The sequence below is a fragment of the Tenrec ecaudatus genome, chromosome 4, assembly GCF_050624435.1.
Source record: "Tenrec ecaudatus isolate mTenEca1 chromosome 4, mTenEca1.hap1, whole genome shotgun sequence".
NCBI classification, from domain to species: domain Eukaryota; kingdom Metazoa; phylum Chordata; class Mammalia; order Afrosoricida; family Tenrecidae; genus Tenrec; species Tenrec ecaudatus.
Window position 1 is genome coordinate 125,721,697 of NC_134533.1, and position 281,430 is coordinate 126,003,126.

Consider the following 281,430-nt stretch of genomic DNA (forward strand, 5'->3'; position numbering starts at 1 on the left):
GGTTGGGATATTTTCTTGATGTGCACTTACCCTTTATATAAAACTCTCTCTTATACATGAATTTCTGTGGATTTGTTTCTCTAAAGTATCTAGAATAATATACCCTTCCAGGGGGACAAACAACAGAAAATCAGGTGAGGGGAGATGAAGGATGATGTAAGATATGAAAAAAATAATCTTTAACTTATCAAGGTTCATGAGGTAGGGATGGGAGGGGAGGGGAGAGAGGGAGTAAAATGGGGAACTGATATCAGGGGTTCAAGTGGGATAAGAATGCTTTGAAAATTATGGCAGCATATGTGCAAATATGCTGGACATACTGGATGAATGTATGGATTGTGATTAGAGATCTAAGAGCCTCCAATAAAAGTATTTAATAAAATAATAATAATAGTGAGGGGATTCATAGAGGAAAATTTCCGCAGCTTAATGAATGAAAACCAGACAACTATTCAGGTGTCTGAAAGACCAACAGATAGACTGAATCCAAAGAAGAAGTCACTAAGGCATATAATAGTTAAACTATCAAACTTTGAGGGAAATGAGAAAAGTCATTAGAGAAGGTATGGGAAAAACGAAGTCACCCATAAATGTACCCAAATAAGAATATACTGGCAGATACCATGAAGAACGGGAGAGAGTGGAGAAACATATTCCAAAAATTGAAGAAAAATAATGCAAACCCAAGAATTCTCTACCAGTCAAATTATCTATCATGATAGAAGAAGTAAGAGTCTTCCCAGATATGGAAAACTCAAGGTATATATTAAAAGAAATCCAGCCCTACAAAAGATCCTTGCCAACCTAGTATGGGCAGAAAATCAGCACTCACTGAGCACAAATAAGAGACCACAGCCCACAAGAAAGCTTTGAAGAGAAAACAGCCCACAAGATAGCATTGCCTAAAGGGTGGAAAGAAGGCAAGAATGAAACACACACACACACACAAAACCACACTGATAAAGGGAGGTAGGAAAATATCCAACACAAAAGGTACAAGATGACATCATAGAGTCCACAGATGGATGTAACAACCCTGAATATCAATGGATTGAACTCAGGCATTATAAGACAGAGGCTAGCAGACTGGATTAGAAAATGCAACCCATTCAATCTGCTGCCTACAGGAGACACCTCTCAAGATTACAGGCAAAAATAGGCTGAGATTCAAAGGTTTGAAAAAATATATAACAAGGAAATGGCAATTCAAAAAAAGCAGGGATTGCGATTCTAATCTCAGTCAAAATTGATCTCAAGGTGCAAATTACAAGAGATAAATAGGGGAACTATATAATGGTCAAGGGAACAGTAGGCCAAGAACCAGTGAGCATATAAATATATACACACACAACAAGATACCCGCAAAAGTCGTCAAACACTCCAAAAGATGAAAAAGGAAATAAAGAAATTTAAAGGATCAACAACTATAGTAGGTGACTTTAATGCACCACTCTCTGAGTAAGATAGATCACAGGGAAAGAAGCTTAACAAGGAGGCAACACATCTAAACATTACAATTAGACAACTTGACCTGATAGATATTTTCAGAGCTCTCAACCCAAATTTTAAAAATTCACGTTGTTTTCAAGTCCTCATGACACACACTCAAAGATAGGCCACATAGAGATCATATATAATTTCTGTACCAAAAGGAGTTGATATAAAATGATGAAATTATGAAGTTTCTAGAAACCAACAAGAATGAGAATACAACATACCAAAAGCTTTGGGACACAGCAAAGGCAGTTATCAGAGGAAGTTTGATGGGAATACACGCACACAAAAAAAGGAAGAGAGACTTATGATTGATATAATGGCACAAAACTTACAGCAATTAGAGCAGAATCAACAGGACAATCATAATGGTAGCAAAAGAAAAGGAATAATAAAAAGCAGGACTGAGATTCATGAAAGGGAAAACAAGAAAACCATGGAAAAAATAATGCAGCTAAAAGTTTGTTTTGGATGTCTCCCCCACTAATATGATCCCAATTCTACCTTGCAAATATGGCTAGACCAGAGGATGTACACTTGTACAAATTAGAGCTGAAAACACAGGGAATCCAGGACAGATAAACCCCTCAGGACCAATAATGAAAGTAGAGATACCAGGAGGGTAAGGGGAAGGTGGGGGAGAAAGGGGAGAACTTATCACAATGATCTAGATATAACCTCTTCCTGGGGGATGGACAAGAGAAAAGTGGGTAAAGAGAGACATCAGATAGTGCAAGACATGAAAAAAATAATAATTCCTGGGGTGAGATCCAGGTACTATGGCAGGGGCCAGACCCATTCCAGGAGTACATATGGCAGCCAACTAAACAGGAGGGGAAAAGAAAGAAAAAAAGAAAAGTCATGGGTAGCGGGGGAAGAGGGCACTAACCCACCTAAGGGGAGGCTAATATTTATATCTCCACAGGAAACTGAGAGAGGGACCAGATTTCTTTTTTTTAATTGTTTTATGAGGGGCTCATACACTTATCAAAATCCATATATACATCAATTGTATAAAGCACATTTGTACATTCATTCCCCTCATTATTCTTAAAACATTTGCTCTGAACTTAAGCCCCTGGCACCAGCTCCTCATTTTTCACTTCCCTCCCTGCTCCCTCCTCCCTCATAATTTGATATTTGATAATTTGATAATTTATAAATTATTATTTAGTTATATCTTGCCCTGTCCAGTGTCTCCTTTCACCCACTTTTCTATTGTCCATCCCCCAGGGAGGGAGTCACTTGTATATCCTTGTAATAGATTCCCCCTTTCCAACACACCCTCCCTCCATCCTCCCAGTATGGTAACTCACACCACTGGTCCTGAAGGGATCATCTATCCTGGATTCCCTGTGTTTCCACTTCCTATCTGTACCAGTGTACATCCTCTGGTCTAGCCAGACTTGCAAGGTAGAATTGGGATCATGATAGTGGGGTGGGTGGGTGGGGGAGGAAGCATTTAGGAACTGGAGGAAAGTTGTATTTTTCATCATTGCTACATCTCACACTGACTGGCTCGTCTCTTCCCGGAGACTCTTCTGTAAGGGGAGATCCAGTGGCCAACAAATGGGCTTTTGGTCTCCACTCCGCACTCCCATCATTCAATATGATAAGATTTCTTGTTCTGATGATAACTGATCCCTTTGACACCTCATGATCGCACAGGTTGGTGTGCTTCTTCCATGAGGGCTTTGTTGCTTCTGAGCTAGATGGCCGCTTGTTTACCTTCGAGCCTTTAAGACCCCAGACACTATATCTTTTGATAGCCGGTCACCTTCAGCTTTCTTCACCACATTTGCTTATGCACTCATTTGTCTTCAGAGATTGTATCAGGGAGGTGAGCACACAATGATAGGATTTTTGTTCTTTGATGCCTGATACCTAATACCTTTGGCAACTTGTGATCACACAGATTAGTGCTTCTTCCGCGTGGGCTTTGTTGTTTCTGAGTTAGATGACTGCTTGTTTACCTTCAAGCCTTTAAGACCTCAGATGCTATATCTTTTGATAGCTGGGCACCATCAGCTTTCTTCACCACATTTGCTTATTCACCTGCTTTGTCTTCAGCAATTGTACCAGGAAGGTGAGCATCATAGAATGCCAATTTAATAGAAGAAAGTATTTTTGCATTGAGGGAGTATTTGAGTGGAGGCCCAATGGCCTTCTGCTTCCATAATACTAAACCTATAAATATATGCATATAGATCTATTTCTCCATCCTCATATATAAATATATTTGCATATATACATGTCTTTATCAGGACCTCTATAAATGCTTTTTGCCTCCCAGCTCTTTCCTCTATTTCTCTTGACTTTCTTCTTGTCCCACTACCATGCTCAGTCCCCACCTGGGTTTCAGCCATTTATCTTGGTTACATTACCCATGATCATGCCCTACCAGGCCTCCCACACCCTCCTCACCACCGATTTGGATCACTTGTTGTTCCCTTGTCCCTGGGTTTATTAACACCACTACCTTTCCCTACCTCCTCCTCTCCCATGTCCCCCCAAACTGCCGGTCCCGTTGCTTTCTCCTCCAGATTGTTCATCCAGCCTATCTTATTTAGACAGACCTGCAGAGATAATAAAATGCACAAAGACAGAGAAAAACCAAGCAACAATATACAACAAAACAACAACAAAACAAACCAATGACAAAAAAACACAACAAGAAAAAAAGCTTGTAGTTAGTTCAAGGATTGTTTGTTGCCCTTTAGGAGTGTTTTCCAGTCCAGTCTGTTGGGGAACCATGCCCTGGCCACAAATCACCCTTCAGCATTCCCTGGGAACCTCACCGCTCCATTCACTTGCTGTTCTGTTGCATGCCCTTAGTGTTTTGCCTCGGTGTGCTGGGATCAGCTTGGGTGCAATTACCACACTGTGTCTCCGGTGTTGACCTCTGTAGGGCTATGGGTCAGTGAGGGGCATCATGTCTCATAGTGGGGACAGCCATGTGGTCCTCTTTGTGGACTGTCTGCTCTAATTGGGAACATCATCCTCAAGGCCTGGTGGGACAGGAAAGAGGGACATTTCAACCTGGTGCACCAAGATGTGAATTCAACATACCCACATGAAGCAGGGAAACAATTGAAAGGTCTTGCTTGGCTGTCCCCAATACCAAATACGTGGCCGCCACCACCACCACCACCACCACCCCATCACCGAAGAATTTACTTCAGAGGACAGCACTGAAGCTACAGCTGAGAGAGAGTGGCTTGTCTGATCAGAGGCCACAGGGGTAAACAGAGATGGAGAGAGAGAGTGGAACACATCCTGGCCCACCAAGCCTTGAGGAAGATATTCCTACTTGGAGCAGCCAATGCACAGAGAGGACTGTAGGGCCAGCCCTACCACGAGAAACAGCATCCCTGACTAACCCATAGCATTCTGAAGGACAACACTGGAGGCATAGTGCAGGGATTGTTCCCTGTCTGACCCCATCACACCCGGATGAAACGCTAAGGGCATGCAACAGAGCAACAAGGGGATCAAAGCCATGAAGTTGCCGGTGGGGTGGGGTGGGTGGGGATACCAAAAATAGACTTTGGGGCCAGGCAGGGTGTGGGACCACATTACACTTGACCGTAAAATACTCCTTAAGCTCACCAAACAGACCTGGAACTATGTATAGGCTTTTCTCTTATTTTTTTAATTAGATATTTGTTTTGTTTTGTAGTTTTGTTTTGCTCTGCCTTGGTTTTTCGCTTATTATTTTCTCTGCATGTTTATCTAGCTAAGATATACAGGATAAACAATTCTTAGTAGAAAACAATAGGACCAACGTTCCATGGGGTACAGGGGAGAGGAGGTCCTTGGGGGAAAGGATGTGGTTGTTAACAAACCCAGCGACAAGGGAACAACAGGTGCTCTAAAATTGACAGCAAGGAGGGTATAGGATGCCTGGTGGTGCATGATCAAGGGCAATGTAACTGAGAGGAATTACTGAAACCTGAATGAAGGCCAAACATGATAGTGGTACAAGAGGAAAGTAAAGGGAAATAGAAGAAAGAAGTAGGAGGCAAAGGGTATTTATAGAAGTCTAAATACAGGCATGTACATACGTAAATATATATAATGAGAGGGGAATAGAACTATGTACCCATATCTATATGTTAAGAATTAAGGTTGCAGATGGACATTGGGCATCTACTCAAGTACTTCCTCAATGCAAGAATAGTTTCTTCTAATAACCTGATATTCCATGATGTTCAGCTTCCCGGCATGATAGCTGAAGACAAAATGGGTGCATATGCAAATGTGGTGAAGAAAGCTGATGGTGTCTGGCTATCAGAAGATGTAACATCTGGGGTCTTAAAGGCTTGAAGATAAAGAAGTGGCCATCTAGCTGAGAAGCAACAAAGCCCACATGGAGGAAGCACACCAGCCTGTGTGATCATGAGGTGTCATTGGGATCAGGGATCAGTCATTTAAGACCCAGAACAAAAAGTCTTATCAATGTGAATTAGGCGGGGTATGAAGTGGAGACCTAAGCCCTTCTGTAGACAACTTGGCTTCCCCTTAACGAAGGGTCACAAGGAAGATATGAGCCAATCAGGGTGAAGTATAGCACCGTTGAAACATAAAACTTTCCTCTAGTCTTTTAATCCTTCCTTCTCCCCACTACCATTACCCCAATTTTATCTTACAAATATGGCTAGTGCAAAAAATGTACATGGGTACAGATAAGAGCCAGGAACACAGGGAATCCAGGACAAATAAACCCCTTAGGAACAAAAATGAGAGTAGAGATTCCAGGAGGGGGAGGGGAAGGTGGGGAGCGTAAGGGAGAACCGATCACAATGACCTATATGTAGGGGGACAGACAACAGAAAAGTGGGTTATAGAGACATTGGTCAGTGTAAGACATGAATAAAAATGATAAGTTATCAACGAGTGATGGTAAGAAAGGGAGGGTACAAAATGAGGAGCTGATACCAAGGGCTCATGTAGAAAGAAAATGTTTTGAAAATGATGATGGCAACAAATGTACAAATGTGCTTGACACAATAGATGTGTAGATGGATTGTGAAAGGAGCTGTATGAGCCCCCAATAAAATGATTTCTTAAAAGACAGGAAAGAAAGAAAAGACCAAAATAAATGTCAAATGACTGAACTTTTTCTTAACTATAGGGTAAGTAGCTAAAGTGGAAAGAAGCAATGATGAAGAAAAAGAACTGAGTAGAACATTTCAAAGGGAAGTTCAAGAAGACATTGTAAAGTATTATAACAAAATGTGCAAAGACAAAAATAAAAAGTAAGAACACTTGGCATTTCTCATGCTGAAAGAACTTAAAAAAATTCAAGGCTCAAGTTGAAATATTCAAGATTCTAAGGGTCAAATATTGAGTGATACAGGAAGTATCAAAAGGAGATTGGAGCCAATAAAAAGTTTAAAAATAAAACAAAAATGTTAGTCTCAGGGAAGAAAAAGAGATTGGAAGAATGCACAGTCACTGTACAAAACGAAAAAAGAAGTCCAATGCTCAATCAGATCAATAATATATGATTAAGAATTGATGGAATTGAAAGAATAAGTCCAAGCTCTGCTGTAAGCATAAGTGAAATATGGGAACTGACAGAAGACCAGTTAGGATATTTTACCAAAAAGGTGTGTTTAAGTTTGGGGCCAATTACTTCAGGATCAGAGGTTTGGCAAGAAAGGCCTAGTAATGCCCTATAATATTATGTAATATAATGTAATAAACTCCATAATGGAATCTGCTGTGAATAGCCAATCATTTGTAAGATTAGTGTGGAGTGCAACTGAAAGTGGACGTTATGGGGAAGCTAGCTTGGTTCTTCTTGTATCTCAATCCTACATCTGGATCATCAACCTTTGGTTATTTGGAGTTGAGTCAACAGCCTGCCATCTTGCCTGTTGACCCAAGGAGCTCTCAACAGCCTGCCATCTGATCTGTTGACCTTAGAATCAAGCGATTCTTCTTCTACCAGCTTGTGTTCTTCCTACTTCCTGGTTTGTTAGTTCCCCTAGCTATGTGAGTCAGGAGAAGGCTCCAGTATCTGACCCATGGATTTGGACCAGACTGGACTTGATATGTAAATGTTTCACTGCTTTTGCTTCTCTGGGGTTCCCAGCCTAACAAGGGTGCAGTACTGGAAGTCTTCACTCATCTGGAACAACACATTTGGAAGCAGCTACCAGGTCAACTGACCAGAAGGGATTCAAATTCCTGACATTTCAAAGAAAGTTAATCCAACAGAATGCAGAAATTATCAAATAACATTATTAGAGTTATATTCAAGAAAATTTTGCTGAAAATAATTTTAAAATGATACAGCAGTACATCGACAGGAAACTGTCATAAATTATGCTAGATGTAGATGCATCTTGGTGGAAAGCAGAGACTAGCATAAACATGCTTACCTGTGTTTTATTGACTATGCAAAGGAATTCAACTGGGCGAATCATACCAAATTGTGGAAAACATTGTAAAGAATAGAAATTCCAGAATATTTAATTTTACTTGTGTAGTACCTGTACATAGAACAAGAGGCAGTCATTGAAAACGGGACAAGGGGATTGAGCTACTTAAGGTTTATTGTGCCAACCTGACCAATACACAGATGTGGGATTACTTGATGGGTGGAGAGATAAATGGTTCAGTGAGCTTCACCTTTTTAGTTCTCAGGACTCTTGCTTTTTGATGATTGGACCAGGGTGCAGCTGCCTTAGCCAGTTAGTTCCCTGCTTCAGCTTGCAAGGCTCACTTCCTGCGAGACATCCCTGAGGAGAAGCCACATGGACCTACCCTGATGCAGCCCTGCATTCTGGAGCAGCCGTGTGGAGACCCCTACCAGTGCTAGCATGCTTACACACTCACTGATTCCGTTTTCCTCCTGCAGTTGTTATCATTGTGTGTGTTTTGTGAGATTGAGGAGGACTTTGTAGATTGGTGTCAGACATATGGACTAATATTGGACTTACGGGATTGGGCAGCACTGGGTTGGGATGCTTTCTTAATGTACACTTACCCTTTATATAAAACTCTCTCTTATACATATGAGTTTCTGTGGATTTATTTCCCTAGTTTACCCAGACTAACATGGGGATATTGTGTGATTTCATATCAGGAAAGTAGGCTGTCAGGGTTGTCTTTACCCTATTTGTTTAATCAGTATACTGACCAAATAATGCAAGAAGCTGAACTATACAAAGAAGATTGTGGCATTTGACTAGAAGTCTCATAAAAAACCTGAGATAAGCACATCAATTAACTTGGCTTACTGAAAGTGAATAGAACTTTGAAGCGCTTCCTGAAGATCAAAGACTACAGCCTTTGGTTTGGTTGTACCATAACATAAAGAAAACCAAAATCCTCATAACTGGACCATGTTAGATAGGATTCTCTAGAAAGATAAAACCAGATTGCTGATAATATATATGTATGTATATATATACATATATATACTTATAAAGATAGATATATAACACAAGAAATGAATTGGTAAATTATATACAGATAGATAGATATATAATACAAGCAGTACAATGGCTCAGTGCAACTTACTCCCATGAGAGAGTTGTGAGACACTGGCAGTCCTTCAAGTCTTGAGGGCCTCCAGGTAGTCCTCTATAGAGTAAGCTATGCTATCCCAGCACAGGCAACAAACAGCAAGGCAGGTTACCAACCATAAGTCCACATCTCCAGAGATGTACATTCCAATTCTCTGGTGAGGCAAGTCTTAAAGGGACCTCAAATTACAGCGACACAGTTCACAGGTTAGATGTCCCACGGGAAGTGTAGCTTGCAAATTGAGGCATAGAACAAGCAAGGCAGCCACACACTGGACCGATGATCAAAGACCGAGAGACAAGAAAGGTGAAGCTGACTGAGCCATTTATCTCTCCACCCTTCAATTAATCCCACATGTGTTTATTGGCCAAGCTGGCACAATAAATGAACTATCTCAACCCACCCTTTGCCAACCTGGCATCTGTACACAATTCTTTAGCCACATATACTTATATAATTTCCGGACATTGATGAAATTACACTTATATTTATCATGAATCATCTATCATACATATAAATGAAAACACACTGAGTCCAATTGTATCTGATATATCATACCTGAACAAAGGAAAGATATGCAATAAGCACATAAAAAGAAAATACATTGATAATTATAAATCTCGCTGTTGCAATTGATCACGTGGTCATAGTGATAGGTAAAACTACCTTTTTCAACTACCCATTCTGTATTACCTTTGCCCTCAGCAAGCACCTCAATTGGCTGTGGGGTTTTTTTTGCCTGGTGGGGTGACCCAGACCTTCATTCCCTAGGGATCTGGGTCATTATAAGTCCTGTCAGGATTATTGGGGTGTAGTAATTTAACATTTACTTTAATCACAGGACATGGTGGCACTATGAGTCAGCCTATGGGATCTCCTGGATTGCAGACATATTCTTCTTTACCTCCATTATGTAGCACCAGTCCAATTTCTCCTTGATAATCAGGATCAATCACACCACTTAGTACAGTGGTACCCTTCCTGGCCTGTTGATCCAAAGGCATGAAAAGTCTAAAGTGGCCAGGGGGCATTCTCAGCTGCCAGTTCAGTGAAATCCATGCTGATTTCAGGTGGGAGAGTTCCTTCCTTCGGTACCAGGACCTCCAGGCCCGAGGAACACAGGGTTGCTGGGACAGGAAGCAAAAAATGCTGCAAGTGGACCACTAGGAGTAATCGTGAGTGGTGCCACTCCAGCTTCGACACCTTGGTTCCTGGACCCATGAATTCTGGTTATTGGAAACACAGCACCATATATTGGCCACTGGTTTAGAGCGTACAGAGCTTCCTGGAGCACAATGCCCCAGCCCCGCAAGTTGTTGCCACCTAGTTGGCGCTGTAATTGTGTCTTTAGGAGCCCATTCCATCGTCTATCAAGCCAGCAGCTTCAGGATGATGAGGAACATGATACGACCAGTGGATTCCATGGGAATAGGCCCATTGCTGCACTGTATTTGCTATAAAGTGAGTTCCTTGATCTGAAGCAATGCTATGTGGGATGCCATGCCGGTGGATGAGGCATTCCGTAAGTCCCCGAATAGTAGTTTTGGCAGAAGCATCGCATGCAGGGAAGGTAAATCCATGTCCAGAGGAGGTGTCTATTCCAGTAAGAACAAAACACCGTCCTATTCATGATGGAAGTGGTCCTATGTAATCAACCTGCCACCAAGTTGCTGGTTGATCTTCCCAAGAAATGGTCCCATACCTTGGACTTAATGTTGGCTTCTGCTGCTGGCAAGTGGGGCACTCAGCAGTGGCAGTGGCCAAGTCAGCCTTGGTGAGTGGAAGTCCATGTTGCTGTGCCCATGAATAACCTCAATTCCTGCCACCATGTCCACTTTGTTCATGTGCCCATTTGGCTATAACAGGAGTGACAGAGGGAAGAGGAAGACCAGTCTCCACAGCGTGTGTCATCTTATCCACTTGATTATTAAAGTCCTCCTCTTCAGAGGTAATCCTTTGGTGAGCATTCACGTGAGATACAATTACCTTTAATTTCTTGGCATATTCAGAGAGGTCTATCCACATACCTCTTCCCCACACCTCCTTGTCACCAATTTTCCAATCATGGTCCTTCCAGTTCCCTGACCATCCAGCCAAGCCATTAGCCACAGCCCATGAATTAGTATACAGTCTCATATCTGGCCTTTTTCCTTAAACGCAAACTGAACGGCCAGGTATACTGCTCGAAGTTCTGCCCATTGGAAAGATTTCCCTTCACCACTGTCCTTTAAGGAGATCCCAGGAAGGGGCTGTAGTGCTGCTGCTGTCCACTTACGAGTGGCACCTGCATATCGTGCAGACCCACCTGTAAATCAAGCATGACTTTTTTGGTCTTGAGTTAAAGTATGGTAAGGAATTCCCCAAGGAGGCCACAGGTGCAGACTGGGAGAAAAAAGGTAATGTGACAGGAGTGGGAGACTGTGGGCATTTGGGCCACTTCTTCATGTAGCTTCCTTGTCTCTTCAAGTCCTGCTTTGACCCGATCTCATATATACCACTTCCATTTAACAATGGAGTGTTGCTGTGCACGTCCACCTTTTTTGATTCCATGGGTCAGACAATACCCAGTTCATGACAGGTAGTTCAGGTCTCATGGTGACTTGGTGGCCCATGGTGAGCCGTTCAGGCCAACAGCTGTTTTTTAAAGGGGGGAGTAGTTGTCTGCAGAGGATGGCAGGACATTACTCCAAAATCCCAGTGGTCTACACTGTGATTCACCAATAGGGGTCTGCCAAAGACTCCACACTGCATCTTTATCTACAACTGACACCTCTAACACCCTTGGGTCAGCTGGATCATATGGTCCCAGTGGCAAAGCAGCTTGCACGGCAGCCTGTTGAAGAGCCTTTCTTGTTCTGGGCCCACTCAAAATTGGAGGTGTTTCATGTCACTTGATAAATAGGTTGAAGTAGAACATCCAAGTAATGCATATGTTGCCTCCAAAAACTGAAGAGGCCCACTAGGGGTAGTGCCTCTTTTTTAGTCGTTGGGGGCGCTAAATGTAATAGCTTATCCTTTACTTTAGTAGGAATATCTCAACATGCCCCACACCACTGGAACCCTAGAAATTGTACTGAGGTGGAGGGTGCCTGATTCTTCATTGGGTAAATTTCCCAACCTCTTGTACGCAGATATTGTACCAATGAATCTAGAGTTTTTGATACATCATCCTTAGTGGATCTAATCAGCATAATGTCATCAATATAATGGACCAGTGTGACATTTTGTGGAATAGACAGGTGATCAAGTTCCCTTTGGACTAAATTATGGCACAGGGCAGAAGAGTTGATGTACTCCTGGGGGAGAGTTGTGAAAGTATATTGTTGCCTCTGCCAGGTGAAGGCAAACTACTTCTGGTGGTCCTTTGAGACTGGTATTGAGAAGAAGGCATTAGCCAGATCAATAGCTGCATACCATGTACCAGGAGAAGTATTAATTTGCTCAAGCAATGTAATCACATCTGGGACAGCAGCTGCAATTGGAGTCACCACCTGGTTAAATTTATGATAATCCACTGTCATTCTCCAGGATACATTTGTCTTCTTTACAGGCCAAATAGGTGAGTTAAATGGGGATGTAGTAGGAATCACCATCCCTGCATCTTTCAAGTCTTTGATGGTGACACTGGTCTCAGTAATCCCTTCAGGAATGCGGTACTGCTTTTTGGTTTACTATTTTGCTAGGTAATGGCAGTTCTAATGTCCACTTGGCCTTTCCTACCATGATAGTCCTTATTGCACATTTGAGGGATCCAATATGGGGTCCTGCCAGTTACTAAGTATGTGTGTTCCAATGATGCATTCTGGAACTGGGGAAATAACCACAGGTTGGGTCCGGGGGCCCACTGGACCCACAGCGTGGCTTACCTGAGTTAAAACTCCATTGATAACTTGACTTCCATAAGCCCCCACTCTGAATGGTGGGCCTTCAAAACACTTTGGGTCTCCTCGAATTAGTGTCAGTTCTAAACCAGTGTCCAGTAATTCCTGAAAAGTTTGATTATTTTCTTTCCCCCAATGAAGTCACTCTTGTGAAAGGCTGCAGGTCCCTTTGTGGAAGGCTAGAAGAAAGACTAACAGTATAGACCTTCGGTGATGTAGCAGGGTCCTCCTTCAAAGGGACCCGGCCTCCCCCTCATTCAAAGGGTTGTGGGTCTGTAAACTGGCTCAGGTCTGGGAATTGATTGAGGGATTGTGACTGTCTATTCTGCTGTTCACCTGATCTACCATTCTTCTGCCTGTATAGATCACGTAAATATTTAGTAGGTTTCCCATGAATTTCATTCCTAGGACACCGTGGCTAAGTAGCCAATGCCATAATTCCACACGAGACAGGTTGCTTACTACTGAAACCTTGTTGTCTATTATAACCATGCCCACCCTGTCTCTGTTGATTCAGTACTGACACCTGCCCTCTATTATCACGGGAACCAATCAGCCCCACTGTGGGCAAATGTTGGAGTTACCTAGGGCAGGGCCCACTGTTAATCCTGGTGCACATAAAGTAGCAATTACAGGAGTTTTAAGAGCTGCTGGGACCCACTTTACAAATTTGTTCTTTATGGTTGTGGTAAAGGGTATGTTCTCAGGACACCCCCTTTTTGGGTCTATGGGAATATCTTCATAGATCCATTCTAACATACCAATTCCTCTAAGCTTTTGGATGCCTTCCTCTACAGTGTACTAAGGTAGGTCAGGTACTTCAAGTTGGTCTAATCTAGGCCATCTGGCAGTCCATGCTTCATTGAACCAACCAAATAAGGAATTAGATCGTCTCTTAGAATCTCTCGCAGAGACATTGGAAGAGGAGTCTGTGCTTTGGGGTCCCATATCCAGAAACTCAGACTGGTCTAATATTACATTTCATGTACCAGTATCCCACACCCTTAGTAACCATTCCCAGGGATATTCCGCAGGCTTCTGTTTATATGTATTTGAAAACTTGAGCAGATCGTTGTGAGTATAGCGGGCTTCTTCTTGGGTAATCATCTCAACTTCACCTTTAGGGGCTTTCTGAGACTTAATTTTAGTGACAGGTCTAGCGGAAATAATGGGTTTTAAGGCTGTTTCCTGGGTGCAACATCTTGTAAGGCATCTCCCTCAGGCAATGCTACTGATGCAGCCCCACGTGGCATATTAACTTGAATAGTTTTGCTAATCTTCTCAGGTGTGGATGGTGAATTTATACTTTCAGCTGGGAGAGGTGGATCGAAGGGCTCATTATCCCCCATTTCTGTATCATCAGCCCATATGTTCCCATGCCATGTTTCAGGGTCCCAACTTTTCCCAATCAATGTCCTTACTTTGGTTTCAGACACTGCTCTAGATTTGTAAGTCAGCTGCCATTGTAATTCAGCCACTCGCATAATGAGACTCTGGACCTGGTTCTCAGCAATGTCAGCTCTTTTAGTAGAGGAGGGAAAGCTCTCCATTGTAGCACAGATGGACGTTTTCAAATCCGTTAGTCTGCACCTAAGGCGCGCTCTTGAGGCTCTGAGACTATCCCTCTCCTTAATCACACTTTCCATTGTAAGAAGGACTTGCCAACCAGCTTTCCTATACTTGTCATCATTACAAAATTCTTGGAAAATATCAAATATATGATCACTCATACATCTCCTTTAACCAATATCTCATCTATCGGTGGCGCTACTTTAGGTATTATCTTTGCTCTTTCACACCATGGACATGGATTAGGAAAAGTAGCAGACTTATCCATACTTTGGGGTGTTGAAGTAGCATTACTAGTGTTAAGACTAGTCAGGCTGGAGAGCCAATTTAAGAAGCCCATATTTATTATTTTATTTCTCTAGAAGCACACCTGGTACCAAAATGTTAGACAGTGTTCTCTAAAGAGATAAAACCAGATTGGTGATACTTTATATAAATATTTATAAAGATAGATATATAACACAAGAAAGGAACAGTTAAATTATAAAGCAGTACTATGGCTCAGTGCAACTTACTCCCATGAGAGAGTTGTTAGACACTGGCAGTCCTTCAAGTCTTGAGGGCCGCCAGGTAGTCCTCTGTAGAGAGAGCTAGGCTATCCCAGCACCGGCAGCAAAATCAACGCAGGTACCCAACCGTCAGCCAGGTTACCAACCCTAAGTCCCCAGCTCTAGAAATGTACATTCCAGTTCTCTGGCAAGGCAAGTCTTAAAGGGACCTCAAATTACAGTGGCACAGTTCACAGGTTAGGTGTCCCACAGGAAGTATAGTTTGTAAATTTTGGCATAGAACAAACAAGGCAGTCACACACTGGTCTGATCAAAGAGTCAGAGACAAGAAAGGCGAGGCTCACTGAGCTATTTATCTCTCTGCCCTTCAATTAATCCCACATGTGTTTATCGGCCAGGCTGGCATAATAAACGAACTATCTCATGAACCAATAAGCAACATTATGATAAACAGAGAAAATATTTAAGTTGTCAAGATTTCATTTTACTGTGGTCCACAATCAACACTCTTGGAAGCAGCAGTCAGGAAATGAATCGAAGCATTGCTTTGGGAGTTGCAAAAGACCTCTTAAAAGTGTTCAAAGGCAAAGATGTCACTTGCAGAGGAAGATGTGCCTGACCCAAGTCATGGTATTTTCAGTTGCTTCCCAAGCAGGTGAAAGTTGGAGAACGAATAAGGAAAACTGCAGAGAAACTGATGCGTTTGATTTTTGTTGTTGACAAAGAATATAAAATATAAAGTGAACTGCCAGAAGAATGAACAAATCTCTCTCGGAAAAAGTACAGCCAGAATGCTAGTCTCATGTTTTTGACTGTGACAATGGCGTATACCTTCAATAAAATGGACTCATTTTGTGGCTTCAGCAGTGGTCTCAAAAGTACCAAACATGAGGATCTGCAGGGCCTGACAGTATTTCCTTTCATTGTACAGAGTCGCTATGAGTCAAAACTAACTGTATCTCATGAGGACAAATTCCCAATTAGGGTAGTTATGTCTATTAGAAGCCCTCTAAGAAAGGAAGCGCAGGAAATGCAGAATGAAGTCAGTCCACACTTATTTTAACAACTGATTTAGCAAATCTCACATGGAGAAACAGCGCTTGGTAGCGCTGGCCGACTTTAAGAAAGTTCCCTGGACTAGTCAGGGAGCTTCAGAGTTCCAGTCTGCTGGAGGGCTCCTTTGGGAATACCTTGTTTGCAGCGCCATAGTCCCCAAGAAGGCAGTGGAGGGTAACTAGCACCGTGGCTGGCTCCTTTATCCGTTAGCCCTTAAAAGCAAGCCGCCCCGCTCCTTAGCAAGGTCACGTACACTGCGCAGGCGCGTGCTCGCAGCCTCCAGCGAATTGGGGGCGTGGTCGGCATTTAGGCCTCCCGTGAAGCTTCGCGCGGGGAGGACCGGAACTCCGGACGGGCTGTCTCCTGATAACATGGCGGCCGTCGCTTTCCTGGGATCCCTAGGAAACAGTGAGGTCCACAACCGGAAGAAGAGTGGCTTTTGGCGCTAGTTCGGTGGCCGCTGCGCATTTTGAAGTGTGGGCCAGTTGCTGAATGAGGGTTGCTGGACCCTCCCCGCGACAGTCCTCTCGGGCCCTCCGCCCTCACCGGAGTCCCGCCATGTCCTTCTTCCGGCGGAAAGGTAGCTGAGGGGGCGCCGCTGGACGGCTAGGGGGCGGGCTCCCGAGGTGGGCCTAGAAGGACTTCTGCAAAAGGACTCTTGGTCCTTCTGTGAGCTTTTCGACCTCTATGCAGATGCCCCAAGATGAAGTGCTTTGCCCTCTGCTGGGAGGGAGATGGTGGCCTTCTGAGGTCGGAGGGGAACTGTCGCGTTTTTCAAAAGTGTTGCAGTAACTATGGAAGTTAATGCCTTTTTGCGTAAAAATAGCTTTGCGATGTGTTTGCATACCGTATGTACATCAAATAGAGGAACATCTTTTTAATGCTCTATTACAGGCAGTTTGAGATGTTTTCAGAATATTGGGGATTTTATGTGTAAACAGCAACATGTGAAAAAAATATTAAGCAAGTGATATTTTCCAGTTTTCACATTTTAAGGTAGAACTGCCCCTTTAGGTTTTGAAAACGGTAACTGGTTATAAGACTAGGAAGTCATCTTTTCCCCTACAGAAGAGTGGGTGGTTTTGGATTGCTGATCTTGGGGTTAGTGGCCCAAGATGTACCCCCCCTATGCCACCACAGTTCCTTGGTTTCGGCATTCTAAACCTGTTAATCAGTTCCTTGGTTTCGGCATTCTAAACCTGTTTCTCTTCCCAAGAAGGGACATTTTTGGCTCTTTCACTCGTTTGGTTTTAAAACTTTGGAGACATCTCTGAACCTCTTTCTGTCATACTCTATATCTGACCCATCAGCAAATCCATCAGGTCTGCCCAAATAATAACCAAATGTAGCCAATTCTTGTCATCTTTGACTATTGACACCTTATTCCAGGTAATCATTTCTGTAGTTTGGGTAGTTCTGAAGGTTCTATAGAAAGATGTCATTGGCTTAAATGTTAACAGATAGCTAGGTTTATGAAGTTTAAGGTAACTTATTTTTTTTTATAGTTTTCCAGTTGGCTTCCCTTCTCTTTGTCAAAGCAGAATTCTAAGTTAGGTTATGCTAAAAACCAAATCCATTGCCACTGAATTGATTCCAACGTAGTCATCCTATAGGATGGCTACATCTTTCTATAGCCAAGCAACTAACTGGTGTATTTGAATTGCTGACCTTTTGGTTAGCAGCTGAGTGCTTACCCCAAAACCACCAGAGATTATGGCACACTGTCAAATCCTATGACTCCAAAGGCTTCCTTCAAATCCTACTAAGCTACCCACTGCCATCTAGTTAATTATGACTTATCCTGTGTAGGGTTTCTGAGTGTTAATTTTTAATAGGAGCAAATAGCTTGGGTTTCTGAGTGTTAATTTTTAATAGGAGCAGATAGCTTTATCCTTCTCCTTCAGTACTGCTCCTGGGTTTGAATGGCCAACCTTGTGGTTCTCAGTGCATCACTTAGTCACAATCTAGATCCTTTTTGCTCCCTGCACATCTCCTGTTTTCCTTTTCCATTACTGTTCCATTTTATATACGGTTCTTCTTAGGCACGTTGTCGGCTCAGCATCTTTACACTACCTGGAATTTCTTCCGCAGGTATGTGTACATTTTTATCACTCACCACCTTTAGTTTTTTGATCAACGGTTATCTTAATCAAGCTTTCTCTTACAAAATTTATAAACGCATCCCCCACTCTCTACTTCCCCATCTCCTTTTCCTATTTTATTTTTCTCTGAGGCATATATCACCATCTGATTTATATGTATTTTATTAAAATGGAAACTTGTTTTTTTTATTCATATTACCATGCCTACTAGAGTGTGTCTGAGATATATTTAGGAATATGGTAAATAGTTGTTGAATTAGCAAATAATTAAAAAAAATCTGTTAGTGCTAAGTGCTGTGCAAAGAAAGTGATATAGTAGCAATTCAATGGGTGGGCAATCTGTGTTGTGTGAGTCAGTCTTAAAGGAAGATGTGTTTAAGGAATTGCCATTTAAACAGACCAGAATGGCAAGAGAAAACCTCCCTGGCAAAGATTAGAAGAACAGCATTCTGACCAGGGAAAATAAGTAGTGCAAATGTTCAAAGGCAGGAATGAACTGTTTGTATTCAGAGAATGAAAAAGAAGTCAGTATGACTAGAATTTCCAAGGAGTGGAAAGGAATGGGTTTCTTTTAGAGATAGCATGCCTTGAATAAATGATGGTTGCGAAGGAAGACTAAGAAAATTTTGGAGTAGAGCTGTCTGTCTTATGACTAGCAGCCCATTGTTTACCCAACAGCATCAAAAAGGCTCCTGTAGCAAAGAAAGACTAAATGCAATTGCTCTTGTGTAATAGCAGCCCAAATCTACTTCTGGATGACTGCTTAATGATTATTCCACAATAATTTTCCTTTCATTGTATTTTCTCCTTGATAATCTTATCAAAGCCAGATCACAGTCTTCTCTGCCTTCATTTGTCTGGCTCATTATAAAGAAAAGAATTCGGAGGGAAATGTGGGCATAATAATTAAAGATAAAAGGTGCTAGAGTATTGTTTGTATGTTTATAGAAATTATGTATTCAAGAAGAAAAAAATGATACAGACGAGAGGGGTTGCTTGCAGATACAAAGTCTTGCAAAAGCTAGAAAAATTGGGATTAATTCTTGTCTATTCTGAGATTTTGCTTGGGACACACTTTATTTAGCTGGAAATGTAAATTGGTATGATGACTTAAAGTTTAAAATTGTAAACAATACTATATTATTTCTACATAAATATATTAAAAGAGTTGTATAGTGGTCATAATAAAATTTTATTGCCTTGTTTCCCTGCAGGGAGGGGGAGTCAGAAAAAGAGACTTCAGTTGTGTCTATAATCTTTTATTTATTTAAAATATATCTGAAGTAAATATAGTATTATGCTGAGATTTAATTAACCCAAATATTCCTTATATTATTTCTAGTCTTGTTATATTTTTAAAACGCTTAATAAAACACAAGAAAGGTGACAAGTAAATCTAAATACATAAGTAATAATAAATATAAATACATTAAAGTCTACATGGCTAAATGTCTGCTTAGCAGAAGTCTGTATAACTAAAAGATAAAGACTCAAATTGAACGAAAACCAAAATCTAGCCTTAAGTTCTCTACCAGAGATATAACCAAACACTTAGTGCATAGAGTTAATGGAAATTACTTGAGAAGATACCAGAATATTAGGAGTAATAACCAGAAAACAGCTTGTGTTGCAGATGAAGTATTTTTAAGTATAAAACATTAAGGTTAAAAAGATCATAGCATTATGATATTGAAAAAGAAAAACCAAAAAAACCCTGATGTAGTTGTCACAGTTCATCTACTTTTCACTTATCAATAGCTAGGTCCTAAAGTCCAGGTCGTTATATGAAAAGTGGTATTACCTGACAATGAAGGATAAACCTCATCATCACAAAATGAAGGATGACTACATCATTACCTAAGTAACATGTAAATGAATTATTACATAACCAGCAAATTACATTGTTGCATAATTGCCAAACCACTGGAACTTGTAGCTTAGTCAAGTTGATGCATATATTGTCCTGCACCTCCATGTTCATTATTGCCAGAAATACGTTGTTAAATGTGCTAAATAGTTAGATAGTAGATTTTCTGCTATTGTAAGTGCGAAATGTCAGATGAGATAGTTGGTGAGAAGTAGGTGTATAACTTTTTGGAAGGAAGGATACAACAAAAGAGTCATTATTGCCAGATAATATGATCATAAGGAGCTGTGGTGTGTAGTGGTTACTTGCTAACTGTAAGATCTGAAATTCAAAATCACCAGCTGCACTACTGGAGAAAGATAGGGCTTTCTACTCCCTCCCATAAAGAGTTACAGTCTTGGAAACTCATAGGGATTGTCCTATAGGGTCACTATGAGTTGGCATCTTGATAGTAGTGAGTATACATAGGAAACGCAAAAAAAAAAAAAAGCTACACACACACACACAAACACACTCAAAGCTATACACATTCTAGAATTCAAAATAGCTTGGCAAGTTTAAAAAAGATCCATGCATTTACCTATACTGTATTTAAAACTCAGTTGTTCTGCATGCCAATAAAAACAATACTTTGAGATATTTATGGTATTTGTAAAGTTTTATTGAGGGAGGTCAAGGAAAACCCAAATGTGCAGAATATTATGTTCATATTACTATGTTGATGAATGGAAAAACCAGAGAGATGTGAAGCCTCTTCATTTTTAAGTCAATTCTGTTTAAATGAAACTTACTATGGGATCATGAGGTACTAGACAAGCTAATGAGATCAAAGGCCATGAATGGTTTTGAAGGCAAAAAACTAAAGTAGCAGGCTTAGCCCTGTTCGAGGCTTATTATACAATTAAGCCATCTGACTATAGAATAGAAAGCCCCAAAACGTGTATACAGGAACCTGGTGTATAAAATAGTTCTCATTCAGAAAAGGATGGGCTAATTAGTAAATGATGCTGGTTATTACCCAACTTGTCAGGGAAACATTCTTCCTTCTATTTTATAACAAAAGAATTCTGGTAATGTGTCTGGGAAGCATGAGATAGTACGACTGGCAGTTCAAATTGACCAGCTGCTATTTGGGAGAAAGATGAAGCTATAGACTCCTATAAAAATCAATTGTGTCAGAAACCTTTATATAGAGTTACTATGAATCTGAATCAATTCAGTAGCAGTGGATTTATCATATAACAATAATAACCACATCACATGTCTAAATGAACATGCTTCTTTTTAAAGAAGCAGATAATAAATATTTTAATTTCTGGACTATAAGGTCTCTGTCTCATTATCCTCTTTTCTTGTAGTTATAAGTAATAGTTAAACGGTTGAACATGTCTACTTTACAATAAACATTTACAAAAACTAATGATGGGTTTTATTTGACTCATGGGTTGTAGTTAGTTTACCGGTACCTGATGTATAGAAATAATTTCCAGGTTGATAAGAGCTCAAAATGTGAAAAAAGCTAAATTTGAAATCATAGATATTACAGAGTGGAAAAGTCTTTTGGCACATGAAAAAGGCTTTCCCCCACCTTTAAAAAAACGTCTAATTGTAAATTAGGTGAAAGTTTTTAGAGCAGGTCATCACTTTTACATTCAACAGTTCATACACATTTTATTTCAACCTATCCATTGCAGTCCCTTCAATGTACCCTAAATCACTTACTCCACTTCCTTCCTGTGTTTTCTGTTTGCATCACTCTGTCTTTCCTAATCCTCAGTCTTATGCCTTTGGGTAAATGCTACCTTTTTAATCTTAAATGGCTGAATATTCTAACCCTGGGGTGATTTCAACTTGGTCTCACCAGTCTTGATCCAAACAATAAGCTTGATCTCTTCTATGATATTTGAGGGTCCCCCCCCCCACAGGTTCTCCAGGATCTTCATTATGATATGTTTCAGAGCAGTTGATAGGAGTAGCCTAGGCACTGTCAGGTTTTGGTCTTTGATTATGGAGGCTGATGTTTGTGTGGTTCATTAGTTCATTGAACTAAATATTTCCATATGTCTTCTAATTTTCATAATCATTCTTTCCTCTAGACAGGAGAGACCAATAGTTGTATCTCACTACACCAATAGAGAGCCAGCCATTGATTTACAAGCTTAAAAGAACCCCATTGCTACTCACTCAGGTCAGTTGTAGAACATTGACTTGTGAACTGTTATGCTACTTGACCTTGATATCCTTGAGCAGCTAGGCCCAGTGATTTGTTCCTTCAAGGTGTTTTGTTATCTCTACAAAGTTTTCATAACTTAATTCCTGTATGTGCCACAACATTCATGGATATATTTACAAAAAGATAATAGTTGATAAATGTTATGTCAAATCTCTCTCTCTATTTGGGTATATGCCCATTTTCTTCATACATGTGTTCAGCCTGCATGTGTATCCAATGATTTACTTGTAAAGTACCACTAGTGCAAGATTGTATATATAACATTATTAGCTCCATTACCTCTAACTCATGCAAACCTCCCAGCATCTTGCCCTGCTCCCATTATTTTTCCCCCACCTCTGCCTTCTTGTAAGCTGCCTTTCCCTTCCATCAACACTATCTGATCACTAGCAGCCAGTGATGTTTCCTTCCCTTCCTCTCCCACTGCTATGACTGTATCATTTAGTTTTAAAACCTTTACTTGACTTCTTTTACTAGTATCTCATAAAAGATCTGCCCTTTTGTGATTGACTAATTTCACTTAGCATATCCTTTAGGTTCATCCTTAAGATTCATCATGATTTTATATTGCTTAGATTAATCATGATTCATCGTTATTTTTTGACACAATATTCTAGTGTGGAAGCACAACAGTTCATTCATTCTCATACTCATGGGCATTTGGTTGTTGCCATCTTTTTGCTACTGTGCTTAGTGCTGTGGTGAACATGCATATTTCTATTTGTGGTGGTGGTCGTGTTAAGTTGGTTCTGACTCATAGCGACTCTACATATAAGAGAAAGAAACATCAACCAGTCTGTACAATCCTCACATTTGTTTTTAGGTTTATCCCATTCTTGTAGCCACTGTGTCAGTCCATCTTGTCGAGGATCTTCCACTTTTTTATCAAGTATGATGTCCTTCTCCAGGGGCTGGTGTCTCCTGATAATATATCCAAAGTACATGAGAAAAAGTTTCACCATCCTTGCCTCTAGGGAAATTCTAATTGTACTTCATCCAAGATATAGTTCTGTTGGAAGTCCATGTTATATTCAATGTTCTTCTCCAGCACCATAGTTAAGCTATATCGATTCTTCTTCAGTTTTCTTTATTCAGTGTCCAATTTTCATATGTATGTGAGGCAATTAAAAATACCATGTCTTGAGTCAGGTGCACCTTAGTCTTCAAAGTAACATTCTGGCTTTTTAACACTTTAAAGAGGTCTTGAGCAACAGATTTGCCCTATACAATGTATCATTTGATCTCTTGGCTGCTGCTTTCACAAGCAGTTATTGTAGATACAAGCACGATGAAATCCTGGGCAGATTCATATTTTTCTCCATTTATAATGATGTTAGTTATTGTCCCCATTATGAAGATTTTGGTTTTCTTTGCATTGATTTGTAATCCACACTGAAGACAACAATCATTGATCTTCATCAGCAAACATTTCAAACCCTCCTCACTTTTAGCAGGCAAGGTTATGCTATCTGCATATCACTAATAAGCCTTCTTCCAGCCTTGGAGCCACATTCTTCATATTAGCCAACTTCTTTGGTGATTTGCTCAGCATACATATTGCATAAGTATGATGAGTGGATGCAACCCTGACGCACACCTTTTCTGATTTTAAACCAAACCATAATCCCACATTCTGCTGGCACAATTGCCTCTTGATTTGTTTCACAGGAGCACAATTAAGTGTTCTGGAATTCCCATTCTTCTCAAGGCTATTTGTGTTAGGGCTTTTATTTCTTTAAGGTATATGCCAGGTAAAAAGATTGCTGTGTTATATGGTATGTCTTTTCCCAACTCTTTGAGGGAATGCCATATTGCTTTCTACATTACTTTACTATTTGACAGCCCACAGCAGTGTATGAGTCTATATCACTGGCTAAATTAATGACATTATCAGTAAAATTAGCTTATACCCCAGGAGGTGATTGATAATGTTTCTATCACAAGATGATAATGGTTTCTCTAAAGTCAACCAAAACCATGTATAAACCATAGGCATATGAATGTATTTGGGACTCACACTTTTTAATTCCACCTCGAATCTAAGAACAGTTAGTTCTTATGACATGTCCCTGCTGGATGCTCACCCTCATGAAAACATCACTGAAGGTATGGGTGCTATAACAAAGTGTAGTGAAGAAACCAGATGCTGCCTAGCTATCAAAGAATAGCGTCTGAGGTCCTAAAGGATTGTCTTAAAACAAACAGCCACTTAATGAGATGTCAACTAAGTAAGTCCACATGGAAGAAGCACATCAGGATGTGCAATCTAAGGATTGTAAATAAATCTCAAATTTGAAGGGGGGAGAGATGGTATCAGAATTTAAATTGTGAATATCTGATGTGTAGAAAGTTATGGGTAACAGTGGAAGCCTAAACTCCATTTACAGGGCCCCCACCTAGATTAAGGCTCTGGTGAATTGTCTCTGACCATAGTGAAAGGATATGATTAGCCTTGCTCTCTGTCATACAGAGCATTGTAAAGTCAATTATTGATCATGCAGTTAGGTTAGCCTGTCCCAGCACGATCGCTGAAGAAAAAGTGGTGCAGAAGCAAATGCAATGAAGAAAGCTGATGGTGCCTGGCTATATGTCTGGGGTCTTAAAAGCTTGAAGACCAAGCGGCCATCTAACTGAGAAGCAACAAAGCCCACATGGAAGAAACACACCAGCCTGTGAGATCATGAGGGATCAGGTATGGAGCATCAAAGATGAAAAAAATCATAGCATTGTGAATGAGGGGGAGTGCAGAATAGGGACCCACGGCCCATCTGTGGGCAATTGGACATCCCTTTGCAGAAGGGTTGAGGGGAGGAGCCGAGCTAGTCAGGGTGCAGTGTAGCAACGATGAAACATAACAGTTTTCCTCTAGTTCTTGAATGCTTCTGTCCTCCCCCCCGCACTATCATGATCCCAATTCTGCCTTACAAACACGGCTAGACCAGAGAATGTACACTGGCACAGATAGGAACTGGAAACACAAGGAATCCAGGACAGATGAACCCCTGGGGACCAGTGGTGAGAGTGGTGATACCAGGAGGGTGGAGGGAAGGTGGGAGAGAAAGGAGGAACAGATTACTAGGATCTACATATAACCTCCTACCTGAGGATGGACAGCGGAGATGTGGGTGAAGGGAGACGTCAGTGTAAGATATGACAAAAAATAAAAAAATTATAAATTATCAAAGTTCATAGGGGAGAGGGTAGCGGGGAGGGAGGGAAAAATGAGTGAATAGCAGGAGCTCAAGTGGAAAGCAAATATTTTGGGAATGATGAGGGAAACATGTACAAAAGTGTTGACACGATGTATGTGTGGATTGTGATAAGAGTTTTACAAGTCCCCGATAAAAAGATTTAATTAAGAAAAATCATTTGATCTCTCTTTGGACCCATTTTAAATTGTTTGTGTTTTAATATTTTCTACTTTGTTTTTGAGACTTTTCTATATTTTGTCTTTTCATTGTTGGGAGTTTTTTGTTTGCTTTGTATGTTTTTTATGATTGTGTTTTATAGGATTTTTTTGTATATGAAATCTAGGATAGGTAGATCTATAAAGACTGCATAGAGGCATAGCAGGGTTGTATGGGGTGAAATGGTTTTAATAGCAATGACTATGAGGAAAATATTTTCAAATTGATTGTAATGATGATTGCCAAATCTCAAAATGACTTAACATTTAAATTGTATGACACATAAAGTATATGCCAATAAAACTATTTAAAAGAATATATGCACAGTCCCATCATTTTATTGCCCTCTGTGTTATTGTGCTTTACAGATAACTATTTGAAATAGTTAGTTTATCATGCCAGCCTGGCCAATAAACACATGTGGGGTTAACTGAAGGGCAGAGGGATAAATGGCTCAGTGAGCTTTGCCTTTCTAGTTCTCGAGTCTCTTGCTTTGTGATGGTGCAGCTGCGTTAGCCAGTTCCCTGTTTCTGCTTGCAAGGCCCACTTACTGCAAGACATCCCTGAGGGGAAGCCACATGGACCTACCTCGATGCAGCCCTGGGTGCTGGAGTAGCCGTGTGGAGCCACCTGCCAGCGCTAAGATGATTACACGCTCACTGACTGGGCTTTCCTCCTGCAGTCAGCATCATTGTGTCTGTTTTGTGAGATGGAGGAAGACTTTGTAGATTGGTGTGGGACATATGGGTTAATGTTGGTCTTGTGGGCTTGGGCAGCACTGGGTTGGGATGTTTTCTTGATGCACACTTAACCTTTATATAAAATTATCTCTTATACATGAGTTTCTGTGGATTTGTTTTTCTAAAGTACCCAGACTAATACATTATCATACCAGGAGAGGGGTACTGGAGAATCAAATCATAAGATGGAGAGTAGATATTTGTTTGACCTCTCCCTCATGGTAGTTTTTCTTTGTCTAGGCAGAGGTAAGATAAAGCCATACTTTACTCGGTTGTTTTCTTGAAAAAATATGGGAAGTAGGAAAATAGAAAGTTTGTAATCCCACTTGCTTTTAGCCATTAAAATTTGATCTTTAGATAGATTTAGGCCATGCCTGCAAAGAAAGCTTTGAAACTATATGCCCCACCCAATGCTTTGGAGTACTCAGGAACCAGTAGTCTTTGTCATAAGCTGGAAAAAGTCTGGAACCATGAAGAAAACTATTCTCTGGGACTGAATGTTAAAGGGAGCCTGTGAGTAGGCTGAAATGCTTGCTAGGTGACCACCTGGATCTACTGGTTGAGTGGAAGTGGGAGATATGCAGCAATAAAGAGAAAGGTTGAGTTTGGCCACCACACCGTGGATTTGATTTACAGGAAAAGGAGGAGAAGATGACGAGAGGTTAACTGGTCTAAAGTTCATGACCTAGCATGAGGAAGCTAGGCTTGTTGAGTATTGGTGAGAGCCCATGGTATAAAGGCAAGGTGACCAATGGACACACCCTGTGGAGGCTGAGTGAGGCAGCCCACCTTGAGTTGACCAAAACCCGACCAGATGGAGATTTTTGAGCCTGTGAACTGGTGTATATTGTTGCTGACTTTATGGATGGACTGTGCGGATTTGACTTTGCTTACGGATGTAGCCTTCACAAGGTTACAACTGGATTGTCTCCTCAGAGCACTGGGTTGATGTTAGTGGGCAGTATATAAATTGGATACTCAAAATTAGGGGGATAAAGGCATGAAGTGGTTGACTTACAAACTTTCATAGGTGGGGGAACATATTCATAGGATTATAGGATTAAGGTGTAGGTTTTATTTAATTGTAATTGTGAAGCTAAAGAATTATCTACACGTGCCAAGTTGGCAAGGGGTGGATTGAGGTAGTTAGTTTATTGTGCCAACCTGGCCAATAAACACGTGGGGTTAATTGAAGGGTGGAGGGATAAATGGTTCTGTGAGCCTCACCCTTCTAGTTCTTGGGTCTCTTGCTTTGTGATGGACGCACCAGGGTGCAGCTGCCTTAGCATTTCCCTGCTTCACCTGGCAAGGCTCACTTCCTGCAAGACATCCCCAAGAAGAAGCCACATGGATCTACCCCAATGCAGCTCTGGGTGCTGGAGCACCTGTGTGGAGACCCCTGCCAACACTGAGATGCTTACACGCTCACTGACTCAGCTTTCCTCCTGCAGTCGGCATCATTGCGTCTGTTTTGTGAGATTAAGGAGGACTTTGTGGATTGCTGTTGGACATATGGGTTTTAATGGGTTAATGTTAGACTTTTGGGCTTGGGCAGCACCGGGTTGGGATGTTTTCTTGATGTGCACTTAACCTTTATACATGAGTTTCTGTGGATTTGTTTCTCTAAAGTACCCCGACCAACACTTTTTTTCTAAATTGAAAGTATGTGGCAACTCTGCATTGAGTAGTGGCACCATTTTCCAATAGCATGTGCTTATTTACTTCTTGTCTTTGTGTCACATTTGGTAATTTTCACAATATTTCAAACTATCACAATGCTATTGCATACTTATTTGGCTACAATATAGTGTTGCCATAATTTTTATATGAACTAGGAATTTAAAAATTTCATGTGACTCACTTTATTACAACATTGACTTTATTGTGGAAATATAGGAAATATATAATATATCAATTCAACATGAATTACTTAAATGTAAGCATGTATATTTGCTTAAAGGTATTAAGCAGTTAAAATGAATGTACTGTCATGTCATTGAACTACAACTATATCATGGACAAATTTCACATTATTAAATGAATATGACTCAGATTTGTATAGGAGAATATCATTTATTTAATTTTAAAGGCTCTGCAGAATTATTTTATAGAATCATGTGGTAGTTCAAAAACACTCAAGACAAATCTAATTTAGGGAAGTACTCTACAAGGGGGCTTTGAGAAGATTCCTTTTTTTTTTTTTTCTCCAAAACCATTTATGCCTAGTTCAATCACATCAAGCAGTATTGTATATTTGCTTCCATAATCAGTTTCAAAACATTCTCTTCCTTTTTGAACTCCTTGATTTCAGATCACCTTTGCTGCCCCACCCCCATTCTCTTTTAATTAAAAATTTCCCCAAACTTTTTGATGCCTCCTTATATATTTATCTCTGGAAAGGAAGAGTAATAATGAGGTCATATTGTGATTTATAGGAACTTTTTAGCACATAATATTTAGATGGGGAAAAGAAATCAGGCAAGATACTAATAAACTTGATAAACTTGGGTCTGTGTATGTACTTTAAAGCTGAAGTACTACATAGGAGATCAGATTGGTAAGAGAGTGGCATCATTGAGAGTAGCAAAAACCAAAATTGGAAATGTATTTTTATTGTAGAGTCTATTGGATTTAGAGATGGATTGGGTGTGGGAGATAGGGGGATTTAACATTTTCAAAGGATAACTCCCAGATTGTTATTATTTATGGGAGAAGACAAGTTTTCAGGTAAGTTAAGAACAGATTTGAGAAAAGATCGTGTATTTAGTTTTGGACAACTTAAATTATGGAAATATCTAGTTGGTTGTTAAGCAATGTGAATTGAAAGTCTAAAAAGATTTTCACTGGAGATATAATTTCAGGAGTCAATATATATCTATGGTACTGATAGGTTTAAAAAAAATTAGAGATTTCTAAAAGAAAAAACAAAACAGACCACCAAGACTGGTTAAAACTGGAGGACTCTCAGACACTCTTGTCCTGTGATACTTTTCAAACCTTAAGATGAAACAAACCCCTGTGAAGTCACTTTCAAGCTAAATAACATTGTAACCCATAAGCCATGTGCTCCTTTAAAAAGACACCTCTATGAGACCAGTGGTCACCAGTTACTTTAACAAAAAAATAAGAATATAACAGGAAAGGGAAACTATATTAATGGTAATGGAACAACCAGAACAGAAATTCAAGAGAATGTATGCACACTGTGTAGAGTATAATCAGTGCCACTGAAGAATTTGTGTATTAGTGTGAACTGTGATGGGAATTGTATGAGCCCCAATAAATTGTTAAAAAAAATTGTTGAAAGGGGACTTAAATTGCTCTATAACCTTTTACTCAAAACACTGTAAAATATTGCTTTTTTTACCTTTTATATCTTCTTTCCTTTTTTTAAAAACAATTTATTAGGGGCTCATACAACTCTTATCACAGTTCATACATATACATACATCAATTGTATAAACATTCCCTACCCCAATCATTCTCAAAGCATTTGCTCTCCACTTAAGCCCTTTGCATCAGGTCCTCTTTTTTTCCCCCTTCCTCCCCTCTCCCCCCTCCCTCACGTGCCCTTGGTAATTTATACATCGTTATTTTGTCATATCTTGCCCTATCCGCAGTCTCCCTCCCCCCCCCCCTCTGCTGTCCCTCTCCCAGGGAAGAGGTCACATGTGGATCCTTGTAATCAGTTCCCCCTTTCCAACCCACTCACCCTCCACTCTCCCAGCATCGCCCCTCACACCCTTGGTCCTGAAGATATCATCCACCTTGGATTCCCTGTGCCTCCAGCCCTCATATGTACCAGTGTACAGCCTCTGCCCTATTCAGCCCTGCAAGGTAGAATTTGGATCATGGTAGTTGGGGGGAGGAAGCATCCAGGATCTGGGGGAAAGCTGTGTTCTTCATCGGTACTACCTCGCACCCTAATTAACCCATCTCCTCTCGTAAACCCCTCTATGAGGGGATCTCCATTGGCCGACACTTGGGCCTTGGGTCTCCACTCTGCACTTCCCCCTTCATTTAATATGGTATATATATATATATATATATATACATACACACATATATACACATATATACACACACACATATATACATACACACATATATCTTTTTTTTTTGCATGATGCCTTATACCTGGTCCCTTGGCACCTCGTGATCGCACTGGCCGGTGTGCTTCTTCCATGTGGACTTTTTTCTGTAGAATATTAATGTCATCAAACAACCCTTAGTTATTTGTTAGCATATTCAGTTTATTTTAAGTAGAGAAATAAATTACTATGTGTGAACAAAATAAAGAGAAAGAATGGGTAGGATTATGTAGGAAAAGCACATATCTAAGTAGTCGAAGGTATCCCTGGATGGTGTAAATGATTATTAATATGCTTCATTAATAACTGCACGATTTAAAGTTGGAGCCCAGCTCGAGGTGCCTGGACAAAGAAAGGCCTGGTGGTCTACTTCTGAAAAAGCAGCCCCTAAAACCCATGGAACACAAGTTCCTCTGAAATCCATAAAGGCCACTCAGTGACATCCACTCATGCAGTGAAGGGAAAAAAAATCCCAAACCAGCCCCTGAAAAATTCCCATTGGGCAAAGAAACAGAGGTCTGCAGGAAAATAAACTGAGAAGGAGTGGCTAGAAAACCAGCAGAGTGGAATATCAAGCAAGCCAAGACGAGCTAATGTTTGGATGCTGTTGAGATATCTGAAACTACCCTACCACATTTCCTTATTTTAACCTCTTGACATCAGATATCAGAACCTGAAGTGATGGTAATTCTTTTTGTCCATGTTTGTTTCTAGACTTCTTGAAGGTAAGACTAGTCAATATCTTTTCAATGTGTAGAAAATACCTGGTACTTACCTTGACATTGGAATATTTATTGTTGAATTGACTTAATCAGATGTTCTAGGGCTAGTTATTTCTTGCTATTAACTTTGTAACTTAATGTTTTAAATGCATGAATCAGATGCTCATGTTTGGGAAGTTTTCATTTTGATAGGTTTTCCTGGGAGAAGTTAAAGAAAAAGTTTAATGTTGATAAAAGCAAAATAAAAATTGCTGTTGGGTATCATTGAGTTGGTTCTGCCTCATAGCGGTCTTTTTCAAGGGATTGTCCTTTTCTGATAACAGGTCCATAGTACGTGCCTCTGGAGCCATCCTCGCCACTAAGGAGCTGTCTGGTTATACTTCTTCCAGGGTAGATTTGTGTGTTCTTTTGGCAGCCCACAGTCCTTTCAGTAATTTTTGCCAGCACCATAAATCAAATACATCTATTTTCTTTATTCAATGTACATCTTTCACATGCATATGAGGCATCCAAAAATAACCTGGTTTGGGTCAGGGACATCTTAGCTTTTAAAGTAACATCCTTTCTTTTCAATCCTTTAAAAAGGTGCAGCAGATTTTAAAATAGTATTACATCAGATCCTGTAACAGTTCACAGTATCCTTAAACTGTTGTACACATTCTTTCTTGGGTTTGCTAGTTAGAATATTTCCATGGAATGTTTGCCCAACTAGAGAACTGTGTCAGTTTCTTCATAGCTGTCTAGTAGCACAGTGGTAATAATTTATCATAGATTCCCTTGTGTGCTGATTACTATTCTGGACCCTATACATGTTTGTATATTTTCATGAGCCGCCTCAATAGTAGGTATTTGTATTGTTGATCTAATTATATAGATAAATATATATTGTAACTTTTTGAGGTTCACATGCCTAATAAGTGGTAGAATTGCAGTTTGAAACCAATAGAAGACTGTTATAGCAGTCTGATCCACAGCCATTTATATGAATGACGCAGGATTTGGCAGCGTTCTGTTTTGTACTATTGTGCATGGGTTTGCCATGAGTTGGGGCTGACTCAATGATGGATAGCAAAAAGTTTTGACTCCAGAAAATACACTCTTATTTACCAAACCATATTGTTTAGTTTGTTTATTTAGTATTATTTTTATTGTTTACTTGGACTGTTCTAAGGTCATTTCCTTAGTGTGACTTTCTTGGACAATGGATTGCCCTCTTAAAGTAATTGGTTCATTCTAGTTGCTTTATCAAGGAGTCTTTGTAGAGCAGTGGATGCTAACTAAAAGATCAGTGGAGAAACAACCTAGTAGTCTGTGCCTATAAAGTTTGACAGCTTAGGAAAGCCCGTGGAGTAGTTCTTTTGTGCCATATAGGGTTTCTATGAGTGTGAATTGACTTGATGGCCCACAGCTAAAAGAAGCGCCCTACCCGGGTCTCTGGGTGACTTAAATTGTTTGTGACTACAGATGTAAAGTCTGGTGGTTCGAACACACCCAGTGGCACTGTAGAAGAAAGGTCTCTGATTTGTTTCTATAAAGATTACAGCCAAAAAAGACCCTGTGGAGTGGAGTTGCCATGAGTCAGAATCTACTAGAAAGCCACGAGTTTTTTTTTTTGTTGCTGTTATTGTTGTTTCTGTTTTTGCTATTTATTGCTATATAGAACTTTGTATATTCACCTTGTTATAATCTTGTTTTTTTTTACTTTTTATTTTTATAATTTATAGGATCTCATTGCAGATATTGGTCATGATGCTTTTTTTGTTTTACAGTGAAAGGCAAAGAACAAGAGAAGACATCAGATATCAAGTCAATTCCAGGTGAGTTCAGCAGCCTTCCATTGCACTGAATGTACAATGCCTGTATATTTTGCCTATAAATTCCTTAATTCCATTTTCATCTCCATTTGGCATCAATCATTTTTGCCCTTATTTTAGAATTATTTCTAATTATGAATTATTTCCCACTTTTATCTACCGGTATATTCTTCTGTATCTAGCACAAGTAAGCTTTTATGAATCAAAGTAAGCTTTTATGAATCATAGTTTGACTGTCATTAGTGACTACAGTGAACTGGTGTTGTACTTATAATTTATACATTTAATTGTTCCTTAAAAGTAGTTGGCTGACTATTTTTTATTTATTTATTTATTTATTAATCATTTTATTAGGGGCTCATACAACTCTTCACAATCCATACAGACATCAATTGTGTAAAGCTCATTTGTACATTCATTGCCCTCATCATTCTTTTTTTTAAAATTTTAACAATTTATTAGGGGCTCATACAATTCTTATCACAGTTCATACATATACATACATCAATTGTATAAAGCACACCTGTACAGTCTTTGCCCTAATCATTTTTTTCTCCTCTTTTCTTTTTTTACATTTTATTAGGGACTCATACAACTCTTATCACCATCCATACATATACATACATCAATTGTATAAAGCACATCCATACATTCCCTGCCCCAATCATTCTCAAGGCATTTGCTCTCCACTTAAGCCCCTTGTATCAGGTCCTCTTTTTTTTTCCCCTCCCTCCCCTTTTCCCCCTCCCTCATGTGCCCTTGGTAATTTATACATCGTTATTTTGTCATATCTTGCCCTATCCGCAGTCTCCCTTCCCCCCTTCTCTGCTGTCCCTCTCCCAGGGAAGAGGTCACATGTGGATCCTTGTAATCAGTTCCCCCTTTCCAACCCACTCACCCTCCACTCTCCCAGCATCTTCCCTCACGCCCTTGGTCCTGAAGGTATCATCCAACCTGGATTCCCTGTACCTCCAGCCCTCATATGTACCAGTGTACAGCTTCTGTCCTATCCAGCCCTGCAAGGTAGAATTCGGATCATGGTAGTTGGGGGGAGGAAGCATCCAGGATCTGGGGGAAAGCTGTGTTCTTCATCGGTACTACCTCGCACCCTAATTAACCCATCTCCTCTCCTAAACGCCTCTATGAGGGGATCTCCATTGGCCGACACTTGGGCCTTGGGTCTCCACTCTGCACTTCCCCCTTCATTTAATATGGTATATATACATATACATATACACATATATACACATACATACACACACTTATATCGTTGTTTTTTTTTTTTGCATGATGCCTTATACCTGGTCCCTTGGCACCTCGTGATCGCACTGGCCGGTGTGCTTCTTCCATGTGGGCTTTTTTGCTTCTGAGCTTGATGGCCGCTTGTTCACCTTCAAGCCTTTAAGACCCCAGACACTATCTCTTTTGATAGAGTTGGCTGACTATTTTAAGAAAGAGCAAAATGAAGAATACTTTTAACTCAGCCGTATGGTGTTTGAGTGAAAATGCTACTATTTACAGAACTTGTTTTTCTGTTGTCTAGAAACATTCATCACTTATGTATTTATTTTTTTCAATAATGTTATTGGTGGATCGTACAACTCTTTTCACAATCCAGATACCAATTTCACCAGGCATGCTTGTCCATATGTTGCCCTCATTCTTTTCTAGACATTTACTTTCTACGGAGCCCTTGGGATCAGCTCCCCTCCCCACCCACAATCAATTCTTTCTTACTTTGGGTGAATGGTCTTACTTTGGAATTTATTTCAAGTATTTATTGGATTCAATATACTGTTTTTAGTATTTGCATTAGAATCTGTTGAAAAATTTTTAGTGGTTTTATTATATCTAATGTGCAAAGAAGGCGTCCTGATGGCACAGGAATTAAATGCTCAGCTGCTAATAGAAAGGTCAGTGATTTGTATGCATCAGTTTCTCCAAGAGAGAAAGGTGTGATAGTCAGTTTCCATGGAGATTTACTGTCTAGGAAACCTTAGTGGGCAGCAGTTCCACTCTGTCCTATTTAGTCAGTATGAGTTGGAATAGATTTGAACGCAAGGCAAGTTTAATATACAAAAATTGGAAAGGAAAATTGTAATGGAAATTGTTTCCATAACTATTCCATATACATTTCATCATGTAATTTACTTACATGATATCGACAGATTGCTTCTTACATAATTTAAAAAAATGTTTATTTGTGGCTAACATTGTGTTTTAACTCTACTGTTAATTTATTGAAAGAGACTGTTTAAAACATTAAAAGATTGGGAAGATTTTGGAAAAAAGGACCTTCCTACTTACTTCTGATCATTTATATCCTGTTGTATTCTGCATTCATTAAGCATATTAATCTGATTGGCATTGATTAAGCAAGATCTGGTGTAATAGAGGCCTTTTGGTTTCTTGGGCAATTAAATAACAGGCTTTCACTCTAAATTTTGCCACTAATAGTATGACTATGGGAAGTGACGCAACTTTCCTTAGATTGTTCATTTGGAGAATGAGGAGGCTGCTCTAGCTAATTTATAGTCTCTACCAGTCTAAAATATTTTTGTGATTGTACTCTATTTAGGAAAGTATATACTCTGTAGTGCTCTTTAACGTGACTTTTAACGTAACAAGTAAATTTGTAGTCTGGCTGGAAAGTAAATTTTATAGACTGAGCAGTAGCAAAATAATAATAATAGCTATCATTTCTTGAGAACCCACTCTATTTTAAGCAATAGGCAAAACTGGATGTAGTTGGACAAAAAAGTCTTCAATTCTGCTCACATTAAATTTTCACACTGTTAGTGGGGAAAGATCGTTAAAAGATAAGTGCAAGGGTGACCTGTACTACATTAATAGTGATTGAAATAAGGAGATTTGGATGGAATTAAAATTAATTCAGGAAGTAAAATGGATTGGAATTTGTTATTAAGAAGCGTGAGAAAGAAGGAGATATTAAGAATGAAAATTACTTATTTGCTTGCCTAATTGTGTTCCTGGTGGAGAACTAAACTTGGAAACGTTTTGTTAGTTTTAGTATATTAGATGGGGCGGTATTTTTAAATTTGTTTTATTAGGGGCTCATACAACTCTTATCACAATCCATACATACAAAAATTGTGTAAAGCACATTTGTACATTCATTGCCCTCATCATTCTCAAACCATTTGCTCGATGGGAGGTATTTTTAAGACATTCATTTTACATGTATTTTCTGCACAGTAGTTCTAGAATCTGAATTTATAGTCAAAGATAAGAAAATGAATTTTAGCAGATGTTCAATTCGGTAGAAAAAGTTCAGTAATTGCTGTTGTAAACAAACACTGTATGTGTTATATAGCAGCTGTAGTGTTTTGATTTGAAGAAGAAAGAAAAAGCTGGACCAAAAAAAAAAGAAAAAGAAAAGCTGGACCCCTACTCACATTTAGCAGGCAACTTCGCAGCTTTGAATATGAGTTGCTCTCCAAACCCTGTAACAGCCCTTTCGCCTGAAAGTGTCAGGATCCTAATGCAGAATACAGTGGCTTCATTGATGGGCTCAAACATAAGAACACTTGTGAGGATAACACAAGATAGGGGTGGGAGGCAGTGTGCTGTTGTGTATAGGGTCAGTAAGACTCAGCATCGACTCGACAGCACTTAAAACAAATGCACAAGATTGAATTATTTGCAGGACCCTGAAGATTGGCTGACATCTTCGGCACATCTGTTTATTTCCTACATGAATCAAGATACCATGGGGGACAGATTTGGTTGCTATGCAGCATGTATACATCCTTTGTTTACAACAATTAGTAAATTGTTTTAAACTGGTCCATAGCCCTGGTTCTTAGAGCCTAGAAGACCTAGGTTGAAATTTTGGCTCTATCATTCACTAGCTCATTGACACAGTGCAAAATATTAACTTATTTCCATTTGTTTCCTCATCTCTAAAATGAGAACGTACCAAAAAAAAGGAGAAAGTGTTGGTTTTGCAGAGTTGTGAGAGATGAATGAAGCACTATATCAAGGAAAAATAACGTATAGTATAGTGCCTCATATTGTACATACTTCATTGGTAGCTATTACATGGTTTTAAGATAGTAAATCCTCAAAACCTGGCTAAAGTAAGTGTTTCTTATATTACAAGGGGTTCAGAAAAATTTAAGTTCAGCAAATTATTTCTGAAATTTAGGGAAGACATCATGGATGATACATAAAAGTAGAAAAATAAGAATTTGAATAAAATAAGTTCTCCCCCCGCCCCCTTCAGTCCACATTCATATTTCTGTGTGTTTATATTTGACGCCAGGCCCTTCAAACATGTAATGGGAAATATTTATAAATAAATTTAGATCAGTTTATGAAGAGTCTTAGGACCACAAAGACCCTTCTACTCTGTCCTCTTCTGTCCTATGAACCCACACAGGGTTGCTATTAATCAGAATTGATGAGATGGCATTGAGAAAGACCAGAAAGACTTGTGTGATTAGGTCCCAGTTTAGGCTTTTGATCAGGATGTTGAAGTCAGTGTGGAAGAGTTGAGTAGGATAGAGATTAGGAAAGTGTATTTTGCTGTGATACAGAAAGATTTGTGTTGAGGATGTGTTTTTGAAAGTAAAATGGTAAGTAGGCATTTAAATGAGAGAAAAGTTAACATATCTTGGCAAGTAAGCAAGTATAGTGAAAAAATTGGGATAAAAATATGAACTTTGGAACCTGATTGATTTAAGAAAAACAGGAAACTGAGAAGGGATTTAGGAAGATCTGATAAATTTGATATTTGGACAAAGTGGGCTTCATGATAAAATCAAAGTGAGAATGCCTAGTAATAAATTGAGTTACAGGACAAAGTCCTAGTCAAAGAATAGGGCCCAAGACACAAGTCACTTGTTCCCACCCATGTTTTATTTACATGTAAATATGCCCGAGGAGCTGTGTGGAGAGGGTCCACATTAAGGGAATAGGTGAAGAATTTTCCGGAATTCAGTCACAGTTACTCTAGTTTTATCTATTTTACAGACAAAGCAGGGTCTCAATTGAAATGAAAGAGCTTATAAAAGTTTTAAAAAGTCTGAAAACAATTGCTCTAGTAATAATTGAAGATTTGAGAATATATGTGCTTTCAAACAGTGAATGAGAAGACCAGAGATCCTTGGCAATAGAAGAGTAAAGGAAGGAGACTGTATTTGCTATTGGGTCTTTACTAAATGTTTGTTTCAGAAAGAGCAACTAAAAAATAATTGTAAACTTCTCTTAGGCTCTCTGTGTTTAATTCTTAATAATTTTTTTCTAAAATTTCATCTTTAGTATCTGTACATTCCCCACAAAAAAGCACTAAAAACCACGCCTTGCTAGAGGCTGCAGGACCAAGTCATGTTGCAATCAGTGCCATTTCTGCCAACATGGATTCCTTTTCGAGTAGCAGGACAGCAACACTTAAGAAACAACCAAGCCACCTGGAAGCTGCTCATTTTGGTGACCTGGGTAAGTGACTTCTCTTTTCCTTAACTTAGCAGGAGGAAAGATTTGTGTGCATTATTTTGATTTTTTTCCCCATAGTGTACTCAACTGTATAATTTGAAGGTAATTGTGTTTTCCTCCTTCATTGTAAAATGTAAAGCATGTGCAATAGAAAAATAGAACATTTCAAAAGAAGAAAGATACATACTGTGGAATATGAAGGCATGTCAAAATGTATTTCTACAAAATCATAGATGCCTTTATTAAACAAAAAATATTAAGCTACTGTTACTCAATCTACACTTTATCTAGGTCTATCTTGAAGATGGTGTTTCCACTCTATCCCTTCTCCCACAGAATTCTTTTTAAAAAAATCATTTTATTGGGGGCTTATGCCACTCATCACAATCCATACATATATCAGTTGTATAAAGCACATTTGTACATTCGTTACCCTCCTCATTCACAAAACATTTGCTCTCCACGGAATCCCCTGGCATCAGCTCCTCATTTTTCCCCCTCCCTCATGAACCCTTGATAATTTAAAAATTATTATTTTGTCATATCTTACACTGTCCGACATCTCCCTTCACCCACTTTTCTGTTGTCCATTCCCCAGGGAGAAGGTTATACGTAGATCCTTGTAATAGGTTCCCCCTCTCTACCCCACCTTCCCAGTATCGCCACTCTCACCACTGGTTCTGAAGGGTCATCCGCCTTGGATTCCCTGTGTTTCCAATTCCTATCTGTACCAGTGTACATCCTCTGGTCTAGCCTGATTTGTAAGGTAGAATTGGGATCAAGATAGTGGGTAGGGAGGAAGCATTTAGGAACTAGAGGAAAGTTGTATTTTTCATCATTGCTATATCACACCCTGACTGGTTCATTTCCTCCCCAAGACCCTTCTGTAAAGGGATATCCAGTGGCCTACAAATGGGCTTTGGGTCTCCACTCCGCACTCCCCTCTCATTCACTATGGTAAGATTTTTTTGTTCTTTCATACTTGATATCTCATCCCTTCGACACCTCGTGATCACACAGGCTGGTGTGTTTCTTCCATGTAGGCTTTGTTTGTTTCTGAGCTAGTATGGCTGCTTGTTTACTTTCAAGCCTTTAAGACTCCAGACACTATATCTTTTGATAGCTGGACTCCATCAGCTTTCTTTACCACATTTGCTTATGCACCCGCTTTGTCTTCAGTGATTGTGTCGGGAAGGTGAGCATCATGGAATGCTAGTTTAATAGAACAAAGTATTCTTGCATTGAGGGAGCACTTTAGCAGAGGCCCAATGTCCATAATACTACACCTATAAACATTTGCACATAAATCTATTTCCCCATCCTCATATATAAACATATTTACATATGTACATGCCTTTATTTAGACCTGTATAAATGCCCTTTGCCTCCTAGCTCTTTCCTCTATTTCCTTCAGCCTTCATTTGGGTTACAGTCATTCCTCCGTTACATTACCCTTGATCATGCCCTAATAGGCCTCCTACACCTTCCTCACCACTGATTTGGATCACTTGTTCCCTTGTCCATGAGTTTGTTAATACCACTTCCTTTCCCCCTATCTTCCCCTCTCCCATGTCCCCCCCGGAACTGTCAGTCCCGTTGTTTTCTCCTCCAGATTGTTCATCTAGCCTATCTTATTTAGACAGATGTAATAACATGCACAAAAACAAGACAAAAAAACCAAGGCACAAAACAACAACAACAGCAAAAAGCCAATGACAAAAACAAAACAAAAAGCATACAACATAGCAACAACCAAAAAAGAAAAGCTTGTAGTTCGTTCAAGGACTGTTTGTTTGCCTTTAGGAGTGTTGACTCCGGTTGAGTCTGATGGGGTGCCAAGCCCTTGCCCCAAAGTCTATTTTTATATTCCCTGGGGACTTTGTTACTCTGTTCCCCTTGCTGTTCTGTTGCACGCCCTTAGTGTTTTGCCTCAGTGTGGTGGGATCAAATCGGGCATAATTCCCACACTGTGTCTCCAGTATTGTCCCCTTTAGGGCTATGGGTCAATAAGATATGTTGTGTCTCATAATGGGGTTGGCCATATAGTGTTCTCTGTGGATTGGCTGCTCTGAGCGGGAATATCATCCTCAATGCTTGGTGGACCATGATGTGTTCCACTCTCTCTTCCTCCCCTTTCATTTACTCCCTTGTGTTCTGATCAGATATGTCCTTCTCCCTGAGCTGCAGCTTCAGTGCTGTCATCTGTATTAAATTCTGTGGGGAGGGCAGCTATCCACGTAGTTCGGATTGGGGCCAGCCCCTCAGACCTCTCCATCTCCCACAGAATTCTAATGTTCAGTTTATACCATACCAAAATTGGCAGTTTGGGCATACTTGACAAACTTATGAAATTATGAACCTTTTCAGTGTTCTTTGAGTTTGGGTAATAAAAATTAACAAGGTACAAGATCAGGGCTGTAGAGTGAATGGGACACTTTTTCCCAATGTCATTTTCATAGGATAGTCCGTACTGTGCTTGAATGAGCAGGTACAGTGTCATGATGGAGAAAAATTTCTTAGCAAAACTTCCCAGTCTTTTTTTTCACCCGTGAAGTTTTCAGTTTTCTTAAAGCTTCTTGATGCTAAGCCCCCATGATCTACTTGTATCCTTCAAGAGAGTCTATCAAGTTTATACTTTAGAAAATCTTCAAAATTGTCACATATCATTCTACCTTGAATTTAAAAGGTCCAGAAAAATTTCCTTGGAAGCTTCTGTTTTTATTTGACCTTTATTTTTTAAAGGCACCTTAAAGAGACTAAGACAAGTATATTACTGAGAAGTTACCTGCAGCCATTGTAGAGACATGTTTAAGCATAGCTTATTTGAAGTAAACTTGTGCCTTTATGAACTGGATACATAGCAGTGATTTAAAAAAAATTTTTAAATCATTTTATTGGGGGCTCTTAAAGCTTTTATAACAAGCCATACATCCATGTATCAAGCATATTTGTACATATGTTGCCATTATCCTTTTCAAAACATTTTTTTTCTACTTGAGCCCTTGGTATCAGTTAATTTTTTTTTCTCTCTCCCCTGTCTCCCTTCACCCATGTTTCTGTTGTTCCTCACCCTGGGTGGTGGGGGAATATACGCCAATCATTGTGATTAGTTTCCCTTTTCTCCCCCCACGTTCCCCCTACCCTCATGGTATTACTACTTAAATTAGTGTTCCTGAGGGGTTAATATTTTGGGTTCCATGTGTTGAGAGCTCTTATCTGTACTAGTGTGCATGCTCTGGTCTAGCCGGATTTGTACGGTAGAGCTAGGCTCATGATAGTGGGGTGTAGGGAAGGAGGAAGCATTAAAGAATTAGAGGAATGATATATGTTTCATCAGTGCTGAACTGCACCCGCCAGACAGTATTTTAAAGTATTCATTCATCATCTGATACTGACCTCATGTCCTTAGCTCACCTTCCACTTTTCAAGGTCACGCAAACTTCCTGTAGGCTGTATTGCCCACCTTTAATTGTTTTCTTCCTTATGGGTACCTGTATTTGGTAATGATGTTTAGTCTTGGGGAGCTGTGCGATTGCTTTGGCAAGATGTTGATGACTACAAGATGTTGATGACTACAAGATGTTGATGACTACAAGATGTTGATGACTACCGAAGATTCTCAGGGCAGCCCAGATCTCTGACCTCAAGGCTAATCAGAGACAGTGGGACGAACTCCTTGTGTTAGATGAAGTTTAAGCTGCCTCCGCCATCTTGGAGATGAGAGATTAGGGATGACTGTGGTCGTTGGGGGCACGCCCTTTAAGTTTGGGGGCGGAGGCCCGCGGTGTCCTCACAAGGGCTAATCAGAGGGTGGAGGCAGGGGCAGGGTACATCGGTGTGATCTGGGGGTGGGGCAGGCAGCAATAATCTTTTTTGACTTGCCCTTGTATATGATAAAGTTGCTTTACTTTATTAGTACTTCGTGAAATACAAATTCAAACAATAAGTATGTGTTCCCATAGTACATTAGTAAATACTTGTTTATTTATTTGCGTGTTAATGAAAATTCCACAATATGCCTATTTCTATGGTGTAGTGGGTATGTGTTGGACTGTTAACTATAAGGTCAGCAATTTGAAACTACCAGCTGATCCTTGAGAAAAATACGAGGCTTTCTATTCCCATAAAGAGTTACAACAACTCTACAGGATAGAATGGAATTATCCTTTGAGTTTTTGACACTAACTTTTAATGGAGTAGAAATAATTTTCTTTCTTTCATGGATCAGCTGGTGGTTTTAATTTTTGACTTTGCAATTGTGGTTCCATAGTGGTTTATGTATTGGACTGCTAACCTGCAAGATCAGCAGTTTGGAATCACTATCTGCTCCTCCAGAGGAAGATGAGGCTTTCTATAAGAGTTACAGTTTTACTTGGTCCTTAACAGTCTTGGTATGAGCTGGAATCAACTCAATGAGAGTGAGTTTTATTGAGTTTTTGTAAGCCAGACTGGTAGTATTTATCAAAATATAAAATAGGCATGACATTTTAGGGGACATATCTATTTCTAATGTCTAGTCCTCAGATGTTTCCATTTATATGAACAAATATTCATATAAGTATTTATAAGATTATTCCTTGCATCAGTATTTGTGATAGCCCCAAACAATAAAAGTAACAGAATATGAGACCAGTGTGCAGCTGCCTTGCTTGTTCTGTGCCTCAATTTTCAAGTTACACTACCTGTGGGACACCTAACCCATAGACTGTGTCGCTGTAATTTGAGGTTCCTTCAAGACCTGCATTGCCGCACAATTGGAATTTACATCTCTTGAACTGGGGACTGTTGGATCCTGTCATCTGGCAGACTGTTGGTAACCTACCTTGCTGCCTGTGCCCAGATAGCCTGAATTGTTCTTGGTGGCCCTCAAGACTTGAAAGACTGCCAGTGTCTCAAACTGTTTCACAGGAGTGAGTTGCACTGAGCCATTTTTACTGCTTTATCATTTAATTAACTGTTTATTTCTTATGTTATCTATCTATGTATCTATCTATCTAAATAGAGAAAATTTTTAGCATTCTGGTTTTGTTTCTCTAGAGGACCCTGTCTAACATATTTGGTACCAGGAGTGCTTCTAGAGAAATAAAATCATAAATATGGGGCTCTTAAATTGGCTCTCTAGCCTGAAAGGTCTTAACAGCACTAATAATGCTATTTCTATGCCCCAAAGCATGACTAAGTCTGCTACTCTTACTAATCCATGGTGTGAAATAGCAAAGCTAAGCAGGGGTCCTCAAACTATGGTCCGTGGGCCACATGCAGCCCGCCAAGGACATTTATCCGGCCTGCTGGATGTTTTTCCCACCACTGCCTGTCTTGCTTACCAGCCGATTCATCCAAAAAGTGAAGAGCCTGGTTAAGTTCTTTGTTACTAATGGAAAGTTCAGCAGTTCAAACCCACCAGCTGTACCATGAGAGAAAGAAGTAGCAATTTTCTTTTATAGAGTTGATTTTGGTTGGAATCGACTTGACAGCAATGAGTTTTTAAGAGAGAAGTACTCAAATTGTGTACCCATACCTTGGAATACTGCTTTGTTGTAAAAATATGAAGAAGACATGGGGGAAATGTTGAAAGAATCAGATCACACATTAACATGTTTAGTAAATTCCCTGTTGGGTTAAGGCAAAGCCAACCATTTCCTCCCTATTTTTCTCACAAAGATTAATTATGCAGAAGGTCCTTGTTTTCTGAGTATTACTTAAATTTCTTAACTAATGAAATTGTATGTCACGTTACAAAAGGGGAAAAACAAATTACTTCCAATAAAATTACTGTTTAAAAATATTTTTGTTTTTATTTATAAGATTACTATAAATACTTGAGTATAAGCTGAGTTTTTCAGCACATTTTTTTAACGCAGTTTTTGTGGTAAAATTAGGTGCCTCAGCAGATATTTGGAGCGGCTTATACTCGAGTATACGATATATACAACCGAACATATTTATTCAATAGTTTCTACATGTATAATTCAGTGTCAGTCACTGATTACAGTTAAGTTGTGCAAACATTCTTACCCATTTTTCTTACATTTGTCTTCCCACATTGGCATAACTCACTGCTCCTTATGTGTTTTTCTTTGCTTTTGAGTTGTGGCTGTCAAATTTATCCCATATAAGTAATTCTTAAAAGGGCACAATTCTCAATGTAGACATTTTCTACTACTTAAGCTAATATAATATTTGATTTAATGAAGACTTCAAGAAATTTTTTGGCTTAAGATTTAAAGATTATTTCAGGGCTTAATTTATCATCTATCATTTGATCTTTCTCCTTAACATTTGTCTTTATCCAGGCACAAACTTGTCAGTCTTTGTCAATCATTCTCAACAGCACATTGAAACCAGAATATGTTTTGATCATGAAATAAAATTGTAAGTTTTACTAGATTGCTCATACATTACATACTTTGACCATGTGAAAAACAACTCTGGAAAACAGCTTGGCAGTTTCTTATGAAGTATGAGAATTTATATAAGTATTTATATTAGAAAATTATAATTATAAAAGTATTTAAGATTGCTTAAAAAGTTAGCAGTTACTTTTGACCTTGAGAACTGGACACTTTAGAGTTATACAAAAACCTATACATAAAATTCATAGCCAGAAAACAGTTGTTTTTCAACATATGAATAGTTCAACTAATTGGTGATACATACCATGGAATACTACTCAATAATGAAACTGTTGATACATGCAGATGATTGATTCTGCAACTTGTGTGAATAGCACAATGATATCATACAAAACACAAAACCAAACATACTGTCTTAAACTTCATTCTGACTCGCAGTGGCTCTGTAGGAGAGGCTGTATATCTTTATGGAAATAGGTGGCATAACTTGTTTCTACTGGGCAGCTGGAGGATTCTAATCTCTATCATTTCTTTTTTTTAAAATTTATTTATTTATTTATTTTATCTCTATCATTTCATTCAGTCACTGAGCATTTAACTACCAAGCTAGGTCTTTCTACTGAGAAAAAAGTCAACCCCCAAAGGATATATACTGTATAAAGTTATTGAAAAGACAAACTTATATAAACAAAGAATAAATCTGCATTTGGTAGAGGTTATGAATGGGAAAGAAGAGTAGATGGGTTGGCTATAAAAAGGGCAACCTGAGAGTCCCTGTGTTGGAGATGCTTTGGATCTTAATTATGATAATAGATACTTGGATTTTCACATGTGATAAAATTGCTTAGAAATAAATATAAGAATATAAGTTTTTAAAACAGGAAAAGGAGAATTTGAATGAGATTGGTAGATTGTATCAGTGTCAATATCTTTGTTGTGATATTGATTGTACTATAGTTTTATAGTGGTATCATTGGGGAGAGATGAGTAAGGAATATACAGGATCTTTCTACTTTTCTTACATGTACATCTCAACATAAAAGACTTGTAGGTCTTACGAAACATCAGAATTTCTTAATGTTCATGAAAGTCATACTGACGAACATGAAATAGTTAACAACAATAAGACTGTGAGCAAGTATAATGATACACAAAGTGCTTGGAAGAGTAAAGGATTTGAGGATCAAGATTAAGAAAGTTGTGTGCTCATTTCACCCCCAAAATACTAAAGGGTGGGGATGGTGGAAGGCAACCAAAAACTGACTTTCAACTTTGCCAGACTATTGGAAATCACTAAAAAGGTTGCAACAACTAAGTAAATGTATGTTGATCCAAGTAAAAAGTTTATATATATATCTGTCTGTATATATGTGTGTGTGTGTGTGTGTGTGTAAATGATAGGGAAGTTATGGTACATTTTTACCTACCTGCTTCCCAATTCTATTTGGTCATCTTAAAGTTGTGGTGGCCCTCCCTGCCAGACAGGGAGCCTGGTGTTTACTGTTAGAACACAGCCGACTATATTAGCAAATTACTGTTTTTACCTGTCATATGTGGTGGAATGGGACTCCTGGTACGCTAAGGATAGGTCTTAGTCTCAGTCTTGGAGCTCATACAGAATGGTGGGACATTTGAGTAATGCCAGAAGACTGTCCCTGCTTCTAGGGGATAGAATAGGTACATAAAGACTTGATGAAAAAATTAAGGAGCTTCTTTTAGACAAAGGCTTTCAAAAGCGCTCTTTGTATGAAGAAATGGAAAAGGGCACTTGCTTGTCCAAAGCAATCCATATAATCAGAAGTTACCTTGAGAAGATCCTATAGTTTCATGGTGGGCTATCCTTAGGTACAGTGAAGTCCTGCCTAATTGTTAATCAAGGGCTCTGATACAAAGCCATTTTTAAAAATTGAGAGAGATTCCGTTCACCCCATACCCACTTTGTGCTTAAGGGAATATTTGTTAAAACATTAGCCAGGTACAAGCTACAAAGACATAAGTGTCTACACAAATCTTAAGAGACTGGTTACAAAAATACTGGAAGTCACTAAACAGATAGACTACTATAGTCTTCACAAATTTATAGAAAAGCAAAAAATAACAATAACAACAACAATAAACAAACCCTAGAAGGAGGGAAAGTCTTATATTTAGAATTAAATGAATATTGAATATTCAAAATGAATATTGAAATATTCTGAATCCCATATAATGGAGTTACTAGTCAAAAGCATAAAAATTATTAATATACTCAGAGAGCTAATGAAAACACAAAGAACAAAGAAACTAATGGAAATCAGGAAAATAATGCATGCAAAGAGTGAAGCAATAAAGATAAAAGATAAAATATTTCATAGAAAAACAAATTTTATAACTGTACAGTCATTAAGTTTTTAAAAATCACTGGTTGGATTGAAAAGAAGATTTGAGCTAGCAGAATAAAGAATTGGTGAGTTTGAAGGTAGGACAATTGAAAAGAACACACCTGAAGAACAAAAAGAAATGAAAATTGAACACACCTGAAGAACAAAAAGAAATGAAAATTGACTTGTTGAAAAGCATCAAGCAGACCAACAATAAGCAAGCATTTCATTGAGAATGAAAAGAAAAAGGGAAAGAATATTGAAGAATATTTGATGAATGACACGAGTCTACACATTCAAGACAGTTTACTGAGAGATAATATACTGAGATAATCACGCTTTCATGAACTTTGGTTTAAAGAATCTTGAAAGCAGGAGAGAAGTAAATGTCACATACAAGGAATCCTTAGTTGGATTCAGCACTGAGTTCTCCATAGAAACTATGGAAACTAGAAGAAAATGAGGTTGAAAATGGTGTTCAACCAAGAAGTCTTTACCTGGCAAAACTATCTTTCGAAAGGTTAAAATTGCAACCGATCTGATCCTACCACAACGAGGGAAAACACTAAGAGCACGCAACAGAACAGCAAGGGGATCAGAGTAAGGCTGTCCTAAGGGAATACCAAAAATAAACTTTGGGGCCAGGGTGTGGCACCCCATCAGACTTGACCAGAAAACACTCCTAAAGGTCAACAAACAGACCTTGAGCTATTCACAGGCTTTTTTTTTGTCATTAGTTTTTTTTGTTGTCATTTGTCGCTTTGTTCTGTCTTGTTCTTTTGTGCATATTATTATCTCTGCAGGTCTATCTAGATAAGATAGGCTGGATAAACAATCTGGAGGTGAAAACAACAGGACCTGTGGTTCCAGGGGGACATGGAAGAAGGGGAGATGGGGGAAAGGAAGTGGTGTTAACCAACCCAGGCACAAGGGAACAAGTGATCCAAAATCAATGGCAAGGAGGGTGTAAGAGGCCTGGTAGGGATTGATCAAGGGCAATGTAACTGAGATGAATTACTGAAACCCAAATGAAGGCTTAACATGATAGTGGGGCAAGAGGAAAGTCAAAGGAAATAGAAGAAAGAACTGGGAGGCAAAGGACATTTATAGAGGTCTAAATACAGACATGTATATATGTTAATATATATATGATAATGGGGAAATAGATCTATGTGCATATATTTATAAATTTAATATTAAGGTAGCAGATGGACATTGGGCCTCCACTCAAGTACTTCCTCAATGCAAGAACACTTTGTTCCATTAAATTGGCATTCCATGTTGCTTACCCTTCCTGACACGATTGCTCAAAACAAAGCAAGTGCATATGCAAATGTTAAGATAGCTGATGGTGCCCAGCTATCAAAAGATATATCATCTGGGGTCTTAACCTCCCTGGCAGTCTAATTATGTCAGTAGTTTTGTACCCAAAGTGGTACATTGTTTTGCATAAAATTTGTTGTTTTATATTGTAGGCCTGTAATTCTTAAGAAATTAGTCATTTTAATCTCTCTAGTATACATTCCAGGTATGAAAAACTTTAACCCCCCTGGTGGTCTAATTATGTCAATAATTTTGTTAAGGGACTTCTCTGCAGTGTAATCCAGAGTGTGGCTCGGGATTACTGCTTCTGGCAATTAACATTTACCCCAAGCCACACTCGGGATTACTGCTAGGGAGGTTAAAGGCTTGAAGATAAACAAGCAGCCATGTAGCTCAGAAGCAACAAAGTCCACATGGAAGAAGCACACCAGCCTGTGTGACCACAATGTGTCGAAGGAATCAGGTATCAGGCATCAAAGAACAAAAAAAACATATCATTGTGAATAGGGGGATTGCAGATTGGGGACCCACAGCCCATCTATAGGCAAGTGAACATCCCCTTACAGAAGGGTCTCGGGGAGGAGACGAGCCAGGCAAGGGTGCAGTGTAGCAATGATGAAACGTACAACTTTCCTCTAGTTCTTAAATGCTTCCAACCCTCCTACTAGCACCCCAATTCTACCTTACAAATCCAGCTAGATAGAAACTGGAAACACAGGGAATCCAGGACAGATGATCCCTTCAGGACTAGTGCTGAGAGTGGCGATACCGGGAGGGTAGAGGGAAGGTGGGGTAGAAATGGGGGTAGGGTGAAGGGAGATGTTGGGCAGTGTAAGATATGAGAAAATAATAATTTATAAATTATGAAGAGTTCATGAGGAAGGGGCAGTGGGGAGGGAGGGGAAAAGTGAGCTGATACCAAGGGCTCAAGTAAAAGCAAATGTTTTGAGACTGATGAGGGCAACAAACATAAAAATGTGTTTGACACACAATGGATGTATGTATGGATTGTGATGAGTTGTATGAGCCCCCAATAAAAAGATTAAAAAAATTAAGACTCCCAGATAATGGCTGAGAGTATGTGCTACCATGGAACCTTTCTTAAAATAAGTGCTAAAGACAATATTTTGGGTGGAAAGTAATAGATACTAGGCAGTAACTTGAAGGCGTATTATGATAAAATAAAAACCTCTCAAACACAGCTACTTTCAATATATAGACCTGTTTTACACTATTTTTTTTTACTTTTTATATTCTGCATAATTTAACCGCTATTCATTTGTCAGTCTGTGTTGCTGTGATACTGGAAGCTGTACTGTCTGTTTCAAATAACAACTGGCTCACCCATGATGGACAGATTCCAGTGGAACTTTATAGTAACACAGCTGATGTATCCTTAGGTATCCCTGAGTTCTTTTCCAGGGGAATAATCTATGATTCTTATCAGAAGGAAGTGGGCCATACTTAGTTAGGGTGGGGTGGACAGTAGGGTCTGATTGCTCTCCATGGCAGATAACCTTCAGGCAGATAACCTTCAAGCATATAGTAAGCAACCATGAGCTTGTCAGAGCATCTTAAGAATGGCATTACTGCAGGGGGTGGGGTGGGGCAATGTGCATCAGATCTATTATTGAGATGATTTCTGAATTCATGTGGGATGTATTGAAGGCTGTATTTTGGTTCTTGTGGATGTATTTTAATTTTCTTTAGCGTCAATTTTGCACTTATATGTAAGCAATTGATGAGTTTCACTGTTAACCACTGACTTTATTTTGGTTGATATTGTCATCTTTATTGTCTTGTCCCACAAATCAGTGCATCTTAGATTTGGTCAGGTTTGGTCAATGCCTTTATTATTGGCTTTTGTGGCGGTTGTGTAAATTTGCATAATAGTTACACTAGCTAGTCTTTTGTGTAGGTATACAGATATTAACATCACTTCATAATAGATCTTGGAGGTATTTTTGACCATTAATGGAACACTATTTCAGTACAATTTGTCATACTCATCATAGTACGGTTATATGATTTACTGTTTACTTTCTACAAATATGAGTTTCACTTTACCAAAGCTGTCTGTCTTGTATGCCTGGTTCGAAAACATAACTGGATCATCCATGGAATATTTGATGCCAGTGGATATATGTGCTTCATTCCTAGCAATCTTGTAGCTTATTGGAAGTTTGAGGCTCAGTGTATCTGCACTGATGTATATTATAAAGAGTGTCTGTAAAAGAAATTATAAAAATTAGGGCAGAGATAAATGACAGGGAAAACAAAAATCAGTGGAAAAATTTAATTCAGTAAAAAGCTGATTCTTTCAAAGAATCAACAGAATTGACAAACTACTAGCCAACCTAACAAAAGATAGGAAGGAGCAGTCATCAATATCCAGGATGAGGGATAGAACTGGAACTTACAATAGACCCCTGCTATAGTTTATTGTGCCAGCCTGGCCGATAAACACAAGTAGGATTAACTGAAGGGCAGAGGGATAAATGGCTCGGTGAGCCTCACCTTGGTTGTTCTGTGCCTCAGTTTAAAGGGGTACACTACCTGTGGGATGCCTAGCCTGTGGACTGTGTCGCTGTAAGTTGATATGCCAGGTGGGGCTGCATCAGTAGCATTACCTGAGGAAGATGCCTCGCAAGATATTGCTGAGAGCACCCAGGAAACACCCTCACCACCCATTATTTCCGCTAGACCTGTCACTAAAATTAAGTCTCAGAAACCTTCTAAAGGTGAGGTTGAGAGGATTATCCAAGAAGAAGTATGCTACACACATAAAGACCTGCTCGAGTTCTCAAATACGTACAAGCAAAAGCCTGGAGAATACCTCTGGGAATGGTTACTAAGGGTGTGGGATACTGGTGCACGAAATGTAATATTAGACCGGTCTGAGTTTCTGGATATGGGACCCCTAAGCACAGAGTCTTCTTTGAATGTCTCTGCGAGACAGGCTAAAAAAGGATCTAAGTCTTTATTTGGTTGGTTCAATGAAGCATGGACTGCCAGATGGCCTAGATTAGACCAACTTGAAGTACCGGACCTACCTTGGTACACTGTAGAGGAAGGCATCCAAAAGCTTAGAGAAATTGGTATGTTAGAATGGATCTATCAAGATATTCCCATAGATCCAAAAAGTTGGTATCCTGAAGACATTACCCTTTACTACAACCATAAGAAACAAGTTTGTGAAGTTGGCCCCAGCATCTCTTAAGACTCCTGTAATTGCTATTCTATGTGCACCAGGATTAACAATGGGCACTGCCCTAAGCGAACTCAGACATTTGCCCACAATGGGGCTGATTGCTCCCCGTGATGGTAGAGGGCAGGTGTCAGCACTGAATCAACAGAGACAGGGTGGGCGTGGTTATAATAGACAACAAGTTTTCAATGAAATAGATGGGAAGCCTACTAAATATTTACGTGATCTGTACAGGCAAAAGAATGGTAGATCAGGTGAACAGCAGAATAGACAGTCACGATTGCTCAATCAATTCCTAGACCTGAGCCAGTTTACAGACCCACAACCCCTTGAATGAAGGGGAGGCCGGGTCCCTTGTAAGGAGGATCCTGCTACATCACTGAAGGTTTATACTGTTAGTCTTTCTTCTATCCTTCCCCAAAGGTACCTGCGGCCTTTCACAAGAGTGACTGTTCATTGGGGGAAAGGAAATAATCAAACTTTTCGGGGATTACTAGACACCGGCTCAGAACTGACACTAATTCCAGGAGACCCAAGATATTTCGAAGGCCCACCAATCAGAGTGGGGGCTTATGGAGGTCAAGTTATCAATGGAGTTTTAGCTCAAGTATGCCTCACTGTGGGTCCAGTGGGTCCCCGGACCCAACCTGTGGTTATTTCCCCAGTTCCAGAATGCATCATTGGAATAGACATACTTAGTAACTGGCAGCTGAGAATGCCCCCTGAGCACTTTGGACTTCTCATGCCTTTGGATCAACAGGACAGGAAGAGTGTCACCGTACTAAGTGGTGTGATTGATCCTGATTACCAAGGAGAAATTGGACTGGTACTACATACTGGAGGTAAAGAAGAATATGTCTGGAATCCAGGAGATCCCATAGGCCGACTCTTAGTGTTACCATGCCCTGTTATTAAAGTAAATGGTAAGTTGCAGCAACCCAATCCTAACAGGACTTATAATGACCCAGACCCCTCAGGAATGAAGGTCTGGGTCACCCCGCCAGGCCAAAAACCACAGCCAGCTGAGGTGCTTGCTGAGGGCAAAGGTAATACAGAATGGGTAGCAGTAGAAGGTAGTTCTACCTATCAATTACGACCACGTGATCAACTGCAAAAGCGAGGCTTGTAATTGTCAATGTATTTTCTTGGTATGTGATTATTGCATATATTTCCTTTGTTCACGTATGTTATATCAGATATAATTTGACTCAGTATGCTTTCATTTATATGTATGATAGATGATTGATGATAAGTATAAGTGTGATTTCATTAATATCTGGAAATTATATAAGTTTGTATGGCTAAAGAATTGTGTACAGGTGCCAGGCTGGCAAGGGGTGGATTGCTATAGTTTATTGTGCCAGCCTGGCCGATAAACACAAGTAGGATTAACTGAAGGGCAGAGGGATAAATGGCTCGGTGAGCCTCACCTTGGTTGTTCTGTGCCTCAGTTTAAAGGGGTACACTACCTGTGGGATGCCTAACCTGTGGACTGTGTCCCTGTAAGTTGAGGTCCCTTTAAGCCCACACGATTGGAATGTTCATCTCTGGAGCTGGGGACTGACAGTTGATGACAGTTGGGGACCTGCCTTGCTGTTTGCTGCCTGGGTATATATAGCCCACCTCTCTCTACAGAAGGGGACTGGCACCTGGCAGCTCTCAAAACTTGAAGGACTGCTAGTGTCTCACTGCTTTATAATTTAACTGTTAATTTCTTGTATTATCTATCTGTATATTATTTAATGGTTTATTTCTTGAATTATATATCTATCTTTATAAGTATATTTTATATAATTACTAGCAATCTGGTTTGTCTCTCTAGAGAACCCTGTCCAATACAACCCCAATGAAAATAAAAGACTAATTACACACATTTGTGAAAGTTTGGACTCCAACAAATTCAATAACTTGGAGGACAAGGACAAATACCTCAAATACCTGGATAAACAAATCCTACCCAAATTGCCTCATATGAACATCAAGAACCTGAATAGCCCCATAGCAAAAGAAGAAATAGACTAGGTTATTAAGGAACTCCCAACTTAAAAAAAGTCCCGGCCCAGGTGACTCACAGGAGAATTCTACCGAGCCTTCAGGGAAGAGCTGATACCAATCCTACACAAGGTCTTCCAGAACATAGGAAAGGACAGTAATCTCCGAAACACATTCCATGAAGCTATTCCATAACACATACCAAAGCCGGCAAGGATCCCACAAGAATAAAAAATCACAGGCTGATATCTATAATGAACATAGATGCAAAAATCCTCAACAAAATTTAGGCCAATAGAATTAAAAAGTATATACATATAAAAAAAGTAATCCATGCTGACCAAGTGGGAATCATACCAGGGATGCAGGGATGGTTCAGCATTCAAAAAACTGTCTACTTTTTCCATCAATTTAAGAAGAAAAAGTATAAGATAATATACATGATAATATAAATAGACACAGCAAAGGCATTTGACAACATCCTAATAAACACACTCAAGAAGATAGAATTAGAAGGAAATTACCTAAATATAATAAAAGCTATATATGAATAACCAGCAGGCAGCATTACAATTATGGAGAAAAAATGAAAAATTCCCGCTGAATAAGGAGACCCTAATAAGGATGCCCCTTGTCCCCACTTCTGTTCAACATCATCTTGGAGGTCCTAGATAATCATTTAAGTCAATGGAAGGATATCAAAGGTATACATTTGGGGAAAGAAGAAGTGAAATTATTATTATTTGCAGATGATATGATTTTATATATTGAGAACCCCAAAGACTGTACAAGGATTGCTGGAAACAATTGAGGAATATGAGAGTTGCAGGATATAAGTTCAGTAATCAGAAGTCCATTGGATTGTAATATACCACTGATGGGATTACAGAAAAGGAGATTAAGAAGGTAGTACCTTTCACAATAGTCAAGCATATCGTGGATTGGAAGACTCAATATTGTAAAGATGTCAATCATGCCCAAGGTACTATATAAATGCAATGTAATCCTGATGCATATTTTAACATCAGTTTTCAAAGCAATGGGGGAAAAATGACTACTAACTTCACATGGAAAGGGAAGAAGCCCAGGATTGGCAAAGAAATCCTCAAGAAAAAGAACAAAGTGGGCGAGCTTGCATCACCTGACTTTCAAAACTTATTATACAGCCACAGCTGTCAAAGCAGCATGGTTCTGGTCCAATGATAGATACTCAGATCAATGGATAAGAACAGAAAATCCAGAAATAAAAACAGCAGCATATAGACAACTAATCTTTGACAAAGGACCAAAGAATATCAAATGGAAATCAGATGATGTCTTTTTCAATAAATGGTGTGGAAATAGCTGGATTTCAGTCTGCAGAAGAATGAAACAAGACCCTTACTTCACTCCATGTACAAGAACAAATTTAAGGTGGATCACACACGTTGAGGTAAAACCCAAAACTACCAGGATCATCAGTTAGAAAATTGGAACAAGGCTAAGAACCTTAGCACAGGGAATACATGGACCATCAGAAATTAGAAAGGCTACACACTCTGAGGAAGATAAAATAGATGCGTGAGACATTCTAAAGATACAACACTTGTGTATATCGAAAGACTTCAAGAGAGTAGGTAATAAGAGAGCCCACAGACTGGGAAAAGATAGCAGACAGAAGACTTATTACTAAAATCTACTGAATGAATAGCCCACTGAGGAGGTGGGTAAAAGACTTGAATAGAAAATTCACGAAGGCTGAAATCTGAATGGCCAATAAACATGAGAAAATGTTTCTTATCATTAGCCATCCAGGAAATGCAAATCAAAATATTTATGAGATACTACCTAACACCCAGAATGATAGGCCAATTAAAAAAAAAAAAACAACCAGAAAGCAAAGCAAAACAAAAAACAGAAAGTAACAAATGTTGGAGGGGTTGTGGTGAGATTGGAACTCTCATTCACTGCTGGTGGCTAGTGATACCTACAGCCACCGTGGAAAGTGATTTCACAATACCCCAAACAGATGGAAATTGAGTTACCATATGACCCAGCAATCACTCTATGTCATGATTACTGTTAGACTGGTGGCTATTTGCATGTTGTTGCCTTTTTTTAAAAGTTATTTTTTATCTTCTATTTCTTTAATTAGTTTTTGTAATTTGGTTGCTTATCTATACAAGAAATGCTGCATATGTAGTCTTACAGAGACATTGGGGAGACAGATATTCCTGGAGGGCATGGGAGGGGAGTAGGGTGGGAGGGGAAAGATGAGCAGGGAGCTAGCAATGACGGGTAAATACAGGGAATAGTAAGTGTTCTGAAATGTACCACGAGGAGGGTGTAGCTTTTCTGGTCATGTTTGATCAATCGAATTGTATCTGAGAGGAATTACTGAGAGGTGAACAACAGGCAAACACAATAGGATGAGAAAACAAACATATATCAATATATATGCCTATATGTGAATGTGTATTTGTTTATGTATGTGTAATATGTAAATGCAACAAGGAACCAGATGGACTTTGGGCCTCTATTTACATCTTACGCCAGTATAAGAATGGTTTTAATAATTTGGCACTGTATGATACCCATCTTCTTGTCACAGATGCTGAAGACAAAATGGGTGCATAAGCAAATATGATGAAGAAAGCTGATGGTGCCCAGCTACCAAATGATAAGCGTTTGAGGTCTTATAGGCTTGTAGTTAAGCAAGCGGCCATCTAGCAGGGAAGCAACAAAACCTACATGGAAGAAGTGCTCTAGCCTGTGTGATCTTTAGGTGTCATGGGAAGAGGTATCAGAAGTTGAAAAACCATGTAGTCAAATTGATATGAAGGGGAGTGAATGTAGTGGAGACCCAAAGCCCACCAGCAAGGCAATTGGACAGTCCTTAGGAGGGCCTCATGGAATGGAGGATAAATCCAGAGTGTGGTGTGGCACTGATGAACCACTTAACTATCCTTTAGTTCTTTAAGATTTCCTCCTCCAAGGTCCTTCCGCCACCTTGATACTAAACCTATAAATATAGACACATAGATCTATTTCCCCATCCTCACATATATATTTGCATGTATATGTCTTTGTCTAGATCTCTATAAATGCCCTTTGCCTCTACTCAAGCACTCCCTCGATGCATGAATACTTTCCTCTATTAAATTGGCACTCTACGATGCTCACCCTCCCGACACAACTGCTGAAGCCAAAGAGGGTGAACAAGTAAATGTGGTGAAGAAAGCTGATGGTGCCCAGCTACCAAAAGAGATAGTGTCTGGGGTCTTAAAGGCTTGAAGATAAACAAGCGGCCATCTAGCTCAGAAGCAACAAAGCTCACATTTAAGAACACACCAGCCTGTATGATCATGTGGTCCCAAAGGGATCAGTTATCAGGCATCAAAGAACAAAAAATCATATAATTCGCTGCACACCTCCATGATACAATCGCCGAGGACAAACAGGTGCATAGGCAAATGTGGCGAAGAAAGCTGATGGTCCCCGGCTATCAAACGAGATAGTGTCTGGGGTCTTAAAGGCTTGAAGGGGAACAGGCGGCCATCTAGCTCAAAAGCAACAAAGCCCATATGGAAGGAGCACACCAGCCGGTGCGATCACGAGGTGCCAAAGGGATCAGGTATAAGGCATCATCAAATATATATATATATATATATATATATATATATATATATATATATATATATATATATATATATATATATATATATATACACACACACCGTAGTGAATGAAGGGGGAAGTGCAGAGTGGAGACCCAAAGCCCATTTGTCGGCCACTGGAGATCCCCTCACAGAGGGGTCTAGGGGAGGAGATGAGTTCGTCAGGGTGCGATGTAGTACCGATGAAGAATACAGCTTTCCCCCAGATCCTGGATGCTTCCTCCCTCCCCAACTACCATGGTCTGAGTTCTACCTTGCAAGACTGGATAGGGCAGAGGTTGTACACTGGTGCATATAGGAGCTGGAGGGACAGGGAATCTAGGGTGGATGATACCTTCAGGACCAGGGGTATGAGGGGTGATACTGGGAGAGTAGAGGGTGAGTGGGCTGGAAAGGGGGAACTGATTACAAGGATCTACATGTGACCTCCTCCCTGGGGGACGGACAATGGAGAAGGGGGTGAAGGGAGACGCCAGATAGGGTAAGATATGACAAAATAATAATGTATAATTTATCAAGGGCTCATGAGAGAGGGTGTGCGGGGAGGGAGGGGAAAAAAAAAGAGGACCTGATGCAAAGGGCTTAAGTGGAGAGCAAATGCTTTGAAAATGATTAGGGCAAAGAATGTATGGATGTGCTTTATACAATTGATGTATGTATATGTATGGATTGCGATAAGAGTTGTATGAGCCTGTAATAAAATGTTTCAAAAAAAATTTCCTCCCCGTGCTATTAAGGCCCTTATTTGATATGCCTCATTAATCATGTTAGATTTATGTATGTACATTTGTATATTCAAGATTGAAACAGAAACCCATTTCCAAATGAGATCGTATTTGCAGATACCTATTAGCATATTGCCTTTCAGTTGATTTTGACTTGTGATGACCCCATGTTTTCAAGATTGTGAGCCCTTTTTTTTCTTTTGCCTGCAGTCTTTAAGGAAGCTCTTCCCTAGTGCCCTTAGGTGGGTTCACATCACCAACCTTGTGATTAGTTGGTGAGTGCCAACCAATTGTGCAACTCATGGATTTATTTTCAGGTACACAGTTATAATTTTGTGAGGTGTAGAATTACCTTGAAATGAGACTTTCGGTCTTGGTTCCAGAGAGCTTGTCTAATATCCTATGCTAATGACTAGAGGTCTGACTAGCTGCAAGAGGAACCAGTTGGGACCAGATGCTGACTAAGGCTTATAAGCCCTCCTATAATCTGTCATGGCAACGGGTAAAGTCAGTAATGGAAGTTGGAGCTTCCTGGTTTGTGAAAATACACAGGAGAGGGTAGTGCATCTATCTTTGGGAATGAAAGTTAAGTGGTATGATCCCTCACAGACTGCCATAGGTATTTCTTCATATGTATCCTTTGTTAGATTAAAGTTGTTGCAGGTATGGTGTGTCTTGTGAGCTCTATTCCAGCAAATTATTAGATGCAGGGGAGTCAACCAGTCTGAAGCATAGGGAGTCATGTGGACTCCCAGACTTAGTTCCTCAATAGGATAGAGGAAAAACGAGACTTGAGGCCGTGTTTTCTCTGACATGGAGGGAGTCATGCGAACTCCCAAGTGGATAGCTGGTACTCCTGACCCACAGTACTGGGTAGTTAGAGATGAGAGTGAGTAGGCCTGTGTGGGCACTTGAGACCCGAGCTGAACAGGGAAAGGAAGTGGATATTTCCTAAATATGCAGCTAGCTTATGGAATGGAATTTGTTTTCCACCACACAGTTTGTTGTCAGACATGGATTATTTTAGTCCCTGGCCTGGTTTGAAAAATTAGCATGATGAACACAGGACTTTTTAGAAGACTCTGACAGTGCAAATTTCATCACATTTTTTGTTTATACAATTTAATCCATAAATAATACTGAAAAGACAAAAGCAGGAAGACAAACAGATACATGCACACCAATGTGCTTTACAGCGTTCATTATTATAGCCAAAAGGTGGGAACAGAACAGGGTACAAAGCAGATGAATGAATAAACGTGTGTCTGTATAAGAGAATTATTTAACTGTAAGGAAAATGAAGTTTGTATACATACTATGTATTAACAACTCTTAAAAACATGTTCTCTAAATTGATTGCACAACTCTTTTAAATGTAAGTAAACCATTGAGTTGTATGATAAGTGAATTATATGTCAATAGGACTGATTTTAAAAACTTATGCTGAGTGAAATAATTCATACACAGAAGGATTTTATATGACCTCACTTATATGAAATGTTTAGCATAGGCAAATGTATTGAGATACGTTTGCTAATTGGTACGAGAGTTTCAAGCAGGGTTTCCCAACACAGGTGATAAAAGGAGGTGATACTGATCTTTTGGGAGTCCTGGAACAAACAAGGGGTGAAGGGAGGCTGTGGAGGGACAGTGACTTCAAAAGCTGATACCTATACTTTATTTTGGATTATGAACTATAGTACAAAAGTTTTAAATTGCCAGTGGGACACTATATTTTTTTCCCCTGAAAAGGGGCAATAGATCAAATATGTTTGGGAACCTATGATCTATAGGGAGAGAAGAATGGGCAGTTATTGCTGAAGGGGTACTAAATTTTTGTTTGAGGAGATAAAAACTTTTGGAAGTAGAGAGGCAGTTGTGCTGTCGAGTGGGATCTGGCTCATAGAAACCCGATGGTATAACAAAATAAAATGCTGGTTCTGCACCATGTTCCTAATTCTTGTTAGGTTTGAACACATTGTCGAAACTGTGTTGAGGCTCTTCCTCTTTTATTTTGCTGTCCTTCTACTTCAGCAAGTTTGATGTCCTTTTTTTAGGAGTTGGTCTCCCCTCTTAACATGTCCAAAGTACTCGTGTGAAGTCTTACCTTCTCACTTCTAATGAGTATTCTGGCTGTACTTCCAAGAGAGATGTTTTTTCATTCTGCCAGCAAGTCATGGTACCATCACCATTCTTCACCGACATCATGAATGGAATACATTGATTCTTCTTTGGTCTAACTGTTCCCTGTCCTAGTTTCACATGCATATGAGATGTTTGGACAATACAGCTTGGCTTAAACATACCTTAGTCCTCAAGTGACATCTTTGCTCTTCAACATTTAAGACAGGTTTTATCTAACAAGATTTACCTAATTTAGTACTTCATTTGATTTCATGACTGCTGTTTCCATGAGCATGGATTGTAAATCCAAGCAAAATTTCGTCCTTGACAATCTTTTTTTTCTGTTTCCATGATGTTGTCTATTGGTCCAATTTTGAAGATTTTTATTTTCTTTACATTGAATTGGGATTCATAGTGAAGGTCACAGTACTTGCTGCCCATCAACAAAAGCTATAAGTCCTCCTCGCTTAGAGTAAGGAAACACGCAAGATTGTATTACTTGTATATCTAGTCCTGATGGTCTAATTCTCTTCAAATAGACAAGTTTCTTGGATTCTTTGCTCAACATATCGATGGCCAAAGGATGTAATGCTTATACACACTTTTCTTGATTTCTAAACCACAGAATACAGAAAGGAGATAAAAGTAGATGTAATTAAAGCCACTCACAGACTTTTCCTCTTAAAAGTATTGTTTTAGACAATGTTTCGTTTTATATATTTTACCACAAAATTATTTTTAAAGAAACACATATCCCTAAGGTTCTAATATATCACACTGAATACTTCTTCCAATAGATTTGTCCATTTTACATTTTCATCACTGGTGGGTGAGAGTTTTGTTTGTTTCCTTTTGCCATTGCCCAATGCTAGGTTTTATTTGTATTTTGACTTTAAGAAATACTCCAATTTGACAGGCAAATATTATCTTGTATTCGGTTGCTTTTCTGGAATTTTTAATGAGGTTGGATGTTTTGACATTTCTATTAGCCTTTTCCCTTTCTTTGGGATATATTTCCTAATTTATATCTAAAGACATATGATAACTTAGGTAATAAAGAGCTCTTTAATTAAATAATTATTGGATAATTCTTTGTTTAGAAATCAAATCCATAGCACAAGGGAGCCACCAGAAGTTCATGGAGAGATTGAATGAAAGAAATTGGAATTTTACTGTGAACCTTTTGAAGACCCCTTATATTTCCAGGTCTAAATTAGTTTAGATTGCTAGGAAGTAAATGGAATTTAAGGTTTCTGAAGTACCATTATATTAGCAGCTGACTAATCTGTCAATCTCAAATATTTGTTAATGTGGTACTAATTCTTTTCCTTCTATCTTTTTAGGGAGATCTTGTCTGGAGTACCAAACACAAGAGACCAAATCAAGCCTCTCAAAGACCCTTGAACAAGTCTTGCATGATTCCGTTGTCCTCCCTTATTTCATTCAATTCATGGAACTTCGTAGAATGGAGCATTTGGTTAAATTCTGGTTAGAGGCTGAAATTTTTTACTCTACAACTTGGTCCCGTATCAGAGCACACAGTCTGAATACAGTGAAACAGAGCTCATTGGCTGAACCTGTCTCTCCAAGTAAAAAGTATGAAACTGCAGCATCTGTTGTAATGGAGTCTCTTGACAAGAGATTGGAGGATTCTAGTTCAGCCCAGTTGCTTATGATTCAGTCAGAAAGAATTGACCTGAATAATAGAACTAACAACAGTCAGAATCACTTGTTGCTTTCCCAGGAATGTGACGATGTCCATCCCCTTCATCTTGAAATGACCAGAGGAACTTACCATATTTCCCTGGAAAACCCAGAAACCAGACTTAATGTAGCCAGTAGCAATAGTCCACTAAAGGAATTATCTGGGAAACTAATGAAAAGTAAGTATGTGACTTTGTTCTCTCTTTGTCCTCTTTCCCACCCCCTCCTTTTAATTCATTCATAAAGAAGAATTTGATATTTTGAATAAAAAGATTAGAATAGTTCTTTTCTTCCTTAGTTACTTGGAAATTAGGGAGTACTGGAGAATGGAGTGGAAAAAGGAACAAAAAGGGTTTCTAGAGTGATTTGGTAGCAGAATTAATAAATGAAGAAATGTCACATGCCCTACTCTTCCTTTCTACTGATTTTGAAATGAAATCATTTTTCACATTTTTAAATCAAACCATTTTTTATATTTCAGCTCTGTCTCAATCTCAATTGCCTTTTTTTTACTCACCTTTGCAGATAAATTCTTTAAATTATCTTTTAATTCCTGATACTGCTCAAATGCTGTCCAGTCAATTCCAACTCAGAGTGGCCATGTAGGACAGAGTAGAACTGTCCCAAAGGATTTCGAAGACCATAAGTCTTTATGGAATCAGACAGCCATATCTTTCTTCTGTGGAGTGGGTGATGGCTCGAGCTGTCAACCTTTCCATTAGCATCTGAACACTTAACAACTTTGTCCCTGCCGACATTGACTCTATTCCAACTCACTGGCATCCTACATAGGGTTTCCGAGGCTGTAAATCTCTAAGGTATCTTTCTCCCCCAGAGTGGATTGTGATCAACAGTCATAAGGCTGACCCTGCAGTGCCACCAAGGCTCATTACTGTGCCACCAGAACTCCCTTCATTCCGCTAGGTGACATTTATTGACTTCTGTGCTAAGTCCCATGTGTTATTTTTATCTTAAAAGTTTCTGAGTTTTTAATTAAAACAATTTTTCCCCTGAATTTGTCTCATAATTTTCCATCGTTGCTTATTTCAATCTTTTGATCCCACTTTTAATCTCTTATTTTTAAAATTTATTAAACATGTAATTATTAACTGAAATTTCCAATATATACTGCTATTGTAGATCTGATACTACATTTCTTTGTTTCTGCAGACTGATACTCTTAGTGGCTTATGATTTTAGTCACTTACAAGGTTTTTATCACATATCTTACTCTATTTGTGAGAATACTCTGAGGACTATTTCAATTGAGCTATTCTAGAGTATATTTGGACTTGCTTTTGTCATGTACCTGGACCACGTAAAATGAACTTTTTCCCTTCTATTTTCTGAGAACCGTATGAGGGCAGGTTTGTTATCTGGAATTGTCAAGTGACATTTTTTCCCCCCTCTGGTATCTGAACACTGTCTCTGTCTCTCTTTCTAAGCTTTCTCCCCACCTTCCTTTTTGAACCCATCACAGTGCGTGATATTTCCTTTCTGGCATTAGGCATGGTCTAATCTGCTCTGTTTTGTCCTTGGGCAACTCTCTAAGGTCTTCCAGAGCCAGCGGCTTGTTTCTCAGGTGAATTCCCTATTCATTTCTCTTAGTGGTCTTGATTTTTACTGACTTCTATAAGCCCATTCTTCTATATCTGTAACTCAGAATTCCAGAAAACGTTGCCTATAAAAACTATTTGGAAAATGAACAAAATTTGACCTGAACTGTTATGAACTTTTAGTAGAATATGAATGTGTTTTAGTGTAGGTTATTGCCCTTGATACTGTTGAGGTATTACTGTAGTGTGTACAAACATAGTGTAATTACTTCTGTAAAATACTCCCAAATTGGGTGGCGAAGGGGAGGAAGAAAAGGAGTTGATACCAAGGGCTCAAGCAGAAAGAAAATGTTTTGAAAACAGTGATGGCAACAAATGTAGAAAGTAAAATTCATGTGTGGATTGTTATAAGAGCTGTGAGAGCCCCCAATAAAATGATGTACTAATAAAAACATTTTTTTAACTCTAAAATTTTGGATTCCAAATACTACTTCATTCAAAGATTGTACACAAGAGAATTACCATGTTTTTTTCTCATCCACTTTCACTCACTATCATTGAGTAGATTCTAACTTATACTGACCCACTAAGAGGGTACAACTGCCCTGTGGGTGTCTGAAACTGTAGCTCATAATGGGACTATAAAGCCTTACCTGTTTCCCACAGAATGATTGACGGTTTCAAACTTTTGAACCCGTAGTTAGCAGCCCACTGCGTAACTAGTACTCCACCATGGCTCTTATGTTTGTTTCTGCTTCAGACTATGTCTCACAAGGTCTCATGTATTCTGGGAATTCAGTATGGAGAAGAGTTTCCTTGAACATGCCATCATCTCTATTTTCAGAAATAGAAGTCTAAAATTTGTGTCTTTAATTGTAATTTATTGTTTTTGGAATTTGTCTTGATGGTAATGTAGTAAAAAATGGAAATAGCGATGGAATGAAAATAGTAATTTCACGAAAACTAAACTCAGTTGCTATTGGGTCAATTCTGACTCACAGTGACCTTGTAAAGCAAAATAGAACTGGCCTGTGGGTGTCTGAGACTGTAAATCGTTTATGGAAATAGAGGGTCTCATCTTTCTTTCATGGAGCAGCTGGTGGACCACCAGGGCTTTTAAAAATAGCAGTAGAATCCTTTAGAAAGTGTTAATGAAGATTCCCCCCCCCCTTTTCACTAAGTAATCTACAGTTTTACCTACAGAATTTATATACAGTAAATTTAACCTTTTTGTGATGTGTGAGTTTTAACACATGCACAGTTTTGCATAGCCACCACAATAATCAGAATAAAGAACAATCCTGCACCTCCCAAACAGCCTCTGTGGTCAGCCCTGTTCTACCCATAAACCTTCCCAATCAGTTCTATTCTCTATAATTTTACCTACGCCAGAGTACTATATAAATAGATTTATATAGGATATAACTTTCTGAATTTAAAATCTTTCATTTAACATAATGACTTTGAAATTCATTTTTGTTGTTTGTTCATTACCTCTTATTGGGAAAGAATATTTCATTGTATGTATGTACCATAGTTTATCTCTACCTATCGAAGTACATTTGGTTTGTATCTAGATGTTGATTATGAATGTTGATTTTAGGTGCCGTACAGTCAGTTCCAATTTATAGTGACTTCATGTACAACAGAACCATAATCAGCATAGTCCTGCACCATCTTCATGATCCTTGATGTGTTTGAGTCCATTTTTGCAGTTGCTGTGTTAACCCATCTTAATTAGGATCTTCCACTTTTTCAGTGATCTTTTACCAAGCATGGTATCCTTTCTAGGGACTGATTCACCCTAATAGCATAGCCAAAGTACATGGGACAGTCTCATAATCAACCCTTCTAAGGCGCATTCCTACCCCCTACCCCCACCCCTATTCAAACAAACAAACAAAAAACTCACTGGCTTTAAATTGATACCAACAGTAAAGGAGGGGAAAGATTTCTTCTGAAATATAGATTTATTGATAAGAAGGCCTTAATAGCAGTTTCCTCTTGTGATGGTTGCCATAATAAGGAGGCCAATTATAAATATGGGACACATATACCTGAAAGATTCAAATATAATTTCATGCTAATTTTTTGTATGTTTTGTTTACATAACATTAGCCATACTTTTTTTAAAAAGTCTGGTGAAATGTCATCTACAAACCAGCGCCGTTTGTTTGTTTTATCTTCCCCTTTACTCAAAGGAGCCTGGGTTTCCACAAATTTGTGAATTACAAGTTGGACTGCTAACTGGAAGTTTAGCAGTTCAAGCCAAAGTGTTGCTCCATAGGGGAAAGAGGAGGTATTCTTCTCTCATAATGATATGTGTAGCCTTGGACACCCAAAGAGCAGTTTTACTCTGCCTTGTAGGGTTGCTATGGATCTGAATTAACTTGATGAATGTGGGTGTTAGTTTTTTTCCCCTTTACTTACGTTCATATGTATCTACTTTTTTGTTAGACATTCTTCTTCCCCTCCTAGTAATCATTACAAAATGTTTCTTAATGTGAAAACCTTTTCTTGACTTTTCATAATAGTAGTCTCATGCAATTTTTGCTCTTTTTAAATTGTCTTATTTTACTTGGTATAATTTCCATAGAGTCATCCGATTATCAGATAGCTCATAGATTCATATTATTCCTTTCTAGTGCATATTCTCTTGTGTATAAACAACCTAATTTCTATCAGTGGAGAGTTAATAAACTATGGTACATACACACATTAAAATACTGTCTATATTTTCCCAAGACAAATTTGTTCATTCTCATGATAGTACATGTTATCTTCTTCTCCAAAACCTTAATTATGAATAAAATGTTATGAACACGTGTGTATATTTTTGTATGGATATATAGTTTCCTTTCTTACCTTACAGTGTAAAGTGTTCGGTTAATTATATGCAAAACTGCTCAGCTTCAAAAAGCATGGGCCACGTAGGTTGAAACTTTTGGTTTACTTACTCTAACAGAAAACAGAAGCAAGCAAGGAAAAGACAAAAAACATGTATCAGAACCCTGAAAGAATGAAAGGAGCAAGCCAGACACTAACAGTGAAAATTGAGAGAAAGAGCTTGTGCTGACAGACTAGCAAATGGCACATTCTTAACCACCCCCTCCGCTAGTGTTAAAAGCCCTTTGATTTTCTGGACTGAGAGTAGGAGAGATGGACTATACTACCTTGATCCTCATATTCAGCATTGGACTTAGAAAACACTAGTCTGAACCCATAGATGACAGTGGTACCTCTCTCTCTATGTACCTGGCAGAAGAGACTCAAAGGAAAGTGGACTTGACCGCACAGGGGCCTTTACTAAGGGGAAGCTGAGTTAAATCCGCTTCCTCCCACTAGTTTTGAGAACAAAGGACAAGCGCACTTTGCTCTGTGGCAGTTATGGACACACTGACTTAACACTCAACCGACTTCTGATGCTTGGCTTGAACAAAGATACAGATTCTTAGTCCTACATTAGCAGAAAAAAAGCTGACCTTTTTGGGCATTTGCTTTCTCTACATTCTAGAAATGGCTACCACAGTCATTGGCCTATATTCTCTGGCTTGGCCACCACAAAGGGTAGCAGCTAACTGGGCCCTGGCAAAAACAGCATATGGCTCTGAATTTGGGTTCTGCTATTTCCCCCCCTAGGTTTTTGGTTTTTTGGTAAAGAGCTTTGGTGGTGTAGTGCAGTGTAGTGGTTACACTTTGGGCTGCTAACTCCAAGGACTGAAGTTAGAAACCACCAGCTGTTCCAAGGGATAAAGATGGAGCTTTCTATTCCTGTAAAGAACCACAGCCCTGGAAGCATACAGGCATAGTTTACCATGTGCTGTGGGGTTGCTATGAATTGGCATGGACTAGAAGGCATTGAGAATTTTGGCTTTTGTTGATTTTGTTTTGTTTACATGGTTCCTTTTCATTTTCCTACTGTATGTGTGTGAGTGGGGTAATTGGTATGTCTGTTATTTGAGGGGATTTTTGTGTTCTTGTTTTCATCTTTCATCAGTTCTTTTACGGAATTTCCTGTCATCGTATAATCCAGCCACATCCAAAATCATCACTAGCCACAACTAGTGGCCAGAGATTACTACCAAATTCAATATTACCTGAACAACAGATAGAAACAAACAAAGAAGAAACACTATCTTGTAAAAAACAAGCAATCTCAGTACACACGACAAAACAAAGTGGTACATGTGAGTGAAGAAAGTATAGATTCAATGGACTTTTCCGAAGAACAAATGAAATTATCCATGAGGGAGTTCAGAAAAATGTTCAGCTGATTCTAACAGATCCAGGAAAAGACTGGAAATGATTAAGAAGAAATAGAAAAGAAAATAAAACAACTCAGTAAAACACTTCAAGAGTCTACATGGAAAAGTACACCAGCCTCTATGATCCAAAGATTATAAACAAAAAATCCAAACCTGGAGGAGGGAATAATAGAGCCTAAATTCTAAACACCCAGTTTGCAGAATGTTACAGATGATAATGGAAACCCAAAACCTTATTTGCAGGGTCCCTATGTGGATTGAATCTTTGTTGATTCCCAATTGACCAGTCTAGGAATGTTGTGGCAGTTACATATCCTGTCAACTTGTGAAGAGGTGTAGTCTAACCGGTCAATCAGGTCACTGCTTGATAATCTCATTTGGAGGCAGGACAGAAATAAACAGCTCCCTGGAGGCCAGACATACTCTTTCTGCTTCATGTTCCTGTTGACAAGCCACATGGAACTATGCTAATAGAGCCACAGCCCTGGAGCTGGCAGAACGACCTGGAGACCCACACCAGTGCTGAGATGCTTCCATCACCACTCTGTCCACAAGACTTTCCACCCACTGGCCTGTGATCTTCCTACATTCAGCGTACAGCATGTGTTGCGTGAGTCTGAAGCGTTTATAAACTGGTGTCAGATATGGTTTAATATTAGACCTTGGGACTTGATCAGGACTGGGCTGAGATGATTTCTCAATATACAGTTGCTCTTTTATATTTAGAAAGCTCTTTCTCATACATCTCTGAGTGTCTATGCATTTGTTTCTCTGGTCTACCCGGGCTAACAAATGTGAATAGCCTTAATATCAAACAAGAGCATTGTAAAGTGGATTTTAGCAACTGTAATTAGGCTGGAATGTAACATCTTTCATTAGAGATCTCCCCTTTGCACCATTTTGAATTTAATTCTATTTTAAGAATATTTTCCACTTGCTTCCTGCCTTGTTCCTTCCCACTGCCATGTTGCTTGTGGTTAAAAGGGCCGCCAGTAGAGGCTTGGCAACCCCAGTTTTGTTCAAGCAGTTGTTCTGGTGCTACAGCTTAACTAGTGCAGCACATGGTTGAGGCAAAGGACTAGCTCAACTAACAACATGCTGGATGATAAAAACAAATAAAGCACACGAAGATGGCGGGGACACTCACAATGAAATAAGCACAGAAACTGAACAAAGAAACCAATGACACCATACAAATCATATGGCAAAATGACAGCAATAAAATTGTACAAGCAAGTGTAAATGGATTGAGCTCACCACTTAAGACAAAGACTAGTAGAATGAACAAGAAAACATCTATCACACTTTAGGCAAAAAGATGAAAACAGACTAAAAATCAAAGGAGGAGAAGAATGATATCAAGCTAACAGTAAAAAATATTCCAACAGGAATAGCAATATTAATTTCTGATAAAATGTACATCATATGAAGTGCCATCAGAGACAAGGATGGTTATTGTATAAAGGTTCAAGCCAGAATTAAGACACAACCATAAGAAACATCTATGCACCAGTGAAACTTCCTCAAAGTACCTAAATCTCTTACAGTTTAAGTGACAGATAGACGATACGATAGTAATAGTAGCACATCACTTTTTAAAAAGACTTATTGGCACATAATTTGCATATCATCCAATTCAATGGTTCGATCATTCAATTATATCAATGATTTTAAAATCATTACCATACCACCTTAAAAATGAGTTGTGTAGTCAGGGTCAGGTTTACTGCTCTCTCCCCACTCCAGCCTTAATTTTTTTCCCCCGAATCCCTTTTCCTTTCCTATCACCCACTCCCCATGCCTGCATCCCCTATTAACCCTTACATCAATTAATTATACTTTGCATCCACTCCTGTGCTTCACAAACCAGGAAAACCAACAGAAACAAAAACCAAAAACTGAAATAAGGCGGTAAGGATAAGATAATAATATGAAGTCCAAAATACAAATAATGAGTAAGATAGACAAGACCCTCATCAACATCCCAAGAGCCAGGGAAGAAATTTCTGTCATGGAACAAGTAAAACCAAAACCAATTCAGGTTGGGTTTATAGGGAGGTCATCTGGCCAAGCATCACGTTTGAGCATGTTCAAGATTACAGTGGTCTCTGCCTGATAATAAGGCTGTTAGAGTTGCTTGCTTATCGCTAGCGTGGAACTGGCAGCAGCTTAGTCTGAGTAGATACACTGAAGATGGGTTAGCATACCACTCTTGAAGAGACAATTGGAAAGAATAAAGATACAGGATAAACACACAACTAATCAACTTGTTGTTTTAGACATATACAGAACATGTTTTTAGATATATGCAGAACAATTTTTGGCAGTGATGGATGAAAAGGTTAATATACAATGAATCTGTAGAATACTGCAACACCTCAATAATTAAACGATGAATAATCTAATTTAAAATGTGTAGAACTCATAGAGAATTCACCAAAGGTGTCATCCAGGCAGCAAGCAATCATGAATAAATGCTTGTAACCATTAGTTAGAAGAGAAATAACAAATTAAAACAATGATACAATACTACTGCACACCAGGATTGATTAAATTTTTTTTAAGAATATAAAATAACAAGTGGTGAGGTCATAGAAAGATTGTTATTCCCATATGCTCCTGGTGGAATTTCAGAAGAAATACCATATGACCTAGCAATCTCTCTACTGAATATAAACTCCAAAGCAATAAAGACCAAAGTATTAACAGGTAGATCCATACTCGTTTACCACAGCACTATCCATAGTTGTTAGTAAGATTGAATAAGTACGTAAAAGGATACAACCCTAATGCGCACATTGCCTTATTTTAAACCATAGAATCCCCCTGTACATTTTCCACAACTACTTGATCCATGTACAAGTTCCACAGGAGGACAGTGAAGTGTTCTGGAATTTCCATTCTTCTCAAGTTTATCCGTAGTTTGTTATGATCCACACAGTCATCTGCTTTGGCATAATCAAAACACTAAGTAAGCATCTTTCTGGTATTCTATGCTTTCAGCTATGATCCATCTGACATCAACAGTGATATATCCCTTGTTCCACAGCCTCTTCTGAATCTGTCCTGAACCTCTGGCAGCTCCCTGTCATTGTACTGCTGCAACCTTGTGGGATGATTTTGAGTGAGCAAAATTTTACTTACCTGTAACATCAGTGATATTGTTCTATCATTTAAGCTTTCTTTTTGGTCACCTTTCTATGGAATGTGTACAAATCTGAATCTCTTCCAATCATTTGGCCAATTAGCTGTCTTTCAGCTTTCCTGGACTAGATGAGTAAGTGCTTCCAGTGTTTTATCAGCTTATTGAAACATTTTACTTCATATTTAATCAGTTCCTCAATCCTTATTTTTGACTAATGCTTTCAGTTCAGTTTGAGCTTCCTTCAGCACCATTGATTCTTGCTCATATGCTGCCGCCTGAAATAGTGAAATGTCAATTATTTTCGGTACAGGACTCTCTGTATTCTTCACATCTTCTTTTGATGCATCACTCAGTATTTTTCCCATAGAATTTTTCTATAATGCAACTTGAGGTTTGCATTTTTTCTTGAGCTTTTTTTCAGTTTCAGATAACCTGCGAGTGTCCTTCCCTTTTAGTTTTCTAATTTTAGACCTTTGCATATTTCATTGTATTTGACTTTGACTTCTCTCTCATGCTGCCTTGTGAAATCAGCTCTTTGATGTCATCAGTTTTTTCCATTTGCTTTAGCTATTCTATGAGTAAAAGAAAGTTTCAGAGTCTCTTCTGACATCCACATTGTTTTTTTAATGACATTTTGCTTTCTTCATGAATGTTCTTGATGTCCTCCCACAGGTTATCAGGTCTTCTGTCATCTGTGTTCAGTGCAGCAAATCTGTTCTTGAGATGTTCTCAATATTCAGGCGGGATAGAATCAAGGTAATATTTGGCTTGTTGGATTTGTTTCTGTTTTCTTCAGCTTTAAGGTTTCATTATCTTTGAGCAATTGATGGTCTGTTCCACATTCAGCCATTGGCCTGCTTTAACTGCTGATATAAAACTTTTCCATTGTCTTTTCACACAGATATAGTCAATTTAGTTTCTGTGTATTCCATCTGGAGTAGTACCCATGTATAGTTGCCTTTCGCATGGTTGAAAAAAAGTATTTGTTATGAACAAGGCCTTGGTTTTGTAGATTTCTACCATGTGACCTCCAGCTTCCTTTCTATCACAAATACCATATTTTCCAATCGCTGTTCTTTCTCTTTGTCTTTAACTTTTGAGTTACGATTGCCAATAATTATCAGTGCTCTTTTTTCTCTTCTGTGCTTACTGTTTTTTACCCCAACAGTTTTATTGGCATAAAATTCACCTATCTTACAACTCAATATTTCAATCGCATCAAGAAGAGCTGTACATTCATCTCCATAATTAATTTTTGAACATTATTTAAATATTTATACTCATTGTTAATAGCTTTCCATTTCTCCCAACCTCCCCTTCTGTAACCCCAAGGAACCATTAATCTAGTTACTGTCTAGCCTGAATTTCATATACAGAAAGACATTAAAAAGAAAACAACCAACAACAATAAAAGTAAAAGAGAGCAAATCCTCAGTTGAAAAAAAAGCATAAAATATTAACTCTTAGAACAGATTTAAATTCATGATAGAGAAGATCAAATGATAAGGTGTTAAAGTTTAACCTAAATGTATGTGCAACAATCCACTTTACAAGGCATTTTGCATGTTAGAAAGTTTATTCACGTCCCTGGCCCATGGTCAGAGAGGATTCACCAGAAGATAATACATTTTCACCAGAGATACATTAAGATAGTATATTTTGACCTAACGACTTTTGCCATAATCCAGTTTACAGTGCTCTCTGTTTAATAACAGGGCTATTCATATGCCTCAACTCTAAACGCTTAATCTGTGTCTAGACACTGCAAATGGATTCTGGGCCTCCACTGTCAACCATAGCCCTCTGCAAACCAAGTGTTCACAATTTAAGCACTGATACCATTTCTTCCCTTTATCATTTACAATCCTTGAATCACACAGGCTGGTGTGCTTCTTCCATCTGGACTTAATTGACACCTAACTTAGTTGGCTGTATCAGTACCTTGATAGTATGTTTCAACAATTTTATGCAGAACCATATAGGTAGAAATCTTTAATTTTTTTCACTAGCCTTTGTGGTTAGTACCAAAATTCAAATAATTACTTCATTGATTATATTTCTTCCAAGATAATATATAATCCTATCAGAGACAGCATTGTAGTTCAAAATTGATTTTGAAATGTCCTTTTTGACAATGAAGACAACTCAACTTCTCTTTTATTATTCCCAGCACAGGAAATCATTAGATTTTCTGATTCAAAATGTCAATACTATTCTGTTTATATCTATTAATGATTAGGATATCAATCTTTATGCGTTTCATTAGGTTTTTTTTATGACTTCCACTATTCCTCGATTCAAACTTAAAGCAACGCCTCAGCTGTATTTCAAGTGCCTGAGGGGTCTCATCCTCTGTCACTATCTTTGTCAATGTTTTGCTTCATTTATTATCTGACAGTGTTTTGAAGCTATTCATAAGGTTTTCAGCAGCAACTTCTCTGAAGTGGGCAGCCAGTTCTTCCTTGTTTGTTCTTAGCCTTGAAGCTCTGCTGAAACCGGCTCACGCTGAGTGACCCAGATGGTATTTGAAAGAAGAGTGGCGTAGGGAGATAAATGATAAGATAATACACAAACCACCATATAGCAACGCAAAACCCACCACAGTATGACAAACAGACACGTAGGAGATGAACTGACAGACAAGTGGTAGATTGAATAAAACATATCTAAAAACCAAAGATGTGGGCAAGTTTGGAAGACGTTATGCTCGGCAAAGTTACCCAGTCTGATAAAGGTAAATACTGTATAAAAGCACTATTATAAGGGAAAAGATGGCTTTCACACCAAAAGAAGACGACTGTAAAGCATATGGGGGAGTTGAGATGGGGAGGAAAGTGAGGGAGGGGTAAGAGAAAAAACAAAAAATGAAATGAAAGCATTAAAAAAAAGGAATTTTGAAATGCAGCACAAAAGGACAGAGAAATGGAAAGAGTAATTAATAAACAAACCAGTGAAGTAGAAATTCCAGTACTTCCTAAATTTGGAACGATAGAGGATGTAAGAAAGAAAGTGCCAGGCTGTCGTGTAGCATGGCAATATGCTGCATTCTCACTTACAAGGGCGCTCGCTGCTTCACTTTAGCCAGGTCCTTTGGTCTCGTCAGGTTTTGTTTATTCTTTTATTACCAGATGTGTACTTATGTACTGGTACATCCGTTTTCATGTTATATTTTTAAAATCTTGCTTTCACTGTATATAATTCCCTAATGACTAATAATTTAGGTATCTTTTATTTTGCATAATTTCTAGTTGGGTGTCCTTTATAGGGAAAGTTCATATCTTTCCCATAATTTTTATTTTCTGTTTTATCAGTGCTTCTGAAAATTCTTTCCATATCCTTTGTTATGAAAAATGTTTAGTTTGTTTATAGTTTGCTTTTTATGTAGCTATTATTTCTGTTTTTCTTTATTATCTTTATTTATTATAGAACAAGAGGTTTTTTTAATGAAGCCCTGCTTATAAACTTTTTCCTTAATGTATTGTGCTCTCAGAGTTATATGTACGAGCTTTGTGTAATAAATCATACAAATTTTTATCTTGTTATATTTCAGAAGTATTACATTTTTATATTTAGGTAGATGGTCTGTTTTGAGTTAACATTTTATAAAGTAGATGGTTTAGATCAAGGTTCTTCGACCCTACACTTTTAACCTTACCTGTTGACAATAGACTGTTCTAGACTTTTGTTTATTCTTTCATCATTACCATACTGTTGTGATTGATATAATTTCATGATACATTTTAAAACTGGGTGTGAGTTCTCTAAGTTAAAACTTTTTTAAACTAAAAAAAGTGGGTTTACTTGTTTCTTACATCTAATACAGGTATTATATGCATGTGACAATATTGTAACAAAACTATAGAAACATTTATTAAAAACGTGAAACCTATTTTTCTTGTCATATCCTTTATGTAAATTTATACACTGCTCCCAGCCCAGCCCCTGGTTTGACTTTGCTTCTCTCTCTCTTTTTTTAATTGTGTATTGGAGAGAGGTGGGGTATGGAGAGGTTACATTTCAGATAATCAATTTTATGTTAAAATACTAAAGCTATTTTCTAAACTCCCCCCATAATTGGCCTGCCCCCAACTTTTGTATTTCTACCACTTGTGGAATACTGCTTTCCCCTGCACCCATGTTAATACCTCCCTTTCATCCCTCCAAGACAAAACAAGAAAACCCCAAGCCAAACTCAATGCCATGTAGTCCATGCAGGCTTATACGGACCCAATAGGACATGGGTTTTAAAACTGTCCTTGTTGGTTTCCCAAGACTAACGTTTTATGGGAGTAGAAAGTCCCATTGTCTGTTGAATGGCTGGTGATTTGAAACTGCTTAACTTTGCAGAATACAGCCCAACCAACACATAACCATCATGCCACTAGCTCACCCCCTTCCCAATCTCCCCTCCACCTCTGGGGAACCATCAAAGTCTGTTTTCTTTGAAACCTTTTTTCTTTTTTTTAATTCTTTTTTTTGTTGTTGTTTTTTTATTATTATTATTTTTTTTAATTTTAACAATTTATTGGGGCTGATACAATTCTTTTCACAGTTCATACATATACATACATCAATTGTATAAAGCACATCTGTACAGTCTTTGCCCTAATCATTTTTTTCTCTTTTCTTCTTTTACATTTTATTAGGGACTCAAACAACTCTTACCACAATCCATACATATACATACATCAATTGTATAAAGCACATCCATACATTCCCTGCCCCAATCATTCTCAAGGCATTTGCTCTCCACTTAAGCCCCTTGCATCAGGTCCTCTTTTTTTTTTTTTTTTCCCCTCCCTCCCCTTTCCCCCCTCCCTCATATGCCCTTGCCTCATCTTTTTTTTAATTCTTAACAGTGATCTTGTACAGCATTTGCCCTTTTGAAGTGTATTGTTGAATTATAATGCACAGACTTTTGTTGGAAATTTTTGCACTTATATTCATCAGGAATGTTGTTCTGTAATTTTCTATTCTGGTAATTCTGTTGCCTTTTTTTGTAGAATCTTCATGAAATGAATTTGGAGTTTTCTTTTAATTTTCTATATTGTGAAATACTTTCTGTAGAATTGGCGTCAACTCTTCTCTGAGAATTTGGTAAAATTCTCCACAGAACTACCTGACCTTGGACTTATTTTTGTTGGAAGTTTTTTAATTACCTGATTTCTTTCTTTTTTTTTTCTTCGTTCTCAATTGTATACATTGTATTTCCTTTATTGCCATCTTGCATTGGCTAGAATTGTTGCCAGTATGTATTAGAGTGGGTACCCTTGCTCTGTACCTGGTCTAGGGGAAAACATACAAGTTTAAAATCTTTATATAATAATGATATTGTTGGGTTGTTGTTTTATATACTTTCTTTTAGAATCTGAGTTTCCTTAGATTTCCCATTTTTCTAGAAGTTTTTCTCATGGATGGGTTCTCAGCACCTTTTTATAAAAATATTTTATTGGGGGATCATACAGCTCTTATCACAATCATATATACATCCATTGTGTCATGTACATTTTTACATTTATTGCCATCATCAAATTTCAAAATATTTTCTTTCTACTTGAGCCCTTGGTATCGGCTTATTTTTACCCCATCCCTTGTCCATGTTCCCTCCCTCATGAACCCTTGATAATTTATAATTTATTATTTCTTCCTGTCTTACACTGACCCATGTTTCCTTTCACCTACTTTTCTCTTATCCGTCCCTCTGGGAGTGGGTCATATGCAGATCATTGTGATTGGGTCCCCCTTTCTCCTCCCACCTTCCCTTACACTCCTGGTATTGCTACTCTCATTATTGGTCCTGAGGGGTCCACAGGATCATGGATTCCCTGTGTTTCCAACTCTCATCTGTACCCATGTACATGCTCTCATCTAGCCAGATTGTAAGGTAGAATTGGGATCTCATGATAGTAGGGGGGGGGCATTAAAAAATTAGAGGAAAGTTATATGTTTATCAGTGTAACACTGTACCCTGACTGGCTTGTTGATTCCATTTGACATTCCTGTTAGGGGATGTACAGTTATTTACAGATGGACTTTGGGTTCCCACTCCGCCCTCCACCAATTCACATTGATATGTTTTTTGTTCTGGGTCTTTGATGCCTGATACCTGATCCCGTCAACACCTCATGATCACACAGGCTGGTGTACTTCTACCATGTGGGCTTTGTTGCTTCCCAACTCGATTGCCGCTTGTTTATCTTCAAGCCTGTAAGATCCCAGATGCTATATCTTCTGATAGCTGGACACCATCAGGTTTTTTCACCACATTTGCTTATGTACCTGTTTTGTTTTCAGTGATCATGTCAGGACGATGAGCATCATAGAATACCAGATTATTAAAACAAAGTGTTATTGTGTTGACGAAGTAGTTGAGTAGAGGCCTAATGTTCTCTGCTACCTTAATACTTAACATGTAAATATATGTACATAGATCTATTTCCTTATTGTTATATGGAAATATATTAAAATATGTACATACCTGTATTTAGACCTCTGTAAATGCCCATTTGCCTCCCAGTTCTTTCCTTTTATTTTCCTCTTGTCCTGCTGTCATATTCGACCTTCATTCAGGTTTCAGTAATTCCTCTCGGTTCCATTGCCCTTGATCAAGCCCTACCAGGCATCCTACCCCCTCCTCACCTTGTTGTTCCCTTGTCCCTAGTTTTGTTAACACCCATTTCCATTACCCATTTCCCTTTCTCCCATGTCAACCCCACAACCTGCGGTCCCATTGCTTGCTCCTTCGGATTTTTTATGCTGCCTATATTATCTAGATAGACTTGCACAGACAATAATAAGCACAAAAACAAGACAAAACAAAACCAACTAAAAAGGAAGGGGGAAAAAAAGGCATGTGTAGATGGGGAGCAGGGCACTAATCCACCTAAGGGGAAGGTATTGCTTATATCTCCACAGGGAAGAGGGTGGAGACTTCAACCCAGTGCTCCAAGATGTGAATGCAACATACTGGCTTAATGCAGGAACCAGTAGAGAGGTCTGAGGGGCTGGCCCCAATCCCAACCATGTGGACAGCCGCCTCTCCCCCAGAAGAATGTACTTCATATGGCAGCACTGAAGCTACAGCTCAGGGACAGGGATATGTCTGATCAGAGCACAAGGGAGTAAATGAAGGGGGAGGAAAAGAGAATAGAGCACATCCTGGCTGACCAAGCCTTGAGGACAATAGCCTCTCTCAGAGCAGCCAATGCACAGAGAGGACCATATGGCCGGCCCCACTATGAGACACAACATCCCTCACTTAACCCATAGCCCTACAGGGGACAACACGAGAAACGCAGTGTGGGAATTGTGCCATTCTGACCCCACCATACTGAGGCAAAACATTAAGGGTATGCAATAAAACAACAAGGGGAGCAGAGCAATGAAGTCCCGAGGGAGTACCAAAAATAGATTTTGGGGGCAGGGTGTGGCACCCTATCAGACTCAACCAGAATATACTTCTGTTACCAAACAGACCTTGGAACTAATTATAGACCTTTTTTTTGGTCATTGGTTTGATGGTGTTTTGTTTTCTTTTGTTGCTTTGTTTTGCTCTGTTTTGTTTTTGTGCATATTATTATCTATGCAGGTCTATCTAGATAAGATAGGGGGAATAAACAATCTGGAGGATAAAACAACTGGACCAAAGGGAGTTGGAGAAGTGGGGGAAAGGCAGTGGTGTTATCAAACCTAGGGATAAGGGAACAACAAGTGATCCAAACTCGATACTGTGGATGGTATAAGAGGCCTGGTAGGGCTTGATCAAGGGCAATGTAACTGAGAGGAACTACCGAAACCCAATTGAAGGCTGAGCATGATAGTGGGGCCAGTGGAAAGTAAAAGGATATAGAGGAAAGAACTAGGAGTCAAAGGGCATTTATAGAGGTCTAAATACAGGCATGTACATATGTAACTATATATATGATGGGGAAATAGATATCTGTGCATATATTTATATGTTTAGTATTAAGATAGCTGATGGACATTGGGCCTCCACTCAAGTACTCCCTCAATGCAAGAATACTTTGTTCTATTAAACTGGCATTCGATGATGCATACCTTCCTGGCACAGTCGCTGAAGACAGTGGGTGCATAAGCAAATGTGGTTAAGAAAGGTGAGGATTCCCAGCTATCAAAAGATATAGCATCTGGGGTCTTAAAGGTTTAAAGAAAAACACGTGGCCATCTAGCTGTGAAGCAACAAAGCCCACATTGGAAGAAGCGCACCAGCCTGTGTGATCATGAGGTGTCGATGGGATCAGGTATCAGGCATCAAAAACAACAAATCATATTATTGTGAATGAGGAGAGTACGGAGTGGAGACCCAAAGCCCATCTGTAGGCAACTGGACACCCCCTTACGGAAGGGTTGCTGCGAGGAGGCCAGCCAGTCAGGGTACAGTGTAGCAACGATGAAATGTACAACTCTCCTCTAGTTCTTAAATGCTTCCTCCCACCACTATCATGATCCCAATTCTACCTTACAAATTTGGCTAGACCAGAGGATGTACACTGGTGTAGATAGGAACCGGAAACAGGGAATCGTGGAGAGATGAACCTCTCCTGACTAGTGGTGAGTGGCAATACCGGGAGGCTGGAGGGAAGGTGGGGTCGAAAGGGGCTACCGATTACAAGGATCTACATATAACCCCCTCCCTGCAAGACAGACAGCAGAAATGAGGGTGAAGGGAGACAGTATAAGACATGGCAACATAATAATAATTTATAAATTATCAAGGGTTCATTGTGGGTGGTAGGGATGGAGGGGAAAATGAGCTGATAGCAAGGACTCAAGTAGAAAGCAAATGTTTTGAGAACAATGAGGGCAACAAATGTACAAATGTGCTTGACACAATGGATGGATGTATGGTGATAAGAGTTGTATGAGCCCCCAATAAAATGATTTTAAAAAAAACACCAAACAGCAACAACAAAAGTCACAATTAAGAAAGGGTATAAATACTTCCAGGTCTGTTTGTTGACCTTAAGGAATGTTTTTCAGTCCTTTATGTGGGTTGCCATGCCCAAAGTCTGTTATTGTCATTCCTGGGGGGACTTACTTGCTTAGGTCCCCTTGTTCCTGTTATACACCATAAGCATACCGCCCCCCCCCCCGGTGTGGTGGGGTGAAATTGTGCAAAATTTCCCGGACTATGCTTCCAGTGTTGTCCCTCAAAGCGCTATGTGTCAGTGAAGGACATTGTGTTTCCTCGTTAGGCCAGGCCTATGTCCTCTCTGTGCAACTGCTCTGAGTAGGAATAGCGTCCTTGGGGCTTGGTGGGCCAGGATATATTTCACTCTCTCTCCTTCCCTATTCCTTTGTTCCCGTGTGCTCTCATTAGATGTGCCCCTCTCCCTGAGGTGTAACTTCATTCAGTGCTATCCTCTGAAATGAATTCTTCTGTGTGGAGGGGGTGGGGTATCCCCATAGTTGGGATTCGGGCCCGCCCCACAGACCTCTAATGGTCCCATGCCCATGCTAGTATGTTGGCATTCATGCCTCAGCGTGACAAAATAATCTGGTCCCTCTCTCAGTTTCCTGTGGAGATATAAATAATCGCCTCCCCTTTGGTGTGTTAGTGCCCTGTTCCCCCGCTACCCATGACTTTTCTTTTTTTCTTTCTTTTCCCCTCCTGTTTAGTTGGCTGCCATATGTATCCCTGGAATGGGTCTGGCACCTGCATAATATCTGGACCTCACCCAGGAATGTATGTATACAGTAGCTATTCCCTGTGCCCCTTTCTCTTTTTTTAGCTTACCTGAGGGGAGTCATGTTGTACTTTTCCATTTGTGCTTGCCTTATTTTGCTTAGCATAATTTCCTCCAATTCTTCCCCTGTGGCAATATGCTTCATGTGTTCACAGCTTTTTAGGGATGCATGGGACTGCATTGTATATATGTACCAGTTTTTTAATCATTTTACCTATTAATGGAAATTTGGTTTGTTCCCATCTCTTTGGAATCGTGAACTGTGCCATGATGAACATTGGAACACAGATTTGTGGTCATGGTTTGTTTCTTGGCTCTTCTGTGTATATGACCTGTGAGGGGATTTCTGGGTCATATGGTAGCTCGATTTCCATCTGTTTTAGATAATACCAAATCGATTTCCATAGTGGCTGTACAGGTCCAACAGCAGTTGAGAGTTCCTATCTCCCCATAGCCCCTGCAATACTTACTACTTTCTGATATTTTTAACTTGGCTATCTTTGAGGATGTTAGGTGGTATCTCATTTTATTTGCATGTCTCTTATGGCTTATGATCAGGAAAATTTTCTCATGTTTATTGGCCATTGGGATTTCTGCCCTTGTGAAACTTCTGTTCAGGTCCTGCGCTCATCTTCTAAGTGGGCAATTAGCTTTTTTCTTATTGTAAGCTAGCAGAGTACTGTAGATTTTAGTCCTAAGGCCTTTGTCTAAAGATGTGTTCCCAGTCTGTGGGCTCTCTTATTATTCTCTTGGTGAATTCTTTGGCCGTGCACAGGTGTTTTATCTTTAGTATCTCCCATTTTTCAATTTGTGCCACCTTTGTATTTGTTTCTTTCCATATTTCCATTAGCCTATGTATTCAGTGCACCAAAGTTCTCAGGTTTATCCCAATTCCCTTATAGGCCCTAATAATCTGGGGTTTTACCTCGAGGTTTGTGATCTACCTTGAGCGTATTCTTGTGCATAGAGTGATGTAAGGGTCTTGCTTAATTTTTCTGCAAGTAGATATCATTTTTTTCCAGCTCCACTTATTGAAGAGGGCATTTCCTTCTTATTTGATATTTCTTGGGCCCTTATCAAAGATCAGATGTCTGTAGGCTGATGCCTTTATTTCTGGGTTTTCAGTTGTTTTCCATTAGTCTGAGTATCTGTCATTATTCCAATACCATGCTGTTTTGACCACTCTGGCTGTATAATAGGTGCTAAAGTCCAGTAAAGCAAGCCCTTCCCACTCTGTTTTTCATCTTGAGGAGTTCTCTGCTAATTCTGGGCTTTTTTCCTCTCCATATGAAGTTGGTAATCAGGTTTTCTAATTCTTTGAAGAAAAATGATGGTATTTGTATTGGGATTGCATTAAATGTATATTGGGCAGAACTGACATCTTTACTATATTCAGTCATCCGATCCATGAATTACAGGATATTCTTCCATTTGTAGAGATCACTTTTGGTTTCTTGTACTAGTGTTCTGCAGTTTTCCTCATATAACTCTTTTATTTCTCAATTAGCAATAATTGTGCCTCAGGTAAACCTCACTGGCTACGATATTGCCAGTGCACAAAGCTGTCTCTTTTCTTTTTAAATCAGGTATATCCCTATATTATCTCAATGTGTTTAGATATTGTGAAGGGTACTACCCTTTTGCTCTCCCCTTCCGTGATCTTGTTCATTTTGGATAGCAGTCCGATAGACTTCTATTTGTTGATCTTGTATCCTCCCACTCTGCCATATTCTTCTATTGTTTCCAGTAAACCTCTTGTGGAGCTTTTGGGATTTTCCATATATAAAATCTTATCACCTGCGAATAACGATAATTTCACCTCTTCTTTAGCCAGGCGAATACCTTTGATATATTTTATTTGCCTTATGTTGTTACCTAAAACCTCTAATATGATGTTAAATAAGAGTGGGGGCAAGGCCAATCCTTATTTGGTTCCCTTTTTCAGTGGGATCGTTTTCATCCCTTTTCCATTGACTACCATATTCACTGTTGGTTTTTCATATATAACTTGTAATATAGTGAAGAATGTTTTTCCATTTCTATCTTCTTGAGTGTCTTAAATAGGAATTGGTCTTAGATGTTGTCGAATAGTTTTTCCAGATCTATCGACATTATCATGTGGTTCTTAGAATTTTTCATATCAATGTGGTAAATAATACTAATGGTCTTTTGTATGTTGAACCATCCCTGCATCCCTGGTATGAATCCCAGTTGGCCATGGGGAGTTATTTGTTTGATATGCTTTTGTATTGTATTGGCCAGTATGGTTATTAAAGAGTTTTATATTGATGTTCATTAGTGTTATTAGTGTGTAGTTCTTGATTCTTGTGGGTCCTTGCCCGGTTTAGGAATCAGAGTTATGTTCGCTTCATAGAAAGAGTTGGGGAGTTTTCTGTCTTTTTCTGTGTTCTGGAAGGATTTGTGTATGATTGGTGTCAGTTCTTCCCTGAATGCTTGGTAGACTTCTCCTGTGAAGCCATCTGGTCCTGCAGATTTTTTGGTTGGTAATCCCTTGACAACTTTGTCTATTTCTTCTGTTGCTATGGTTCTGTTGAGATCCTTGAGGTCCATCTGGGATAGTCTAGGGAGGAATTGTTTTTTCATGTATTTGTCCATGTCTTCCAAGTTGTTGAATTCATTGGAGTACAACCTTTTGTAGAACTGTGCATTCATCCTTTTGATTTCATTAGGGTCAGTTGTACTGTCCCCTATTTCATACCTCATCCTTGCTGGTGAAATTTGATCCTTCCTTTACTTGGTTAGCTTCCATAGTGGTCTGTTTATTCTGTTTATCCGTTCAAAGCACTAATTTTTGGCTGCATTAATTTTTCCTATAATTTTCTTTCTTTTTTAACAAATTAGGAAATTTATTAACCCAGCATCATTTGCTCTAATATTTCTTGTTGGCAGCTGCCACGTATCCGATGATTCTGCCTAGATTTCTCCATCCCTAAGGTGTCAGTTTGAGGCTGCCATCTTGGTTCTTATCCACCCTTTTGAGCCCCACCATGGCTTGAAGGACTGGTGGGCCACCCTCTTGAGGCCCTGGCTGAAGTGACACCCTTTCTCTGCCACCCCTTGTAGATCTTGGTCATTGAGCCGACCCCAGCAGCACCTCGATGGTGCAGGTGCCGTGCTGTAGAGGCAGCTCGTGTGTAGAACCAATTTTTGTCATAGATAGCAAGCTTTTTATGCTTGGCTAGCTTGACAGTGTACCAATTCTGGGACTTTCAGTTTTGTGGATATTTTTAGGAAGGCTGCCATAACTCTGACGCACTCCTGCTGGTTCACTTCTTTTACAGTAACTCCAGGCACCCTGTGGCCTCCCTGGTGCCAGCAAGGGGATAGGGCTGTTTTCTTTCTCATGACTCTCAGGCTTGACTTTGATTATTTAATTTTGCTGTTAAGATTGTCCTGTGTGCTAATTGCTGTAAGTTTTATTTCAGCATGGCAGTCATAAGACTCTTCCTTTTTCATGTGTGCATATATTGCTTTCACACTTTCTCTGATAACTGCCTTTCCTGTGTCTCAAATTTTTGGTACGTCATATTCTCATTCTCATCAATTTCCAGAACTTCTTAAATTCATCTAGCATGTGGGCCAGCCAGTACCCACTCCTTTTGCAATATTGAATTATGCATTCTCCAATTGGTTGTCCTTGTTTTCTTAATCATCCTTTTTTTAAATTTCTAGCTTTATGGCATAGTGGTCATGGTCAGAGAGAGAAATCAATGATGTCCATGTGCTTGAATTTACACAGATTCAACTTGTGTCTCAGCATGTGATTTGTCTTCAAATATGTACCATGCAGGCTTGAAAAGAATCTGATTTTTTTTTTTTTTTTGTATTTGGGTGGAGAGCTCTGAAAATATCTTTTCAGGTTAAGTTGTCTAATTGTAACGTTTAGATGTGTAGCCTGCTTGTTAAGCTTTTTTCCCTTTGATCTATCTTTCTCGGATAGTAATCTATTAAAGTGACCTACTGTAATTGGTGAGCCTGTAATTTCTTTTTACATCCTTTGGACTGTATGATTGATGAATTTCATCGGTCTCATTAGGCATGTACATATTTATTATGGTCACTGGTTCTTGGTCTACAAGTCCCTTGATCCTGATATAGTTCCCCCTCCTTAGCTCTTGTAATGGCTTGCACCTTGAGATCAAGTTTTCCTAGCATAATAAGGCAACTCCAGCTTTTTATGAATTGCAATTTTCTTGGTATGTTTTTACCAGCCTTGATTTTCAGCTTATTTCTGCTGTAATCTTCAGATGTGTAGGTAGCAGGTAGACAATTTGTGTTTTCTAAGCCAGTCTGCTGGCCACTGCCTTTTAATGCCAGAGTTCAGTCCATTGATATTTATGGTTATGGCATCCATCTGTGGGCTCTGTGCTGGCTCTTTTTCCATCGCTGATCTCATGATTTTCTCCCTCTCCTTGAAGTTTAACTGTTATTGCCTTGGTGACTTTTGCTTGGGATTCAGTCAACCTTGTGTGTTTTTTTTTTTGGCCTCTTGAGTGTTTGCCTGGTTTTCATTCATGAAGCTGGGCGTGTTTTCCTCTCAGAATTCCCTTGCTATTTTTGCCATTGACTTCCTTGTTGTTCCTTCTTCAGGTAGTCCAATTATTCTGTTTCTATTCATACTATAAGACATGGCTCCCCAGGCCTGCGAACCAGCCACGTGCTCCATTAGGAAAGATTGCGATTAAGCACAACCAGCCCAGAGGGGACCGAGGTTTGCTCTGAAGGGGCCAGTCTGCAGGTTCTGGAGTACAGCCGCCTGCGTGTGGACTGAGACCTGGATGCGTGCCTTTTCTGATGATCAACGTGGGTGCAGTGTGATGTATTTGATGCTGAGCAGACTGGCCGGCACATAACAAGTGTTAAATAAAACAATGGCTTCTGAAAAAAAAAAAAAAGACATGGCTCCCAGGTTTTCTTCAGCTTCTCTGATTATTTTATTTTCCTGTCTTTCTCTTTATTTTAAGTCTATTTGGTTAATCTCTAAGTCACTTGTGCTGTTCTCTGTCTCCTGAAGTCCATTTGTGAAATCTGTGAATTTGCTACTGACTTTTGGTGTCATGTCACTCAGGTCTTGTATTTCCCTTTGGTGTGTGACCTTTATCTTTTCTATCATTTCATCCTTTTCTGTATTGTTTCTCTCATATCCTGTATGACTCCCAGCAGCATTCTGAAGATTTCTATTTGTGGTAGATCAATGTCTGCTTCCTCTATGCACGTCATTAGGTTCAGGACTTCTTCAAACATTGCCTTTTGTTTCTCTTGTTTTTCCATTGAGGTTCTAGGGGCTAATTTATGTTTGCGTTGTGTTATTTTAGAGATGCCTACTATTTTCAAGAGATTTGAAGAGCACTGGGTTCTCTTTGGGGGCTTGTAGCAATGCTTCCTTGAACTGCTTGCCACTAATTGCGCTGTGGGGTTGGGCGAGCTCCTTTCGTGTTATTCTTCCTTGCCAACCAGTATTTTACTTGGAGGGAAAGTTGTATGTATGGCCCTTTAAAGGTTGTTGTTTGGGTGGTTGTGGACCAGCATGAATGGTGCTGCTCTGGGTAATCTCATAGATGCTGTGGTGGTATGGCCCACGGAGGTTGTGGCGCCTCAGAGGGCATGCAGGGGTGCCTGCTGCTGCAGAAGTGCTGCAAAGGGGAGGAGGGTGTGCCTGCTTTGGCATAGTACACGGTGAGTGGTGTGCGGAATTTCCCGTTGGCTTAATCGCTGTGTCGGTCTGTGGAGGTTCCTGCAGCAGCTTGGAATACAGGAGAGTGTTGGAAGAGCTGCCTTGGGCTGTGTGAGGCACTATGGCAGGTAGGAGGAAGTTCCTGTTAGATTTCACCAGGTTGGAAATACCTCGGTCCTGGCCTTCCCGCAAGAAATAATTCACGTTGACACCTGGTTTGTGATCCAAGTGATTACTTTATAAAGTATAGAAGCAGTTTTAGGAGTTAAAGTAAATGGAACACATGCGCGTGAGAGAACATGGCACAGCTATGCTGAGCTGTATGTAGTAGCTACTGGGGAGAGTGCCTGCAAGAAAAATTTACGGCTTTTCAGGGCCCTCTTTAGGAGGTATGGTCGACAATCCTGATTGACCCCATTGGCTGAATTGAATTCACCTGGCCCAGGTGGTGCCAATCCAGGTGTAATGCCCTCCTAGGTGTACTACGCCTTCTTGGCCTGGAGCTCCTCATACCTGTGAGGCATGTTCAATGGACACCCTTGTCCCTGATCTAGCTATCTAACATTTCCCCATGAAGAGGTATGGATTCAAATCTTTGGAGGTTGGGGTGACATCTCTAGCTGCATCCTGCTGGCAAAAGGGGTGGAGTGGGGTTTTTGTTCACACCCTTCTTACTCTATTGGAATGGGTTGTCTGTACAGGGCCCAGGATGGATAAGGTTGAGGTAGTCCTGCAGCTGGTCGTCCTTAAGCTGGCACACGTGGTTCAGAGACACTGGTAACCTGAGAATTTCTGGAAGAAACAAATAGTTATAGTGTATGTGAGACAGGGGTAACGTGAGATGGGTGTGCCCTTGGAGGTGAGTGTCATGGGAAGTTAAAAAAACGGGAAATCTTAGGCCTGGCACCCATGCATGTTTGTCCACTTTAAACACTGGAACAGGGTAAAAACATTCACTGTCTTAATGCCTGTGAGGAATCTGAGGTAGAGTTTTTTGTGGCGCATTTATATGCCCTGATGTGCCAGAGAAACACCCCCAACAGCTCTAAGGGGTGCTAGTCTGTATGTTCCGCTTATGAGGGGTCTGAGTGTAACAGCTTCCATCGTCACAACTGTGAATGGTGCCCAGGGTACAGGGAAGAAAGTGAGGTCAGGAAAGGAAGCCCAGTATCTAGGAGGATAGCACTGACCTTGCTGCCCCATTGATTGTTCATCCCAGGTTCCAGACCTGGTACAGCTCTCATGCTGCTTTGCTGGCTGGGCTGGACCAATCTTCCATGAGCAGATGTTCACCTGGTATGCGGGCACCCTCCCTCTTGGCTGTCAGCTGTAGGACAAGGGACACCTTGCTGGTCAGCTTGCTTGCCAGGGTGGCATGGCCTTCAGGCGGGCCTATTCCAGCTAGGGCAATTCATGCCAAGTATCCCCGGAGGCAGTTGATGGACCGTTAGCAAGTGCGGCCAGCACTTGAGCATACCTGATGTCCTTCCTTCTCTCCTCCTGAACTTGTACCTCCTGTTCCCTATTTTCCTTGTATCTCCAAAGTACCAATCCCGATGTAGAAAACAACAAAAAAATTATTGGGAGATCAGTCTCTCAAGGTCAGTAATGCAGTTTCAGCATGTACCTCTAGTGTGCTGTGATATTGGGGCCTCGAGCATGTGTCCCGGTTCGAGGGAGGGGGTGGGGACCCTAGTCTTTGCCGGCAAACTGCCCCGACTGCTTTCGATACAGCAGTCATTGGCCACCGACTTAGGTGCCTGTACAGGTCCTGTGGAGGAAATTACTGGCATAAGTAATTCACCGACCTCTGAAGGCAAATCTACTGCTTGGTGTGGCCTCCCAGTATCCTTCAAAGGTGAACGCTGGCAGGAGCAGGCTCTCAAACTTATGAAGAGGAGGAGCCTCATTTGTGATCCAAGTAAATTTTCTAAAAAGAATGAAAGCAGTTTCAGGTGTTACAGTAAACGGACCACAAGGGAGTGCGAGGGAACGTGGCACAGCTTCACGGGGAGAGTGTGCGAGAGACAATCTTCTGACTTTTCACGGGCCCTATTGGGAGGCATGGTCGATGATCCTGGTTAACTCCATTGGCTGAAAATTGAATTCACCTGGCCCAGATGGGGGTCAATCTAGGTGTAATGCTCACATAGGTATACTGCCCCTTCCTGGCCAGGAGCGCAAACCTCTGTGCATGTGCAATTGACACCCTAGTCCCTGGTCTAGCTACCTAACAATTCTCTCAGCCACTGGTGACCCTGGAGGACAGGCAGGGGCTCCTGCTAGGAAGGTTGGCAGAAGGTCCTTCAGCCAACTGGAGTTTCCCAAAGGCTGAGAAGGATTTCTGCAGGTTATTAGGCATGAGTTCCCAGGTGGTGGAAAGTGGGCAGGATTTCCCCAGCTGTGTTTCATGCCGCAGAAGGTGGAAATTCCCTTGGCTGGGGGAGGGTGAACATAATTGCCCTAAAGGTGAGGGGCCTGGAAGCCAGCAGTGGCATGTGAGAGGAAAGAGACATGCAAAACAACTGAGCAGCTGAAACTGGGAAGAAAGAGAGAAAAATGAAAGATTGCTGAGTCCACATTGCCTCACTTTGGGGCTTGGGGGGTTTAAACCCTGGTCAGAGGTGGTGAAAGCTGTGGCTATGTTGTAGTAAAGGTATTGGGCCGGAAAAAGGAACTCGGCTCTGGCCGAGACTGTGGAGTGCCTAAGGTTAAACCTTAGCCGTCTTCCACGGTGGTAAGCCAAAAGCCCACAGCTCCTCAAAACCTAGGGGGTCTGTGTCTACTTATCTTTATGATGCTCCACTTGTGACCCAACGGTGTGGAATTCCATCTCAGTTACTCTCCTGCAGATTTCTGCAGAGTCCCTCTGGTATGTGTTATTCAGTCACCATGTTGCCAGAAATCTACCTGATCTATTTTATTGCTAGCGGTCTGTAGAATTTTCGATATCAGTCTTCATTAATTTAGGTCACTACTGTGATTTTAGAAATTTGTCCACTTTATTAAGTTTTCAAATTTATTTGGACTACAGTCTTTGTAGAATTGTGCTATGTTTTTCGACGTTTTGGTGGTGGTGTGATTTCATTGTTGTCATTTCTTATTCTTAATATTTGCATCTTTCCTTTCCTGTGTTAATTTTGCTAGTGGTGTGTCAAATTTCTTAATCCTTTAATGAATCAATTTCTTGTTAATTTTTTTCTGCTTTATTTGTTTCTACTTAAAATTTTACTATTTCTTTTCTTCTGACTTCTGGTTACTGAAAGTTTATTTTGTTGCAGATCTAATGTTATGCCTCTTTTTGTCTCTTCTATTTTGCTGCATTTGCTACTATAAAATGCCTTCTGAATACAACTTTTTCCTCTGTCCCCAACATTTTGATATGTTTATTTTCATTTGCTTTGAGGAATTTAAAATATTCCTTTCTTATTTCTCTATTTACCTGGTCATATTTAAACAGGGTTCTGTTCATCTTTATAGAGTTTCATCCCCTACAATCTGTCATTCAAGAGTAGTATATTTAAATTACTATTGTCAATGTATTGGCAATTTCTTCATTATGAGTTTAATGCATTTTGAGTGTTTGTCATTGTGTGCATATATTTAGTTATGCCTGGTGTTCTTTCTTTTCAATCATTATTTAATAGTTATTCTTTTTCTTACGGATTTTGACTTTTTTTAGTTCCAACTTTTTAAAATCTTTTTTTCTTTAGTTCTTAAAAAAAAAATCATTTCATTAGGGGCTCATACAACTCTTACCGCAATCCATACATACATCAGTTGTGTAAAGCACATTTGTACATTCATTTCCCATCATTCTCAAAAGATTTGCTCTCTTCTTCAGCCCCTGGCATCACCTCCTCATTTTCCCCTCCCTCCCTGTTCCCTACTCCCTCTTGAACCCTTGATAATTTATAAATTATTTTGTCATATCTTGCCCTGTCTGACGTCTCCCTTCACCCACTTTTCTGTTGTCCATCCCCCAGGGGGTCACATGTAGATCATTGTAATCAATTCTCTCTTTCCAACCTACCCTCACTCAACCTCCCCGTATCGTCACTCATACCACTGATCCTGAGGGGATCATCCACCATGGATTCCCTGTGTTTCCGTTCCTATCTGGACCAGTGTATATCCTGTAGTCTACCCAGACTTGGAAGGGAGAATTCGGATCATCATAGTGGGGGAGAGGGGAGGAAGCATTTAGGAACTAGACTCAAGTTGTATTTTTCATCTTTGCTACATTGCACCCTGATGGCTCATCTCCTCCTGGAGACCCCTCTGCCAGGGGATCTCCAGTGGCCTAAAAATGGGCTTTGGTTCTCCACTCTGCAGTCCCCCCCTAATTCACTATAGTAAGATTTTATTTTGTTATCATGATGCCTTATACCTGATCCCTTCGACACCTTGTGATCCCACAGGCTGGTGTGTGTCTTCTATGTGGGCTTTGTTGCTTCTGAGCTAGATGGCCGCTTGTTTACCTTCAAGCTTTTAAGACCCCAGACGCTTTATCTTTTGATAGACTGACATCATCAGCTTTCTTCACATTTGCTTATACACCTGCTTTGCCTTCAGCAGTTGTGTCAGAAAGGTGAGCATCATAGAATGCCAATTTAGTAGAAGAAAGTATTCTTGCATCGAGGGAGTACTTGAGTGGAGGTTCAATGTCCTTCTGCTACCTTAATAATCATACTTAATAATAATCATACCTTAATAATCACTACTTTTAAAAATTGCCAGTAACTTGATATATGTTTTATTCTATTGTTTGATATTTGGTCTGTTTTTGTGTTTGCATCTAAGGTTATTCCTAATAAACAGCAGAACATATGGGCGAGTTCTCTTTTCTTATCCAGTCTACTACCCTCTGTCTCTTTACTTGTGCATTTCAGACATTACCATTCAATGTCATTATTGATGTTTGGGGTATGTGTGATTGCGTTGTGTTACAGGTTTCTTTGTTCTTTATAAACTTATGTGAATGTCTTGTTCTTTTTTTCTTTTTATTTTAATTAACTTTTTCTAGAGGTCCGTTACTTCCTTTTTAAGTTTTTGATAAGGTTTTAACATTTTCTTGGTTACTTCGTAATTTATTGTATTCTTCCCAGATTTGAGAGTCGTTTGTATTTTATGAACTGCTTTTTTTCTTTATCCCTAAGTGTTTTGTATCTACAAACACTGTTTCCACCTATTTTTTTGTATTTATCTTCATTGCACATTGATATCTCTGATTCCTTGATTTTAGTTCTTCAAGTTTTATTTTGACTACTGCCATAAGTAAGTCAATGCAAGTTTATGTTTGCTATTGTTAATTCTCTGTCCAAAAGACTTGTCTTTACTATTTATTCTGTAGCCATCCTGTTTTCTATGAATTCCTTTAATTTATTCATGCATAAGAAAGCTATTTCACTCTAATATTTGAAGGATAATTTCATTTCCTAGGAGATTCTTAGTTGGCAATTTTTTCTTTCAGAGTTTTATATGTGTTGTTTCATTATTTAGATCTTCTGTACTAGCTGATAACCGATGAACCGATAAGCTTGCGTAAAGATTCATAAACCCAAAAACTCCATGGAAAGTTCTTCTCTGCCCTAAGGGTATGTGTGAATCAGAGTTTACTAGACAGTCTCATTTGCCCACCACTCCCCCATATTATCTTTTGAATGTCTCGAGGTCTGTAGTTGAGGACATTTTCTCATTTTAATAATTTGCTGCAAGTTCTCTGTATCCTTCAAAACCATGAACCAATATTTAATTCTGTTCAAAGTTTTGTCTATGCCGATTGAATATTATTGGTTATGGGTTGAATTTCATTCCTCCAAAATGTGTTTTAGAGCTTAAGCTCTTTATGCCTGTTTTTTTAAAATCTTATCTGGGGATGTTTGTCTTTGTTATGATAATTGTGGTAGCTATATAATTTGGTGTCAACTTGTGAAGGGATGGAGGCTACCCTGTCAATCAAGTCACAGCTTGATGACTTCATTTTGTGGCACAATGGAGATAAATAGCTCAATGTTGGCTAGACGGACACACCCTGCCTCACATTCTTATTGATAAGCCACATGGAGCTGCGCTGATAGAGCTAGAGCCCTGGAGCTGGAGGAGCGAGTGGAGACCCATGCCCATGCTAAGCTCCTTCCACTACCATTAGATCCTCAAGCCTTTTCACCCACTCGCCTGTGATCGTCCTGTGTTCTGCATCATTGCATGTGCTATGTGAGTCTGAAGAAGAATTTACAGACTGGTGTCAGACATATGAACTTTATCTGGACTGAGCTGGGATGGTTTCTTAATATACAATTACTCTTTATATAAAGCTCTTATACACATATAAGTGTCTAACAATTTGTTTCTCTGGTCTATCCGAACATTATGGTAGCTAGAGGGGGTACTAGAGAAACAAATCATGAAGATGGAGAGTGGATCCTTATTTGACCTCTGCCTTATGGTAGTATTTCTTCGGTCTAACCACAGGTCAAATATGTCCATGCAGTTTACTGGGTTTTCTGGAAAGAATATGGAAAGTTAAAGTTTTGATTTTTTTCTTTGCTTATCATTTTCGGCTGTGGCCTTTGGTTATTCCTGTTTGAAATGGCTAAAACGAATATGATTAATGTATATTTTGGGCTCAAGGGGCGAAATTGATACTTGAATTTCTCAGAGACCATGCTACTTAGTGAAAATGCATGACAGAAGGTCCAGCCATGGTGTGAGGCAATGCAATCAGATGCCTAAAGCAATATTTCATATCAGTGGAATAGTTCAGATGAAGATTAAGATTAGATAGATAAGGATTGAACATGAATGTTTTAAGAATTGAGTTTAGGATCTTGCTATACTAGCTCTATACTGTTTTTTTCTGTATTGTTATTGATATAATGATTGATAGAAATCATTGGGAAGTATAACTAGTGTGTAAGCTAACTGCATCAGCCATTAATATGAATTTTTAAAATGGGTTTAGAACACGCCTGCAAAGAAGCTTCTGAAAAGCAAAGCCCCACCCTTTTGAGTGCTCAGGCCATTGTAGACTTGTCTTGGGTGCTGTTGACAGATCAAAGAAGAAAAAAGGGACCCTTTGACAGATTGAAGTGAAAAAAAGGAAACCTTTTTTGTGTTTTTAAATTTTGAAGGAGTGGCTTTTGCTTGAAGCTGGGGAAAAAAATCTGGAACCCTGAAGAAACTCCTCTCTAGGACCACAGGGTGAAAGGGACCCTGTGGGCAGGTTGAAATGCTTGCTACATTACCACCTAGCTCCACTTGTTGAGTGGAAGTGTGAGAAATGCGCACATAAAGAGATGGGTTGAGTCTGGCCACTGACACCCTAGTTCACAGGGACTAAAGGAGAAAACAAGGGTGAGTTGACTGGTCTGAAGTTCATGACTTAGCACAAGGGGCCGAGGGTTGTTGAGAATGTGTGATGGGGCCCATGATCTAAAGGCAAGGCAGCCAATGGGAACCCTGGTGAGGCTAAGTGAGGCAGCCCACACTGAGTTGACTAGAACCCTGTGAGAGAAAAATTTGTTTTATTGAATGCTTCTGTTGGGGCTCTTACATTTCGTATCGCAATCCATACATTCATCCAGTGTGTCAAACACATTTGCACACAAGCTGCCATGATAATTTTCAAAGCATTCCCACTTGAGCCCCTGATATCAGCTCCCCATTTCTTCCCCCTCCCTCCTCCACCCACTTTCCATCACAAACCCTTGATAAATCATATATTATTTTCATATCTTACATCACCCCTCACCCACTTTTTGCTTATTCGTCCCCCTGAGAGGGGCGTTATATGTTGATCCCTGTAATCGATTCCCCTTTCTCCCCAATCCTTCCCTAATCCTCCTGATAACTCTAGTCATTGTTAGCGCTGATGGGTTTATCTATCCTGGATTCCCTGTGTTGTGGGCTCTTATCTGTAGCAGTGTACATATTCTGGTCTAATCTGATTTATAAGGTAGTTTTGAGGTCAGGATAGTGCCAGGAAGGGAGCAACAAAGAATTAGAGCAGTTGTTCTCAACCTTCCTAATGCCAAGACCCTTTAATACAGTTCCTCATGTTTTGGTCACCACCATCCATAAAATTATTTTTGTTGCTACTTCATAACTGCAGTTTTGCTGCTGTTATGAATTATAATGTAAATATGTGATATGCAGGATGTATTTTTGTTGTTACAAATTGAACATAATTAAAGCATAGTTTAATGACCCTTTCTTGGGTCACCTAAGACCACCAGAGGACATAAATATTTCACAATATGTAATTACATATTTTGTGATTAATCACTATGCTTTAATTATGTTTAATTATATTCAATGACCTAATTTTGGGAAGTGAATGTCCTTTTCCCTTTCTTTTTTAAAAATATATTTATTTGGGGCTCTTAAATCTCTTATCACAACCCATATATTAATCCAGTGTGTCAAGCACATTTGCATATATGCTGCCTGGGAGGGGGTTCTAGGTTGATCCTTGTGATCCATTCCCCCTATTTCCCCCACCCTCCCCGAATCCTTCTGGTATCTCTACTCTCCTTGTTGCCCTTGAGGGGTTTATATATCCTGGATTCCCTCTGTTTTGGGCTCTTAACTCTAGTAGTGTGCATGCTCTGTTCTAATCCAGTTTGTAAGGTTCAGTTCTGCCTGATACCTGAGGTTATGATAGTGAGGTGAAGGCAGCACCAAAGAACTACAGGAAAATTGTGTGTTTAATTGGTGCTATACTATACCCTGACTGTATTCTTCCCTGTGACCCCTCTGAGGGGATGTCATTGTCTACAGATAGGCAATGGGTCTCCACTCCATGCCTTCCCCACCATTAACCTTGTGTATGGTTTTGTTCTGAGTCTCAGATACCTGATACTTGATCCCATTGACACCTCATGATCACACAGTGGTATGCTTCTTCCATGTGGGCTTTGTAACTTCTCAGCTAGATGGCCACTTGTTTATCTTCAAGCCTTTAAGACCCTAGACACTATATATTTTGATAGCCGGACACCATCTTCTGATAGCTTTGTTCCCCACTTTTACATATGCACCCATTTTATCCTCAGCGATCCTGTCGAGAAGGTGAGCATTACAGAATGCTGGATTGTTAGAACAAAGTGTTCTTGTGTTAGGGGAGTACTTGTGTTGAGGCCCAATGTTCATCTGTAACCTTAATTCTTAACATATAGATATAAGTACATAGTTCTATTCCCCTCTTGTTATATATAAGTATATTTACATAGGTAGATGCATCCTGGTTGTTTCTTCTATTTTTTACTTTTCTCTTGTCCCACCATCATGTTCAACCTTCATTCAGGTTTAGTAATTCCTCGCTGCTACATTACTCTTGATTAAGCCCTACTAGGTATCCTATGACTTCTTCCATTGATTTTAGTTCACTTGTTTTTCCCTTGGGCCTGGTTTCATTCCGTCCCCCTTCCTTTTTTCTACCTTCTCTTCTGCCATATTGCCCTGGAAGCATTGGTCCTGTTCTTTTCATCTCTGAATTATCTATCCTGTCTATCTTTTATAGGTATACAGGCAGATATATTAGTAAGTGAAATACCAGGAAAAGCCAAATAAAACAGCAAAAGAAGTCAAAACCAACAAAACAATAATAACAACAAAACTGAAACAAAATAGCAATAACAAAAAGAAAGCCACTCCCCTAAATGGAAAAGCCTATAGATAGTTCAAAGTTTGTTTGTTGGTCTTTATGGGTGTTTTCCAGTTGGTTATGATGGGGTGCCACACTGTCTCCAAAGTCTACTTTAGTTATTCCCTGGGAGTTTCATCACTGCATACCCTGCTGCTCTGCTACATGCCCTCAGTGCCCCGCCCCAGCATTATGGGGCCAAGCGTGCACTATTTCCGCACTGTGTTTCCAGTGCTGCCTCCAGAACCATGGTTCAGTGAGAGGGGCTGTGTCATGTTGTGGTGCTGGCCCTACATTCCTCTCCGTGCATTGTCTGATCCAAGCTAGAACATCGTCCTTGGGACTTGGTGGGCCAGGATGTCCTCTCTTCCCTTGCAATCCCTTTTCTTTCTGCCATGTGCTCTATAATGATGTTCCCCTTTCCGCAAGCGGTGGCCCCATTTCAATCTTTTGAAGTACATTCTTCTGAGGTAAGTTGGGTGTCCACATAGTTGGGATTGGGGCCGGACCCACAGACCTCTCTATTGGTTCTCTGGTACATGGCTGGTATGTTTTATTCACGTCTTGGTGCATCAAGTTGAAGCTTGGTCTCTCCCTCTCTTAGAGATTTGAACAACACCCTCTCTTTTGGTGGGTTAGTGCCCTGCTCCCCCTGAACCCATGTCTCTCCCCCCCCACCCTCATTCCCCCTCTTATTTAGTTGGCTGCCATATATATCACTGGATTGGGTGTGACCCCTGTCATAGTTGCTGGACCGGGATGTATGTATATTGTAGCTTCCCCCTAATCCTCCCCCCTCCCCACTGCTTTTTAAAATCTTTCCTCCATCGACTCATGTTGTATTTGCCCTTTGTGCTTAATTTACTTCACTTAACATGATTTCCTCCAATTCTTCCAAAGCAGCAAGTTATTTCATGCGTTCATTGCAGCTTTTTAGGGATATGTGGTACCTAGGTATGTAGAACAATTTTTTGATCCGTTGGACTGTTGATGGAAATTTAGTTGTTTCCAACAACTTGAAATTGTAAACTATACCATGATCTGACCCGGGAGATTTTTTTTTTTTGTGATAACCCTTTGATAACCTTGTATATTTATTTTATTGCTGTGTCTTTTGAGGTCCTTGATGACCATCTGAGATAGTGAAGGGAGGGATAGTTTTTACAAATATTTGACCATGCCTTCCAAGTTGTTGAACTCATTAGAGTAAGGCCTTCATAGGGTCTGTTGTAATGACCCCTGTTTAATCCTTCACACTTGCTATTGAAATTTTTATCTTCCTTTTTTTGGTTAGGTTTGCCAGAGGTGCATCATTTCTGTTAATCCTTTCAAATAACCAACTTTTAGGTACATTGTTTCCATAGTTTTCTTGTTTTCGCTCTCATGTATCTCAGCTCTGATTTTTATTATTTCTTTACTTTTGCTCTTGGTAGGATTGTTCAGTTGGCTCTGCTATAATTGGTATAAGTTTTGTGCCAGCATTTCAACCATAACTCTCTCTTCCTTTTTCATGAGTGCATATCAGCCTTCCTCTGATAAATGCCTGTGCTGTGTCCCAAAGGTTTTGGTATGTCATAATCTCATTCTCGTTGGCTTTTAGAAACTTACTGATTTCATCTCTGATCTGGGCCAATACCCACTCTGTTTACAATAGTTATTTATCCTCCAATTGTTCGTCCTTGTTTTACTCAAGTGACCATTTGTTTTTACCTAGTTGCTCTTATGATTTTCTCCTTTTCCTCATAGTTGGTTAATTGAACTATTAAATGTCTTGGTGACTTCTTGTGATTCAGTTTGGCTGGTGTTCTTTTGGCTTCATGAATGGTTGTCTGATTTTCATTATTAAGCTGTGAAATTTTCCTCTAATAATTTCCTCCCAATTTTTGCTGCTGACTTCTTTGTTGTGTCTTGTTCTGGTAGTCCAGTTATTCTAATATTGTTCATCTTCATAGCATAAGACATGGTGATCAGATTTTCTTCAGCTTCTCTGATTATCTTATTTGACTGCCTTTCCTGTTTATTGTAGTCTGCCTGGTTGTCCTCTGCATCACTGGTGCAATTCTGTGCCTCCTCAAGTCTGCTTGCAAAGTGTGTTAATTTGCTACTTGATTTTCTTATTTCATTCCTTAGATTGTGTATTGCCCTTTGGTGCATTGCCTTTAACTTCTCTATCTTTTCCTCCTTTTTCTTTATTGCTTCCCTCATATCCTATATGATTGCAAGCAGCATTCTGAAGATTTGTGTCTGTGGCAGGTCAATGTCTGCTTCTGCATGTCTTTAGGTTCATGACTTCTTCCAACATTGTGTTCTGTTTTTCCTGATTTTTTGTTAAGGCTGTTTGGATTGGTTGCTGTTTACATGTTGTTTTATCCCAACACCGTCTTCCAGACTCGAAGAGCACTGGCCTCTCTCTTGGGGGACTCATGAGTAGTTGTACAAGCTATTGGGAGGTAGCTATACGGGCGTCAGGCTACCGCTGTATCTTCCTTTGGTTTTACTCTTTCCCTAGCCAACCAGTATTCTGTTATTTGGAGTGTGAGTTGGATAGTTGGGTGGTTGGTGTGGCTCTCAAGGCTTGTACCACCTCAGTTGGCATGTGGTCTTTCCCTCTACTACTAGAGTGATGTGGAGAGCATGTGGGTGTGCCTTCTTTGTTGTAGAGCACCATAGATGGCAGGCAGAATTACCCTGGTCAGAGAGATTGCCATGGAGGTTGGACGGATGATCCCACAGTACCGTGGAACACCACAGATGGTGGTCAGGAGTTCCCCAGCAGATATCCCCCTACTGCTTGGTTTGTAGTTGAGGCCAGGTGTGATTACCCCAGCTGCGTGTAATGCCAAGAAGTGCGATGGGAGCTACTCCTACTGGGCTGTCGGAGTTGACCTAGGTGGAGCCGAGTGTCCTGGGGAGGCTGCAGGGTATTATGAAAGGAAAGAGTGAGAAGAGAAGAAAAAGAGATAAAGGAGAAAAGAAAGACAAGAGCAAAAGTAAAAAACAAACACTATAAAATGCAATGACAGAACAAGTATAAACAAGGGTCAAGAAAAAGAAAAAAATTGCATCTATCGCGACTGTAGCAGGAAGGAGAGATGAAATAGAAGAGGAGGAAAAAGGAACCACAAGCAAAAGATGAAAAGAGAGGGAAAAAGAGGGAAAATTAGATAATGAAATAGCTGAGCACCATGGTATTCTGTGTATAGCATTGCCTCGTGCGGTGTGCAGCACTGTCACAGGAGGCGGGCTGGAGCTCTCTCCATTGTGTGGTTGGAGTTTACCTAGGCAAAGGGTAGGGGTCTGGAAGTCAGCAGTATCAAGTCGAAGGAAAGAAAGGGAGTGGAGAGAAAAATAAAATATGAGAAAAAAGAGAAATGAATAAAAAAGAGAAAGATGAAAAAAACTTGTTGCTAAGACTGACTGATGAGAAAGAGAAAAGAAAAAATGAGTATAGATATAGGTGATCCTTGATGGCCAGAATGTGGCGCTGGAGGGGTTTAAACCTTGTCTTAGGTTGCAGGTTGGTGTGCCCTATTAGTTCAGGGTCCCACTGTTGCTGGGCAGAATTGCCCTAGTTGGCAAGATCACCGTAGAGGCCAGACTGAAGTTTCCTCAGCAGGGTGGAGTGTAGAAGAGGGCTGTCACAGCTGCCTGTGTTGTGTGCAGTGCTCCCACTGAGGACAGTTTTTGCTGTTTGGGTTGAGTTGTTCTTGGTCTGTAAGGTAGTGGCCCTTAAGCCAGCAGTGTTGTTTGAGAAGAAAGAGAGGGATTAAAGAGGACAAAGAGAAAAGAGAAAAAAACAGAACAACACTGGGCCCTTTGAGTCTGACTGTTTTACGAAAGATAGGAGAGAGAATAAAAAGAATAGTAAATAATTCGGTAACTGAAGCTTAATCGCCTTACCGTGCATCTGGAGCAGTTCCAACCCTGCCTCCAGGTTCCACAGATGCAGGGCAGAATTACCCTCCAAGGCAAGATCACAGGGGTGTAAGGTAGTCAAGAGGCGCCAGAGACCAAATCAGTCGAGTTTGAGCAAACAGGCTTTATTAGGGGAGAAAACCCCAGCCTGGGCAAAGTTCCAGAGTCCACAATGTCCAGGCTGAGTGAGTTGCACTCCAGGTTACAGGAGTGATGTTTATATTGCCGGGGAACATGTGACTGGGCTGTCTTGAGTCCATATAAGGCAAAATAGTCAGAGATTGTGAGATACAGGTTTGTCTGGGTTTCTGGAATGTAAGGTATCTTACTCGTTCAGAGTGTATTCGTGCTGGGTGCAGAGCGGTGCACCGGGCTGAGAACAAAGAGGGCACTGAGCAAAATGGGCTGTGAGTAAAAGAAAGAAAAAGTACTTGCAAAGCTGCTCTACATCAGCCAGTTCTGGTCAGCTCTGCAGGTGTGTGTGGGAGATTCAAGGTCACTTGCTGCCAGGAGCCGGCCGGATATCGATCTGGCCAGACATCCCCAACTCTTTGGTGATAGTGACGATGACACTTCTGGCTACTTCCTATGGGTACTGGGACAGCGGGGGGAGGGTGGGGTTGGTTGCTAACGGGTTGGGAATGTCTGGGTCCTGTGGTAGAGGACTATAAGGGTGCCATAACATTTGATTAACGGCAATATGAAAAGTTTCTTGCACTCGGTTGTGCAGAAAGTTCAGCAAATGGCACCAGAAGTAGCAGAACGCAGATGGTTATAGTAGGGGTTTTTAAGGGAGCAACCAACTGATGAATGGATTAGACCACCAGCCTCCTTGTAAGACACCGGGGGCCTGACCAGAGAGCTTTTTTCCCAACTCACGAAGTTTGTTGCTACTGGTTTCGACCAACCCAGATTCATTAACATATTAGCAACACTCCTTATTCAGGTTCCCCTTTATTGGCTGTTATGAGGTCTAGGGTTCTTCTGTTTTGTAAAGCTAATTGGGCTAGGGATGTTATTTGGTGCTGTAAGAGATTTAAAGATAATTCAGTGTCTTCAATTGCTTTTTTGCAGTTTGGAAGACCAGCTTTGTGAAGAGTTTAGAGAGTAGGATAGGGCTCCTGCTCCCTTTCCTGAGACAACCAAAGAAGAGGCTACCGCTAAACCAACCATGACAGAGAGGAACACTGCTGTGTGTTTCTGGTGGTGCCATGGGAGGGATTTTGCAGAGTTTGCCTCAGGGACTGTGTACATAGTTAGCTGGGGAACCAGGTGACCGGCATATATAGATGGGATGCGAAAGGAGTGGAAAGATTTTTAGTCAGGGTGCCATTGCACCCAAAGAATCTGCCTGGGGCAGCTTTGAGGGGAAAAGTGAGGTTACATGTGGTGTTGTTGCAACCTTGTTCTGGGTCAGAATAGCAAAACGGCCATTTTTTTAGCAGTGGATTGTGGAACAGGGGAACTCCATTTACTGGTGGAAATGCGTCTGTTTTTTCTGTGTAGTCAAGCAGTTGAGGTAAAGGTACTGCTGCCAGAGGAGACCTATGGAGGGCAGCACAAAGAGAACAAGAGGAAAGATTAACCAGGTTGGAATTGTTAAGAATGGCTGCCCCTTCTTGGATAACGGTGAGCCAAGGAAAAGGTTTTCCCTTGGACCTCTGCCGTGTAACCTGTTCTTGAAGTTCTTCTTGGGCTTTTTGAATTAGCTGGGCTTGGTCGGCCAGGCCAGTGCATATGTAAGCACAACATACTTTACAAGGGTAAGAGGAACCCGGATACCAGTAGATTTTTCCTGGGACACCTTTCTGCCAACGAGTGTCCCATGGGTGAGGGATGTTGATCCAAAAAGTACTGTTATGATGGTTACCGGTGAGACGATACTTTTGTTTCCACTTTCCTTCCAGATCCATTTGGTATTTGTGCATCACACAGGAATTCATGGGCATCCTCCATTTTCTTTCACCCATTTGGTGCTTCAACCTCTAGATTTGGTCTGGTCATACAGGAAGCAAAGGAGGGGGTGGTACCACATTGGGGGAGTGAGTGAAAGCATTTTTCAGGAACCGACACCAGAGATTGGCAGCCTTCAGGCTTACATTACTCTTTGCCTATAACCTGCTAATGGGTTCCCAAATCATCAGACCAGGTTTTGGTAACTATGAACTGCCATCCGTGACTGGGTGATTGCATTTCCGCGTACCGCATTTCTGTGTTTACAGAAGTCAACACCTATGCTAACTGGTCTCTTACGTAATCATATGACTGCCAAATTATGTCATTATATAACTCAAACCCACGGATCCAGTTAAATTGTGATCCAGTTAAAATGACACATCTAATATTAACCATCGCAGCCACTTGGCTTGCACACATCAGAGACTGTTATTGCCAGATGTGTATTGTTAATATCCAAAATAGGTAATAGATTTTTTACTATTTTCATAAATGTGAGATGTCAGTTAATGAGTTAGTTGATAAATGATGAAATAATATTAATGGAATTCATATTTATTACTTATAACACCATACATAAGGAAGGTTGGTGGTGCTATGAGTTAGGGTTTATCAACAATTTAAACCTACCATTCATACTCAGGGGAAACATGGCTGTTTGCTCCCTAAGGTTTACCTCAGAAAACTTACGTAGGTTCACTGTAAGTCAGAGTTGACTGGATGGCAGTCAGCTTTAATACTGTATTTAGATGTGACCCAAATCAAAAGTTGTTTAAAGGTCCTCAGTATCATTCAAGATTGCATAGATGACCTTAAAGCAACAATTTTCATTGTTTGAACCTTCTACAGATATCTTAACCTTCTTGGTTGCTGAAATTGACTGAATGAATTCGTGTGCAAGTCCCTGATATGCAATATATTCAAGTTAAGACAAACCCCATTTATGGCCATCTGTGTATTTAGAACATTGCATCTTTCCTGGGAGGAAGTTGTGGAAAAATGTATGCATAGATATAGAAAAATTGCTGAATTATATGAATGTCTTCTATACATTTGATCAAGATTATATGATAGAAGAGATATGTAACAAATCATATGACAAGAACAGTGAATTTAGAGCATGATGTTGTTGTGGACCAGCCCACACAACACAAGGAAGAATGTCGTTAAATTATTTCTATTTATGCCTTTGGAATCCACACCAAATGATCAGGTGGGACTATGCAAATAGGTCTAATGAAACACTAATTAAAAGAGATTGGTCAGTATTGCCATTCCACTTGGTATATAAGAATGGTTAAAAAAAAAAAGAATAGTTCATCTCAGAAGCAGGGAGAAAGAATCTTATGACCATTCAGAAAGAGCCACCAGTGGAAAACATGTGAGACTTATGTTTGAAGCAGCAATGACAATAGGTATCAGAGGCAGCAGGCTTCTAAGTTCCAGGATCAAGACAGAAGCCAAAGAATCAGAGAGAGATTTGCTTATAATGGCATGGCAAAGAAGTGTAACAAATTAAAGAACTGTGTACTTTACATTTTGTAACACAATAAACCCATAATTGTGAGTATTTTCTGTGACTTCTGTGTGGCCGTTGCAATGAATTATCGAACCCAGCAGAGAAGTAGTGTTATGCAAGGGATAGCTGGTGTCTGTATATTATTAAGGCATTTGAAGGTGGGAAGCATGTATGACCTCTGCCGCAAGGCAATTAACATCGGTGTGAAAGGAGGTCAGATGTGACCGTCATACTATTTCCTCAAAGGAGAATGGACACATTAGGACCTAATGGACCTAATAAATGCTAAAGAATACAAAAATAATGAAGAGAAAGAGAGAAGTCAATAAATTTTACAGTGAAAAGATACCCAAAGATTTTTTTTTTCTATATTAGGTTGAGCTTCAGTTACTAGAAACTTTAACTATAACTTTTGTTAAAGCTGTAGGCAGATTCAGGAAGTAAATGAGATATTACTATAAAATATACGAAGTGGGGGAAAGACTATACCTATAACTTTCACTAGTTTTTCTGACTAGAAATGCCATCTTTATTCCCAAGGACAAACTTCATGATCCAATACCTTCTACAAGTAGTTATTATCCCAGCTGACAAAATCGTCATTTAACTCTTCTTCATCATCAGAATAAATTTTTATGATTTCTATCATTTTTATGTACAAGGGTGCTTCATAAAGTTTGTAGAACATTCCTCTCAATTTATAAGAAATGTTTCCAATCCTCAAAAGACCTTATTGGGTGTATAAAATTACTGATAACACATGGCAATTGATGAGAAAAATTTATTTGACTTGCCAAAACTGACTAAAATGGAGTTGTCATAGTGGAGGCCATTGTAAGTCTACCTGTATATGAAGTCTATTTTTTGAAATTCTAAGTAATTTTAAATAATTTGAAAGATTATATGCAGCAAATGTTGGTGAAGATGTGTGAAAATTGCTAGAGGGAATACAAAATGGTCCACAGTCATTGTGGAAAACAGTGGCAGTTCTTTAAAAACCTAAAACTAATACTACCATATAACCTAATAATTCAGTTCCTACATATATACCCCAAAGACTAGAAAACAGATTCAAACAGAAAATTTCACATCAGTGTTTGATGTGGCACTATTCACAATAACTGAAACGTGGGAACATTTAAATGCCCATCCATAGATGAATGGATAAATAAAATGGGGTTTATATATGTATATGTATATGTATATATATATATGTATATATATATGACTATTACTCAGCCAGTAGGAGAACTGATGATATATGTTACAAGATGGATAGAGCTGGAAGTCTTGTGGAGAGAAATCTTTCAGTCACAAGGGGACAAATTTAGTGTGACCTTATGTAAAAAAAAACTTTAAACATAGACAAACAATTGTTGTGGTTCTCAAAGGCTGTCGTTAGGTGTCATCATTGACTGTTGTGGCCCATAGCAGCCCTCTGCGCAGCTGAACGAAATACTGCCCAGTCCTGTGCCTTGCTCGCAGCTGTTTATATTCTTGAGTCAGTTGTTGCAGCCACTGTGTCAAAAGAGTCTTCCACTCTTTTGCTGTCCATCTACTCTACAAAGCATTAACATCCTCCAGGGACTGGTCTCTCCTCACAGAATGTCCAAAGGTTGTAAGAGGAAGTGTCACCATTCTTGCCTCTAAGCCCCTGGCTGAACTGCAGGAGGAGAGTTACTGCTTATCATTTTATTTTTATTTTAATGAAAAATTGCCTCAATCAGGTTTAGGATTGCATAGCCGATGGATGTAATTGCCGACAATAAGTTGTACACTTGTAAAGAGTTAAACTGGAAAAAGTGTGATAGATACAGTGAGGTTTCAAATTTTTTCATGGAAATTTTTATCTTTTGTTTATCAGGACTTTTAGAAGCTCCCTCATATATTTACAACAGTGACAGAAAGTACTGTTGAGACTGTTTAATTTCAACCAAACATGACATGGATTTATTTTCCTGGTTTGACACTCAGGGTGATGATTTCATGGACATCCCAGTTAATTAGTCTAATAATGTATTTGGTGCTTGAGTTCTACTTCCTGGTTTACTCTGTAGTGCTGAGGTCTTATGGAGGAGCCTTGGTGGCATAATGGTTATGCATTGGGCTGCTATCCACAAGGTCTAGTTTGGAACACCACTTTCTTGGAAGAGACACAGACTTTCTACTCCTGTATACAACCCCAGAAACACAAAGGCAGTTCTACCCTGCCCCATAGGATCGCTATGAGTTGACATTGACTTGATGGCAGTGAATTTGTTTGGGGGTGGGAGTGTTCTTAAGACAGTTGGTCTCTGTTCCTCTGGAGCAGTGATTCTCAACCTCCCTAATGCCACGGCCCTTTAATACATTTCCTCATGTTGTAGTGAGCCCCAACAATAAAGTTATTTTCGTTGTTACTTCATAACTGTAATTTTGCTACTGTTATGAATTGTAATGTAAATATCTGATATGCAGGAACTTTTTTCATTGTTACAAATTGAACATAATTAAAGCATAGTGATTAATCACAAAACTATATGATTATATATTGTGAAATATTTATTTCTAATGACAAATAAATGAAATTATGTCTTGAAGCATGGTGTAGCATGGATAACTGTCTTCACACTGGCTGGGTATTTGTATGTGGGCATATCTGCATGTGGTCAGACACGCCTGGAGAAAGATAGAGGAGCAGTGTCTCTGTTCCTAAGACCATTGGAAATGTGTTTTCCAATGGTCTTAGACTACCCCTGTGAAAGGGTCGCCCAACCCTCCCAAAGAGGTCATGACCTACAGGTTGAGAACCGATGCTCTGGAGCAACAGAGGAAGAAGAGTCAGTAATTGGAAGAGCAATGTGTGGCTAATTACCAATGAACAACCGTTTCATTGCTACAAGAATGTCCAAAGGTTATAAGAGGAAGCCTCACCATTCTTGCCTCTAAGCCTCGGGCTGAACTGCGGGAGGAGAGTTATTGCTTATCATTTTATTTTAATTTTAATGAAAAATTGCCTCAATCAGGTTTCATTGCTACAAGACATTCAGTGGTGCTCAGGTACCATTGATAAACATTTTAAGTAAAGATTCTGTAGTTGAATCTTAATCAAAAGTCAGGGAATGCAAAACAGAATTTTAAATCCTTAGAAGTCATGAAAGTTGGATGAACCCCTGAAATTGTTCTCCTGAGTTAGTAATTAAAAACATTAAAAAAATTGATTTCAGTAAAGGTTTACACAATTTAGATTCCTATTCAATGATTTTGCACAGATTGTTCAGTGGCATTGGTTATATTTTTAACAACGTGTGAATATTTCCATTTTGATTATCTGTTTCCATTAATCTCATTTTCCTGCCTGATAGGATCTTTAAATCTTAAGCATCTAACCAAAAATATCCCTAAAGTCTTCCTAAAACCAAACAAAAATTTAGCCTAACTTGTACATAACGTGTGCCTTGTGCATTTTACTCCTTTACCCGTATGGAATCAAATTGACACTAACAACTCAAAAGATTAGATGGGAAATTTAGAAGACAATGACCTTATTTTAATAGGAGAACAACTCGGAAAAGGAAAGTGATAATGCTTACACAACTTGAATACTATATTTAAAATCATTGAATTATGCATGTAGAAATTCTTGAATAAGTACATGTTTTCTTGTATGCTCAGCAACAATAAAATTAAAAATTTTAAATATACAAAAAAGCACATGCATAAATAATTACTGTTATGAAATCCAGAACAGGAAAATTGGACAGTAACTGGATTAATAGTTTTTTAGGGCAATGGCAGGGGAGGCTGGAGGGAAATGGGGAACTAATAATGAATACAAGAATGAAGAAAAATGTTCTAAAATTGTGGAGATGATCATACAACTTTTTGAAATATGTTGAAACCAAATATTTCAAAACTTAAGAAAATGCTGTTGAGCTTGTTTGCTCATGAAGGAGCAAACATGCATACATACAAACATCATACAATTGAAAAGAAAAATTATGAGTATGTTTTGTAATAATTTTATGTATATATAGAGTGGATTACGCGTGGGGCTGCTGACAGTCCAGCAGTTCAAAGCCACCAAGTGCTCTGGGGAGAAAGATGAGGCTGTCTCCTTCCGGAAAGCGTTGCATTCTCGGGAAGCCCACAGAGGCAGTTCTACTCTGTCCTAAAGGGTTCATGTGAGTAGGGATTGTTTCAGTTGCATTCCAAGTTTTGCTTTTGTTTTTCAATTTTTAAAAATTTTTAGTGGTATATCATTTTCCAATTCAATATTTTTACATCTAAATTTCAATTACATCAATTATTTTCATATTGTTCAATCATTACTTCCATCACACTTAACAGAAATGGAATGATTCTGAAATATATACTCTCCTCTCTCCATCTTCCCCTTCCCCCCAGTAAAAAAGAAAAAAACAGCCTATTGCGTCCACTTTGATTCATAATAAACCTTTAGGGCTGAGCAGAATTGCCCTCTAAGTTTTCCAAGGCTTTAATTTTTACTAGAATTGGCAATCAACACCTCATGGAAACAGCAGTTAAGAAATCAAACGATGTATTACAGCGAATAAATCTGCAAAAGATGGCTTCAGAGTTTTAAAGAGCAGCGCATTACTTTTGAGTACTAAAGTACTTACCGAAACCATTGATATTTTTGTTTTCAAATAGAGATTTCAGTCTGCTCATATGGAAAGCTGAATAAGGAAGAGTGGAGAAAAATTGATGCATTTGAATTATGGTGTTGGCAGGGAATACTGAAAATACCATGAACTGGTAGAACAAACAAACCTGTCTCGGAGGAAGTAACAGCCACAGTGCTCTTTATAACACAGGATGGCGAAACTTCTCATGTACTTCGGACTTGTTATTAGGAGAGACTAGTGCCAGGAAAAGAACGTTATGTTTTGTAAATATATAGAAAGTATAAAAGAGAAAGACCCTCAATTAAATGGTTTGGCACAGTGGCTGCAATAGTGTACTTAAACATAACAATTGTGCGGATGGCACAAGACCAGGCAGCGTTTCATTCTGTAGTACATAGAATGTGAGTCCAACCAAACTCTTGAGGACATGACAACAAAATGACTAATGAAGGATCCCTGGTGATGCAGGTACCTAATGATACCTAACAACATCAATTTTATAGACGCATGCTGCCACCTTGTTCTGTGGGTTGGCTGGTGGTAACCACTAATAAAGTGTGGTCTCTGTATGTGTTAGTCTGGGTAGACTAGAAAAACAAATTCATAAACATATATATATATATGAGATGTTTATATTGAAGAGCAATTGAACATTGCGAAGACATCCTATACCAGTCCACATCAAGTCCATAAGTCTGTTATTAGCCCATATGTCCGATACCCATCTATAAAGTCCTCTTCAGACTCACGAAACAGGTACAATGACGCCAATGTAGAAGATCACAGACCAATGGGTAGAAAGTCTTTGGATCCAGTGGCATTGGAAACATCTCAGTGCTGACAGGGGTCTCTGCGTGACTTCTCCAGCACCCAGGGCTGTGTCAGGGTGGGTCCATGTGTCTTGTCAGCTGCTATGTCTCCCATGGTGTGAGTCTTGTCAGTAGACAGTCTCCAAGGGGAGTAAACTGAGAGAGTGTCTCCTGCCTCCAAGAAGGAATTCCGAATTTCCCAGAATTCTCAGGAGAAGGCCATGCCCACACAGAGGTCTCATTGACTCTCTCCAGATTGACAGGCTAGAGACTTCACCCCTACACTTTTAAACCTCAAATTGACACCAGATTAGGTGACTACCACACTGTACATCTGGTTATTGTAGATATTTCATATGAGTAGGATAGGCAACAGCTGTTATTTGTGACTGACTTATTTCACTCAGTATTGATGTTTCATAAGCTCATCTGTGTTGTAGCATGTCATGACTTTATTTTACTAATGGAATAATATATTCATTGTATATATATTTTGTTTATCCATTCATCTTCGATGGACATTTAAGTTGTTTCTACCTTTTCCCTTGTGAATAATGAATAGTGCTACTATGAGGATTTCTGGTTTTTGTTTTTTTTTCCTGCTTTCAGTTCTTTTAGATATAAATACTGATAATTGGGATTTCTGGTCGTAAGGTAGTTCTGAATTACCACTGTGCATTCCCATCAGTAAGCCATTTGTTTGTCAACTCTTGTTTCATGTACTTTGATGTGTTTTCAGGAGGGACCAGTCCCTGGAAAAGGATATGCTTGATAAAGTAGAGGATCAGTGACAAATAGGAAGACCTTCAGTGAGATGAACTGATGCAGTAGCTACAACACTGGGCAAAAATATAACAATTGTAAGGAATGTTACAGGGCACGCAATGTTTCCTTCTGTTGTGTGTAGGGTCTCTATGAGTCTAAGCGAGGCATCCTCAAACTACGGCCCGCCGAGTGTTTTTGCCCCATTTGGTTTTTTACTTTAAAATAAGATATGTGCAGTGTGCATAGGAATTTGTTCATAGTTATTTTTAAACTATAGTCCAGCCCTCCAACGGGTCTGAGGGACAGTGAATTAGCCCCCTGTTTAAAAAGTTTAAGGACCCCTGGTCTAAACTGACTCCTTGTCATCTAACAAAATGACTAGCAAAAGAACCTTAGTGGCACTATGCTGAAGTACTAGCAGAAAGGTTTTGGGTTTGAACTCACCAGTCACACCCAGAGAGAATGAGGTTGTAGTTTGCTTTAGTAAATATTTACAACCCTGGCTAATGTATGAGCCCATTCTGCTCAGTTCAGTAGGATAACTCTGTGTGAGAATTGATTGTTTTCTATAATGACAGTGTTATTGAGCATTTTTCATGTGCCTGTTGGTCATTTGCATATGTTCAGTAAAATACTTATTCATCAAAGTATATACTTCTGCCCATTTTTTTGATTGGGTTGCTTTTGTTGTTAAGTAGTCCTCTGTTTTAGGTAATAAAACCAGATGACAATTATGGTCTCCTAAATTTGTTTCTCAATCTGTAGGTTGTATTTTCATTTTGTTCCTAAACTTTTTTGGTATTCAACACTCTTCAATTTAGATGAAATTCAGTTTGTTTGTTTTTAGCTACTCCGATTTTTATTATAAAAGCTATGCTTTTTGTTTTTTAAAATTGTTCTTTTCAATTTTTTGCAGGTATTGAACAAGACGCAGTGAATACTTTTACCAGATATATATCTCCTGATGCTGCTAAACCAATACCAATTACAGAAGCTATGAGAAATGACATCATAGGTAAGCAGGTACTTAACGCTATGGCTGAATAATTGACTATTTTTAGTAATTGAAAAATTTATGGTCATCTTTTTTTCTAATCTGTTTCCAGAGTGTTTTGTTTTATGTGTTTGCAGCTCACTTTAAAACACTCTCTCTTGTATGTTTGACCTATATTCTTAGCATTTGAATTGAATTACAAAAACAACATAAATAATAATATACATTTAATGAGCATTTATTTTGCCCAAGGCAATTTGAACACTTTCCATTAATAACATTTTAAGCTATTTTATTGACATAATTGACATACATTCACAATACAATTCAATGGCTTGAACAGTCAATTTTAGAACATTCTTTTTACTTTTGTACACATTGTTATTAGCTCTCCATTTTCCCTCACCTTCCCCTGCCATAACCCTAAGACATTGTGAATCTGGTTACTGCCTCTGTAAATACCTATCTTGGATTTCATATCAAGGAAATCATCCAAAAGTAGAATCCCGACCACAATAATATTAAAATAAAACAAAAACTTCATTCACTAAGCAGAAAATAATAAAATTAGAACAAATTAAAAATGAGTCAAAGGGAAAACAAATGGTAAGATGTAAAATTTATCCAAACCTTACGTGCATTAATTCTGACACACTGTGTTTGAAGGCAAGGCCATTCACATCCCTCACCAGAGGGAATTCATTGGAGACTTAACCCATCTGGGTACTATGCAAATGGATTTTGGGTTAGCATTCTGTAAATCAGTACTCCGTTTAAGCTCTAATTACAATTAAATTTACTTTTCTGATTTTGGATTTTACAATTTGCATCCTTGAATCACATAAGCTGCTGTGCTTCTTCCATGTGGGCTTAGGTCACCCTCCACTTAAATGGTTGCTTATTTTAAGGAAATATTTTAAGACTCTAGGTGCTATTCTTTCTGATAGCTAGGGCCCATCTGGTTTATACATCCATGGATATGTTTTTAATATCCTAAGCCCATTGGGATAAATAGAGTTATTCTATTCATGAAAAAATAAAGCACATAGAAGCAAAGCAATTTGTCTAGGATTTGAAACCTATCGATCTGTTTCCAGAACTCACATACAAAGTACTGTTCAATATTGACAATATTTTCCAAACTATAAGTTAGGACCAGCTTTCTCCATACCTTATTCATTCCCTTTAAATAAACAAACAAACAAAAAGACCAGAATAGAAAAACCAAATAATTCACCATACCAAACCAAACTTACTGCTCTTGAGTCACTATTGACTTACAGTAACCCCCTGTGGGTTTCCAAGTCTAACTGTTTTCAGGAGTAGAAAGCCCAGTCTTTTCCCCTAAGAGCGGCTGGTGGTTCACAGCTGAATGTGTAACCACCACACCAACAGGGCTCCTAATACATAATAATAAGAACAACTATTTCCACATATTGTTTCCTTCCTATATGTATATTCTGGGGCATATAAATGTATTTTTCCATTGTTAGTAGGTACTTTTCAGTCAGTTCCAACTCACAGCAACCCTATGTGCATTACACTGAGTTATCTGGAGAAACAAAACCAGTGATGATTGTATGTGTTGTGTCAAGAAGGAGATTTATATCAAGAAATGGCATAAACAATTGTAGAAATAGCTAAGTCCAGTCTAGTTCAGGTCATGCTTGACACATGGGAGCCGATGAACAGGAAGTAGGATGTACTTCCTTATCTGTACTCTGCTGTTGGCTCCTTGGACCAGCAGATGATGCAGTAGGAGACTAAGGAACCAGATACAAGATCCAGATCCAGCAGAAGGCAAAGGACCAACGAAGATTCGACTCTCCTAAGTCTCTCTTTTTTATACAAAAAGGCTTATGACAACCATGGAGTTGTCATCAGGCTGCGAGACATTTAACAGCTTGAACTCCACTAGGAGTTTCTAATTGACCATCATACTGGTCCTGAACCATCCTTGCCAATTCTTGATATGTTTGAATCCATAGCTAATGGCACTATGTCAATTTTTTTGGTACCGTACCTTTTTTCACTGAACCTCCACTTTATGGAGCCAAGTGCCCACCTAAGAATAATCACTCTTGATAACATATCCAAAATAGGAGATGCAGTCTCACTGTCCTCTCTTCTTAGAAGCATTGTTATTGTACTAAATCTAAAGTTCATATTTTTGGCATTCCATGTCCATATTCTTCACCAACACTGCAATTCAAATGCATCCATTTTCCTTTGGTCTTTCTTACTCATTTTCTAGCTTTTGTATACATGTGAGGCAACTGAAAATACCTTGGGGCTTGGATCAGGCATATCTTACTCTTCAAAGTGATATCTTTGCTTTTGAACATTTAAAAAAGGTACTGTGTTAGTCTGGGTAGATGAGAGAAACAAATTCACAGACACTCATGTGTATAAGAAACAGTTTTATACAAGAGCAATTGAATATTGAGAAAACATCCCAGCCTAGTCCAGATCAAGTCCATAAGTCCGATACCAATCTATAAATTCCTCTTCAGACTCATGCAACACATGCAATGATGCCAAATTCAGGAAGATCACAGGCTGGTGGGTAGAAAATCTTGTAGTTCCAGTGGCAGAGGAAGTATCTCAGTGTTGGTAGGGCTCCTTCAGCTCCAGGACTCTAGCATAGCTCCATGTGTCTTCTCAATAGGAATCTCTCACAGGGAGTGAGCATGTGTCCTCCCTGCTGCTAGTTATTTACTGCATATACTCTAGTGTAAGCTGTCCTGAATATCAACCGAGACAATTCATTTTACCACAAAAACTGCATTAAAAATGTGCTGAAAAACATGGCTTATACATGAGAATATGCGTTATCTCATTAGCACCTCCAAATGAAGTCATCAAGCTGCAACCCCTAGAGGTAGGCACAGAGTCCCAGCAAGGCAAAGGGGCAAAGAGGAAAAAGTTCACAATTTCTCTCTATAGCAAAGATCATAATCCATGGATGCTGTTACCTGATTAATTGGTTGGATTCCACTCCTAACCAAGTGAAATTCCACCCCTCAACAAGTGCAATTTGTCATAAAATCTAATTATTGTGTCCAATTTCTCAGATTGCTTTCTCTGTTCACACAACTGCTTCTCCTATATGTAAACATCTTTCAATGTGGGCTATATTATGAAAGGCTTGGCAAGTCAGATCTAGAATTCACAACATCTGGATGTGTAGCTTTTTCATTCCTTACTACAGTACTTTATAATTATTACTTATTATTGGAGATAGCAAAACTCCTTCCAGTTAGAAAAAGAAAGTTTCTATTCCAGTATCTGTTAATACATTTTAGAAAATTGATTATCTATATGATTTTAGGCAAGTCACTTTTCCTTTTGATGCTCATTCTGAATCCTACTCTAATTATTTTTCCACATATATATACACACATATATAATACTTACATGTATTTACAATTAATTTTATTGGGGGCTCTTATAGCCCTCTTATTTTAATATATGTATATATTTTAATATAGCATTACTTTAGGTTATAATTTGAAGATACCTCCACATTAGTTATTATTGCATGTCATTACTGCCTAATTTTTAACTTTATTTGTTTTCATTAAAAATTATTATCAATTGGATTTAATACATAAATCATATCATTCCGTTGTTCAATCACATCAGCCAGAATTGTACAATTTCTAACACAGTTTCCAAACATATTTTTTTCTTCCTGGACTCCTTGACATCGTCTCCCCTTTAGTATTCCCTTCTCTCTCCAATTGTGCTTTCTGTCCCTACAGTTTCATCCGTCCTGGGTTCTACCTAATTTTGTTGTACAGGGTTTCCATCGACTCTTGGTATTCGTGTACTCTTTTAGGTAATGATTCCTATAGAGTTCACAGGATTTGCTGGTCGTTGGAAAGTGAATGATACGAAAGCAAATAAAAAGAAAATCTGAGTAGCTGGAAGAGTGGAGTGACCACTTACACAGTGAGGGTTGAGTGATGCTTTATAGGGGATGCCATTGTTGCCTCTAATTAAAGTTTGTGCTGTAACTCAGCAGAGCCAATTCAATAACTCCTCGTTATAGCAAAAGTGACATTTATTGAAAGGTAATATCAACAGGGATACTGACAGTAATGTAGGTTCTCTGAATGGTATCCAGATTTTTCTCAGAATACATAGAAATTAATATACTTTTATACTGTAATGTGGATTTGGGGGTCCTCATACTTTTTCATTACTCAAGTCATAAGATAATCATAAGATGTAATGTTCATTATAACAATGAACTAAGACAATTAATATTTGTGAGACACAGCAGCTTCCTAGTTGTCGTAATGGCCTTAGGGCAGAGTTGTGTAGATAGTCCTGGAAGCTAAATCATTCTGATAATCACCGCCATTTATATGTCTTTGAAAAATACATAAAATTATAAAGAATTCCACAAAGGTTGAAGGGAGGATCAACACATTAGTGGCAAAGGTTAGTCTAAGTATATAAACATAAAATAAGTGTAGGTTTCTTAATGAGTTTAGTATTAGAAATACAAATGGTGAATGTCATGTAGGCAGTTCATAGAGAGAGCCAGGTTGGAGATCTTGTTTGGCAGCCATCAGCATATAAGCAGTTTTAGAGCTAAGTCATTTGATGAACAATCAAGTGAAAAAAATGTTCCTGGGAAGAATGGACTAGTCAAAGTAAGATGAAGAAGACTAACAGTCAGATTAGTTTGACAGCTCAGTAGACATTGGTTATCTTCATCACAGTGACTATTTGTGACAAAAGTTTAATTAAGGAGAGTAGGAGGAATGGAGACATCAAGTATACAAGACTCTGTCTGAGGCATGTTCCTCAACGATGAGCTGGAAGGGAATGTGAGCCAAAGTAACTACAAACATGTTGTTTCTGTTGATGAGAATGAGGCAGCAGAAAATTAAAAGTTTATGGGGGTGGTAAATAATTGCTGTAGAAGAGAGGATCAAGCAGGAGGAATAGGTTCTCAAGGGTAGCTTGAGTGGATGGTATCTAGTGCTCAGAGGGTTGCTCAAAGAGGAATGAGGAAAGGACAATTCATCTGTAATAGTGGAAACACTAGACTGGCACACCAGGGAAATTTAAAAAAATGATTGCGGGAAAAATTGTATTTCTTGAAATGGAGACTACTAAGCATCTTGGGAGAAATTGCAAAAGTCTCCTCCTCTGCAGGATTAAGTGTTTTAGGGTATAAAGACGACCCCATTTCAAATATAATTTAAAGAGAACAGGTATTAAGTCTTAAAAGAGACAAAGATACAGACACATCATCCGGTTGAGGCAGACACCAACTCGAGGTTGAAATAGTGTCCAAGAATTCTTTTGGATACCATGCTTTGAAAAGAACATGAGGGGGCAAAGGAAACTGTCACAAAAACATGATGGGTGGCAGATCAATACATCACAGTTAAAGGTGGGACTTGAGAAGCAGGAATGGAACCATGATTGAGACTCATGGATTGTTAGACGGGCTTACAAGATTCATTGGTCCTGGGCCTTCTGACCAAGGCATTGGGTGGTCGTGGCAGGAGGGGTGATGATAAGGCATGACTCATGACTATGCAACCCCCTTATTGTCCGCAGTACAGTGACCTGCATATAGAACACACCTTGGCCAGCCAGTAAGAGAAAGATTGCTCCTGCCTGGACTGGCCAGAGAGGGGTCGAGGCAATCCAACTCATTCTGCCTGAGGGCAAGATTATTTACATCCTTGGTTAACTGTGGATTTGGGGCTGTCATTGCCTTTTGCAAACCAGAGTTCTCAGAATATAAACTCTAATACAGAAGCAATCAATTTTAATCTGGTAAAGCAAAAAGTAGCATAGAGGAAGGGAGGAACATTTATGATGTGTCAGTCACAAACTCTTAACAATTCTTAGTCAAACATTAATTCCTTATCTACTGATAAAACTTGACTTAAGACTTTTTAAAGCACACATTGTAAACATTTTGATGCTGAGATCTTGTATTAAATATAGATGACAATTCCAAATGAAATCCTTGAAATGCAAAATTGGTTCATTTGTTTAAGAAGAGAAGTTTGAATCAATTATCATCTGAAAACTCTGAAATATAGAACCCTGCTTATTCTCCTAATGGCGGACCTCCCACCTTTGGCTGACTTTCCAACTGGTCTTCTGTTATTGGTTAGTTCTTTGTAGTGTGCCTCCTCTTTCCAAGTATGTGCATCCCTGCACCCCAGACTCCAAGGTGCGCCCTTGCTCCTAAAAACCAAACCCAAGAGTCTATTTAGTCATTGTGGGTATATTATGACATCTGGTCTCTCTCTCTGCCCAGCCTTTTCACTGTCTCAGATATCTTCTGTTGATAAGGAACTGTGTCTTATCTGCCCTTCACTTTCTCTTGTGCTGGAGTGGTACCTGCTCAAATGTATTCTTTGTGTTAAAGCTCCTGCCATCTTTACCTCTTTTCCCTTTGCTTGTTTTTTGTCTAGCCATCTGTAGCAATCTTTTCACAAATTCAAAGGATCTGTTCAGAAGATCAGGCTTTCTACTCTTGTGAAGAGTTACAATCTCTGAAACCTACAGAAGCAGTTGTACTCTATACTTGTTGGCTCACTATGAGTTGGCATTACCTTGAGGGCTATGAGTTTGTGGCCAGCTACAAGGAGTTTTGGAAGTCTGTATTAGCCAAAAACAGAAGCCAGCTTGATTCTTGAATTTCTAAGCTTATTCCTACAAACCCTTGCAGAAGTAAAACAGCTAGATTTCCCCTCTGAGCTGTTTCAGAATTCAGTCTTGACCCTACAAGTTAATATTACTAGAAATAGGTTTTCTACAATGATTACAGGAAAAGGTTAGCAGTAAAATTGACATTTTTACTATGTCACAGCATACAATCAATACTCAAAGAAGTCAGGTTTTGCAATGATCGTTAGGCAATTATCCTACATTTCGCTACTTTTTGTGCACTTTTTAATTCTTTCCTGAGTCAAGACAATCTTGCTGATTAAACTTCAAAGGAATTTTTATTGCAAGGGTGGGGGCTGTTACATTTTGGATTTTTAACAAACTAAATCTAAGTTATGTTAAATTTCTGATATTCTGATTATCAGCAGACTAGCTCTTTCACCCTCTCTATCAAGTTTGGTTTTGAGTTTTGTGTTATCCTGATGCATAGTGACCCTCTAGGACAGGGTAGAACTGCCCTCATAGGTTTCCAAGACTGTAACTGTTTACCAAATGTGAGGTTCCTGTCGAGGTGAAACTGGGATACAGGGAGACGGACAGACATAACTGACAGGACAAGGGAGAGCAGAAACAGAAATAGCTTTATTAAGGGGAGCTCCAGGATGAGGTTCCTTGACCTAGGACAACAGGTCAGGGAAGTTGTGCTCAGCAGCTGGGGAGCAGGCTTTTAAAGGGTGGTGAGGAATGTATGGCAATTAGCATATGGGGTCTGGAAACTCCAAGAATTGCTTGTGGACTCCTTGAGGCTTTCTTTGAAGCCAGAGCATCTGGTTTCACTGGTTATCTTATCTGGCAGTTATCTAATCTGGTGCCATCTGCTGCTGACCTTTGGGGTATACAGAGAAGCACTTGCAGGGCTTCAGCATAGTCCAAACAGGGCTGCCTAGTTTGGACCTGGCCCAAACAGTTCCAGCCTCACAACTGAAAGGGTTATGAGGAGCCAGCTGTGTAATTGAGGTAAAATAAAGAGACAAATAAAGAGTGAAAGGGCTCATTTTTCCAGAAGTAAGGAACTAGAGAGAGCTCAACTGTATTTTCCAACAGGCTTAAATAGTCTTGGGGCATATAAGTGCTGTCAGTCACACACAACATATCAAGGTGAGAAGTGTCCTAACCTTAGATATCCCTGAGCTCATCCAGCCCTTGACAACAATCACGGGTCCGTAGACCCAACTGTACTGGGATAATATATTATGATTATAGTAAAGTCATAGAAATTAAGAGAGATAGGAGAGAGTAAAATAAAGGAGTCAGACACATTTTATGGTAGCATGCTCCCCTCCTGGATGGCTATGATCGCAGCAGCAGGGGTGGTGGTGGATTTATTTCTAACCAAGACTTATAGATACTTGGGTGTGGGGGAAAGGCCAGCCCCCCCACAACTAATTGTGAGTTCGATAAGCACAATTGTACGGTTAAGATATATAAAGATTATTATAAAGTCATAAAGAGCATGATAGATAGAGGAGAGATTGAAATAATGGAGTCAGACACATGTCATGGTAGCATGTTCACCTCAGCCTCACTTGGTGGTCCTTGTGGAGAGAGGGAGATTTATTGCTAACCAATGCTGATATATTCTCTGGGGATGTGCAAGTCCCCTAGTTACAGGTGAAGACATACCTCATAGGAAGGGGTTGCACTATAGGTTATACATTAATGATAGGGGGACAATCTAGGGGTTGAGTGTCTTAATTTTTCTTGTCCATATTTAAACCCAAACCCAAGCTCACTGCCATTGAATTGATGCCAACTTATTTCAACTTTATATGACAAAGTAGAACTACCTCTGTGAGTTTGTGAGTTTCCAAGATTGTAACTGTTTATGGGAGTGGAATATATAAGGGAGTTTCAGAAGGTTTATGGAAAAATGGAATTGAAGGATAATGGAATTTTTCTATAAACTTTTTGAACCCCCTTACTATGTTCAGAAAGATGATATCAGACTACTCTTTTCATATGTGTATATATGTGGGTGTGTGTATATATATATTAATGTCTTTAAATATTACTTCCTAGCTTGATTCACAAATGTGTATAGCTTGAATTTGGAAGAAATTTACTAGTTAGCATTTCTTTTACAGCGAAGATTTGTGGAGAAGATGGCCAGGTGAATCCCAACTGTTTTGTCTCTGCACAGTCCATAGTCTTCAGTGCCATGGAGCAAGAGTGAGTTAACTTCAGACTTTACATTTTCATTTTTGAGAATTGGGTTTAGTATTAGGACTATACTTCATTTAACTAAAGACAAATTACCTTTGTTAATTTAGATAATTTCAATCTTCAGGGATCACATAAGCATGCTCTAATACATCTTAATTTATACATATGTAATTATTTCTATCCTTTACATATTTATATTTATGTGTACATATATATACACATAAGCCTCCAAAATCAAGCTCACTGCCATCTAGTCAATGCTGACTCATAGTGACCGCCCTGAGGGTTTCAGAGACGGTAGTTCTTGACGGAGTAGAAAATCCAGTCTTTCTCCTGAGGAGTTACTGGTGTTTCAAAGTGCAGCCCAATGTATAACCACTACACTACCAGGGTTGCTAACACACACACACACACACACACACACACACACACACACAGTACATAAACTCTATTAAAACCAAAACTGTTGCTGTGAACAAGGGTCCAGGATTGCTTGTCACTGTTTCAGCCAAAGACAGACCAGGTTTATTCAGGAGACCCTTTAAGTTTATTTCTGCAAGAATGAAACAGAAGGAAAGAGTGGGATTCGCTAACCCCCAACTGCTTTTACAAATCTAATGAAAAGCAAGCAAGTTATATACTGCACACTTTGTGCCAAAAATAAGCTTTACAATGACAAAGGAAGGAAAGCTTTGATACCTACAATTCTCCATTGGTCACCAGACTGCCATCCTCTGACATCTCATACTCTGGCTTATCTAAATGAGGAATGCTTTGTGCTTGGCTCCTTTTTTTAATGGCCTTGCAGACTGCCTTCTTGAGTTAGAACATCCCTACTAATTAAGCTTAAAATTAAATCTTACTGCAAGGGAGGGGCCATTACATTTTGGATTAACAACAGCTAAATCTTAAATTGTTATATTGATTAATATAATTTTGATTGTTTAATATTAATTATATTTTGATTAATAGCAGTCTGAGGTAGACTCTGCTATCACAATTGGTTTTCTTTTTGAGAAAATGTTAATACTATTCAGTGACTGCATGGGCTAAGTTTAATATGTATTTTCCCACTTAGAACTATTAAGATTCCTCCAGAATTTTGATTCCCAATTAATTACTCCTGCTGCACTCCCTTGAAAACTCCCATGTGTTCTTCACATTAATGAAGAGTGATTTGTGTAATTTAGAGTTTGACATGTTAACTGCCTTTCAGGAAGTTACAGCCTTGTAAGATAAATAGGGCATATTTTTTGGTTACTGTAATATGAAGTAATGTGTAAACAGCAACCCAGAGCTACACAGTAATTACTAGGAAGAATAGATTACAGATAGAGGGATAAGATATGACGCTATTGGAAGTAAGGTTGTGTTGATCTAGAACTTTAAGGGACAATGCACAGAAGAATAGAGTTTTTTCTGTTAAAGTTCTTTTCTTGGTCATTTTCTGAAAATTACCCTTTTTCTCCATGTGCAGGCACTTTAGTGATTTTCTGCGAAGTCATCATTTCTGTAAATACCAGATTGAAGTGCTGACCAGTGGAACTGTTTACCTGGCTGATATTCTGTTCTGTGAATCAGCCCTCTTTTATTTCTCTGAGGTAAAATATTTTTTATTTTAGTTTTTTTAGGGCATTCAACATTCTAAAATACAAATTCTGGGACCTGATATGTAGAGAAAATAACATTGTAGCAATGTTAGTTCCCATCAAATCAGATATGATACATAGCAACCTTATTACTGCAAAGTGAAACACTACCCTGTCCTGCATCCTCCTCACAACGCTTGCTAGGTTTGAGTCCATTATTGTAGCCGTTGTGTCATTCTTTCTCATTGAGAGTCTTCCATTCTTTTGCTCTGACCCTCTAATATGATGTCCTTTCCAGGAACTAGTTTCCCTTGATAGTTTTCAAAGTAGGTGAGACAAAGTCTCACCACCTTCATTTTTAAGGAACTGTCTGCTGTACTTTCTCTAAGACAGATTTGTTTGTACTCTGACAGTCTTTGATACTTTCATTACTCTTTGCCAACACCATAATCTAAAGGAATTAATTCTTCTTCTGTCTTCCTTATTCATTGTCCAAATTTCACAATCATATGAGGAGATTGAAAATCTTCATCAGACATACCTTAGTGCTCTAAGGAACATCTTTGATTCTTGATACTTTATAGAGGTCTTTTACAGCAGATTTGCCAGGTGCACTTTGTTATTTGATTTTTTTGATGTCCCTTTCTGTAAGCATTGATTTTGGATCCAGGCAAAATGAAATACTTGAACATTTAACTCTTTTCTCCTTTTATCATGAAGTTTGTCTGTTTATTCATCTTGATGATTTATTTTCCTCTTTACATTATAATCCATATTGAAGCCTGAAGGTTGTAGTCATTTAGTCTTCCTTGCTTTCAGCAAGCAAGATTGTGTTCTCAAAGTTTGTTAATAAAGCTTCATTTAGTCCTGATGCCAAATATTTCATATAATCCAGCTTTGTGTATTATTTGCTCAGCCTACCAATTGAATAAATATGATGAAGGGATTCAACTCCGACCCACACCTATCTTGATTTTAAAATGTCCAGTATCACCTTGTTCTGTTCAAACAACTGCCTCGTGGGTTATGTTCACATTTTGCTTGAGCACTGCTAAGTATTCTGGAATCCCAGTTCATCACAATGTTATATATAGTAAAATACTTTTACATAGTCAATGAAGCATTAGTAATGCCAAAAATCATGGATCCAAGATTGCTTGTCACTGTTTCAGCCAAAGAGAGAGACTAGGTTGATTTGAGAAACTTATAAGTTTATTTCTGCAAGTAATAAATAATAAGACAGTAGGAATAAGTAATAAGATAGTAGGAAACAGTGGAATTTACTACCTTTAACCTGCTTCAAAAGTTCAGTTAAATTCAAACAACTTTTATACCTTAAACTGTGTGTCCAAAGAACAGGTCTTGCATTGATCACAAGCAATGTGACAAAAGAAGCAGGCTTCACAGGAAACAGTGTTCTCCTGGGGGTTATCAGACCATCAGTTAATACCTACACTTCTGCAGTGTTGTCAAACTGCCATCCCTTGAGGCCTCCTGGTCCACTGTTTATCTAAATGGTATTTCTTGCCTCCTTCCTGAATTAGAATATCCCTACTGATTAAATTTAAGATGAATTTTTAGCTCATTGGAGGGTACTATTACATTTTGGAATTTTTACTAAGTTTTATATTTCTAGTACTTTGATTAACAGAGGGCCAAATTAAGCATCGTTTTGGTATTCTTTTCATTTATAGCTGAAATTCATCTTATATAAACAGTACCTCTCATTCTATATCCTCCTATAAATTCAACTTGAATTTTTGGCAGCTGCCTGCCCATGTAGTGCTACAACTGTTTTAAATCAGATATCTTTAGCAACATTTTACTTACGTATGGTAATAGTGATATTATTTGATAATGCCCTGATTCTATTGGGTCACTTTTCGTTGGAGTGGGCTAAAATATGCATCACTTATAATCATTTGCTAGGTAGCTCTCTTCCAAATTTCTTGAGATGAACTAGTGAGTGCTATAAACACTCAATTTGTTGAAACGTTTCAATTAGTAGCTCATCAATTCCTGTAGCTTTGTTTTTCACTGATACCTTCAGTGTAGCCTGGACTTCTTTCTTCAAGACCAGCATTTCTTGTTCATATACTGCTGCTGCTGCTGCTGCTGCTGCTGCTGCTGCTATTGTTGTTCAGTACCATCAAGTCAATTCTGACTCATAGCAACCTGTATGCACACTGCCTGGTCCTGTGCCATTCTCACGATTGTTCTTATGTAATGAGCTCATTGTTGTAGCCACTGTCAATCCATCTTGTTGCCACAATGGTTAAATGTTGACTAGATCTTTTTGATACAGTGACTGAATTTCTTCTCTTTTCCATGTTGTTCACAGAGTCTATTAGTGTCACAACTTGAGATTGGAAAATTTTCTTCAGATCTTAAAGATTGAGATAAGCTGTTTTGTTCACCCCACCCCATTTGGTGTTCAAACTCCAGGTCTTTTTCGTATTGTCGTGTAGTGTGCTTCATGTTGTCTTCTTGAGTTGCCTTAGGAAATTTTGTGTTCTTCTCATTGACTTCATCATGTCTTTCATTTGTTTTATCTGCTCTACATTCTAGAGAGAGTTTCAGAGTCTCTCCTTAAACTCATTTTGATCTATTCTATTTTCCTATCTTTGTAATGACATTTTGCATTCTTCATGTATGATATTCTTGATGTCATCCTACAATTCATCCAGTCTTCGGTCAGTAGTGTTTAGTAAATCAAATATGTCCTTGAGATAGTTTCTAAATTCAGGTGAGATATATTCAAAATAATATTTTTACTATTATGGGCTTCTTTTAAGTTCTCACATCTTTTTTAACTTGCATGTAAAAAATTGATGGTCTGTTCTGTATATAGGCCCTGGCCTTGTTTTACCTGATAATATTGAATGAACTTCTCCATCATCTTTTTCCACAGAAAAAAATCAATTTGATTCCTTGGTATTCTATCTGGCAAGATCTATGTATATCATCATCACTGTTATGTTGTATTTGTAATGAAGAAACAATTGGCCCAGCAAAACTCTATCATGCTATCTACAGCATTGTTTCTATCATCAAAACCATATTTTCCAACTACTGATACTTCCTCTTTGTTTTGGGAATCCATTTGCATAATAATTTTAATAACTAGTCTTTCATGTAAGCATACAGATATATTACCTTTCACAGGCAATATTGTACTTCAAGATCTTGTCTTTTCTTTTTTGATAACACAACCCCTTTTATCTTGAATTTGTAATTTCTGGTAGAGTAAACCATATTATTTTCTATTTCAAAATGTCCAGTACCAGTGATGGTCAGTGATATTAATTGGTATGTCTCTCATATAAGTAGACTTTATAACTCCCACCAAGTAATTAGATGTGATAATGTACTCGAGGGCAATAAACAATTTTTATATTCCTCTGGGTAGAAAGTGAGCTATCTGAAAATAGGAACAGAGAGTTCTATGACCATTAAGGAAGAACTCTTAACAAGAGAGTGCATGCAAGATTCGTGTTGAAGTAACTATGGCACCAAAGGCATCAGAAGCCTCCAGACTGACATTCAGAGAAACTGTAGATTTCCAGGCCAACACAAAGAGTAAAGCAGAGTGCTGTTGGGCAGGAGGCTAATTTGCAGATTGGGGTGCCGTTTAGACAGTTATCAACAATAAGCTTTGTAATACATTCCAAAGCATGGCAGAGGCCAAGATTTTCTTTGAGAGACTGAGGACTAGGGAGAGACATCCCTGTCGACATGACTAAGAAAGGACACTGCAAGAAAAAGGCCTACACTTTTATTCTTTTTCTGTTTTGTTAGTTTTAGCAATAAACCCCACAGTCATGAGTATTACCTATGAATTCTGTTCTTCAACTCCCACGGACTATTAAACTGAGTACAGAAATAGAGTAACGTGGTAGAAAAGTTGGTGTCAGATAGCGTAAAGATGGTTGGCAGGTGGAGGCATGCCTAACTTACGCCTCATAGAAAGTTCATTGGGCAGATAAGGAATTGGTTACTCCTTCTCTCTTATGTAGCCAAAGAAGGTCAAACAAGGTCCCACATGCCTTTTTCTCATGCGTCCACATTAGCTTACTAATAATGCCTAGCATAACAATCTGGTATTCCATTTCATTTTCGACAGCTTTTATATCTTTAGATTTATACTTTCTGCATTCCACATTCTGGTTATTAATGTTTACCACTGTTCTCATTTTGAGTTGTGCCTCATCAGTAAATTAAGGTCTCAGAAGGTTGATTCCATAAACATCATTAGGATGGACTCTATATTTCGGAGGCAGTACTTCCCCCAATCAGATTTTAAATGCCTTGCTACCTGATGGACTCCTCTAACAGACCTATAGTTTATGACTATTCTTAAGTGTTTTGATGGATAATTTTTCAGAAATGGACCACCTCGTCCTCCTTTCTAGAAAATAACATTTGAACACAGAAATCATCTCCAAAAATATAAATTGACTTTTAATAATTTTATTGTTGCTTTAAGCTGTGTTTAATGACAAGAGCACTTTAATATCTTACCAAATTATAGAAAAAATGAAACTCAATATAAAACTACTGTAAGTTTGAAAAATAGTGTTGCGAATTAAGCATGAAGAGGTGGAACTGCAAGTGTGTAATCTCCTCTGCCTTCACCAGTGGGCAGGAGGAGAGTCACCATTAATGTCAATCTATGACTGATGCTTTTGAGGTGAGATCATATATACTTTCACGTGCCAACCTTCTTTACCAATTCTGATACTAGCCTGCACCTCCCATTGCACTCTACTTCTCAGGTAGGTTTGATAATTCTTGCATTGACCACAGTGAACTCACAGGAATACCCTCAGTTATAAATTTTATTATGTAATGTAACAGGTTACAATTCAGGTTCAGAAATGTTCAGGATATAATTCTTTGATACTTGCTCTGTGTTATGCCCACAGGCAGGTGTCTTTATTTTACCTTTAGCCAATTGGATTGGGCAAAATTCAGCCAATTTTGCTTGGGAAGTGTTACAAAAATCTTTTAGCACTACCGATAAATGACTTAACAGCACCTTATTCCACCAGAAGTGTCAGAACAAAGGTGTTCAGTTCTACCTCTGGATCTGCAGTCCTAACTTCTTCAATTAAATGCCTGGAGGCAACTCACTATACAATCACTACTGGAAGGTTCTCGGCATTCATTATTCTGTGGATTGGGAAAGCACTACTCTTTCTTGTTGTCTTGGTTTTGCCATTTCTCTTTTTTGACACAACATTCTACCCCTGAATCCATAGACACACACTAGTCTTGGATCTTCTTTCTTACTAGCAGTGAGATCCTTCTTCTAGCTTCTAAGTTGGTTCATTTTATACCGAAAGGTAGTAAATTTGGTCATTCTCCATGTTATAATTCCATGTTTTTACAGTCAAAATTAACCCTGTTAGAAAATGCTCACAAGGAAATCATATAATCCTATCAGCATTTTCCCTAGTCCCACCCACTTGTTTGATGAGTGTTAACAACTGTGTGACTAGAAGAGCCATATTAAGTAATTCATTGCACTCAAAAGTACTTAACCTATAGCTTACATGCAAATGCATCTTTTAAAATATTTGGAGCTGTTTTAAAATGTCAGAAGTCAGATTCTTGATTTCACTTTACAAATATTTACAGACTGGTATTGGAAGAAAGAAAGAAAAGTAATAAGGTTTTTTTCCACTTTTCGCAGTTTTACTTTACTTACCTGCTTCGTAGGATTTCCCAGTGAAATATTTATAAGAAGCAATACCTATATCAAGTTCATTGTCATTTCAAATACCAGCCGGTCACCCATGCCTGGTAAACAGGTGTCAGTGGAGCTTCTAAATGAAGAAAGAGTAGGAACAAGAACCTGGTGATCTATTTCTGAAAGGGTCCAGTAAAAAGTTCATGACTATACTGGAACATTTAAGTTTGTGCTAGAAAATGAACTCCTCAGGTTAGCAGGCATTCTAAACATTATCTCCTCTCAGTAGAGTCAACCATAGGGTTCCAGATGGGGTAAAGCTTTCAGAACCTTCATTTGCTTTGTGGCACAACTAAAAATGAGAAAAAGCAACTGCAAACATCTATTAATAATCTGAACATGGATTGTATAAAGTATGAATCTAGGAAAATTGGAACTCGTTAGAAATTAAGTGGAACATAAAAAGGTCAATGTCCCGGGAATTAATTGGTGAACCGAAATGGACAAGTATTGACCATTATGAGTCAGTCATTTGGGTTAGTATACCTGTGATGATAAATTGAAGTGGATTGTTGTCATATTCATCATTCACAGCCATATTTCAAGATCTCTCATGAAGTACAGCACTGTGATTGATGGCATAATATTCATAGGTCTACCGGGCAAGTCAGTTAATGTGACAATTATTTATATACCAAACCCCTTTGGTGTAGGGTTACAAATTGGGCTGTTATCCACATGGTTGACAATTTGAAACCACCAGAAGCTCCCATGGAGAAAGTCTGGGCTTTCTACTCCCATGAACAGTTACATTCTTGGAAACTCACAAGAGGTTGCTATGAATCAGCAGTGACTTGATGTCAGTGAGTGAGTAACCACAAGTGCCAATGATGAGGAAATTGAAGACTTTTATCAATCAGTTTCTTCATTTGAAATTGAACAAACATGCAATCAAGATGCATTGATAATTACTAGTGATTTGCATGTAAAAATTAGAGAGGGGGCAATGAATGTGCTTTACACAATTGATGTATGTATAGATTGTGATAAGAGTTGTATGAGGCCCTGATAATAAAATAAAAAATAAAAATACTTAAAAAATTAGAGAGGGAACAGTTTTAGGATGTAAATGACTGCATAGATTACATTGTAGAATGTTACAAAACCAAAATTTATTTATTGTAAATACTTTTTTTTTCCTTTTTATACATCTTCTGGTTCTTTATGCTTCCTCCCCCCCCCCCCCACACACACACCTTATCATGACCCCAGTTCTACCCTACAAATCCGGCTAGACAAGAACATGCACACTGGTACAGATACGACCTCTAGACACAGGGAATCCAGGATAGTTAAACACCTCAGGAATAGTAATAGGAGTAGTGGTACCAAGAGAGCAGGGGGAAGTTGGGGGAAAAGGGGGAACCAATTGCAATGTTTGACATATCCCACCCCATCCCCCCACCTCCTGGGTGACAAACAGTGGAAACATGGATGAAGATAGACAGTAGGCAGTCTAAGATAAGAAAATAATATTAGCATGGGGGAGTGGAGAGGAAAGGGAAAAAATGAGCTGATACCAAGGGCTTAAGTCGAAAGCGGATGTTTTGAGAATGATGAGGGCAAAAAAAAACGTACAAATGTGCTTGACATACAATGGATGTATGGATGGATGGCGATAAGAGTTGTATGAGCCTCCAATAAAATGATTTATAAAAAAGAAAATAATTATAATTTATCTAGAGTTCATGAGGGTGAGAGGATGGGGTCGGGAGGGAATAAATGAGCTAATACCAAGAGTTCAAGTAGAAAGAAAATTTTTTGAAAAGGATAATGGCAACATATGTACAAATGTGCTTCACACAATGGGTGTGTGGATTGTTATAAGAGCTTTACAATCCCCCAGTAAAATGATTTTTTTAAAGCATCGTTTTTTAACAGATTAAAGAGCAACATTAGATGTGGGCCTTTTTGATATGTGGGGAGCAAATCTACTAAATTTGAGGAAATATGATGGAGAAATTCAACATCCTTATTCAGTGACTGCATAACAGACACTGAGGTACTCAGGTGCAAGTTGAAGTTAAAGCAGATCTCAAGGTGATCTTTGACATACTGAAAAGTAGATGAGTTGAAGGATAATATCAAGGGCAGCATCCATAAAGAAAGCAAAAAGTTATTAAAATATAGGAAAGAAATGAGATTAAAATGGATGTCAGAAAAGACTGAAATTTACTCGAATGTGCAGTTGCTAGAGAAAAGAAAAGAAATGATCATGTAAGAGAGCTAAACTCAAAATGTTAAAGGGCCACTCGACAAATTAAGTGTCATAAGGACATATGTAAAACATTGAGGTAGAAAACTAAAAGGGAAGAACATATTCAGTAATCCTTAAACTAAAAGAACTGTAGAGATAATTCAAACTTAAAGTTGCAATATTGAATGATTATGTGAGTAAAATAGTGAATAATGCAGGAAGAATCAAAAGAAGATGACATACAGTGTCATTTTACCAAAAAAGAATTCATTGATGTTCAGTAGTTTCAGAAGATTTCATAGGATCCAGAACTTAGGATAAGGAACAAAAAAAGCTGCACTGAAAGCATTGGTGAAAAGGCTCTGAAATTGACAGATTACCAGGTAAAATGTTTCAATAAATGATACAATGCTAGAAGTGTTCACTTACCTGTGCAAAAAAGCTTAGAAAACAGCTATGTAGCTTACTAGAAGAGATCCATATTTGTAACTTTCTAAAGAAAGTTAATCCCCCAGAAGTGGAAAGTATTAAACAATGTCATTAATAGTACTTGGAAGTAAAATTTTGCTGAAGGTTATTGACAAGCATTGACAAGGAACTGCCAGAAATGCAATCTAGATTCAAAAGAGGATGTAGATAGGGATTGATATTGTTAGATGAATCTTGGCTAAAAGTAGAAAATACCTGAAAGATATTTACCAGTGTTTTAATGACTATGCAAAGGGATTTGACTGTGGATCATAACAAATTATGGATAACTTTTCAAGGAATAGCAATTCCAAAATGCTTGCTTACAGTTATACAGAACCTATACATAGACCAAGAGGCAGTTGTTTCAACAAAACAAGAAAATACAACATAGTTTCAAATCAAAGGAGTGTGTCATATTGTAACGTTTCACCTATTTAGTCGGTTTATATCATGAGCAAATAGTTTGAGAAAAATTGGACCATATGAAGGTTTGGGGAAGTTTCATTAAGGTATAATATGCAAATAACATTTACTTGCTAATAGGGGAGAAGGCTTGAAGCACTTAATAATGAAAATCAAAGTACAGATTATACCAGTAAACAACACCATGACAAATAGAGGAAAGATTGAAGTTATCAAGGATGTTATTTTACTTGGATCCACCATCAGTGCCCATAGTTACAGTAGTCGGGATATCAAACAACATATTGCATTGGGTAAATCTGCTGCAAAAGATCTCTTTATTGTGTTAAAAGTACTAAGATGCACCTGATCCAAACTGTATTGTTTTAATTGTCTCATATACATGTAAAAACAGCAATAAATAAAGAAACTTGGTACATTTGAATTACTATGCTGACAAAAATATGAAATGTACCATGGACTTTCAGAAGAGCAAACAAATATGTATAAGAACTGCAATCAGAATGCTTCTTAGAAGGGACGATAAAGAGATGTATGTAATGTATTTCCAACAGTTTAGCAAAAAAAGGCCAGTCCTTGGACAAGGACATTGTAATTGGCAACGTAGAGGATCAGGGGGAACAAAATTACTGAGATGAGCTCATACGGATGGTTGCAACTTGGGCTCAGGATTGTGAGAATGGCACAGGATTGGGCATTGTTTTGTTCAGTTGTACATTAGGTTGCAATAAGTCAGAACCTACTTGGCAGCACCTAGGAATAATAACAAATAATAATTGTCTTTATGGGAGCAGAATGCTTGGTCTTTCTTGGCGGAACTGGATAGGTTACAAATGCCAACATTTCAGTTAGCAGATGAGCTAACCATTGTATTAACAACCTGTTAAAGAAACAAACCCATGGCCATCCAGTACATTCCATATAGTGACCCTAGAGGTCATAATATAACTGCCCTTGAAGGTTCCCAGGTCTGTTTATATTTGTAACATATCTTTCTCCCATATAGCTGGCAGGTTTCTTCTACCAACCCTTAGGTTAGCAGCCACGTTCTTTACCACCACAGTGCCACCGAAGTTTCTGAAATGATTATTAAGTGCCAATAAGGGCAGCTCTCAGTCTCACTAGCAAATTCTTCCCTAGGATATACTTGTTCAACTGACTTGTTTTATCACCTCTCTCTTTGCTATAAATTTAAATTAACATTTGTTCAGGTAAATAAGAATACATGGAAAGATAATAAAAGATCTTCTCTGATTTGCTCTGAAACCACTAATTCATCATCATCAATCTAATTTGTACTTCAGTTTTTTGCAGTTTTCCTCTACCTGTATGGTGTTCTTTTGTTAACCTTGAAAGAATAGTTTTAGACTTTTTAATATCAGATGACTAAGTAAGGTGTGATTGGCTTAAACTAAATAGGCAGATCTTTTTGTTTATGGCCCTGCCTTTTAATACTTAGGGCTATTGATTAGAGATGAGAGAAATCTGTTCATATTCTTTTTTGTGTTTTTCTTTCCTAGTACATGGAAAAAGAGGATGCTGTGAATATCTTACAGTTCTGGTTGGCAGCAGACAACTTCCAGTCCCAGCTTGCTGCCAAAAAAGGCCAGTATGATGGACAGGAGGCACAAAATGATGCCATGATCTTATATGACAAGTGAGTTTTATTAAATATACATTCAATTTCAGCAAATTTAAAGATGTTATATATACTCAGATATAAATATTATTAAACTCAAATCTGTGTTATCAAGGTGCTCATAGTGTCGCCTACACAAATAATTCTTGATATAATGTGGGTAAGGAGCCTCGGTGGTCTGGTGTTTTATGGTTGGGCTGATAACTGCAAGGTCAGCAGTTTGAAACCACTAGCCATTCCAAGGGATATTAATGAGGCTTTCTACTCCTATAAAGAATTACAGTCTCGGATATCCACAGGGGCAGTTCTACCAAGTCCTATAGAGTCACTAACAGTTGGGATCGACTCAGTGGCAGTAAGAGATGGGGTGCATAAAGGTTGCCAAATCATTATAGATATTTTCTTGGAGGATGGGCAGTTTGTGTGGTAAGCAGGAAAACATTAGGTACGATTCAGGGAGGTTGTCAACAAAGTTTAGCTTGCATTCTGAAAAATTCATTTTATTTTACTAAACAAAGGGTTGGCAAACATTCATAGCAGAGGCATTTGCATAAGTGAAGTCACAGAGGCTTCAGGACTTATATCAGGACTTTGCATGGTCATAGTATAAGAAGAGGTAGTCGAAATTAATTGAATAAATTACAAATGATTTGAATATAAAGGATTTGAATAGATTGTAAAGTATTTGGTGTGGCATATTTTCTCGAAAAAATCTCAGCTAGATTACAGATGGCCTACTAAATGCACAGAAATGTAAGGATGGAAATAGTTTACAATGGACCCAGAACAAAACCCATACCCAAGATGAATGGTGGTGGGTGGGGCATAGAGTGGAGACCCAATGCCCATCTGTAAACAATTGGACATCCTCCCACAGAAGGGTCACAAGGAAGAGATGAGCCAGTTAGGGTGCAGTATAGCACCAATGAAACATACAACTCTCCTTTAGATATGTGGTGCTTCCTCACTCCACTATCATGATAGCAATTCCACCTTACAAATCAGATTAGATCAGGGTATGCACATTGTTACAGACAAGAGCCCACAACAAAGGGCATCCAGGATAGATAAACCCTTAAGGGCCAACAAGGAGAGGAGAGATACCAGGAGGATTAGGGGAGGGTGGCGGGAAGAAAGAGGGAATCGACAACAAGGCTCAATCTATAACCCCCTCCCAAGGGGATGAATAACAAAAAAGATGGTGAGGGGCAATAGAGGATGATGTAATATATGGAGATAATAAGCTGTAACTTATCAAGCTTTCCTCAGGGAGTGTGGATGGGGGAATGGATGGGGGAATAAGTGGGGAACTGATATCAGGGGCCCAAGTGGGAAGACAATGCTTTGAAAATGATGATGGTGGCATATGTGCAAATGTGCTTGACACACTGAATGAATGTATGGATTGTGATAAGAGATGTAAGAGCCTCCAATGAAAGTATTTTTTTAAAAGACATACTTTACAATGACAGGATTGAAAATATCTGATGAATCAAGTGAGATGACTGTAGTCACTTTAGTAATATATAAACTCCTTCATTTCACTTAACTTTTCATATTCTTTTTAAATCATTTTATTGGGGGTCATACAACTCTTACCACATCCATCCATCCATTGTATGCCAATCACATCTGTACATTTATTGTCCTCATCATTCTAAAAAAAATCTGCTTTCTACTTAAGATCTGGGTATCAGCTCCTTATATTTCCCCCTCCTTCCATGCTCCCCACTCCCTCATGAACCCTTGATAATTAAATAATTATTATTATTTTGTCATATCTTACACTGTCTGATTGTCTTTCCTCACCCACTTCCCTGTTGTCCATCCCTCAGGGAGGAGGTTTTATGTAGATCTTTATAATCGGTTGCCCCTTTCTAACCCACCTTCCCTTCATCCTCTGGTATTGCCACTCTCACCACTGGTCCTAAAGGGAACATCTGTCCTGGATTCCCTTTGTTTTCAGTTCCTATCTGTACCAGGGTACATCCTCTGGTCTACCCGGATTTGTAAGGTAGAATTGGGGTCAGGATAGTGGGGGAACTTTTCATATTCTATAAAGGCAAATTATTTGCTAGTATTCACAAACCACATGCTAAGAGAATGCTTTTGGAATGGAAAGAAATCCATGGGATGTTAGGTGTCTAAGGGAGAACTAAACGCATCTAGGCCGGTGGTTCCTAACATTGCCTCCTGCTAGCTCATAGTGGGTGTTGAGAAAGAATCACCTGTGAACTTGTTAAAGATATATTTGCAGTGCTCATTGCCGAGAGTCTCATTCATCAGATTTGAGGTATTAAATGATCATTTTATTGGGGGCTCTTAGATCTCTTACAGCAATCCATACATTAATTGTATCAAGCATATTTGTACTTTTGTTGCCATCATTATTTTCTAAATATTAACTTTCTATTGAGCCCTTACTGTCATCTCCTGGTTTTCCCTTAACCCGCCCCCAATCCCTATTTATTTATTTATTTCCTTAATTTCATTTATTTATATTTTAAATCTTTTTAGTGGGAGCTCATACAATTCTTATCACAATCCCAACATATATCCATTGTGTCAAGCACATATTTACATTTGTTGCTGCCATCATTCTCAAAACATTTGCCTTCTACTTGAGCTCCCCCCTCCCTCCCCACTCCCTCTTCCCTCCTGAACCCTTCATAATTCATAAATTATTATTATTTTGTCATATGTTACACTGCCCGACATCTTCCCTGCCCTCTTCTCTGCTGTCCATCCCCCAGGGAAGAGGCCATATGTAATAGATTCTTGTAATCTGTTCCCCCTTTCTACCCCACATTCACTCCACCCTCCAGGCATGGCCACTTTCACCACAGGTCCTGAAGAAGTCATCTGTCCTGGATTCCCTGTGTTTCCAGTTGTTGTCTGTATGTACATCATCTGGTCTAGCCAGATATGTAAGGTAGAATTGGGATCATGATAATGGGGGGGAAGAAGCATTTAAGAACTAGAGGAAAGTTGTATGTTTCATCGTTGCTACCCTAAACCCTGACTGGATCATCTCCTCCCCACAACCCTTCAGTAAGGGGGTGTCCAGTTGCCTACTGATGGGCTTTGAGTCTCCACTCCGCACTCACATTTACAATGATATGATTTTTTTTCTTTGATGCTTGATACCTGATCCTTTCGACAGCTAGTGGTCACTCAGGCTGCTGTGCTTCTTCCATGTGGGCTTTGTTGCTTCTGAGCTAGATGGCCACTTGTTTATCTTCAAGCATTGAATTCCCCAGACGCTATATCCCTTGATAGGCGGGCACCATCAGCTTTCTTCACCACATTTGCTTATACACACATTTGTCTTCAGTGAACGTATCATCAAGGTGGGCACCCACTGATTTGATCTTTAGTTCTTTGATGTCTGAAAAGCTCTGAAAATATCTATCAAGTCAATTGTGCTATTTAGATCTGTAGCAGCCTTGTTGAATTTCTTTCCCAATGAGCTGTCTTTTTCAGAGAGTGGTATATTAAAGTCACCAAGTATAATTGTTGAGTGTAATCTCTTTTTGTCATCTTTTGGAGTGTTTGATTTGTGAATTTCGCAGATCTCTCGTTTGGTGCATATATGTTTATTATGCTCACTGTTTCTTGGTCTATTGTTCCCTTGAGCATATTAGAGTGCCCCTACTTGTCACTTGTTATGGGCCTGTATCTTGAGGTGAAATCAGTCATATATTAAGATCACAACCCCTGTTGTTTTTGCATGACCATTTCCTTGGTATATTTTTCTCCAGCCTTTTATTGTGTACCTGTTTTTTGTCTGCAAGTTTGAGATGAGTCTACTGGAGGCAGCTGATTGATAGGTTATGTTTCTTGAGCCAGTCTGTTAGCCTCTGCCTTTTAATGCCTGAGTTCAGGCATTGATATTCAGTGTTATATCCATCTGTGGACTCTGATGTCATTTTTTTTACCTTTTGTGTTGGAAATTTTCCTATCTGCTGTCTTATCCGGTGTGTGTGGTTTATGTTTGCCTTATTTCCACTATTGAGCTGATTCTATCCTGGGGGCTGTTTCCTCTTGTCGCCCTATGGGTGGAGTTGTTCTATGTGATGGTCTCTCATTTTCCCTCGGTGAGTTTTGATCTTCTACCCATACTAGATCGGCCAGGATCTTTTGTAGGGCAGGGTTTCTTTTTATGTATACTTGGAGGTTGTCCTTTTCTTGGAAGACTCTTACTTCTCCATCTTTCTTAATCGATAATTTGACTGGGTAAAGTATTCTTGGGTTTGCGTTGTTTTCCTTCAATTTTTGGACTATGTTACTCATTCCCTTCTCGTCTTCATAATTTCCGCTGGTAAATCTCAACATACTTTTATTGGGGTACCTATATATGTGACTGTTTGCTTTTCCCTATCTGCTTTTATGGTCTCCTCCTTTTCGTCATAGTTGAATAATTTGACAATTATGTGTCTTGGTGACTTCTTGGGATTCAGTCTGGCTGATGTTCTTTCAGCCTCCAGAAAGGTTGCCTGATTTTCATTTATTAAGCTGGTGAAGTTTTCCTCTGAGAATTCCCTTGCTATTTTTGCTGTTGACTTCTTTGTTGTGTCTTGTTCTGGCTATCCAATTGTTCTAATATTGTTTTTCATAGCACCAGACATGGCTCTCAGGGTTTCTTCAGCTAATTTTATTGTCTTATTTGACTGCTTTTCCCGTTTGTTGAGGTATGCTTGGTTATCCTCTAGGACACTGGTATGATTCTCTGCCTCTTCAAGCCTATTGGCAAGGTCTGTAAAATTGTCACTGGATTTTTTTATTTCATCCCGTAACTCTTGTATTTCCCTTTGGTACATTTCCTTTATCTCCTCTTATCATTATATCTTTTAATTCTGAATTGCTTCCCTGATATCCTTTATGACTTGAGGCAGCATGTTGAAAATTTCTTTTTGTGGCAGGTCAATATCTGCTTCCTCTATGCCCATTGTTAGGTTTTTGACGTCTTCTGGGTTTGTCTTCTGTTTCTTCTGCTTTTGTGTTGTAGCTGTTAGAACTGGTTGCTGTTTATGTGTTGTTTTAGAGGAGCCTGGAGCCATCTTCCTGGGTCGAAGAGTCCTGGGCTCTCTTTTGGAGGATTAGTATGAGTACATCTAGAAACTACCTCCTGGTAACTGTACTGAGGGGTCAGCCTATTGGTATATCTTCCTGTGGCTTCGGTCTTTTCCTATCTGTGCAGTATTCCGTTATTTAGAATGTATGTTGGATAGTCTTCTCATGTGACACTGGTCAGGTTGTTGTGTGCCCATGAGGGCATTGCTTCCCTGATCAATTTTGAAGTAGGCTTCATGGTTCTTGAAGCACCTCAGCTGGCCTGTGTTTTCCTCTGCAACTAGAGTGCTGAGGAGGGCGTGTGAATATACCCTCCTTGGTGTAGAGCTCTGTAGCTGGCAGGGGAATTACTATAGACAGTAGCATGGAGCCCATCAGTGGTGGTCAGGCATTTCCCCCAGTCACTTGTAGGGCCTCAGGATTTAGGCTGGGGATGCCCCCCTGTTTGTAGAGGAGAAACCCTGCTGGTTGGTTTGTGGATGAGAACCAGTGTGAGTTCCCAAGCTTTGTAAGCCAATAAATGGGGGTGGGAGCTCCCCCAGTTGGCTTTCAGAGTTGCCTTAGGTAGAGGGGAGTGATCTGGAGGCTGTTAGTGGCTTGTGACATGAAAGAGAGTGAAAGGAGAGGAAAAAGAGAAAAAAGGCACAGACTGTAGCAACAGTGCCAAGCAAACTGACACCCACTCATGAGTACACAACTAAAATGCGCAGAGAAAATAAAAGTGTAAATGGTAATTAAAAAAAAAGAAAACAACAAAAAAGGAGAACTGAATCTGCTGAGGTTGTGTTAAGAAAGAGAGAAAAGTTACAAGAAGAGGAGAAAGAAGAAAAATTGAAAGAAGAACACAAAGAAAGAAAGAAACAGAAGAAAAAAAGAAAGAGTAGAGAGAATTTAAAAATTAGATAAAAATAGCTGACCCTATGCTCTGCTGTGTGTAGCACTGACTTGTCACTTTGCAGCACTGTCATAGGGGCCAGGCTGCCCACTGGGTGGACAAGATTTCCCCAGACAGATTTTAGGGGTCTGGGAACCAGCAGTAGTATGCGAAAGGAATGAGGGAGAAGAGTGAATCATACAAGCAGAGGGAGGAGCGAAGAGAACAAAGAATGAAAGAGGAAATAAAGAAAAATAGAAGAGAAAGAAAGGGGAAAAAACAAACGTGTTCACTAAAATTGGCTGTGATGGTAAGGAGAAAAGAGAGAGAAAAGGAGGAAATGAAGAATAAAGATATAGCTGATCCCTAATTACTTAAATGTGGAGCCAGAGGGGTTTAGACCCTGCCCCTCAATGGCAGGTTGGTGTGCCTATTCAATACAGGAACCCAATGGTGCTGGGGAAAATTGCCCTAGTTGACGGGATTGCCTTAGAGATCTGACGGTGGTTTCCTCAGTAGTGCAGCACAGTGCAGATGTTTGTGCCAGATGCCTTGTGTGATGTACAGTGCTCCCAAGGTGGGAAGGCTGGAGTTCCTCCTGTTATTTGGGTTGATTTGCCCTAAGCAGAGAGTAGTGACACAGAAGCCAGTAGTACTGTATGATAGGAGAGAGTGGGAGAGAAGAGGAGAATGACAGAAAAAGAGAAAAAAGTGGTAAAAAGGAAAAAGAGAAAAAAATACCCCAACACAAACCTGAGCTCGTTGAGACTAACTGTGGTTGGAAAGATAGAAGGGCTAGTGAATAAAGTGGGGAAAAAAAGAGTAGTAAGTAAGGAGATAACTGAGGTTTGATCACCTGTCCATGAGATTGGAGGAGTTCCAACTCTTCCTCAAGGTAGCGTGGTGGTGTACCTGTTTGATGTAGGGTTCCACAGATGCTGTGTGGGATTACTTTCCAAGGCAAGATCGCACCCCTCCCAATCTTTATTTTAAAGCACATTTTCCTGATGAGTCTGATGCACATCCAGATGAGCATGCTGGTCTGACGTATCTATTTCATGATAACCAAACTAAGGCCCAAAGCATTAGTGATTGTCCAGAATCACAGAAATTTATCGATTCCAATAAATGATAGCCACTATAATATCTTGTATTTAGAAGAGTCTTTTATTCAGTTAGCTGGACTGCAAGAGACTAAAAATATTTCTTTATGTGGCAGTCCCAAGTCAAAATACTAACAAGCCTATATTTACAAAGACTGCAAAGATTATTTATCAGGGACTTTCATATGAAGCTAGCAGTGGTGACAGAAACTTAATTAGAAAAATTAATGTTGACATTCTTTAGACAAAAGCAGGGTACTACATCTGTTACAAAAAACAGTGATTGAGAGGACCACTAGGAGACATGACATCCCTTCACTGACCCATAGCACTATCAGAGAGAACACTGGAGACACAGTGCAGGAATTGGGCCCGATCTGACCCCACCACATCAGGGCAAAACACGAAGGACGTGCAACAGTGCATCAAGGAAAACAAAGCAATGAAGCCCCAGAGAATTCTGAAAGTAGACTTCGGGGGCAGGGCATGACACCTCATCAGATGTAAAGTCAATTTTGAAGAGGGTTTAGGATGCCTGGTGGGGCTTGATCAAGTGCTGAGGAATTGCTGGGAGCCGAATGAAGGTCGGATATGATAGTGGGACGGGAAGAAAGTAAAAGGAAATAGAGGAGTGGTTCTTAACCTTCCTAATCCCGCAATCCTTTAATACAATTCCTCATATTGTGGGCACCCCCCAACTATAAAATTATTTTCATTGCTACTTAATAAGTATAATTTTGCTGCTGTTATGAATCGGGGTACCTCCGTGAATGGGTCATTTGACCCCCAAGTTGAGGTCTTCTGAAATAGAGGGAAGAACTAGGAGACAAAGGATATTTACAGAGTTATAAATACAGGTACGTACATATGTAAATATATATAATGATTGTGACATAGTTCTATGTATGTATATTATATGTTAAATAATAAGGTAGCAGAGGGACATTGGGCCTCTACTCAAGTACTCCCTCAAAGCAAGAACACTTTGTTCTAATCTGGCATTCTGTGATGCCCACCTTCCCAAAACAATCACTAAAGACAAAATGAGTGCATAAGAAAATGTGGAAGAAAGCCGATGGTGCCCACCTATAAAAAAAATGGCATCTGGGGTCTTAAAGGCTTGAAGATAAACAGGCAACCATCTAGCTTGGAAGCAGCAAAGCCCACATGGAAGAAGTACATCCGCCTGGGTAATCAGAAGGTGTCAATAGGTCAGGTTTCAGGCATCAGAAGACTTAGAACAAACAACATATTGATGTGAACAATGTAGATGGGTAGAGTAGAGCCCCAAAGCCCATCTGTAGACAATTGGACATCCCCTCACAGAAGGGTCGCAAAGTAGGGACGAGCCAGCCAGGGTGCAGTGTAGCACTGACATAACATACAATAGTCGTCTAGTTCTTTAATACTTACCCCCCCCCCACTATCATGACCCCAATTCTACTTTACAAATCCGAGTAGACCATAGCATGTACACTGGTACAGATGAGAGCTCTACGTGCTGGGAATCCAGGACAGATAAACCCCTCAGGAACAATAATGAGAGCAGTGATACCATGAGGGTAGGGGGAAGGTGGGAGGAGAAAGGGGGAATCCATCACAATCTATGTATAACTGCCCTCCCCCATCCTCAAGGGGGGCAAAGAGAAACATGGGTGAAGGGAGATGGTCATCAGTATAAGATATGAAAATATTAATAATTTATAAATTATCAAGGGTTCATGAGGGAGGGAGGAAAAATAGAGGAGCTGATACCAAGGGCTCAAGTAGAAAGAAAATATTTCCTTTAAAAAAATTATTTTATTAGGGGCTCATACAACTCATCACAATCCATACATACTTCAATTTTGTAAAGCACATTTGTACATTAATTGCCCTCATCATTCTCAAAATATTTGCTCTCCACCTAAACCCCTGGCATCAGCTCCTCATTTTTCCTCTCCCTCCCAGAGAAAATATTTTCAAAATGATGATGGCAACATATATATACGAATATTACTGATACAATTGATGTATGCATTGTTATAAGAATTGTAATAGCCTTTAATAAAAATAATTATTTTAAAAAAAGAAAAGAAAGGACATTTGCAAAAAAAATAAATAATTGATTAATTATAATATCCTGGTTAACAAAATAAGAATGGTAAGATTAATTATAATATCCTGATTAAAACATCAGAAAGACCAATATTAAAGAATAAGAAGATTAATTACAATGTCCAGATTTCAGGTACAGATAGTAATACCTTCTGAAATCAATCACCAGCAGAGATTTCCAAGATGGGAGGGGGAAAGAGGCAGGGCATTCAGCAGTTGAACAAAAATAGTGTTACAGTGGCTAGTCTGCCTCAGAACAAGTTAACTTGCAGAACTTGAACTAGAATGAAATTCTTTATGTTCTTACAGGTTTTATATATAACAGGTTTTATATATATTACAGTTTTTTTATATAACATGTTCATAGAAAATACCATATATTAACTAGGAAATTTAAAATAGCAAGAATTTTACATTTAAAAATTTGATCTTCTGTGACGGAAAATTAAATCAGTATATATATATTTACCTACTACAAGATAGAATTCTCATTTTTTGTCATGATAATTCTGACAGCCAAAAAGGACAATTTGTTTTGTGTTGGTTTCCTGTAGGGGATCAGCCTCTTCATCCAAATGAGTCCCAAGGGGCAGTTGTGTAATTGAGGGGCTAAATTAAAGAAACATCAACAGGATCAAGAGAGAAAGAGTGAATGCATTCTCTCACAGGCTTATATAATCTCAGGCATGCTAGCCATGTCATACACATACCTAGCAGGAAGGGGATGTGTTAGAGGTATGCACACAACAGGAACGGGATGTGCTAGGGACATAGACGGAATAAGAAGGTACGGGTAACAAGATCAGCCGGTTCTAGAGTTGAGATGGAAGCTTAACCATGTTGACTTGGACAGATTAAAGCTTAAATACTGTACAAAGTTTACAAATTTGTATAAAAATAGGGCAAAACTTTTAATAATGCTCATTCACAAAAATAGAACTATGCCTGCTGCAATAAGAAATATCATTAAAAAGGAGAGAGTATGAAAATATCAAATATACGATAGTTTTGAAGTACCATTTGTTAGGCATCCTAAAAACCATTAATTTGAACCAAAGTGCACTGACTTCAAGTCCTTAACGTAGGCATAGTAATCATCTTTGTCTTCTCCCACAAGGACATTTAATCTACTATAGGTGTGGTTAAGGTAAAGTCCAGAGTTCACTTTGTAGTGTTTCCAAATCAGATTCTTGTGGTGTGGTTTATTAAGGATATTTTATACCTCAAAAGGACACCTTCCAAAATCTTGGTTGTCTAGGGCTGGATAGACACTAGTTTAAAAAGATCCCATTAGGAACATACCAGATACATTCTCCCCTTGGGGGATGTATATAAGTAATGTTAAGCGATATTTCCAATGGCAGGTTGCCTCATTTGGTTTATCTTCATAGAGAAGATGTGAAATCACCTTCTCTAAGACAGACATATCCCTATCCTCCCCCCCCCCCCCCCGCCACGTCCCTTCCCTTCCACACACACCTTCATCCTTCATCCTTTGGATGTGAATTTCCTTTAAGTTCACTAAGCACCCATATAGGAGTGTCTGTTGATTTAGGATGACCATAGTTCAATTTTATATGGCAGGAACTGTTTGGTTGTGTCCCTCTACGCACAACATGAGATGAGACCTCCACTGCTGAAGTGGTTTTTAAGATATATAAATAAGGGGATGATAATGTTGTTCCCTTGTCTTGGAAGAAGTTCAGCCAAAATGCTTACTAGAGGCAAGGATGATGAGACTTCTTTTTAGGTACTTTAGACATGTTGTCAGGAGAGACCAGTCCTGGAGAAGGGCATTATGCTTGGTAAACTTGAGGCGCATTTTCAAGTCCAGTCTGTTGGGGCACCATGCCCTGACCCCAAAGTCCACCTTCAGCCTTCCCTGGGGACCTTGCCACTCCATTCCCTTGTTGTTCTGCTGCACTCCCCCAGTGCTTTGCGTCAGTGTGGTGGAATCAGGTTGGGCGCAATTCCCACACTGTGTCTCCGGTGCTGTCCCTGGCAAGGCCATGGGTCAGTGAGGGATGTCATGTCATAGTGGGGCTGGCCACGTGACCGCTCTGTGCACTGGCTGCTCTAATTGGGGTCATCGTCCTCAAGGCCTGGTGGGTCAGGATGTGCTCCACTCTCTCTTACTCCCCCTTCATTTGCTACTCCTAAAGGCCAACAAACGATCCTTGAACTAACTACAAGCTTTTCTTTCTTGTTATGTTTTGTTTTGTTCTTTGTCAGTGGTTTATTTTGTTGTGCACTGTTGCTTGGTTTTGCTCTGTCTTGTTTTTGTGCATGTTATTATCTCTGCAGGTCTATCTAAATAAGATAGGCTGGATGAACAATCTGGAGGAAAAACAACGGGACCGACTCTTCCGGGGGGTAATGATATAGGTGTAGGTGGGGGTAAGGAAGTGGTGTTAACAAACCCAGGGACAAGGGAACAACAAGTGATCCAAATTGGTGGTGAGGTTGGTGTGGGAGAGCCTGATAGGGCATGATCAAGGGTAATGTAACGAAGAGGTATTGCTGAAACCCAGGTGGGGACGGAGCATGATAGTGGGACAGGAGGAAAGTCAAGGGAAATAGAGGAAAGAGCTGGGAGGCAAAGGGAATTTATAGAAGACTAGACAAAAACATGTACATATGCAAATGATGGGGAAATAGATTTATGTGCCTATATTTATAGGTTTAGTATTAAGGTGGTGGAAGAACATTGGGCCTCCACTCAAATGCTCCCTCAATGTAAGAATACTTTCTTCTATTAAATTAGCATTCTGTCATGCTCACCCTCCCGACATAACCGCTGAAGACAAAGCGGGTGAATAAGCAAATGTGGTGAAGAAAACTGATGGTGCCCGGCTATCAAAAGATATAGCTTCTGGGGTCTTAAAGGCTTGAAGATAAACAAGCGGCCATCTAGCTCAGAAGCAACAAAGCCCACATGGAAGAACACACCAGCTTGTGTGATCATGAGGTTCCGAAGGGATCAGTTATCAGACATCAAAGAACAAAAATCATATAATTGTGTGCTCACCTCCATGATACAACCGCTGAAGACAAATGGGTGCATAAGCAAATATGGCGAAAGAAGCTGATGGTGCCCGGCTATCAAATGGTATAGTTTCTGGGATCTTAAAGGCTTGAAAGTAAACAAGCGGCCATCTAGCTCAGATTAAACAAAGCCCACATCAAAGAAGCACACCAGCCTGTGTGATCACAAGGTGTGGAAGGGATCAGGTATAAGGCATCATCAGAACAAAAAAATCTTACCATAGTGAATTAAGGGGGAAGTGCAGAGTAGAGATCCAAAGCCCATTTGTCGGCCACTGAGGGGTCTAGGGAAGGAGATGAGTCAGTCAGGGTGCGATGAAGAATAAAACTTTCCTCTAATTTCTAAGTGCTCCCCCCCTTCTCCCCCCCCCCCCGCCTTCCACTATCATAATCCAAATTCTACCTTGCAAGTCTGGGTAGACCAGAGGATATACACTGGTGTAGATAGGAGCTGGAGTGACAGGGATTCCAGGGTGGGTGATACCTTCAGGACCAGAGGTGTTAGTGGCGATTCTGGGAGGGTAGAGGAAGCATGGGTTGGAAAGAGGGAACCGATTACAAGGATCCACATGTGACCTCCTCCCTGGGGTGTGGACAACAGAAAAGTGGCTGAAGGGAGACATCAGACAGGCCAAGATATGACAAAATAATAATTTATAAATTATCAAGGGCTCATGAGGGAGGGGGGAGCGGGGAAAAAAAGTGGACCTGATGTCAAGGGCTTAAGTGGAGAGCAAATGCTTTGAAAATGCTTTGAAATGAATGTACAGATGTGCTTTACACAATTGATGTATGTATGGATTTTGATAAGAGTTGTATGAGCCTCTAATAAACCATTAAAAGAAAAAACTTGAGAAGAAACAAGAATGAGGAAGGGCCTAACAAGATAGATTGACACAGTGACTGCAACGATGGTCTAAAAAATATGTACAGTGCTCAGAATGGGCAGTATTTCTCTCTGTTGTGCATGAAGTTGCTGTGAGTTAAAACTGACTCTATGGCACCAAACAGCAATAATGTAGTTCATAAGCATTAGGCAGGCACATCATCTCATTGCTTGACAGACCAGATTAGAATATTGTCGGATTAGAAGATTATATGACCTGATAACAAATAGTGACTTTTGTCTTGGTGTTTGTCCTTATAGTATTGGCCTCATAAATATTTGACCTTTTGTGAATGACTAATTTCATTCAGCGTAATGGTTTCCAGGTCCATCCATGTTATGAAGTGTTTTGTTGTTTTATCACTATGTTTTTAGGGGTGCATATTGTTCCATCAGGAAAGAGCCCTGGTGTTGGTGTAGTGGTTACACATTGGGCTGCAATCTGCAATGTCAGCAGTTCAAACCCATCATTCTCTCTGGGAGATAAAGATGAGGTTTTTTTATTCCCTTAAAGAATTCATAGGCACAGTTCTACCTTATAATGGTATGACTCCATGGCAGTGAGTTTGAGTTTTGAGTATACTATTAGTTATATGTACCAGGGTTTATTTCTCTCATCTTCTACTGATGACCATTTCAATGAATGCCAGTTTCTGACTCTTGTGATCTGTGCTTTGATGAATATAGGAGAACATATGTCTATTCATTTTGTGTCTCTTGCTTCTTTGGGGTATATACCCAGCAGAGGTATTGCTTGGTTGTATGGTATTTCTATTTACAGTTCTACAATGGTTATACATGTTTATAAGCCCTTCTGCAGTATATAAGAATTCCAATCGTTCCATGCTTTCTCCAGCATTTATTTTTTTCCTTAATTGAACTGCTGTTGTCAGTGTAAAATGATACCAGGCTTACTTGGATTTGCATTTCCTGGATGCCTACTGATCATGAGGTTTTCATGTGTTTATGAATTATTTTAGTGTTATTTTTGGAGAACTGTCTATTCATGGCTTTTGCTCGCTTTTTAAATATATTATTGTTATTATTTTATTGAGGAGTTGAGGATTTTATTAATTAGCCCCTTAATCCATTGCATCATTCATTGCTGAAGATTTTTACCTACTCTTTGAACTGTCTTTTTACTTTTTTGATGAAGTAAGTCTTTTGATGTGAATCTGTTTTACTTTTAGTAGATCTCAGTAATCTAGTTTGTCTTCTATTGTGTTTACTTTATTGTATTTGGTAGTATGTATATCCCCTATAATTGGATATACATTATCCAATTACGTTTGTCCCAAGTTTCTTATTGATAATCTTTTAAGCTCTGGGATTTATATTTAGGCTTCCAATCTATCTTGAGTTGGTTTTTGTGCAAAGGGTTAGTTATGGGTCCTTGATCATTCTTCTGTAGATGGAGATGTAACTTTTCCAGCACTATTTGTTGAAGATGTCGTCTCTTTTCCATTTAAGGTTTTTTGGCCCTTTTGAAAATCAGTTGCCTGTATGGGGATGCTTATGTTTCTAGGGTTTCTCTTCTGTCTCACTGGTTTACGTATCAGTCATTGTACAAATACTAGGAAGTTTTCACTAATAGGTTTTTAGGACAAGTAGTGCAAGGTCTCCTACTTTGTTCTTAAGGAGTTCTTTCCTATTCTGGACCTCTGCCCTTTTCACATGAAGTGATTAATTCATTTTTCTGTTTCTTTAGAGAATAAAACTGGGATGTGGATCAGAATTTCATTATATTTATAGATTGCTTTGGCTAGTATTGATATTTTTATGATATTGTCTTCCTGTTCATGAACACAAGATATGCTTCCATTTATAGGTTCTTTTTGTTTCTTGGGATAGAGTTGCTTTCTTGTAATAGTTCTATAGCAGTGATTTTCAGTATCACAGGGGTAGACTGATTCATAACCAGCAAAATTACAGTTATGAAGTAGCAACGAAAATTATTTTATGGTTGGGGGTTCACTACAACATGAGGAACTGTATTAAAGGGTTATGGCATTAGGAAGGTTGAGAACCACTGTTCCATAATTTTGTTTTATGGGTGCTTTCTTTCTTTCTTTTATGTTTATTCCTATCAGTGTTTAATCTTGTGTGTAGCTATTGTATTTATTTTTAATGTCTATTTTCAGAGCTCTCTAAGCTGGTATATGGTATACAGGACTCCAATTGATTTGTGCTTGTTAATCTTGTGCCCTCCTGTTTACGACATTCCTCGGGTATTTCCAACAGTCTTATCTTTTTGTGTAGTCTTTGTGGTTTTCTAGATATCAAATCAAATTTTCTGCAAATAGTAAGAATTTCTTTGCCCAATTGTATTCTCTTGATTTTTGTTGTTTTGTTGTTGTCTAATAGTTATTTTGGCTAATAATTCCAGCTCAATGTTGAATAGGACTGGTGATCAGGGGCATCCGTGTCTGGTTCCCACTCGAAGAGGAATTGTCAGTTTTTACCCATTTTGCACGATATTGTCCATATTTTGTTAATATGGCCATTATTGCATAATTTCCCTTTTATTCTTATTTTGATGAGTATTTTTATAAGATATATGGGTTGAATATTGTCAGGTGTCTTTGCTTCTTTTGATATGGTCATGTGGTTTTTATTCTTTGTCTTGTTTGTATAGTGAGATACATTGATTGCTTTTCTTATGTTGAGCCATACTTGCATCTTGGTATAAATCCCACTTGATCATTGTACATTATTTTTCCATATGTTTTTGCATTCTGTTGGTCAGAATTTTGTTAACAATTTTTGTGTCTTATGTTTATGAGTGGTGTTTATGAGTGATACTGGTCTGTAGTTTTCTGTATTTGTGGCACCTTTGCCTTGTTCTGGTGTCAGCACTATATTTGCATCATAAAGTTTGCTTTGCTTTTCTATTCTGTAATACTTTGTATAGAATTGGTGACAGCTCTTCACTGAATTCTGGGTCAGATCCCTCTGTGAAGCCATCTAGTATTGGGCTTTTCTTGTTGGAAGATTATTGATGATCTTTATTTCTTCTTTTTTGTATGTGTCTTTTGAGGTTTTCTACATATGTCTGCATTAATTTTGATAGAAGGTTGTGGGATACAGCATGTGAGGTGAGCATGTTACCATGAAATGTCTCTGACTTCTTTATTTTACACTCTCTCCTATCTCTATTATTCTCTAGACTTTACTATAATCTTTGCATATTATAACCATACGGTTGTGCCTACCAAACCCGTGATTACTTGTGTGTGTTGGGGGGTGGGGCTGGCTTCCCCTACAAATGGTGCCCATATCATGTGGCATTAGGAAAATAACTCTTTTGAGTAATGATTGTACAGCCCCACTGGAATGTAAAGTGAATTGGGGAAATTGTGTGAACTGAGGATCTGGTGTGGGGATTAGCAGATAAATAGGAATAAGAAGAATAGTATAGTATTTTAAAGAGGACTGTGGAGCAAGATAGAAGGTAAACCTAAGACCTATCTTATTATTCTCACACATTTACTGAAAAAAAGAGGGTAGCAGTAAGGAATGAAAAGATACAAAGTTTCTACAAGTCATGAAAAAGTATAATCCATGGTTACCAAAGAAAGGAAATTTAGATCTAGAAATTTGGGAGGAAGTAGGTACAAACTTAAAGAAAGCATACAGATATGGGGAGAATATCCCTGTATGGCCAGATCAATGCCAGGCCGACTTCTAGCATAAGATGACCAGACATCCCGCTTTTTAACAATTTTTCTCGTGTCCTATGGTGTTTTAAAAAGTCCCAATTTTTGGAAAGAATCAATGACAAGCTAGGGTATACGGTTTTGGGCTGCCATGTGGCTATTTCACCAGGATATGAGTTTATCAGTGGTGTCCCGCTTTACCAATGTTAAAATCTGGTCTAGCAGCAAGTGACCTTGAAGCTCCCCCACACGTGTGGAGCTGAGCAGAGCTGGCTGACACAGCTAGCAGTAAGTGGCCTTGAATCTCTCACACACATCTGCGGAGCTGACCAGTGCTGGCTATGTAACCTGTCAGCAGCTTTGCAAGTTTTTTTCTTTCTTTTACTCATGGCCCATTTTGCTCACAGCCCGCTTTGTTCATGGTCTGTTTGGCTCAATGCCCGCTTTGTTCTCGGCCTGCCACTCTGTACCCAGCATGAATACACCCGGGACCAGGAAGACACCTTACATTCCAGAAACCCAGACATACCTGTATCTCCCAATCCTTGACTACTTTACCTTATATAGACTCAAAACAGCCCAGTCACATGTTCTCTGGCTATATAAGCACCACCCCTGTAGCCTGAGGTGCAACTCCCCCAGCCCAGACACTGGACTGTGGGACTTCGGCCAGGCTGGGTTTTTCTCCCCAATAAAGTCTGTGATTTGCTCTAATCCGACTGATTTGGTCTCTGACGCCTCTCAACTACCTTATAATCCCCATGGAGACATGTTCTCTGTGGGATCACCTTAAAATGGTCTTAGAACCTTTGCAGGAGGAAGAGAAAGAAGATCATCAGTCTAGTGACAAGTCTTGTGTCTATCCAAACCTAGAAAGCAAGCTAAAGTCCTTGTGAATGATTATGACTTTGGTCATGAACTTTAGAAAAAACTGAAGAAGCAGGGACTGATTTGATATCAGAAGCCTCTGATTCTGAACAAAATCTCATGGCCAAAGCCTCTATGCCTCTGGGAACTGCAGCCTCCTAAGGTTTAAAGGTGATAAAGCACAGGGTGAAGCAAATTCTAAGACTCAAAGAGAGGCTTACAAACAATCCCAGGAAGCTCCCTTGCTTTCAAAGATAGAGAAAGCAAAGAAACAAATCCAGAGGTGTAGTGAGAAGCCTGTTGTATACCCAAACTTAAATGAGGTGAAAGGCAAGCAGAATGGGTATCCGACTTTAGACAAAGCTGAGAAAACTAAGCCTGAATCAGAAGGGGAAACTATATTAAAAGCATCTGCTCCCCTGCTGGAGTTTAGTATAGAAAAAACTAGAGGTTGTAAAACAAGCAAGTCAGTGCTGGAGGGAGAGATGAGATTAGATCCAAAGAAATACAAATGGAGAGATTTAACATAGAAGGTGAGGTTCCAGATGTGAGAGGTAAAAAGGAATAGAAAAGCACCTTTACTTTCAAGGGCAGAAAGAGGGATTAAAGAAGGAGATTTAGAGATTAGAGTGGCTTTTCCTATTATTAACAAACCACACAGGCCAATCAGCCTGGCCACTGTAAGCGAGCTGTGGCCTCACCAGAGCATAGACCAGGACCACTGAGTTCTGGTTTAAAAGTATCCAGACTTTGTACCACTATAGAAAGGGAACGCATTGGCCGAGTCAATGTCGCTCAAGATTCAGCAATAAAGGATTGCTGTTAGCAAATGCATTCCGGCAGGGAAATAGAGAATGGAGCTTGATACAGATCCCTCCCAGCAGAGCATGGAAGGCAGGGTGTCTGCCTGCCAAGCAAAGAATATCTTAGAGAGAACTTGCAGGTATCACCCAGCCCCACTGTAGGAGACCAGACCTAACCAAACATGGAAAAGTTCAGCCTCTGTTCTTGCTGCAGTAAGTTTGACTAACTAAGAAAAGGTTCTGAAGCTCCGGTAGCAGGTATTGATACTAAAAGGCAGGAGCCTCTTATTGAAAGAGCTGTGCAGAATTTATCAGGGAAATTTAGCCTAAGTACTCAAGGCATTCAAATTGATACTGGAGTTAATCAAAATTGTGAGGAAAAGCTAAAAGCTATAATCAAACCAGAAATTATTAAGAATGGTATTTGGGGTCCTCTGCCTAAAAGAACTATAGAATGTTTATTAGGAAAGTCCCACCTAAATTCTCAAGGTGTTCAGGTTGTTACTGGAATAATTGATCAAGATTATGAAGAAGAAATTAGGTCAGTGATTAAATCTGATATACCATGGTTTATAAAGGAAAATTGCTTAAGCCAATTTTTGCTTCCTTGAATTTCTAGAGTTAAAATTTATACCTATCAGGAAAGAGTACTTGAAAAGTCAGACCACCCTGTGAATCAAGGGGTCTTTGGAATGCTATTGTGGGGAAACAACAGCACCCCCACATGGAATTAAAATTTGGAGGAAAAGGGTTTTCAAATCTGGATATGGGGTCTTTTCCTTGGGTAATTCAGGAGGGCCTAAGACCCATTAAATTCCCCTAAATCCAGCATGGAAGGAATAAAAGAAGTTATCCAAGACAGAACATTGAAAGATGATAAAATCCTATAGTGTAAAAAGCCTGAAGGGCAGTACTGCTTAATTGAACCTGTTACCTTATGGGTAAATTTAGAGAAAAAATATCTCTGTGGCAAGGTAGTTCAAAAACAGCTGGACAAATTTATACAGAATTATTTCAGCCTTTCAAATCATCGTGAGTGTGGTAAGAAGTTCTCACAATTAGCTCTCTCAATTCTGAGAGCTGGGAGCCAAAATTTACATACGAATAAAGTCTATCTAACTTGTTATACTGGTCCAAAACCAAGCAAGTTAGCAATGTTTTAAAATCTGCATTGTTAACTTCCCTGGCGGTCTGATTATGTCAGTAATTTTGTACCCAAAGCGGTACATTGTTTTGCATCAAATTTGTTTTATATTGTAAGCCTGTAATTTTTAAGACATTACTCATTTTAATCGCTCTAGTAGACATTCCAGGTCTGATAAACTTTAATACACCGTTAACATTTACCCTGAGCCACACTCGGGCTTACCACCAGGGAGGTTAAAACAGAAGGGGGAGAAGAGAAATCCTATGTATGACAAACTTCATTTAGTCATTTTAACGAAAATTTTTTTTCTCCTTACCTAAAGCTTATAAGAACATTAGGGCAGATAAACACATTTTCACTTCTACAGAGAAAGTTGATCCTAAGAAGTCCCATGATGGGAATCATGTTTGGGATCAGTGTCCATTTATCACCTGGAGAAAGGGCTATGCATTTATGTTTTTACAGAATAAAGCTGTTGGACTCCCCTTAGAAGGACATAATCACCTTTGGAGAAAGGATATGGAAGAGATGGAGAAACCAACCAGTTTTAACGATGATTCTTTTTCCAGGTTCCTGATATCCCAAAGAGAGGGGCTATTTGTTTATGTTTTCACAGGCAAAGGAGATAGGTGGATTTCTCCTCAGCCAGCAAGGCCCAGAGAAAAGGAGGGAAGCTGATGCTGTGACCTGACCCTGTCCTGTTATTGAAGTTATTCAATCAAAACATCAAGAAAACACCACAGATTTCTGAGAATGAAGATTCCTAAGAATGGCGATCACTGCCTGCTGAGATATTTCTTCCATTTGCTGATGCTGTCTAAGGGACACTGGGGCTATCATAACTGAACATTTTATACAATAGTGACTAGACTATTACAACAGATGTTCTTTTGCTAAAAGATCAAAATTTTGGACTTATCTATTAATGCTAAAATGTGATTGGAATGTAATCAATTTCTGTGTAACCCTTTACCTATATAATGTAACTTTGCTTACTTGCGATTTGATTAGAAAACATTTGCAAAGGTTTAAGGGAAACATTTTGCTAGATCAACTAAAAGGGATATTTTCTATACATTCAAAGACAGACTGAAGGCGTCCCTTGGCTTTGATAGGATTAAACAATTGGTGGATAGCATGGAAGGATTGGATCCATGCACTTGGGTTATTAGCATGTCTCATAGCCTGGTTCAGCCTAAAAGTGCTGCGCATAATCATAATTTTTGTTCTGCCTATCACGTGTTGCTTCTATAGAAAGCTAAGGCGTGTGAAGGAAGATCATGTAGGTCTATGGCTCTTTTGAATTTTATGCATAAAGCAAATGCGTTGGGCATCAGAGAACGGGAAGAGAGTGTATACGGATGAGTCCTTTATTCTCACACTATAAAGCCTGGCAGGCTGGGTTACTGGGGGTGGATGGAGGCCTTCACCCTTGTGAGTTGGAGGTAAATTCCAATCACATTCTCATGATATTGTTCCCCACTTTACCCTGCTGTATGGTGCTGACTTAAAGTAATCTCTTACACGCTGATTTCTGTGTAGCCAGCAGCTTTAAGTATAGAAGCAGACATTCCTATTTGCTCTATCTCTTCCTACCGCAACTACCAACTTCTCTCATACCTTCCCCCAATAGTAGATAGACATATGGGGGCTTTATCCTCTGACCCTGGATTCTAAATGCTTGCCTAAGCCTGAATTTTTGTCTTGGCTCCTTTAATAATGTCATCAATGTTGTCTTGATAGCTTTCAATGTCTCCCCTGTGGCTCTATTGGATTATATATATAAAACAAAAGGGGGAATTGTGGGATACAGAAAGATTTCTCCCGAGTTTTCTCCCCCAAATATATGCCAAACCCAAGATGCTGCTTGCTATATATGGTAAATGACTGTACACTAGGAGGTCAATGAAAGTAGGTCAGAGGTTATTCGCCTTAAGAGTATCAGCCATCGAGAGCAACCAGACTGTATAGTCTGACTCACACTAAGTAGGGCCTATGCCCTTCTGATGTTGTTCTCTTGAAAGAGTGCCCGAATGAAAACCTGGACCACTCAAAGATGACTAAGGTTAGGCTACTATATTGAGTCTAGGGTCTGCCCATCTGTACCACATATTGTCACATATGTACCCCTATTCCATCCCTTTACTACTGCATGTATACCACTAGGCCATCCCGCTCTTATTACTTGTATTGCCTATGTTACACCTCTTTCCTATGACGTAGGTCATTATCTGTAATCAGATGGCTTGCATGCCCCCAAAGATATATAAGCTTTGGTTAGAAATAAAACCTCACAAGAGCTCCCTCCTGCCCTCTCATCTCCCACCTCCGTGTGTACCACCAAGAGGAGCTGAGGTGAGCATGCTACTATGAAGTGTGTCTGACTTCTTTATTTTACCCTCGCTCCTATCTCTATTATTTGCTATGACTTTACTATAATCTTTGTATATCAAAACTGTATGATTGTGACTAACAAACCTGCAATTAGTTGTGGGGGGCTTACTTGCCCCACACAAGATCTATTTCTAGGCATTTGTTCATTCTAAGTTATCAAACTTGTAGAGTACAGTCTTTTATAGTTGTGTTATTCTTACCTGTTGAAATGTCAACTTTTTAATCTCTAATTTTAAATATTTTCTTTTCTTTTCCTTTGTTAAGTTTGCTAATGAGTTGTCAATTTTGTTAATTCTTTTAACAAACCAACTTCTCTTGTTGATTTTTCCCATTGTTTTTTAGTTTTCCAATTCATTTATATGTGTTTTAATCTTATGATTTCTTTTCTTTTATAGGTTGAGTATTTTTGTTGTTGCTCTTGTTCTAGTTGTTGGAGGTGTTGTGTTAAAGTGTTAATTTTAGGTTTCTCCCCCTTTTTTCATGTGTGCAGTGATTGCTATCAATTGCCCTTTAAATACTGCTTTTGCTGTATCCCAAATATTTTGTTATGTTGTATTATTCTCATTTATTCCAAAGAATTTCTTTATTTCATCTCCTATTTAATTTATTACCCAGTCATTTTTAAGTAATATGTTGTCCAATCTCTATGTGTTTATCTTTGTGTTCTTGTTTTTTCTATTTTTCATTTCTAGTTTTATAACATTGTGACATAACCAAATGTATTGTAAGGTCTCTGTGGTTTGAATTTGTTACTCCTTCCTTTGTAGCTTAACATGTGGTCTGTTTCCGAGTATGTACTGATTGTGCTGGGGAAGAATGCACACAGTGCTATTCTTGAGTTGAGTGTTCTTATCTAGAAGGTTGAGCTGGTTGACTGTTGTTTAGTTCTTCTGTTACATTTATTGATTTTCTTTCCCGATAATCTATTTTTCCTTGAGAGTGGTGTATTGATGTTTTCTATTATTGTCAATGCACCATGTATACAGGAGTGTAAGCCGATCCGAATATCAGCCGAGGCACCTAATTTTACCGCAAAAGTGCATAAAGTCTGTGCTGAAACACTTGGCGTATACACGACTATATATGGTATTTCTCTCATTAACTCTTTAAAGGTTTTATTGATTTTATTGTTGTATATTTGGGGTTATGTGTGTTTATTATGGTTGTATTTTCTTCTGTAAAGTTCCTTTTTATTATTATACATTGTGTATTCTTTCATCATGTTATTTGTATTGAAGTCTATTTTGTCAAAGATTAACATTGCCACTCTATTTTTTTATGATTGCCATTGGTTTGGTACATTTTGCTCCATCCTTTGACTTTTAACCCATTTTTTCCTTTAAGTTTAAGATGTATCTCATGTAAGCAGCATATAGATGAATCTTGCTTTCTAATCCAGTCTACAACTCTGTCTTGATTGGTGCATTTATTCCATTGACATTCAGTGTTGTTACTGATGTATGTAGATTTGTTGTTATTATTTTACTGTGTACATTTTGTTTTTATTTTATCTTGCTTTATTTTTGTCTTTTTTCCTCCTCTAATTTGGTGTTGCTTTGAATGCTGCTTTCCTTACATTGGTTTCTGGGTGGTGTTGCCTTATAGGTTGCTCTCAAGTTTGTCTGCTGTTGTTGTGATTCTTTGTTTATAGTGATCTTGTTGACATATTGTTTAATGTAAGTACCTTTATTTCTCTATCATATTTAAGAGAGAGTTTTACTTGAAATAGTATTCTTTGTTGACAAGTTTTTTCTCTCAGAATATTATATGTGCCACCTCATTGTCTTCTTGTGTGCATCGTTTCTTCTGAGAAATACAAGCTTATTCTTATCAGTTTTTGCTGTAGCTAATAGCTACACTCACAATTCTCTTTTTTTTCTCTCTTGAAACTGTAAAATTTGACTACAATATGTCATGAAGTTTTACTCTTAAGATCTATGCTGTTTGGGGCTCTCTAAATTTTTTGAATAGTTATTTTCTCATTTTTAAATGTATTTTCCATAATGAATTCTTGTGTTAACTTCTCTGTAGGTTTTTTTTCTTTTCCTCGGTCATGAGGCTATGTAGCTTATTTCTCTTTATAATGTTCCACATCACTTGCAGACTTTCTTCAGATTCTTTTGCTGATAGATTTTAACCATTAGTTGTAGTCAAAATAATTTGTTTTTGAGCTCACTGATAAGATTTTACTATTTTTCTATTCTGTTGTTCAGGTGTTTTGTTTGTTTGTTTTTTGTTTTTCCAGTTTTCATAATTCCATTATCCTATATTTTATGTTGTAGTATTTTTTGTTGTAGGATTTTTAGTTTTCTGTACTTATGGGTTTTCTTATGAACAGCCCCTACATCTCTTGATTACATTGAAACATTATTTGCATTATATTTTGGATAATTCCATAGTCTTTTTTTCAGGCTGCTTCATTGGGTTTGGGATAGTTTTAGTTATTAATGTTTATTTTAGTTGATTTTTTTTGGGTGGGGAAGGATGCACTGAAGTAGACTGCTATTTCTGCAGAATCATGGTGAATTTAGTGATGTGCTGGCTGCTTGATCCTATAAGGGTAAGTGGATTTTTGTCAAGTTATGGAGGAGAGGTTTAGTAGGATCCAGAAAATGTGTGGTGTGGAAATGGAGAAAAAAGGGGAGAGATGAATACATGGGGAAGATGGGTAGGAAGAAGTGAGAGAATAAAGTAAAAGTAGTATATAAGTAGGCATCTAGATCGGCCAAAATGTTATTTAAAATCATAAAAAATATTTTTAAAGGTGTAATAAAATATAATAGGTATTATAGAAGTTTATTTTACTGGGAAATAGAGTGGGCAGTAGAAAGTATAAATAAATAATCAAATAATCAGATAAAATTATTTGTTTAGTAAACAGAATTAAAGAATAGAGAATAAAATAAATAATGAGACAAAGGCAAAAGAATAAAGAGGAAAAGTAGAAAACTTAAATGAGCAGAGATGAGCTGGAGAGAAAAAAACTCGATGGCATTTCTTGGGTGTGAATGTGGAGCTTCGTTGCTGTGGCAATGTGAATGTATGACTGGTTTGTGCCCTGAGGGCACCAGAAACAAACAAACAAAAAAACATTTTAAAAACAAAAATGTGGTTTGTGTGGATGAGCTTCAACCTTCAGATTTTCCCTGTCAGCATGGAAAGTGCACTAATCTCTGAGAATTAAGGGGAGACAGGTAACCAAAGGTAGAGAGGATGTAAGGCAACAAGGAAAAAGAAATAGAAAAAAAAAGTCTGAAACATAAAACCACAGGTTGGCAATGCTTGGTATTCACCAGTCTTGGTGGATTGTTATAAGGTGGAAACATTGGGGAATGAAGAAATAGGAAAAGAAAAAAAAATTTTTTAAACTTGGGAAAAGTGTTGCTTGGAAAAAGAATGGAGCAAAGAGTTTGGGCTAGTTTGGTTGGAACAGGGTGAAGGAAGAATCAGTATGGTGAGCGGGAGTACACAGAAGCAGTTCAGACCTCTTGTCAGTGGTGAAGGAGGAGACTGTCACAGCCTGCAGGTAATACTATCTAATTTTTTAAAACTTTGGTGGGCGTAGTTCTTGTTTTTGTCCAGGTTGACTAGAGAAACAAATCCACAGACACTCGTGTATAAGAAAGAATTTTATGTAAAAGAGCAATTATATATTGAGAAGACATCCCAGCCCAGTCCAGATCAAGTCAGTAAGTCTGATATTACCCCATATGTTGATATGAGTCCATAAATTCACCTTTAGATTCATGCAACCATTGAAATGATGCTGAATGCAGGAAGATCATAGGCTAGGGGGTGGACATGTCTTGTGGATTCAGTGGTAATGGAAGCTGATGTAGCTCGCTATGTGGCTCCTCCAGCTCCAGGGTTCTGGCTTTATCAGCATAGCTCCATGTGGCTTGTTATTAGCAATATGAAGCAGAGAGAATGTGTCTGGCCTCCAGTAAGCCATTTATCTACGTTGTGCCTCCAAATGAGGTCATCAAGCTGTGACCTGATTGACAGGCTCAACTCCACCCCTTCATCAAGTTGACAGTAGATTTATGTAACTGCCACAGACCACCTCCTGTCAACTTGACACTTTTACACGACTCCTTAGTCATATAATTTTTAAACAAAATAATAAAATATCTGTAGCTAACAGGATAAAATTAAGATGTACACAATTCAATATGTGCCAAAGCCTCATTTAAACATAATATTCTATAACTGAACAAAACAACAATATTCTATGCCTGACTATTACAGCTAAGTGAACACCTAGACCATAATGTTATTAATATATTCCCCCCACCTACAAAAGTTTATAAGCCAGCCACTTTATGCCTTTCTCTGCCCTGTTTTGTGTATCCAATTTCTATACTGCCCACTTACATCAAACCAGTGTTCTGAGGAGACAGTCTTATACTTTGATGTGAAGAATCTTTATTCTAGTTAGAACCTGTGAGTCTCATCCATAAGCAAAATCACAGCAGGACAGTCTGTTCATAAAGTCAGCAAAAATATGCACCACTTCACAGGTTCAAAATTCTTCTCTTCATCTGGTCGGGTTCTGGTCAACTCGAGGTAGGCTACCTCACTTAGCCACACCAGGGTGTCCATTGGCTGCATTGCTTTTAGACTATGTGCCCCATCACAAATTCTCAACAACCTTAGCCCCCTTGTAGATTATGTATCTGCCACAGCCCTTAATTGCTTACTGGCTTCCAGGGAGTACAGGACATTCCTTCTGATGTGGCTGCTTTGGTAGTTTCTCTCTTTATTTTTTGTTTATTCCTTACCTTATTTTTTGGTATCTTTATGTATATGTTTTTATTTTCTTCTGTTTCTCTTTTCTAAGTTTTTTTTTTCCGTTAGTATTTTCTGTTTTCCTTTACCTGGTTTTCTTTTTTTCCTTGGTTTTAAAAATTAGCTTGTCTTTTTTTCCTTGCCCTTGTTTTTCTGCTCTCTCCTGCAGTTTTATTCTTACAGTTTTATTGTCGTATGAACCACATATCATTACAATTCAATTGTTTACACATGTCATGAAGAATTGTACACTCATTACCACAATCAATTTTAGAACATTTTCTTACTCTTCCCCCCCCATGATTAAATAGCCTTTAAAATGAGTTGTGTAATCACATTCATTTCTAGTGTTCCCTCCCCCTCCCACTTTCATTCCTTCAATTTTTACCTCTGAAATCTCCTCACCCTCCCCATCTTCCCCCACCCATTCCCTATAGACCCTTGTATCAACCCTTAAGTTATCTTTATGTACCCACACCTTCTGTGCTTCACAAACTGGTAAACCCAACAGAAAGAATAAAGATCAAAAACGAAATAAAGTGGTAAGGATAAAACAATAGCAATATGAAGATAAAAATGCAATGAGTAAAAAAGAAGACAACCATCATTAGTTAAAAGACCAGCGAAGAAATTTTTGTCATGGAACAAGCAAGAGATCCTTGCACTTTGAACAAATTCAGGTTGGGTCTAGAGGGAGGTCAACTGACCAAATATCAAGCTTGATCTTGCATAATTAGGATTACAATGATCTATGTTTCTTAGTAAGGTGGTTCCAGACTGTTGCCTGTGGCTGGATGGGATCTGCCAGCAGCTTAATCTGACTAGATACTTTGCTGATGGGTTTTGGGCTCCCAATTTCCTCTGCAGCCATCCATAAATTTGATGCTTGCATTTTAGCTCTGGTACTTTTTCCTTCATCATATTTGAATTTTTTTATTGTCATCTTTAGATCAAACAAACTGGCGTGCTTCTTCCATGTAGTTGACTCCTTGCTGAGATGGCTGCTTGTTTGAATATAAGCCTTTAAGACCCCAGCCACTATTCCGATTGATAGCCGGGCACCATCAGCTCTCTTTATCACACTTTGCTGTAGCATCCTTTTCTTCCTTGACCATTTCATGAAGGTGACCAGGGCCATGTTACCAGAACTAACTGTTCTTGGATTATACCTAGAGTTAAGTTAGAGCCTAGAATCCATCTCATTGTTCATGGAATATGCACAACTGGGGTTTACCTTGGCAGTTGTCTTAATACAAAAATCAAACCCTTATAGGACCACCAGGTATACCAGAAGCAGCAACAAACCGTCCAGCAAAAAACAATGAATACAAAACCAAGCTAAAGGCAGGAAAAACAAAAACCCACATAAACAATAATATACAGAATTTCAATCACCTTCCTGTGGTATAAGGCAATTGCACTGATGACATCAATTTTTCCTATGACAGAGTACTCTGGACACTTAGTATGAGGTGTCTATGTGAGTGTAGCTCCACCTTCAACCACATCCTATGAGGTGTTGCCTTACACAGTTAGATCGCCCATTCTATTAAGCTCAGTTTACCCTAAGTATGGGGCTTGGTGCCAGGGAGAAACTTCCTGGATCAGTTCTTCCAAGTGCAGTTCCCTACCCAACATAAAACCTGCCATGTCACTGCAAGTGGGGCATCGATGTACTGAATAGGTGGTGAGATTCTGCCTAGTCTGGGGTTTTCCCTGAGGTCCAATGCTTGCCACTTCCAAAGTCCTATGGAGGCCACTCTCTGCATCCTCTCCCTTATGAATACCCCAGTCTTTAGTCCAAGGTTGTGGGCAATTTCAAGGCAGAGCTCAGTCCATTCTGCCAGACCTTTATGTTAAGTTCTTCTGGTGTACTCCTTGCATTATACCATGCTGCCTGCACGGTCAGTGTCCAAGGTCTTCATGCTGTTTAGTCCATGGCATGGTTCACCGATGGTGAGGTAGAAATGTATTCACAGAGTCTACTCAGGAACTTAAAATTTGGTCCATTGTCCCCCTAGGTTCTCCACCATCATTGGTTAGCATCCCTTCCCGATGTGAGGTTACTTCTCCTCAATCACCTACCGTACTCACCAACAGATCCATCAATGTCTTGTCCAAAATGTAGACGCTCCTCCCTCTTTTTAGCTTGGTTTTCTAGCATGGATCTTGTGATGGGCCTCTTGATTTGCCCCAGCCTGGTTTGATGTTGTATAGCCTCAAGTGCATGGTCGTCTCCCATTCTTGAGGGAGTGGCCCCAGAAAATGTGAGGTAAGTTGGTAAGGTAATGTGAGGTAAGTTTGTGAAATTCACAAAAGGGAGGTGAGGTATGATTCAGGACAAGTAGGTTGGCTTCTCTTTTGTTCAGGAATTGGTTCCTAAGATTTGTTTAATTGGTGTTTCTTCTTATAGTAGTGGACTTATACTTGCCCTTTTGTGATTTACTTACTTCATTAAGCATAATCATTTCCAAGTCGTGGCATTTCATGCTTTCATCACTGATTTTTAGGGATAGATAGCATTTCATTTTGTGTATGTATCATAGTTTCATTATCCATTCTTCCATTGTTGGAAATTTAGGTTGTTTCTAGTTCCTTGCTATTGTGAACTATGCTGCTATCATCATGGGAGACCATATATCCACGCATATGTTTCTTACTTCTTTTGTTGTGTTTATGCCTAAGAGTGTTACTGCTGAGTCATATGAGATTTCAATGCCCACTTGTTTTTAGTATCGCCATATAGTTTTCCACAATGGCTTTATGTATTTACAAGTCCACCAACAGTGTATACAAGTTCCAGTCTCTCCACATCCCCTCTAGCACTTTTCTTTTTTTAAAAATTTGAGATAGCATTGTGGGTGTAAAGCGGTAGCCCATTGATGTTTTAATTTGCATCCCCTGATTGCTAGTGATTGTGAGCATTTTTTCATGTTTGTTAGCCTTTGTACTTCATTTTTGGTGAAATACAATTCATGTCTTTTCCCCATTTCTTAATTGGGTCTCTTATTACAGTATTTTCTTATTGAGCTATTGTAGAGTTCTGTATATCTTGGTAATTAGTCCTTTGTCTAATGTACCGATCGTAATAATTGTTTCCCAATCTATGAGCTCTTATTCTACTCTCCTCATTAACTCAATTGATGTTATTTCAATATGTCCCTGTTATCTAGCTTGTCTTCTACTGAATGTGCGTCCTCTTTTGTACATGGTAGTCTATGTATACCCTAAAATAGGGGCCTTAAGTTTGTTTCAATCTTCGCATTGATGATTCTGGGAGCTTTGGGGTTTGCATTTAGGTTTTTAATCCATCTTGAGTTCTCTTTTGTGCATTAGGAAAGTTATGGGTTTTGTTTCATTTTTCTGCATGTGGAAATCCAGTTTATGAACACTCCTGCCTGTTTTCTGTCACTTTATTGTATGCCTTTTTTGGTTGTTTTAACTTTTTCTTGTTTCAACCATTGGAAGAGAACAACCATCCCCATATGGAAAAGCCCCACCTGAACCTATGTTATCTCTGTCTACTAGGTGACGTTTACTACCCATTCCTGTAACAACATATTATCAGTAGACAATAGCCAAACCTACTGTCAACTGTGCTGCACAAATAGAAGTGTACATGCACTTAAATTTTTAATCATATTTACCAGGACACAGGTGATTAGTGCCTAAGAACACAGCAACACGTAATCATCAATTAAGTGCACATAGAACACCACAACAATGCCTTAGAGATAAAAGGCAATTTTATTTCACTCAAAGAAACAAGCTAGAGTAGCTCAAAGTAGTAACCAAACCACAGAGCTGAGAGACTGTTCTGGGAAAAATATGACATTGGAATTACCTAATTAGAAATGCAGAGAATGATATGTAAGTACTTTGAATGTGGGGAAGCCAGCCCCCACAACTCATCACAGGATAGGTAAGCGCAATTATACGGTTAAAAAAATATATAGAGAGATTGTAGTAAAGACAGAGATGGGAGAGATGGAGTAAAATAAAGAAGTCAGAAACATTTTATGGTAGCATGCTCACCTCCTGGGCAGCCATGATCTCAACAGCTTTGGGGGTGTGCATGCCCCCTAATTACAGGTAAAGATATACATTATAAGAAGGGGCTGTACAATAGGCATACACATCACAGGAAGGGGATGAGCTAGAGGTTCACACTAAGGGTGTACATGTGACAAGGGCGGACCCTAGACTCAATATGGAAGCTTAACCTTGGGTACCCTTGAGGGGGCTCTCCTTCAGAGAAACAGTCTACTATCCTTATCAGAAGGTAGTGGACCCAGTGACAAACTATAGTCTGATTGCTCTAGATGGGTTGATAACCCTTAGAGAGAATAACCTGACCTACTTTTGTGACCTCCAGTGTATAGTCATTTATCATATGTAGCAAGCAGCTAAGTTTGGCTTATATTTATTTAGGGTAGACAACTTTGAGTAATCTGTTTCCCACATAAGTACGTTGAATGTTTGAGATAAAGATCAGTAAGTCACAGAGAAATCAAGAAAATACATTGTAAAAAATCTTTAGAAAGAACAAGAAAACTATACAAGAACAAGCTGACATTATAAATGAAAAATTCGAAACTATACAAAAATCCAGAAGTTAAATACTAAGATTTCAAAAGTAAATAATGTACCGAAAGAGCAAAGAAGTAGAACTGAATCAATGAAACACCAAAATAGTGCACTCAAGATCAATCTCTCAATAGTAATCTGCTGAAATTAGGAATGAAACCAAATATCCAAAGAAGTCTAAGAATTCTGTAGGACAATAACAAGAAGTATAGCTTACCTGTGTTTGAAATTCTAGAACAGCAGCACAGTCAAAAGCACAGAATGAAGTATTTAAATGTTTCTGGAAGTAAACTTCCCTCTACTATGAATTAAGAGAATACATGCATTTTAAAAGCTGAACAAACCACATGATAGTTACTTAAGGAGGGGAAAGTTAACTCTAGTGGGGAACCAGTAAAACTAAATTCTTATTTCCCAACATAAACCAACAAGTGGGAATTTAGTTGACATATAGAAAAATGGGAAGAAAAAATTGCCACCAAAGAATCAGACACCCAACAAAATTGTCACTAAAATACAGCAGCATAATTGGAAAAATTACGTGGCATTTGGCATACCATAGTCTGAAAAGTTTTTATTCTACTTGTATGAATGTGTAGCATCTGAGGTTATCCAAGCTCGTTAGCTATGTAAAGTGCAACTATTGTTTTTTCCTCATCTGAAGGAAAGAAGAATGAACAAAATTAAGATCTATTAAGCTATAATGATGTAGTTATATAATTTCATGTCAACTTGTTAAATAAGTTATAGGGATGGAGTCTAGCCTGTAATCAGGTCATAGCCAGTGATGCTTCTGTGTGGGCATAGCCTTCTCCTGAAGATTCTGGGAACTCCTGTCTTCCTCCCTGGAGGCAGGACACACTCTCTGCTTGACATTCCACATGAAGTTGACAAGACACATGGAGCTACGGTGATGGAGCCAGAGCCCTGGACCTGGAGGAGCCATGTGAAGACCCATGTCAGTGCTGAGATGCTTATACCACAACTGGATCCACAAGACTTTCCACCCACTGGCCTGTGATCTTCCTGCATTCGGTGTCATTGCATGTACTGTGTGAGTCTGAAGAGAAAGTTATTAGACCAGTGTCGAACAAATGGGATGTGGTAGTTAGATAATTTGTTGTCAATTTGAGGCTTAAGAGTAAAGGGGGAATTTCAATGGGATCACAGCTTGATGACCTCATTTGGAAACACTAAGAAGATAAAATAGCTCATTGGAGGTGGGACACACGCTGACTCCCTGGAAGACATTGCAGTGGACAAGTCACATGGAGCTAGGCTGGTGTCCTGAGGAGACACGTGGAGACCCATGCCAGCACTGAGATGCTTACAATGCCACTGGATCCACAGGACTTCTCACCCAGTGGCCTGTGATCTTCCTGCATTCAGCATCATTGTATGCGTTGCATGAGTCTGAGGAAAAATTTATATATTTGTATTGAACATACGGGCTAATCTCGGACTAATGGACTTGATCAGGACTGGGCTGGGATGTTTTCTCAATATTCAATTGCTCTAGTTTATTAAGCTCTTTCTTATACACATATGAGTGTCTATGAATTTGTTTCTCTAGTCTCAACCCAGGGTAACACAAATGATGAGTACAAGAATGAAGTAAATGTTCCAAAATTGAATGTGGTGATGATTGTACAACTCTTCTAGATTTGATTGAATTATTGAATTGCATAAGATGTGAATTTTATGCCAATAAAACTGTTGGGGCAGGTGGGGAAAAGACCGATGGTAACAATTAATATAAAGGACTAATGGACAATGTCAAACAATATCTATAACTCTGAGTCAAGAACTTGATGATGGTGCCTGGCTACCACTACAAAATGCTATAGAGTTTCCTATAGGAACAATACGCAGAGTCATTAAAGAGACCAAACTTACCAGTCAGATAGAAATTTTTGGAATCTTTGGACTATGAGCTGTGATCATCCTTTGGGTGTAGGACTGAACTCATACTGTGGCTCTTTTCAAGCAACATTAGTAACAACATCCCAGCTGGCGTACCTACTTCAGAATAATTAAGCATTTAGGATCCAGGTGGTAGCATTTACTCAAGTACAAAATTCCTAAGAGTTAGCAAAGAAGGGATGGGTGATGCTACAACACCAGATGCTACAATCCAGAATCTGTATGGATTGCTAAATGTAAAACTGATTATCATCTTTATAAACTTTCACTTGTTTCACAATAAAAAATATTTTTTAATCAGCAAGTACTAATTTTACCCAAATACTTCCACATCCATTTACTGCATCCTCAGTGCCATAATCTTTTGAATTCCTCTGTTTCAAAACCTGTTACATCTCAAAGGTTTATTCTTGATACTTGATATGGTGTGTCTTTATTTTATCTTGTGCATAGATCTCTCTTTTCAAGGAAAATGATTATATTGTACTATAATCGCAAAATCCTAACTCGGGAATGACTAGGCGCCACTCTTGGACAACTTGAAAGAGGGAAAATTTATTAGCTGGCGACCCAGAGGAACTAGTGTTCTGAACGATGTGGACCCTGAATGTCTTCGGGTTTCTTATACTTTATCTTCTTGAGCAAATTCACAGAAGCAGGCAAGGTCACAGAAGAAGGCAAGGTCACAGAAGCAGAATAGGCAGGGCTTTATAGTGCAGATAAAATCATTAGTAAGGGGAGTCAATGGGTGGGTGCCTTGAAGAAATGAGGAAGCGCATGGGTTGTGACTGCATTAGTTTCTTTTCCCAAAGTTAAAATCCCCTATTAAAGATTTTCCATACAGTACAATATTTTAAATTCATTTCTACCTAGCAAGTCTTGAATTGGTTTCCATTAAATATGTGTGATTGATTGATTGCGTTGCCACAGTTGTAATGAGACCCTTACAATTCTTAGCAATAGAAATGACTGGACAAGAACTAAACATGGTGGAAGGCATTTCATTGAGGGAATGGAAACAAATTTGCAGCTGGGCTGTTATTACCCAATTCTATAGTACTTAGTCTGTAGCCTTGGATAGTTGCAAAAAATTGCTGCTGCTTCCTATAGAATTTGGTTTTACTCTAGCTTGTTTTGTTGTTGTTTTGTTTTTTACAACAGGTACTTCTCTCTCCAAGCCACACATCCTCTTGGATTTGATGATGTTGTACGATTAGAAATTGAATCCAATATCTGCAGGGAAGGTGGGACACTCCCTAACTGTTTCACAACCCCATTACGTCAGGCCTGGACAACCATGGAGAAGGTAAACAAGAACTTCTACTACAAAATTGTTTTACTGGTGGAACCTAGTGTGAAAATATAACCATAGTGTAAAAATATAACAGGGGAAAATCATAATATTAAAGAATTGAAACTGCAGTTCAGCGATTAAGAGTTTTAAATCTGCCTTGACTTTTAATAAGATGAATTTTATAAAGTCAGCTACAGAAATTCTCTAATGCCATTTTTCTCATCTTAAAATGGGGATAATATGAATACTTACCTTAAAGTTATTTTGAAAATTAAAATGATGTAATTTGTTTAAAAGTAAATTACCTGTGTTAAGGGTAGCAGTGTGAACCCAACAGATCCTCTGATGGAGTATGTTTTGGTAAAGATTTATAGCCTCAGACACCCTCTGGAACAGTTCTCTGTTTTATAAGATTGCTGTGCCTTGGAATTGCCAGTGTGTTTGGTTTATGTGTAAAGTACCTTCAAGGGGTATTCAAGAAGTTAGTGGGAAAGTGAATTAAAAGATAATGGAATGCTTCCACAAACTTTTTGAAGCCCCTTGTATATATTAATGTAGTACTTAGAGCATTATACACAATGAGAATTTTAACTGCTAATATTACTGATGCCATTATTACATCTTTTTTAGATAATTTGATGGCAGTTACTCCAAACAGAATCTGCTTGAAAGCTATAGATTTAGTTTTGGTTTTTAGGAAATGATCCAGATATTTCATAAGCACCCACCATTGGGGTAGGAGTACTAGTTTTGTGTGTCGTGATCCCTTTGGAAAGGTCACTCTTGTTAGTGTGGTTGCGGTGGTGTTTGTTGCCATCTAACTAATTTGATTCATTGCAGCTCAGCTTGTACGGAGCAGAATGGTTCCATAAGGTTTTCAACTGTGTCATCTTTCTGAAGGAAATTGCCTGCCCTGTTTTAAATGGCCTCTTTGGGTAGATTTGAACTGTTATCTTTTCAGCTGATATTTGAGCGCTTAACCATTTGTTCCACCCTAGACACCACAAGACATTACTAATGGATTATAAGTAATAAAATGTTGAAATTTGTGAATTATGTATTGTATTACTGAACTAGAGTAGATTTAACAAGAGTTGCCCATGAGGTTACATTGATCGTGTATGTACAAATTGGGAAAAGTTTAAGCACTGTTATTGATGGAATATCATTTGAAATGTTTCAACAAACTTACATAATGCTAAAACACTCATTAGTACATACCAAAAAATTTGGAAACAGCTATCTGGCCAACTGCCTGGAACAGATCCATATTTGTGCCTATCCCCAAGAAAGGTGATTCAACAGAATACAAAAATTAACAAACAATATTGTTACTATTATATACACATAACATTTCTTTAAAGATAAGTCAGAATTGTTGCAGCTGTACATGGCATAGAACTTCTAGGAACAGAAGCTAATTTCAGAAGAGGACATGGAATAAGTATTGTCAGATGAATCTTGCCTGAAAGTAGAGTATACCAGGAAAATATTTTCTTTTATGTTTTATTGACTGTGCCAAAGCATTCAACTATATGGATCAAAACAAATTAAGGAAAATATTGTGAAAAATCAGTTTCTAGAACACTTCATTGTGTTCATGCAGAACCTGTACATACATGAACAGGCAATCCTCCAAGCAGCGTAAGGGGATAATGCATGTTTTCAAATCAGTGAAATGTGGCAGGATTGTATTCTTTCCCTATACTTAGTCAATCTGTTACTGATGAATAGAGAAACTGGGCTGTATGAAGAAGAATAGAGCCTTAGGATCAGAGAATGGCTTATTAACAACCTGTAATATGCAGATGATACAACCTTTGCTGAAGGGGAAGAGGACTTGTGCTTACTGATGAATACCAAAGACCACAGCTTTCAGTATAGATTACAACTCAGTGTAAAAAAAAGGCAAAATTTCTTACAACTTAAATCGACAATAGACAACATCATGATAAATAGGGCCGTCAGGATTTAATTTTGCTTGAATTCATAATCAACATTCAAGGAAGCAAGCGTCAAGAAATCAAAGAACTTACTCAATTGGGAAAATCTATTACAAACTACTTTGAAGTGCTCAAGACCATACATGTAACTTTGAGGACTAAGGTGTGCCCTACCCAATTCATGGTATTTCGTAGTAACCTCATGTGCATGAGAAATCTGTATAATAAATAAAGAAGACTACAGAAAAATTGATGCCTTTTAATGATGACGTTGGCAAAGAATATTAATTGAAAGTATCATGGATGGCTAGAACATGCAAATATGACTTGAAAGAAGCACAGGTAGATTGCCCATAGAAGCAAGAACAATGAGACATTGTCTCATGTACTGTGGACAAGTTATTAGGAGAGACCAATCCTTGAAATAGGAAATTATGCTTGGTAAAGTAGAGGTGAGTGGAAAAGAGGAAGCCCCTCAATGAGATGGAATGACGATGTCTGCAAAAATGGGCTTTAACGTAATTGTGAGGGTGGCACAGGACTTAGCAGTGTTTCGTTTTGGTGTACAGTTAAATGCTGTGAGTCAGAACAGACTCTATTTCCCTAACAACAATATTATACCATATAAAAACTGAACTCTAGACATATTGAAGAGTTATATGTAACACTCAGATATTGGAAAGCTAGCAGTAAATGGTATAGAGTATCACCTATTACAGATATTCATATTTTCATGATTAAAATGTAAAATTTTCTGATTATAGAAGGAAAGTTCTACATATGCTTATCTATATTATACGTTTTATAATATATAAACAGAATGTAAACCTTCTGTATATTAAAATATAAAAACATACCTTACTGTATTTTAAATAAAGAACTTACTCTAAGAAGAACAGAATCAAGATCCAGGTAGATACGTAAGAAGAAGTGAATAATCCCTTCATTAAATGCTTGAGTAGTATATATTTACTGAGTATTGTTGTTAATGGTGATAAAAAGAAACAGGGCTTCTACCTTTCTGGAGCTTGATCTTTAGAGGAAGACACATATTAAATATGAGCATCAATATTTACAATTGTGATAACTGCTGTGGAGAAAAAGCCTGTAATGGGAAAACAAGTAACTAACCTGGGAACTTAATGCTTTGTTAAGGTAAATAAAAATATTCAGGTACTATTCAACATTTATGTAATGATTTCAAAAATCACAGTGCAGGGTTAGAAAAGCCTGTGTGGGAATAGGTACCTCTATATATTGCAATCATTTAGGGGATGAATTGACCCTATCCATCAAAGCTAAAATGTTTGTTCCATTTTTCTTACTAATCACATTATTTGTCATTTATCTAATGATATCAATTCAGAAATAAAAATGTATGCACAAAGACTTTGAATAGATACACAGACCAATCAGACATATTACAGAGTTCCTTGAGGGTGGCTAATAAATGTCCAAAAGGCTTGTCACTCCACTGTAAGCTTCAAGTTTGTTTCATGGCCAGCAAACCCACCTCCCTGAATTAATTGCCCATATTCACCCCACTCCACAAGCCAGCCTTCTAGCAAAATGCACTTAGCTTTACTTGCTCTCTGAGCTGGGAAATCCACAGCTCTGGCTCTTGGTTCTTCTGCTGCTGCTCCTCTGCCATTCAAATGCCAGAGCTGTCTTCTCATCAAGGAAGTGCACTACATGGGGATCTTGGGGCCCAGTAGATGTGCTCCACTCCTGACTCTTGCTGAGAGTGAAATCTTTCTTCAATTCTGCTTCTGAGATGGCTTATTTTGTGTGCAACGGATGTAAGTCACAACATTATTAACAAGCACTCACAAGTGAATCCTATGAGTTTCTTCCTCCACCTTCTCTGACCCAGACCCATCAGGAAAAGATTATTTGGTGGGTCTAGAGACTTTGACCAGAAGACCCACACCAAGAAATTCATGACCTTGCAAAATGTACCAAGGAGAACTGAAGGCATTTTTACTAACTGGTAAAATTGATTTATTTTCAAATAATTCTTAGTTGTATCTGATTTTGACTTTAAAATAATGCTTATCCTCTTTTTCAGGTCTTTTTGCCTGGCTTTTTGTCCAGCAATCTGTATTATAAGTATTTGAATGATCTCATCCATTCAGTTCGAGGAGATGAATTTTTGGGTGGGCACATTTCATTGACTTCTTATGGCTCTGTTAGCCCTCCTGATGAGTCTCACCCAGGTGGTTCCAGCTCATCTTCTCAGGTATTGACTGATATGGTGTGTTAGTGTGGGTGGACTAGAGAAACAAATTCGTGGACACTCATGTGTATAGGAAAGAGCTTTATATAAAGAGTAATTATACATTAAGAAAACATCCCATCAAGACCATAAGTCCGATATTAGCCTATATGTCTAGTATCAGTCTAAATTCCTCTTCAGATTCACACAACACATGCCATGATGCAGACTACATGGAAGATTTCGGCCAGTGGGTGGAAAGTTTTGTGGATCCAGTGGCAGTGGAAACATCTCAGCACTTGTGTGGGTCTCCACATGGTTCCTCCAGCTCCATGGCTCTGGCTGCCATCAGCATAGCTCCATGTGGCTTGTCAACAGGAATAACTCTCAGAGAGTGTATGTGTGTACCCCGCCTCCAGCGAGCTATTTCTCTCTGTAGCGCCTCCAAATGAGGTCATCAGGCAGTGACCTGATTGACAGGCTAAACTCTACCCCTTCATTCTAAATAGTCTCAAGTTGGCACCAAATTATGTAACTGCCACATGATTATATCAGTAAGATGGAAAGCATTCGATTCTTTTCATTCAAGTATCAGAAACTGATCCTGTTAAGTAGGAGAAATAAAAATCAACCTACGTTCTGCATGATAATCAAAGTTTTAGTGAAACTAACAATATATTATAAGGGTATCATGCTGTTTCATTCTAGCCATTATTCTGTTTGATTCTTTAGTTGTTGCTCTTAGTAATCAGATAATTTGAAATACATTTGTAGCATCTGAGTAAGTGCTCTTTGTGTGATTGATTATTTGAAAATAACTAAGTTTGGTGTGCTTTTATGGAATAAATTAATGAACTCTGTTTTCTTAGTATTGTATTTCACTAAAGAACCTTTGATTTCATTTTGAACTATAGTGCCACATTGTATATTTTTTTTAAATTTAGCTTTTTTGGATTGATTTTATGTACTAGGAATCCTGGTGACTTAGCGGATTGGATGTTGGACTGCTACACAAAAGAAAGTGGTAGCTTTCTACTTCACAGTAGAAAGAATTACAGTCTTAGAAACTCACAGGGTCAGTTCTACCTTATCCAATAGAGTTCACTATGAGTCAGAATTGACTCAATGATAGTAAATTTAGTTTTTTTGTTTGTTTTTAATCATTTTATAGGGTGCTCTTACAGCTCTTAGAACATTCCATATATCAATTGTATCAAGTATATTTGTACATATGTTACCATCATCATTTCCAAAACATTTTCTACTTGAGCCATTGGTGTAAGTTCCAATTTTTCCCCACCCCCTCCCACAACTTCATTGATAAATTATATATTATTATTATTTCATATGTTTTACAGTCCATTCTTCCTTCACCCACATTTCTGCTATTCGTCTCCTTAAGAGAGGGGGACTGTATATCCAATGGTGTGATGGGTTCCCCTTTTTTCCCCCTTCCCCCTCCCCAACTATCCTCCTACCTTCCTGATATCTCTACTCCTATTACTGTTCCTGGCGGTGGGGTGGTTATCTGTCCTGAATTCCAAGTGTCAAGAGCTCTTATCTGTAGCAATGTGTGTTCTCCGGTCTAGCCAGATTTGAAAGGTAGAACTGCATCATCATGGTGGTGGTGGTGGTGGGTGGGGGTAAGCATTCAGGAACTAGAGGAATTATGTGTGATTCATAGGTGCCGTACTACACCTTGGTTGAATCATCCCTTCTTTCTAACCCTTCTTGTGAGGGGATATCCAATTGTCTACAGACAGGCTTTGGGTCTCCACTCCAACCCCCCTCATTCACATTGAAATAGCTGTTTGTTTTGGATTTTTTGATACTTGATCCTGTTGACACCTCATGATCACAAAGGCTGGTGTGCTTCTTCCATTTGGGCTTATTTTCTTCCCTGCTAGATGATTGCTTATTTAACCTCAAACCTGTAAGTCCCCAGACAGTATATCTTTTGGTAGCTGGGAACCATCCTCTCTCTTCACCACATTTGCTTATGCACCCATTTTGTCTTCAGTGATCATGTTGGGAAGGTGAGTATCAAAGAGTGTCAGGTTATCAGAACAAAGTGTTCTTGTGTTAAGGGAGGCCTTGAGTAGAGGCCCAAAGTCTGTCTGCTATCTTAATACTTAGCATATGAATATATGTACATTGGCCTTTATACCTTTCATTATAAACGAATATATTTACATATATATATATATGCCTATAGCTATACCTCTAAATAGCTTTTGCCTCCTATTTCTTTCCTCTATTTCCTTTCATCTTCCTTTATCCTACTACCATGCTTACCCTCCATTCGGCTCTCAGTATTTCCTCTTGATAAATTGCTCTTGATCAAACCCCACCAGGCATTATATGCTCACCTCGCCATCAATTTTAGATTTCTTGTTGTTCCCTTATCTCTGAGTTTGTTAGCTCCCCAATCCCTCCTCTCCCATGGGCCCCCAAATCACTGGTCCCATTGTTTTCTCATTGGAATTGTTCATCCTGCCTGTCTTATATAGATAGTTATTGGGTGAGAGAAAAACAAAAACCAAAAGAAAACAAGGAAAACAACCCAATAGATAGTTCCAGGTCTGTCTGCTGATTCTTATGTGTGTTTTCTGATCAAGCCTGATAGGTGCCAAGCCCTGTCCCCCAGGTCAGAAGTATATTTTCAGGAATCCTTGGGGACTTGGTTGCTTTGCTCCTCTTGCTGCCCTGTTGTCCTCCGTTCACATATCACCCCGCTGTGCATGGGGCAGACTATACATACTTCCCACACGGTGTCTCTAGTGCTGTCCCCTGTAGTGCTATGGGTCAGTGAGGGAATGTCATTTTGCATGTGGGACTAGCCCTATGGTCCTCTAAGTGCATTGGCTGCTCTGAGCAGGAATGTCATCCTTGGGGTTTGGTCGGCCATAATGAGGTTCTCTCTCTCTCTCTTACACACACACACACACACACACACACACACACACACACACACACACACCCCTTTCTCCCTCTTAGTTCTCTCCTGTGGGAGAGACCCACCCCTCTCCCTGGGCACTATATCTTTAGTACTGTCCTCTGTATTGCCTTCTTCTGGGGAGGGAGTCAACATAGCTCGAATTGGGCCTTGCCCTGTCATCTTCTCTGTTAGTGCATTATTCTATGCCAGTGTATTGCCCTCAAAGATTTGCGCTCTAGGATGGGGTCTGGTCCTTCTCTCCCTTTCCTGTGGAGACAGTACCCTTCCAGTGGGTTGATTAGTGCCCTGTTCCCAGGGTCCTCATTTTTCTTTTTTTTTCCTTCTCCCTCTCTTCCCCCTGCTTTTTAGTTGGCTCCCAAAAACATCCTTGTGTTGGGTCAGACCCTGCCAAAGTGCCTGGACCTTGACCTGGGAAGTATACATTAAGTAGTGGTGTCTCCTTTATGCTTATTGTACTTTTTGAGCCTCAGTGGACTCATGTTCTTCTTGTCCCTTTGTGCTTGCCTAACATTGCTTAGCATAATTTCCTCCAACTCTTCCCATCAGACAATGTGCTTCATGCATTCATTGCTGCTTTTTATGGCTGCATAGTACTCCTATGTGGGTATGTACTAGGTTTTTTTTTATCCATTCTTCAGTTGATGGAAATTTAGATTGTTTCCAGGTCTTCACAATTGTGAACTGTGCAGCAATGAGCATTGGAAATGTCTGGTTTTGGTCTGTTTATTACTTCTTCTGGGTATATGTCCGATAGGGGAATTGCTGGATCATATGCTAGCTCGATTTTCATTTGTTGTAGGTATAGCCAGATCGATTTCCATAGTGGCTGCATGTATCTAGAGGACCACCAGCAGTGGATGAGAGTTCCTATCTCATAACACCCTCTCTAGCACCTGTTGCGTTCTGATTTTTCAAATTGGTCTATATGTTTATTGGCCATTTGGATTTCCGTCCTTGTGAAACTTCTGTTCAGGTCTTTGCCCTCTTCTTTAGTGGACTCTGTTTTTTCTTGTTGTTTGTTAGGAGAATATTGTATATTTTAGTAATAAGCCCTTTGGCTGTTGTGTCATTGCTAAAGATTTTTTTCCAGTCTGTGTGCTCTCTTCTTACTCTTTTGGGAAAGTCTTTCAGTGTGCACTGGTGTTTCATCTTAAGTATATTCCACTTGTCAATTTGTGCCTCCTCTGTGTTTGTGTCCTTCCTTATTTCCAATAGCCTGTGTATTCCCTGCACCAGGTTCGCAGGTTTGTCCCAATTCCTTTCTTGATGGCCTAAATAGTTTGAGGTGTTCCTTCAAGGTGTGTGATCTACCTGGATTTTATTCTTTGGCATGGAGTGAGACAAGGCTCTTCATTTGTCTGCAGGTCGATATCCATATTTTCCAACACCACTTGTTGAACAGGGTGTCCAATTCCCATTTGATATTTTGGAGCTCCTTATTGCAGATCAGTTTTCTGTATGCTGGTGTTTTTATTTATGGATTTTCTGTTCTTTTCCATTGGTCAGAGTCTCTCATTATACCAATACCACGCTGTGCCTTGTGTAGGATTGACATTACTTATTGAGTCTTCTAATCCACGAGCATGGGATAGTCTTCCATTTGTGGAGGTCACTTTTTGTTTCTTATAATAGTGTTTTGTAGTTTTCTTTGTACAAATCTCTTGGGATTTTTTTGTTATGTTTATCTCTAGATACTTCAGTTTGTGTTTTTCTATTGTGAAGAGTACAATCTTTTTGATCTCCTCTTCTATGATCTTGCCAGAGTATATAGTAATCTAATATACTTCAGTTTGTTGATCTTGTATTCTGTTACTCTGCTATCTTTCTCTATCACTTACAGCACTCCTCTTGTGGAGATTTTGGGTTTTTCCAGATATGAAATCATTTCATTTTCTAATAATGATAGTTTCACCTCTTCTTTCCCCAGATGAATTCCTTTAATGTCTTTTCATTGGCTTACGTTATTAGGTAGGATTTCCAATATGATGTTGAATGAAAGGGGACAAGGGGCATTCTTGTCTTTCCCCTTTTTCAGTAGGAATGTTTTTGTCTTTTTTGTTCTTGTTTTTGTTTTGTCTTTTCTCCGTACACTACTACATTGGCTGTTGGTTTTTCATATATGGCTTGTATTATACTGTGGAATTTTCCTTCCATTCCTGTTGTGTTAGGGTTCTCTAGAGCAACAAAACCAGATCGCTTATAATTCTATATATATATTTATGTATATTTACAGATAGATATATAACACAAGAAATGAACACTTAAATTATATACAGATACATAGATATAAAATATAAGAAATGAACAGTTAAATTATGAAGCAGTACAAATGGCTCAGTACAACTCACTCCCTTGAGAGTTGTGAGACACTGGTAGTCCTTCAAGTCTTGAGGGCCACCAAGTCATCCTCTGTAGAGAGATTCACGCTATCCCAGCACAGGCAGCAAACAGCAAGTCAGTCCCCAGCTAAAGAGATGTAAATTCCAATTGTGTGGCGAAGCAGATCTTGAAGGAACCTCAAATTACAGCGACACAGTCCACAGGTTAGGTGTCCCACAGGTAGTGTAGCTTGCAAATTGAGGCCCAGAACAAGCAAGGCAGCCACACACTGGTCCGATAATCAAAGAACGAGAGACTAGTAAGGTGAAGCTCGCCGAGCCATTTATTTCTCTGCCCTTCAATTAATCCCACATGTTATCGGCAAGGCTGGCACAATAAATTAACTACTTCACCTATCTTCCGGAATGTCTTAAACAGGAATGGGTGTTAGATGTTGTCTAATTTTTTTTCTGCATCTATCAATATTATCATGTGGTTTTTATCCTTTTTCTTTTCAATGTGGTGAATGATGTTGATGGGCTTTCAGATATTGAACCATCCCTCCATCCTTGGAATGAATTCCAAATGGTCATGATGAATTATTCATTTTATATAGTTTGGATAGTTTAACTACTGTGTGCCTTGGCGACTTCTTCTTGGAATTCAGTCTATCTGATGTCCTCACTGCTTCCTGAATGGTTGCTTGATTCTCATTCATTAAGCTGGAGAAGTTTTCTTCCAGGAATTCCCTCACTATTTTTACAGTTGACCTCTTGGTTGTGTCTTGTTCTGGTAATCCAATTTTCTAATGCCGTTCCTCTTCATGGCATCATTGCTTTTAGATTTTCTTCAGCTTCTTCTTCGGTTAGCTTGTTTGACTGTATTTCCCATTAGTTGAAATCTTCGTGGTTGTCCTCAAGTTCACTAGTTCAGTTCTCTGCTAATTCTAGCGTGCTAGTGATCTCTGTTAACTTGTTATTTGTCTCGTCCCTTATCTCTTGTATTTCCCTTTGATGCTCGTCACTTAACTCTTGTATTTCCCTTGGTGCATGGTCTTTATCTCCTCTATCATTTCATCATTTTTTCTGTGTTGCTTCCCTCATATCCAGTTATGACTCCAAGCAGCATTCTGATGATACCTTTGTGTTCTTTTGTAATAGATCAATGTGGTAGATTGTGTGGTAGATCAATGTCTGTTTATTCTATGTACGTCGCTGGGTTCAGGACTGGTTCTGACATTGCCTTTTGTTTCTCCTGTTTTTTCGTTGATGTTGTTCGGGCTGGTTGCTGTCTGTGTGTTGTTATATACACAGAGAAATTAAAACACCCCAAAAGTGGTACACGGATGTTAATAAAATCACCATCCCTATTAGTAAAAAGGTTGAAACATCTTAAGTGTGCACCAACTGGTCAAAAACTAAGATGTAGTGTAATCATACAACAGATTATTATTAGACCTTGTCTCACACGCTGATAATATGTCCAAAGCATGTGAGACAAAGTCTAATAATAAAGTACAATAATTTTCTCATCACCATTGACAGTCACACTTTGAACTTTTTTATATTGTGCCTTGAATAAAGTTTTTTAATTTATACAATAGTACTATTTTATTTCTATTAGCAAAATAAATCTGAGTACCGCATTAACAAACCTTGTATGCACTATCACTCGCCCAAACTTCCCAATGCTTCAGCCTCAGACCACCAGGAATCTTTCTGTCTATAGATATAATTGTTCAGTCCATTTCATATAATATATAGTCTTTATTTACTTGCAGCTATCATTTAGCATAATTTATCAAGGTTCATGCATTACCTGTATCAAAATTTTATTCTTTTTTAGAACCTAATAATCTGTTGTATGGTTAAACTACATTTTACTTACTGAGACTTTGGTTTCCTTCTTGCTGTTTTTGCTCCAGACAAGTAGCAATCAACAAGCTTTTAAGACCCCAGATGCTACTTACCAAACTAGAGTGTAGAACATAAACTTAATAGATTGTTTTATGCCTGTTAGCCAAAAGATCTCATGAGAATATGGTTCTAAACCATCAAGCCCAATAATGTAACCTTATACGGTATTTGGTTATGTCTGGTCATTTTCACTGACTGTTATACATAGCACACAAAATTATGTATGCAGATATGCCTACCCAAACTAAAACAAGCTCACTGCCATCAAATAATTGTCAACTCATAGAGCTCCTATAGGACAGGTAGAACTGTCCTGTGGGTTCTCAAGTCTAACTCTTTTGGGAGTCTAAAGCCCTGCCTTTCTCCCTGAATACTATATAGTCATCCTAAAATTCATATGAGATTTCTAAGAACCAAATATCCAAAACAATTGTGAAAAAGAAAAACAAAGTTAAGGGAATCACCTTTCTAAAGTTCTAAATGACCATGCTACTTTAATCAAATCACAGATCAAGTGTATAGAACTGAAAATACAGAAATAAACATACATCTATTGTCAATTGATTTTTAAGTGTGCCAAGACTATATACAGTTCTGAAAGAATAAGGACAATATAAGGGCAGAACTACTCTGTGAGTTTATAAGAGTATAATTCTTTATAGGAATAGAAAGTCTGGTCTTTCTCCTTATGACCCACTGGTAGTTTTGAACTGCTGACCTTGTGATTAGCATTCCAAGGTATAACCACTACCACCAGGGTGTCTATACCTACAGTTACATCTATATGTGAGCACATATGAATACATTTAAACCTTCCTATACATATGTACCTACCAGTATAACCACTCATAATTTGGGGGTTGTTACTATCAGTGTAACCACTCGTAATTTTGGGGTTGTTACTGCCAGATTGTATGCTATAATGTTTACAAACAACATCCCTTATTACAGGTTAAATTGTGTTAAGTTTACCACCATTATGTGTTTCCTTGCTCATTCCCTAAACTAACAAGACATAGACATGTCTAGAGCAGGGGTTGGCAAACTGCAGCTTGAGAGCCATATATGACTCTTTTGGTACATGTCTCATGTGATAATAACATATGTTTCATAGTTTCAATTATAAAAAATTTAAAAGCTATTATTAAGATAATGGTGATTTCATTTGTTTATAAATATATATTTATGCCTCCAGAATAATTTTTAAATTGTGTGAGAGACAGGATTGATTCTTCTGTCTTAAAAGTTTTCCGACCCCGATCTAGAAAGTGATTTCCCATTCCTCTGCCTCTTATACCCTAGACCCAACAAAGAACACTTATGCATACCTACACACCTATTTTTGCATTATTTTTTAAATAGCATTATATGTTTTTTTGTGCTTGATTTACTTCACTGAGCTAAATGCCCTCTAGTTTCATCTATTATGTTTGGTAAACTCATCATTATTCTTTATAGCTGTGTGGTACTGCATTGTATGTATATGTGTATATATGTCTTAACCATATTGTGTGTATATATCATTTTATTTATTCATCCATCCATTGATGAGCACTAAGGCTGTTTATATCTTTTTGCTATTATGAATAAAGCTTCAACCAACATTACTAGATTTCTTGTGGAAGCATCATACTGTTTTCTACGTTGGCTATCCCATTTTACACTCCTACCAGCCGTGGAAAAATCACTCTAATCTCCCCACAACCTCACCAGTACTTGTTGGTTTCTCTTGACTATTCTGTTGGTTTTTTGACTGTTTACATTTTTTTGTAGAGTTGAAATGATAGATGTTGTTGTTTTGATTTTTATCTTTCTAATGGCTAGTAGTGACAGGCATCTTTTTATTTGTTAGTTGGCTACTTGAATGTCCTTGTTGGTCACGTGTCTATTCATTTCCTCTAGTCAGTTTTAAATTGTCTTTTGATGTTTAGTTGAAGTTTTCTATGTATTGTTGAGATTATAACTGTATCAGCTTGTGTTAAGCAGGGTTCTCTAGAGAAACAAAACCAGGAGACTTTTGAAGAGATAGATAGATAGATAGATAGATAGATAGATAGATAGATAGATAGATAGATAGATTGATTGATGTATACAGCAAGGAATATAATAGCCATTTAGTCCACACCACAGTTAACTCACTTCTGTGGAACAGTTAATATACTGAAGTCCTTTGATGCTCATGGACTGCCAGGTCCAAGGTCAACAAAGCAGACAGGGGAGTCTTCCCTCAGGCAAGACAGGGAGAGTCTGCCTACAGGCAGCAAACAGCAGGGTGGGTCAGCAACAGTCAGCACCTTGGGAGCTTACAGATTCAGACCCCATGCGATATCAAACTACAGCAACACAAGGTGACAAGATCCACCAGCCTCAAGCTTGAGCAGTGTATGCACCAGTTTAGTGAAACAGGTATGGAAGGAGCCTCAAGTTCTAGCTACACAGCCACAGGTTGGCTCGGCCCACATGTCGTGTAGCTTTCAGGTTGAGACAGAGAACTAGCTAAAGCAGCACTCTGCTGCCATCACCAGAGAACAAGAGAGAGGGAGGCAGGCCTTGCAGAGCCATTTATCTTTTTGCCATCCAATCAAACTGTGACCTGTTTAATCCCACATGTTCTTATTGGCCAGGTTGATACAATAAACTTAAATATCACACAGGTATATCATTCCCAATGATTTTTTCTCCCTCTAGCCTGTAGGTTCTAAACAACAAAGTTGATTTAATGTGTTGTTTAGTTGTTTTCTAAAATTTCGTGGCCAGCTTATATACTTAATTTTTAGGTCTTAGTTACCTAATTTATCTTTTATTGTGCATGCATCTGCAGTTCTGTTTCATAATTCATTAATGAGAAAAATTAATACCATACTTTTTGGGTATTAGAAAATTTTTGCTCAGGTTTTGCTTCTCTGCATGGAAAGAATTCATGGCAGAAGCACCAAAATGAGTAAAAGTAAGCTCCTGTTAGTGAAAGTAAACTTTCTGATTGTACATTCGCACAGATGAGAACTGGCTGTCTTTCCAATGAAGGAGGGTAGAAAAAGGTCAACTCGTCTTGTTGCTTGCTTTATATTGCCCTTTCTCCCCTGCTAGTCTATTCACACCATCCCTCAAAAGTGTGGTTGTGTGTTGGTGGGTACTTAGAAGGTGTAACTTAACTGGTACCTACCACGTATGTTTGGGCTTTGAGTCAGTGTGTGACATGTGATGTAACTGGTTCTTCCTGCACATTTATTTTGCGGTAGGCTTCTAGTGTATGCCCTTTTCCTCCTTCGCTTGGCTTGCTGTTCCTTGCTGATTGGTGGTTTCCTCTGGGGAACAATTTCTCTTCACCTGAGCTTCCTGCCTATCACAAGAACTTTATATTTTCAGCTTTCATACTTATGCCTTTCATCCATTTTTTACTTGGTTTTTATGTTAGATACGGCTCTTGAATAATTTTTCCGTAAAATAGATTTCTTACCAGTACTTTTTATGGAAGAAACTATTTCTTCTCTCACCAAATGGTCATAAACAACTTGTAAAAAATCAGCATCCCATAGCTGGATGGGTTTCCTTTTGATTCTCAGTTCTTTTTCGTTGATCTGTGGTGGCTGTCATTGACCCAGTACCAAGCTATTTTGATTACTATAACTGTATATTATATTTGACATCATGGAATGCAAAGTCTACTCATTTATTGTTCTTCTTTAATATAACTTTGTCTATTTGGGACCCCTTTCTGTGCATGTGAAGTTGGTGACATGTTTTTCCATTTTAATACAGGATATTGTTGGATTGCATTACTTCTATGGATTGCTTTGTGTGTATTGACAATTTCATATTTTTAAGTCTTCCATTCTATAAGGATGGAATATTTTCCCATTTTTGTATATCTCTTGGTTTGCAGTAATGCTTGATTCTTTTTATTGTTATTATATTTTTATATTATTAATTTATTATTATTGTATAGGTCTTTTATATCTCTGGTTAGATCTATTCTGGGGCATTTTTTTCCCTTGGCTAGTGGTGGGGTGGGGCTTACAATATTGTAAATGGAGTTGTTTTATTGATTCTTTCTCAGAGTTTTCCGTGTTAGTGTAAAACACTGCTTCTCAACCTTCCTAATGCTGTGACCCTTTATAAAGTCCCTCATGTTAATTGTGACCCCCCCAACCATAAAATTATTTTCATTGCTATGTCATAATTGTAATTTTGCTACTGTTATGAATTGGGTGACCCCTGTAAAAGGGCCATTTTACCCCCAAGGGGTTGCGACCCACAGGTTGAGAACCACTGGTATAAAAGAAACCAAGTAATTTTGATTGTTGACCTTCTGCCCTGTCACCTTGTTGAACCTTTCTATTAAATCTAATAGTATTCTTGCAAAATCTCTGGGATTTTCTGTGTTTAGGATCTGTGTTATCTGTGAATAAAAGTGATTTCACTTCTTCCTTTCCAGTTTGGATACCTTTCTTTCTTTTCCTTGCTGCCAGAGGTCTTGTGGCCTAAAGTATAATCTGTTCTAGAGAATGTTGCATGTGAATTAAGAAGAATATATTTTGTTTTTTTGTTGCATAATATGGTTTATTTACATGGGTCTTGAAAAAGTTCATAGAATGATTGAATACAAGATAATGGAATTTTCCCACAAACTTTTTGAAGATATATGTGAGTAACTGTTTCTTCTGCTTCCTGGTTCTTTTGCATCTTTGTTGATTTTTCTTTTTGTCCATCATCAAAATTTGCATATTATAAATCTCATTATAGATCTATTTTGCTCTTTTGTTTGTGTTTGTTTGTGAATTTTGGATCTCTGGCATTGAGTGTATGAATCTAATGCCAATTTTAAAGTATTGCTACAAAATTAAAAACAAAAACATAAGAATGTGAAGTTACTGTTTGTTCACAGATACTCCATGTAGGTCTTCACACTTCTGGAGTTGTTGTTTCCATCTCTAATCTTTTCCCAAATAACTCTACACTGTTCAGTTTATACCACATCAAAAGGATATTGTGTTAGGTCAGGCAAACTAGAGAAACAAATTCAATGACACATATATATGCCAACCATACATCAAGAAAACATATATGCCAACCATACATCAAATCCAATGGCACACATATATGCCAACCATACACATACATATATATCCCAGCCCAGTCTAACTCAGGTCCATAAGTCTATTACTAGTCCATAAATCTCTCTTCAGACTCACGCAGCCCCAGCTATTATGTGGAATGCAGGAATATCACAGGTTGGTGTGTGAAAAATTGTGTGGATCTAATGGCAGTGACTCTGGCAGCTCTCAGAGTGGCTCACCAGCAGTAAGATGAAGGCCCAGAGAGAGAGAACTTGAAGTTTCCAGGACCCTCTATGAGAAGGCCACACCCACAAGTAGGCACTATCAGGTTGTGACCTGATTGAAAGGCTAAATTCCACATGAAATTATGTAACCACCACAGGTAGTTTTATCAAACATGTTACTTTGCAGTGGAGTTTGGGGAGCTAAAAGAAATTTAAAGGAGTAAGATCAGGACTGTAGACTGAATGAGATAAACAAAATTCCAGGAGAGCCATTACTACCCATGAAAAAGCGGTAGGTGAAATTTCTTGGTGCAACTTTCCTGGTCTTTTTCTCACTGAAGTAGTTCTGCATTTTCTTTAAACTTCTTTTTAGTAAGTCCCCTTGACTCCTGTGTCCTTTAAGAAAATCTGTGAAAAATAACCATGTGTTAATCTGGGTAGACTAGAAAAACAAATCAATGAACACTCACGCGTGTCTAAGAAAGAGCTCTATATAAAGAGTGAGAAACATCCCAGTTGAGAAACATCCCATATTGAGAAACATCTTAGTCTATTCCAGATCAAGTCCATAAGTCCAATATTAGCCCATATGTCCAATACTAGTCCATAAATTCCTCTTTTGACTCACACAGCCATGCAATAATACTGAATACAGACAATCACAAGCTAGTGAGTGGAAAGTCTTGTAGATCCAGTGGCAACTGTAAAAAGATCTCAGCACTGTTGTGGGTCTCCACATGGCTCCTCCAGCTCCAGGGCTCTGGTTCTATTAGCGTAGCTCCATCTGTCTTGTCAGCAGGAAGACAAAGCAGGGTCTGTGTGTATTGGGCCTCCATTGAGCTATTTATCCCTGTGGTGCCTCCAAATGATGTCATCAAACGGTGACCTGATTGACAGACTAGACTCCACTCGTTTGCAAGTTGACACCAGATTATGTAACTAGTAGATCATGACTCCTTTGGAATCCATACAATAGCATAAACTTTTTAGCTGACCTCTCTTTGGCGAATTTAATTGGCCTAAGTAGATCCCTTCAGAAGCCACTGTTTTCAACCTCGCTCTCTGGAGAAAAATATTGGATCTGGATCATATTGATAAATCCAAGAATTTTCCTTGATTACAAATTGTTCATTCAAAGCATCTTCATTTGCTTTGGCATCCACTGAGGCCGAAGTTGCGGAGGCCACATGTTTCTTTAAATTTGAAAATGCCAAATTATGTGACATCCCACCTTTACTAGCTATCACAGTAAAAAGTTCTTTTTCCACCAGTTTCTAAACTTTAGCCACATTTTCTTTGAATCATCTTTGAAGTCCCCCTGATCCACCGAAAAACTACTGTTCAATGTGGGCCAGCATTTCCATAAACATGTTGCAAAATTTTAGTGATTTGGGAAAGTGTCCACTCATGTTTTGTTACAAAACTGGTAATACCCCCGACTTCATGATTTTTTCCCCATGATTACAAGAAGTAGTATCCTGTTTTTGGATCGCACCTTTATGAGATTGAGACAAATATGTTATTGATGAAATTTATTGTCATCCCTCCACTGATAGCAGAGGCATTTGAATTAATTTTGTTTGGAATACGCCTGTGCATGCACGAATTGGAATCTTATTAACAATACGTTTTTACTTAACTCTCGTTTCTGTGTACATATATGCATGCGCTTGCTTGTTCGTACACACTTGTATGCAACCTCATGCCTGAGCACCTGGATGTATTTACTTGTATGAAACCCCATTCATATACAGGGAACTTTTGAAAGACCCATGGGACTTTGGGCTCCCACTAGATTTTAGCCTACTCTAAGAACAGTTAGTTCTTGATGACATGGCCCTGCTTGATACCCACCATCATGAAGAGATCACTAAAGATTGGGGTGCTATTGAAAAGTGTGGTGAAGAAACAAATGTTTGAACAGAGGACCAAAGTCCATCCACTTCCTCAATTGTTTTGCCTTATAAATATATGTACATAGGTCAGTACCTCAATTTTTATAAATTAATATATTTATATGTGTATACTTATATTTATACCTCTATCCATAGCTTTGCTTACTAGATCTTTCTTGTTTCCTTTTACCTTCCTCTTGCCCCACCATCACGCTCCCCCTTCTTTTGCCTCTTAGTAATTCTTCTCAGCTAGACTGCTGTTGCTCCAAGACCACCAGGCTCTTGACATCCTCCTCGTTGGTGATTTTAATTCCCTAGTTGTTCTCGTGTCTTTGTTGTTGTTTCCTCACCACTCTCTTCGCCTGCTTGCTCCTTCCCTCAAGTCCTTCCAGAACTGTTGTTCCCTTTGCTTTCTCCTTGGGCTTGCTTCCCATGCATATCTTATATAGGAAGGTAAAACAACAATGACAGAGAACAAACAGAAAGAAAATAAAAGATTGAATAAAAAGGGGGGGAAACTAGCAAAAAATAAAACAAACCCTGAAAAAGCATACATAATTCCAAGTCTGTCTGCTAACCTTTCCGAGACTATCTCCCCACCAGTCCTGGGGGCTGGGAACTACCCTCCTAGCCCGAAGTATATTTTGGGAACTCCTAGGGGGGGTTGTGGCTTGGCTTTGCTCCCGTGGCTGATCTGTTATGTTCCCTTCTTGGTTCATCGCACTGTGAGGATGGTCAGATCAGACTCACTCCCCACCATGTGCCCCCAGTATTGCCCTCTATCATTGTATGTGTCAACGTGGGGATATCACGTCTCGAGCTGTTGTCGGCCCTACATCCTCTCTGTGCCTTAGCAGCTCCCTGCAGGGACATACAGATTGGTGTGCCAGTATGGGGTCTAGTCCTTCACTCTTTCTCCTTCTCAGTTTGCTTTCATGTGGGCTTGACAGACCAACCACTCTCCCCCACCTGTAGGTTTAGTGATGTCTTCTGGAACACACACTTCTAGGCATTGAGGGTGAGGAGTAGGGGTTCAGTTTGCCTCTGATTGGGGCCAGCCCTGTAAACCTCTCTGTTCATGAGTTGTTTCATGTGGTTACATTGCCCTCAAGGTTTTGGCATACTATGGTGGGGTCTGCACTCACATTCCCATTTCTGTGGAGACATGAACAATACCACCACCACCCTGGGTGGATTAGTGTCCTACTCCCCCAGTGTCATTGTCTCCCTCTTCCCCCCCCCCGCCCCCATTTTCCCTTCTTTGTGTTGGAATGACATGTCCATCCTTGGGTTTGTTCTGTCCCCGGATTGATTGCCTATACCTCAACCTGTAAAATGTAAGCTAGTGAGTTAAGTGGCTTTTCTTCTATACCTACTGTGCTGATGATCCTTACCTCAGTGCAATCATGTTGTACTTGTCCTTTTGTAATTGCTTTATGTGATCATTACCACTTTTCAGTGATGTGTAGTACTCCGTTGTGGGTATGTGCCAGAGTTTTCTAATCCACTTGTCTAGTGCTAGAACATTAGGTTGTTTCCAATTATTTGTGACTGTGAGTTGTGCCACAATAAACATTGGAACACAGATGACTAGCCATGGTCTATTTCTTACTTCTTTTGCGTGTATTCCCAGTAGAGGGATGGCTGGGTTGTAAGGTAACTCAATTTCCATTTGCTTTAAATGTCACCAGATGGCTTTCCACAGTGGCTGTACATATCTACACGACCACCGGTAATGGAGGAGAGTTTCTATTTCGCCACATCCCCTGCAGCATTTGTTAGTTTCTGATGTTCTTATTTGGGCTGTCCTCAAGAGTGTTAGGTAGTATCTCATAGTTGTTTTAATTTGCATTTCTCTGCTGGCTAATGATCAGGAACATTTTCTCATATGCTTATTGGCCATTCGGGTCTTCTTCCTAGTGAAACTTCTATTCAGGTCTTTTGCCCCCTTCCTCGGGAGGTTGAGAACAAGGGGTCTCAGAGTAGAGACCCAAAACCCTTCTGTAGGACATTTCCTCACAGAAGGACATCACCTTATAAGGAAGGGATGAGTCAACCAGAGCACAGTATAGCACTGATGAAACACCCAATATTCCCCTGGTTTTTGAGACTTCTTCACTACCCGCTATCATGACTCCAGTCCTGCCTTTCAGTTCTGGGCAGACATGAGCATGTACACTGGTACAGACAAGAGCTCACGACACACGGAATCCAGGTCAGATAAACCCTTCAATAATAGAAATGGGGAGTAGCGCTACCAGGAGGGTAGGGAGCAGGTGGGGGAGAATGGGGGAACCAATCACAGTGATTGACACATAACACCCCACCCCCACCCCCAGCCAGGGGGATGAACCACAGAATGTGGGTGAAGGCAGACATTGGTTGGTGTAAGATATGAAAATAATAATAATTTATAATTTATCAAAGGGTCAAGAGGGTGGAAGGGGTAGGGTGGGGGGAGGAGGGAGGGGAAAGAATAGGAACCGATACCAATGGCTCAAATAGAAAGTAAATATTTGGAAAATGATGATGGTAACATATGTACAAATATGCTTGATATAATTGATGTAGAATGTTATAAGAGCTCTAAGAGCCCTCAATAAAATGATTTTAGAAAACAAAAACATAAATGCAAAAAATGAAAGGAAGAAAGAAACCAGCTCTTGCTCAGCTATCAGACAGAATAGCATCTCGGGTCTTAAAGACTTCTCTGCAAACAAACAACCGTGTAAATCCATATGGAAAAGCTAAGTCCACATGGAAGAAGCACATCAGTAATATAATTCAAATCCAGACTAGGGCTTGGTATCACAGCTTAAATTGTGAATGCCCAGCTTGCAGAAGACTGTGGGTGACAGTGGAACCCAAAATCCATTCGCAAGGTTCGCACCTAGATTAAGCCACCGAAGAATACCCTCTGAGTTATTACAGGCACGTGAATAGCCTTGTTGTCAGACAGCGAGCACTCTAGAGACAATTATAGTAGATATACTTAAGTTAAAATGTAATATCTCACTGGCTCTCCCTTTTGACCCCATTTAAAAGTTGTTTCAGATAAAAAATTGGGAAAGTACATGTGACTTAAGCCTCCAGTGAGCCCTCTCTGAAGATACCCTAGCCTTGTTATGCTGAGTGCATTGGGAAGTGGATTTTGGCAGATGTAGTTATGTAAAAGTTTAACACATTTAAGATTGACCTATTTTAAATTTTATTTTGTTATAGTTGTAAAGCTATTTGGATTCATTATAGGAAATTGGGATGGTTGAGTCTATAGGGACAATAACTTGATTAATGGTTTCTTAGTACTATGGCAGAGGAGGTTGTGAGCAAATGGGACACTAATAACAATGAGTATAATAATTGCACAATTCTTGATATGATTGAACTATTGATTTGTATAACATATAGATTATGCCCCAATAAAGCTGTTAAAAAGACAAAACATGGCCATGGACAAATAGAATTTAAAGATAATAGAATTTTTCCATAAATGATTTGAAGACATTTTGCATTTAGAGATGACATAATTCAATTCTTAATCTTTTTTTATATACTGCTGTATTTAGGTAGAATTCATGGATCTATATTCATGAATGCTATTAGTCTGTAGTCTTTTTATCTATAATGTCTTCATCTGGTTTGGGTATCTGAGTGATAATAGCCACAATCAATTAGTTGGTGATTATTCCCTCAATTAGCTGGTGCATTTTTTTGACTTAACAATATGTTTTGAAGATTATCCATTTTTTTTCCATTTTAAAGAGAACCCTCGCTTATTTTCCTACCTACAGAGTAATCTATGACTTTTAAGTTATTTATATATTTAATATATGTTAGTCATTGGGCATTAAGCATCCTCCTAAATTTTACAGTTACAGAAAATACTCCAGTGAGCAATTTTGTATATAAATCATTTTTAGGAAGTATTTATGTGTCTGTAATTGAAGTTTTAACAGAATTTCTATGTCAATTTTTGGCTCCTTATTTTATAAAAATATTAATTCTGACCTGTGTTCTTTATGGGTGTGGGAAGAGGGAGTGAGATGCCAAAGAGAACTTAGTACATTTATCTAGCTGGTCATTTTGGAAAGGTTATTTGAATTTGGTAAATTGGCTGGGGCATTACTGATAAGCAAAAATTTTCCTATTTTTCCTGTAAAATGTGAGCTGTATAATTATTAATCAATATATATAGCTCTTGATTAGTAGAACTTTTGCATACCTAGCAACATAATGTCTGTGAATGCAGTACCTTTTGTTAAACTTATTAAGGAAATAAACAGATAGGACTTTCAAATGTATATATTACACATTTAATATACTTTCTTCCTAGTTATATTTTGAGGTTACATTATAGAATCATTGTTATTAAATAGCTTGGTAGTATTAGGGTTGAGTGAAATTAGATATTAGAATATTAAGGGCTTATATGGATACATTTCAAACCCAGACTGATTTATTTCCTAAATAGTACTTTTAATATTTATAATTTCTTTTATAGTCCAGTTTGAAAAAAACCAGTGTTAAAATTCTGAAAAATTTTGATGAAGCAATAATTGTGGATGCTGCAAGTCTTGATCCAGAATCTTTATATCAACGAACATACGCAGGGTAAGTTTGCTTTATTTATAGAATTTTTGCAGGTCTAGAGACTTTTGCATCATTTTCAAAAGGGTCTTCCAAAATTCATGGGAAAAAAAGATAATGGTATTTTCCACAAACTTTTTTAAGCCTCTGTGTTAGACTAGGTTGACTAAAGAAACAAATCCATTGATACTCACATATAGAGAGAACTTTGTATCGAGAAGTAATTATGCATCAATAAAACATCCTAACCCAGTCCATATCAAGTCCCTGTCAAATAGTAGTCCTTATATCCGATACTAGTCCATAAATTCCTCTTGACTCACACAGCACATGTAATGATGCCACATGTAGAAAGATCACAGGCCAGTGGGTAGAAGGTCTTATTGATCGAGTGGCAGTGGAAGCATCTCAACACTGTCATGGGCCTCCACATGGCCCCTCCAGCTTTCTGAGTGTCTGCTCTACATGAAAGTGAAGCGGAGAGAGAATATAACCCTCCTCGAGGAAGAAAGGGAGGAAGTTCCCAGATTCTTTATGAGAAGGTCATGCCCACCAGGAGGCATCGTCAGGCTGTGTCCTGATTGACAGGTTAAACTCCACTCCTTCACTCTATTTATCAAGTTGACATGAAATTGTGTAACTACTACAGCATCCTAATATATAACTATTGACTTGAGGAGTAAATCCAGTGACAGTCATATATTTGTTTAATAAAGAGCTTTATATCAAGAAGTAATTATATCTCAAGTAAATAGCCAAGCCCAGTCCAACTCAAGTCCATAAGTCCAATACTGGCCCATAAGTCCCTCTTCAGACTCACATAGCCACATGCAAGGTTGCAGAACGCAGGAAAATCACAGGTAGGTAGGTGCAAAGTTGTGAGGGTGTAAAGGCAGTGGTTTTAGCAGCTCTCAGAGTGGCTTTCCAGCAGGTAGGTGAAGTCTCCGAGAGAGAGAGAGGGGAGGTTTTGTGGACCTTCTTTATGAGAAGGCCATGCCCACAGGAGGCACCGTCAGGCTGTGAGCTGATTGACAGGTTGAATACCACCCCTGCATGTTTATATAACTTCTAGTCATGAAATTATATAACTACCACAACACCCTCTTTGTGTTTCACCTTTCACATATAAAATGGCACTGCTACAAATTCATTGGGTTATTAGTGATGATTCAGTGAGATATTCTGTGAAAAGCATCTAAACTATTACGTGACATATAGTACCAGTTCCTAATAAGTTGATTGTGGTGACACACAACCCCATGCCTATCAAAGTATACTTAAGTTACATAAAATTGTCAATGGCTGGTATTTTCTAAAGTTGATCATCAGTCTTTTCTTCCATGGGATCTATGGATATACTTGAACCTCCAACTTTTTTCCCACCCCCAAACCATTTTATTGGTAGCTAATCCAGACATCATGTGATTCCATAGTTCACTCACATCAAGCGGTATTGTACAATTGTTAGCACAATCGATTTCAAAATCTTTTCTTCTTTCTTGAATTCCTTGATATCAGCTCCTTTCCTACCCTTCCCTGCCATACCTCCCAGGAACCCTTGTGCTGGTTCTTTTCTCTCTGGGTTCATGAATCCTGGGTTTCATGTATTGAAAAACAGACAAACACATAACAAAGATTCAAGAAGACTATTCACAATGACAAGATACATCAGAGATAAACCCCAAACCCAGATCTAGCCCAGAATATATCAGAAGGGAGATCAAGTGAAAGGGTTTTAGCCATTCAAGTCAGGTTTAAAATTTTGATCTATAGTTATCTCTCCAATACTCACTATTTGGTACCAGTTTATTCCTCAATTAGGATTAGGGGGAAATCAGCAGATACTAATATTTCCTGTGTAGATCTCACATCTCACAAATGTATTTTGTGCTTCTACTGTCATCCATAGCCTTCTGGAAACCAGAATCTCACAATTTTAGCTCTGATATTATTCCCTCCTGTAGCTTTGGAATATCTAATTTGCAATCCTTGGTCACGGATACTGGTGTGCTTTTTGCATGCAGACTTGACATCTCACTCAGATTGCTGCTTGTTTGGAAAGAAGCCTTTAAGACTCCAGAAGCTATTGTATCTGATAGCTTGGCACTGTTTCTTCATCACACTTTGCAATAGCACACATATTTTCTGTGTTTCCTTCATGTAGACAAGTATTAAGCAGGACCATGTTTTAAGAACTAATTGTCCTTAGATTGATTATAGCTTAGATTAAGTGTGAGCTCAAAATCCATTCTTGGATCTATGACTTTCATCTGCCTTACATTACCCTGTGAGACTTCCTTGCTAATTTATGGTAGAGAATCTTAATAGCTCGTCTCCCTGGTGCATAAAGGTCTTCTATCAATAATGTGATTGATTGTCCCATGGTACTAATTTCTAAAACACTGTTGAAAGGTAGAGATTGGACCAGTAAAGGCTAACTACACATCACAATACCTCAATTCTTCACTTATGTAGAATAAATGCTTGCATGGCTGGACTTTATTTACACAAACAATGGGAGTTGTCAGGCAAAATTTACAATAATGTTCTCTGACAATGTCAATCACAGGTCTGCCAGAATAATACGTATCTTAATACATCATTGATGTACTAAAACAATGTTGATCTGTCTGCCGACAGTTCAGTACTCTTGGTTTAGCTGTTGTCTGCTTCTTCACACACCGTGGAATTTCAGTTTTGAATCATCGGGTTACAGCTTTGTTTCAGGTTGAGTCTATTTTATCTAGTGGAATTTCCACAGCAAATCCCTCTGGTATTCCCTTGGAGCATTTTTTGTGCCTTAAAGATTCAGGATTCAATGCCCCAGTGCTCGATGGCACTTTGCCTGGGTCTCCAGAGGGTGTACAGAAACTCAGGCCCAATGTGATTTATTAGGTGCATATTGCCAGGCATACTCTCCCCTTAGGATCCGTAAAAGAATTGTAGTCATTTACGCCCCACCCCCCTACTTGGAAGTTGGTCCTCACCCTTGAACCTCCAACTGTTAATAGTTGTGTGCTGTCTTGTGGGTACTTCCATATAGAGAAGCAATACCAGTAAAGCTTAAGTAGGTATATACATAGAGTGGTTTAAATCATCCAGTTAAGGTGGGCAAGTTCCAGAATTATTGGTCAGATGTCAGTCAGGCAGATGGCTTCTCCTAACTCACATAGATGCAGGTGCTCATGAACCCAAGATCAGCAAGTCATGACTTCAAGTGTTGAGTTACAAAGGGAAATGACTATGGTTGACAAGTGGGATGACAGACTCCTAACAACTCCCAGTAACGGCTAGCTGCTGGCTCGTATTCAAAGAGTAGCAGTCATATGATGACTCAAATGCATGATCCAGACCCAACTAAAATCTAGAAAGCCTTTCCACAACAAGTACACATATTTAAAGCAGAGACACCAGTAACATCTTGCTGACGAAATTATTTTGTTTTTACTGTCAAACCTCTGAGAATCCTGGCTCAGCCAAGTTAACACAAAACTTAATGATCACTCTCTCCCCTTTATCATTTGGGTACCTTAGTCCATCTCCTTAAACCATATATAATCTTAACATATGTTCTTATGCCTAATATGATAAGACTAATACACATAAAACCAAAAATTCACTAACTCCATTTACATTTTATATATGAGCAAAACAAATATTTAATGCATATGTACAAGGAGAAAATACTCCTAACAATCATAGTCCTCATTTGTGCAAGTAATCCCGGGCCTCGCTGGCATTCACAAATGTTTTGATATAGCAGCAATCCTGTATTCCATGTGCCTTCAGCAGACACCTCAGTCCATTGTGATTCTCTACCTAGTAGGTGAACCAGACTTTCATTACTGAAGGCATGGACCATTAGCAACTCTGATGGAATTGAGTTATTTTAAGTTTATCAGTTTCTATTGGAGGAAAGCTTATTAGTAAACTATGATAGGCAGATGATACAACCTTGCTTGCTGAAAGTGAGGAGAACTTGAAATACTTGCTGATTTAGATCAAGGCTTACAGCTTTCAGCTCAATATAAAGAAAATAAATCCTCACAACTGGACCAATGGGTAACATCATGATAATGGGAAAGATTGACGCTGTCACGGATTTTGTCTTGCTTGGATCCACAATTATTGCTCATGGAAGCAGTAGTCAGGAGATAAAATGATGCTTTGCATTGGGTAATTCTGCTGCACAAGACCTCTTTAAAGTGTTGAAAAGCAAAGCTTTCATTTTGAAGACTAAGGTGTGCCTGACCCAAGCTATGATATTTTCAATTGCCTCCATATGAATGTGAAAGTTGGAGTAAAAGGAGGACTGAAGAAGAATCAATGCATTTGAATTATCATGATGATAAAGAATATTGAAAGTACCACAGACTTTGTAAAAAACAAACAAATCTGCTATGGAACGAGTACAGCCAGAATGCTCCTTAGAGACAGGATGGCGGGACTTCACCTCAAATATGTTGAACGTGTTGTAAAGAAAGACCAGTCCCTGGAGAAGACATCTTATTTGGTAACGTAGAGGGAGGGAAAATAGGGAAGCCCTCAACAATATGAATTAACATAATAGCTGCAACAATGGGATCAAATATAAGAACAATTGTTTGGATGGTCTAAGACTGGGCGCTGTTTTATTTGCTATTAGAACCAACCCAGTGACATTTAACACCAAGTTTGTCGTTGACTTCAATCATAAGATATGATTATACTAAGAGAATCCTAAAGAATGTCCTGAAATTCAGGCATATGTTTTACTTTTATGGTAATATAAGTCCCTTGGTATTCATGATCAGTTATGCCATGTAATTCATTCTTTGCTTGTTGATCCAGACACATGAGGAGCCCAAACTGGCTGGGGGCATTCAATTCAATGAAATTGGTGGTGTAGCTCCAATTGTTAACATTCCTCCCTTGACTCTAAACACTTCAAGACCCGAAGAGCATAGGACCTTGAAATAGGAAAACAATTTTTTTACAAGTGGATCGCTAAGATAATTGTGAGTGGTACCACTCTCATTTTCACCCCTTTGTTGCCGGTCCTTTGAATCCTAGCTTTGTTGCAGTAACTTCTTATTAGATGCTTGTTTATAGCATATATAGCCTCTTGAGAACATTGCCCCAAACCTATAAGCTGTTGCCACTTAGGGGCATCCTAATTATGTTTTTCGAAGGTCATTTCATATTTCTAACAAGCTTTATGCTTTAGGACAGTAAGACCAATGAATTCAATCAGCATGGGCCCATGACCACACTTGACTTGCTGTGACACCAGTTCTGTGATACAAGGAAAGGCTGTATGGAGATGCCCAGAAAAGTCCATGATGGTAACGAGAACTGCCCCTGTGTTCTAAGACTGTAACTCTTTTGAGGAGTGGAAAGCCTCTTATTTATCCCTGAAATAAAATAAAGGTCAGCAGACACTGATGGGTTGTTTTCATTAAATGTAGGAAAAAAGTATAATGGTTTTACTAATAATGATTGGCACACAAATATAAGTGGTCTCATATGGGAGGGGTTCTGCTGTTGGCAGGACTGATAGCATGGGTTTTAGGGATCTAACGTCTCCATCTACCTGTTTATTTACCCGTATGTCTTCATTCCAAGTTTCAGGAGCTCATTTCTTCCCAATCAGAGCCCTCACTTGGTGTTGCAGTTCAGCAATATCAGCCTTGTTACTAAAATAAATAAGGATTTCTTTCAAGAAACAAGTGAATTTAGAGATGATATCAAGAATAGATTTGACACATTAAACATTAATGACCTAATAACACGAGTTTGGGGATGACACATCATTTGTGTAAAGTACATTTGTACATTCATTGCTCTCATCATTCTCAAAACATTTGCTCTCCACTTATGCCCTTGGCATCAGTTCCTCATTTCCCCCTCCCTTTCTGCTGCCCCTCCCTCATGAACCCTTGATAATTTATAAATTATTATTTTGTCATATCTTACACTGTCTGACGTCTCCCTTCACCCACAAAGTGGATATCTGAAGAGACTCTGAAACTTGCTCTTGAATGTATTGTTTTTGTTAAGTATCATCTAATCACTTCTGACTTATAGTGACCCTACGTACAAGATAAGGAAATACTTCGTGATCCTGCTCCATCCTCACAGTCCTTATATTTGAGTCCATTGGTGCAGCTATTGTTAGTTTACCTTGTTGAGGACTTTCTTCTCCTTGGTGCCCCTCTTTTACCAAGCATGATATCCTTCTCCAGGGACTGGTCTCCTGATCACATGTCCAGTACAGGTGAGGAGTCTTGCCATCGTTACCTCTAAGAAGGTATATTTTCCAGACAGATTTGTTTGTTTGTTTTGGCAGTCAGCGGTATTTCTGATGTTCTTTGCAAACACTATAATGCTAGTACGTCCATTCTTCTTCCTGATTCAGTGTCCAGCTTTCACATGCATGAGGTCATTGAAAAGACCATGGTTTGTGTCAAGCTTGCCTTAGTTCTCAGAGTAACATCCTTGTTTTCAACACTTTAAAGAGATCTTGTGCAATAGATTTATCAAATGTAATGGATCATTTGACTTGACTTCTGCTCTCATGAGCATTGGTTGTGGATTCAAACAAGATAAAATCCTTGACAACTTCAACCTTTTCTCTCCATCACTGTGACGTATTGATCCAGTTGTGAGGATTTTGGCATTCTTTACATTGAGCTGTAATCTCCACTGAAAACTTCAATCCTTGATCATCAACAGCAAGTACAAGTCCTCTTCACGTTCAGCAAGCAAGGTTGTGTCATCTACATATTGCAGGTTTTGATAAGCATTCCTCCAGTCTTAATACCGAGTTCTTCATATAATCCAGTTGCTCTGATGACTTACTCAGCATACGAATTGAATAAATAGGGTGAGAAGATACAACCCTGACACACACCTTTCCTTATTTTAAACCATGCAATATGCCCTGGTTTTATTTGTACAACTTCCAGGTTGCACATATCACAATGAAACTTCTGTAATTCCCCTGTTCTCACAGTTGTCTCTAGTTGGTCATGTTCCTCACAGTCAAATGCTTAGCATTGCCAGTACAACAGACACATCCTTTTGGTAATCTCTGCCTCCGGCCAAGATCCTTCTGAAGTCAGCAATTGTGCTCCTTTTTCCACATCTTCTCAAGCTGGCCGGTATCTCTGGCAGCTCCTTGTCAGTGTACTGCTGCAAACATTGGTGGATGATCTTCAGCAAAATTTTACTTACATGTGATATCAATGATATAGTTCCATAATTTGAGCATTCTATTGAGTCACCTTTCGTTGGAATGATTACAGATATGGATATTTTCCACTCAGTTGGCTAAGTAGCTATCTTCCATTGTTCCTGTCAGAGGCAAGTTAGTATTTAAAGTGCTTTATCAACTTGTTGAGACATTTCAATTGATATTCCTTCAATTCCTGGAATCTTGTTTTAGGCTAATGGCCTCAGTGCAGTTTGAACTCTTTCTTTAAGTAAAATTGGTTCTTGCTCATGTGCTACCTCTTAGAATGGTGACAGGCTTTTTTTTTTAATTGGGAGTTCGTACAACTCTTATCACAACCCGTACATACATTCATTGTGTCAAGCACATTTATACATTTGTTGCCCTCATCATTCTCAAAGCATTTGCTGTCTACTTGAGCCCTTGGTATCAGCTCCTTATTTTTCCTCTCCCTGCCCCCACCTCACCCCCATGAACCTTTGATAACTTATAAATTATTATTATTATCTTGTCATTTTGTACACTGTCCAACATCTCCCTTCACCTATTTTTCTGTTGTCCGTCCCCCAGGGAGCGGGTTATATGTAGTTCCTTGTAATTGGTACCCCCTTGATACATTGACTTTTCTTTCCATCTTCTTTTGATGCTTTCTGCATCATTCAATATTTTACCCATATTGCAACTTTAGATTGTCGTTTTGTCTTGGGTTCGCTCAGTTTCAGATATGCTGAGCATGTTCTTCTTTTTTGTTTTCTAACTCTGGGTCTTTGCCCATCTCTCTATAATATTTTACTTTGCCTTCTGAATTGCCCTTCGAAATTTTCTGTTTCACTCTCTTACTTCATCATTTCTTTTCATTACCATAGCTACTCTATGATTAAGAGCAAGCTTCAGAGTCTCTCTTGATAACCGTTTTGATCGTTTTTTCTTTCTTGTATTTTAGATGACCTTTTACTTCATGTATGACATTTTTGCTATTATTCCACAGCCCGCTTTGTCTTCTGTCAATAGTGTTCAATGTGTCAAATCTTTTCTTGAAATTGAAGTGGGTTAGACTCAAGATTATATTTTGGCTCTCAAAAACTTGTTTTGATTTTTTTCAGTTTTAACCTGAACTTAACATGTAAAGAATTAATTAATGGTCTCTTCCACAGTCAGTTCTTGGCCTGATTTTAGTTGCTGATACAGACTCCATCGTCTCTTCCCACAGTCAGTTTGATTTTGGTGAATTCTATTGGGAGAAGTCCACATGTAAAGTTTCATTTTGTGTTATTATAAAAAATTATTTTTGGTTTTCCCGGGGTCTCCCAGCCAGCCAAGTAACAGACTTCCTGGCAGGGTTGGAGAAAAAAAAAAAAGTTATTTTGGATGAAGACAGCATTGGTCTTAGAAAATTCTATCTGTATCCAGCTATTACTATACTTAGTAGACTATATTTTGTAAATACTGTTCGTTTCTCTTTGTTTCCAACTTTTGTACTCCCATAATTACTGTGGCCAACACATGTACTGGTCTCTTATATGTTATACTTGTTTCTTGGTATATTTGACCTGCTGATTCTAAAAATGGCACCAGTTTGTCCCTATCAGCTGTAGTTTTTTAAAAACAGAACATATGCCATGTACCACTCTTCACTGTGCTTGCACATAGAAAATCAGCCTATTATAATGTAGTGTGAGCTAGCCTGAGGGAGAGGACATGTATGCTGACTTTATTTAAAGTATTTTGTGTTGTATTAAATATTTATCTCAAGCTATTCTTCACACAGTGTCTTTTGATCCAAATAGCTATTGAAAGAATGCAAATTGAATGAACTTGGAACTTCCCCCAAGGATCACTTCACCTTTATTAGGAACAGAATAGCAGGCATTTTGATTTGTTATCTTAAAAAGGGGCCAGAAATAACAGTTACTGTACAATACATAAGGAGTACTAATGGCTTAGTATGTTATGTGTTTAACTGCTAACTGCAAAATCAACTATGTGATCCCACCAGCTGCTCTGCACACAAAAGATGAGAATTTCTGCTCCCATAAAGAACTACAGCCTTAAAAGGACCCACAGAGGAAGCTCTATTTTGTCCTAAAGAATTGCTATGAGCCATAATAGGTTGACTGGTAGTGACTTTTATGAAATAAACAGCTCTCCACAGACATTCTTAAAAGTTAGAATTTTTCTTATAAAGAAGCTTGAAGTCTACCCCACCTCTGAAACATTTAACATGAATTATTCACTGACTTATATATTACAATGTATTCTGGAATGCTTACTGTATAATTTGAAGAATAATAATGGATTTCTTCAGAATATATATGAAAATTGCTGTGAGATTTTGCATTTTCAACACTATAATTTCCTCTTACAGCTTCCATATATGGGCCCTACCAATTTGCTGTTTTACTTTCCATTCTTCTCAAGCTGTGTTCTGCCTTTGCTACCCAACTTTTAGTGTCTGTATATATTGCACAGCCTCTCATACCAATAGAAAAAAATTGTTAAAAACCTACTGTCATCAGTAGATTCTAATTCATAGTGACTCCATAGGACAGCAAAGAACAGCCCCTATGGGATCCCAAACATTTAATTTTTTTTTAAGATTGCTGAGTGACAGCTGGGTTTGAACCATTGACTTTATAATTGGCAGTTAAATGTGTAATCAATTAGCATTGTTTCATACACAACTTCTCTCTAAAAGTTCTTTAATACCAAATTTTTAATCAAATAATTTTTACCTTTTTGTATTATCTTGTAATTTGTCAGTCTGAATCTTACCATGTTTAAAACTAGGATGCTAAATTCTTAAATTAGTATAATATAAATTTTTAAAAACGTAGTAGGATACTATAAGAAGCTATCTAATGAAAGTTTTTGAATCAGTGTCCCAAATAATTCCATGAACAGGCCCACAAATCACGAAAACCATAAAAATAATTTTTTGTTGGCTGTATTATCAATGCATCTTAACTGCATGTTTAATCAACTTCAGACTTTACTAAAATTCATCATTTCTGCATCATTACCTTTAATGTTTGGTTTATAACTATCCACAATTGAATATAGAGCACCGTAATTAAAGTAAAGGGAAAAAAATGATGAAGCCAAGAGCTGATCAGAAAATTTCTAAAGACAGCGCTAGAAGAGAAAACATTTTACTGTGATGAACTGTATAAAGATATGGTTTAAGAAAGCCAAATGGAAAGAACATAGCATATTTCAAGCTGAAAGAACTAAATTAAAATTTTTAAGCTTTGAATTACAATGCTAAATTTTTCTTTCTCTGGGAAAAATATTGAATGGTTAAGAAAGCATTTAGGAACAGTCACTGTTCCTAAAAGAATGGATCAACATTTAACCACTTCAAGAGGTAGCATTTGAACAAGAACTAGTGATACTAAAGGAGCACATCCAAGCTACACTGAAGGAATTAGCAAAAAATAAAATGCCTGGAGTTGAAACATCACCCCAAATTGATATAACAATTAAAGCAATCACTTGTCAATGCCAAGAAATTAGAAAGACGTGTACCTCGCTAACTAACTGGATGAGATCCATATCTGTGCCCATTCAAATGAAAGGTGACCCAACAGAATGTGGAAACTATTGAATAATAACTATTATATTTAAGTAGAATTTTGCTAAAGATAATTAAAACACAGATGTAACAGTTTATCAACAGGAAGCTACCACAAATTCAAACCAGACTCAAAAGAGGCTTTGGAAAGAGAGATATCATTGTTAATGTCAGATGAACCTTGACTGTAAGCATTGAAAATACTGCTATTTTATTGACTATGCTAAGGCATTTGACTGTGTGGATTACAAATTATGGGTAACATTGAGAAGAAGAGCATTTACTTGTGTTTAGTACATCAACTCAGAGGTTGCCATTCTAACAGAACATGGTTTAAAGTCAAGAAAGGGATGCTTGACTCAAGCTATGGTATTTCATTCACACTCATATGCATGTAAATGCTAAACAGTGAATAAGGAAAACTGAAGAAGAAATGTATGGTGTTGGAGAAGAATATTGAAAGTAACAGAGTCTTCAGAAGAAAAAAAATTGTCTTAGAAGTATACCCAGACTGCTTCTTAGAAGTGAGAATGGGACAATTTCATCTCATCATAACATTCAACTATTAATATAGGCCAGTCCAGGAGAATGACATGCCTAGTAAAATAGCAAGTTACTGAAAAAGAAGTTAACACCCCCAATGAGATAGATTGACGCTGTGGCTGCAACAGTGGGCTCAAACACTACAATTGTTAAAATGGTGCACAAGTGAGCAGTATATCATTTTAATGCACATAAGCTTACTCTGAATCTGGGCTTATTTGTTGGCACCTAACAATAATGCCCTTTTTCCCTGTTTTGAGATACTGCCTTTATAATATTTTTTCTTACATAAATTGTCTCTGAGATTTTGTTTCTTAAAATGTTTTTAATATTTTTTGTTGAGATAGTTGACAGACCTGTTGTATGGGGATGTGTTGACTAGATAAATCCAGTGACAGTCATATTTATAAGAAAGCTCATGTCAAGAAGTAATTACATATTAAGAAAGCATCTCAGCCCAGTCCAACTTAAGCCCATAAGCCCAATATTAATCCATAAGTCCTTTAGACTCACACCAACAGCATTCAATCATGTAGAATTCAGGAAGATCACAGGACAGTGGTGCAAAGTCCTGTGGATCCAGGGTCTACATGGATAGATCGTCAACTCTCGGGTTGGCTACCAGAGTCCCAGAAGGCAAAAAGGCAGAGTGACAGAGTAAGAAGAGTTCTTCTTATGAGAAGGTTCACACCCCTAAGAACATAGCATCAGGCTGTGACCTGATTGGCAAATTTGACTCCATCCCTAACCAGGAGTATCTAGGTATGGGTGGGAAGGTATGGGTGGAATCCAACATTTCATTCAGGAGACATCCTAATGACGTCTCGTTGAGGGTATGGGCTCTTTATGAATCACTGTATAGAACTTGCCTCTCTCTTGCCCATATTATTCCTGATTGAATCCTGGGCCTACAGCCCATGTGACCTGCTGACTGGGAGCTATTGGCAGCTTACCAACTGTGGAGCTATGTAACTGTACTCACAGGCCTGTGATTTACAGTTTCTTGCTCTACCTTTCTGCTTCATAGACTGGCAGGCAACTGTGTGAATCTGGAAGAACCTCCATCTAGTACAGTGGTTCTCAACCTTCCTAATGCCACGGCCCTTTAATAAATACAGTTCCTCATGTTGTGATGACCCCCCCCCCCCCACCATAACATTATTTTCATTGCTACTTCGTAACTGTCATTTTGCTACTGTTATGAATTGGGCAATTCCTGTGAAAGGGACATTGGACCCCCAAAGGGGTTGTGACCCACAGGTTGAGAAATGCTGATCTAGTAGTATCTGACTCATGGACCTGGGTTGGACTTTGTTGGGTTTATTCCTTGATGAAAATGTCTTGTATGGTTGTTTCATATGCATGTATGAGTGTTATTGGTTTTGTTTCTGTAGAAAACCCAGGTTAACATCATCTTTCAAAGTTTTTGTTTTATTTCATTGGTTTCTTAAAATGTTGATTTGTTTTATTGAGATAATTAATGTACCATTCATTAATTTTTAATGTATAGTTTCAATGAACTTTCACAAATATATACAAAATTTTATATATTGAAAATAATTATAATAATAGCACATTATTATATAATGATAATAGCACATTTTCTTTACCCGAAATAATTCCCTCGTGCCAGTCAATCTTATATTCATGGCTTTTATTACCGTAAACCAAACCCACTGCCAATAAGTCAGTTCAGACTTATAGTGACTCTATATAGACTCTGTATAGACTATGTAGATGAGTCTGTAAATCTTTATGGGAGCCAACATCTTAATTTTCCCTTACAGAATTTCACATGAATGGAATAATGCAGTGTGTAGTTTGTGTGATAGCTTCTTTTATACTAATGCTTTGAGATTTATCCCTTAGATCATTGATTTGAATTTGTCTATTCATAATTGTCTACCCATTAAAATTAAAAGGTCCTCTAGTGGTACAGTGGGTTTATTGTTGGGCTGCTAAACAAGGTTATCAGTTCAAACACGTTGCTCTGATGGAGACAGATGCTCTTTGCTCTCAGAAAGATTTGCAGTCTTGGAACCCCTATGGAGTAGTTCAACTCTGCCCTATAGTATTACTATGAGTTGGAATTAACTCAATGACAGTGGAGTTTTGTACCTTTTTATTCTGTAGCTTTAAAATACATTTTGACCGTTTTTAGAATAATTCCTACCTGTTGCTCTTTTTTTACAAAGTTGTCTTGATTATTCTTGTGCCTCCTATGTATGGATTTTAGAATTGTGAATTATGTATTAGTTTGTCTTTCATAAACATTTTTGGAAATTTGAATTAAATTTCATGAACTTAAAAGATTATTTGGCTTTCTGTATTTTCTATTTAAAATTTACCACATTTTAAATTATAAGGGTCAAGGTTAAATTAGGTTTTTACCTCTTCAAATTTAGATAAATCGTGCTGTAAATAGCCCCTCCCTCCCCACTTCTGAATATAATTCCAAGTGTTAAAAATGATAGTCTTTGTTTCGTCCTTATTTAGGAAAATGTCATTTGGAAGAGTAAGTGATCTGGGGCAATTCATCCGAGAATCTGAACCTGAACCTGATGTAAAGAAATCAAAAGGTTTGTGGTATTTTGATGCTTTATATTAGGCCTTCACTCACATTAGTTATCTATTTTATGTGTAGAATCATTTAAAATTTACACTAAGTTGTTTCAGGTTTTTTGGTGTTTGAAACAACCACCATATTTTTCACCCTTTTATTGTTACAAGTGAATACAACGCCTCATATAATCACATTTGCATAGAATCTCTTCCTCTGAGCCAAGTTACTAAACTTTCTCTATTTTTACAGGAGATACACCACATGAAAGTATTGCCTACCCTTTAATATCGTGACAAAATAGCCAATTTAGTGTGAATTCAAGATTTATCTTAAAATCTTTCAGGAAATTTCCTAGATTATTGAAGAGTCTATTGTGAAAAATATCAAGATAGATTAAATGCAAATCTTACCTTGTTTAAGCAGCAAAAATGCTTGGTTATTTAGAAGAATTATATTCATACTTCACAAAGTATATTCTTTGTGACTTATTTCAGCTTCTAAATGATTGGTTTGCATAGGATTCTGGAAACGAGTACACTTTTTATGTGGTTGGGTTACAGTATTGTCCCGAGTGAAAAACAGTAACTTTCTGTGAGGAGAAAATGCTTTGACAAATGTGATTGAACTTGAAAATGCTTATTACCTTAATCTTACTGTGGAGTTTTATAGGTGTACATACCTAATTTTTAAAATTATACCTGTTGCTTAAATAGTGAATTGTATACTACTATAAATGATCCCCTCTTTGATCAGATAATACTTAGTTTTTGAAAATGTAACAGTAATAATTTAAACTAAAAAAGGAGCAGTCATCCACTGACTTTACTACTATATTCAAATAATTTATTTCAATTCCTATTTTGCCAAAAAAGTCTTGGATGCCCAAATGGATAGGATATTCGGTGTAGTGCTTTCTTCAGTAAGTAATTTTAGCATGCCTATGTGCACTGCCATTCCTGGACATATTACAATAGAGGTCGGCAAACTGTGGTTCTTGAACCACATAGACTCTTTAGGTATGTATATAGGAGCCCTGGTGGTGTAGTGGTTACATGTTGGGCTGGGATCTCCACGGTTGGTAGTTGGAAACCACTAGCCACTCCACAGGAGAAACAGTTACAGTTTGGAAACTCACAGTTGGGTAACTAGGATCAGAATTGGTCAGCAATGACTTGATGACAGTGAGTTTTTTATATGGCTCTGAAGTAATAATTGAAAATTAAAATAAAACATTCACAATTTCATTTTCAGATATTTATGATTTTGTTTGTTCATAAAATATATATTTGGGGCTGTCAAATAATTTTTAAATTGTTGTGACGGGATTGGTTCTTTATCTTAAAAGTTTGCCAACTTCCGTGTTAGAAAGATAAAGATACTGCCATCTGAAAACAGCAGTGGTTCTGTGGGTTTTGGGTATGTAAAATATGACTAGTAGGACAAGATTACTGAGGGCCTGGAAGCAGAGGAAATGCTTAGGTGACCTACATGGGGTATTGATCAGGAAGGATTGGAGCAAACCAGGGGAGTAAGCGCCAGCAATAGCTACATGAAGGGCATTTTTGGCAAAAGGAATAAAAATGAAGCCCTGAAGCAGGAGAGCACTGCACGATCACCAAAAAGCAAGACTGCTGTGATTGGAGTGGAGTAAACAAAGGGATGGATTATAGAAAGTAAATGTGGTTACCAGACACCAATGTATAAGAACTTGTATAGTGTTGGGATTTTATAAGAAGTTGGAGAAGTGAATTGACATGTTCTGCTTTCTATTTTAAATAAATTACTCTGATAGGTGTTTGGAAAATAGAATGTAGAGGTCTAAAAGGAAAAGAGAAACAATGCTCTTATATAGTCTTATGTTGTTTAGTTTACCAGTTATGAGCATTTTTGTTTTTTTCACATTGAGTTGTAATCCTTACTGAAGGATTGTTATTCATATTTAATCTTCATCAGCAAGAGCTTCAGGACCTTTCAGCAAGCAGAATTATTTCAACGGCAGATTGCAGATTGTTAACTGAGCCCTGCTCCAATCCTGGTGCTGCATTCTTCTTCAAACACCTTTCCTGATTTGAAACTGTGCAGTATTCTCATTTTCTGTTGGCACATCTGTCTGTCTCTTGCTTAGTGTTCACATTCAAAGTGAGCACAATTAAGTGTTCTAGAATTCCTGCTCTTCTCAGTGTTATCCATAGTTTATTATAATTCACATATTTACATAGTCAATAAAACACAAGTAAACATCTTTTTGCTATTCTTTACTTCTACGTAAGATCCATCAGACATTAGCAGCGATATCCCTATGTCACATCCTCTTCTGAATCTGGCTTGAATTTATGGTAGCTCCCTGTCAATCTGCTGCAACTGTTTGTTTTTAAATACCTTCATCAAAATCTTTTTTGCATGTGATGTTAATGATATTGTTTGAGAATTTCCATATTTTGTGGGATCACTTTTCTTTGGAGTGGGCACAAATATGGATCTCTTTCAGTCAATTGGCAGGCGCTATTTCCCAAATTTCTTGGCATCGACTAGAGAGTACTTCCAGTGCTATATCAATTTGTTGAAACATTTCAGGTGGAATTCTGTCAATGCCTGGAGACCATTTTTTCCCACCAATTCCTCAGTGCAGCTTGACTTATTCCTTCAGTACCATGGGTCCTTGACTACATACTACCTCTTGAAATGGTTGAACATCAACCAGTTTTTTTTTATATGACCCTGTTTAGCCTTCCTGATATTTTTAATTCTGTTTTTTAACTTATTCCTTTGTTCTTATATTTCTGACAAACTAGAAATCATATTTATTTTTTCCCTTGAAGGCTTGTCTTTATTTATTTATTTTATTAAAAGATCATTTTATTTGGGACTCTTGCACCCCTATTACAATCCATACATCAGTTGAATCAAGCCTATATGTACATAAGTTGCCAACATTATTTTCTAGACATTTACTTTCTGTTGAGCCTTTAGTGTCAACTTCTGTTTTTTCTCTCCTCCCCCCCCCCAATGTTTAAATTCTTAATGACTTGAGTTGAACATGTTTATTTCACTGTATCATGGGTGATGCGTGTGGGTTTTTAAAGGGCTATCTATATTATCTTTATCAAAATATTACTTGAAAGGAAGGATACATTTAAAAAATTAAGAGTATTTTAAGAATGGAAAAATACTTTTTACTTTTCACTATACCTCTTTTCTCTGTTTAAAAAATATTTCTTACCATTACTGCTTAATAATCCAGTCATTCATTCTTCTATTGCACTTAAAATAAAATATAGATGCTCTGCTGTGACGTATTAATGGCTCTGTTGTCTTTTTAACTTTACCTTGAGTTAATCTTTCCTTCATGTACTAACATCTAATTGTGTTCTTTATTTTCTTTGTCTGAAGTTTCTTGTGTCATTTTTCCCCATCAGCCTCTACAATTGCTGTTTCTCCTCCATGAAACTCCTGTCGTGGCTTTCATGAAATGACAGGCTGCTGCTTTTCTCAGATACTACGTTTTTAGAAAAACCTTTCCAGCTCACATGTTCTGAAGTCATCTATATTACACATCTATTTATTTGTTTGTTTTCTTATTCACAATTGGGCATTATCTTGTTTATTTAAATTCTTGATTTTAGTCTATTTCTCATCTCCTTTGAGACGCTTGCTCTCTTAAAATGCCACAATCGGTTATCTTGGTGTTAAGGCTATAGGTTTTATTTATTTTATTTTAGAAAATTATTATATTTTAAAACTCAGTTAATACACATTGACACAGACATAAGGTTTAAAAATTCAGATTTTTTCTTAGAAAAATAAATAATTTGCCCCAAAGCAATGGAGATTCGTTAGCACAAATCCCAAAATAATAGAGATAAAGATTTTAAAATTTTAATGTATTAATAATGCTATGAGAATTGCTTCAGATTACTGTCTTGACAATGTGTTGCCATTCAACAACCCTTCCTGTCTTCCTCATCCTTCCCTAGAGCAGCTAGAAAGAATGTCTACCTTTAAACACACCCACAATTTAAGTTTCATTGCTTTAAACCCTAACCTTAAAGCAATAATGAAAAGGTTGAATCTTGAGAAGAGTGTATCTCAGAGGCTTCTGATATTATGAAAACTTTCATTTCAGGCCAAAGACTGTAATTTTTAAAATAATAAGAAGTTGGAAAAAGGACTGTGAAAGGATGTTTTGAACATGTGATCCCTATAGAGGGATTTCCTCAATGTAAAATCTATGTTTCATATTAAGACCCTTCAACTCTTATTATGTAGATATCATGGATTTCTAAACAGATTAGTTCTACACAAATTCTTATGGGAATGAATTACAGTTGGGGAGGAACTGAACGTAGGAAACAGGCAGCAGAATGATCTAATCCTGTAGATAGATGAGAGGATTTGAATTTCAGTAGTGGTAGATGGGTTCAGAAGGAAGGTGAGACTTCCCAGATTGAATTAAAGAGATTGAGTTCCAAGGTGAAATTTGGGGATATTTAATATGGAGAATAAATGAGCAAATGAAAGAAACATAAGCTTTGTGACATAGTTTACTGACTGCATGGCAATTTGTGGGTTAGCTAATATAAAAGGTAAACTAGGCAGGAAACCAACATGAGCTCAATTTAGAACATGTTTTGTTTGAGATAGGTTTGGGAAATTTGGAATTATAGGGTTTGCGACACAAAGAGGAGTTTTTGTGTGATCTGTGTGTTGAAAGAAGTTAAAGCACAAGAAAATGAAATGCTCAGATAGAAAATGTTGAAGAAAACAGAAAGCTGGGAAGGGTATCCTCAAGAACTTCCAGGTTAAAAGAGTGCGATTGAACAAAGTGGAGTCAAAAAAGTGGGTAGTAGAGGAGAAGAGGGGCATCTCAGCACCTAGGAGATGGTCAATAATGGACACTGTCGTTGAGCTTGAACAGAGTATAATATGTTTGGTGATTCAACAGCCAGTTTAGACTTTAGACACAGAGCATTAATACCTAGGCCCTGTTGATTCAGCCATAATACTTGACTAGACCAATATTGAAACAGTTGCAAATAATTAAAACTGAGTTTTTATATTTTTTCATGAAAGCTATTTGTTGTTCTGTCTTAAGGATTGGATTAATCAGGACTTTTCCTCAATAAATAATCACCCAACAATAATTTGATTGGCTTAAGGAAGTGAGCCTTTTTGGACCAATGAAAGGGAAAGCTGTCTTTTATTTTTGAAATAGAGACTATACTACTTATGTGTTAATCCCTCAGGATCTAAGTACCATTGCCAGTCGCTTTGTATTGAGGTTGAAGTGCTCTGTATCTTTGGCAGCTTTTAAAAATTCTGTTCTCACCTAGCTCGTTTATATGACCAGAGATGCAACTCATAAGCCCATATTCTTTACTAAAAATACTTTTGTAAAGAAGTTGATCTGAAAGTTTGGATACATAATAAATGAATTGATTTCTCATGATGTGTTCTTAACCAAGTCTAATATCCTAGTCATGGTTTTGTTGTTGTTTAATCTTTCCTGCAAATCTAACAGTAGATGGGAATTTTTTTAATCAAAGAAGAGTACCAGATGAGTGCATAAAAGAAATAGGTATGTGCATACAATTAAATACTACGGAGCCATTAAGGGAAAGTCGTTATGCTGTAACCTAGATAGAGCTGGAAACATGCTAAATAATATAAGTCAGTCACAAAAGGATAAATATTGTAATACCACAAGTGTATTGTGTTGATTAAAGGTACTGTTGCACACCCAATTAATGTAATTAATAAGCTCAATAATTGAGACAGTCAATTAGCTGCACACCTGTAAAACATGAATTGGTAAAAGTAGTGTGATGAATACATGGATTAACAACAAAATCAACAAAACTACAATGAGGACAACAAAAAAGAGTAGCTGCTGAGGCTGATTATATCAAAAGCCCCTAAGGGATTTGCTTCTTTGGTTTGGAAGTGTAATCTCGTGGTTTTATGGGTCATCCAAGTTAGCCAGTGTTTGTGTTTTACCTGCTAGTTCATTCTATGGTTGCTGGTTCTTAAAATCTTACAAGCAGCCATTCAAGGCAAGGGAAAATAGAAGTACTTAAGAACAGAAGGAAGAAATGAAATATGCTATTAATTTCCTTCATACAGAAGGAATTCTGAGTACAGAATTAGATGATGCGCAGGCTACCATTACTAAACATTTTATTCAAAGCTTCTATAGAAGAATCCTAATCAAAAAGGGGAAAATATAGACTAGAACTTCAAATACTGATAGATTCCAGATTCTGGAGTTATAGAACCTAGATGAACCCCTGAAATTATTGTCCTGTGATAATCTTTAAACTTTAAACCCAAACTATCCTCTGAACTCATCTTAAATCCAAATTGTATGTTAGTTTAAGTAGTTAAAAATGTCTGCCTTGAACATTGTGTTCATTTAAGACCTATCTACTTGAGATTAAACTGAAACAGCAAATTCATTAACTTAGAAGGATGTAAATTTATGTTAATGGGAAGAAATAACTCGGAAAGGAGGCCGAAAATGATTGCACACTTGAAGAATGTAATCAGTGATATTGAATTACACATATAGAAATTGTTTAATTGTTATATGTACTTCATACATTCTCAACAATAATAAAATTACTAATGAAATTATTATCAATAAATGCATACCTCCCACTTCCAAAAAAGGGGAGTAGAAGAAAATTCCAGAACTCTAAAACAGTTTTTCAAAAGGTTTTCAGATAGCACAACATAGTGACTATAGTTAAATTTACTGAATTAAACACTTAAAAACTGTTACCATTGTAAACTTTTAATATATATTAACTATAATAAAATTAAAACAAAATGCATATACAACTTTATTTAGTCTGTTACAGAGGCATTATGATCAATTTTTAATTATTGGTAATATTTCTTAATGTTTTGGATGGATTTGTGCCAGAAAATAATCCCTATTTCTTACAATAACAGCTTATAAATAAGAGTATTTAAAATGTAATTGTGTAACCAGTGTTTGATTTTGGTTTTGTTTATTAGGATTCATGTTCTCACAAGCTATGAAGAAATGGGTGCAAGGAAATACTGATGAGGTAAATTTTACTTTAAAAGTACCTTTGTTAGTCCATGATGCTCACCTTCCCAACACTATTGCTGAAGACAAGGGTGCATAAGCAAATGTGACGGAAGCTGATGATGTCCGGCTATCAAAAGATATAGTGTCTGGGATCTTAAAGGCTTGAAGATAAACGAGCAGCCATCTAGCTCAGAAACAACAAAGCCCACTAGCCTGTGTGATCATGAGGTGTCGATGGGATAAGGTATCAGGCATCAAAGAACAAAAAAATCATATCATTGTGAATGAGGAGGCGTGTGGAGTGGAGACCCAAAGCCCATTGGTAGTCAACTGGACATCCCCTTACAGAAGGGCCGCAGGGAGGAGACAAGCCAGCCAGGGTGCAGTATACCAATGATGAAATATACAACTTCCTCCATTTTTTTTATTGCTTCCTCCTCCCCACTATCATGATCCCAATTCTGCCTTACAAATCCAGCTAGACCAGAGGATGTACACTGGGACAGATAAGAACTGGAAACACAGGGAATCCAGGACAGATAAACCCCTCAGGAACAATAATGAGAGTAGCAATATCAGGAGGGTAAGGGGAAGGTGGGGTAGAAAGGGGGAACCATTCAGAAGTATGTACATATAACCCCCTCCCCGGGGGACGGACAACAGAAAAGTGGGAAGGGAGATGTCAGACATGTAAGACATGACAATATAATAATTTATAAATTATCAAGGGTTTGTCGGGTGGGAGACGAGGAGGGAGGGGAAAATAAGTTGATAACAAGGGTTCAAGTAGAAAGAAAATATTTTGAGAGTGATGATGGCAACAAATGTACAAATGTGCTTGATACATGGATGTATGTATGGATTGTGTTAAGAGTTGTACGAGGCCCCAATAAAATGATTTTAAAAAGAAAAAATAAGTACTTTTGCTAAGGACCACATTTCCTCTTTCATTATTACTCATGTTCAAACATGGTAGCTTATCCAGAATTTTACAAGAAAGGGGAGCCTATTTGCGCACCGAACAATTATCTGTGATAGCAGTGGAAATAACTTCAGTCCAGAAACTAACCTCTAAAGGATATCCATGCATCATTGTTTCAATCAACAAACAATCATCAGTAATCATTGTCGGTGGGGAAAAAGCACAAATGCTTCATCCTTCCATCAGTTTTACTTTGATAAATTAGAAGCTTGCTTTTTAAAATTCTTAAATTTACCTTGGTTTCCAACTAGCTCCAAGCTTGAACTTTCCACTGCTTGAACAGCAGATTTTGAAAAAAAAAATTACTCTGTATGCATAACTTTGCTTGACAGTTGAACTGAAAACCTAACTTGAAAAAACCTGTATGGGTCAGAGTGAGTTACGTGTGGTGTCTCACCTCAGACACAAATGGTAACACTTCAGTCTAAGCATCTCTTTTGTTCAGATAACATATAGTGCTTATGTTTGTACCTTAAAACATTAGTTACTGTGCTATTTTTCCTTATTTGCATAAAACACCGTAATCATGACTCCAAAGAAAGTTGGTGATGCCAGCAGTTAAAAAAAAAAACCAAAAACAACCTGTGAGAACCACTTTAGAGTTAAAGAAATCACTTCGAAATTTGAATCAGGTCTCCACTTGTCTGATTTGGTGGCTGGATACAATGTGGCTAAGTTGAGATTATCAATATTTTTGAGGAAAAAAAGTGATTAAAGCAGCCAATATAACAAAATGTGTGATGTGTTAGCCACAAAACAAAGAACTCAGGCCATCAAAGAGGTTGCAAAGTTACTGTTAAATTTTGGATAAATCAGAAACAACTCAATGATGAGAACAGTGATATATAAGAAGACTCAAAACCTCTATAGTGAATTTATAAGTGTAATTTGGGGGCATCAGAACCAATTATTTGTTTTTCCATTACATTTTATGGGAAAAGTATGTTCACGTCTTGAACATTTTGGTGTTCAAGCACAAATTTGGAATGGATTGTGTGTGACAACCCAAGGAGCACTATATGTTAAGGAGGGTAAGAATGGAAAAGAGAAAAGTTGTATTTTGACTGTCTGATAGGAAAATGATCACAGCATGGGGTACCCAGTACATGACACTGGAAGACTGCAGATGGCATGATAATGTATCATATTAGAGAGTGGCCCATATCCTTTCACATCTGGAAAGGTACTTCTTATCCAAATAAATTAAATTATATATATATATACAATTACATTTAAATCCCAATTTAAATAAGTATTATCAACATTTTTAATAATTTCTTTTAGGCACAAGAAGAATTAGCTTGGAAGATTGCGAAGATGATAGTTAGTGATGTTATGCAGCAAGCACAGTATGATGAACCAACAGAGAAATCTACAAAGGTAAGGATGGCATGCTGACCTAGCTTGTATACATACAACTGAAAAGAATTAGATTACAGGTAGACAAAAATAAAGGAGGTCGTTGAGAGTTTCTACTTATGCCTTTGAATAATTTGTACTGGAGACTGCCCCCTCATCATAAACAACCATGAAACACCTGGCAAACATAATACACAACTGCTACTATGTATAGAACTTTAACTTTTATAAAAAAGATAATTGTAGGCAGTCATAGATTTGGGCCTAGAAGTAATTTCTAAAGTTTACAAAGAAAGAAAGCCAACAACCCAGTAGTGTCTTGCTGAATTGAGAAGTGGGTAGTTGAAATTTAGGGTGCTCAACATAGATAGAACTTGAAGGACATGGTATCAGAAAAGATCCTTAAAAGAAAGAGAGCTTCAGAAATATGTAAGGAAGTCCCCTAGAGTCTTTGGTGAGTACCAATCTATACAGATAGGGAAAGAACCCAGAAAATATGAGGCTAGACAATTCTTGGAATATGGGTCTAATAAATTATTAGTCTGGGTTGATTAGAGAAACAAATCCAGCACACTCAGATATATGTAAGAGAGAGATTTATATCAAAGAGTAAATGTATATTAAGAAAACATTCCAGCCCAGTTCAGATCAAGTCCATAAATCCTATATTAGCCCAAATGTCTGATACCAATCTATAAAGTCTCTTCAGACTCACAAAACACATGCAATGATGCCAAATGCAGGAGGATCACAGGCCAGTGCATCAGAAGTCTTGGGGATCTAGTGTCATTGTAAGCATCTGAGTGCTGGCAGGGGTCTCCACATTGGCTTCTCTGGCTCCAGAGGTCTGGCTGCATGAGGATAGGTCCACGTGGCTTCTCAAGCGCCCAGGGCATAGTGCCATGTGTCTTTTCAGTAGAGCATTGTCTCAGGGAATGAGCAGTGAGAGAGGTTTCTCTGGCTTCAAGGAGGAACTATAGGACTTCCCAGAATTCTCAGAAGGCCATGCCCACACAGAGGCTTCATTTGCTATACAATGATTGACAGACTAGACTCCACCCCAACACTCTTAATCCTCAAATTGACAAATAATTATATAACCCACCACATAAGTGTTCATGTTCATTTTGGCCAAAGTGTCTCCAGAAAAGGTTTATGCTCTACTAGAATTACATTAGCCGTAGGAGAAAGACCCTTAACCGAGCTTAAAAGCAAGTTATGGGGATCAAACTGATGTATAAGTAACTTACTTGCATGCTAGAGAAAAACTAGCCCTCTTTAAAGGAATACAACAAAACACTCCACAGAGTAAAAATCATTGTCCAACTTTAAGTAAAAAAATTAGACATTGTAAGAAAGCAGAAACACTTGACCCATAACCTAGAGAAAACACAGTCTGTAGAAACAGACTCAGAAATGACAATTAGCAAAGACCTTTAAACAGCTATTTTAAAATCCTACATATATGTTCAAGAACGTCAAGGAAAATCCAAACACAGTGAAAGAAATAGACTTTAAAAAAACTCACTGCCATCCAGTTGACGCAGACCTATAATAGGATAGGCTACAACTCCCTCTGGATTTCCAAGACTGTAACTATTTATAGAGTGTATTAAAAAACATATGGAAATTCTTGTAATAAATATGCAATATAATTGAATGGGATTAATAGCAAATTAGAAACACAGATGAAAAGATCACTTGAAAGCAAGTAGTAAATATAAACAAAGGATGTCATTTTGAACACTACGCTGTACCTGACCCAAGCCATCGTATTTTTCATTGCCTCATATGCATGTGAAAGTTGGACCCTGTGTAGGAACACCAAAGAATTGACCCATTTGCCTTACAGTGCTGGCAAAGAATGTTGACAGTACCATGTATTGCCAAAGGAACAAACAAGTCTCTCTTAGAAGAAGTACAGCCAGGGTGTTCTTTTAAAGCAAGTATGCAAGAATTCATCTCACATACTTTGGATATGTTATCAGGAGAGACCAATCACTGGAGAACATCATGCTTGGTAACATGGAAGGGCAGCAAAAAAGAGAAAGACTCTCAAGGATATGGACCGCCAGAGAGCTCAAACAGTTGTGATGATGGTGCAGGACTGACATTGTTAAATTCTATTGTATATAGGGTTGTTATTAATCGGAAACAGCTCATCAACACTTAGCGACAAGTACAACAGCCAGTAATTAGAAATAAGCTTGATATCCAACAACTTACTGGATAATTTATAGGATGTCAAGAGAAGATACTACCTACAAAGAAAAGGAATGTACCACATATACTCAAGTATAAGCTGACCTGAATACCAGCAGAGGCACCCACTGTAATTTTTTTAAATCATTTTATTAGTGACTCATATAACTCTTCTCAAAATCCATACATCAATTGTGCAAAGTACATGTGTACATTCATTGCCCTCATCATTCTCAAAACATTTGCTCTCCACTTAAACCCCTGGCACCAGCTCTTGATTCCCCCCGACCCCTTTTTTAAACATTTTTTTCCGTAATTTTACCACAAAAACAGCATTTAAAATTTGCTGGAAAACTCAACATATACACTAGTATATACAGTACTTAAGACACTGGTAGCTACATAATTTCATGTTAAATTGACAAATAGAGTGAAGGGGTGGAGTCTAGCCTGACAATCAGGTCACAGCCTGATGTGATGCCTCCTTGTGGATATGGCCTTATGATTCTGGGAACTTAACTCTTTTTCTCCCTGGAGGTGAGCCACACGCTCTGCTTCACCTTCCTGCTGACAAGCCACATGGAGCTATGCTGATGGCAGCCAGAGCCCTGGAAATGCATCCACCAACATTAGATCCACAAGACTTTGTACCCACCAGCCTGTATTTTGCATTTTGCATCATTGCATGTAACTGAGTGAGTCTGAAGAAGCATTTATGGACTATTATTGGACTACAAGCTAATATTGGACTTATAGACTTGATCTGGACTGGGATGGGTATTTTCTTAATGACTCATTGATTTAAAGCTCTTTCTTATATGTAGGGGTGTGTGTGTGTGTGTGTGTGTGTGTGTGTGTGTGTGTGTGTGTGTGTGTGTCTCCCTGGATTTGTTTTTCTAGTCAACCCAGTTTAACACATTCTGGTACTTAGGAGTGGGGTACTAGAGAAACAAACAAATCATGACAGTAGAGACTGGATGCTTGTTTGATCGCTGCCTTATTACAGTTTTTCTTTGGCTATCCATAGGTCAGTTATGGCCATGCAGTTTACTAGGTAGTTGTTTTCTGGAAAGGATACGGAAGTTAAAGTTTTTATTCTTTGGTTGTTGTTATCTTTAGTTATTCCTGTTTAAAATGGCAAAAATAAGAAGGTGATACATGTAAATTTTTAGCTAAAGGTGTGAAATCACCCCCTTGAACTACTCCTTTGAGACATGATGCTTAGTTTAAATGACTCACAGAAAGCCTGGCCCTGGCTTGATACAGCCAGAGGCCTAAGGCCATATTTCATATCAATAGTTTAGGTAAGTATTAAGATACATAAGGATTGAACTTGAGACAACCACATCAATATATTATAATCACAAGTATTATAAGTCAAACACAAAATACTGCCTACTATATAATTCTGTGCATATGATATTCTCAAAAGTAGTGATATAAAGCTAATCAGTGGTGGTTTTCAGGAACGAGATTAAGGAGAGGATTGATTGTCTTCAAAGGTGACGAGGAAACATTATGGATCATGGAAGTATTTTAAACTTTGTATTGGTGGGTATTTACTATACTCATAAGTCAAAATGTATCAAACTATACTTTTATGCATTGGATTATGTGTAAATTATACTTTATACAGCTGATTTTTGTTCCACCACTGTACATCATTTTGTTACACCATCATGGCTTGGGTGTTGCTGTGATCCTCAAAGCCATGGCACAGGTATTTCAAATACTAGCAAAGTCATCTTTGCTGGACAAGTTTCAGTAGAATTTGTACACTTAAAAGACAACAAAGATGAGGCAGTACACGTCTGAAAAATTAGCTACTGAAAACCTTTAAATAGCAGTGGAACATTATGTGGTAAAGTGCCTAAAGATGAGCCCTTCACACTGTAAAACCTCAAAATACTGTTGGGAAAGATCTGCCTCCTCAAAATAGAGTCAACCTTAATGACAAAGGTGGAGTAATACTTCTGGGAATCTTCATTTCCTGATGTACAATTCAAAATGAGACGAAACAGCACAAATAACTGTTAAAAATTAATGGGTTCAAACTCGGCTTCTTGCCCTCTGGTGCTGTCCTTTGCTCCCCTTCCCCTCTGGAAAAGTTCAGCAGCTTGTATTTCTCAATAAAGTCTGTTAACTGATAATCATGTTCCATTTCAGTCTCTGAAGTTCTTTCAATAGTCTGAACATGGAATACATGAAATATAAATTTAGGAAAAATAAAGGTAGTTATAAAGTGAAACATAAAGATTTGGACTAGTATTTATTTCATAGGCTGATTTGAACTAGTATTGTCCAGGTTGAATCAAACAATCATATTGTTTATTGTGCTGAGATTAACAAAGTCAAATGGTGTCACATTCATCATCTTAAAGGGCATCAAAAAACCTCACCTAAAATATAGTGCTTTCCGTGATGGAATAGTGTCCATATGCCTATTACAAGGATTGCCAGTTAAAATAACTAAAATTCATATTTATATACCTACCAATCACTGAGGTCAAAGATGTAGAAAGTGAAAATTTCTAAAACCTTGTGCAGTCAAACATGCTATCAAGATTTAGTGATAATTACTGTGAATATACTCCACCTGGATTTAGAACCATCTCAAGAATACATATGATGCATTAATCATGGCCAAGCAGCAAATGAGTTTTGAGATGATGTAAAGATTTTTTTACATGAAGAAACCAAAAGTTCATGTAAAAGAAAAGAAATAAAGAAAATGTCAGAAGAGACTTTGAAACTTGCACTAGAATATATGGAAACTAAAGCAAAAGGAAAAAATGATAAAGTAAGAGATCTGAACAGAAAATATCAAAGGCCAGCTTAGGAATACAAAGTAGAGTATTATAATGAAATGTGGGAAAATCTGGAATTACAAAACCCAAAGGAAAGCGCACAGTTGCAGTGTTGGAAGTAGCCTGTGGGCAAACCATTAAACGATGAAGCAAGTATCAAAGGGAGATGGAAGGAATATGCAGTCACTGTACCAAAGAGAATTGGTCAATATTGCAGCATGTGTTAGAAGAACAGAAGGTAGCATATGTTAAAGAACTGATAGTATTGAAAGAAGAACTCCAAGTTAGTTAAAAACCTTGATAGGGAAAAAATGGTACAGGAATTAATGGTGAATGCCAATTAAAATATTTCAGCAAACTAGTGCATCACTGGTGGAGCTCACACTTCTGTTCCAGGATATTTGGAAAATAGCTGCTTGGACATCTGACGAGAGGTTTATATTTTTGCTCATTCCAAACAAAGATAGCCCAAAAGAATGTGGAGAGTACAAAATAGTATTATTAATATCACACAGAAGTGAAATTTTGGTGATGATCATTCAAAAATGATGGCATCAAAAAGGAACTGCCATTTACTCAAGCCCGTTTGAGAAGAGAATGCGTAACAGGGGTATTATTACTATCATCAGATGGGTCTTAACTAAAAATAGAGAATACAAGAAAGTTTTTGACTTGTTTTTTATTGATGATGTGAAGACATTAAACTATGGATTATAGCAAACTACAGGTAACATTTTGGTGAATGTGAATTCCAGAACTCTGAATTTGCTCGCATCAAGAGGCACAGCAGGAGGATGTTATGGCTAATAAGGGTTCTGTGTCACAATGAATTGGAACCAACTCAATGGCATCTAACAATAACCCTGGAACAGCCAAGCCAATGAACTCATCTAAAGTTAAAAAAGGAAGAGAGAGGATTTTATTTTTAAATGGTGGTGCCAGTTAGGAGACAAGAGCAAAACAAACTTTCTTGATGGTGTCCTATTTCAAATCATAATATGCTGAGAATTTATTCATATTACTTTGGAATTTTCATTTTGGGAAGGTATATGTAGATGTTTTACAATAACTCAGGTTTCAGGATAACTACAGAAAACAATTATTGACCATGAGCAAGCAAACAGAACAATAAAGTTCATGAAGTCTTAAGTCAGTCTCAGTTTATCTCTGTTGACTAACCAGATAGCAGGACATAGCTTTTTGATCACTAACAGGCACATAGGAAAAAATTCTCATGAGTGTTCTGGCCCTTCCAGGTAACATCCACATTCACCCCATTTATGTCTGAGCAATGCAGTGAGTTTTAAAATTCCATAGAGAAGAGCTTAAGTAAAGAACTTTAGGCTTAATGGCCATAAGTAAAAGAACTTAGCTATGGGGACATTGTATGATTAAAATCAGAAAAGGTGTCAGGTTTATTTTTTTTTTACCGTAAGTATTCACGTTCTATGGTAAAGAAATAATCCAAGAACTAGGCCAAAGTTTCCCAAATGTACTTGGCTTACCAGCCTCCATTCAGAAAAAATTAATCAGCCCATAATCCAAGAAAAAGTGTAGATAGCTGTTTATGCAGCCCACCTACCCTCCATTCCAATGTCCTCTAAGGAGCAGTATCCCCTACTTTGGAATACACTGAGCTAGACTATATGAAGAACTTGGCACCAGGTTTGGAGGAAGAGTATGTGCAGATTGTTAATGATTAGTCTGTCAGTTTGTCATACTGTTGTGGTGTATGTATTGCTATGATACTGGAAGCTATGTCATTGGTATTCCAAATACCAGCAGGCTTACCCAAAAGGAACAGGTTTCAGCAGTTTCCAGGCTAAGAACAGACTTAAAGAAGGAATGGGCTGTCCACTCTGGAGGAATTAGTCACTGAAAACCTTTGGATAGCTTTGTCAGATACTGAAAACCTTGTGGATAACAGCAGAACATTGTCAGAGATAATTCCAGAAGAAGGTACTCCAAATATGACTGGGAAAAAGCTGCCTTCATAGAGTAAAGTCTTCATTCAGGACCTTAATTTGTTGTTGGGGCATGACTCAAACAGAAGAAATAGATGCAAACATCTATTAATAATTGGAACTTGAGATATATGAAGAATGACTCTAGGAAAATTGGGAGTCATCAAAAAATAGAGACTGTAAAGATTAATATTTTAGACATTTGTGAGCTGCATGGACTGCTGGTGGCCATTTTGAATCAAGCAGTCATATGATTTACTATTCTAGGAATGATAGATTCAAGAATGGTATCACATTCACTGTCAAAAAGCACATTTCAAGACATATCTTGAAGTACAATGCTGTCTAAGATAGGATATCTATCCATATAATAGGAAATCCAGTCCATACAGCTATTATTCATGTTTATGCACCAACAACTACAGCTAATGATGTAGAAATTGAAGAATTTTACCAATGTCTTCTGTCTAAAATTGATTAAACATGCAGTAAAGATGCATTGTTAATTATTGATCATTTGAATGCAGAAGTGGGGAAAAAAGAAGGAACAGTTGGAAGATTGCACAGTCCAATTTTGCAAGATCAGTGACTTCATCATTTTAGAGAGAAATATGTCTGCCCCCTTCTGAAGTGTCTATAAAATTAGAGTAGCCATGTGACAACACTATGTTGCAGGAACTATTTGGTCTTCTCCCATTATTCCCCCAAATGAAAAACTCACCCTGGCTGAGGTGACACCTTCTCTGACTTACTAGTTTTTAAGATGTATAACTAAGAAAGTGAATAATGGATTATAAGACACCTAACATTGCTTGGGAGACAAGATTAAATGATTACATGATATAATGACTAGTCTAGTGTTTTCATTTTACTCGTTCAAACTGAATCCTGAAGTAGGGCACTGTGCCGAGGCAAACTGTCTACTGGTCTGTCTGAACCCTCATTCAAATCCAAAAATGTTTAGACACCAGTTTTTTGTTTTAGCCTGTTGTTCAGGCCCAAAGTGTAAAAAAATTCAGCATCTATGGGGAACTGATCCACACATGGGTTATCCAGCACCCACAAAAGCCAGAGACAGAACAGAAATGCTAACACTTTTAGGCCAAATGTTTGAAAATAACATATAAGACTAAGTAGTATAAGTTTTATGAGTTGTTTTCATCTAAATAACACCAGTGGCAGCTTTATTCTTTAAAAATCTCAGGTTGTATATAAACAAAGATTGAATATGGACACGGAAAACATTTATCTATTAACACACAAAAGTGTTTCTTTGGAACTTAGCTAGAAATTTTACTGTTATTTATTGTATTTTGTAATGCATAGCTTGTCTTACTAGCTTTTCTAATCATTATTTTTATGAATTGTCGAATTGTTCTCATAGAAACCTTCAGCTTCAGAGTCATGGTATTAAAACCCATAAGTTAAACAATTTGGGGAGAAATGAGAAAAGTAATTTCTTATAAATGGAGGCTATTCTTAAAATGCAAACAATAGTCCCACATGTAGAACTTATAAAGACATTTTGTCTATTCAGTGGCTAATTTCAATTATTGGCCATTTTCAGTACCTGATATTTATAAACCCCATCACCTTTGAGTTCTAGTAATTTTGGTTTAGACTGGTGGGGTCCCCCTTTGGATGTTAGTTTTGTAACCAATTTAGTCCCATTTTTGTTGGGAATTTCTTTGTCAGATGATCTTAGCAGATAGAACCGATGAAAATTACAACTTTCCTCGAGTTCTTAAATTCTTCCAAACCCACCCCTCACACCACCACCACCACCCCCACATACACACACATACATACTATCATGATCCGAATTCGACCTTGCAAGTCTGGCTAGACCAGAGGATGTACAGTGGTGCAGATAGGAACTGGAAACACAGGGAATCCAGGGCAGATTATACCTTCAGGACCAATGGTGTGAGTGGCGATGCTGGGAGGGTAGAGGGAGAGTGGGTTGGAAAGAGGGAACCGATTACAAGGATCTATATGTGACCTCCTCCCTGGGGGTCGGATAATAGAAAAGTGGGTGATGGCCAGGGAGACGTTGGACAGGGCAAGATAGGACAAAATAATAATTTACAAATTATCATGGGCTCATGAGGGAGGGGGAGCAGAGAGGGAGGGGAAAAATGAGGACCTGATGCCAAGGGCTTAAGTGGAGAGCAAATGTTTTGAGAATGATGAGGGCAATGTATGTACAGATGTGCTTTACACAATTGATGTATGTATGGCTTGCGATAAGAGTTGTATGAGCCCCTAATAAAAGGGTTTTAATAAATAAAGAAAGAATGAATGAATGAACTGTTGAATTATATGATAACATGGATTATGTGCCAACAAAACTGTTTAAAACTTTTTAAAAAAGATTTATAGTTCTGAAAAGCTTGTGGTGAAGTTCTACTCTGTCCTATGGTGTTGCTGTAGGTTAAAGTCAACTCCATGGTGGTGGACTTGTTGTTTTTCGTGTTATTAAAATATTTATTTCCTGTGCTTGACACAATGGATGGATGTATGGCTTGTATTAATAATTGTATGTGTCCCCAATAAAATGATTTATTTAAATATATATTTATTTTAGTTTGTTTAGGACCATATTATATCATGTAGTATAGAAGAACAAAGAGAATCATAGTATATTGTTTCAAATAAATATAAATGATCCACAAGATAAATAAATGGGTTGTTTAAAAAAAAATTAGTGTGTAGATGACACAACTTGCTAAGGCCATGGTTAATCTATAGTGATGTGTATATTTCTTTGGAAAACTTAACATATATACTCGTGTATAAGCCGACCGAAACCAGAAAAACTGACTGACTTAAGTAAAAGCCTAGGGTGGAAAATGCAGATGCTATTGGTGAGTTTCAATAATCAAAACAAATGAAAATAAAATTACTAAAAATTGAGACATCAGTGGGGTAATGTATTTAAATATTTATTTTAAATAAAAAACAAGTAAAAGGACAACAAGTCATTTAACATTAGTAAACCAGCACAGTACATGGAAAATAGATTCAACAAAAACAATAAGGTATCAACAATGATAATTTTAGAGTACTAGTCCCTGAGCTCAATCAGCAACCGAGCTTAAATGTAAAGAGTTAAAATCCTTCAAAACTGGATTCCTCATCATCATCCGTATCCCAATGCAGAGCTTCAGCTGGTGTGAGGTCATCATAGACGCTGTCTTCACTGAGATCGCCGTCATCGCCATCACTGCTGTCATTTTCATACAAAGCGCAGTCTTCACTGCCATCCACAGCATTACTAATACTACATTTCTGGAAGGCACGTGGCACCATGTCTTCTGGAAGGTCTTCCCACGCATCTCGAACCCACTTTGCTGTTAACTCTATGTCAGGCTTCATGAGATTTCCTCCTTTTGTTAATCGGGCTTGACCAGGTGATATCCATTCATGCCACATCCTTCGCACACGGTCTTTAAAAGGCTTATTCAAAGATACATGTCATAGGACGGCTCTGATTGGTTAGATGCGAGTAAACAAACATTCAAAGTCCTGCAGTGTCAGTGGGGAAGGGCAATCAAACAGGCGCTTGTCCTGTTACTGGGGGGTGGGGGACAGCGAGATGTTACACCTCGCTGGGATACCACTGACCTGTGAAAACTCTGCTGAAACACAAGTATATACGGTAATTTGAAAATTCCTGAGTCAGTGTAAGGCTGAAGGAATGTCAGACCAAAAGGAAATATCTCAAAATAAAATGCTTAAAAGTTTCAGATATTATGCAAAACTTAAGGTACCGGACCATCTATCATTGTTTCTCAGTTATACCACTAAGAAATATTTGGGGTGGTCAATTCACAATCTTTTCTCAACTTTACTTCTAATGGCCAAATGTACTTAATATGATGATTAACATTTATTTGAACTGATCACTTTTATAAACTGGCCATGATGTAGGATGCTAGGTTTACTTAACCACTTTATAAGACTATGCTCCCTTTGCTTTTGCAGAATTATCACTCATGGAACATTTTGTGGTAACTCACCAGCCTTTTTCCATTTTAAGAATAAATCCACCAAATTTGATCCAATATCATACAAGTTTTAAAACATTTCATTTTTCTTGTTCTCTACACCAAAGCAAAGTTCACTTCCCCTCAGACCTTACCACACTCTCTCATGTTAGCCTTTACTAGCTCTTCACATTCTAGTATAACCAGACATTGTGCTTTAAGACAACTACTTTCTTTTTCTCTCTGAAAAATAACAAAATACAAGTTTTTAAAAAAATCATTTTATTAGGGGCTCATACAGCTCTTATCACATGGTCCTTCACATGGGACCGGCTGAAATGCTGTTTTTTACTATTTGAATATGGTACACAATTTTAAATCAAGGGATGCCTACAGTAATTGGAAATGGCATGAAGTTAAATGGTAAATTTTAAGCCTGTAGTAAATAGATTTTTAAAAAGTTAGAAATCAAAACCATTAAGACTATCTTAAACAAAATGATTATCACAACATATAAATATCTACTATAGTAATCAGATAAAACACTAAGAGGAACATTAATGAAGTGTGAGTAAATCGCCTTAGGTGTTTTAATGCCTCAAGGGTGGAATAGTCTTAGATGACCCTCTTGGCCAAAAGCCCTATCCATTTCTTGTTTTAGAACAATAAAAATGTCATGAGAAAACAAAAAATCCCAGGAAAGTTGTAGTGAAGAACAAAGCAAATATGGCAAACACACAGTTAAGCTAACTTCAAAATAGGAAGTAAGTTTAGGTTTATGACTTTTTATGAAGTTTTGAGTTGTCAGTAATAGAAATGCCGAATTATCACCCCTTTTAAATTCAACATGTAGTTTTTATATCCAAACCAACATGTTTTGTATATCTACCCTTTACCTGGAAGCCATACATTCAAAGAATGAATCATATTTTCTATTTAGCAATAAATTTTTTTTTCTAATGGCAAAAAAATCCAATTCTTTGTTAATATTAATATCCCCCCTAAAGAACTTAATTAAGCTTTCCGTCAGAGGAGTGAAGTTTGGTTTAATCAAATAGATTTACCATTAATGAGTTCTTCCCGCAATGTTCTTGTATATCTCTTTTAATAACCCTTTATAATTAGGAAAAATGAAAACGGATAGGAAAAATAAACAGGTTGTTTAGTAGACTTGAACGTAGATAAATCTTTTCTCAAAAATATGAGCTTGAAATTACAACAAACATTATTAACTCAATTTTAATATCAGTAAATTGCTTGAAAGATCTTAAATAATTTATGAACCACAAGACATTATTGAAATAAAGTTTAATTACATTTAAAGTTTTTTGTTTATATAAATTTAACTTTCTGGGATTCTTTAAAATGGCTATATTTTTACTTTTTAATAAACCTGGTTGTCAAGTTAATTATAACATATTGACCTCAGAGGATACAGCTGAAATTGTTTGCCACTGTTTCTGAGATTGTAATAGACAATGGTAGTTGAGTGGCTAATCTTGTTGCAAGTGGCCATTTTTACTGTGCCACCTGGCCATTTCTACTTAGAATTGGCTAGAATTAATCCCAGTAACTTGCAAACTTGCAAAGTATAAGCGGACCCAAATATCAGCCAGGCACCTAATTTTACCATAAAAACTACATTAAAAATGTACTGAAAAACTCAGCTTATACATGAGTATATACGGTATATGTTTTCATTTATAATACCATCTGTAGATAAGAATTATATGAATAGGTTTCTCTATAGGACATTTTAATAGGAGGTGTTCTACTCACAATTTAGACAAAAAGGGCAGGGGAAGAGAAAAGGCATTCTAACTTGCTAAGGAGTAACAGGTGTAAAAACAGAAGGACCGCACCAATCCCAAACTATGTGAATTCCCACCCACCACCTCCCCGAAGAATGGCCTTCAGAGGACAGCACTGAAGTTACAGCTCAGGGAGAGGAACATGTCTGATCAGAGCACACAGGAGAAACAAAGAGGGAAGGAGAATGGGTAGGATGATATTCCTGCTCAGAGAAGACAATGCACATAGAGGACCATAGGGCCAGCCCTACCACAAGACTATGTCTATCCCAGAACCATAGCACTATTGGGGACAACACTGGAGACATTGTGGGAATTGTGCCCGCTCTGACGCCATCACACTCGGGCAAAACACTAAGTGCGTGCAACAGACCAGCAAGGGAGCCAAGCAATAAAGTCCCCAGGGGATACCAAAAATAAACTTTGGGGACAGAGTATGGCACCCCTTCAGACTTACTCCTAAGGTCAAAAAACAAACCTGGAACTATTTATAGACTTTTCCTTTTTTGTCATTGGCCTTGTTGTTGTTGTTGTTATTTTTGTTTGTTATTTTGTTGAGGTTATGTTTTTGTTTTGCTGGTTTTGTCTTTGTTGTTCTGGTTGGCTTTGCCTTGTTTTTGACTTATTAATGTCTCTGCATATCTAGATGTCTGCATGTCTAGATAAGATTGGCAGGATAAACAATTTGGTGAAGAAAACAGCGGGCCCGATGGTTCCTGGGGGGACATGAGAGAAAGGGAGGTGGGAGAAAGGAAAGGGTGTGGTTAACCAACCCAGGCACAAGGGAACAGCAAGTAAACTTAAATGAATGGAGAGAAGGACCTAAGATGCTAGTGGGTTTTAATCAAGGGCAGTGTAATAGCAAGGAATTACTGAAACCCAAATGAAGGCTGAACATGATAGTGGGACAAGAGGAAAGGAAAAGGAGATAGAGGAAAGAACTAGAAGGCAAAGGGCATTTATAGAGGTCTAAATCCAGGCATGTACATATGTGAGTATATTTATATATAATGATAAGGAAATAGATCTATATACTTATATTTATATGTTAAGTATTAAGGTAGCAGATTGACATTGGGCTTTGACTCAAGTACTCCCTCAACACAGGAACACTTTGTTCTAATAATCTTGCATTCTGTGATGCTCATGTTCCTGACATGATCGCTGAAGGCAAAATGGGTACATAAGGAAATGTGGTGAAGAAAGCTGATGATGCCCGGCTTTGATAGTTTTATTGTGCCAACCTGGCAAATGAACACGTGGGATTAATTGAACAGTGGTTTCATTAAAGGGCGGAGAGATAAATGGCTAGGCTTGGCAAGGCTCACTTCCTGCGAGGCATCCCTGAGGAGAAGCTACATGGACCTGATGCAGCCCTGAGTGATGGAGAAGCCATGTGGACACCCCTGCCAGTGTTGAGATGCTAATACCGCCACTGGATTCAAAGACTTTTTACCCACTGGCCTGTGATCTTGCATTCTGCATCATTTTGTGTGCTTTGTGAGTTTGAGGAGGACTTTGTATATCAGTGTCGAACATATGGCTGTCAGATTTATGGGCTTGGATTGGACTGGTTTGGGATGCTTTCCTACTGTATGTACACTTAGCCTTTATATAAAACTCTCTCTCATATACATATGAGTTTCTGTGGATTTGATTCTCTAGTCAATCCAGACTAATACACAATGATACCAAGAGTAGGGTACTAGAGAATCAAATCATAAAGATGGAGAGTGGATGGTTATTTGACTTCTGCCTCATGGTAGTGTTTCTTCTTTGGCTAGCCAGAAGTCAGATATGTACATGCAGTTTACTGGATTCACGTCTGGAAAGAACATGGGAAATTAAAGTTTTGATTATTATGTTTGGTTGTAGTTTTTGGTTATTCCTGTTTGAAATGGCAAAAATTAATGTTGTTTAAATTTTCAGCTCAGGGGTAGAAATCGCCATTTGAATTTCTCAGAAACTATGCTGCTTAAGGAAAATGGTGACATAAGGTCAAAATGTCTGACAGAAAGCCTGTATCTGGTTTGATGTTCTCAGAGACCTAATCCCATATTTTGGTATAAATTGAATAGTTTAGATAAGAATTTAGATAAGCTAAATAAGGATTGAACTTGACTGTTTTAAGAATTGAGCTTAGTATCTGATTCTACTTTGTTTGTACTGATTTTTTTTCCTGCTGATGATTTATAGAAATGATTTGGGGAAGTATAAAATACAGAGCTTGTAAGCCCACTTGCTTCAAGCCTTTAATTTGATTGCTAGATGGGCTTAGGACAGGGCTGCAGAGAAGGCTCTGAAAGATATGCCCCACCCAGTGCTTTGGAGTACTCAGGATATTTGCATTCCAAGAGCCTTTTCCCTAGGGGACTGTTGACAGAGTGAAGAAAAATGGACTCTTTGGAATTTGAAGTTTGAACTAGTGGTCTTTGTCAGAAGTTGGAAAAATCTGGAACCATGAAGAAAATTCCTCTCTAGGATGGATCCATAAAGAGACCCTGTGGCAGCCTGAAAGGCTTGTTAGGTGACCACCTGGATCCACTTGTTGAGCAGAAGTAGCTGTAAGGTAGCATTAAAGAGATGGGTTGAGTCTGGCCACTGATACCTGTGGACTTGGTTTACAGGAACTAGAGAAGACAAGAGCAGGTTGACTGATCTGAAGTTCTTGACCTAGCACAAGGGTGCTAAGCTTGTTGAGAATTTGTGCTGAGGCCATGACCTAAGGCAAGGTGACCAATGGAAACTCTGGTTAGGTTAAGTGAGGCAGCCCACATTGAGGTGACCAGAATTCAACCAGATGAAAAAATTTTGAGCCTGTGAACTGGTGCATATTGTTGCTGGCCTATGGAAGGCCTGTCCTGCTTTGACTTTGCTTATGGGTGCATACTTCACAAGGTAACAACTGGAATGAAGATTCTTCACGTAGAAAAATATGATTGTCTCCTCAGAGCACTGGGTTGATGTAAGTGGGCATTATAGAAATTTGATACCCATCCTTTTGATGAAAGCATGATGTTGACTTACAAACTTTCATAGGTGGGGAAATATATTCATAGGATTGCAGGGGTCCTCCAACTACAGCTCACAGGCCACATACAGCCCACTGAAGATATTTATCCAGGCCACTGGGTGTTTTTGCCCATTTTGGTTTTTTTTTTTTACTTCAAAATGAGATATATGCAGTGTGCATAGGTATTTGTTCAGAGTTTTTTGTTTTGTTTTTTTAACTATAGTCCAGCCCTCTAACAGGTCTGAGGGACAGTGAACTGGCCCTCTGTTTAAAAACTTTGAGGACCCCTAGATTATAGGATTTAGGTGTTTCTTAACTACAATTGTCAGACATTAGATATTTTTGTTTTGTTCACTTATAAAATGTTAAATGAGGGTGGCACACTTTTGAATTGTATGCATTTTAGTTTTATCCTATTAGGTACAGATGTGATTTTATTATTGTTTTTTTGAAAATTATATATATGGCCAAAGAATTGTGCCAAGCGGGCAAGGGATGGATTGTCACACGCCAGCTATCAAAAGATAGAGAGCGTCTGCGCTCTTAAAGGCTTGAAGATAAACAAGAGGCCATTTAGCTGAGAACCAACAAAGCCCACATGGCAGAAGCACACCAGCCTGTATGATCATGAGATATTGATGGGATCAGGTAACAGGCATCAAAGACCCAGAGCAAAAATATCTATGTGAATGAGGAGGAGGGTGAAGTGGAAACCCAAAGCCCATCTGTAGACAATTGGACATCTGCTTACAGAAGGGTCACTAGGAAGAGACAAGCTTGTCAGGGTTCAGTATAGTACCGATGAAACACAACTTTCCTCTAGTTCTTTAATGCTTCCTCTCCCCCACTATCATGACCCTAATTCTGCCCTGGAAATCCAGCTAGATCAGAGTATGTACACTGTTACACAGAAGAGCTCGCAACACAGGGAATCTAGGACAGATAAACCCCTCAGGACCAATTATGAGAGTAGTGCTACCAAGAGGGTAAGGGGAAGGTGGGGGGAGAAAGGGAACCCATCACAATGATCGACATATACCCCCCTCCCAGCAGTATGGACAACAGAAAAGTGGGTAAAGGGAGAAAGTGGTTGCTATAAGACATGAAAAATAAAATAATAAATTATCAAGGATTCATGAGAGAAGGAGGGGAAGGAAAAAATGAGCTGATACCAAGGGTTTAAGTGGAAAGAAAATGCTTTGAAAATGATGATGGCAACACATGTAAAAATGTGCTTGACAGAATGGGTGACTGTATGGATTGTGATAAAAGATGTAAGAGCCCTCAATAAAAGTACTTAGTTAAAAAATAACAAGACAGAAGGACCTATCCCCCACAGTAGTGTCAATATTAATATAGTATATATACATATATTTAAAAATTCACTGCCTTCGTGTCATTTCTGACTCATAGTGACCTCCTTGGACAGGGCAAAAACTCCTCTTTTAGGTTTCTGAGGCTATAAATAGTTACAGGATTAGAGAAATTCATCTGCAGAGTGGCTGGCAGGTTTGAACTGCTGACCTTGTGGTTAGTAGCTCAAAGCATCAGTATGTACTGATCTAAAGAGCTTTTGAAAAATCTGATTTCCTAATTTAAACATTCAGGTCTGGACAGAAAATGTTTCAAAACTATTACTATTTTTCAGGTTCACCCTGGATCAAGAAAATAATCTACTGTTGTAAATACTGTATATCCAATATTTTCTTACACCCCTACTAAATATCCACAAAATAACATGACCCTAGAATTTGCCTCCACAATCAGAAATTATCTCTGTCAAAAGCCAAAGCAGAATGTCATTTCAGAAGATTTTGAATCATGTAAATAAACCTAGACATTAAAGGCAAGTAGGACAGAGAAAATAAAAACTTCACATCTGAGGAAACACACAGTAAAACTTATTAATAATTCTCATAAAGTTTTTGGATGCCCCAGAAAACAGGTTTGTAATTCCCAGAGTGTGTACCTCTGCAGAGTCTCCATGGGAGTGTGAAGGAAAGTACCATTTTCTGGCACTAAGTTTCCTAGACCTTCCACGGGTCCCACCAGGAAAGACAGCCTTGGATCCCTGTTTTCTGACTCTCCCACTTTTTTTAGTGTGCAAACGATATCCTAATCTCAAATCGAATTTAAGTAGAATGTGTTAAGTCTTTATTAAAGGGGCAAAGACAACACAAAGACATGGGCATGTCATCCAGAGGAGGGTAAGCTATTAGCACTAGGTCAGAATGATGTCGGCGGATTCATAATTGGGACACTAGCTAAATATGCATGGAACAAAGGAACTGTCACAAATTGATGATTGGTGGCAGACCAGTACACCACAGTTATAGATGGGACTACCCGAGCAGGAACAGGACCATGATGGGGACACATACATCATGTTAGATAGAAGGGCCTACAAGACTGGCCCAGGGCCTTCCAACGAAAGCAGTCAGGACAAAACTGAAAGAGCATGACTCATGACTATACAACCCCTGTGCTGCCCTTCTGGAGACCTAGTAGTTACATGTTGGACTCCTACCACAATATCAGCAGTTCAAAACTGCCAGCCAACTCCTTGGGGAAATGATGGGATTTCAACTCCTGTAATGAATTAAAAGTTTTGAAAACCTGAGTTTTTCAGCACATTTTTAATGCAGTGTTGTGGTAAAATTAGGTGCCTAGGCTGATATTCAGGTTGGCTCGTACTCGAGTTTGTACAGTACATCCTGGTAAGCATTGTGATAAACAAATGATTGAAGTTGTCAAGAATCTTAGTTTCCTTGGATCCACAATCAAAGCTTACTGAAGTAGCAGTGAAGAAATTAAATAACATCGAGAAAATCTCTTGCAAAAGACCTTTATACAGTGTTAGAGAGCAAAGATGTCACTATTAGTGTGAATGTGCTCCCAAGCCATGCCATTTCATTCACCTCATGCAAATGTGAATGTAGGTTGATGAATAAGGAAGATTGAGAAGAACTGAAACATTTTAATTCTGAAGTTGGTGAGCAATATTGAAAGTATAATGGACTTCCAGAAGAGCATAGAAATGTTTTCTTGGAAGAAATATAGCCAGAATATACCTTAAAAGTAAGGATGGTAAGATTTGTGTCGATACACTTTTGACTTAACAAGAGTGACCAGTACTTACTGGGACTTACCACATACTAATTGGAAGGGACCACTCGCTGGAAAATAGGTGGTCCCTCCTTCAATGTTTTACCAAACATTTATCATTAAAAAAAAAAAAGCCAAGACCTTCAACATGATTAATTGACATAATAGCTGCAACAGTGTATGCTAAAAAATGAAAGTTATCAGGGTGGTGTAAGACCAAGCAGTGTTTTGTGTTGTTTAACATGGGGTGCTATGAATCAGAGTTGACTCACTGGTCCCTAACACCTAACAACAACAGTAGCTTGATGCTTATACCCATCTTTTTTCAATTCATTTTTATTTCTCCACACTAGAATCTCTCAGAATTTCCTGGTTCTAGCATTTTTTAGCTTAGAGAACAATGTTAGAGCAAGTAGAGATAAGGGAGAACGTAGACTTTTAATGTATAGAGGCTCTCTTAACCTTCTGGCTTTTGTTGTAGTGTGGGGACTAAGAGAACCTGTATCGCCTGGTCACTATTGTCAAATTACAGAAACCAGGTGGATTCAAAGGATTCTAAGTTTTATTTTCATATGCACTGCAAAGAAGAATGGGGAATCCTTCCTCCAAATACCCATCTCCCCTTCTTTTTGATCTCACAGGATATATACAGGCTAAGTGAAACTTTTTATCAGATAGACACAGATCTTGGAATAACAGGGACAAGCTGGGAAAACAACGATCTTAAGTTTCAGAGCTTCCATTACTTCGGGACCAGGTATTCAGATATGCAGGTTCTGGCTCTCAATGAGGAGAGGAAGGAAGTCTGAAAGATTCATAACACTCAGATAAGAATTGGGTCATTGGCATAGCTAGTTCCCATGATTATTCATTCTTGGACACTGTCAGAGGAAACTCTGTGAGACAAGTTAGAGGGCCTTTACTCAGGGTCACGGCTATGGAGGATTTCTGGCTGTTACATCCAAGCAAGGTATATAATTCTCCTAACTATATTATATTTCATCACACAAAAAAAATAATGGATTTGCTTTTCAAGTCTACTCCCTCTATCAATATTTTCCCCAGACTTTCCATTTTGCCTGATACTAATAAGTTTGGAGCCTCTCTGTTTGAGCCTCTTTGAGGAATATATTCTTTTCTTGTAGGGGTGGGAAAAGAGAGGGTGTCAACTGGTCATTTGGAATAGGAATTAATACATGGCTTTCATACTCTTTCATTCTTTTATATTCACTCTTCATCTCTATTTAGTACTTGGGAACACTGTTTTTAAAAGGAGATGCAGTGGTCCAAAGATTAAGACACCTGGCTGCTAAACACCAGCTGCTCTGTGGAAGGAAGATGTGATCGTCTTCTTGAGTAAAGATGTATATGGCCGTGGCACTAAAGAGGAGTAATGCAGCTGTGAAGCGCCGTGGTGTAGACGGGTTTGGAGGGCATTATACTGAGTGATTTTAATCACTCATCAAAGGACAAAATTGCATGAGGCCATTATTATTAAAGAAAAAAATCAAGATAAGGGCTTTATATACCAAAAGAAACAGACTGATGATGGTTATGACGGGTAGGAAGGGAAGGGTAGGAAGTGGAAGCAATAGCAGGTGCAGAATGAAAAATCACTACCAGCTATAACATCACAGGCCTTACCAAAGAGAAGAAGTTCCAGCCATCACCTTGGGGGTGAGTTAGTTAAATGTAAGACTTGCGACCCAAAACCTAACACACTGCCATTGAGTCAGTGCCAACTCATATTGACCCTAAAGGACAGGGTAGAGCTACCCCTGTGAGTTTCTGAAATGGTAACTCTTTACAGATGTAGAAAGCCTCCCCTTTCTCCTGGGAAGTGGCTGGTGGTTTTGAACTGCTGACCTTGCAGTTAGATGCCAACATAAAATCACTATGCCAACAGGGTTGATGTTGTAAATATCTAAATGGCCTTTGGCAGAATATGGTCCCCACCCCTGTCCTAGAGGGTAGGGAGGTGATAAGAAAGATAATATTCTATAAGAGGAAGAAATTGGGGAGAGGCAGGGAGAGCAGGGGCAGGGGAAGCTTCTGGCAGATTTTAAAATTGTTGAATATAAAAATTATGATCTCAAATGTGAACCCCACCTGATTCACAATAAAAGTTTTTTGTTTTTTTTAAAGTTTTCCAGCCTTAGAAACTATGGTGTAATTCTACTCTGTTCTACAGAATCAGTATGATTGGAATTGACTCTAGTGGGTTTTGTTGAATTCCTAGAGAGCAAAGTGACTGGCTTCTATAAACAGGACATTTTGCAATTGCATGTACTGGGATTGGTTTACTTGGCCTGCTAAATCATTTCTCATCCATGCTTTTGCTCCTTTACATTATATAGATATTTGTTAACTTCTGTTTCTATGTCTGGATTTTCTTAATGTTTGTAGTTTTTCTGTTTTTGTATTTTAGAGGACTTAAAAACAAAACGATAACACTCATCACTATCCATTTCCAGAAAAATTTTATTTTTCTAAATAGCAACCTTAAGCCATAACTTCCATTGTTTCCATTCCCATCCCTTGTTAACTACTAATAAACTTTTGTCTATGTATTTCCAATTGTAGATATTTTATATAAGTGTAATCATATAGTATTTTCCTCCTGAGTTTCACATTTCATTCAGTGTAATATTTTAGGGTTTATTCATATGGTAGCATATATCCATTTTTTCCTCTTTGTGGCTATATATTTCATGTGTATATATTCATGTACCACATTTTGTTTGATCTTTTGATGGACATTTGGATTCTTTCTACCCTTTGGTTATTGTAAATAATCCTGCCATGAATACTGGCATACACATAGCTATTTGAACCCCTGCTCTTAAGTTCTTGGGTATACAGCTAGGAGTATAATTGCAGGGCTAAATAAGAACTTCTGAAGAACCACAATACTTTTTCCAAAGCAAGTACACCACCATTTTACATTGCCACTAGCATAGTATAGATGTATTCTCAAGTCTCTTAGCATGATGTTTGGTACTGCAGAGGATTGCCAGGTCTGACTTTTCAGTACTGAGTTGTCGTCCAAGAGGGAACCGGTTTGCTCCACCAATGTGGATTTTAAGGAGCCAGAGATAAACTGCACTCATATTCAGATACAGCAGCAAAGAGTTAAGCCACAATCGATTTAAGCATAGGGTCACTTCAGAAAAGATGAAGTGGGCTGTTCTAGAAGAGATGAGAGAGGATAAGGACATTTCTAGGGCAGGGGAGCATAAACTTCTGCGCTTTAGGTGTATACATGTGGCTCTAAAGTAAAATTGAAAACAAAAATAAAACTATTAATGTTTCATTTATAAAAATGCTAAAGCATATTATTCAGATAATGGTGATTTTATTTGTTTATAAAAATATATTTATTGCTCTTGAATAATTTTAAATTGTTAAGGACCAGGATGGGCTCTTTTGTCTCCAAAGTTTGCCAACCTTACTTCTTTTTTTTAAAGGACACTTGCAAAGAAGGGGGCTGCAGGTCCACATATGCCACTTTCTCATTAATTACTAAGTACATCCTAGGGTCTCTTCTACATATTTCTTTCTAATTATCTCAGACTAAAATTTTGTGTTGGGATTTCTTGAATCTTATTATTTCAGGCTAATCTCCAAGGTGGTATTGAACTTTTCTCAGGCTATAACTCTGGGTATGATGTCTCAGGATGTCCACCCAGCCTCACCTCAATGTTGAGACTTTTATCAGACTTGTTATTGTTATCTCCAGGCCCATTGCAGAATTATTTTCCTAGCTCCCTTCACAAGCAGAGTGTTAATTCCCTTAGCAAGCACAAGTCCCTGTCCTGTCCTTGTCACTTACCTTAAAACACTTGTTTTCTCTTTTGGTAATACCAGCCATCGTAGTAAATATGAAGTGAAATCTTACCGGGGTTTTGATTTGCATTTCCCTAATGACTAATGATATAGAATATCTTTTTATGCTTGTTTGTCATTTGTAAATCTTTTTGAAAGATATCCTTATTCAAGGCTATTTTTGTTTGTTTACTTTAGATGTCTTTTATGTGGTTGAAGTGCATATTCTACGTATTTATATATCCTTTACATATTCTAGATAATGGACAATTTTCAGATACAAGAATACCAAAATCTTTTCTTCTGTTCTATCGATTGTCACTTCCCATCAATGTCTTTTGATGCATAAACATTCTTAGTTTTGATAGAATCCAATCTTATGGTCTCTCTCTTTTTTTAACTCATGCTTTTGGTGTCATGTCAAAGAATCTATTGTCAAAAACCAGGACCTGAAACATGGTCTCAAGTACGCTTCTAAGAGTTTTTATCATTTTAGTTCTTACATTTTGACCACTGATCAACGTTGAGTTAGTTTTTGTGAGAAGGGAACTCAGAAAGTATTACTGCAAAGTCATAGAAACCTTAATTAAGAAAAATTATTAAAATATGAAGCAGTTCTTTCTTCACATATCCCCCATTTTGGTCCTTACACATCTGATAGCAGTGTTTCTACCTCTCTAACCTTTCCCCATGGAATTCTCTACCATGTCAAAGTGACAATGTTGGCATCTTCAAGGGCCTCAAGTTGTGTTGCTTTTCAATATTTTTTGAGTTTGGAGAACAAAAATATGTCAAAAGAGTTCTCTAGTTAAGGTTATGTATAGGGGATGGAGAGGAATATATAGGAAATGGTGAGACATTTGTAAAGACTGGCAAGTTCCAATTCTGTGGCAGATGTCAGGTTGAGGCTTCTCTGGATCTGTCTCTAAAGACATCAGGCTTTCACTGCACAGTGCATGAATCCAAGGTTGGCAGGTAATATTGAAGTCTGATGACAGTGCCCAGGATCAGCAGGCAAAAATCAGGCCATTTGCACAAGACCAAAGACCTAGAGGTTAGAATGATAAGCCAGATGCAGAATCCCTACCCATCAAAAAGAAGGAACTTTGCCCAAGAGTCCCCACTTATATTGGAAGCATTCCATACTCCCATGGAAACTATTATAAGGGACAAGATCCAGGTGGGTGTATAACTTTCTAAGCAAGATTTTCTTAGGAGAACCCTTGTTCATCCTTACAAGAACGAGTAGGTTCACTGTAGTGATAAAAACAATTCATCAGTACAACTTTCCTGGCCTTTTTGTCACTAATACAGTTTTTCTGTTTTCTTGTAAGTTCTTTGTAATAAGCTCCCACAGTCCTTCTGTGTCCTTCAAAGATTATGCCTTTAGAAATCCCCCACTAATCATCATAACCTACTGACCTAACATCTCTGCCGTGAATTTAAATGACCCACAAGATCCCATCATAGGCCACTATTTTGTTTAACCTGGCTTTCTAGATAGTTTTGATAAATAAAAGACTCATCCCTGTTTAAAATCTATTACAATAAATCATCTTCACTTGCACTTAAAAGAGAGGGAAAAGTGCTTGTGAAATAGGTGAAGGTTCACAGAACAGATCATCAGTTTAGATTCAACAACTCATACATGTTTCAACTCATCTGTGGCAATGCCTCAATGTGCCAGCATTTATCCCATTTCTTCTTTGTTTGCTGTTTCTATTCCTTCTCTTTTATTAATCCTCTGAGCTTTGTCCTTGGGTAAATGCTAGCCCCGTAACCTTGAATGTCTGATTATTTCTGACGTGGAGGTAATTTCAGTTCCATGCTTAGAGAGTAAGGACCATAGTCTTAGAAACTTTTCCAGTCTCTATCCAACCATTAAGCCCTGTCTTCTTTTTTATGATTTTGAGTTTTGTTCTACATTTTTCTCCCACTGTAGCCAAGACTTTCTAGTGTGATTCTTTTCAGGGCAGTTGGTAGTGGTCGTTGGGCACCATCTAGTTCTTCTGGTTTCAAGTTTGTGGAGACTGATAATTGAACAGTCCATTACTCCATTGGACTGTTTCAAATTTTTCTTTTCATTTTCATCACTCTTCTTTTTTCTGGATGCAGATAGACCAATAATTTTACTTTAGATGTCTGCTCACAAACTCTAAAGACAGCAGCTGCTACTCAGCAGATTAGGATGTAGAGCATTGTTTTTGTGAACCAAATTATGCCAATAGACCTTGATGTCTTCCAAGGCTATGGTTCTCATTTCCCAGGCCCAGCAACACATTTCCTCTTAAGTGTATGGTTATATAAAAGAAGATTTTATAACTTTTAAGCTTGTATGCCCTACCACATTCATGGGTATACTTACAGTATTTATATACACATATAAATATGCTCTGTCAAATCTATATTTATTTATAAATATGTGCTTATTCTCCTCACACTATTCAACCTGTGTATCTGTCTACACACCTACTTGTAGATCACTATTGCAGGATTGCATATAAAGTGTTAGTATTTGCCAACATTCCTTTTAACTCTTGCAAACCTCTCAGTAAAGAATAATGTTTTGGTGTCGTAGCTAAGAACATTAAAGAATAATGATAAATCTATGAAGTACTTCACAACATGGATGGCTGTGGAGGACATTATAGAGCATGAAATTAGTTCAATCACAAAAGGACAAACACTGTATGACATCACTTCTTTAAAAGAGCAAGAAAGAAATGTTTTCAAAAGAAACAGACTTGATGGTTATTAGGAGGATAAGGGAAATATTATTTTAGAAGGTAGATAAGTATTGATTTGGTTGAAGTGAAAGATAATATTCGACAAAGAGGAAATGGGCAAGCCATTGGGAGGTTTGAGAGGTTGTTGAATACAAAAATGGTGATTTGCTCTGTAAACCTTCACATAAAGTTTTACAAAAAGCAGGGGTGGGGGAAGCATACCACATGAAGATCATCCACGACTTGACTCCTCAAGGAGTCTTATTGGTGCTGTGGATTAGCTATTGGGCTGTCAATCGAAAGGTAGTGATTCAAGCCCAGCAGCTGCTTCATGGGGAAAGATGAAGCTATTTGCTCCAATAGATTTGCCACGCTAAAAGTCCTGTATAGGGTTGCTATGAGTCAGAATCTACATGATGCCAATGGGTTTGGTGTGATTTTTAGACTTTGGGAACATAATTTTAAAATGTTTGTTAAAGATATCCACTTATATTTCTATAACAACAGTATTAAATAACTAAGGCAATAAGTTAACTTAAGTTTGTGCTCATCGTTTGTTCATCATTGTTAAGTGTTATCCTCATATGTAAGTGAAGACAATTACCACATTTTACCTCACAAGATTTACTCAGCTTCTACCTAGTGTAAGTGCTGGTATGGTAAGCATGGATTGTAGATTTATCTCTGTCTTTATTAAACCGTGATGAAAATATGTTCCAAGTTTTAGAAATGTACTTTACCCTTTTCTTTTTTCTTTTTCAGCTATAACTCAACATCTGACATAAAGAAAATCTGTTTCTGAAATATAAGAGAACCTTCTTCCTTTGTTTGGATTCTTCAACACAGTCGATGAAAACAAAGCACTATATTCCTTTTTACTGATATTCTCAAGAAAAAATGGCGGACAATCCAAGACTTCCACCATAACACAGAATAACTTTCAGACATATTTGAAGCACATCATGTCACACCGTGAAAGTCCTAAAGAGACAAAGTGGTATTGTTTACATTACTAGAAATTAGTAGTTTTCCAATGGCAATAACCCATTTGTGAGAGAGTTTCAGCCTCCTAGGATAGACAAAAGCTACATACCGTAGGAGGCAGATAACCATAGAACTGATAACTGATAACTGATGCACTTCTTGTAGTGGTAACTCCTTCCTAATAGCATCACAAACTAGTTACCAGCATGGTTTTTGCTTTGTCTTCTTAAAACAAAAAGTTATGTCTACCCCACTGAGAGCCGGGCAGCTCACAGTGGCAGTGTGGTGCTAGCAGGTTGTTTTCTTTGCATGGAATGGAATAATGATTCATTGTATAGCCTTCCTTCACAGATGTGAGGCTGTGTTAATTTGGAAAGAAGTTAACAAAGGTCAAGTCTCAGTGACCCTTCATGGTAGAATGCAATTTTAACATTTGTTCTTGAGATAAAAGTACACTTAAAATTAGTCTTTTCTCCAAATAGTCCTCTGCTAACAAAAGGATAAATCTAGTTTACTTAAGAAATTAGCTGATAAAATACTCAACTTTGTTTACTGCCTTCCCTTTTTCTTTTTTGTGAGCTGGGAAGTTTGCAGTCAATGGCCTTTTTTTTTTTTTTTTTGTCTCAGGATAGTAAGAAACTCCTTCATTGCTATTCTACTTAGTTGGCGTCTGTGTCTGAATCACAGTTGGTCAGTGGGCTGTACATTGACAAGCATACTCCACCAGCCCCTAGATGCTGATGCTTACTGGATGCACTTGTCTGAGGAGAAAGGAAATTCTCTTAGGTGTTACTGCTTTTGCTCAGACTTTGCAAAAAAAAAAATTATTTTATATATGTGTGTGTACGTATATATAACTGTTAATCACCTGTGTCTTTGAGAAAGTCTTGAAAAATAGAGAATTTATTCCATTGCAATATTTGATTGTAGAAAGGCACACTGTTTCAGCAACAAAAGAAGCAAAAAAGACTGTATAAACAAGTGTTTGGTACTATGTACCATCTCTGTTATCCTGAAATTGAAGTATTAATGTATTTAAACCATATTCTATTTAATTATGTTTGATTTTATATATATTAAATGGTGTCAACTTCTAGTGAACTATATTGATCCTTTCAACTATGTTCATTTGCTTTATGCAAACTCAGAACATGAGCCTGTTACTGGCTTTAGCTTTGTGTTTAAGAGTATATGACAAAACCCTGAGGTTTTTATTAGGTGTATACGATATGATTAACTCATTTTGCTCTTCTAGCAAAATATTTCCATCCATCTCTTATTGCTTCAGTCTTTAAATAATAGAAAAATAATATAAAAGCCAAAAAAATAAAACATGGTTTTAAGTGATTCTTGCTGCCTGTGAATGTTTGGGGATAATAATATGCCTGTAAGACCCTAGGCTATTTAAACTAGTATTTTAAGTTAAGATAATTTTAATCTTTGTTTATATGCATTTTGTGCTTCTAGGAAGTCAGTAGTTGTAAGCTGCTTATAAAGTGAATAGTAAATTTGAGACTCGGTACTTTATTCTGTTCTACCAGCTCTGAAACACTGAAGCAAAACAGCCTTTAAATTATTAGCTGAAATCTAAAGTAAATTTTTACACTTCTTTTAAAATTGGATTTTTATTTGAGCACCCACTGTGTTCAGATTGCACTGTACCCACAAAATGTGTTTCTGTGGCAGGGTTTTTATTGGCTTAAGGAATCACTTGAACACTTTTCTCTCCAGTGGTCTTTGTTTTTATCATTTTAATGACATTAATGCAAGTGTTTTTAAAAGAGCTAGTGAGAAAGTGATTAATTGCCTTATAACTAGATGTGTTTTTACCCCTATAAGAGTTGATAGAAGTAAAGAGTAAATGTCAACAAATCAAGGAAGAGCAATAAGACAAGGAGCAAGTGTTTTGTTTGGGTTTGGGCTTTTTTTTATTTTTATTTTTTTAAATTTTTCTGCTAGGATTTCACTGCAGTAGAAACTCGTGAAATGTAAATAACTTTCAATATTGGTTCCATGGGAATTTGGAAGGAGAAAGTCACTTTGAATTCTAGAAAATGTTTATACCATTGTATAAGGTGGTTGGCCTCTCTAATGAGACTGTTGAGGTGACTGTTCTGGTCACTGTCCAGAAGAGTGACTTGGCGAGGGCATTTATAAAGTGAGGAATCAGGACATAATCAGTGGTGTCTGTAGAGAAAGTACAGGGCTAGATGTAGAAATGCAGAACATAGGCACTTGTTCACTCAGAGCATCTTCCCTAGTGACCCAAAAGACTGGTTCTGGAGGCACTAAGCACTGCTCTATTTAGTCCTGCATTTAATCCTTCTTTTTGTTATTGTTAGGTGCTACCAAGTCATTTCTGACCCAGAGCAGTCCTATGTACAACAAAACAAAACTCAGCCTGGTTGGAGCCATCCTCATAATTGTTCTTATGTTTGAGCCCATTGTTGCAGCCATTGTGTCACTCCATATCATTGAGGGTCATCCTCTTTTTTCCTGCACCTCCACTTTACCGAGCATTATGTCATTCTCCAAGGACTTGTCTCACATCCTCGCCTCTAAGGAACATTCTTGCTGTACTCCTATGATAGATCGCTTTTTGGAAGTCCATGGAGCTTTCATTATTTTTCTCCAACTCCAAGGTTCAAATGCATCAACTTTTCTTTATTCAATGTCCAACTTTCACATGCTTATAAGGCAATTGTAAATACCATGGCTTGGGCGAAGCAAACATTAGTCCTCAACATAACATCATTTTCAACACTTTAAAGAAGTCTTGTTCAGCAGATTTACCTAATGTAATGTGTAGTTTGGTCTCTTTATTGCTGGTTCCATGAGCATTGACTGAGGATCCAAGAAAAATGAAATCCAGGAGAGCATCCATCTTTTCTGCGTTTATCATGATGTCACCTTATCAGTCTAATTGTGAAGATTTTGTTCTTCTTTACATTGAATTGTAATCCTTACGGAAAGCTGCAGTCCTTGATTTTCACCAGCAAGTGATTCCAGTTCTCCTCACTTTCAGCAAGCAAGCTTGTGTCATCTGCACACAGCAGGTTATTAGTATGCCTTCCTCCAGCCCTGATACTACCATAGTCTTCATAATACAGCTTCTCTGATTTTTGCTCCCCATAGTGAATTAATCAGCATGGTTTGGTAAGTAAGTAAGTAGCAGTTAGTAAGAGAAGCTACAACACTGACACACACCTTTCCTGACTTAAAGCGATACAGTATTCAGTAGTTCTGTTCGCACAACTGCCTCGTCACCATTTACAGGTTTCCCATGAGCAAAGTGAAAGTGTCTGGAATTCTCCGTTTTCTCAAGACTCTCTATAATGGTGGTTCTCAACCTTCCTAATGCCACGACCCTTTCAGACAGCTCCTCATGTGGTGACCTACCCAACCATAACATTATTTTTGTTGCTACTTTATAACTGTAATTTGTTACTGTTAAGAATCAGGCAACCCTGTGAAAGGGTCATTCAACCCCCAAAGAGGCTGTGACCCACAGGTTGAGAACCGCTGATCTATAGTTTGTTATGATCCACACAGTCCAATGCCTTGGTGTACTCAGTAAAACATCTAGTAAACATTTTTCTGGTATTCTGTACTTTTAGCCAAGATCTTTCTGACATCCCTTGCTCCATGCCTTCTTCTGAATCTGGCCCGAACCTCTGGTAGTTCCTTGTCAATGTACTGCTGTAACCGTAGTTGGACGTTCCTCAGTAAAATTATACTTGCATGTGATATCAATGATATTGTCCTATAATTTGAGTACTCTTTTGGTTCCTTTTTTTTCTGAATGGGTACAAATATGAATCTCTTCCAGTCAGTTCACCAAGTAGCTGTCTTCCAGATTTCCTGGTATAAATAAGTGAGTACTTCCGGAGCTTCATCAGCTTGTTGAAACAGTTCAATGAGTATTCCATCAATTCCTGGTGTCTTGTTCTTGGTTAATGTTTTAGTGCAGTTTGGACTTCTTCCTTCAGTACCATTGGTTCTTGGCCATATGCTAACTTGTGAAATAGTTGAATCTCGACTAGTTCTTTTTAGTACAGTGACTGTGTATTCTTTACTTCTTTTAATGCTTCCTGCATCATTCAATATTTTGCCATAGAATCTTTCAAGATTATAACTCAGGGCTTGAATTTTCCCTTGAATTCTTTCTGTTTAAGTTCTTGAGTTCTGAGCATGTTCTTCCTTTCTGGTTTCTAATTCAGAGTTTTTGCACATTCCATTATAATATTTTATTTTGTCTTCTTGAGCCGTCCTTTTAAATTTTCTGTCCAGCTCTCTGTCTTCATCATTTCTTCCATTTGCTTTGGCTACTCTACAATTAAGAGCAAGTATCATCATAGTGTCTTGTGACATCCATTTAATCTTTTCTTCTGTTCCTGTCTTTTTAAGGACCTTTTGCTTTCTTTGTGTAATTATTTTCTTAAAGTAAATGCAACAGCTCATCAGGTCTTCTCTCAATAGTGTTCATTGTAGCACCTTTGTTCTTGAGTGTTCTCGAATTCATGTGGCATATACTCAAGGTTCTGTTTTGAGTCTTGTGGACTTCATTTTCTTCAACTTTAACCTGAATTCACATGCGAAAAATTGATAATGTTTTCCACACTTGGCTCCTTGCCTGGTTTTAGCTGCTGATACTGAGCTTCTCCATTGTCTCTTCCCACAGAATGTCCTACATTCCCACATATGTAGCTAATTTTATTTCCATATATTCCCTTGAGAGGAGGATATGTATATAGTTGTATTTTATGTTGAAAAAAAGTTATTTGATATGAATAAGTTGTTGGTCTTGCAAAATTCTATCATGTGATGTCTGGCTTCATTTTGATCACCCAAGTCCATATATTTCAACTGCTATTCCTTCTTGTTTCCAACTTTTGCATTCCAATTGGCAATACTTATCAATGTGTCTTGATTGTATACTTAATCAATTTCAGCCTGAAGATGTTAGTAGAATTCTTATATTTCTTCATCACTAGTTTTAGTGGTTGATGCATGAATTTTAATAATAGTTACATTGATTGGATTTACTTGATACACATTATCCTCTTACAGACAGTATTGCACTTCAAGATAGATCTTCAAATGTCCTTTTTGATCACAGATGCAATGCCATTCTTCTTGATTATGTCATTCCTGACTTAATGAATCATATGGTTTTCTGATTCAAAATGCTCAATACCAGTACCTTTCAGCTCACTAACTCATAGAATATAGCCATCTTTATGCATTTCATTTCATTTTTATGACTTCCAATTTTCCTAGATTCATACTGCTTACATTCCAAATTCCAATTATTAATGTTTGCAGCTGTTTCTTCTAATTTTGAGACATGCTCATTAGCAATCAAAGGTCCTGCAGGCTTTACTCTGTCCTTCTCATTATGGTCTATTCCACTTTAGAAGGCAGCTCTTGCTCGGTCATATTTTGAGTGCATTTTGACATCATTTGGCACTACCTGTGACAGTTTTCTGCTCCTGTGGACTAGGTTTTCTGTAACTGACAGTGTTTCATTTCTATCCATAGGGTTTTCAGTGTCTGAACTCCTCTGAAATGAACTGCTGATTCCTTCTTCATAGTATGATCTTAGTCTGGAAATTTGGTGAAACTTGTTCACTTTAGGTGATCCTGCTAGTATTTGAAATACCAATAACATATGTTTGAGTACCACAGCAACACACAAGCCACCACAGTACAACTGACAGGCGTGGTAGCATTCAATCATTGGCTCCAGTAATCCCTTGGGATGTTTAAAAATGATTTTTTTGCAGGGGGGCTTTGTTAAGCATTCTTATATCAGTTGGCATTATGTGTAGCTAAAAGGACCTTACTAACATGCTGTCAGATTGTTATAGTTACTAATGCTTGTGTACCCAGCATGCTTGCAATTTAAGTAGTTCCTAGATTCAGGAGTTTTTCTTTAGTAAACTTGTCTTAGTAATTTTGTGTTTTCACTAAAAATGAAATGCTAATCTAATTAGGCCAAAATGCATTCCTCATTTTTACAATGATGAGTTACTCAGGTCTGGACAGGGGTAGGTTCTTGGCTTATAGTGGCATGACCTTGAAAGTTCTGATCAGCATCTTCCTGTGATTCCAGCATTTCTCTGAGGCTCCTCACTTTTAGCAACTATTGTTAGCCCATAAATAGAGAGCATTTAATGAGAAGCTGATGAAGACTGATGCATTAGGCAAGGCTTCTAAGCCCTGGGCTGGAGCTATAAAGTGGAAGCTAACCAGTAAAACGTCAAGGTTACATTTAGCACATTAAAGTCCCCGAGGTCCTTTCAGAGAAGTATTGTGGGCACTTGGGGGCATCCACCTGCTTGGGCAGGAGCAGGAAATGGCCAGATTAGGAATAGTGTCACTAAATCCTGAGGCAGAATCAGGAATTAGATGAAAATTGCCAGGAGGGACATTGATAGAATCAGAGTACCCCAAAGCCATACATATTGAAGAAGGATACAGTAAGGCTATTTGCCTACAACATGATATGTAATGTGAGTATTCTGTCATAGTAATTTCATGCAAGCAAATATTTTGTCGCTTCCTATCACAGTTGCCCTGACACATTCAAGACATCACAAAACTTACCGGGAGTTAAGTAACCTCTTCCTTCAGGATAGGAATATAGCAACTATCCCTTGGCTCTCCTGAGGCATGAGGACCCTGGGCTCCAGTCTGGTAGGAGAGGAAAATACCAAGAAAGAATGAGCTTGCAGGGCGCTGAGATCAGCTCAAGGGCTGACAGGAGAAAAGAGTTATTATTGACAGTGGCATTTTCAGGTAACCAAATCCCTTGTACTGGGTCCTAAACTGGCTTTTGCCTGAATTACAGTAAGAATCTCACATACCATAGGAGTTAGAAAAAAAATCTTTAAAGAGAGCACCAGCAAGTACCTGGATCTGACCAAGTATAGTTCTTTGTGGAGGTCCTCAACCGTACATCCTCACCCACGTCCACAGACTCCACTTGGACCTTAGTCATTAGGAACAACCTTCCTTCTAATGACAAAAATACTTTTCAGCAAATGTTTATCCATTTAGAAGTGTTTTAGGACCTACAGACTGCTATTCATTATTTACAGTACAAGGATCAAGGAAGAAATAAAACAAATTTCCTTTCTCCTTGGAACATTCATTTTACTTAGGAAATTTAAGTTAGAATTCCATCTAAAATATTGTCAGTGTTTTGGCTCAAGGTGGCTTTTTGAGCTCACAATTTAACTCTTTCCTACAAGCAGTTACTAGGCTTTCCTACTGGACTGTAAGGAAAGAAGCCTGAAGAGGATTTGCCCCTTTTTGTCTTCTCATTCCATACTTCCATTAACCCTTTTACTTGCTCCCTTTGTTAATCCAAGTAGACTAGAGAAACAAATTCATGGACACTTATGTGTAAGAGAGAACTTTCTATCAAAGAGCAATTTTATATTAAGAAACATCCTGGCCCAGTCCAGATCTACTTCATAAGTCTGATATTATCACGTATGTCCGATACTAGTCCGTAAATTTGTCTTTAGACTCATGCAGCCATGCAGTGATACTGAATGCAGGAAGGTGACAGGCAAGTGGATGGAAAATCTTGTAGATCCATGGCAGTGGAAGCATATCTGCGCTGGTGTGGTCTCCATGTGGCTCCTCCAGTTACAGGGCTCTGGCTCCATTGGTGTGTTATGTGTCTTGTAAAGCAGAGAGTGCATGTCCAGCCTCCAAGGAGGAAAACAGGAGTGTCCAGAATGCTCAGGACATACCCACACAGAGACCTCAATGGCTATGACCTATTTGACAGGAGGTTATGTAACTACCTCTCTTCCAATCCATTCCATTTACTTGCTGAAGGACCAGAGGTTTTACCATCACTGCCATCCTGGGTCACATTTTGAACCCATCTGTTAATCTTAAGTAGAAATATGAGGCTTATTTGCTTCCATAACAATTTACAGACTTAGAATACAATTCTCTGTCATATAAGGTCGCCATGAGTTGGAATGGACTAATAGGCAATAAGTTCTGTTTTGGGTATTGGGCACCTGTTTGACAAAAAAATGTCAGCACCTTTATGTCTGAAACTATCAAGGCAAGTCCCTAAATGACCCCATTTAGAAAAGATTAGAAAAGGTTACAAGACCAGTCTTGTACTCTGTAGAATTGGGGGGAATGTAAACTCTTAGAAATTGAACAGGCTGAAGGAATGTTGTACTTGTGGTAGAAAATTATGACTTTGGAAAAATGTACTTTCATAAGTGCATCAGCTCTTAGTTCTACTTTAATAATAGTAATAGGTATGGTGGATAAATTGAGAGGAGCAACCTCACTGCGAAAAGATGCTAAACAATAATTGTATGGAACATAAGAGGAGAATAAAGATAGTTTTATGTTGCTGGGTAGAAACTTTGAGTAAGTTTCTACCAAGCCCTCAGTGAATCACACCATGGACTAAGCACTATGATGACTTCAGACGCTGGCCCTAGTGGGAGCATGGCATCCCACAAGAACCACACCAGAAGAACTCGACATGGAAATCTGACTGAATGGACTGGGCTCTGCCTCAAAACTGCTTGTAGCTCTTGGACTTAGGACTGAAATTCCCTGATGGGAAAAGCAAAGAAAGGCTACCCAAAGACTGGAAATGGAAGTCCTTGGACCTCGGGTGGGATTCTTGGCTTAGTAGAGGTCGAATTAAAGGGTACCCATAACTACCATATATTTTGTACCTCAATGCTCCCTTTGAATTTATGACATGTATTAATCTCATAGGCAAGTATCTCTCCTTGTAAGGAATTTTGCAGGAAAATTTCCCCTAGCACCAACCCCCATGTTCAATCAATTACCATATACACTTGAGTATAAGCCAACTCAAGTATCAATCAGGGCACCAATGTGCTGGGAAACTTGGCTTATACATGAATATATTTGGTATATCAATACTTTTATTGGGGGCTCTTACATCTCTTATCACAATCCATGCTTTCATCCAATGTGTTATGCAGATTTGTACATATGAGGCTATCACGATTTTGAAAGCATTCTCTTCCCACTTGAACCCCTGATATCAGCTCCCAATTTCTTACCCCTGCCTCCCCTGCCTGCCCTTCCTCAGAAACCCTGAAGTTATCTCTACTCATTGTTGGCCCTGAGGGGTTTATCTCTCCTGGATTCCCTGTGTTGCAGGCTCTTGTCTGCAGCAGTGTGCATGTTCTAGTCTAATCCAATTTTAAAGGTAGAATTGAGGTCAGGATAGTGAGGTGAAGGAAGCACCAAAGAACTAAAGGGAAGTTGTGTGTTTCATCAGTGCTATACTGCACCCCGACTAGCTGATTTCTTCCTTGTGACCTCTCTATAGGGGGTGTCCAATTGTCTACAGTTGGGCATTGGGTTTCCACTCAATGCCCCACCCCCCCAATCACCTTGGGTATGATTTTGTTCTGGGCTTTAGCTACCTGGTACCTTATTCTGTGGATACCTCATGATCACACAGGCTGGTGTACTTCTTCCATGTGGGCTTTGTTGCTTCTCAGCTAGATGGCCGCTTGTTTATCTTCAAGCCTTTAAGACCCCAGATACTATATCTTTTGATAGCTGGGCAACATCACCTTTCTTCACCACATTTGTTTATATACCCATTTTGTCGTCAAGTGATTGTGTTGGGTAGGTGAGCATCACAGAATGCTGGATTGTTAGAACAAAGTTTTCTTCTGTTAAGGGAGTACTTGAGGCCAAACGTCCATCTGCAACCTTAATTCTTAACATACATATATGAATACATAGTTCTATTCCCCTCTCATTATATATATGTATATATATATATATATATATATATTTACATATGTACATTCCTGTATTTAGGCTTCTGTAAATGTCCTTTGTCTCCTGGTTCTTTCCTCTATTTCCTTTTTACTTCCCTCTTGTCCCACCATCATGTTCAGTCTTCATTCGGATTTAGTAATTCCTTGCTGCTACATTGCCCTTGAACTGAGCCCACCAGGCATCCTATGACCTTTCTTCCACTGATTTTAGTTCACTTGTTCACTTGTCCCTGGGTTGGCCCACCACCACCCCCTTCCTTTTTCCCACCTCCCCTTCTTCTGTTTCCCTCTGGAACCATTGACCCAGTTCTTTTCATCTTCGAATTATTTATTTCACCACTTATTTAAATAGACATGCAGATACATTAATAAATGCAAAAACCAGACAAAGCCAAATAAAAGAACAAAGGAAGTTAAAACCAACAAAACAACAGCAGAAATCAAGAACAAAGTAACAATAACAGAAAGCCACTGACGAAAAATGGAAAAGCTCATAAATAATTCAATTTTTGTTGGCCTTTACAAGTGTTTTCCAGTTGAGTCTGATGGGGTGCCACACTGTCTCCCACATCTATTTTTGGTATTCCCTGGGGGGTTCATCAGTCTGCTGCTCTGCTGCGTGCCCCCAGTGCCTTGCCCAGCATGATGCGACCAGACCGTGCCCTAGTCCCGCACTGTGTCTCCAGTGCCATCCCACCCAGTGTCGTGGTTCAGTGAGGGACACTGTGTCACGTGGTGGGGCCAGCCCTACAGTCGTCCCCATGCATTGCTTTGTGCAGGAACATCATCCTTGGGACTTGGCGGGCCAACATGTCCTCTCCTCCCTCTCCATCCCGTTGCGCTTCTCCCTTGTGCTCTAATCCAACGCGCCTCTTGCCCCAAGCTGTAGCCCCAGTGCTGTCCTCTGAAATACATTCTTCTGGGGGAGGGGTGCGTCCACATAGTCAGGATTGGGGCCAGCCCACAGACCTCTCTCTTGGTTCCCTGCTACATGCCAGTATGTTGTATTCACGTCTTGGTGCATTGGGTTGAAGCTTGGTTTCTATCTGCTACTGTGGAGGTATAAACAATACCCAACCCCTTGGGTGGAGCCCTGCTCCCCACTACCCATGTTTTTTTTTTTCTCTTTCTTTTCCCCCTCTTATTTAGCTGGCTGCCGTATGTATCCCTGGTTTGGGGTTGGCCCCTTCCATAGTTGCTGGGCCTCACCCCAGGGATGTATGTATATAATAGCTTTTCCCATATGTCCTTTTTTTTTTCTTCAAAGCTTACCTCAGTGGATTCATGTACTTGTCCTTTTGTGCTTAACTTTCTTCACTGAGCATGATTTCCTCCAGTTCTTCCCATGTAGCAATGTGCTTCATGTGTTCATTACTGCATTTTAGGGGCACGTAGTACTCCATTGTATGTATGTACCAGTTTTTTTATCCTTTTGTCTGTTAAATGGAAATTTGGGTTTCCTACTCCTTGCGATTGTGAACTGTGCTGCGATGAACATTGGAGCACAGATGTCAGGCCGTGAGTTGTTTCTTGCTGCTTCTGGGGATGTGCCCACTAGAGGGATTTCTGGTTCTTATAGCAGCTCAATCTCCATCTGTTTTAGAAATCACCAAATCAATTCCCATAGTGGCTATACATATTTACAGGCCTACCAGCAGTGGATGAGAGTTCCTATCTCCCCACAGCCCCTCCAACACTTGCTGCTTTCTGATTATTTAAATTGGGCATTCTTTGAGGGTGTTAGGTGGTATCTCATCATTATTTTAATTTGCATTTCTCTTATGGCTAATGATCAGGAACATTTTCTCATATGTTTTTGGCCTTTTGGATTTCTGCCCCTGTGAAACTTGGCAGTTAGTTTTTTTCTTATTGTAAGCTTTCTGTTTTTCTTATTGTAAGCCGTCAAAGTATTGTAGATTTTAGTAATAAGGCCTTTGTCATTGCTAATGATGTTTTCCTAGTCCGTGGGCTCTCTTGGTTAATTCTTTTGATGTATACAGGTGTTTTATCATCGGTATACCACACTTGTCAGTTTGTGACTGCTCTGTATTTGTATCTTTCTCTATTTCTGATAGACAATGTATTCCCTGTGCCAACGTTCGCAAGTTTAGCCCAGTTCCCTCATTAATGACCTTAATAGTTTGGGGTTTTACCTCAAGGTCTGTGATCCAGCTTGAGTTTATTCTTTTGCATGGAGTGAGTTAACAGTCTTGCTTCATTTTTCTGCAGGTAGATACCCATTTTTTCCAGCATCATTTGTTGAATTGGGCATCTGCTTCCCAGGTGATATTTTGGGGCCCTTATCAAAAATCAGTTGTCCGTATGCTGATGTTTTTATTTCTGAGTTTTCAGTTCTTTTCCATTGATTTGAATATCTGTCATTATATCAGTACCACACTGATTTGACCTCTGTGGCTTTATAATCTGTGCTAAAGTCAGGTGGATCAAGCCTTCCCACAGTGTCCTTCTTGAGTTCTTTGCTAATTCTGGGTTTCTTCCCTTTTCATATGAAATTGGTTATCAGTTTTTACAATTCTTTGAAGAAGGATGATGGTATTTGTATTGGGATAGCACTAAATTTAATTTTTTGTAATGTTTATTTTGTTTTTATAAATTCTCTAAATGTTTCCTTGTTTGAGAAAACCTGTATTCCTCCTTCAAACTTGATGGACAGCTTTGTTGGATAAAGGATCTTGGGTAACAATTGTTGTCTTTTCTTTTTTTTTAACATTTTATTAGGGGCTCATACAACTCTTATCACAATCCATACATATATATACATCAATTGTATAAAGCACATCTGTACATTCTTTGCCCTGATCATTTTCAAAGCATTTGCTCTCCACTTAAGCCCTTTGCATCAAGTCCTCTTTTTTCCCCTCCCGCCCTGCTCCCCCCTCCCTCATGAGCCCTTGATAATTTATAAATTGTTATTTTGTCATATCTTGCCCTATCCGGCGTCTCCCTTCACCCCCTTTTCTGTTGTCCGTCCCCCAGGGAGGAGGTCACATGTAGATTCTTGTAATCGGTTCCCCCTTTGCAACCCACTCACCCTCTCCCCTCCAAGTATCGCCCCTCACACCCCTGGTCCTGAAGGTATCATCCACCCTGGATTTCCTGTGCCTCCAGCTCCTATATGCACCAGTGTACAACGTCTGCTCTATCCGGACTTGCAAGGTAGAATTCGGATCATGGTAGTTGAGGGGAGGGGGAGAAAGCATTTAGGAACTGGAGGAAAGCTCTATTCTTCATCAGTGCTATGTCGCACCCTGCCTGACACATCTCCTCCTCTAGATCCCTCTGTGAGGGGATCTCCAGTGGCCGACAAATGGGCTTTGGGTCTCCACTCTGCACTTTCCCCTTCGATGCCTTATACCTGATCCCTTTGACACCTCGTGATCGCACAGGCTGGTGTGCTTCTTCCATGTGGGCTTTGTTGCTCCTGAGCTAGATGGCCGCTTGTTCACCTTCAAGCTTTTAAGACCCCAGACACTATCTCTTTTGATTGCCGGGTACCATCAGCTTTTTTCGCCACATTTGCTGGTGCACCCGTTTGCCCTCAGCAATCGTATCATAGAGGTGTGCACCCAATAATATGATTTTTAGTTCTTTGATGCCTGATGACTGATCCCTTCGGAACACCATGTGATCACACGGGCTGGTGTGTTTTTCCATGTGGGCTTTGTTACTTCTGAGCTAGATGGCCGCTTGTTTATCTTCAAGCCTTTAAGATCCCAGACACTCTCTTTTGATAGCCGGGCACCATCAGCTTTCTTCACATTTACTTGTTCACCCGCTTTGGCTTCAGCAGTTGTGTCGGGAGGGTGAGCATCAAAGAATGCCAATTTAGTAGAAGAAAGTATTCATGCATTGAGGGAGTGCTTGAGTAGAGGCCCAAGGTCCTTCCGCCACCTTATTACTAAACCTATATATATAGACATATAGATCTATTTCCCCATCCTCATATATATATTTGCATGTACATGTCTTTGTCTAGACCTCTATAAATGCCCTTTGCCTCCTAGCTCTTTCCTCTATTTCCCTTTACTTTCCTCCTGGCCCACTATCATGCTCCGTCCCCACCTGGATTACAGCTATACCTCTTCTTTATGTTACCTTACCCTTGATCATTCCCTACCAGGCCTGCCACTCTCCCCTCACCACCAATTTGGATCCCATGTTGTTCCCTTGTCCCTGGGTTAGTTAACACCACTTCCTTACCCCCCACCTTCCCCTATCCCAAATCCCCCCGGAACTTTCGGTCCCGTTGTTTTTCCTTCAGATAGTTCATCCAGCCTGTCTTATTTAGACAGACCTGTGGAGATAATAACATGCACAAAAACAAGACAGAGGAAAACAAAGCAACAGTATACAACAAAATAACAACAAACCACTGAAAAAGAACAAAACAAAACACACCAAGAAAGAAAAGCTTGTAGTCAGTTCAAGGATCATTCCTTGGCCCTTAGGAGTATTTTCCAGTCCAGCCTGTTGGGGCACCATGCCCTGGCCCCAAAGTCCACCACCAGCACTCCCTGGGGACCCCACCGCCCCATTCCCCCACTGTTCAGCTGCACTCCCCCAGCGCTTCACCTTGGTATTTTGGGATCGCATCAGGTACAATTCCCACACTGTTTCTGGTGCTGTCCCCTTTAGCGCTATGGGCCAGTGAGGGGCATCATGTCCCATAGTGGGGCCAGCTATGTGGTCCTCTCTGTGGACTGGCTGCTCCAATCAGGAACATCATCCTAATGGCATGGTGGGCCAGGCTGTGCTCCACTCTCTCCTCCTCCCCCTTCATCTGCTCCAGTGTGCTCTGATCAGACACGTCCCTCTCCCGGTGCTGCAGATTCAATGTCGTCCTTTGAAACAAATTCTTCTGGGGGGAGGGACAGGAATCCACTTCATTTTTAGTACTGCGGCCAGCCTCCCAGACCTCTCCACTGGTTCCCTACTCCACGCCTGAATGTTGCATTCACACCTCGAGGCACTGGGTTGAAGTCTTGGTCCCTCAGTGTCTTGGGCACCACTGACATTTTTACCTTATTGAGTCTTCCAACCCATGAAGATGGGATATTCTTCCATTTGTCGAAGTCACTCTTGATTTCTGGTAATAGTGTTCTGTAATTTTCCTCATACAAATCTTTTGTTTTTTAGTTGGGTATATTCCTAAATATTTCAATTTGTGCTTGTCTATTGTAAAGTGTACTACCTTTTTATTTGCCTCTTTTCTGTTTGTTGTTCTAGTATCCTGCCACTCTGCCATATTCCTCTATCACATCCAAAAGTCCACTTGTTGAGTTTTGTGGGTTTTCCATATATAATATCATATTGCGTGCAAATAACTATAGTTTTGCCTTTTCCTTCCCCAGGAAAATACCTTTGGTGTCTTTTCTTTTTCTTCCTTTGTTAGCTGCGACCTGCATTACGATGTTAAATAGGAGTGGGGATAAGGGGCATCCTTGTCTGCTCCCCTTTTTCAGTTGGTAGTTGATTTCTCAAAATTAGCTTGTGCAATATTGTGGAATTTTCATTCCATTCTTATCTTCTTGAGTGTCTGAAACAGGAATGGGTACTAGATATTGTTGAATAATTTTTCTGCATCTTTTGAAATTAGCATGTGGTTCTTTTAATTTTCATGTCAATGTAGTGAATATTACTAATGGTTTTTCATATGTTGAACAATCCCTGCATCCCTGGTATGAATCCTACTTGGTCATAGTGAATTATTTGCTTTATATACTTTTGTATTCTATTGGGCAGTATTTTGTTAAGATTTTTGCATTGATGTTCATTGGGGATATTGGTCTGTAGTTCTCAGTTCTTGTGGGATCCTTGCCCACTTTAGGTATCAGAGTTATACTAACTTCGCATAAAGAGTTTGGGAGTTTTCGTCTTTTTCTATGTTCTGGAAGAGTTTTTGTAGGATTAGTGTCAGTTCTTCCCTGAATGCTTGGTAGAATTCTCCTGTGACGACATCTTGCCCCTGCGGGGGGTGGGGGGGGGGGTTGCGGGTAATCCATTGATAACCTTGTCTATTTCTTCTATTGCCATAGGTCTCTTGAGGTTTTAAATGTTCATCTGGGTTGCTCTAGGGAGGGATTGTTTCTTCAAGTATTTGTTCATGTATTTCAAGTAGTTGAATTCATTAGAGTACAGGCCTTCATAGTAATGTTTAATTATCCTTGTGATTTCATTAGAGTCTGTTGTAATGTCCCCTGTTTATACACTTGATCTTAGCCAAAAGGCTGAGAAGCATTTTAATGTCCCTGTTTCATCCTTCATTCTTCTATGGAAATTTATTCCTTCTTTTCTTTGGTTAGGCTTTCCAGTGGTCTATTAATTTTGTTAATTAATAGAACCAACTTTTAGCTGCATTATATTTTTCCACAGTTTTCTTGTTTTCTCTCTCCTGTATCTCAGCTCTGATTTTTATTATTTCTTTAATTTTTCTATTAGTAGGATTGTTCTGTTGACTCTACTCTAATAGGTGTACATTTTGTGCCAGCATGTCACCCATAAGTCTCTCTTCCTTTTACATGTGTGCATGTATTGCTATCAACCTTCTTATGATAAATGCCTTTGCTGTGTCCCAAAGGTTTTGATACGTCATATTTTCATTCTAATTGGTTTCTAGAAACTTCCTGATTTTATCTCTGTTCTGGGCCAATACCCACTCCTTTTGCAATAGAGACCTAGTCAACCTCCAATTGTTTGCCCTTGTTTTCTTCATTGTCCTTTTGTTGATTCCCAGCCTTGTGGCTTAGTGTTTGGAGAGAGAAGTCTGTGTAATCTCTATGTGCTTGGATTTTGGGGGGTTTGAATTGTGTCTATCTTTGAGTGTGTGCCATGTGGGCTTGAAAAGCATGTGAATTCATTTACATTTGGGTGGAACGCTCTGAAAATATCAAGTCAAGTCGTCCAATTGTGCTGTTTAGATCTGTAGCCTCCTTGTTAAGTTTCTTTCTCTGTGATCTGTCTTCCTCAGAGAGTGATATATTAAAGTCACTTACTATAATTGTTGAGCCTGTGATTTATTTTTCCATCTTTTGTATGTTTCATTTACAAATTTCGTGGATTTCTCGTTGAGCACATATATATGTATTATGTTCACTATTTCTTGTTCTATTGTTTCCTTGAGCATTATATAGTTCCCCTCTTTGCCCCTTGTTATGGTTTGTACCTTGAGATCATTTTTTTTCAGAGATTAAGTTTGATACCCCTTTTTTTTTTTTTTTTTGAATTGCCATTTCTCCAGCCTTTAATTCTCAACCTGCTTTTGGCTTTAAGCTTGAGATGTATCTCCTGTAGGCAGGTTGATGGATTATGTTTTCTAAGTCAGTCTGTTAGTCTCGGGCTTTTAATGCCTGAGTTTTTTCCATTGATTTTCACTTTTATTACATCCATCCATGGACTCTATGATGTCATCTTGTACCTTTTGTGTGTTTTCCCCCCTACCTACCTATCTAATTGGTTTGTGTTGTGTGTTTAATTCTTGCCTTCATTCCACTATTGAGCTAATGCTATCTTGGGGCCTCTTTTTCTCTTTGTCCGCCTCTAGGCGGAGTTGTGCTGTGTGATCAGTGAGTGTTGACCTTCTGCCCATACTTGGTCGGCAAGGATCTTTTGTAAGACTGGGTTTCTTTTTATGTATTCTTTGAGTTTTTCTTTCTCTGGGGAAGACACTTATCCATATATCTTCATAGATAATTTGGCTATTGTATTCTTGGGTTTGCATTATTTTCCTTCAGTTTTTGGGATATGTTATTCCACCCCTTCCTCTTCGCATTGTGTCCTCTAATAGGTTTGAACATATTCTTATTTGGGTACCTTTATAACTGACTGTTTTTCGCTAACTGCTTTTATAATTTTCTTAATTTTCACATGATTAAATATTTAATAATTGTGTTTTGGTGACTTCTTTTTGGGGTTCAGTCTGGCTAGTGTTCTTTCCACCTCCTCATTGGTTGCCTGATTTTCATGTATTAGGCTGCCAAGTTTTCCTCTAAGAATTTGCTCGCTGTTTTCACTGTTGGCTTCTTTGTTGTCTTGTTATAGTAGTCCAATTATTGTAATATTATTCCTCTTCATAGCATCAGACATGGCTCTCAGGGTTTTTTAAGCTTCTCTGATTGTCTTATTTGACTGCTTTTCCTGTTAGTTGAAGTCTGCCTGCTTATTCTCTAGGTCACTTGTGCGATCCTCTGATTCCTCAAGTCTGTTGGCAAAGTCTGTTACCTTGTGAGTGGATTTTGTTATTTCATCCCTTGTGTCTTGTATTTCTCTTTGGTGCATTGCCTTTATATCCTCTATCATCTCATCCTTTTATGTAGTGCTTCCCTCATATCCTATATAACTCCAAGCAGTATTCTGAAGATTGCTTTCTGTGGCAGGTCAGTGTCTGCTTCTTATATATAGAGTTTGGTCCATGACTTCTTGCACCATTGTCTTCTGTTTCTCCTGATTTTTTGTTTAGGCTGTCAGAGCTGTTTTATTTTCACGTGTTGTTTTAGAGGATCTCAGTGCCATCTTCCAGAGTCAAAGAACACTGGGCTCTGCCTTGGGGGACTCGTATGAGTGCTTCTTCTAACTATCTGTAGGTAGCTTCACTGGGGTGCCAGGCTACTGCTGTATCTTCTTTGACTTCACTCTTACCCTAGCCAGCCAATATTCCATTGTTTGGAATATGAATTGGATAGTCCTCTTACAGGATGCTGGTCAGGTGGTTGTGAGCCCACGAAGATGGTGTTTCACTGGCTGATTTCCCAGGAAGCCGTAGTAGTGTGTCTCACCGGGCTTGGAGTTCTTGGATGGCGTGTGGTGTGTCCCTCTGAAACTGGAGTGCCACGGAGGGCAGGTGGGTGTATCCTGATTGGTGTAGAAACCAGTAAAAGAGAAAAACTGAACAAGTTGCAACTGTGGCAGGAAAGAGAGTAGAGAAAGAAAATGAGGGAAATGAAGATGCTGTGTGCATCACTGCCTCGTGTCATGTGCAGTACTGCCACAGGGGCAGGCTGGAGCTCTCCCTGCTCGGTGAGCAGAGTTGCCCTGGGCAGAGGATAATTAGTGAGAAGCCAGCAGTGGCATGTGGAAGGACAGAGAGGGAGAGTAGAAAAGAAGAAATAAGAAAAAAGAAAGATTGAAAGAAAAATAAGGGGGAAAATACCACTGTGCTTGCTAAGACTGACTGTGGTGGAAAAAGAAGCAAAAAATAAAGGGTAAAGATATAGTTGAACCCTGATCACCTGAAAGGGGCTGGAGGGGTTTAAACCCTGTCCCAAGGTGGTAGGTTGGTGTGCCCTTTTGGTGTAGGGTCCCACCAGTGCTGGGCAGAATTGCCTTAGTTGGCAAGATCACTGTAGAGGCCAGACAGAGGTTTCCTCGGCAGCATGAAGTGCTATAGAGGGCTGTCGCAGCTGCCTTGTGTGGTGTGCAGCACTGGTGGTCCCCCTGCTGTTTCGGTGGAGTTGCCCTAGGCAGAGCGTAGTGGCCTGGGAGCCAGCTGTGGTGAATGAAAAGGAAAGAGAAGGATAGAAGAGGAAAAAGAAAGAAAATAATAAAGAATAAGGGAAAAACACACTAAAACGGGGCCTACTGCGACAAACTGGTGGGAAAGACAGGAGAGAATAAGGAGAAGGAAAAGACTAGTAAGGAAGGAGACAGCTGAGGCCTGATTGCCTGACCGTGGGGTTAGAGGTGTTCCCACCCTGTCCCAAGGTAGCAGAGTGGTATGCCAGCTTGGTGTGGGGGTCCCACAGATGCTGGGCTGTGTTACCCTTGAAGGCACAAGATCACAGCTGAGGACAGAGAGTGGTTCCCGCAGTGGTGTTTTGCTCTGGAGATCTCTGGTATAGCTGCCATGTGCTGTATGCAGCTCTACAGCAAGGGGGTGGGGAGTGAGTTCCCTCAACCACGTGTAGGGCCTGGGGCAGGCAGGGGTTCCCCGCTACATGGAGGACAGGCAGGACCTCCCCAGCAACATGTAGATCATGGAGAACAGACAGTAGCTCCCCACAACCCCCATTCCACTTCCAGAGTTGCCCCAGCTTGTGCCAAGACCACTGATGCCACAACAGCTCAGAGTTTTGTTTTGATTTTTCCCCCTGGCCAGCAGGAATTGAATTAAATTAAATTGGCCCCTTGCTCTGGCCTCTGGGTTTGTGCTCAGTGAGATATTCTGAAAATGAGGCTCACTCCAGAGGGTCTTTGTTATTTTGAAATCCTCTTGGCTCTGTAGCTAAATTCTGGCATTCCTTAGGACTGGCTCCCTTACTATACTAATGTATGTTAAGACCTGTTCGGCCAGTTTGTCTTGGAGTTAAACAATGAGCCTGTGATTAGCAGTTTTTACCAAGAAAATATTTTTTCTCTTTTTAATATTTGGATAATGGGGTGTCCTGATTTTGGGGCTGTCACGCTGACCCCCAGAGGAGAAGACCTAGCTTATCAGAGAAGTTGTTTTCTTCTTAGCCTACTGGAAGTGAATTTACCCCCCAGGCTATGACTGTCCACTTATGCTCTGCCACACCGCTATCTGACTCAGGTATATTTCCTGATGTTTTTTCAATTGCTCCAAGTATATGGCTACCAGTGCTGAACCTGCCCTCTTGTTCCCCACGATATAAGTGCAAGCCAGCCAACAGCGGGTGGAGCTCTGGTGGGGGAGGTCTTGTGACTAGCTTTCAGAGGTTCTCCTAGAATCAGGGATTATCACCCCTTTTGGATGTCAGCCATAGGAAATTGCTACACGCTGCCAGACTAGGGCCCGGGTAGCTGCTCTGTCCAGAGTCCATGAGCCCAGCCCAATGAACCTAGAGTATTTCAGTGCATTTTTGGTTCGCTTTGGGAGTGAAAATAAAAACTACTGGGGTTCACGACAGACCTTAGTACGTTGATTCTAATATTAGGACTCCACCTCCAAGTCTCCTTCACCTTACCTCCCAATTTTCTGCTTTGGCCGCAGGAGCTCTGGGCAGATAAACCTACCTACAGCTTAGTATTTCTTGCTTGTTCCATGATAAATATTTCTGCACTAGCTTTAATAATATTGATGGTGCTCTTTTCCTTCTTACTCTTTATTTTTATCTATTATTATTATTTTCTGCTTTCTTTTTCTTTTTTTTATATTGTATATGTTAGGATTCCCAGCTTATGAAGCAAAGAGAAGTTGATGCATTACATGCAGTGGTCTACTCCAGATGGCAGGCGAGGAGGGTGAGGGGAATTGGGGAACAAACAGCGAATACAAGAAGGGAGAAGGAGCACTCCTGATGGTGATGATAAATATACAACTCTTTTTAAAAGTGATTTATCCATGGAAGTATATGTTATGTGAATACTATATCAAGAAAATCACTGAAAAAGAAATCAAAGCTGGCCAGTGGTTACCATGCGTGAAGGAGGAAGAGTTTTAGCTTAGGGGGTATTGAGGTTATGCTAATGGTGGGGGTGGGGGGTAATTTTGGAAAGGATTTCACTAATGGTTGTACAACATGAAGAGTATCATTAAAGGCACTGAATTATACATGTAGAAGTTGAATTGAAGAATGTTTTGTTGTGTATATTTTTGCCACAATTAAAAGTACTAAAATTACACTAATGAATACAAGGAAGAAGAAAATGGTCTAAAATTGATTGTGGTAATGATTATACAGCTCTTCTTAATATTGATATGATATGTGGATGAAGTGCCAATAAAACTGTTTATAAAGAAAAGCTGATTATAAATAAGATAAACAAACAAATGTACATAATGCAAAGGAGAATCCAGGGCATACCATGAAGTAGGTATGAATGCAATGGATGGAGACATAGAAGAGATATTGAAAAGTGGGTAGGATTTCATTAGGTTGGCGGATTGGGAAGAGATTGGCATGGACAGAGGCATGAAAATAGGAAGTTGCAGGGCATGATCTTCAGTGTTAGCAACTATATAATTATTTTGTCATCTCTTTACAACTGTCCAAATATAATTTTAGGTCAATAAGACTCATGTGCATGTAATTCAGTACTCTTAACTGAGAGGGAAAAAATCTATTAAGTGTTATCAAAGAAAGTGGAGACTTAGCGACATTGTAATTTGGGTGTTGAGAGTTATGAGAGTTCGAACCCACCAGCATACTTGGGATATATTTTCAGGAGAGACCAGTCCCTGATTGGTAAATTGGAGGGGCAACACAAAAAAGGAAGGCCCGCAACAATATCGATTGACACAGTGGCTGCCACAATGAACTCAAGCATAGGAACATAGCCACAGAACCGAGCAGTGTTTCATTATGTTGTGCATAGGGTCACTGTGGTAGTTTATGTCAACGAGACACTCCTGACCAGGAGTGAAGTCAAACCTGTCAGTCAGGTCACAGCCTGATGCTATATCCTTGGGGGTGTGGCCTGCTCAGAAAGATCACCCTGGGGAGAGTAGGGCCCCCTTCCTGTCTCTCCTCATTCACTCTTTGCCACTGACCCCAAAGCTGCTGTAGCCCTGCCATGTTTCCACTGACCTTGAATCCATGACTCTGCACCCACCAGCCTGTGATCTTCCTGCAGTCAGTGTCATTGCACATGGCTCTGTGACTGTGAAGACTTACAGAGTAGTATCAGACATATGGACTTGAATGGGACTTGGCTGGGATGCTTTCTTGATATATAATTACTTCTTGATATAAAGTTATTTCTTACACATAAAAAAAACAGTACATTTCAGGCACAATCTTATTTTATCCTTATAATTTTATAATTTTCCCTTTTTATAAATAAGTCTTGAGGCTTAACAAATAAAAGAATATCCTCAGTGTTTCACAGCCAGGAGTCAAATTCAGGCAATGAGACTGCAAGTACTGTTTTAGTCTTGCAAAATCCTGGTAACACTGTGAAGCTGAGCAGTGTGATCAGCGGGAGAAATAGGCTGTGTGCTCAAATATAGACATTGGGGTCAGGGTGTGACACTCTATCAGACTTGACTGAAAACACTCCTAATGATCAACAAACAGACCTGGAATTCTTTACAGGCTTTTATTTTTGTTGTTGGTTTTGTTGTTGCTGTTGTTTTGTTTTCTTTTGTGGTTTTGCTCTGTCTTATTTTTGTGCTTGTTATTGTCTCTGCTAGTCTATTTAGAAAAGATAAGCAGGATAAACAATCTGGAGAAGGAAACAACGGGGCTGATGGTTCTTGGGGGACATGGGAGAGGGGGAGGCAGGGGAAAGGGAGATGGAACAAACATAGAGACAAGGAGTCCATGAGTGATCCAAAACAGATGGTGAGGAAGGCGTAGGATGCCTGGTTGAGCTAGATCGAGGGCAATGTAGTCGAGAAGAATTCCTGAAACTCAAATGAAGGCTGAACATGATAGTGGGACAAGAGGAAAGTAAAGGGAAATTGAGGAAGGAACTAGGAGGCAAAGGCCATTTATAGAGGTCTAAATACAGGCATGTACATATGTAAATATAGTTATATAATGATAGGGACATAGATCTATGTGCATATATTTATAGGGTTAATATTAAGGTAGCAGATGGACATTGGACCTTTACTCAAGTACTCCCTCAACGCAAGAACACTTTGTTCTAATAACTTGGCATTCTGTGATGCTCACCTTCCCTGACACAATTGCTGAAGACAAAATGCGTACATAAATAAATGTGGTGAAGAAAGCTGATGGTGCACGGCTATCAAAAGATACAGTGTCTAGAGCCTTAAAGGTTTGAAGATAAACAAGCGGCCATCTAGCTAAGAAGCAACAAAGCCCACGTGGAAGAAGCAAACCAGCCTGTGTGATCATGAGGTGTTGCTGGGATCAGGTATCAGACATCAAAGACCCAGCACAAAAAAATCATATCAATGTGAATGAGGGGGAGGGCAGAGGAGAAACCCAAAGCCCATCTGTAGACAATTGGACATCTGCTTACAGAAGGGTCACAAGGAAGAGACAAGCCAGTCAGGGTGCAGTATAGCACCAATGTAACATATAACTTTCCTCTAGTTCTTTAATGCTTCCTCTCCCCTACTTATCATGACTCCAATTCTACTTTGCAAATCCGGCTAGACCAGAGCATGTACACTGGTACACATAAGAGCTTGCAACACAGGGAATCCAGGACAGATAACCCCCTCGGGACCAATAATGAGAGTAGTGATACAAGGCGGGGAAGGGGGAGGTGGGGGGGGGGAGAGGGAACTGGTCACAGTAATCAACATATAACCCCCTCCCAGCAGTATGGACAACAGAAAAATGGGTGAAGGGAGACAGTGGTTGCTGTATGCCATGAAAAATAAATTTATAAATTATCAAGGATTCATGAGGGAGGGAGAGAAAGGAAAAAGTGAGGTGATACCAAGGGCTTAAGTAAAAAGAAAATGTTTTGCAAATGATGATAGCAACATGTATAAATGTGCTTGACACATGAATGAATGTATGCATTATGATAAGAGTTGTAAGAGTCCCCACGCCCCCCCCCCCCAATAAAATGCTCTTTTATTTTGCAGGAATGGAAACCGTAAGATGTCTGAGTCAATGGATTTAGTGGGAGTGGGTTTAGTGTTTTTATTTTATCCTCATTTTGCTGACCACTTTCCTCAGTGAAGACTAGTGTAGCAAATGCTAAAAGTTTAAGAAAAAATGGAGAAGTGGTGACTTTTGTTATCTTCAAAATAGCAAACATGGTATTTATTAAAGCAGTGGGTCTTAAAGCTTAGCGAGCATCAGAAAACCTAGGAGGACTTACTAACACTTGGATGGTTGCATCTCACCCTCTACAGTTTCTGATTTCGTGTGGGTAGGTTCTGATAATTTACATTTTTAACAGAGTCCCATTGGCTGATACTGCTGATTTGATTTTTACACTTTGGAAAATCACTGTCTTTAAATGTTTGCTCTAAACTGTGAGATAGCATACTCATTCACCAGTATTGAAGCATAGTCATGATTTACTACTTTATTAGTTTGATGATAACTAACAGTGCTGAGAACACTCCGACAGCACCTTAATATACCAGTTACTGGTATCCTGGGCCAATCTGAGACCATCGAGTCAAGTGTGTTTTTCAAATGGGATACGGCTTAGAAGAGGCTACAGAATTCATCTCGGCCTCATCATCTTCAGCACCCAAGACCGTAGTGCTTTTGCTGAGGTCAGTGCACCCACCACATTCCTCTAAGACTTTGTGCTATTAGTAGTATCCTCAAGGTACTGGTGGACTCTTTTGTAAATATCTTGTCTGGCCTCTTTCTTTTCAGTTTGTCTCCCAAACTCTTGAGGCCATCCGCCCTTTAAGGTCCTGATTATTCCTTTCCTGACTTGCCATTTGCTAACGTTTTCAAATTCTGCAGGACAGATAATTTTTCTAACTTTCCCACTTCCTTCACCTCCCCCTCCCCTGTTTCTCCTCTTACTCTTTCAGGGTCTATTTATTATATGACAGATTTTTTTGTTATCAGTTATGGTGGAGTGGGCTCTGACCATGTGTAAAAGAATGAAACATTGAGTACTTCATGATTTATGGTATGTTTCAATCCATGTTTTAGCCATATGCCTATCCTAATTACTGGAAATACAGCACTACCCTATACATGAAAATTCATTGTTGATGATTATTATGAGAGAAAAAGAACCCTGTCAGGGCAGATGAAATCAATCATCCTTTTTGTGATTCTCAAATGTCCTGGTCATTTCAGCTTTTCCTCAGGACATGCCTTCTTCTGCATGTGCTTCTTTCCTTGGAGCTCCCTTCTTCACAATCCTGGCATAGGCACGTCACATCCTTCCCAGCCCTACCCCGACCCCGTACATACCCATGGATTCTGGACCAGTCCTCCATATCAGCATGTCCCTGAGCCCCACCTTCTAGCCAGTACTGTTTCCATTTCTTTGTCCAAATCCATTAAAACTCTTACTACCTGAGAGGACTTTCCTCCTTAACTCTGCAACCTGTTCAACTCAAAAACCTGCTTATCTTTCTCAAAATCTTTAATGCACCACTCCCAAGTCTTTTCTCTCATTTCCTACCCCAGACAACTTCAACCTGCCTTAAGGTACTTTGATTTTTCTGTTCCTGAGAACATTCTTAACATGACTATCAAATCTGTCATTCCCTGCAACTGCTCTACCTTTGGTTGTCCCTCCTAGTTTAGCCCAAGTAATATCAAACAGATTTCTATTCAAATGGGTTAAAAAAAGGAAAAGGAAGAAATCATTAGAAATTATTCCGGGGAGTATGCATTCATTATTACATGAGCTAGGTTTTGTAAATCAGCCTCAAAGAGAAAATTCAAAAGCAGTAAGTAGTTTTGCTGCATGGATCACAGCTATACACCTATGTGGTCAGTTGGAGTAACTATAACATGTTCCCAAACTAGAGACTCTACAGTCAGACTTTGCAATGGGTTTCAAATATTGACATGCTCAAGAGATTGTGGCTTTGATTGGGATATCTTTAATGAACTTTCTGTTGTATACTGAAGCAATTCCTTATTTGACCTCCAACCTTCTTTACCTTGATTCACCTTTCCCACCTTGTCAGTGGACTTTTATAGCTCAGAGCTGGTGCTTTTGCTTTAGCAATCCCTACTGTAGAATGTCCAATCCCTTTCACATCTTTGAAGGCTGGCTCATTGCCTTCTCTTCTACTCTCTAATGTACAGCCTGGCCAAACCCCTTCGGACCATGTGCTTACTCAGCACCCAGCGCTTACCAGGCATTACAGAGGGTCTTCTCTGGGTCTGTTTGTTCAAAGCGCTTGTGACTTAGCACTTCTCAGAACAGATCTAGGTTTGGGCCCTAGTAAGCATGGCCCAAAATATGCTTTTTAAAAATTGCTTATTAAACCAAACCTAGCAGACCACACCTCTTGGATTCATTTTCCAGGGACCAGATCAAGTCTGGGGCTAAAGGAGACCCTACCTCCTCCTAGTAAGAGGCTAATACACAGTGTCCCTTTTATTTCGCTAGTCCAGCAGTCCAAAGGTGTGATCTGTAAATGCCAGAGTGGCCTTTTCAAAGCCTTCTAAGTAGGTCTGTGCCGTTAAAACTATTTTCATAGCACTGAGACATCAATTGCCCTTTCCACCATGTCAATATTTGCACTGATAGCACAAAAGTGAGGGTGGGTCAAACTTCTGTCTTATTAGCAAGAGTAGAACAATGACACCAAACTGCATTAATTGTCATTATAGTCCACCACTATACACTCAATCAAGAAACCGAAAATGTTTCTGGTCAATCTGTGGTAAATATCGTATGTTTTATCTTTATCTAACAAAATGGAAAGTACTCTTAAAGCACTTCTGTACATATTGAAATGTAATTATTATATTGAGGGAAAGCACAGTTGCAATTGAGCTTTCAGCAGAACTATTATCCACTGTTTCTATGGAGTGCCATTTAACATGAAAGAAAAGCCAGAAGACAATCAAGGTCTTATACTACAGTCGATTACTAAAAGTCAGGGGCCAAATTAACCATTAAAATGGACATATGATACTTTCAGTGTGTTGGCAAAGAAAAATTTGCTTATTTGAGAAATATTTGGCAGTGCAATCAGTAGATCAAGATGATTTGCTGTGACGAATGTGAAGTGTTTGTTCCCCTTGGTTTAATACAAAGAAAGCCCTTCTCCTTTCAAGACTTTCACAATGTAGATCCACTAACTCTGGTTCTTCGGTAGAAAAGTCTCTATAATCACAATTTACTCATAGTTGTATAATTGCCAATAAAGGGAAACGAATATTTCCCTTTATTGCCCTTCACTGTGGTAGGAATTGCTGGTATGTTATCTTCACCAAATTCCAAAGGAAGTGAACATCCCGACTACAGTTCCAGATTCATTTCCCTTGTCTCTTGAGAGCAGCTATATAGTACACAGGTGGTAAATCATGCCTTGTAGTATGAATGTTCTATGGAGGCAATAGACTTACCTCAGAGGAAAGAAGAACCAAATCCTGCAGGGAAATAAATGAAAAACTGTGGCATTGCATCTCAGTACAGAAATGAGCAGAGAGATCAGTGGAACCAACTGTATAGCCATGTAAATGCCACCTTTGCAGGGAGTCACCTTTTCCAAAACTTTATTCCTCCCTCATTACTTTTTCTGTCCCCAGATTTTGTTTTCTCTGTAGTACCTATGTGGGATCCCTGAGTGGTGCAATAATTAATGGGTTGGGCTGCTAAAAAAAAAAAAAAAAGTCCACACCAAGATCCCTTTGAAGAAAAGCCTGGAGATAATACTTATTTTTTAAAACCAGTCATTATAAACACAGTTTTAATCTGATACACATGAGATTACTAGGAATTGATCTATAACCTCCTCTCCACCCCCCCCTTCTGCCTTTAAGAGCCTTCTGCCAAGCCCTAGGGGATGAGATAGGATGAGAATGTTGAAAGCGGCTTTTGGGATTTAGATAGGCTTTAAGTCCTCGACGGGTGGGCAGTCCTGGCAGGGTCCCTCTCCGGGCTTCTCACCTCACCCCCAACTCCATTTTGGCAACTCTCCACCTAAAGCTTTGCTACTCTGCAGGGGAGGAAAATTCGCTCCTAGAAAATAGTTTCCTAGTAATCCGGGCTAGAGGGCAGGCCTGGAGAACCACATTCCGAGCACCAGGACCTCAGACAGGGTGGGTGTTGGTGTACCCAGGGTCCCAGTCACAGGAACCACTCATGTCCTGGTTCTGTGGGAGATTTGGCTCAGCACCCTTAGTGCACATGAGGAGTTGGGACAAGGACACAGGCTCCCAGGGAGCTTCAGCACTGGAACCTGCCTCTTCCCCATTCGGCAAGACCTGCTGTCCCTGGTGCCCTGGGGGAAATGTCAACTCCCAATCCCAACATCTTCCAGGGCTAGGGCAGAAAGCAGTCAGAGCCAGGCATCTTGTGATGGGCCTGCCTTCCCCTACAATAGACCTAGTCTGTCCCCAGCAGCCCTCAGGGGAACAAGATGGAAGAAGGTTCTATGCCTTAGAGGTGGCACTAAAGCCACTGATCTTAAGTATGTCTTCCCCAGATTGTGTCCTTTACACCACCTTTTTTTAAAAACATTTTATTAGGGGCTCATACAACTCTTATCACAATCCATACATATAAATACATCAATTGTATAAAGCACATCTGTACATTCTTTGCCCTGATCATTTTCAAAGCATTTGCTCTCCACTTAAGCCCTTTGCATCAAGTCCTCTTTTTTCCCCTCCCGCCCTGCTCCCCCCTCCCTCATGAGCCCTTGATAATTTATAGATTGTTATTTTTGTCATATCTTGCCCTATCCGGAGTCTCCCTTGCCCCCCTTCTCTGCCGTCCGTCTCCCAGGGAGGAGATCACATGTAGATCCTTGTAATCAGTTCCCCCTTTCCAACCCACTCACCCTCTACTCTCCCAGCATTACCCCTCACACCCCTGGTCCTGAAGGTATCATCCACCCTGGATTCCCTGTGCCTCCAGCTCCCATATGCACCAGTGTACAACCTCTGCCCTATCCAGCCCTGCAAGGTAGAATTCAGATCATGTACACCACCTTTTTATTCTTCTAAGGTCCCCGAACCCTTTCTGATTTCCAAAGATTTTTTGTTTTTTAATATCAATTTTTAGGTCTTGATGACAAGTATCAGATTTCCTCCCCAAGACATTTGACCTAGTGTGTGCCTTTTGAGCCTTGGGCCAATTTTATTTATTAACATTTTTATTGGCACTTCGTACACATCTCATACAATTCAATCATATCAAGAAGAGTTTTACAATCATTACCACAATCACTTCTAGAACATTTTCTTCTTCCTTATACTCATTGATAGTCATGTAATTATTTTTTAATTGTGGCAAATATATACACAACAAACATACTCCAATTCTACATGTATTGATTATACTCTCCATGTTATACAACTATTATTGATAGCCCTTTCCAAATTATTTTACCACCTTAAACTCAGTACCACTATACAAAAAACAAAACAAAAAACTCTTCCTCTTTCATCCATGGTAGCCATTGATCAACTTTGGTTTCTTCTCTTTTTTTGTCATTTTCTTGATATAATATTCACATAACACACACTTCCATAGTTAAATCACTTTTAAAGAGTTGTATATACATCCTCACAATCAGTTCTAGTGCTCCTTCCACCCTCACACATTCATTTTTGCCCCCAAATCCATTTACCCTTCCTCTTCCCTACCTTCCCAATAAACCATTGCATAAGTTATTGTCTCTATGCATCAACTCCTCGTGCGCTTCATAAACTAGGAAACCCAACAGAAGCAATAAAGAAAATAATAATATAAAGATAAAAATGAAAGTAAAGAGTAAGAAAATATCTAGCAATATTAAAAAAGCCAGAGATGAAATTTATGTCATGAAAAAAGCAAGGAATACTTCAGTATAGATCAAATTCTATTTGGATCAAGAGGGAGGTCAAGTAATCAATATCATTATACCATGGTTCAACCCACCATAATAAAGTTTATAATAATCTCTGATATTAAAATTGTTCAAGTCCCTCACCTGTGGCTAAAGGGCATCTACTAGAGGCTTAATCTGACTAAACAAATACTCTGCAGATGGATTTGGGGCTCCCACTGTCCTCCAGAGCCTTTTAAAAATTGGGTGTTAGCAATTTAAGTTCTGATACCTTTCCCTGCATCATATATGGATTTTGTTATCATCTGTGGGACACACAAGCTGGTATGCTTCTTCAAAGTGGACTTCATTGATGCCTCACTTAGATGGCTGCTTGTTTGCATACAAGCCTTTAAGACCTCAGACAGTATTCCAATTGACAAATGAGCACTATTTTCTTTCTCTGCCACACTTCAGTGGTTACTTCATAAAGGTGAGTATTGAGCAGAGCTGTGCTAAAAAAATGGACTGTTTCTGGATTGGTGCTAGAATGACATGGGAGCAAAGAATCTATCTGCTTGTCCTCAGGCCGTGAACAACTATGGTTTACTTTGTCAGACATATGACAAAAGCAAAACCAGATCCAACAACATTAACAAAAAAGAAAACATGGTCAATCACCCCTTGGGGGTATAAGGCATTGATAACATCTGGAATTTATCCAGAGGTATGAAATTGAAGGTACTGTTGATATGAGGAGTTTATGGGAGTATAACCCAACGTCCAGCTGCAGTTCACAAGTTGTTGCTTTGTATAGTTTGATTTCTTAATTTAGCAGTTCTCATTTGTGGGATGCGCCCTTTGGGGTTCGAACGACCCTTTCACAGGGGTTGCCTAAGACCATCAGAAAACACATATCGCTCCTCTGTCTGTCTCTAGGTGGGTCTATCCACATGCAGATATACCCACATACGAGTATCCAGACTACAACATGCTTCAAGACAGATTTTCATTTATTTGTCATTAGCAATAAATATTTCACAATATATAATTACATATTGTTTATGATTAATCGCTGTGCTTTAATTATATTCAATTTGTAACAATGAAAATACATCCTGAATATCAGATATTTACATTACAGTTTATAACAATAGCAAATACACAGTTATTAAGTAGCAACAAAAATAATTTTATGACTGGGGGGTCACCACAACATGAGGAACTGTTGTAAAGGGTAATGGCATTAGGAAGGTTGAGGACCACTGCCCTATGCCATCTTCTCACTTTCAGGCCTTCCTCCCTCCCCCAACCTTTTGGATTCTGTGGATTCATTACTGTCATCTCATGCCTTTTTGTGTTGGGTGTTTTCCTATCTCCCTTCATATCAGTATGTTGTGTTTGTGTGTTGGGCTTCATTCTTGCCTTCTTTTCCTCTGAAACCATGCTATCTTGGTAATTGTTATCAGCACATTGGCTTCTGGATGGAGTTGGGATATTTGGTGGATGTTGGTCTTATAACCATAGTGAGTCAGCAAGGATGTTCTGCAGGGTTTGGATGTCTTACAGCATATTCTTTGAGTTTTCCCTTGTCCTGGAAGACCTTTATTTTTCCTATCATCTTAATAGATAATTTGGCAGGTAGAGGATTCTTGGACAAGTGTTTTTTTTTTTTCTTTCAGCTTTTGGAACATGTTAGTCCACTTCATGGTTTCTGCTGGTAGGTCTGAGCATAGTCTTATCTGAGAACTGTTGTATGTGACCAGATTCCTTTCTCTGACTGCTCTTAAAATTTTTTCCCCTCGAAGTTGGATCGTTTAACTATAACTGTTATATAAAGTAACTATATAATAACTTATATAATAACTATTATATAGTTAATAACCTTGGTGAATTCTTCCTGGGGTTTGGGCTAATTGGTGTCCTCTCTGTTTCCTGTATGAGTGCTTGATTCTCATTCATTAAGGTGGGAAAGTTTGCTTCCAGAAATTCCCTTGTTAATTTAGCTTTTGACTTCTTCATTGTGTCTTGTTCACATATTGGAATATTATTGGAATATTGTTCCTCTTCATAGCATGTCATTGATCTCAGATTTTCTTCTGCCTCTTTTATTGTCTTGACTGTTTTTCTCACCTTGATAAGTATGCCTGATTGTTTTTGAGATCAATGATATGCTTCTTGGCCTCCTCTATACTGTTCATGGGATTTGTGATCTTGTGTGTAGCTCCTGTATTTCCTTTTGGTGCATGGATTTCATCTCCTCTATCGTAGACTTCTTCTCCTCTATCATTGAGTCCTTATTCTGAGTAGCTTCCCTCATCTGTATTACTCCAAGCAGCCATCTGAAAATTTCTTTTTGTGGCAGGTCCATGTCTGATTCTTCTATTAGTATCGTCAGCTCTGCTGTTGTGATTTGTCTTTCTTGTTGGGAGTGATACAGTATGCTATTGTTTACATGGAAATTTCGTAGAGCTAGGTACCATGTTTTTTGGAGACCAAAGGGTCCTGTGCTCTTTCTCTGTGTGACTAGTAAGGGTGTTTTTAGGGCTGCCTTTGGCCTACTATGGTGGTGGGTCAGACTGCTGTCTAGGCAGGGTGCTGTGGCAATTCAGTGGTCAATGGTGATGAGGAATCTCAGAGACTGGAGTGAGCATGGTGCCTATATGTATGCCCCTGGACCAAATTGGTCTTGGCTGTCAGGGCATGATTTGCAGCCTTTTTTTAAAAAGGCACCTAATAGAAAACAATGCTCGGGGAGGTCTTGCTCCCACAGGAGGGGTTGCTGAGCAAAGGCAGGAACAACCCCACTGTCACCAGTGCAGGTGCTGAGGGAAAGCCTCCACAGAGTGGAGGTGCCAGGCACCAGTGGGGGCAGCTGTTGCTGCCACAGCCAGGGTGCGTTATGAAGGGTGTGTCAGGGAGAGGCCACTCTTTCTGCAGGATTGGGGTGGGGGTGGGTGCAAGGAAGTCTGGTGGAGAGCTGCAGCAGCTGTGTGGGGGGAGGTCAGATACTCACAGGCATCCTCCCTGAGGGTGATCAGTTGCCAGGCTGCAGTGGGCCCCACTCCCTGCTTTTAAGAATAATGGATGCCTGCAGTCATCTATTTGGTTCCTGTAGGTGGGTTTTACACCCTACTGATAATGGTTCCTATGGAGATCAGGAGAACAGGTCAAAGTTAAACTGCCACCCTAAACCTAGGATCCGCCCATCTTGTCACATGTATATCCCCAATCCTTCCTCTTCCTATTGCGTGTATTTCCCTAGACCACCCCTCTCATTACTGTATTACCTATAGCACAACCTATTCCTGTGACGTAGGTCTTCACCTGTAATTAGGGGGCTTGCATGTCACCAGAGAAGATAAAAAGCCTGGGCTAGCATTAAACTCTCTCTCTCCCTCCACGTGGACCACCAAGCGGGGCTGAGGTGAGTATGCTACCATGAATTGTGTCTGATTCCATTTATTTCAATACTTCTCTTCTATCTCTCATGCTCTCTGTAACTTTACTATGATCTTTACTTATTATCTCTGTACAATTGCACCTACCGGACCCGTAATGATGTGTTAGGGGCTGGCTTCCCCTGACACAGCTGCAGGTGATTATAATTACTGCAGGTAGACTGCACACAGGATTGGGCCACAGCCATTGGGGCCATGGCTGGATGGTGGGAGGGACATGTTCAGTGATGCAGCATGGGGAGAAGGGAGCCTCTGGAGGACCAAGCGGTTCACAGTGAAGAGTGCCATGTGGGGGCTGTCCTGGTGTGGGGATCCAGCTGCAGTTGTAGGGAACTCAATATGACTAATGGCTAGCTCTGGGTGCAGCGATAGGTCTGAAGGGGGCCAATGGGTAGGCGATGATTGTGGTGGGGTCTGAGGTAGTGTGGCTGGTATGGGCTGGGTTGCCCCAGGGACCAGGTCGCTGATCCACTGGGTTCTGGAGCTTGGATAGATGTGGGGAAAGGATGCCCTCCAGACCCAGGATGTACTCTCTACTGTTCTGCATGCATGCATTGGGGTGTGGGGGAGCTGAATGAGCCATACCGCTAAGGGTGCCGTGCCCCATGGACATAGCAGAGGTAGCTGCTGCAGGGGTAGAGGGGTCCCAGGAACTGGTGTGGAGAGCTCCTGCAGCCCCAGGTGCCCAAACTTCCTGCGGGTCAGGCCCTCGGGCCCTTGGTGGGTGGCGGGAGTGACCAGGGCTTGGTGGCAGGACTGTTGTCTTGTGAAGAGAGGGGAGCCATGGGAGAAGGGAACAGCTCTCCTTAGGCTTCCGTGGGTGGGTAGCTGCTGTGTGGTGGTCCAGCTGCAGCTTTGGGGAACTCAGCTGGGCTGCCGGCCAGCTCCTGATGTGGCAACCAAGTCAGGAGGAGGGGCAGTCAGGGGTGGTGAGCGCAGCAGTGTGCATAAGCAGCCTGGCCGGCACAGCCTGGGAAATCCCTGGGAGAAACACACAGATCTCCAGGGCTCTGGAACAAAGCAGATGTAGGGATGGCTGCCTCCCAGACAGAGGAAGCACTTGTGGGTGTCTTTTCACTTACCAGAGGTCTCTTATTTGTCATCCTGGTATTGGGCTCACTGATCTCCCTGTAGCTCACTGTACGGGTTGCTTACCGGGGCACCATCTTGTTATGGCTTGCAATTATGTCCAAGATTAGAATTGTAACACCTGCTTTTTATAAATTGCCATTTGCTTGGTATATTTTTCTCCAGCCTTTGATTCTCCATTTGTTTTTGTCTGTAATCTTGAGATGTGTCTCCTATAAGCAGCAGATTGACAGGTGGCCGATCTGCTACCCTTTGCAGATTATAATTACTGCAGGTAGACTGCACACAGTGGCTGAGTTCAGTCCATTGATGTCTACGGCTATTACATCCATCTGTGGACTCTGTGGTGTCTTCTTGTCCCTTTTGCGTTGGGTGTTTTCCTACTTCCCTTTCTTGTGTGTGTATTGTGCGTGTGTGTGTTTCATTCTTGCCTTCTTTCCGCCATTGAGCCAATGCTATCTTGGGGGCTGATTTCTCTTTGTTGACCTCTGGGTGGAGTTGTTCTATGTGGCAGTATATTTGTGGTTGGTGAGCATTGTTTTTCTGCCCATACTGGGTTGGCAAGAATCTTTTGTAGGCCTGGGTTTCTTTTAACGTATTCTTTGAGATTTTCCGTGTCCAGGAAGACTTTTACTTCTCCATCTATCTTGATAGATAATTTGGCTGGATAGTGTTCTTGGGTGTTACTATCCAGTGGTATGGACCTGCAGTGAGTGATGACCTGAAGAAAAAGACAGAACAGTGGACGGATGATCCAAATACAAATTTTCTTTCCAAAGTACAGCTTTATATATTAATGAGGCAAGGGTACATAGTATAACAATAACATCATGATAAAACTTCTTTAAACACAAACAGTTCCTTGGGATTAATCTTAACAAATGCAGCTGTGTTCTCAGTGTGTTCAGGGTGTCTCTGGGAAATGTCCTAGAATTCATCTTGGTCACATATGGCCATCACCCCAGCCTTCCGAGTTCATAAGGGCACAGTGTCCCCAAGCACCCCAGAGGGTCACCAGTACACATCAGTTAAAACTCAGTGACTTTTTATAAACCCCCCCCTTTTTTAATTTTATACCTAACACCAAAGAGCTATAAAATAAGCAGCTATCTTTATTCTGGGCTCTCATGTACCTGAGAGCCCAGCATAAAGAAAGAGAAGTGGGGCAGTGGGAGGGAGAACCGGGATGGGGAGAATCCGAGTGGATGGTATGGGGGGGGATAGGGTACTAACCCACCCGGGGGAGAGTATTGGTTGTCTCCCCACAGAACTGGAACATGCATACAGACCCCACCATGACACACCAAACAAGGAGGGCAATGTAAAGTATGGAGGACTACACAAAGAGGCTGGACCATAAGCTGGCCCAATCCTGAATTAGCCTGACCCCCACATTCGAAGGGAATACCACAGAAAATGAAAATAGATCGTCTGGAGTGGGAAAGGAACTGATCCACCACATCACATCCAGAAGGAAGCTGAAACAAAAGGAGAAAGGACATAGTAGAGTACACCTGGGCCTACCAAGCCCACAGAACGATAGCCCAGCTTGAAGGACCCATCGTACAGAGAGGACCATACAGCTGGCCACACTGCGAGATGCGAAATCCTGCACCAACCCATGGCCCGACACGGGAGAGCACCTGAGACACAGTGGGGGATGTGCGACTGAGATGACCCCACCACACTGAGGCAAACACTGGGGGTGTGCAATGGAGCAGCAGAGGAAGCAGAGCAAAGAGATCCCGAGGGAGTATAAAGGATGGACTTTCGGGCCAGGACATGGCACCACACAAGTTTCATCTGGAAAACACTCCTAAAGGGCAACAAACAGACCTTGAACTACTAGCAATATTTTTCCCTATATTTTTGTTTTGTCTTTTTTTTTTAACCTTGTAAATTTTGTATGTTACTGGCTTTTCTGCTTATCAGCGTGTCATTGTTGCTGTTGTCGAAGCCATGTTCATATGTGCCACTTGGGCGCTGTCAAAGTCACCTGCATTTGTATGCACATATTACTATATCAGCAGGTCCACCTAGACAAGATAGGCTGGACAAACAATGAGAGAAGAAAATAACGGGACCAACAGTCCTGGAGGGACATAAGAGTATGGGAGGTAGGGGAAGGGAGGAGGTGTTGGCCAACACAGGGACAAGGGAACAGCGAGTGATTCAAAACCAGAGGAGGGAGGGGAGGGGATGACTGGAAGGGAGTGACCAAGGGCAAGGTAACTGAGAGGAATTACTGAAACCAGAATGAAGACTGAACATGGTAGTGGGACGGGTTCAGTAGTAGGGTAGCAGATGGACATTGTGCCTCCTCATGCACACTCCCCCAATACAATAGCACCTCGCCCAGCTAAACGGTCATTGCATGATACCCACCTTCCCAACATGATCACTGAAGACAGATGTGTGTGTAAGCAAATGTGGTGAAGAAAGCTGATGGTGCCCAGCTATCAAAAAGATATAGCGTCTGGGGTCTTAAAGGCAAACAAGCGGCCATCTAGCTCAGAAGCAACAAAGCCCACAGAGAAGAAGCACACGGCCTAAGCGAATAAAAGGTGTTAAATGGACCAGGTAGCAGATACAAAGGAACAAAAACAATCATTGTGTTATCACCTTCCTCACATAAATGCTGAAGACAAAGGTGTGCATAAGCAAGTGTGGTGAAGAAGGCGGATGGTGCCCGGCTACTGAGAGATATAGAGTCTGGGGACTTAAAAGCTTGAAAGCAAACAAACGGCCATCTAGCCCAGAAGCAGCAAAGCCCACACGGAAGCAGCACACCAACATGGGTGATCGTGAAGGGCAGAGGAGACCAGGTCTCAAACAAAAAAGGCGGGGAGGTGGGGATCACATCACCGTGAATGAGGGGGAGTGCGTGATGGGGACCCAATGCCCATCTGTAGACAGCTGAACATCCCTTCCAGAGGGGTAGTGGGGAGAAGATGAGTCACTCAGGGTTCAGTGTAGCAACAATGAAACTCAAAACCTTCCTCTAGTTCTTAAACGCTTCCCCCCTTCCCAATTATCATGACCCCAATTCTATCTTGCGGACCTGGTTATACCAGAGGATTTACAGCATTGCAGTAGGGATCTGGAAACACAGGGAATCTAGGATGGATGAAACGTCTCAACACAAGCGGTGGGAGTGGCGACACCGGGAGGGAAGGGGGTGTAGAAAGGGAGAACCGATCTTGGAGATCTATGTGTAACCTCCTCTCTGGGAGATGGGCAATGGGAAGGTGGGTGAGGGGAGACGCCGGCAGTGTAAGATAAGATAAAATAATTATTTATAAACTATTAAGGGAGCACGGCGAAGGGGGGAGCATGGAGGGAGGGGAAGGGGAAATGGAAAAGGAAACCGAGCTGATTCCAGGAACCCAAGTGGAAGGCGAATTTTGAGAATGACGAGGGCAACGAATGTACAAGGGTAATTTGCTCAATTGAAGTATGTATGGATTGTGATGAGTTGTATGAGCCCTATTTAAAAAAAAAAAAAAGCAGCTATCTGCCAAGGCTCTGTTCTTAGAACAATTAGTCTTCTGAGGATATAGTACCCTATGAAAAAGCAGCACAACGTAATTAAAAAATAGAGCTCCTGAACTTCCCATTGCATGAGTCATTTGCTCCCACCAGCCCCATGGATCAAGTCCTGACAATTTGTCAGCAACCCTTGTAGCAAAATCATCAAATGTGATTCTTGGAAGCTATTTGCCAAACAATTGAAAGACTTCTTATTGCAGGTCTTTTACATCTAAAGACCGAGTCCCCTTGATATCCTGTAAATGATACTTTATCTCTTTCCATGAGTATAAACTGTCGTTGAACTTATGTGGACTCACACAATAGGCAGAAACCTTCCAGTCACATTTAAGCAAAGCTTTTTTTCTATAAAACAAGAACTTGATCCCCTAATCATTGTACTGCTTGCTGTAAGTTGCCAATGTTAGACTCTAGCTCCTTATCAATAGTACTCTGATGGGCCCATAAAGAGGGAGCATCTTTATGCCAGTCAGTCACAATATCATGGGTCTGTGTAGCAGATTGTAGGGCCAGACTAGCAATAGCAGTGGTAGTAGCAATAGTGATTAATCCTACAATAACTAACATTAGTTCTACCAAAAACCATTACTATGCTGATAGAGATGTTTGATAACCTCAAAGCTGAGATGAGCATGAAGATTAGATTGCCAAGGATAAGTGAGATTTACTGGAATCCAAACTGAAGTGCGAGCTTTTAAAACAATATTATTCATTGAGTGATTATATGGAGTATTGTTAACGTACACATATAATCAACAATTCAAACAATCTATACTGTTTATGGTAGCATTCACCACATTTTCCCTTATATCAAGCACATAGGGTAATTTAATAGATGACATATATATAGTATTATTATGTTCAAACTAATAGGAGGAGTATGATTTGGAGGTTCCTGAAAAATTTCCCTTCCATGTGAACCAAGGTCTCAGGCAGGGGGGCAGCTTCCAAAGATCTCACTGTTCAGGTCTAAGAACATACGAGGATGAATGGGGTGAGCCCTCCTTCATGCCAAGCCATCAGCTTGGGATGGTCTGTCCACCAGTGCGTGCTCATGTGATTCGACACTCTATTGGAAATATAGTCACATACCATGGCATTAACATAATCAGAGCAGTTGTTTAAAAAATTCCCATGTGGCCCCGTTAATCACTCGTTATATTTCTCTGTGTGGTCCTCAGCACCAACTCCAGTAGAAGGGGCAGAATATATAGTGCTTATAAAATATTAAAGGGCAGGTATTTTCATTAGAACGACCGATGGAATTACTAACATTAGATTCAGACTTATTGAAGATTACTGCAGTTATTCCCATGCCATGGACCCTTTTAGACAGAGGCAAAGTGTAGATCCACAACTGTACCAAGGTTTTTAAGCATACACCTGCACATAAAGGCAAATACTTGTATTTGCCAAGGTAAGGTTGATAAGCTTCCCTTCTTCATCTGGGTGATCCGCCTGCCTGGGTTCCCTAGGTGCAGTGCTAAATATAGTATCATTCATATACATGTTGGGTCCATGATCAGAACAATTCCACCAGCTGTAATAAGGGTGGATGAGGAACGAAAGACCAATACACATGTCCACTCACCTCAGAAACACAGATTATCACCACCAACATAGCTATAAACAGGTTCTCAGCAGAAGGTAATTTACCAGTGACCTGCAAGACTCGTTGAGCTTGCTAGGATAAAGATTTTACCTGGCCCCAGGTGGGAGGCCCAGAATGACTTGGTTGCCATTGCTGTTGACTGCCAGTATCTTGGAGAATAAGACTACAATGCACTCCTCAAGAGACCTGAAGTTTTTTGGCTTCAGGCAAATAGGGCTGACTGTTTTGTTCTCTAAACCATTTTGGTGCAATACCCAAGTATCATCAGGATCGTGGCATGGCCATGGTCTGGAATGACACGGGCATATAAAAAAATAATAGCTTTCCCCCTCTTCTACTCAGCTGAGTCAGCTGCCTTAAACCACACCTCCATGGAAGGTGATAAGTCAGGTGCAAACACGTGACCTCTAAAATGCTTTACCCCTCGAGTGACATCTTCACCCTATGGAAGGTTCAAAAAGTTAATGGCAAAAGGTGCTGAAGAAAGAGCCACAGAAGGTTGAAAGGAATTAGAAGGAAAGGGATAGAGATATTCCTCCATTTTTATTTCAAGGAGCTGCAATTTAAGAGTTTTGTGAGCACGCTGAATAATACCCTGACCTTGAGGATTGTAGGGAATGCCAGTAACATGAGAAATGTGCCAATTATGAAAAAAACTGTTTAATCTTTTGGCTAGTATAGGCTCGTCCATTGTCAGTTTGACAACAGACAGCAAACCCATAATGGCAAAACAATGTAATAAATGTCTAATCACACCACTGGCAGTTTCAGCAGTCTGAGCCGTAGCCCAAATGAAACCAGAAAAACTATCGAGAGTAATTTATAAAAAAAAAAAAAAAAGAGGAAAATATGTGATGTCCATGTGCCAGAGGACATTCAGTTCTGACCCATGGGTGTTAACTCCAGTGGGTAAGGTAGTTAGATGCAGTGGGTGACAAAGAGGACAGTGATGAATAATTTCTTTAGCTGCTTTCCACAAAATCTTCCAGTGCACGTGTAGACTCCAATGTTATTAATAATAGCTTTATGTTCTTCTGCTGATGAGTTAAAGCATATAAAAGGCTTAGTTATAGTATCTGCTGTAGCGTTGCCTGTGGCCAAAGGTTCTGGGAGGCCTAAATGGGCTCAGATATGGGTGATAAACAGAGAATAGCGACTCTGGCACAATAAGCTTTGAAGATATAATAAACAGAAAATAGGCTTATCTGGGGACCCTTTCAATACAGTGGTACTAAGTTGAGGTATAGCATTAACAACATAGAGAATCAGAAACAATATTTAAAGCAAAAGGTTTGTTATTTAAAATGACAATCACGGCATGGAATTCATTTTGTTGTGTAGAAGCATTAGGAGTAATTATACAAAGGGGACCTAGAGAAGAAGACCATAGAGCAGCAATATTGGCTTTAGTGGCATCCATGAATAAGGTCGGGGCTGAAAGAATGGGCTCCCTACTAACAACATTTTCAACAATCCATTCTGTCCTTTCAAATACATCAAACAAGTGAGAAGAAGGCTTATGGGAAGAAATATTTCAGAAGTCGAAGGATCTGAGAAGTCCTTGAATAACTAAATGGGCAAGAATCTCAAAATAATGTGTGATTGATTTAGAAGGAGTATATGAAGGATAAGTCCATTCAATAGGTAAACTATCTTGAAACAATAACCCTGTAGGCAAATGGGGAGTGAGAAAAATCAATAAAGAAATAGGTTCAGCTTCCCTAATACGGAAAACAAATGCATTCTGTAAAGCATACTCAATAATGGCTTCATCACTCAGTGTTCTTGGGCTAGACACAGAAGGAACTCCTTGCAGTGTCTGTAATAACTTCTTTAACATGCAGTTAGGAATACATAAAGAAGGACGGACCCAATTAAGGTCTCCCAGAAATTTTTGGAAATCATTCAAAGTAAGCAAATATTCAGTACGCATTTCATTCATTAAGGTTTAACCATATTTCTCTCTAATCTATAACCTAAATATGCATAAGGTTCTGTGCTTTGAATTTTTTCAGGAGCTATGACTAACCTGGCCAGTTCTAAATTTGTTTTTCCCTAATCAAATAAATGTGTTAAATGAGAGGAACTATCAGAGGCATAATGAATAATTTTACCTTGAGGGCTCGAACTGGGTCAAGCACTTGACTGACAAAACTTTGACACATAGTAGGAGAGTTCATCATCCCTTGTGGAAGCACACGCCATTGATAATGGTTAGCTGGGGCCTGCTTGTTCACACTGGAAATAGTAAATGCAAAAGGGAAGCAGCCATCTGGATGCAGTCGAGTGGTATAACAGTAGTCTTTCAGGTCTATTACAGTTATTTTCCAATCTTGAGGGAAGCTGGCTGCAAGGGTCCCATGGATACCATAACCTCATTTAATTTACATAAATCAATCAAGAGGTTCCACTTGCCAGATTTTTTCCTTAATAACAAAAATAGGAGAGTTCCAGGAAGAAGTAGAAGGTTCAACATAATTTTGAGCTAATTGTTCATCTACTAGTTCATTTGCCACTGCTAACTTCTCTTTACTTAGGGGCCACTGTTCCACCAAAACAGGAGTATTCATTTTCCATTTAATTTTCAAGGGAGGGGGAGGTGGAGGTAAAGAAGCAATGAACAACATTCACAATGGCCCTGGCCGAAAACCTGGGGCTTCAGGATTAAGGGGGGAGATAGACTCTTGATCAGGAATAATAAAAGTGGTCTTCCATTGAGCAAGTAGATCTCGTCCCCACAAATTGAA

At 39.0% G+C, this 281,430-nt stretch overlaps 1 protein-coding gene and 3 pseudogenes across 3 annotated transcripts; 1 reads left to right on the forward strand and 3 right to left on the reverse strand.

The window, feature by feature from the left end:
- Positions 1-16,370: 16,370 nt before the first annotated feature.
- Positions 16,371-239,935, forward strand: AKAP10 (A-kinase anchoring protein 10). 3 transcript variants are annotated; one of them, XM_075546763.1, is made up of 16 exons: positions 16,537-16,628; positions 32,980-33,027; positions 38,308-38,484; positions 52,486-52,648; positions 61,566-62,105; positions 110,449-110,547; positions 119,322-119,406; positions 120,878-121,001; positions 131,353-131,489; positions 165,876-166,020; positions 170,020-170,190; positions 189,038-189,147; positions 202,947-203,029; positions 210,031-210,083; positions 212,334-212,429; positions 238,613-239,935. In XM_075546763.1, the coding sequence occupies exons 3-16, from the start codon at positions 38,374-38,376 to the stop codon at positions 238,616-238,618; spliced, it is 1,923 nt and encodes a 640-aa protein (XP_075402878.1). In that variant the 5' UTR covers positions 16,537-16,628; positions 32,980-33,027; positions 38,308-38,373; the 3' UTR covers positions 238,619-239,935. The 3 variants fall into 3 exon arrangements, with proteins under 3 accessions (XP_075402877.1, XP_075402879.1, XP_075402878.1); XM_075546762.1 differs by lacking the exon at positions 52,486-52,648 and having other exon boundaries at positions 16,371-16,628; XM_075546764.1 differs by lacking the exons at positions 52,486-52,648; positions 61,566-62,105 and having other exon boundaries at positions 16,371-16,628.
- On the reverse strand, positions 68,710-68,808 carry LOC142447768 (small nucleolar RNA SNORA76; annotated as a pseudogene).
- LOC142447431 (U4 spliceosomal RNA) lies at positions 82,088-82,163 on the reverse strand (annotated as a pseudogene).
- Positions 83,490-83,965, reverse strand: LOC142444319 (small ribosomal subunit protein eS19 pseudogene; annotated as a pseudogene).
- Positions 239,936-281,430: the final 41,495 nt, after the last annotated feature.

Coding starts and splice junctions, on each gene's coding strand:
- AKAP10 (XM_075546762.1), top strand. CDS start 16,541: ATGAGGGTTGCTGGACCCTCCCCGCGACAGTCCTCTCGGGCCCTCCGC. Junction 33,028..38,307: donor AGATATCAAGTCAATTCCAG/GTGAGTTCAGCA, acceptor TTTCATCTTTAG/TATCTGTACATTCCCCACAA. Junction 131,490..165,875: donor GCCATGATCTTATATGACAA/GTGAGTTTTATT, acceptor TTTTTACAACAG/GTACTTCTCTCTCCAAGCCA.